The following is a 288,358-nucleotide window of genomic DNA, read 5'->3' as shown; positions in this document are numbered from 1 at the left end:
GACTCGCAGATTTGCGCGTTTCGAGCTAAAGAGAGCGTGGAAGAACGCTCGTGTCTGCCTTAATGTTTCGAGAGTTTACGTAATTTCACGAAACATCCGACTATGCCCAAGGCTCTCAAGAAAAATCAAAACATCGACCATTTACAGTTGGCAGATCCCACTGAACGTGAATGTGACAACCTTGCAAAATTACTTATCGGAGCGGAATAATGGACGACGCAGCACCAATACGCATTTCTCCGCCTCATGTATCACTTCTTGGGATAATGTTCCCAAACTAATGGGTAGGAAAAGTAGATTAGCGTCCATAAAGAAAATAACACTTACTAGCTTGAACTGCTAGCAACACTAACAGGTGCCGGTATATTACACTACTGAAATGATAAATAAATGAAGACCCTAAGCTGTCGACAGGTGTTGATATACATCAACGGGGACAGCTGAAAATATGTAACCCAACCGGGACTCGAACTCGGGATCTCCTGCTTACATGGCAGACTATCCATCTGAGCCACCAAGGGCACAGAGGACAGTGCGACTGCAGGAATTTATCCGTTGCACGCTCCCCGTGAGACCCACATTCCCAACTTAATGTTCACACACTACATTCGCAGTGCCCCTGCCAATTACATTCATTGCTCGCGGCAGACAGTCTTACCAAGTCCCGTAGAAGTTCGGGCAATGCGTGTGCATCCGCACAGAAGGTCAATGGCCGGTTAGCCTTAACTATATGAAGATGGCATCTTCATATATTACACTACTGTCGCCGGAATATTACACTACTATCGCGAAGTGACAACTTCTAACCTTAGCAGAGCGATATTTTGGATTGATTCTGTTGTTATCCTTGGATGGATAAACCGTGATCCCGCCATTGGAAAACGTTTGTATGCAACGGGGTGACAGAAACACAAACACTCACCACACCTTCTTAGTGGAGACTCTTTCAGAGCAAAGACAACTCAGCAAATTTGGTTTCAAGAGGAGACACATCTCAGACGTTGCAAACGCTGAACATCTGGTAGAGCATTCGACTATGAACTGTGACGTCGTCATACTCATGGTGGTCCAATCATCACGCATCTACTACTCCTGAAAATTTTTTGGAAGCTAGGAAGTTTGAAAGTTTGTCGAGTCTGAATGAGTAAAGTCTGATTAGATTTATCTCTCATAGACGTAAACAGATTCAGCTCTTACCGGAAACTGTTACGAACCAGTGCTTCAGAAAAACTCTTTCATTGCAGAAGATTTATCAGATGCTCGTCTTTATTGGCTAAAAACTGCAGCAAGAAAGATTCCCCTTATTGTGCTGGCAGAAGAGCCAACACCGTGTTGCTAGAGGAGGTCGAAATGCACGCTTTTAAGCTCACGCAGGCTGGCGTGAGGTCTGGAAAATGACAATGTAATTAATATAGCCAATAAGGTACGTTGCTGCTGGAATACTTAACTTTAATCCATAATTGGTGTACATTGGTCTGACTGTACATTAATAACAATCTCAATATAAACTGGTAATGGCGCCTTGCTAGGTCGTAGCAAATGACGTAGCTGAAGGCTACGCTAACTATCGTCTCGGCAAATGAGAGCGTATTTGTCAGTGTAGCTTCGCTAGCAAAGTCGGCTATACAACTGGGACGAGTGCTAGGACGTCTCACTAGACCTGCCGTGTGGCGGCGCTCGGTCTGCAATCACTGACAGTGGCGACACGCGGGTCCGACGTATACTAGCGGACCGCGCCCGATTTAAAGGCTACCACCTAGCAAGTGTGGTGTCTGGCGGTGACACCACACTCCTCGTGATAGGTTGTTACATTTGCGACACAGTGTTTGGAGTTACTTCTTTAGTCGTGGTTCTCCCTATCAGCGCCAGTTTCCTTTGACACCATAGCCAGAGCTTCTGATTTTCACTACAGTGATACCTGTGCTGCAGTGTATCCATGTCACAGATGTTGCATTTGTCGGTATCTGTCAGTTTCACTCTGTGAAGCTTTTCCTCCGTGGCAGTTATTTAATACATGACCCTGTACCAAGTGAATCTGACTTCCGTATCCAGAAACTTATTGTTTACGTTTTTCCATACTGTAGGCCACCGTATGTGTGGATACTTGGCTTGCGTCCTCTTCTCACATTGTCATCATATACGAATACAGCTCTACAGTGGTTATATTTCCTAAAGTGTTGGCCTGCGTACGAAGGATGTCGCTGAGCTATTGAGGGATGTTAGCCACATTGATAGGGGTCTGTAAACTAATCGGTCTGTAGACATTTATAAACGCGTTATGTGGGTGTTCGCGATAAAATTTGTGTCGTTCTGATCAAGAGCGCTCTGCATTTTGTGCCGACATCAACCACTTAACGTCCTGCTTTACTGAGTGGCAGTGTCGTTACATTTATTCCTACTCCAAAGATTCCCCCTTGCCAAAGGTTCCACCCCATAGCCCCCATCACTCTGCTTGCTATTTTGCCGATTATCGATAGGATGCGGCGTACATACCACATTCCTCATAAGATTTTACTTTTGATGAAATTTACTTTTTCTATTAAAATTTTTAGCCAGCTGTTGTTCTGATGTAGGCACGCTCTTGTCACTGTTAAAATTTTCTTCCTGGCTGCAGCCGTTCTTTTCAGAGCACAATTATACGTGGTTATATTAAGGGGTCTCAGGGTGTCAGTTGGATACTATTCTTCGTGCTCATGGGTGACGAATCCTTTCCGTAGTGGTATTAATTCTTTCCTGTATACAGAGTCTTGATCCAGACGCTTGTTCAGACGTGTCCTACAACCTTCACGTCACTTAGGTCCTGTGCAGAATTAAGCGCTGCATCCACATCGTCGGCATAAGCGATGCATTTGATGGGACTGCCATTTATATTTATTCCAGGGAGTTTTTGGTTGTACCTCCTCACTAGTGGTTCTGGCAAGAACAAAAAGCGTCAGGGACATTGGACAGCCTTGACGAACAGATTTCTCTATAGGAACTGGTTTTGTGAGATATCCATTTACGCTGATCTTCGATGTAGCTTTCTGGAATAGATTTTTAATCATCTGCACGAATTTGTCCCCAAATTGTAGATAGGTGATTACTTCAAACAGGTATTAGCGCCTGATCCTGTCGAAGGCCTTGTTAAGATGTGGCGTCAAGTGCTGTGTTCACTGACTGTGGACAGAAAAAGGAAGTTCCAAGTCACTTACAAGGATTTTATTACAAGTCAAATTGCGAACCAAAACGATTCTTCAGACACACATAGTTATCGTTCTACTAGCCACTTCTGAGCAATAAAGCAATTAAGTAAAAAAACTGTTCCAGTTGAAATACGGGTTACGCAAGACGGAAATTTGACATTGCCGTAAGAATCAACAAAATAGTTACTCGATTAAGCCTGGATGGGCACCGTCTCGATGTCGATGACGTGAAGACTTCCAGGGGGTCGACGTGACGGCGCCTCGGCTGCTACCAGAAGCGGCTCACACGATGTGATCACTTTCCGTGCCTCGGCGCCGGCCTATGTCGTACACTCGCTTCAAGATGCATTGCTGACTACGTCCCGTTACGTGGTGTGCGGAAGAAAGTAGGGCCTTAGATATCGCGACCTCTGCTGAGGCACATGAGACCGCCTAGTGCCCGCCGACGAGAGTTTGCGTACACCGGGGGAGCGGCAAAGCTAACCCCTGCTCGGTCCGGGACCCACTTTACAGGACCGATCCGCGGGTGGCGGGTGTTGCAGGCGCGCGGCGTAGACACTTTACTGACAAGGGAACCTCCCCATCGCACCCCCCTCAGATTTAGTTATAAGTTGGCACAGTGGATAGGCCTCGAAAAACTGAACAAAGAGATCAATCGAGAAAACAGGAAGAAGTTGTGTGGAACTATAAAAAAATAAGCAAAATATACAAACTGAGTAGTCCATGGGCAACATAGGCAACATGAGGTAGAACATAAGCTCAGTATCGCCGTGGACCCGTGGTTAGCGTGAGCAGATACGAAGCCTGGTGGTCAGAGAAATACACAGGCCATGTTTTCAGTACCGCTAACATTTGCATTTAAGAATTGAACGACATAAATCCTATCAAGTCTACTAGATGATGTCGAGGTGTGGAATGTAAGATATCGATATTCTCCGTTAATAAGTTCCTATGTATCAACCAATCGCACCTTTCGTACTGTGCGGTCCAACTCCGCGCTTTTGTTAAAATTGCGGACTTGATCTTTTGGTTTGAGCACGGAATTAAAATCTCCGGCCAAAACTATTTGGTCTCTGGCCCTTCGTATTAAATAGAATAAGTCGCAGTCGTAAAAATGAGAACATCCCTGCCCATTTTGGTGTCCTGAAGAGGCGTAGATTTTTTCAAATGTTATCCCACTGATTAAACAAGACATTCTACGACCATTTTACATCCGTTGAATGTTAGATGCTATGATTCCATCCTTCATTAACATTGTGGTGCCAGATGCGCCACTTAACGTTGTGTGTAAGATCGATTCATAACGAGTGATATATATCTGTAGCCCACTGTCAACCTGTTGTAACATAGAGATATCAGCCTCAGCACTGTGTGTATAATTTCTTAGACTGTCAACCTTCTGTTTCGACGTGATTTTATTTATGTTTAAAGTAGCTGTCTTATAAAATTGAAGACTTGACATTTAAGGCGACATGATCCAATTCATACCGTTATCATAATTCACTACCGACCGCTTCAACTTCATAAACTTCATCAGTGATTCATTAATTGGAAACTCATGTTACTGTAATTTGAAAATAAAAAACTCAGCAGTCAAGACTGTATTTCTGTCTCATATCTTACACTGTATCAGCCGCAAACATGAAATGGAAGAAATTTCAAATAAAATTATTTGTTTGAAATAGAATTTTTTACTTCTTTTTTTATGTTCCAGCTCTTTAACTTCTGCAGAGTTCGTCTTCTCAGTGCTTTGTTGCTTATGCTGTTTATTTCGCAATCTTTTGCAATTGTTGTATACTTCCGTTTCACTAGCAATTTTGTATAGTTTCGGCTTCTCTTAACTCTGAGGGAGTTGGTCACAGAAAACACGGCATTAATTTTTTTTTAGGTATTGTATTGTGTATTTCATACATGAGGTAATAATTTCAATTTAAAATGGAAAATGCCTCTTCTATGACATCTGTTTAATGCCTCCATCAATTTCTTGTAAACTGATGACATTGCTCATGAACTTAAAATAAAAAGTTATCTTATAAACTAGAGATTCCCCTTCTTAAATCACAATTTCAGCATGATCTTCTTTATGTTGTACTGACTGAGATTTTTTTCACTTATTTATGTATAAACAGTTGACTGCTACGTTTAGTTTCATTGTATGGAAGAGTTATGTGATGGCTTTTTTCCTCTTTTTTGCCATTTTGCCGTTCCAGGATTCTGTAGTTCTTCATGAATATCATGGTGGCTGTGAGGGTGCACGAAGTCTCCACTGTATCTCATCATCAACAGTTGCCCCTACCTTACCATGCATCAATGCTCAGCTATTCAAAATTAGTTTAGGCAGTTATACTATCCCTTGTTTCTGGAACAGAATTTTTGTTACCAAAATTTTTGCAACATTCTTGTCTCGAGTGGTTCATGGTGTGGGTTCCTATAGTCACGTCCTAGTTCATGAACCATGGGCAACGTATGAGTGGCCAAGTAAGTGGTCCCGACAGTCGGGATACCAGTTACTTTGGAAGAAGGCTGGGCATCTCGGACATATTCTGAGTCGTGGTCACCTTTGTGATCATACGGCAAAGACTACCAAATCCACCGGTTAGTCTCTCAACCGTTAGGGGTAAAACCCAATGGGACTCGGGGCAAGTAAGGCTAGCAACCTGCATCCCTGGTACTTTAAATATGATGCTGACAACAATCAGAGCAAAATGCCTCGGACCTTTGGAGGTGACCGAGTCCCACCTCTAACTGACAAACCAGGGACTCCTAAGATACGACTTGGCAAACAAATGGTAATGAGATGGGGAGCTATTAATATCAATGGGGGCTACTCTGGGAAGAAGGTAGAGCTGGCAGAGGCTGCAAGTAAGATGGGGCTGGACGTTTTAGCTGTTAGTGACATTCGGGTAAGGGGTGAGAAAGAAGAGGAAATGGGAGAATACAAGGTCTACCTGTCAGGAGTCAAAGCAGGAATAGCACAATGGGGTGTAGGGCTTTACATCAGGAAAGAAATGGAACCCAGCGTAGTTGCAATAAGGTATGTAAACGAACGACTGATGTGGATAGATTTGACAGTGTCTAGCAAGAAAATTAGGATTGTGTCAGTATATTCGCATTGTGAAGGGACAGATCAAGATAATATGGATAGTTTTTATGAGGCACTCAGTGATGTAGTTGTTAGAGTAAAGGACAAGGACAGTGTTCTGCTCATGGGGGATTTTAATGCCAGGATTGGAAATCGGACAGAAGGGTATGTAAAGGTTATGGGTAAATTTGGAGAGGATATGGAGGCCAACAGGAACGGGAAACAACTCTTGGATTTCTGTGCCAGTATGGGCTTAGTAATCGCAAACTCCTTTTTTAAACATAAGAACATTCACCGGTATACTTGGGAAGGCAGGGGAACCAGATCTGTCATTGACTATATAATAACAGATCAGGAATTCAGGAAGGCTGTGAGGGACACACGTGTATTCAGGGGATTCTTTGATGACACTGATCATTATTTAATCTGCAGTGAAATTGGGATTGTGAGGCCGAAAGTGCAGGAGGTCAGGTCCATATGTAGGAGGATAAGAGTGGAGAAACTTCAGGATAAGGGAATCAGGCACAAGTACATAACAGAGATCTCAGAAAGGTACCAGTTAGTTGAATGTAGTCAATTACAGTCATTGGAAAAGGAACGGACAAGGTACAGGGACACAGTACTAGAAGTGGCTAAAGAATGTCTTGGAACAGTAGTGTGTAAAAGTAGGATGTAGCAAACAGCTTGGTGGAATGACGCAGTCAAGGCAGCCTATAAAAGGAACAAGAAGGCTACATACTAGAACTCAGGTAGACAGAGAAAGTTATGTTGAAGAAAGAATCAAACCCAAACAGATAATTGCAGCATCCAAGAAGAAATCTTGGGAAGACTTTGGAAACAGGTTGGAGACTATAGGTCAAGCTGCTGGAAAACCATTCTGGAGTGTAATTAGCAGTCTTCGAAAGGGAGGTAAGAAGGAAATGAAAAGTATTTTGGACAGGCCAGGAAAACTGCTGGTGAATCCTGTGGATGCCTTGGGCAGATGGAGGGAATATTTTGAAGAGTTGCTCAATGTAGGTGAAAATACGATCAGTAATGTTTCAGATTTCGAGGAACAATGGGATAGGAATGATGATGGAAATAGATTGCAGTGCAATAAAGCAGCTGGGATGGATGAAATTAAGTCGGAACTCATCAAATACAGTGGAATGTCAGGTCTTAAATGGCTACACAGGATAATTGAAATGGCCTGGGAGTCGGGACAGGTTCCATCAGACTGGACAAAAGCAGTAATCACACCAATCTTTAAACATGGAAACAGAAACGATTGTAACAACTGCAGAGGTATCTCTTTAATCAGCGCTGTGGGTAAAATCTTCTCAGGTATTGTTGAAAGGAAAGTGCGAGTATTAGTTGAGGACCAATTAGATGAAAATCAGTGTGGGTTTAGGCCTCTTAGAGGTTGTCAGGACCAGATCTTTAGCTTACGGCAAATAATGGAGAAGTGTTATGAGTGGAACAGGGAATTGTATCTATGCTTTATAGATCTAGAAAAGGCATATGACCGGGTTCCTAGGAAGAAGTTATTGTCTGTTCTACGAGATTATGGAATAGGAGGCAAACTTTTGCAAGCAATTAAAAGTCTTTACATGGATAATCAGGCAGCAGTTAGAGTTGACAGTAAATTGAGTTCATGGTTCAGAGTAGTTTCAGGGGTAAGACAAGGCTGCAACCTGTCTCCATTGTTGTTCATATTATTTATGGATCATATGTTGAAAACAATAGACTGGCTGGGTGAGACTAAGATATGTGAACACAAAATAAGCAGTCTTGCATATGCGGATGATTTAGTTGCGATGGCAGATTCGATTGAAAGTTTGCAAAGTAATATTTCAGAGCTAGATCATAAATGTAAGGACTATGGTATGAAGATTAGCATCTCCAAAACGAAAGTAATGTCAGTGGGAAAGAAATATAAACGGATTGAGTGCCAAATAGGAGGAACAAAGTTAGAACAGGTGGACGGTTTCAAGTACTTATGATGTATATTCTCACAGGATGGCAACATAGTGAAAGAACTGGAAGCAAGGTGTAGCAAAGCTAATGCAGTGAGCGCTCAGCTACGATCTACTCTCTTCTGCAAGAAGAAAGTCAGTACCAAGACTAAGTTATCTGTGCACTGTTCAATCTTTCGACCAACTTTGTTGTATGGGAGCGAAAGCTGGGTGGATTCAGGTTACCTCGTCAACAAGGTTGAGGTTACGGATATGAAAGTAGCTAGGATGATTACAGGTACTAGTAGATGGGAACAATGGCAGGAGGGTGTCCACAATGAGGAAATCAAAGAAAAACTGGGAATGAACTCTATAGATGTAGCAGTCAGGGCAAACAGGCTTAGATGGTGGGGTCATGTTACACGCATGGGAGAAGCAAGGTTACCCAAGAGACTCCTGGGGTTCAGCAGTAGAGGGTAGGAGGAGTCGGGGCAGACCAAGGAGAAGGTACCTGGATTCGGTTAAGAATGATTTTGAAGTAATAGGCACCAATGTTAGCACTGAACAGGGGATCATGGAGGAATTTTATAAGGGGGCTATGCTCCAGACTGAACGCTGAAAGGCATAATCAGTCTTAAATGATAATGATGATGAAGGATGATGATCTTGTCTCGAGTATATCTTGTGACACTCTCCCTGTACATTTTCATCATATTCGCATAGTCGATCGTTCCTTCTCTTGTTTGTGACATAATTTCCTAATAACTGTAACATGGCATTATTTTTAGGACCAGAAAGTAAACTTCTTCCAAGAATGTTGTAACGTTCTTAAAGGAAAATCTTCTTTGTAATTCATTGAATGAATGCCTGAACTGGAATTGCATACAAAACTGGAGTTATCGTGTACCGTATTGTAACTGCAAGCGGTGTACTTACTCTGTGTTAATGTTAGAAAAACCTTTATATGTACTGATTGGGCAATGCAACTCCCAATACCAATAAAGAAATATGGTCACTGCAAAATACATTCCACCCCTTAAGCACTGAGTCCTCTGGCCCTGTTCAAAACTGACAACTTCAGTCCCTGTGCACATAACAAATAAATTAAATTGTCTTACCTCTAAAGTAGCAATAGTGGATTGCGATATATTCTGCTCTCTCATGAAGAAGAATGACATATACTAGCTACAGGCTCAGTGGTGTGCAATCCTGGCCGTATTACTTTGAAATGTACATGAAATTTCTTCGGCTGATAAATGAAAACATTTAGGAAAAATTCAATGTCTTTGAAACATATATGACCTGGACAGGGAGGTGGGATACTGAATTGGGTGAATTACTAAGACTGACATTTTCAGCAGTGAAATTGAATTCGTAGTATGGCTTTCCAAAACATCTGGCTATTGAAATTACATTACTCAGGAAAATTACAACCTTTTTCCTAATTGAGTCATGAACAGTGACATTTATACCGCAAGTATTATCTAAGCTCACTAAAAAAAGCATAAAGACAACTCATCAAGCTACATATACCTGCGTTAACAAATCTTAGGAGCATTACAAAAGGGAAATATCTAACTAGCCTTTACATCAAATCTGTTTAGGTTCATTCTGGGGTTACTCAACAATTACCAATTATCAGCCGACTCTTCTACACTAAAGTGCTGGCAAAACGAGAGTCATAAATATTTAACGTCTTTACCTTGCTTGTGGGAAGACTTCTGCTTCCACATTTGTATTTCCAATAATACATGTACTCATAATTCCTACATTATAATCCAACACTTGGTGGCTTCACAGAGCACACCACAAAAATTGCCTTCTCGATCCTCCATCGCTCACAGCCAACTACCCATTGCTATGAGCCAAGTGCTCTCTTACTCCAACACTGCAACCTTAGACCAGAAACAGAATCTTTGGCTCTGCGGTCGTGCACAGTCAACGATCCACTTTATAGAGACCATCAGAGACATACATCACTTATAATTAATAGTTTCATTTCAGTTTACATTAGTGTCATTACAATATTGAGGCGCCACATATAAGTGTATGTCACTAGACTCCTTCCGATGTTAAGTTATTTAAGCTGATTTCCCTTCTGTTGCTTCTCTTGAGGAATGTAGCACGTTTCTTCACTGTGTTCCACATATCTCAAAAGCATTTACAAGTGAAATTATGAGTTAACATATCAATTGCATTGCATTTGGGACAAGTAGCAGTGTCACTTAAGCCTATTGACTGCAGCTTCCCAATAGTACTAACTATATTATTTATAACATGGTACTGTGCCACTTTAACATCCATAAAAAGTAATTTGTTAGTTATATCCCTCCATATGAATTTCCAGTTTTTGCTTGGATACTTGATCTCCACCTTATTTCGGTTATCTTTTGATTTCAGTGCATCCATAAGCTATCTGCTGTCCCTTCTGTTTCTTTCCTCTATAATAATTTCTAAGTAATTTAAGTCTACGAAAATGTACTAACGTGTTTGAACTTATAACTTTCTCTGTTTACATTTGCGGGTGATACTATACTTTCAGGTTTAACTATTTCGAAAAGTTCTGCTATTATACTATCCTGATCAATCACATGAGTAGATGGCTTAATAAATAAGGCTGCACTTTTGCTATGAATGTCAGTAAGACCGAGACCTCTGTATTCAGGTAGTAAAGTAGCTCTACTCGCTGCCACTCTAAAAATTTGCCCTTACCTGATATATCTGCAAATTTAACTGATGATACTTCTATTTTTTATGGGCGTGTGTCCTACATATACTGGTCTAGACAGAACTGCTCAGCTTATAATTTCAATCTTTTGTGTGATGTTCAGATTAAGAGTTTGATGTAGTGTTAAAGCCCCTGTAATTTGGTTCAACATTATCCTCCAGTGGAAGGTGACTGCATTAAGTGGGAATCTATAGAACATCACTCACGTGCCGAGCAAAACTGTGAGGGACGGGAAAAACCCACCGTGGTACAACAACAAAGTTAGGAAACTACTGCGAAAGCAAAGAGAGCTTCACTCCAAGTTTAAACGCAGCCAAAACCTCTCAGACAAACAGAAGCTAAACGATGTCAAAGTTAGCGTAAGGAGGGCTATGCGTGAAGCGTTCAGTGAATTCGAAAGTAAAATACTAGGTACCGGCTTGACAGAAAATCCTAGGAAGTTCTGGTCTTACGTTAAATCAGTAAGTGGCTCGAAACATCATGTCCAGACACTCCGGGATGATGATGGCATTGAAACAGAGGATGACAAGCGTAAAACTGAAATACTAAACACCTTTTTCCAAAGCTGTTTCACAGAGGAAGACCGCACTGCAGTTCCTTCTCTAAATCCTCGCACCAACGAAAAAATGGCTGACATTGAAATAAGTGTCCAAGGAATAGAAAAGCAACTGGAATCACTCAACAGAGGAAAGTCCACTGGACCTGACGGGATACCAATTCGATTCTACACAGAGTACGCGAAAGAACTTGCCCCCCTTCTAACAGCCGTGTACCGCAAGTCTCTAGAGGAACAGAAGGTTCCAAATGATTGGAAAAGAGCACAGGTAGTCCCAGTCTTCAAGAAGGGTCGTCGAGCAGATGCGCAAAACTATAGACCTATCTCTCTGACGTCGATCTGTTGTAGAATTTTAGAACATGTCTTTTGCTCGAGTATCATGTCGTTTTTGGAAACTCAGAATCTACTATGTAGGAATCAACATGGATTCCGGAAACAGCGATCGTGTGAAACCCAACTCGCTTTATTTGTTCATGAGACCCAGAAAATATTAGATACAGGCTCCCAGGTAGATGCCATTTTCCTTGACTTCCGGAAGGCGTTCGATACAGTTCCGCACTGTCGCCTGATAAACAAAGTAAGAGCCTACGGAATATCAGACCAGCTGTGTGGCTGGATTGAAGAGTTTTTAGCAAACAGAACACAGCATGTTGTTCTGAATGGAGAGACATCTACAGACGTTAAAGTAACCTCTGGCGTGCCACAGGGGAGTGTTATGGGACCATTGCTTTTCACAATATATATAAATGACCTAGTAGATAGTGTCGGAAGTTCCATGCGGCTTTTCGCGGATGATGCTGTAGTATACAGAGAAGTTGCAGCATTAGAAAATTGTAGCGAAATGCAGGAAGATCTGCAGCGGATAGGCACTTGGTGCAGGGAGTGGCAACTGACCCTTAACATAGACAAATGTAATGTATTGCGAATACATAGAAAGAAGGATCCTTTATTGTATGATTATATGATAGCGGAACAAACACTGGTAGCAGTTACTTCTGTAAAATATCTGGGAGTATGCGTGTGGAACGATTTGAAGTGGAATGATCATATAAAATTAATTGTTGGTAAGGCGGGTACCAGGTTGAGATTCATTGGGAGAGTCCTTAGAAAATGTAGTCCATCAACAAAGGAGGTGGCTTACAAAACACTCGTTCGACCTATACTTGAGTATTGCTCATCAGTGTGGGATCCGTACCAGATCGGGTTGACGGAGGAGATAGAGAAGATCCAAAGAAGAGCGGCGCGTTTCGTCACAGGGTTACTTGGTAACCGTGATAGCGTTACGGAGATGTTTAACAAACTCAAGTGGCAAACCCTGCAAGAGAGGCGCTCTGCATCGCGGTGTAGCTTGCTCGCCAGGTTTCGAGAGGGTGCGTTTCTGGATGAGGTATCGAATATATTGCTTCCCCCTACTTATACCTCCCGAGGAGATCACGAATGTAAAATTAGAGAGATTAGAGCGCGCACAGAGGCTTTCAGACAGTCGTTCTTCCCGCGAACCATACGCGACTGGAACAGGAAAGGGAGATAATGACAGTGGCACGTAAAGTGCCCTCCGCCACACACCATTGGGTGGCTTGCGGAGTATAAATGTAGATGTAGATAATTATGTATGGTGGTCCACATTATTTTCCCATTCCAATTGTGCATCCCTGAAGCCACTGAAGCTTAAGAAGGAACTCTTCATCTCGTTTATTTGAGTACCTGTCGCACTTCAGTAGAGTCATACAGTTGTAAGCCATTGAATGTCTTCCTCACTTCTTATAACAACTCCTACATCCTCAGTATACGCAATGGTCACTCTACTGGCCACAGAAATCTTAATGCCCTCTAATTCTCAGTAGCAGTTCGAGTACAGTTATACGAAGTAACATTTATAATGGGTCTCCTTGTGGGATACCGTTGTTAATATCAGCCGGTCGGGCATATTGCCCATTTATTAATATTCTTGTTTTGATTTCCTTCATAATGTTAGTTAAAGCGCTCACAAAATGTTTGATCGTTTACGTGTGCATTAAGAATCGAAATTAACATACAACACATTTTTCACTTGAACACATAGCTTTTTTAGGTTAAGATCTAGGCCTCAGATTTCGGACACAGATTTTGTTTGTATTGCAGATGACATGTTGAATATAGATATGAAACTAAAATAGTTAAACAGCCACATAACGTTCGTAATGTAACAATGAGTAACGTTCAATTAATTACTATTGAACTTCTAACTTGTACGAAACTTGTGGTTTCCAGTACAGTAGCGGTTTCTGGCCACAGAATCCGAGTCATATCCCTGTTATTATATTTCTTATCCTTATGATGCCACAAACTCTCTCTTTTTTGCAGTCAACTTAAAAATTTATCACAGTTCACTTTTCGTTTGCGAGAACGTCACCCGATTCAATCTAAGAAAACAACTCATTTGAATTTCACAGATTTTCGACCTGTTCGGGCGATAGGATCGGCTGGACTGAGACCTTGTGCGAACTAGTGTACTAGTTTGAAAAGATTGGCCATCTTCTGCCGATGCCGGAAGTCTGTGGAGTTCCTCAATACAGGTGCCATTGTGAACGCAGTCTAATTTGAAATTAAATTAGGTTATACTTTTTTTAATTTCAGAATGTATTACGTTACCGGGATTAGAAGTTTTCTTTAAGAACTGAAACCACAACAGTCGAGAGAGTCATTACATGAGTAGCGTTAGACAGTTATGGTTACCACTGCTGTTCATAGGGTAACATAATACAGACAGCTGACACTTTCTGCACTCCGTATAAAACCATGTTTTTCTCACTCCCTTTGCGGAATTTATTTGAATTTATCGCTGTGATGAACGCACTTAGCACAGCATTACAAGCATATCGACTGTCGGTATTCAGGTACTACACGCGACCGAAGTATAAATAAATACAGCAACTCCGGATAAACACGTTTTATTAACGATATATGATAGAACAGAACGGGCACATTTAAAGCAAGTCAATAACAAACTTGTGAAAGCCATCGGCCTCGGAGAGATGCTCGAGTTGGTAAGGTCGATAGTCGATATAATGTCAATCGCGGCCATAACACAAAGTTACACTATGTTTACTTACGTAATGTTACATTACATACACTGATATTGGCAGTCAGCTGTGTTGACCGGCAATTGTTCAAAAATAGATGTTAAATGTGTATTGTGTAAAGTTGTTGTGGGAGAATCGTTGAACAGATCCGAAGCAAAATGAATGCAATTCTTCGTGCCACGCGTATTTCGAGACAAATTATTTTCAAACCAGCTTATTTTGCCACAAAACCGGCATCACAACCAGATATTGAAAAACTCGTGAAAAACAATAAAGTAGTTGTTTTTATGAAAGGCATACCAGAAGAACCGCGGTGTGGTTTCAGCAACGCTGTCGTCCAGATTTTGAGGATGCATGGCGTCAAATATGATGCTCATGACGTGCTTCAGAATGAAGATTTAAGACAAGGTGAAGTAAAAAAAAAATAGTAGTTTATTCACGCATAGAAGGTTATATAATATGGATGAAGCAACTTAATCAATAAGAAGCCAGTTGAACCATAGTTTGTCACACAATAGCAGCTTTTGAGGACTGCAAATGTTGTGTGCATTAATAACTGTCTTTCATTACAGATATACTACTTGACAGTCATTGCCATACTCTGTTTCGCAATTAACAGACAATGAATTAGTTTTTGACATAATATCTAAAAAAAACCTGTGTTTCCAGAAAGGTTCTTTTTCCGTAATTATTCTATCAAATTTGACGCTTTATGAATTTCGTGTCAGTTTCAACAATCTCTGTTCCTTTTGAGTGTCAAGGCCTTGATCCAATCTAAGTTAATATACTGAGGAATGTAAAAGTCAGTGCTACATTTTCCATTTAATTTCATAAGGATAATGGGCAGTTCAGAGCAATCACTCGTATACCATTTCCCGAAACTGCTCACAGCACCTGTGTTTAAAGTATCCAGATACCATAACACAAAGAAGTAATTTCTGTTATGGGAATGAAGATGTAACATCATATATTTTGCTGGTGACAGTGTAGTTGCTTCTAGTGCAAAAACACCTTTACTGGAATCAACTAACAGAGGAAGTCTGAAAGTTGGCTGCAGCAGCAGTGTAAGGTAACCTTGTGTTACACATTATGTCAACAAATAATATGCAAAGAATGTCAAACTGTTTCAAATACGAAGTTTTTCTCACCTCTCATCAGGTGTTAGTACCCTCTCATTAGCTGTGTGGTGCAGATGAACTGCAGAGGGAAAGTGCCTCTGTTCTAAGCTTTAGCTGCTCCAAAACCGGTTAAAGTTAAAGTAAGAACTGCGAATCTGTATGCACACCATGTATCTTGTCACTTTCTAGTGTTCACGACGAAGGCTCTTATCTTTTATTCAAGGTTCTTCCTTTTTTTTAATAAAATATGACTGAAATAATGTTTGCTTACAAACTCAGTCCTGCCACACGGAGAGCTGGTGTATCAGTTCTGACATTGGCAGAGAGGGGACAAGGGTTCAAAACGTGTCCTGGCCATCTGGGATCTAGGATTCATATGGTTTCACTGAACCACTTGAGGCAAATCCTTTGAAAATGACATGGCTTGTCTCCTTCCCCAAACAGTGCTCATTCACAGTGTGTGTTGTGTGCAGTCGTCAAATTATTTACCTGAGTCAGAATGTCTACTAATATGTAAAGGTCAATGCCACACACTAAATAGATGCGAACTGCTGTCAAGAGTTGCTTGGGAACCCACTGTGTACACAGCTTATAAAAAGAGTAACAATGTAAAAATAATGTCACATAAAACATGAAATGCTAGGGGATAGATAAAAACATAATTAACAGAACAATGCACCCAGTAATGAAACATTAAGGACAGTGTAGCACACCCAGTTGTTCATCTGATTACACTGATAGGTTGACCTTTTAACAGCACCACGTACTGAAACCGTTAGTTGTTTGACAAATTAAAAGTGTGACAGTGGGCTAATTTTTTTTCTCCGTGTGTCTGTTTTACCTAGGACTGTGGGACAACAGCTGTTGCTATATCTTTATGTAGTAGGGATGATACCATTAGCTGTATTTGTAGGTGCTACTTTGAGTCAGTTTCAGTGTTACATTACACCATCTTCCGGTCTCTCTGTGATAGCTCATGTTTGTGTAGATACTGGATAATCGTCATTATGCATCTTATGGTGGGTACAAAATAGCTACGTCCATGGTGTTGAACATTCTTTTGTGCCACACTGTGTCAGCACATCGGCAATCTCAGATGTTCGACATAGTGTACTTAGATTTTTTTATATCCTCTATGAAATGTACGGCGATGATTACTCGATATCCACATGATCATCTGTTACTGTAAAGAGAACTAAATATGGTGTAATATAACACTGAAATTGATTGCATGTAACATAAAACCTACGATTACAACCGAAACTGTCATCCCTGCACGCAAAAAAAAACCATTCCCCCACCACCATGGCCCCCCCTCCTCTCTCTCTCTCTCTCTCTCTCTCTCTCTCTCTCTTCGATTGTGTTATTCAATATTCCAGCCTAAAGTATCTTGGGAATATAATCTACAGCATGTTTCCTTTCTGCCTTGCATTATGACTATTACTTTTTCATAATATAGTAGTAAAGGAATCTTTGTTTCTGTCTTTGTTCTATTGAGGCTGCCATTCATTCATTCAGCATGTTTTGTATATTCCATAAAGAAGAAAGCACTTTAGGTGTGTGAATCAAGTCAAGATATACGATACAAAGAGACAAGCAGATCATAAAAATTTAATCTGTATACTGTACTGATTATAAATCAGCACCATACTGCTTAATACTTCTGCCTGCTAAATTTAATCAACCAAATTGGAAAAGAAAGCTGCTGATACTATGTCTTTAGTTTACCAAATAACTGCCCCAGAATGAATTTCCGCTGTGCAGTGAAGTGTGAGCTAATATGAAACTTCCTGGAAGATTAAAACTGTATGTTGAACTGGGACTTGAATCTGGAACCTTTGCCTCTCACAGGCAAGTGCTCTACCAATTGAGCTACCCAAGTACAACTCACAACCCATCCTCATAGCTTTACTTTCACAAGTATCACATCTCATACCTTCCAGACTTCACAGAAACTATCCTGCATAACTTCAAGATGCAAGTTGCGTAGGAGAATTTCTGTGGAACTTGGAAGGTAAGAAACAGGTACTAGTGGAAGTAAAGCTGTGAGGATGGGTTGTGAATTGTGCTTGGGTAGCTGAGTCGGTAAACCACTTGCCTGCGAAAGGCAAAGGTTCCAGGTTTGAGTTCCAGTCTGGCACACAGTTTTAATGTTTTAATAGGTGCTGTTTACTTACAGCCCTTAGCTCAATACATTTTCTTGATTCCAATATTAAAACAGTTTATGAAATGAGTGGCTAATAAAGTATAGTTTTAATTTTCTTTTGAATGGATAGGTATCCCCAATTTCATTTTATCTATTTCATCTTCTGCTGCCTTCACTACTTTGTCTCTCAAAGGTATCCTTTCATCTGCTATTGTGTTTCTTTCCCTTATTTCAGTCAGTCGTTGCCTAGCACTTCCTATGAAACTATCAACTCTGGTTCTTTCTGTTTATCAGGGTCCCATCTCCTAAATTTCCTACCTTTATGCAATTTCCTTAGTTTCAGTCTATAGCCATAACCAATGTCCGTACCTGTCCCTAGAAATGTTTTGTAATTCAAAATCTGGTTTCAAAATCAGTGTTGTACTACTATATAATCTGCCTCAAACCTACTGGTGTCTCCAGTCCTTCATGTATGCAGCCTACCCTTGTGATTCTTAAGCCAAGTGTTAGTGATGACAAAATTATGCTCTGTGCAACATTTTATCTGGTGGCTTCCTCTTTCATTCCTTTCCCCCGTCTGTCCCTCCTACTATTTTTCCTTCTCATCCTTTCCCTGCTATCAAATTCCAATCTCCCATCATTTAAAAATTGGTTTCTTCCAAATATTAGAGTAACTTCTTTTCTCCCATCATACATTCCCTCAATCTCTTCATCTGCAGAACTAGTTGGTAGAAACTTGTATTACTGTGGTAGGTATCAGCTCCATGGAACTGTCTTCACTGTGGTGTCTGTAGTCGCTTAGCCACATTTCTGTTTCATTTATCATTATTAGACCTCCTTTGCTTTTATATCTATACCATGCACAGAAGTCCTGTTCTTCATGCTACCACAATTCACTAATTCCCACTGTATGTAACTTCATCCTATCTGTTCCAGCTTTTAAATTCTGTAATGTACCTACTTGCTTGATGGAGCAAATATTTTATGCATCTCCAGGATATTTTATTTGAAAGGACGCCATCACCATTTAACAATAAAGTAGTGCTGCATACCCTCAGGATAAGTAACAGCTCTGTAGTTTACACTCACTTTCAGCTGTTGGCAGTACCAGCACTGTGAGGCTGTGTGGGGTAATGTTATGAGGCCAGATCAGTCATCCAGGCTGTTGGTCCTGCAACAACTGAAAAGGCTGCTACCAAGAATAGCTGGTGGTGGTGGTGGTGGCGGTGGTGGTGGTGGTGGTCTTCAGTCCAGAGATTGGTTTGATGCAGGTCTCCATGCTACTGTGCAAGCCTCTTCATTTCCAATCTGACTAACCACTGCAACCTACAGCCTTCTGAATCTGCTTGCTGTATTCATCTCTTGATCTCACTCTATGTCGGGTGATAGTAGGTCTTTATTGTTTGTTTGAAATTGGATAGTGTGAGTCTTTGTGGGGTTAAGAACCATTTGTAGACCTGCTCAGCTATCATGGGTATGTTGCAGCTGAGTTTGATTAGTATGCATGTATTGTTACCAAACATTACATTTTTGAACTGTCGTTTGAAGTTACTGGAAGTTCAGTTATGTGCGTTGAGTGGACCCAGTATCAATCTCTGAGGCATTCCACATTTTTACGATCCACCATCTGAGATTGGTTTCATGATTGTGGCTCCGTCTGTTAATGAGACAATTTCTATTACGAATGTAAGACTTCCCATGCAAGAAGTATTCCATTAATGACCATAATGCTTTACTTTTCCAAGTAGAATTCTGTGAAGCACACAATCAAAGGCACACAGGATGGTATATTTTCTTTAGTTGTGCTAGCCCTTCGTCTGTGAGATCTTGCTGTGCTCTCTGTGTAGAGACATCTCTACAAAAGCCAAACTGAGAATTGGTTAACAAGTTCTGCTCAGTTAAATGAGTCAGTATTATATCATACCTTTCTGAAACACTTTTGAAAGGACTGGAAGTTGTGAATATGATAAAATAATAGGACCAATGTTCTCACAGAGTAAGCATGCATGCGCCAAAGATGAATGACCAGTAACTGTGAAGCGTAAGCCTTCTCAGTAAAATGTGGTATCTCTGGTGTCTGTAGACAAATCATTGTTGCCCTAGCCTGCATTTAGAGCTGTTATGACATTTTTCTGAAGGAATGATAAGTATAATAATAGAGCAACAAAATTATCATAGAGTTTCACATGGAACTTGGAAAAACTATTACTGAAACCTATCTTTTGCTAAGAGACGTGTATAGTGAAGATGTCTAACACAAACACGATCATTTGAGTGCTTCAAGCATTTCCAAAGTGGCCGAGAAGTCGTTAAAGATGGTTCACTTCTGGTACATCTTTCAACATTAAAAACAGATGAAAATATCAGAAAAGTAGGTAATCTGATTTGACTTGACCATCAGTTTAGTATTCAATAGATTTATGAAATTGTAGGAAATGACAGAGAGTGTGCAAGGCAAATTTTACACAACCAATTTAACACAAGAATAGTATGTCTGAAACTGGTACTGAAAATGCTCATCAAAATGTGATGAATCTTGGTTGTCCAATAAGCACCAATCCATGTATTAGAAGGCTCCAACTTCACCGAGAGTGAATAAAGGTTACATGAGCAAATGAAGATTCACAGTTGAGGTAATTTTTTCCCCCCCCATGGAATTGTGTATCTTCACCTGGTTCCTGAAATCCTAACTATTAATCAGCATTACTGCCTTGAGGTTCTTGCTCAACTCCATGAGAAAAAAAGATCCAAAATGAGGAAGAACAAATCATTGGTTCTGCATCAAGACAACACTGGGCTTATACCTCATTGTCTGTTACGAGGTTTCTAGTGAATTACAGCATTCTCCCCAGTAAAAGGAACAAGATTTCATTCTGTTGAAACAGTGAAAGAAAAAAGCCCTATGCATCATCCAGAATCTCATAGAGGAAGACTTCAAACACAATTTGCATTACATGTAGCATTGTAGGTGTGCCCCCTGCGGGTTCGGGGGTTAGAATAGGCCCGCGGTATTCCTGCCTGTCGTAAGAGGCGACTAAAAGGAGTCTCACATGTTTCGGCCTTATGTGATGGTCCCCTATCGGGTTTGACCTCCATCTTTCTAAATTATTCCGAAGAGCGAGCCAATTGGGGAAGGGCGCCTTACATGGTGCATCGTATCCGTCGTGCAATTAGACCTTTAGCTGGCTTTCTCGTCATTGCAATGGTGTCCTGCTCGTTTTCGATCTCTTGGGCGAGGATACATCCCTGGGTGCGATTACCACACTGCACTCTGCAGTGTTTCTTTTAACTGCAACGACGACCTTGGACATTTTTGCACCTAAGATCCAGCACGGTAGCCATGTACCCTGTTGGTTGTAGCCCCCTGACAACACAGGGATCGCTCTACTGATGCCTGCGCCGTTAACTCCCCACGTATGCCAAGGAGTAGATGCCTATCCTCCTGGGGTATTGGAACTCCCGGCAACGGCCATCCTGCCAGGTGGCCTTTGCTGTGGCTGGGTGGCACCCGTGGGGAGGGCCCTTGGTCGGAGTAGGTAGCATCAGGGGGGATGACCCACAATGAAGTGTGGTCCATCATCTCTCGCTGGTGGCCAGCCACCAGCAGTCTCTAAGTGTTCTCGGGCTCAATTTAATGCTCAGAAGTACGATCCGAAAACATTCCCCTCCCTGACCACGCCGTGGGAAGAGCGTAAGTCTCAGGATGGAGGTAACAGTTATTCGCCCCGATTCTTAGTTTGCACGAGAGCTGATGGAGAGTCTTTTCTCTCCACAAAGCCTCAGTTCTTCGTCGAGCATTTAGAGGACAAGTTTGGGGAGGTGGAGGGCTTGTCTAAAATGCGCTCTGGGTCAGTACTGATACAAACGGCATCCTCCGCCCAGTCGCGCAGGTTACTTGCTTGTGACAAGTTGGGAGGGATGTTAACGTTACTATTACACCACATAAGAGTTTAAATATGGTCCAGGGTGTTATTTTCCATAGGGACCTCCTTTTGCAGTCTGATGACGAGCTGCGCGCCAACTTAGAATGTAGAGGTGTTCATTTCATCCGGCGCGTTCATCGGGGTCCGAGGGACAATCAGGTTGCTACCGGTGCCTTCATCTTGGCCTTCAAGGGTGATACGTTACCGGAAAAGGTCAAGGTGATGGTCTACCGATGTGACGTCAAGCCCTATATCCCTCCCCCGATGCGGTGCTTCAAGTGCTGGAAGTTCGGCCATATGTCTTCCCGCTGTACTTCCAGCCTCACATGTCGAGATTGCGGACGCCCATCTCATCCCGATACTCCATGTGCCCCGCCTCCCATCTGCGTCAACTGCAGGGAGCACCATTCACCTTGCTTGCCAGACTGCAGAATATTCCAGAAAGAGCGCAAAATCATGGAATATAAGACCCTGGACCGACTGACTTATACTGAGGCCAAAAGGAAATACGACCGATTACATCCAGTGAGAATGACATCTTCCTACGCCGCTGCTACAACACCTGTGCTCGCCCCATCAGTTTCGCGACTTCCAGCCGGATCGACGAGTGGTACAGCTCCTCCTGCCCCCTTGCCAGTGGGGGGCTCTACCCACCGGGTTGCTCCTGTGCCACCTACCTCAGGAGCAACACCATCCCCCCCATCGGGGACGTCGGTCCCCACTTCTAAGCCGGAGAAGTGTCCAAATTCTTCGGCTTCTCACGCTCGCAAGGGGTCCCTTGGGTCCATCCCTTCCCAGGTTTCCACCAGCGGGAAGGCTGACGACCGACAGTGGCGTAAGTGCCCACAATCAGCTGGTCGAAGGGCTTCACGATCCTCCTCAGTCCCGGAGACTGAATCGGTGAAGCCCTCCCAGCCAGTTAAACCCAAGGAGCAGCGTGAGAAATCAAAGAAGAAGAGCTCTAAGCCCAAGGAACTTGCTGTGGCAGCCACCCCACCGCAACCTTCCAGCTCTGCGTCTGAGGACGAGGTGGAGATTCTGGCGTCCGCTGAGGACCTCGATCTCGCCAGTCCCTCAGACGCCATGAATAGCACTAGCACAGATGCTCAATCGGAGGCAGCAGGTGACCCAGCGGCGTAATCTGCCTTCCCAGTCCCGTCACGCCTTTCTCAGCCATGGACAAAACCATCCTCCAGTGGAACTGCAGTGGTTTCTTCCCCCATCTAGCTGAGCTCCACCAACTTATCAGCCTTCACCCTTTCCTCTGCATTGCTGTGCAGGAAACATGGTTTCCAGCAATGCGCACGCCCGCCCTCCGTGGCTATCGGGGTTATTATAAGAACCGAGCAGCATATGAAAGGGTGTCTGGTAGCGTCTGCACCTATGTCCTTAACTCTCTTCACAGCGAGTCTGTCCCTCTACAAACAGCTTTTTAGGCTGTCACTGTTAGGGTGTGGACGCCGCAGGCTATTACCGTCTGCAGTCTTTACCTTCCACCGGATGGTGATGTCGCGCTGCATGTCCTGGCTGCGCTGATAGCCCAATTGCCGCCACCTTTCTTGTTACTGGGCGACTTTAACGCCCATAACCCTCTGTGGGGTGGGTCAGTGGCAACAGGTCGAGGCGCCACCGTTGAGCATTTATTGTCGCAGCTTGATCTCTCGATTTTGAATGATGGTGCCTTCACACACTTCAGTGTGGCGCATGGCACATACTCCGCCATTGACCTTTCAATCTGTAGCCCTAGCCTCTTACCGTCTGTCCAATGGAGTGTGCATGACGACCTGTGTGGTGGTGACCACTTTCCGATCTTTCTGTCACTACCACAGCGTCACTCTTCTGGGCGCCCTAGCAGATGGGCTATGAATAAGGCTGACTGGGACTTGTTCTCCTCCACTGCCGCTATTGAGCCTCTCTCAAACGATGACATTGATGCGGTGGTTACATCGGTCACCACCGGCATCGTTACTGCCGCCGAATCTGCCATTCCCCGTTCCTCTGGGTCCCCTCGGCGGCGGACTGTGCCTTGGTGGTCGCCTGAGATCGCTGCAGCGATTAAAGATCGCCGGCGGGCGCTACAGCGTCACAAGTGACATCCCTGCATTGAACACCTCATCACCTTCAAACGGCTGCGTGCGCGGGCCCGCCTCCTTATCCGCCAAGGCAAGAAGGAGTGCTGGGAGCGGTATGTGTCCACCATTGGCCTCCATGTCACTCCATCGCAGGTCTGGGCCAAGATTCGATGCGTCTACGGCTATCAGACCCCTGCCAGCGTCCCTGCGCTCTCACTGAATGGAGCAGTTTGTACTGACTCCGATGTCATTGCAAACCGCTTAGCAGAGCATTTTGCTATGAGTTCCGCTTCTGCGAATTACCCCCAGGCCTTCCGCTCCATTAAAGAGCGAATGGAACGTCGGAGTCTTTCTTTTCGCACCCACACTTCTGAATCCTACAATGCTCCATTCAGTGAGTGGGAATTTCACAGTGCACTTGCCGCTTGCCCTGATACCGCTCCTGGGCCAGATTGCATCCACTGTCAGATGCTGAAACACCTTTCAGTGGACTGCAAGCGACGCCTCCTCGACCTTTACAACCGTCTCTGGGTCGAGGGTGAGTTTCCGTCACAATGGCGGGAAAGCATTGTCATCCCCGTTTTGAAACCGGGCAAGAGCCCTTTGGAGGTGGACAGCTACCGCCCTATTAGCCTCACCAACGTTCTTTGCAAGCTTCTCGAACGGATGGTGAGCAGGCGCTTGAAATGGGTACTGGAGTCTCAGGGCCTTCTGGCTCCGTCTCAGGGTGGGTTCCGGAAAGGCCGCTCCGCCGCCGACAATCTGGTGAGCCTGGAGTCGGCCACCCGTACTGCCTTTGCCCGCCGTCAGCACCTGGTCGCTGTCTTTTTCGACATGCGGAAGGCGTACGATACAACATGGCGTCATCACATCCTTTCTACGCTTCATGGATGGGATCTTCGGGGCCCTCTGCCAATCTTTATCTGCAATTTCCTGTCGTATCGTACCTTCCGCGTGCAAGTCGCAGCCTCATATAGTTCCACCCACATCCAGGAGAACAGTGTGCCACAGGGTTCTGTTTTAAGTGTCTGCCTGTTTTTAATAGCCATTAACGGGCTCGCTGCGGCCGTGGGAAATTCTGTCTCTGCTTCCCTGTATGCTGACGACTTCTGCCTTTATTACAGCTCTACTGGCATTGCAGCTGTTGATCGTCAGCTACAGGGTGATATCCGGAAGGCGCAGTCTTGGGCTGTAGCTCATGGGTTCCAGTTTTCGGCAGCCAAGACTTGCGTTATGCATTTCTGCCGGCGACGCACTGTCCACCCGGAGCCGCGGCTTTATCTTGCTGGCGAACTTCTTTCAGTGGTGGAATCACACAGGTGTTTGGGGGTGGTTTTCGATGCCCGGTTGACTTGGCTGCCTCATATCCGGCAGCTTAAACAGGCGTGTTGGCGGCATCTAAACGCTCTGAGATGCTTGAACCACACCCGCTGGGGCGCCGACCGATCTACCCTGTTGCGGCTCTACCAGGCGTTAATCCAGTCCCGTCTGGATTATGGGAGCCTGGCTTATGGCTCAGCATCCCCCTCTGCGTTGCGGGTGCTGGACCCAATACTACACAGCGGGATCCGACTTGCCACTGGTGCCTTCCGCACCAGCCCTGTGGACAGCATCCTTGTTGAGGCAGGTGTCCCTCCACTGCGGTTACGACGCCAACAATTACTGGCTGCTTATGCTGCCCATGTTTTTAGCTTGCCCGGGCATCCAAATTACCGTGTCCTGTTCCCGCAGTCTGTCGTCCATCTGCCAGACCGTCGGCCACGGTCGGGTTGTCCGATCGCCGTACGCGTCAAGGAGCTTCTCTGCGGGCTTGGGTTTTTCCCTGTTCCACCTCCTTTCCGGGCACCTCTGCATACACCCCCATGGTGTGTTCCTCGCCCTTGCCTTCGGCTCGACTTGGCACAGGGCTCGAAGGACTCAGTCCCTCCAGAGGCCTTCCGCCGCCGCTTTTATTCCATCCTGGCCACGTATCAGGGCTCTGGAATTGTTTACACCGACGGTTTGATGGTTGCTGGTCGTGTCGGGTATGCGCTAACTCTCGGGGACCATTCCGAACAACGTTCCTTGGCGGCTGGCTGCAGCATTTACACTGCTGAGCTGGTCGCCATCTTTTGAGCCCTAGAGTATATCCGCTCCTGCTCAGGTGAGTCCTTCGTTATCTGTAGCGATTCCCTGAGCGGTTTACAAGCTCTCAACCAGTGTTTTCCTCGTTCTCGTCTGGTGATGGCTATCCATGAGTCCCTGCATACTCTTGCGCATTGCGGCCGCTCTGTGGTCTTTGTTTGGACCCCCGGTCACGTTGGTATCCCGGGCAATGAACATGTTGACCGCCTGGCTGAACAGGCCACCAGTGAACCTGGACATTGGCCTCCCGGAGACTGATTTGCGGGCAGTCTTCCGCCACGAAGTTCTCTCGCTTTGGGACACTGAATGGCGCAATCTGCCCACGCCAAACAAACTCCGTTCTCTCAAGGCGACGACGCGTGTGTGGCAGTCATCCATGCGAGCCACTCGCAGAGATTCAGTTGTTCTTTGTCAGCTCCGCATTGGCCACACCCGACTGTCTCACAGTTATTTATTGCGTCATGAGGACCCGCACCTCTGTCGCTGTGGGGCGGTTTTGACAGTGGTGCACATTTTATTAACTTGTCCGCTTTTAACTGTGCTCAGGCAGACATTTGCGCTGCCTGATAAGCTCCCTGCCCTTTTACTAGATGACTCTGCCATGGTGGACTTAGTTTTGCGTTTTATTCGGGCAGGGGGTTTTTATCGTTTCATGTTTTTTAGTGTTGATTCTGGCTTTTAGCCTCTGATTTTAACCTGAGTTTTTAATGTGTTCTTGGTGGTTGGCTTTTCCTCTTTTTTTCTCTATGGTCGGCCAACCACCGTCACTCTCTGTGTGTTTTAATTTGTTTTGCTGATCTCTGTCAGAGTCTTTCTTGTCCCGTGTCGTCTGACATCTTTCCTGCTGTTCGTTTTTCTTCTCTTTGGGCGGTTTTAATTTCTTTGGAAAAAGGGACCGATGACCATCGCAGTCTGGTCCTTCTAATCCCGCAAACGAACCAACCAACCATTGTAGGTGTATAGGAGGGAAGTATATGGAGTGTGTCAACAACTAAATATGTATGTTTTTGAATTAAAATGTTTTACAGTAATAGAACAGCTATTTTATGGCCACGCCCCATAAATCTATAATTAGAAGCAGTTTGCTCATCTCCAGTTTTATAGATAGACGCTACTCCAGCATATTTAAGGCTGTCAGGAAATGCATTCTGATTCATTGACTCATTATAAAGAAAACATCAGGATAATTCTGTCAAGTCAGCAGAAGATTTTAATATTATACTAGAAACATCATCATACTGAACACATTACTACTTTTTAGTGACATACTGAATTCTGTAAACATCTTAGCCGTTGTATTCTTGGAATTAGTGTCTGATGGTGATGCACACAGTGTCTGCACAAGCAGATCTAATGCGTCTGTATTTGGTTGTTTAGTACTGGGTGCAGTGTTTGCAGCCACTGTGGAGAAGTGATAATTGCAGTTGGTTGCCAATGATTTGAAAATGTCCACCATTTCTGCCAGAGCTATTTCCTGGGGGCTCAGTTGCATTTGTGTCACTATTTCTGCGTGTGTGTGTGTGTGTGTGTGTGTGTGTGTGTGTGGCATCCCAGCCCAGTGAGTTCAAAGGCCCCGAGAACGCATGGACCCAGAAGACAGCTGCTAGGCAGTCTGCTGGCACTGCTGTCACCACCTCAGCACTAGGCACGGGCAACACTCCATGCGCCAACCTATTGGCACCCATGGCCGAGCTATAAAGCTAGCAGTGCAGCGGCTCGGACCTCAGTCATGTTCTGACTGCCCTCTCATATTAACTGTTGTTTTGGTTCCCGATATTACCACGCACCTAGGTTCTTCGTTTTATCTCTCTCTGGACTTGTCATTCTGCAATGTTATCTCAGTTGTCCATCCATTGCTATTGTTGTCTTTCTGTATTTATTGGAAACTCACCATCGACACCCTCAGTTGGTCAGTCAGTGCCTCCTGGCCATGTCCGATTTTGGTTATGGGCAAAAAGGTTAATGGATGCAAAACTCGTGGAACAGCAATAGCAGCAACTGTTCCTGCAGCAACAGTCGGAGCAGCAAACCAACTTATTATGTCAGGAAATTCATCTTTTATTTGGACATTTGCAGGTTCAGGGTTCACAACTTATCCAGGCTGTGATCGCTTGCCAGGCAGAGTCCTGCCCACCTGCATTTCCACCATTTAATGACACAAAGAAGATTGGGTCACATATTTTCAGTGACTGAGTATGTGCATTTGAGGTTCCCATTTGATTTGTCTCACATTTAGGCCTCAAAAGAGCCAGACATCTGACTTGAAATAACCACAAGCAAAGATTGCAAATTCGTATTCCATCTGTACTGTCTGTTCAGAGGGCAATGGCTCACTACAGGATGCGAGCTCTTACTCTGGTGGCAGCACCGTACTTATGGTCATTCTGCATGGCTCAGAAAAGTGGTATAACATAAGGTATCGCACTCTCTAGAACAAACCTTTCTGTATTGTATCAGGCATGACGGCCATGTCCTCGTCCCAGACATTAAAACATTGGGCCTCATTGAGTGCAGTTTTCTGTCCACTCCCTGAGTCAGGAAAAATCAGTAAACTTTTATGAGAAATCATAATCTCTTCCCATGACCTTATTAAAAATTTAAGTGATGAAGTCGTGATTCTTCTTTTAAAAGATGGAAGTCGAACCTCGCATGATGCTTAAGAACTTAGCAAACATCTCAGTGCATTGCAAATGGATAGATGACATTCTTTCACCAGAATTTCACATTCTACACTCCCCGGGGCAGTTTTATAGTGAAGTATGTATGTATGGGAGGGGTGGTGGTGTATGTGTGTGTGGGTGGGTGGGGGAGGGGCAGCTGGCCTTCTATCAGTGGCACTCAAGTGTAGACTGTGTCATGAGTGATGTGAACAACAATGCTGATAATTGATTCTAACACATTACTGCTGTGCACCACCCCTAGACCAAACTACCAACTGGAAAGAGGAGGGGGGGGGGGGGGGGGATTGCTACATTGAAGCATTGCATTTCTAATTGCTGGCCAGCCATCCAAATTTACGTTTTCCTATATTTCCCTCAACTGCTAGAGGCAAGTGGCAGGATGGTTACTTTCGTATGTGTGTAGCAGTGGTAACAATGTGGAACCATCACTCTCAGCACATATATAACTGTACCAGCCAGCTGTGGGTCGACTAGAAGCTGGGCAGCTGATTCCCTGAAGAGGAATGAATCTCAACACCACATGATTCGATCCATAGTGGAGCAGGGAGTCTGGACAGCAAGTAGAGAACATGCACAGAGGAAAACACAACACCCTAGTGACAACTTCTTAGCATACGTAACAGAGCACTGCACGAGGCTAAGGCTCGGTCAGCAGGCATCGACATCAGCATCAGAATTGCAGTGCCATGCCAGTCATTGCTGGCAAGTAAACACCCAGATCATTGGTTCTGGTTGTGCCACAGTTTGCTCGCATCTCGTGTGGCAGTGTTCTGTACTATTCCACTGCAATAACTGCACCAGCTCCTGTGCAGCCATCTCAATATTTGCTGGTGGGGATACTGAAGTTTCCTTGAAAAGGGCAGAGCCAATCTTCTTCCCCATTCTTTCATAATCCGAGCTGTTACTCCATCTCTAATGACCACACTATCAATGGGACATTTAATTCAAATCTCCCTTCCATACTTCCTTCATTAAATTTTCATCTGGCATAAAGTACAACATTAGGGATGCAAAAATGAATAAAAACTTATTTTATTATGCACTCTTCATCCAAATTATTTGGTTATGCACAGAATTCCTGTCAGCTGCATGAATGGTGTATTGCAACCGTCTATCTATTCTTACAATGAAAGGTCCCCAGCAGTGCAGTCGACTTGTTTGAAACTATACAGTGATGCATCACACTTCGCAGCCTTTCACCCTGGTGCGTCCTTGTTTGCGAGTAATTGACAAAAAGAAAAATGGAATTTTGCTTGACATTCACTAGACTTAAATAGTTGCACTATATAATCTGGTTATGTGGTGTAATGAATAGTGTAACAGCTTTGCATGTAAGAGATTGTGGATTCGAATCCTAGGAGATGCAAAGAATGTTCTTTTTAATTTTTAAATCTTTATCAAATTGACTTTACTTATGATTTTTATTCAATTAATTGATTTAAATATAATTTTTTAATTCCATTTCTTTGTCACATAATTTTAATTATAATATAAACTTATTCGTTTGCTCTCATTTTTTTCCTACCATTCTTTCTCCACTTTAAATCTTTTTAAATATGTTTTTAATTTATTTTATGTATTAATTTCTTTTGTTTTATACAAAGACAGTAACTGTTCTCGAAAGAACAGATACTGTAGATGACTGTGCAGCTTTTCCCTGGAATAAATGATGACTAACTGAAACCCTCAGCTGCCGACAGGTGTTGATATACCTCGATGTGGAGAGCTGAAAATGTGTGCCCCGGCCGGGACTCGAACCCGGGATCTCCTACTTACATGGCAGATGCTCTATCCATCTGAGCCACCGAGGACACAGATGAATAGCGCGACTGCAGGGACTTATCCCTTGCACGCTTCCCGTGAGACTCACATTCCCAACTGTCCGCAATTCTACCTATATAATGTACCTTATAGACATTTGCCCATTCACTCATTACTCGCGCACGCTTTGGCAATTCCCGTAAGAGTTTGGGCAACCTGTGTGCATTCGCACAGACAAAGGTCAATGGCTGGGTAGCCTATATATATATATATATATGATGAAACTTACCAAACAAAAGCGCTGGCAGGTCGATAGACACACAAACAAACACAAACATACACACAAAATTCTAGCTTTCGCAACCAACGGTTGCCTCGTCAGGAAAGAGGGAAGGAGAGGGAAAGACAAAAGGACATTATGAAAATGTCTGCTTGTGTCTGTGTATATACGGATGGATATGTGTGTGTGTGTGTGTGTGCGAGTGTATACCTGTCCTTTTTTCCCCCTAAGGTAAGTCTTTCCGCTCCCGGGATTGGAATGACTCCTTACCCTCTCCCTTAAAACCCAAATCCTTTTGTCTTTCCCTCTCCTTCCCTCTTTCCTGACGAGGCAACCGTTGGTTGCGAAAGCTAGAATTTTGTGTGTATGTTTGTGTTTGTTTGTGTGTCTATCGACCTGCCAGCGCTTTTGTTTGGTAAGATATATATATATGAAGACAGTAACTGTTCTCAAAAGAACAGATACTGTAGATGACCGTGCAGCTTTTTCCTGGAATAAATGATGACTAACTGAAACCCTCTGGTCGGGGCACACATTTTCAGCTGTCCACATCGAGGTATATCAACAACACCTGTCGGCAGCTGAGGGTTTCAGTTAGTCATCATTTATTCTTTTGTTTTATCACCCTGTTTTTTCCATCCACTTTATTGTGTTCATTATATCTACTTCTCATTTTGCTTCAATTCTGTTGTAATTATAAAGCCATCTTTCTTTTAAATTTTCACCAGCATTATTTTGTCCATAGTGCAGGAAGTATTTAGGTTATGCTTTAAATGATTTTATGATGGTTACCATGCAAAATATTTGCACATCTGGTAAGAAAAGTAAATTTTTCTCACCATTGCACAAATATAAATAGATTATTTTGTCTTTTATTTTTTAACTGATAGATGGGAATTTTCAAATAATTGAATATTATAGAAGATAAACATAAGGAAATTCATATTCATAAAAATTCCGATTGTCAAAAGAATGATATAAAGAAAAAATGAAGCAAATGAAAAATTCATATTATGATTAAAGTTATGTAACAAAGAAATAGAAATGAAAAATTACATTTAAACCAATTAATTGAATAAAAATAATGATCAGAGTCATTTTGATAAAGATTGAAAAGTAAGAAAAGTTGTTGCACCTCAGGAAATTCAAACCCACAACCCCATGAATATCAAGCTGTTACACTATCCATTACACCACACAACCAGATGATATATAATGCAGCTTTCTTTAACACTGTTGAGTGTCGCACAAAATTCTGAATTTTTGTTCGGCAGTTATTCACAAACGAGGGCCCACCAGTGTGAATGGCTGTAATGTGTGATACCTGGGATTGTAACCTACATCACCATATGCACGGTTTCAAAAAGTGGATCACACTGCTGGAGACCTCCCTCGTTATAATGTGTAGGTATTGTTATTTGTGATAAAAGATAATTGTGTATGTAATAAATGAGCTTTCCAACCAGTTTCACTATGTTAAATTTAGTTTTTGCAGTTGCATGCTAAATAATTATTAATGCAGTTAGTAGCAGTTGACTCTATTCGGCGGAACCCCAAGAATCCAGTGGCTCACTATGCTGCGAGTTCACACAACAATGACTCTCCAATTCTTACATGTCGAAAACAATTAAACTAACTGATTTTCATCTAAGTGACAGTTGTTTAAATTTATTTGACAGTGTAGCACAGTCCACACATTCAAAAGCCCGTAAGTCATGAGAAACCATTAATGTTTGCAGTCTTTTCAGTCAAAATCTTTTGTTATCATGTGCAAGTAGAAATGTAACTTTGGCAGCTTACGAACTGTTGCTGCATCCAGACTGGAAGTTTGCTGAGCTGATCAAGTTGTGGCTGCCTTTTCAGGCATTTCTGAGGACACAGCTGACAGAGATGCTGGCATGTCCTTGTAATATTTGTGAACGTCCCCTTTCTTGTGGAAGGATATCATCACTGAGTATTTAGCTCTGTCTGCAAAGAGAAGTCGGCCACTGTGGCGGAGCGGTTCTAGACGCTTCAGTCCGGAACTGCGCTGCTGCTACGGTCGCAGGTTCGAATCCTGCCTCGGGCATGGCTGTGTGTGATGTCCTTAGGTTATTTAGGTTTAGGTAGTTCTAAGTTCTAGGGGACTGATGACCTCAGATGTTAAGTCCGATAGTGCTTAGAGCCATTTGAACCATTGTTTTGCAATGAGAAACCTGAAATGGTGTGTTACATTAGGAACTCAGTACACTGACAACATTGTTTGTATCATCCCTTACACTGCATTGATTCAGTAATTGTTTCAGTTTCTTTGCTAGTTGTCCACAAAGACCCATCTGGGTGGTTTCTGTACAAACTGTTTAATAATAATAATAATAACAATAACAATAATTGTGAAAAAGAAATTGTGATCCGATTTACCGTCATTTAAAGGGTCTGTGCAAGATTTCACATGTTTCTGTAATTCAATTCACATCTTTATTTTTACATTTCATCCATTTGTTGTCCTGACAAATTCATCATCTTATTTTATTCTGAGACTAGTATAGTGTTTTGCTGTGACTTGCTCTCTTAACCTTCTAATAACATTTGTTAAGATTTTAACACTATTATCTACAGCTTTGCTGCAATTCCTGCTTTATTTATTTATTCTCCACAGACAAATATGAAATATGTTTTGGATTGTGGATTTGTGCCATAATGCTCTGGGAATAATTACAAAACACACTACATCTCAATTGCTTATAAATAATAGAGTGCATAAAGAGATAATACACTCTTATAAGAGGTACTTGGAATACTGCATAAACTCTTATTAATAAGATACTCCCTCAAGCAGCTTCCCTCTCAGTGGTTATCATACATTTAATAAAGAAGTTGATCCTGATGTCATAGAGGCTGTTGCCTGCAGTTATGTCTTACCAGGTAATAGTCGCAATTGTTTCTAGTGTTACAGACATGTACATCTTTCTTCAAGTTGTTGTACTTGTTGACTCAAATGATGGAAACTCACTGTTGGAATATCAACAGTATAAAGAAAAGATAGATTGCTACTCACCATAAAAATGACTCACTGAGTTGCAGACAGGCACAACATGTGAGAAGGGCGTTTGTTTGTTTGTTTGTTTGTGTGTGTGTGTGTGTGTGTGTGTGTGTGTGTGTGTGTGTGTGTGTGTGTGTGTGTGTGTGTTGAGATGGATTCGTGGTTATCAGCTGAAATATTGAAAGGTGGTGTCTTGCTGTCCCAGATGCACACCTGAAAGATGACAGAATATACTGCTGTCGTGTTTTGAGCATCTCAGTGAAAATGACCCATCATAAATAATTGTATGTTGCAGTATCTAATAAATACTTTGTTAATTTTCAGGCATCAAGGAATATTCAAACTGGCCGACTATTCCTCAAGTGTTCATAAATGGAGAATTTGTGGGAGGCTGCGACATAATGCTGCAGATGCACCAAAACGGCGAACTGGTGGAAGAACTGTGCAAGGCTGGAGTCAAGTCTGCCCTCCTCGAAAAAGCCCAGAAGGATGCCGCAGCATCCGACAGTGGGAAGGGTCACTCTGCCGACAAGTAGTTACTTAGCTTCTAGTACGGTGCAAGCGTATTTATTTTACATGCTTGTACACACTTTCCCTGCTGTGGTGTGTCAGTTATTAAGAAACTTTGAATGTGTAGTCTTAGGGAAATTTAAGAGTCAGAATGCATACATATTACTTTGATGGGAAGGGTATTTTTCCCAGTCTTTCTAAACCAAGTAATGTGTATATTAACTCAAAAAGTCAGTATCATATTACCTTCTGCCAAACATGTCCTTCAGTCGGAGATTGGTGTGTACAAGCAGTGATGTGCACAAAATGGGGTTCCCAATAAACTCTCCTCTACAGTTGTGGAAGCTATTGTGTTTTCTGAGACGTTAAGGTTCTTTCTGATCTGGCTCAGTATGGACACTGTAGTAAAATGTCATCAGAGTGCAGCTATTTTGTTTGATTAACGAATTTGTACAAGGATCTGTGAGTCACTGTTATTGTTGAAGACTGTATGAACTTAATATTTATTGTGTTAAATAAAAGCTGATAAACTATTGCATTTGTTCCCTTCAAAAGTTCATCACACTGTCTTCATCTTCCAGACTCTTAATATATATATTAAAAAAAAAATATTGTGTTTTTCAGCCTCGAGTGGCAATGTAGGTATACCTACTTTTGACTGAATTGTACAGAAACTGGAATGTGAGAAACCATTTATTAGTGTACAGAATGTTCTAATTCAAGAGTGTAATGTACACACAAATAAAAAAGAGCCATACAGGTTATGCGAGTGAGCTGAGGAGGTCCATTACTCGGATTACACCCACAGTATTTAATGTTAGCAGGTTACTAGGCACATTACAGTGTGGACTTAGCTGCTTAGTCCTCTCCCAGACAACCATTAACATGAAAACATTGTGTACACTGTTTCATTACCTCTGCAGAGATCTTTATGCGCAGAATTGGTACATTAAGTACCACATGAAAATTCTAATCTGATAGTAAATTTTTGCTGTTTAAAATACAGGGTGATTCAAAAAGAATACCACAACTTTAGGAATTTAAAACTCTGCAACGACAAAAGGCAGAGCTAAGCACTATCTGTCGGCGAATTAAGGGAGCTATAAAGTTTCATTTAGTTGTACATTTGTTCGCTTGAGGCGCTGTTGACTAGGCGTCAGCGTCAGTTGATGCTAAGATGGCGACCGCTCAACAGAAAGCTTTTTGTGTTATTGAGTACGGCAGAAGTGAATTGGCGACAGTTGTTCAGCGTGCATTTCGAACGAAGTATGGTGTTAAACCTCCTGATAGGTGGTGTATTAAACGTTGGTATAAACAGTTTACAGAGAATGGGTGTTTGTGCAAAGGGAAAAGTTCTGGACGGCCGAGAACGAGTGATGAAAATGTAGCACGCATCCAACAAGCATTTGTTCACAGCCCAGGAAAATCGACTCGCAGAGCTAGCAGAGAGCTGCAGATTCCACAATCAACTGTATGGAGAGTCCTACGAAAAAGGTTAGTTATGAAACCTGAACGTCAACTACCCGAGGCGATGGATCGGCCGCCAGGCAGCCCGTCACAGAGCACTTCATCACTGGCCTCCAAGAAGCCCTGATCTTACCCCCAGCGATTTTTTCTTATGGGGGTATGTTAAGGATATGGTGTTTCGGCCACCTCTCCCAGCCACCATTGATGATTTGAAACGAGAAATAACAGCAGCTATCCAAACTGTTACGCCTGATATGCTACAGAGAGTGTGGAACGAGTTGGAGTATCGGGTTGATATTGCTCGAGTGTCTGGAGGGGGCCATATTGAACATCTCTGAACTTGTTTTTGAGTGAAAAAAAACCTTTTTAAATACTCTTTGTAATGATGTGTAGCAGAAGGTTATATTATGTTTCTTTCATTAAATATACATTTTTAAAGTTGTGGTATTCTTTTTGAATCACCCTGTATATTGTAATTAACTAGAGCTGGTGTGGGCAAATGTGCTAATGTGAGTGCAGGCGTTCTTTTGCACCCGTACTACTTGTCAAGTGGCACTGTGAGCCAGCAGGTCCCCCTCCACCTTGCTGCTAACATCACTTGTTTGTTAATGACACACGTGTGGCAAGGTGGGCCCCTTTCCTGCTTTGTGTTGTTAATGTCAAAGTCTCATTGGCATTTGTGGTAGAACAAAATTAATGAGAAGAAAATGGCTGAGGAGGGGGCTTAGATCCTCAAAACGGAAATGATGACCCTCAAGAGGCATTAGTCCTCCATTTCCAACTGACCTTACAGTGTACCTGAATGTCAAGAGTACAATTTTGCAGGGTAGCCACTAAATAATCATCAGTGTTTTTGAGGCCATTTTGGGTTTTAAATGAAAACTGCTGTTGTGGATAAAGCAACTTTCAGAAAGGTTGAGTGAACTGAAATTGATTTTAGTATTTTTACAACTCTTCCTGCAATGGGCACTTGAAGCGCACCTTTGATTTCCTTGCTTCACGACATAATTATCATTGATGGCACAACACAAGGTTGTTCTTTAAGGCTACATTTCCTCAAACACTATGCACATGTAATGTTGCGTCATACATATTCATTGTGCTCTTCTATTGCTACAATTACAACAATGCAAAGAATACTTCTAACGTGATTACAACCTTGAGTGTCAGCTGTTGATTGTCCATTATAGGCAGTCTTCATTCTTGTATGTGAGTAAGAGAATGCGAGCTTTGCACACACGGTGCCTGCATGGCAATACAAATGCCACACGCCTGTGGACAGCCTTTCCAGGAAGGTCGTGTGCCTAGCCCTGAACTAGAGATTAAATGGGATGATTTTGAGCAATGTCTAATGAGTGCAGGAAAATACTCCTGAATGGAAGAACCAATGACCATGTGTCCAGAAATGCATTGTCGCTGTGTTACTTTATTTGTACTATGCATCGCATCGTAAGTTTATTCTAGTGCATCCACACTGTTGTGTGGCCCTCCCACATCTCAAGGCACCCGCAGCTGACATTTCGGCCAAATTCCTCGACTCCCCACTCTCTTATGATCTCTGTCGAGCTCGCCTCTCCCGGAACTGCCCCACAGATCACGCCTCCTCTCACACTCTGCCAAATACAGCTTCCACTAGTCAGGTAGCTGGTGTTACTGCACCTCAGTAAATGACTCCACTGAGGCTATGACTTTCCCACGGAACGAGATCCTTTCTATCCTTTCTCCTCAATGTTCTTCTCGCACTGTCCGGTCATCCTCTGTGACACCATAGTAAGATTTATGGCATTCTCAGACTGTTATTCTACTCCAAGGTTCCTGAGCCTGCAGCTGTGCCCTACTGGTGTAAGTCCTGCCTGTCCACCTGCTCACTGTCACTTTGGACCCAGCAGTGCCTAAGTATGCAACATCAACAGCAGAACAACAGATAAAACCACACATGTTGTTTAGCCATTAAAATTCGTTCACTGGGTGGCTTGTTATATGGGAACAACCAACACCAAGTACAGTGGGAACAACCAACACTAAGTACAGTGTAGACTCGATTAACCAGATTAATTATTATTGTAAGTCATCTGGACAATCGAAAATCCATATACCAATTTATGAACAAAAGCGATTTTTGTATTATTAAGTCTAGAAAGTCATTTTATGTATGGTTATCTTTTAGGTATGTTGTAATAAGATTATCTTTCTAGGGTTAATACATAATGTTCAGGCATTAATTCACAAAAAAATAAACTAATTAAAATCAACAAAAATCAATGTTTGTTAAGAGATTAGAGACGTTTTCGTAGATATGTATATATTTTCTTAAAATTACTGTGGTACAACAACCTAAATCTAGAAATACCTAACAAAAGTCACATAGGACAGTTGATGTAGTTTAATTATGTTTAAAATATTTTTTCATTTGATGTAAACAACTTTTTCTCTTCAAAAATCAAACAAAGGAAAAATCCAGATTGGAACATAACAATTTTATGAAAAGGAAAGTTGCTACTCACCATATAGCAGAGATACTGAATCGTAGATAGGCACAACAAAAAGATTGTCACAAATAAAGCGTTCAGCCATTAAGGCCTCCATAACAATAAATGTAGACACACACACACACACACACACACACACACACACACGACTGCACAGTGCTTGATGGGAGTGGTGACTTGGTGGGGGTAAGGAGGAGGCTGGGGTGGGGAGGGGAGGGGGAGGGATAGTATGGTTGGGGCGACCAACTGTGAAGTGCTGCAGGTTAGATGGAGGGCGTGGAAGAGGTGGGGGGGGGGGGGGGGGGTTGTAGCAGAAAAGGAGAGAAGTAAAAAAGACTGAGTGTGATGGTGGAAAGACGACTGTGTAGTGCCAGAATGGTAACAGGGAAGGGACTGGATGAGAGAGGACAGTGACTATTGAAGGTTGAGGCCAGGAGGGTTATGGGAACATAGGGAAAGTTCCCACCTGCGCAATTCAGAGAAATTGGTGTTGGTAGGAAGAATCCATCTGGCATAGGCTGTGAAGCAGTCATTGAAATAAGGATGTCATGTTAGGCAGCGTGTTCGGCAACAGGGTGGTCCACTTGTTTCTTGGCCAGTTTGTTTGTGGCCATTGTTGCAGACAGCTTGTTGGTTGACATGCCCACTTAGAATGCAGTACAGTGGTTGCAGCTTATCTTGTAGATCACATGACTGGTTTCACAGGTAGCCCTTCCTTTGATGGGATAGGTAATGTGACAGAAATGGAGTAGGTGGTGGTGGGAGGATATATGGGACAGGTCTTGCATCTAGATCTATTACAGGGGTATGAGCTGTGAGGTTAGGAGTTGGGAGCAGGGGTTGTGTAAGGATGGACAAGTATACTGTGTAGAGTCTCTTTGTCGATGCTACATCTCGAGTTTTTTATAGTTGTAGGAATCAGTGTGTTAACACACTGTTTTTCAAACCATTTGAAGCCTCTTTCCAGGGCTTGAAATGCTTCCACATTAAATGGCCCTACATCATTTTATGCATCTATGTTTTCTTCTGGTTTATCCTCTTGCATTTCCTACTGTTCATTTACCGTGCGGTGGATAGTACACAAAGTAAATAGTAGAGATACTTGCGCATGGTTGACACACTGGATAATCGCGAACCTGTACAACTGAGTTCTGGATACTCGAGTCTCCTTTGTACAACTGAACGTGTGAGTGGGTGTAGAAGAACTGTGCACCATGGGGATGCCCAATACTCAGTTGTGGAGCTCGCTCTGTAGGCTCTGAGCACCTGCTGTGTGCTGCTGCTGTGCCACACAAGACATTTGGATTCTCTCACCCAATAGTAGTTACCCTGAACACAGGAGGTGGGATCTGAACAAACTGGTAATGTTCAGATACAGTATCAGTAGGGTACTGCTAGACACAGTCACATCATTTAAATATCTGGGCATAACATTGCAATGTGATATGAAATGGAATGATCACTGTACGTTTATTGTGGTAGGGCAGGTGAATGGTCAGCTTTGGTTTATCGAGAGAATTTTGGGAATGTGTGGTTCATCTGTAAAGGAGACCTCGTATGGGACACTGGTGCAACCTATTCTTGAGTTGTTGGGATCTGTACCAGGTCAGATCAAAGGAAGACATCGAAGCAATTCACAGGCGCGCTGCTAGATTTGTTAGTGGTAGTTTCGAACAATGCACAGTTGTTACAAAGATGCTTTGGAAACTCGAATGGGAATCGCTGAAGGGAAGACATTCTTTTCGAGGATCACCGTTGAGGAAATTTAGAGAACTGGCATTTGAAGTTGATTCCAGAACGATTCTGTTGCCTCCAACGTACATTGTACCTAAGGACCATGAAGGTAAGATACGACAATTTAGGCCTCATACGGAGGCATATAGAAAGTTTTTCTCTCATTCAGAATTTGTGAGTGGAATAGGAAAGGAAATGACTAGTAGTGCTACAAGGTACCCTACAGCACATACCGTAAGATGATAGAGTATCGATGTACATGTAAATGTAGATATGTCTCCATTTTCTACAGTACCACCCTACATTTTGTCAAAGGCTGCCTCTGACGACTTGTTGTTTTTGCTGTTTTAACAAAGGTGGCTTTTATAGAGCTCTCCACACTACTCTACCCTGTGCAAGCCTGTTCATCTGTGATGCAACCTGCATCCAATTGAGCTCATTTTTGCAGTCAAGCCTTCATCCCCCTCTACAGTTTTTACCCTCATACTCCTGTCCGATTGATGATTGATTATGCCTCTCCTTTCAGTCAAGTTATGCCATAACTTCCTTTTCAGTCTTGTTTAGTACCTCCTCATTAGTTATCTGATATACCCATCCACCCCTTCATTCAGCCAAGTTCTGCAATAATTTCTTTTCTCACCAATCTTACACAGTGCCTCCTCATTAGTTATCTGATGTACCCATCCAATTTTCAACACTATTGTATAGCACCAAATTTAAAAAGCTTCTTTTCTCTGCTCATCTGAACTGTTTATCATCCATGTCTCACTTCCGTACAAGGCCACACTTCAAATATCTTCAGAAAATACTTTGTACCGCTTAAATTTATATTGGTACTAACAAATTTATCATTTACAAACTCTTTTCCTGCTACTGCCAGTCTACTTTTTATATCCTCTCTACTTTGGCCAGCATCAGTTATTTTACTCCTCAAATAGCAAAACTCATCTACTACTTTCTGTGCGTCATTTCTTAATCTAATTCTCTCAGCATCGCCTGTATGATTTTGCTACATTTCAGAATATTTTTGTCTTCAATCACAATATGTAATTGTCATACGTTGGAACTGCAGTTTCTTGTTTGACGACCACATTGACATTGTTTGATCACTGCATCTGCTTCTGTTTCATAAGTTAGCAGTAAATGAACATCACAGTTGTTAGTATTTACATGGAAAAATGTCTAAAAGAAAATAACAAACTAAATAAAGGATTTTTTAGTTATTAGTTATTATTAGGTCATAAAACATTCATCTGCTGCATTGGGGAAACAGCTCCACATTTGCACTTACACTTCAAATTGTGTTACATGTTTGTGGCTGTACTACATCATCCATGTGGCACATTTTAATTTGACATTCTAGGATGTATTACACAAGCAAACATCATATAATCGTTGTATGCATAAAAGATGAAATGAAAGAAATTAAAGTAATTCAAGATAGTGCTAGTTAAAAATTATTTTCTATTTTTGTATTCACTCCTTGCTTCATTCATTATGTTCTGTAGATCCCATCAATAAGAAGACCTTTCACAGACATGGAATGAGTCAATGTGTACATTACCATAAGATAGACACATAACAGGAACTTAATCTGTGTACTGCATTGACTACTTTAATGCTTCATGTTTTTCACACTTATGCGACCTAAAATTGAGTACACTGGCAAGAAATCTTCTCCTTTTAAGAAAGCTGCCCCCCTCAGTTATACTATAGAGCTGCTGTTTAGATGCCATTAGTAGCTTAATATTTACTCGATTACAATGGTATTTTTCAAGGAAAATATTTTTACATCTGTAAGTACTGAGTCCTGTTTATAGTACGCAAGCAGCAGACAGGCCTAAAAGTAAACACAATAAGTGCTGATTAAAAACCAAGTAGAACTGCGAGAAAGAGAATCTAAGTATGGTAAAATATGTTTTGTTGTACACAGCTTCAGCAATACCCAAGAGCACTATCAAAGCAAAAAACAATAATGTTCCTTAATATTTCATTGCTAGCATAGTGCCCACTGCATAGACTGTGTGGTCAGTACATATTTCCTTTGTTTTTTGTTAATAAAATTTTTATATTGTTCAAAAATTGCAACATCTAAACTTTCCATGCATATTAAAGCCATAGAAGCATGGTCTTTTGTGACTGTAATTGTGATCAAAGTTGATTCTGGTAGCTGGAGTCTAGGGTTTTCATTAGTTGAGTTCTTGAGCTGATATTTCCATAGAAACTTTCATCCCCTAATTATATTTCTTTAGACCTAGCCAAGAAGTCAAATACCAGTTTTTGTGGATTTAGCTGTAAAAATGTTTTAATATAATGAAATATTTTCTTATGAATATAATAGATGGAAACATTCCACGTGGGAAAAATATATTTAAAAAGAAAGATGATGAGACTTACCAAACAAAAGCACTGGCAGGTCGATAGACACACAAACAAACACAAACATACACACAAAATTCTAGCTTTCGCAACCAATGGTTGCCTCGTCAGGAAAGAGGGAAGGAGAAGGAAAGACAAAAGGATATGGGTTTTAAGGGAGAGGGTAAGGAGTCATTCCAATCCCGGGAGCGGAAAGACTTACCTTAGGGGGAAAAAAGGACAGGTATACACTTGCACACACACACATATCCATCCACACATACACAGACACAAGCAGACATTTGTAAAGGCAAAGAGTTTGGGCAGAGATGTCAGTCGGGACGGAAGTACAGAGGCAAAGATGATGTTGAAAGACAGGTGAGGTATGAGCGGCGGCAGATTGAAATTAGAAATTAGCGGAGATTGAGGCCTGGCGGATAGCGAGAAGAGAGGATATGCTGAAGGGCAAGTTCCCATCTCCGGAGTTCTGACAGGTTGGTGTTAGTGGGAAGTATCCAGATAACCCGGATGGTGTAACACTGTGCCAAGATGTGCTGGCCGTGCACCAAGGCATGTTTAGCCACAGGGTGATCCTCATTACCAACAAACACTGTCTGCCTGTGTCCATTCATGCGAATGGACAGTTTGTTGCTGGTCATTCCCACATAGAACGCTTCACAGTGTAGGCAGGTCAGTTGGTAAATCACGTGGGTGCTTTCACACGTGGCTCTGCCTTTGATCGTGTACACCTTCCGGGTTACAGGACTGGAATAGGTGGTGGTGGGAGGGTGCATGGGACAGGTTTTACACCGGGGGCGGTTACAGGGGTAGGAGCCAGAGGGTAGGGAAGGTGGTTTGGGGATTTCATAGGGATGAACTAAGAGGTTACGAAGGTTAGGTGGACGGCGGAAAGACACTCTTGGTGGAGTGGGGAGGATTTCATGAAGGATGGCTCTCATTTCAGGGCAGGATTTGAGGAAGTCGTATCCCTGCTGGTGAGCCACATTCAGAATCTGATCCAGTCCCGGAAAGTATCCTGTCACAAGTGGGGCACTTTTGGGGTTCTTCTGTGGAAGGTTCCGGGTTTGAGGAGATGACGAAGTGGCTCTGGTTATTTGATTCTGTACCAGGTCAGGAGGGTAGTTACGAAAGCTGTTTTCAGGTTGTTGGTGTAATGGTTCAAGGATTCCGGACTGGAGCAGATTCGTTTGCCACGAAGACCTAGGCTGTAGGGAAGGGACCGTTTGATGTGGAATGGGTGGCAGCTGTCATAATGGAGGTACTGTTGCTTGTTGGTGGGTTTGATGTGGACGGACGTGTGAAGCTGGCCATTGGACAGGTGGAGGTCAACGTCAAGGAAAGTGGCATGGGATTTAGAGTAGGACCAGGTGAATCTGATGGAACCAAATGAGTTGAGGTTGGAGAGGAAATTCTGGAGTTCTTCTTCACTGTGAGTCCAGATCATGAAAATGTCATCAATAAATCTGTACCAAACTTTAGGTTGGCAGGCCTGGGTAACCAAGAAGGCTTCCTCTAAGCGACCCATGAATAGGTTGGCGTACGAGGGGGCCATCCTGGTACCCATGGCTGTTCCCTTTAATTGTTGGTATGTCTGGCCTTCAAAAGTGAAGAAGTTGTGGGTCAGGATGAAGCTGGCTAAGGTAATGAGGAAAGAGGTTTTAGGTAGGGCGGCAGGTGATCGGCGTGAAAGGAAGTGCTCCATCGCAGCGAGGCCCTGGACATGCGGAATATTTGTGTATAAGGAAGTGGCATCAATGGTTACAAGGATGGTTTCCGGGGGTAACAGACTGGGTAGGGATTCCAGGCGTTCGAGAAAGTGGTTGGTGTCTTTGATGAAGGATGGGAGACTGCATGTAATGGGTTGAAGGTGTTGATCTATGTAGGCAGAGATGCGTTCTGTGGGGGCTTGGTAACCAGCTACAATGGGACAGCCGGGATGATTGGGTTTGTGAAGAAGGTAGAAGGTAGGGGTGCGGGGTGTTGGTGGGGTCAGGTGAAAGGTTTTGTAGGGGGCCTAAGGTTCTGAGGATTCCTTGAAGCTCCGCCTGGACATCAGGAATGGGATTACCTTGGCAAACTTTGTAAGTAGTGTTGTCTGAAAGCTGACGCAGTCCCTCAGCCACATACTCCCGACGATCAAGTACCACAGTCGTGGAACCCTTGTCTGCCGGAAGAATGACAATGGATTGGTCAGCCTTCAGATCACGGATAGCCTGGGCTTCAGCAGTGGTGATGCTGGGAGTAGGATTAAGGTTTTTTAAGAAGGATTGAGAGGCAAGGCTGGAAGTCAGAAATTCCTGGAAGGTTAGGAGAGGGTGATTTTGAGGAAGAGGAGATGGGTCCCGCTGTGACGGAGGACGGAACTGTTCCAGGCAGGGTTCAATATGGATAGTATCTTGGGGAGTTGGATCATTAGGAGTAGGATTAGGATCATTTTTCTTCGTGGCAAAGTGATATTTCCAGCAGAGAGTACGGGTGTAGGACAGTAAATCTTTGACAAGGGCTGTTTGGTTAAATCTGGGAGTGGGGCTGAAGGTGAGGCCTTTGGATAGGACAGAGGTTTCAGATTGGGAGAGAGGTTTGGAGGAGAGGTTAACTACTGAATTGGGGTGTTGTGGTTCCAGATTGTGTTGATTGGAATTTTGAGGTTTTGGAGGGAGTGGAGCTGGAAGTGGGAGATTGAGTAGATGGGAGAGACTGGGTTTGTGTGCAATGAGAGGAGGTTGAGGTTTGCTGGAAAGGTTGTGAAGGGTGAGTGAGTTGCCTTTCCGGAGGTGGGAAACCAGGAGATTGGATAGTTTTTTAAGGTGGAGGGTGGCATGCTGTTCTAATTTGCGGTTGGCCTGTAGGAGGATGCACTGAACAACCGGTGTGGATGTGGGAGAGGAAAGATTGAGGACTTTTATTAGGGACAGGAGTTGATGGGTGTGTTGATTGGCTGAGTGGATGTGTAGGTGAAGGATTAGGTGGGTGAGGGCAATGGATTGTTCGGTTTGGAACTGGTATAGGGACTGATGGAAAGAAGGGTTGCAGCCAGAGATGGGAACTTTAAGTGTGAGGCCTTTGGGGGTGATGCCAAATGTCAGACAAGCCTGAGAAAATAAAATATGGGAGTGTAATCTGGCTAGGGCGAAGGCATGTTTGCGGAGGGAATGTAAATAAAACTTGATAGGGTCGTTGTGGAGGTGTTGTGAGGGTGACCTCCTCTCATTGCACACAAACCCAGTCTCTCCCATCTACTCAATCTCCCACTTCCAGCTCCACTCCCTCCAAAACCTCAAAATTCCAATCAACACAATCTGGAACCACAACACCCCAATTCAGTAGTTAACCTCTCCTCCAAACCTCTCTCCCAATCTGAAACCTCTGTCCTATCCAAAGGCCTCACCTTCAGCCCCACTCCCAGATTTAACCAAACAGCCCTTGTCAAAGATTTACTGTCCTACACCCGTACTCTCTGCTGGAAATATCACTTTGCCACGAAGAAAAATGATCCTAATCCTACTCCTAATGATCCAACTCCCCAAGATACTATCCAAATTGAACCCTGCCTGGAACAGTTCCGTCCTCCGTCACAGCGGGACCCATCTCCTCTTCCTCAAAATCACCCTCTCCTAACCTTCCAGGAATTTCTGACTTCCAGCCTTGCCTCTCAATCCTTCTTAAAAAACCTTAATCCTACTCCCAGCATCACCACTGCTGAAGCCCAGGCTATCCGTGATCTGAAGGCTGACCAATCCATTGTCATTCTTCCGGCAGACAAGGGTTCCACGACTGTGGTACTTGATCGTCGGGAGTATGTGGCTGAGGGACTGCGTCAGCTTTCAGACAACACTACTTACAAAGTTTGCCAAGGTAATCCCATTCCTGATGTCCAGGCGGAGCTTCAAGGAATCCTCAGAACCTTAGGCCCCCTACAAAACCTTTCACCTGACTCCATCAACCTCCTGACCCCACCAACACCCCGCACCCCTACCTTCTACCTTCTTCCCAAAATTCACAAACCCAATCATCCCGGCCGTCCCATTGTAGCTGGTTACCAAGCCCCCACAGAACGCATCTCTGCCTACGTAGATCAACACCTTCAACCCATTACATGCAGTCTCCCATCCTTCATCAAAGACACCAACCACTTTCTCGAACGCCTGGAATCCCTACCCAGTCTGTTACCCCCGGAAACCATCCTTGTAACCATTGATGCCACTTCCTTATACACAAATATTCCGCATGTCCAGGGCCTCGCTGCGATGGAGCACTTCCTTTCACGCCGATCACCTGCCGCCCTACCTAAAACCTCTTTCCTCATTACCTTAGCCAGCTTCATCCTGACCCACAACTTCTTCACTTTTGAAGGCCAGACATACCAACAATTAAAGGGAACAGCCATGGGTACCAGGATGGCCCCCTCGTACGCCAACCTATTCATGGGTCGCTTAGAGGAAGCCTTCTTGGTTACCCAGGCCTGCCAACCCAAAGTTTGGTACAGATTTATTGATGACATTTTCATGATCTGGACTCACAGTGAAGAAGAACTCCAGAATTTCCTCTCCAACCTCAACTCCTTTGGTTCCATCAGATTCACCTGGTCCTACTCTAAATCCCATGCCACTTTCCTTGACGTTGACCTCCACCTGTCCAATGGCCAGCTTCACACGTCCGTCCACATCAAACCCACCAACAAGCAACAGTACCTCCATTATGACAGCTGCCACCCATTCCACATCAAACGGTCCCTTCCCTACAGCCTAGGTCTTCGTGGCAAACGAATCTGCTCCAGTCCGGAATCCTTGAACCATTACACCAACAACCTGAAAACAGCTTTCGTAACCACCCTCCTGACCTGGTACAGAATCAAATAACCAGAGCCACTTCGTCATCTCCTCAAACCCGGAACCTTCCACAGAAGAACCCCAAAAGTGCCCCACTTGTGACAGGATACTTTCCGGGACTGGATCAGATTCTGAATGTGGCTCTCCAGCAGGGATACGACTTCCTCAAATCCTGCCCTGAAATGAGAGCCATCCTTCATGAAATCCTCCCCACTCCACCAAGAGTGTCTTTCCGCTGTCCACCTAACCTTCGTAACCTCTTAGTTCATCCCTATGAAATCCCCAAACCACCTTCCCTACCCTCTGGCTCCTACCCCTGTAACCGCCCCCGGTGTAAAACCTGTCCCATGCACCCTCCCACCACCACCTATTCCAGTCCTGTAACCCGGAAGGTGTACACGATCAAAGGCAGAGCCACGTGTGAAAGCACCCACGTGATTTACCAACTGACCTGCCTACACTGTGAAGCGTTCTATGTGGGAATGACCAGCAACAAACTGTCCATTCGCATGAATGGACACAGGCAGACAGTGTTTGTTGGTAATGAGGATCACCCTGTGGCTAAACATGCCTTGGTGCACGGCCGGCACATCTTAGCACAGTGTTACACCGTCCGGGTTATCTGGATACTTCCCACTAACACCAACCTGTCAGAACTCCGGAGATGGGAACTTGCCCTTCAGCATATCCTCTCTTCTCGCTATCCGCCAGGCCTCAATCTCCGCTAATTTCTAATTTCAATCTGCCGCCGCTCATACCTCACCTGTCTTTCAACATCATCTTTGCCTCTGTACTTCCGTCCCGACTGACATCTCTGCCCAAACTCTTTGCCTTTACAAATGTCTGCTTGTGTCTGTGTATGTGTGGATGGATATGTGTGTGTGTGCAAGTGTATACCTGTCCTTTTTTCCCCCTAAGGTAAGTCTTTCCGCTCCCGGGATTGGAATGACTCCTTACCCTCTCCCTTAAAACCCATATCCTTTTGTCTTTCCTTCTCCTTCCCTCTTTCCTGATGAGGCAACCATTGGTTGCGAAAGCTAGAATTTTGTGTGTATGTTTGTGTTTGTTTGTGTGTCTATCGACCTGCCAGCGCTTTTGTTTGGTAAGTCTCATCATCTTTCTCTTTAGAAATATTTTCTTATTAATTTTCATACCCTATTACACCACCTTAGGGGTTGAATTTCCTAAAACAAATAAAAAGATACATGTTTCACTGTAACTTAGAAATCAAATACCTATTTTCATAGATATAGTTTTAAAAATGCTTTTGTAGCCCAAAAAAATGTATCCACTGTTTAAAAGTCCATAACTTGCATACTACTTGATGGAGTTGTGTCATTTTTGGTGGAAGTGTAGCTTAAAGTGCAACTTTAAGATATCACTGTAGATGTTCGAAATGGTCACCATTAACATCCACACACAAACGATGCCGCCGAACTGCAGCACGAACTACTGATTGCAACGTGTTCAGTTGGATATTAGCACATGAATGTACAATGGATTCCCATACATTGCCATATTCGCTAGTCTACTACATAGTTTCCACAAAATGTTGGCTCATTTCAACGTGTGCCTTGTGTCCCATATTTTGATTTATAATGCATATAAAAGATGTAGCACCTAACATCAGTTGCTCTGTGAGGCTGTACGCCGACAACCAGTAAGATTACAATACCACAAGACCATATGAAATGCATCGAGAGATGAAGAGAACTACCGATTGGAGCAGGAATTTTTTATTTATTTATTTATTGCTTATTTAATCATTGTAGTCTACTTTCTTCATAACCACAATCAACCACTGCATGTGAATCATAATAACAAGTACCACCACCCCCCTTCCAAATATGAAGCTAAATTTACACCTATTATATTACTTCTCTAAGACTCTTAATATTTAGATGACTGTCCATACACTACTCTACATCCATCTAGTGGCAGTTTCTTCCACCTTTAGGCCTGTTCTTACCATGTCCAGTGAGGTAAGAGTAAGAATGAACCTCCAATAAACTTTACGGTCAGAGTAAACTTACAGTAAATTTACTTTGGTTCTTACCTTCTAAAGGTAGAGTTTTACTGAATAAACCTGTACAAAATTTGTAGCAGTTAGTACAAGTGTTCACGGCATGTATATTATTGTGTACCAGTTGTTTTCATTGTTTTGAAAGTTTTGTGAAGGAAATATATCTCACAATTGTTCGATCCAATGGCAAACTGTGAAAAGAGGATAAGGCTGGCTAATTTTGCTCCTAAGGAAGAAGAAATTCTACTAAAAGTTATGGAGAAGAAATGTCACATAACCGAAAATAAGAAAATCATTGCTGTAGCGTGGCAGTAGAAACACTAACTCTGAGATGAAGTGGGTGAATCGTTTGAAGCTCTAAGTGGCCCAAAAAGACCTATAAAAATATAATAGATAAATATGACAACACAAAGAAAAATGTTAGAAAGAAAATGGCAGGTAAAAAGAAAGAACTTTTTCTTTCGGGAGGGGTAGTAAACCAGCCACAAACATGACAAGATTACAAAAACGCTACAGGGCTTAATGGGTACTAGTGCTGTTGGACTGGACAATACATATGATGGAGGTGCAGTAGATAAGTTTATTGTTACAGTTTCATTCATTTTGGTCAGTATTTTATGTTTTTGTCATCATCTGTCACTTTAAAGAACTAATACCTCACACCACTGTCTTTTAAATATTTGTGTATAGTGTTGGCTAATTTTATATTTTAATTTCAGATAGTGAAAAAGGAATGAGTGGTTGGTCTGCAAAAGTCTTCAGCCCCACTGAGGTCAACAATAAGCCTATAAGTGAAGGTATTGTTATTGAAATGACATAGGAGCAGAATGAAGAACACGTGTGGACACTCTGGTTACCTGCACACTTTAAGGCTGTTACAAGTCGCACACTAACAGATGAGGGTGGCCTGAAAAAATGAATATTGAGGAAGCTAATAAAGATACTATGCACAGCAGAAACGCATTTTATCAGAAGAAGAAAAGTGCGATAAAGAGAGAGATTAATGGGAAAGGCAAAGACGCAAGTAGGAAAGAGAAAGCCATGAGTTGGCTTGGTTAGAATGTGAACAGAAAATGGAACTACTGAACATGAAAATAAATTTGAAAGAAAAGACAAGAATCTGTAAACAAATAATATAATTTACATTGTAATGGCACATCACTGTGCTATGGATAACTACAGATGTCAAACAATTTTATATATGTTCTAGCAAGATACGATTTCACAAAATTGAGTGGAATAGTCTTCAGTCAGTGAAATCCTTGCCATATCTAGCTGAATGTCCTCGACAGTGGCAGAAGTGTGAATATTGTATGTTTGCAAGGTGATATTTGGCTCTTAAGAGGCTCATTGTCTACTTTTTTCTGAGCTATATTGTGTAACACAGCACAAGCAACAATAATAGCCACAATTGTTTGTAATTTAATTCTCAAGCCTAGTGATAATACCAGAAATCTTTGCTTTCAAACACCAAAATACCTTTCTATTACATTTCTGGTACAAATTTGAGGTTCATTATAAAGCCTTTCTGCTTCATTACTACAGACATCAAGTGGTGTCATTAAATAGGTTTTTAGTGGATACACACTGTCACCTAATATCTGTTATAGTCTCTTCTTTCTAAGTGTGCTCTTAACCTTTAAATAAAGTTGTGCGGTCCCTGGGACTGCACGGCTGTCCACACCCCTGTTTCTAGAAACGATATTGAGCTGATCTGCCCAGTAGCTTCCATATTCTCAGTCTGCTGCTTCTTGCCACAGTAGTCATTGTTGAAAGAGCTCTGTTAGCTTTCGTTTTGTTGAAACGATGTCCAGGGGACGGCAAGACTGTGTTAGTGTAAGTCAGTGACACACATAATTTTTCTTGTTTGTTGTGTTTGTTTTGTTCTTCAAGTCTCTTGGTGACAATATCTTTGGAACTATGTCAGGTAACCCTGGTCCATCATATGTGAGACCATGCGATCAATATTTTGAAGAAAAGCTTTCATGAATTATTGATGAAGTGGGGCATGACATTTCCGTCTTTATGGTGATTTTATACACAGCAAACATGATTCAGAATCCAGCGTGTATGGCAAAATACTTCTATGGCAGAAATAGGTTCAAGTGGTCAGCAGTAGAACCAAACAGGAACATCAGTATTCCAACTCGTAATACACTGAAGATACCAGCACTTCAATACACTCTCAGAAGATACAGGTCGACCCACTCACTTCTTGGAGCTATATTTTCAGTGATGATATGCTGAATGAAATACTCACATGGACAAATGAAAAACTGAAAAAAATTGGGGGAAAATACATGGATATGGAGAGAAATTGGCCTTCTAATGTACACTGCTGTATTCAAACCGAATAACAAAGACATACCATTCTCCCTTTTGTACTGATGGGACTGGCCATGATATTTTCTGTGTAACTATGTCATCAGTAAGATTTGCTGTAATTCTCAACTGCTTGAAATTTGACAAATGTGATGATAGGGAGTTATGTAAGATTTCTGATACAGCGGCTGCTATAACAAATATTATACATAAATTCAATGAAAATCTGCAGTGGTCCTATATTCTTGGGGCTAAGCTATAGTTGATAAAATGCTCATCTGTCTTAGAGGATGCTGTAAGTTCAGAATGTGTATTCCATCTAAACCAATGAAGTATGGCCTGAAGTTTGAATGCCTTGCTGATTCCAGGAGTAATTATGTCTTCAACACCAATCTCTACTGTGAAAAAGATACCAATTGAGCAAGACGTTCTCCCGATGAGAAGAAATAAGCCATTCCCACTCAGGTTGTCCTCAGATTGCGCAAGCCAACAGCACATAGTAACCAAAACATTAACACTGATAACTGGTATGTGTCAATCGAACTTGCAGATGTGCTGTGGCAAAATGGTTTGAACATAGTGGGAACTATGCAAAAGAACTGAAAGGAAACTGCAATATCTCCCCATGGACGTGAAGTTGCAACAATGCTGTATGCACTTACCAAACACTTCATGCTGTGTCCCACATGCCCAATAAAGGAAGAGCAGTAATTCTTATATCAACAATGAGCCTTCTTTACGCAAAAGAATAATGAAGAAACACCTTCCACAAGAACTGAGATTTTTTATCGGTCGAGTTGTAGGAGCTGAGATACATCTCCATGAAGACATGGAAAACGAGGACAGACAACGTACGGATGGAAGGAAGACATGTCGCATTTGTCCACCATAAAAGAAGAGGAAGACAAGCTATTTTTGTTGCATATGCAATGTCCTGAATTGTTTGGAAGTCTTAAGTAAGATGTGTCTGCAGTGCAGGTAAGATGATGCAAAATGTGGCCACTTTTAGTAATGCAGAGTTTTTTCTGTATAATTCACTGTGAAGAACACGGACTAATTTCAGCACTGATGGTACCTGTTTAACATTAACCTGCAACATCCAATTTTCACGTAAGGAACTGCAATTAAATATTTCAAAATGTGTACATCACAGTAAATTTCAGTGCAATATGAATAGTTCTTGTCCAAAGCACCAAAACTATATCTTGTACACGTGTTACCATTTATGTATAAGTGAAGAATAAATATGTAGTACTAAATGCAAAAAGTAGTGTTAGATGGTGGTTTTTATGTATATTTCCCGTCTCCCAGTCCACAGGACCGCACGAACCGTAAGGTCCCCTTAAATGGGTAAGGTGTGCACTACACGTCAGAGGTTGCTCCTCAGGTACCTCACTGTGTGTTGGGTGCACACAAGAGTTTTTTAGATTAGGTGACTCTGCATCCAAACCAGATAACGATAGAGGTAGGAAACCCGAAAGTATCAATGTAAGATTGAAAGAAATACCTCCCACAGGCAAGAGTATTAACATCCTAATGGTAAACTCCTGAAGCATTTGCAACAAAGTGCCAAAGTTTGAAGTGCTCATGAAAAGCAGTGAAGCTCACATAATGCTAGGTACATAAAATTGGTTGAGACCTGAAATTCACGGCAGTGAGATTTTTGGGGATAATTTAAGCATATATCAAAAGGACAGGCAAACAGTAAATGGGTTTGGTGTATTTGTGTCAGTAGACAAGAAAATCAAATCCACCAACGTCAAAACTGAGTATCAGTGATGGGCATAAACTGATAACTGGATTCTTCTATCACCCACCAGACTCATCTCCTAATGTAACCAAAAACTTCAGAGAGAACCTCAGTTCACTTGTACATAATTTCCCAAATCATACTGTAATCATCAGTAGAGACTTCAATTGTCCAACAATTAATTGGGAAAATCACAATTTTGTTAGTGGTGGGTGACTCCCTGTGACATCCTGTGAAACATAAACAAATACCTTCTTTGAAAACTACCTAGAACAGGTAGTTAGGAACCCCACTCATAATGGAAATGCGTTCAATCCAATGGCAACAAATAGACATGACCTCTTTGAGGATGTCCACATCAAAACTGGTATCAGTGACTATGATGGGGTTCTGGTAACAATGATTACCAAAGTACAAAGGACAACTGAAATAAACAGAAAGATATATACTTTCAGTAGACTAGATAAACATTCATAGTGACCTATCTTAATGAGGAACTTGAAACTTTCAGCACAGGTCAGGAGAAAATAGAGAAACTCTGGCCCAAGCTTAAAAGAATCATTGGCCACGAACTGGATACCTATGTACCCAGTAGAACAGTTCACAATTGGAGGGAACTTTCGTGATATGTGGTCACTGTAAAGAAACTTCTACAGAAACAGAAATTACTGTATAATAGGTGCAAAACAAAGCATAGGACTATAGGTAGAGATAAGCTGAATGAAATGTGTTTGGTTGTCAAGGGAGCAATGCATGATGCCTTCAATGATTACAGTAGCAGAATACTGTCAAGTGATCTTTCACAGAAATTCTGGTCACATGTAAAGGCTGTTATTGGCACCTAAGTTAGTGTCCAGTCCTTAGTGAATGAGATATGAACTAAAATTGAGAGTACCAAACCAAAAGCTGAAATGCTTAACTCTGTTTTCAAATGCTCCTATACAAAGGGAAACCCAGGAGAATTGTACTAATTTAATCCCTGTACCATTGAAAAGATGAATGAAATAAATATTAAAGTCAGTGTTGTTGTGAAACAGTTGAAATCATTAAAACTGAACAAAGCTCCAGACCCTGATGAAATTCTTATCAGAGTCTATGCTGAACCTGCGGCTGAGTTAAACCCTCTTTTAACTACAATCAATCATACATCCCTCAAACAATAAACAATGCCCAGTTCCTGGAAAAAAGCACAGGTTACATCCGTCTATAAGAAGGGTTATAGAATGTTGTTGTTGTGGTCTTCAGTCCTGAGACTGGTTTGATGCAGCTCTCCATGCTACTCTATCCTGTGCAAGCTTCTTCATCTCCCAGTACCTACTGCAACCTACATCCTTCTGAATCTGCTTAGTGTATTCATCTCTTGGTCTCCCCCTACGATTTTTACCCTCCACGCTGCCCTCCAATACTAAATTGGTGATCCCTTGATGCCTCAGAACATGTCCTACCAGCTGATCCCTTCTTATGGTCAAGTTGTGCCACAAACTTCTCTTCTCCCCAATCCTATTCAACACCTCCTCATTAGTTATGTGATCTACCCATCTAATCTTCAGCATTCTTCTGTAGCACCACATTTCGAAAGCTTCTATTCTCTTCTTGTCCAAACTATTTACCGTCCATGTTTCACTTCCATACATGGCTACACTCCACACAAATACTTTCAGAAATGACTTCCTGACACTTAAATCTATACTCGATGTTAACAAATTTCTCTTCTTCAGAAACGCTTTCCTTGCCATTGCCAGTCTACATTTTATATCCTCTCTACTTCGACCATCATCAGTTATTTTGCTCCCCAAATAGCAAAACTCCTTTACTACTTTAAGTGTCTCATTTCCTAATCTAATACCCTCAACATCACCCGACTTAATTCGACTACATTCCATTATCCTCGTTTTGCTTTTGTTGATGTTCATCTTATATCCGCCCTTCAAGACACTGTCCATTCCGTTCAACTGCTCTTCCAAGTCCTTTGCTGTCTCTGACAGAATTACAATGTCATTGGCGAACCTCAAAGTTTTTATTTCTTCTACATGGGTTTTAATACCTGCTCCGAATTTTTCTTTTGTTTCCTTTACTGCTTGCTCAATATACAGATTGAATAACATCGGGGAGAGGCTACAACCCTGACTTACTCCCTTCCCAACCACTGCTTCCCTTTCATGTCCCTCGACTCTTATAACTGCCATCTGGTTTCTGTACAAATTGTAAATAGCCTTTCGCTCCCTGTATTTTACCCCTACCACCATTAGAATTTGAAAGAGAGTATTCCAGTCAACATTGTCAAAAGCTTTCTCGAAATCTACAAATGCTAGAAACGTAGGTTTGCCTTTCCTTAATCTTTCTTCTAAGATAAGTCGTAAGGTCAGTATTGCCTCACGTGTTCCAGTATTTCTACGGAATCCAAACTTCCACGAGGTCGGCTTCTACTAGTTTTTCCATTCGTCTGTAAAGAATACGTGTTAGTATTTTGCAGCTGTGGCTTATTAAACTGATTGTTCGGTAATTTTCACATCTGTCAACACCTGCTTTCTTTGGGATTGGAATTATTATATTCTTCTTAAAGTCTGAGGGTATTTCGCCTGTTTCATACATCTTGCTCACCAGATGGTAGAGTTTTGTCAGGACTGGCTCTCCCAAGGCCGTCAGTAGTTCCGATGGAATGTTGTCTACTCCGGGGGTCTTGTTTCGGCTCAGGTCTTTCAGTGCTCTGTCAAACTCTTCACACAGTATCGTATCTCCCATGTCATCTTCATCTACATCCTCTTCCATTTCCATAATATTGTCCTCAAGTACATCGCCCTTGTATAGACCCTCTATATACTCCTTCCACCTTTCTGCTTTCCCTTCTTTGCTTAGAACGGGGTTTCCGTCTGATCTCTTGATGTTCATACAAGTGGTTCTCTTATCTCCAAAGGTGTCCTTAATTTTCCTGTAGGCAGTATCTATCTTACCCCTAGTGAGATAAGCCTCTACATCCTTACATTTGTCCTCTAGCCATCCATGCTTAGCCATTTTGCACTTCCTGTCGATCTCATTTTTGAGACGTTTGTATTCCTTTTTGCCTGCTTCATTTACTGCATTTTTATATTTTCTCCTTTCATCAATTAAATTCAATATTTCTTCTGTTACCCAAGGATTTCTACTAGCCCTCGTCTTTTTACCTCCTTGATCCTCTGCTGCCTTCACTACTTCATCCCTCAAAGCTACCCATTCTTCTTCTACTGTATTTCTTTCCCCCATTCCTGTCAATTGTTCCCTTATGCTCTCCCTGAAACTCTGTACAACCTCTGGTTCTTTCAGTTTATCCAGGTCCCATCTCCTTAAATTCCCACCTTTTTGCAGTTTCTTCAGTTTTAATCTACAGATCATAACCAATAGATTGTGGTCAGAGTCCACATCTGCCCCTGGAAATGTCTTACAATTTAAAACCTGGTTCCTAAATCTCTGTCTTACCTTTATATAATCTATCTGATACCTTTTAGTATCTCCAGGGTTCTTCCATGTATACAACCTTCTATCATGATTCTTAAACCAAGTGTTAGCTATGATTAAGTTGTGCTCTGTGCAAAATTCTACCAGGTGGCTTCCTCTTTCATTTCTTAGCCACAATCCATATTCACCTACTACGTTTCCTTCTCTCCCTTATCCTACACTCGAATTCCAGTCACCCATGACTATTAAATTTTCGTCTCCCTTCACTATCTAAATAATTTCTTTTATTTCATCATACATTTCTTCAATTTCTTCGTCATCTGCAGAGCTAGTTGGCATATAAACTTGTACTACTGTAGTAGGCGTGGGCTTCGTATCTATCTTGGCCACAATAATGCGTTCACTATGCTGTTTGTAGTTGCTTACCCACATTCCTATTTTCCTATTCATTATTAAACCTACTCCTGCATTACCCCTATTTGACTTTGTGTTTATAACCCTGTAGTCACATGACCAGAAGTCTTGTTCCTCCTGCCACTGAACTTCACTAATTCCCACTATATCTAACTTTAACCTATCCATTTCCCTTTTTAAATTTTCTAACCTACCTGCCCGATTAAGTGATCTGACATTCCACGCTCCGATCCGTAGAACGCCAGTTTTCTTTCTCCTGATAACGACATCCTCTTGAGTAGTCCCCGCCCGGAGATCCGAATGGGGGACTATTTTACCTCCGGAATATTTCACCCAAGAGGACGCCATCATCATTTAATCATACAGTAAAGCTGCATGCCCTCAGGAAAAATTACGGCCGTAGTTTCCCCTTGCTTTCAGCCGTTCACAGTACCAGCACAGCAAGGCCGTTTTGGTTATTGTTACAAGGCCAAATCAGTCAATCATCCAGACTGTTGCCCTTGCAACTACTGAAAAGGCTGCTGCCCCTCTTCAGGAACCACACGTTTGTCTGGCCTCTCAACAGATACCCCTCCGTTGTGGTTGTACCTACGGTACGGCTATCTGTATCACTGAGGCACGCAAGCCTCCCCACCAACGGCAAGGTCCATGGTTCATGGGGGGGGGGGGGGGGGGTTATGGAACTGATCCACAAAACCATGTCCAATATCCTTGACATTGATTTGTTGTAGAGGTCTAGAACGTATTCCAAGTATAATGAGGTATCTTGAACAGAATGACCTCCTCAATGCCAACCAGCATGGATTTTGAAAATGTCGATCATGTGAAACCCAACACGCACTTTTCTCGCATGAAATATTGAAAGCTTTTGATCAAAGCATCAGGAAGATGCTGGCCATCACATCTGTAGTGGTGAGAGGTCCCTATCGAAATATACCGAACATCTCACTGAGGCCTTTACAGACCGTAACTACCCGACCAACCTTGTACAGAAACAGATCTCCCACACCTTGTCTCTCCAGTCACCTCCCCCCCCCACCCCCCACCCTTCCAAAGTCCCACTCTCTGGCTACAGAGGAGCATTCCCCTCGTGAATCAGTACCACCCAGGACTGGAGGAGGCGAATCACAGTCTCCACCAGGGTTCCAACTATCTCTGATTGTGGCCTGAAATGAGGAATGTCCTACCCACTATCCTATTCACCTCTCCCAAAGTGGTATTCTGCCACTGACCAAACCTACACAAGACCCTCACCCACCCTTACACAGCCCCTGCTCCCAACCCCTTGCCTCATGTCTCATATCCTTATAACAGATCTAAGTGCAGGACCTGCCCCACACATTCTCCCACCACCAGCTACTCCAGTCCGATCTAATTATCACCTATCCCATCAACAGCAGGACTACCTATGAAACCTGATGTGATCTACAAGCTAAGCTGCAACTACTATGCTGTATTCTACTTGGACATGATAACCAACAAGCTGTATGTCCGCATGAACGGTAACTAACAAACTGTGCCCAAGAAACAGCTGGACTACCCTATTGCTCAGCATGCTGTCCACCACAACATTCCTCATTTCAATAACTGCTTTCAGTCTGTGTGACCTGGATCCTTCCCACCAACAGCAGCTTTTCTGAACTTTGCAGGTGGGAACTCCCACTGCAATGTATCCTACATTCCTGTTACCATCCTGGCCTCAACCTTAGTTAGTCATTGACCTTACCCATCTTGCCCCTTCCCTTTTCCCATTCCAGCAGTGCAGTGCCTTCTGTTCCATCAACACACCAACAGTATTTTTACTTCTCTCCTTTTCCGTTATTCCTCCCCCCCCCCCCCCTCCTGCCCTTCATCTAACGCACCGACTGCACCTAGTTGCTCCACCCCCTCTCCACCTAATGCTCCCACAAGCAGCACTTTACCCTCCCCCACCCCAACCCTGCTATCCCTCCCACTTCCCACCCCAGCCTCCTCATTACCCCCACCATCTGGTAAAAAAACCATCATGGGCTGCTGCTCCTCCTCGCATCAGGCTTCAGCATCCAGAGACTGTGGTCATGTGTGTGTGTGAGTTGCATTTGTGTGTGTATGTGTGTGTGTTTCCATTCTTTGATTTTAACTGTGTGTTATGCAGTTTACTGTCAAAAGTGTTCATGTGAAGGAATCTCAAAATACTGTCTCTTACAGATTAAGCTTTGTGGTAAATATGTTTATTTAGGTTAATAACAATATTATGAAAAGGCTACATTGCTACTCACCATATAGTGGCAATGCTGAGTCGCAGACAGGTATAACACACCTTGCATAACCACAGACAGAGACAGTGGTTTTTTTTGTGTGTGTGTGTGTGTGTGTGTGTGTGTGTGTGTGTGTGTGTGTGTTTTTAGAAGAACGACTTTTGGCCAAAAGCTGAGTTGTTTAGCAACTTTTTTTTTTCTTGCCATCATATGCACTGTATGGTAAGTAGCAATCTATTCTTTTCATAATATTGTCAATATTCCAACCTGGATTTTCCACTGTTTATTTTATGCAGGTTAAAAACACACACACACACACAATTCAATTCTTGCAGTCTGTTTCTGCATAAAAAATACGCCAAAAGAAGAGAAGCCTGCAAATGAGGAAAATACTAAATCACTCCATCTGAGCATTTACTGGAACAGAACAACACAGCCTGGGTGGAATCCATTTCCCAATAACCTGCACAGGTGTTCCAAGAAGGCACATTACAAAACTTGTGGATTTAGAATTTCCTGTGAGTTTTCCACAAGTTTCCAGGACTGCAGCCGCATGATGCCCACTTCTCGTCTCAAGATTTCAGTTGACAACTGGGCAGCCACATCGAGGTGAGTTTTATGTCTAGAGATTGCTGCATCATGTTGCAGCACTTATACCAGAAATTGGCACATTGGTGCACCCCAGTTTGGCTTCATATGCACCTTCTATCAAATTCAGCAAACTCTCTCTCAAAATTTTATGCATCTGATACATCACAATGCAAGCATAATAGTGATATCACACATATGCCATCTGTCAAATTATTCATTTTTATTCGATGTTAACAAGTTACTCCCTTTATTTGTTTGCATTTTATATTCTCCCCAATTTGGACATTGCCAATAAATTTTTTGCCCAAATAGCAAAACTTATCTATTAATTTTAGTGTCTCGTTCCCTAATATAATTCCCTCAGCACCAGTGATTTAATTCAGCTACATTACTTTACCCTAGTTTTACTTCTTCTGCTATAATCTCTTTGCAAGATGTTATCAATTCCATTCACCTATTGTTCCCAATCCTTTGCTGTTTTTGGCAGAGTAACAATGTAACTGAAAAACCTCTGACTGTTTATTTCTTCTTCCTGAAATTTAAATAATTCATCTTCCAAGTTTCTCCTTGGTTTCCTTTGCTGCTTGCTCAATGTGCAGAATAAACAACCCTGGGGGTGAGGGTACAACCCTATCTCACTTCCTTCTAAACTATAGCTTCCTTTTCATGTCCCTCAACTCTTTTAACTACAAAAGCTATCAGTTCAACTAAATACCTAGGAATTACAATTACAGGTAACTTAACCTGGAATTTTCACACAGAGAATGTCATGGGGAAGCAAACCAAAAACTGTGATTTATTGGCAGAACAATTAGAAGAGGCAACAGATCTACAAGAGACTGCTTATACTAGGCTTGTCCATCCTCTTCTAGAGTACTGCTGTGCAATACGAGGTCCTTACTAAATAGGATTGAGGAAGGACATCGAAAAAGGGCAGATTGTTTCATGTTACCGTGAAATAGCGGAGAGATTGTCATGGATATGATGGACAGGCTGGGGTGACAACCATTAGAGCAAAGGCAGTTTTCAGTACAGCAAGATCTTTCCATGATATTTCAATCTTCAGTATCCACCTCCCATTGCAAAAATATTTTGTTGATACCCACTCACATACGGAGAAATAACCACTGCAGTAAAATAAGAGAAATCAGATCTCCCCCCCAGAAAAATACTGTTCCCACCCCCGCCTCCCAACAGTTTCCACCCCCTCTGCCCTATCATCTCCTTCCCATTTTCATCTCCCACCCTCTTTGCTTGCTGCCCTCTGCCGATACACCCGCAAATCTTTCCCCGCTCCTCTTCTTTTTTGCTCCTAGTTTCCCTACCTCCCTGCCTCACAACCTTCTGACACCGTGCCTGTAGCATTCTAGTCCCTGCACACTCTGCCAGACAGCATTCCTCTCTCCCCCCACCCATACAGTACTATCCCCTCCCTATCCCTTCCAGATTGCTGCTTCCATCCCGTCATAGCTGTATTCTGGCCCGAGCTGCCAGAGTTGGCAGTCATGTGTGCGTGAGGTGCTTGCTTGTATGTATGAGTGGTGTTTGTTTCTCTTTTGCTGATGAATGTGATCGAAAGCTTTGTGTAAATGTCTTATAATTGTGACTGTCTGCAACTTAACGTGTCATCTTTACAATAAGTAGCAATCTTTTTTCTTCACTGTTAAAGTTTTGTTGTTGGGTAGTTCACACAGTAGATGTGTTGGCCAAATGTTGTAGGATAAACTAGGGTCAAGTTACCAGGTCACAAGTTTTTTTAAACCTAGTGCAAGTCTGGGTCAAGTGACAGAGGAAGTAGGTTCACTTTGCAAAGACTTCACAAAGGAAGACACCATGGTAATAGTGAGTGGGGCAGATAACAGCATAAACAGAAACACTAATTATTCAATCGAGGGTTACATGGTAAAGATAGGGCTTCAGCAATTAGACATACTGGTGATGGGCTTATGGCTGTTCTGATGTGCCATGACCTGCCTCATTTAAACTATTGTGTTAGGAGATTTAATTTAGAGGTGGAACGGCTGCTTGGATCAGGTATGGGGTCTCATATTGGTGTCACTCTTGTTCACTCTATCTGTAGGTGTGATTATACTACGCATGGCCTTCCACCTTAACTGGAAAGGGACAGGAAAACAAAACAGTTAGGGCTAATAGCAAATTACTTAAGAGGTGCACTATCACACGTGATAATGTACCAGTAGTTATGAGTGACAGAACAGCAGTTTTTGAAGGGTAGAGAGGACAAAAACAAAAATGTTAGAGGCAGGTTGAAAATGACATTCACACTGATAAAACAGGCAGCAAGAAGCAAATTTTAATGTATACATTTCATGCAAATGGCCTCTAATTGAAACCAAAGATGTACAGCAACTGACAAAAAATTTGGTTCACCCAGTTGTAATTCGGCCAGTGCACAAACTCAGTTACCTTCATTGCATCAGAATTATCCAAGGACTGATGGGGTAATGTTAATGAGCTGCTTACTTGTGTTGAAGAATTACAGTTGAGCAAACCAGTTGATATAATCTGTCTCTCTGAACATCATGTGCCACTGGTATAGATATGTTAAATGTTACAGAATTTAAGTTAGAGTAAATATGGAGAAAGGGGGCATTGCCACATCTGTCAGAAACTGTTTTAATTTCAAGAATACTGATATAAACAAATTTTGCTAAGAGCAGCACTTAGAAGCTTGTGAAATAAAAGTAGTATTTCATAATAAGCCCTTTATAATAGTAAGTAAATACAGAGCACCTTCAGCAACCTTTAACCTCTTCATAAAAAAATCTGGAACCTCTGTTGTCCCATCTAACAGTAAAACACAAGGAAATAGTGGTCACTGGTGATTTTAATGTGGATTTATTGAAAAGCTCTCAGTGAACAATTTAATTCCTACTGTGAACTTTGCAATTAGGGTATGTAAATGCTCTGAGACTGCTATTGATAATATCTTTGTACAAAAATCTAGGGGAAAAAGTCATATCACAAAACCACTAGTAAATAGGCTATCTGATTGTGACAAGCAATATCTTATGTTAAATTTGTCAGAATATAAAATCTATTAAACCTGAGTGCATGAGGGTGATAAATCAGTCAAAAATTGAGAATTTTACGAGATTGCTCAAAGACATGATCTGGATAGATGTTTACAATACTTCTGACTCAAATGAAAAATACAAAGGATCCATTAACAACATTACTTTCTTATTTCAAAATTGTTTTCCCCTAAAGGTAACTCAAAGCAAACAGAAGCCTAAAAATAAACCATGGATTACATGAGGAATAAAGGTATCACATGGGACAAAAAGGAAACTATATCTACTATCTAGGAACAGCTCTGATGTTAGTATTATAATGCACTACAAAGAATACTGCAAAATATTGAAGCAAGTAATACAAAACTCTAAACAACTTTATTATGAGAAAAAGATAATTACATCAGGCAACAAAATAAAAACTGTATGGGATGGCTCAAATGGCTCTGAGCACAATAGAACTTGACATCTGTGGTCATCAGTCCCCTAGAACGTAGAACTACTTAAACCTAACTAACCCAAGGACAGCACACACATCCATGCCCGAGGCAGGATTCGAACCTGCGACCGTTAGCGGTCACGCGGTTCCAGACTGAAGCGCCTAGAACTGCACGGCCACACTGGCTGGCAACTGTATGGGATATAGTGAAGATAGAGACAGGTGGGACCAGAAAGAAAGAGAAACAGATAACTCTAAAAATGTTGGTAACAAGAGCATGTAGTGTTGCAAACATCTTAAACAAATACTTTGTTTCTGTTACTGACAACTTGGGGTTATCAGATTCAGTAAACAGTGCAGTGGAATATCTGATTCCAGTCAATACAAATAACTTCAGTAAAATGGAAATGACACTCAGTTCTCCCAAAGAAGTAACATCCATCATAAAAATCCTTGGAATCAAAGTATTCTACTGCTTATTATAACAAATCAATGAAGTTAATCAAAGATTGTTCATGCGAGATGAGTTCTATCTTATTTACGTCCCTTTACAAGAAGAGCGATAAAAAGATACCATAAAACCACCAACCAATTTCACTTTTGCTGGCTTTTTCAAAAATATTTGAAAAGGGTGTGTTCAAGCATTTTCGTAAGCATCTGACTGCAAATAATATATTGTCCAAGTCACAGTTTGGGGTCCTCAACGGTTCTGATATAGAGAAGGCTATTTACACATACAGTGAGAATGAACTTAATTTACCAGATAACAAATTAGAGGCCTCTGGCATTTTCTGTGACCTGTCAGATGCCTTTCATGGTGTGAATCACAGCATTCTCTTAAGTAAACTATAATATTATGGTGTCACTGACAGTGCAGGAAAATAGTTCAAGTCTTACCGAACTAACAGGAAGCAGAGAGTATCATTGAGAAATACCTGTGGAGTAAGCAATCATTTTTCATCTGAATGGGTATTAATTACATTTGGTGTTCTTCAAGGTTCCAGCTCGGTCCATCACTTTTTCTTGTGTCATTAATGACCTCCCATCTGTTACATTACCAGATGTTAAGTTTGTTTTGTTTGCAGGTGATACAAACATTGTAATAAATAGCAGGTCAAGTACAGATTTATAAACGGCAATGATTAAATTTTCACTGACATTAGTAAATGGGTTAAAGCTAGTTTATAGTTATTAACCTATGAAATGACCTACTATATGCAGTTCAGAACTTGTTGATTTTTCTTTCCAGCATGTGTATAATATATGAAGATAGAAGAGGTTGACAGTGTTAAATTTCTGCGATTACAACTCAACAATAAATTCAGTTGGGAAGCGCATACCAACCACGGAACTGTTATAGTACCTAAACAAAGTCTGTATTTGCAATGTGAATGATAACAGATGGTTGGCATGCTGCTCTACTTCTTGGAGGGCAAGGATTTCAGTGTGTGAGATCAGATAGTGGAATTTGAGATTGCAGAGCAGGAGAATTTTATACACGGAGAAGAGGTATTGCAAGGAGGCTTGAGCCTGATTTACATGGTTATGCAGGACTAGGCCTTTGACGACTATGGGCTGGAGTAATTTGAAGAGATGGTGGTCACTGTGGAAGGAGATGGGTAAATTGAAAGTAACACCATTTGGAGGGATTCCAAGAAGCAGGCAACAAGGCAGGAACAGTATGTTGGACTGAGTTCTGACTAACAATAAGGAAACTTTACTGTATTGGCACAGATGGACAGAGGGGGAACTATGGTGGAGGATAAAAATCATAAATTGCGTAAAAATATGTGTGAAACAACTCACAAAAATACGTGAGAAACATCACAAAAAAGACGAACCAGATGAAGCACGTGGGAAAAGGGTGAAACCTGAGGGAGTTGACCCAATGGTGAAAGGCGAAAACCAACTGAAACCGACATGAAAACACACTGAGATCAAAGAGAAAAATAAATAAAAGGTGATAATGAAGGATGCAGGTCGACAAGAGGATACGTATGAAGAGGGAAAACAGATGTGACTCAATTAGGAGGTTACTAAGTGCATATTGGAATAAGAGAAGTTCGTGTGCTACAGGAATGTACGAAAAATAGCATGCAAAAGAACACAAGTGTGAGGCAAGAAGAGTGATCAATTCCAAAGTCTAGGATTAATTATATCAGTGGAAGTAATGTGGGACATGAGATGCTGAACCAACAATCAGTATGGTCATATAGCCATGTGTTGTGCACAGATGAGACAATTGATACAGTGTTGCTCATAAGTCAGAGTGTGTGCTGTATTATTATTTATTCTGAAGTAGCAAGCTAAAGTAAAATTCTTTGTTAGAGTATCAGTTCTTACAATTAATTGAAAACTAAAACAATGACTAATTGTCGGGAATCAAAAAAATGCCCACAATTTCCCTAGATTTCTCCCGGGTGAAAAACTTCCCCAGGTTTTCGCGATTGACCCAGGCTGTATACACCCTGTCTATCCAACAAGCCACCGTCCTCAGCGTAGACCTCCACCTCAAAGATGGCTACATCAGTACCTTTGTCCAATACCGAACCTCCAAATCACCAGCAATACCTCCACTTTGATAGCTGCTCCCAATCGATACCAAGAAGTCTCTTCAATACAGCCTAACCAGCAGTGGTCATCGCATCTATACTGATGAGTAGTCCCCTCCAAATATACCTAGGGACTCATTGAAGCCTTCACAGACTGAAATTACCCTCCCAACCTTGCACAAAAAAAGATCTCCAGTGCTTTGTCTCTCCAATTACCTACCACTCCTATATTCCCACCATCTGGTCACAAAGGAGCACTCCCCTCATAGCTCAGTATCATGCAGGCCTAGAGCAGCTGAATCACGTTCTCTCCCAGTCCCGACTACCTCTTGTCATGCTCCAAAATGAGGAATATCCTACCCACTGTCCTTCCTGCCCCTCCCATGGTCTCCACAATATTCTTGTCCATCCTTACTCCACACCTGCTTCCAACATCTTGTCTTTATGGTTCATATCCCTGTAATATCCTAGATTCAAGACCTGTCCCACACATACTCCCACCACCACATCCTCCAATCTGGACACAAGCATCACCTATCCCACTAAAGGCAGCACTATCTGTGAAAGTAGTCATGTGATTTACAATCTAAGCTGCAACCACTGTGCTGTGTTCTACATGGGCACGACAATCAACAAACCACCTGTCTGTATAAATGACCACTGACAATCTGTGGCCTAGAAACAGCTGGACCACCCATTTACTGAGCAACATAATGTTCATTTCAGTGAGTGTTTCACAGCCTGTTCCATCTGGACCCTTTGTATCAACACCAGCTTTTCTGTAGTGCACAGGTCAGAACTCTCCCTGCAATACATCTTTCATTCCTATAACCCCTCTGGCCTTCCCTTCACTATCCCTGTCCTTCACCCACATATCACCTTTCCTGCTCCCACTCCAGCACCACACAACCTACTATTCCACCAATGGGTTGTATGAATAAAACAGAGACTACATTGTATACTCAGAAGTTGGGAGAAAGTTCTCTGGTTGGCATGAATAAAGCGAGTCTGAGAGTATACTTCACCTGAGTATGTTCTCAGTGTAGGTTGAAGGGTGGGGGAAGTCCCTCAAAACAAAGAATATTCTTCAATTTCATATGAATAAAACCAGAGAAGTTTCTCACAAGCGGAGAACATTCTCTGTTTTTGTGAGTGCTCTCCATAGTATACTTTGAGCTGAGTAAGTGGTGGTGTGGTTAAGCGTTACCAAGTGTTTTTAGTGAAAATGGCGGAATTTATGTTTCTTGAAATACAAAAAAAGATATATGGATTATGAAGGAACACAGAAGAAAGGGGCTGTAGACGTTTATATAAAATTTAACACTGAAAAATTATTTGGCTGGCAAATCACTTTCTTCCTGAAAATCACGAAAGAGGAGGAGGCGCCCTTTCCAATGAATGCAAAATGAAAACATTTTTTGTACTATTTAGCAGATCCAAGCTATCAGATTGGTGTAGTAGACGACTTGGGAATACACCAGACAACAGTATCACTAACATTTTCATATGTTCTGCAACAGGTTAATAGAAAAGCACCATTGTGAATCTGATTTCAGAGAAACGTTAACAAACTAGAAACAGCTAAAGTTAAATGGCAATCAAGATATAAGTTTCCATGTGCGGTAACGGCCCTAGACTGCACTCACATACCTATAATGAAACCTTCTGCACATGGAGACCAATACGTTAATCAAAAGGGCTTTCCATCTATAAATGTGCAGGCGACGTGTTGTAAGGGTACAGTACCTTTACATAGTATCAATTGTGCACTATGCAGCGATCATAAAATAAAGCAAAGACTGCAGTGCAGTCAACAATGTGCGAGTGGGAGTAGACTGTTGGAGTCCGTGAGTGGAAGTCGGGTGTGCGAGAGGCTAGAGACAGTTGCTCGGTAATGAGGCTGTAGATTAATGGCAGAATGTAGGTGTAGTGGCACACAGTGTTTGATTTCTGTTGAGTGTTTATAAATGTTGGTTTACAAAAAGGATGTTTTAATTAATAAAATCCAGTATTTGTGAAAGGATATGTTATCATTTAGTAGTTTTCCTTAGATGTCACAAGAACAGAAGGGCACAAGGCAATGAGTTTCATGATGATGAGCTATTACATATTATGCTAAATTAATTAAATGTAATTTCATCTTCAGCATATGCGAATAATAAAGTTCATTGGGAAACTAGGGGGAGGTTATAGAGTGATAACAGTGAAATGTTTACGAGTGTAGATGCTTCATGGCCTGGCCCTGTACACGACGCGAGGATATGAAGAAACTCAGATGTGTACAGTATATTGCGAGAGAACCAGTGCAATGCCTTAATTTTAGGAGACGTGGGATATGGGATTGCACTGTGGTTAATGACACCGTTCCAGAATCCCAAAACACCCAATGGGAAGGCGTATAACAGACTTCACTCTAAGGAAAGGGTAATCAAATGGTGCTTTGGACACGTAAAAAAGCATTTTCCAATTCTGCAAAGTAAAATAAGGCTTGTCCAAACAAAAATCCCCAGTGTGATAATAGCCTGTTTTGTTTTGCACAATGTAGAAAAACATATAGGGGATGAGGATTTTGAGGCACCTAGTGAAGATGACAACAATCTTCTAGTATTAGGTGTAGAGGAAGCAGCAAACATACGTGTACATGGAACAAATAGAAGACAGGAAATTGTGAATGCAATACGTCAACTGTAGTGTATGGGAGTCTGTTAAAAATTTGAATAATTAAACCCAATTTGTGAATTTTTTGTAATTACAATAATTTTTTCCTGATGAAAATAAAAAACAGTGCTCTTTATTTATTTATTTTATTTACTTAGCGTATGGCTAATACAGACATATCATAAAATTAAATTACATATACATATGCACATATTGACACACAAGGAACTTAAGTTTGTCTTTACAACTGAATATCCAGTCCTTCAATCCAGTGCACTGCATCTGGAGTTGCTAGCAGGAAGTCCTATTCAGCACCGTGATAGGCTTGAATCCTGCATTCACTGACAATGCGGTGAACAGTCTGGTATGGAGCCCCGCAGTCACAGACTGGATTGGGCAGCTTCTTTCACTTAAAGAGGGAATCCCTGCATCAGCCATGGCCGGTACGGATTCTGTTGAGAGTAGTCCAGGTCTTGTGTTGTAGGTCAAATCCACTTGGAAGTTTAGCACCTAAGAAGATGTTATGCAGGCGCACATCTGTCACTGCTTCCCACTGACCTTTCCATTCTTTCAGAGATTTGAAATCCTTATCAACCATGTCAGCAGCATCGCACAGAGTTGGTTGGCATAATTTCAATCTCTTACGATTTAAAAGTGGCAGGTCGCTATGCATGGGTAGGTTAGAATTCCTGGAGATCTTGTGGAATTCTCTCATAACAGGCAGTACATCTGCATAGATCAGGAGACATTATACCAGTTAACAGGGGAAACCAATAAACTGGAGTAGATCTGATTGCACCAGATATTATGCACATTGTCGTGTTCAGCTGGATGTCAACAAGTCTTGTATGATGACTGTTCATCCAAACAGGTGCACAATACTCAGCACTTGAGTACACCAAGCCCAGAGCTGAAGATCGCAGGGGGGTTGCTGAAGACTCCCAGGTAGTTCCGCATAGCTTATGGAGGATGTTGTTTCGAGTCCTCAACTTTTGTGCTACGTTAAGAAGGTGTTGTTTGAAGCATAGTGTACGGTCCAGAATGACACCAAGATATTTTGGGTTCCAATTATGAAGAAGATTTCTGCCTCTGAAACTTACTTCCAGTTTTACGTTCGCCAACCGATTGTTTAAATGGAAGCAACAACAACCAACAATTATATGGAAGCAACACACTTCTGTTTTACTCACACTGGGTTGGAGTCTCCAGATTTTTAAGTAATTATCCAGTGCAGACAGGTCATTGGTTAGAATCTCTTCTGTTGTCTTCATTTCCTGGCGTCGTACAGCTACAGCGAGGTCATCGGCATAGCAGTATTTTCTGGACGAAGTGTCAGGTAGATCAGATAGATATAGGGTGAACAGTAATGGTGAGAGAACTGATCCTTGAGGCAATCCGTTGTTCAGCTTCCTCTCCTTACTTATGTTGCTTCCAGTGATTACTCGGAACTTCTGATTGCTTAAAATGCTTGTAATCAGTCGAGCCATTGTTCTGCAGGGTATGATGCAGAGAAATTTGATGTTACATAATAAAATGCAGTTTAGTGTTTTTCTTAATTCTCTATCATTGATTTTACTTTCAATAAAAATTGTTTAACATGTAACAATTCAGGTACTATGGTAAATGCACTCAGCAGGACTCATCAGCAGAAGCAGCAGGTGGATTGCCAAAGAGTCAAGTTGATTTTAGGATCCGGCAGCAAACCCGAAGAGACTTTCAAAAATATCTGTTTCCAATTTTTTAGGAAAATCTTAACGTTGCCCGTCTTATTTACATCCATCTTAGCCTTGAAGCGCGATTTCATATTGTGCAGTTTTTTCATAATCTGCCCCTCTGAAATTTCTTTCCCAAAAGTAACCCTGTAGCGGTGCTGTATTTCCTTAATACAATCTGCCTTCTCCTTTCTTGCAGCTGGAGTTTCTGATTTGTTGATGACAGCTGGATAATCTTTTATAATATTCACAAAGGCTAATTATGAATCTTCCATTTTGGCACTGAAATAATGTAAGAAAAACTTTCGGTATCACAAAACACACGCAAAAGAAACAAACTGAGAACCAAAGATGTTGGATTTCAATTCCTATGCTGAGAACTTACTCAATAAGGAGGGGAGGTAGTGAGAGATTACTCCCGGGTCAGAGATTATACTTCCTAGTTTTTATTCATACGAAACTGAGAACTTCCCCTGAGAATGTGCTTTTGCTCTGAGTGACTACTCTGGAGAATGTTCATATTTTTATTCATACAACTCAATGCACTCACTAGTCTCTCTCTCTCTTTGCCCCTCTTCTACCCCTTTTTTCCTCTCTCCTTTGCCTCTATCCTTGGCCCCCTTCAACCCCCCCCCCCCCCCCCCACACAACAAACCACCCAACTGCACCTAGAATTCCTACCATATCTCCACTACATTCCCACATGCTCCCACAAGCAGCACAACACCCTCCCCTACCCCTGCCCTGTTATCCCCCCTCTCCCCACCTCAGTCTCCTCCTTACCCCCACCATTCAGACTGCTGCTCCCACCAGGCTCAGTTACCTGCAGTCCAACACTGTTGAGCAGAGACAGTGGTCATGAGTGTGTTAGATGTGCTTGCGTGAATGTTTAATGTGTTTTCTACATTAGAAGAAGGCATTTTTGCCAAAAGCTCACATGTTTAACAGTCTTTTTGTTGTGCCTGTATGAAACTCAACATCTCCTCTAGTAGCAGTCTACCCCTTTCATAATAGTATCCTATGAATATAACATTAGTGAGTCACAGTTGTAATCTGTAAACTCATACAGATACTTGGGAGTAACTTTTAGTAGGGACACCAAGTGGGACGGTCAAATAGGCTCAGTTGTGTGTAAAGCAGGCAGCAGCCTTTGGTTAATTTGTTGAATACTAGGGAATGAAATCTGCCTACAAAGGAGATTGCTTAAAAATCACTTGTGTGACCCATTCAAGAATATCATTCAAGTGTGTGATAGCCGTACCAAGTAGGTCTAGCATGGGATATTGAATGTATGCAGAGATGTGCGACACGAATGGTCACAGGTTTGCTTGACCCACTGTCACCTAGATGTTGAAAGAACTGAACTGGAAGATAGATAGAAGTAAATATCCTGAGAAAGTCTACTGAGTTTCAAGAACTGGCTTTAAGTGATGACTCTAGGAATACACTACAATGCCCTACATATTGCTCACATAGGGATAGTGAGGTCTAGATTAGCTGCAGAATGTGCAGTGGCATTTAAACAATCATTCTTCCTGCGTTTGACATGTAAATAGAATGCGGAAAAAGCTCTAACTGGTACAGTGGAACATACCCTTTGCCATACACTTCACAGTGGTTTACAGATTATAAATGTAGATGGTAATGTAACTACCAAGCTAACCTTGCTTGCTTCCTCTTTCTAGTCTGGATTTTGTATTATTCTTAGGAAGTCTAAGGGAGCTGTAGTACTGACACACATCAGCTTCGGTTTATCAACTGTATCAAAAGAAAAATTCTTTTCACAAATTTATAAAACTGTTATTGTACTGGGTCCGAAGAATGGTTTGATGTAGCTCTTGTCTATCTTGTCTATCATGTGCACAACTCTTTCATCTTTGCATAACTTCTGTAAACTACATCCAGTATTCCAGGTTTCATATCCCTTTATAATGTTTAGCCAACACACTTTCCTCCTTTGTCAATTCAATGATTCTTTGGTGCCTTGGAATCTGCCCTATCAACTGACCATCTCTTCTAGTCAAGTTGCACCATAAATTGTATCATCTACCCATTCTTTTAGTTGGGACATAAATTTTCTTCTTCTTAGATTCCCTTCTTCTTTATTAATTACACAGTCTACCCATCTAATATTCACCTCTGTACTACACTCCAGACAAATATGTCCAGAAAAGACTTCCTAACACTTAGATTTATATTCAGTGTTAACAAGCTCCTCGTTCCAGAAATGCTCTCTAGTTCATGCATTGTCATTTATTTCACTGCCCTAATAGCAAAATTCATCCATCTAAAAAGAGCAGCTACAGCATACTTCATAAGTAACACATATTACGCAGTTAAGGATTGGTTAGAGAACCCAGAGAAGTGGATAACAATGAAAAGGAATAACTATAACACTCTGTCACATCGCAATACATGATCAAAATGCAATGCTTTTACAAGAAAATCACGTACCAAGATCTACAGTGCACAATAGTACAGTCTTGTTATTTTTCTGATCCCAACATCTCGTTCTTCTTGAGGTGATGTGACATTATAAGTTGTGTGGAACAAATGGTTTGTAAATCAGAGAGCACTGTACAATAGGGGCCAACCAAATGAGACGGTGGAGTTCTTAAGACACCAATCTCATACACAGGAGCAGGGAGTTTGCCCTCTCCGTCCAATCTAAGTTTTCCTACAGCATTTCAGGCAAATAGAGTGCTGGTTCATTCAGCAAGGTCAAGGCTGAACTATCTACATAAAATTATATTTATATATCTGCGTGTATGTGCATTTTGAGAGATCATTTTATTTGTTCTGTGACAAATACTATATTATTGTGAGACAGCTGCTGGATGAATAAATGAATCAAATTACTTTTAGTGTCTCACTTCCCAATGTAATTTCCCTTGAATAATCTGATTAAATCTCATTACCCTTCTTTCACTTTAGTTGATTTTATTTTATAACTTTTGTCCAGTCGTTACCCTGCTGCCAATAAACACACACAAATAAACATATTATCCACCCTTTTGGAACTAATAGTTCCTTCCTCGGTCAAGAGAGAGCAATAGGTTGGGTAAGGTTGAAAATGAAAGGCAGGTCACTCACGCAACAGGATGAGAGTTAATAACCTCTAGTGCTACCGTCCATTTCGTGAAACGGTAGCAACATAACAAATATAACACATAAATGATGGCCTAATCTCACTTTAGCTGAAGTATACAGCTCATAGAATAATGATAGCTTTCACTGATGTGTTTGAAATCACTTTGCCAACTCCACAACCAAACTGTCACCTTCAATCTAAACTAGACCATGAACTACGCTACAGATCCGTATGTAAGCACATATAAAATTTCGTTTTGACATATGTTTGCTTCGCCAATTCACAGCTCATAGACGGTTCTGCACGGGGCGTTGCAATGCGTATTTGACTAGACAAGACAGTAAATTCATGACGAATAGACCAAGGTCCGTGCGCTTGACCAAATGTATGAGGTCAATTTGAAATGGCGAGTTGCTCTGCTTTTAAGTAACACGTTTTTATTGACAAACCGCTGCCAAATATTCCCAAATTATTCGAGAAGTACATTAACTTCTTTTCAAGCTCTTACTCTTGCAGTCCGTAATTTTTCTCATCGCTAATTGCTTTCCTGTTCACACTTGAAATTTTCCAGAAACATCTTCCGACTACAGCCTAGTACAACTATTTTACCACGAACCACATACTGTTGTCGGGTCTCTACCACTCTGTGAGGGTGAGCTCACTAGTCACTACCTTAAACCTTTATTAATAAGCCCACTGCTCCAACCATACAACGTAAACACACGCAACATTGGCAACAACTTTAAAACAAACAAATTCAAAGTACTCCAGATATAAAGATAAAACTATATCCAAACTAAGTCGAAATCTTCAATTTGCGGCCATGGTTACATATCTGCGAATAAATTTCATGATTAATTACAAAAAAAGTATTAATAAAAATACGATAATATTACCAATGCTCTGTTATGGGATAACCAATAATTATAATAGCTGCAAATTGTTCAATTTGGTAGTTCATCCCGCAAAACGTCTTCCAGCACGTAATAGCATTTCTCCCACACAATGTCATGCAAATTTAATCATAGAGTGTCAGGTACACATGGAACCGATTTTGCCCATTCTTTCACTATAGATTTTCATTCTCATATATTGTAAAGTCTAAGTGTTCAATTTTATTCATTAGGCTCTGTACTTTACAAGAAAGGCTAATTCCACTTGCTGTGTGGGAAAGTTACAGGTATCTTTATTTCTTGTGTTTGCATCTAAAATTATTTTACTCAAGTAATTTTACTTTACTGTACTAGAAAAGGATAATTTCGTAAATATATGAGTATAGGACACTTGGGAGTTGTAGTTACCGCAATAGTATGCAGCAATTTTAGTTTAGAAAGCGAAAATTACATATCTTACAATTTCATTAATCAGGCTTCTCCATAAAAATATACCAGTCCTAACGATAAGTCCAAACTAATTGTGGTACACTACTTTCCGAGCAGTGACATCAATAGATTTGTAGTATTTCCGCTTCAAGGTCAAAAATGATTAATTTATTTGAAAGAAATTCAGCTTGTGTAATGCAGTTAAAATTCTTGTCTCAGTTTAATTCAAAAAATATCCCTGCAATGAAATTTCACAATTTTATTGTTACAATACTTTTTTAATATTTTGGTGTTTTTCAGTATTTGCTTCTTTAATGTATTGCATCGGTTTGTTGTGATGGTGTTCAGAATAGAACCAGGATGTTTCCTGTGTTACTGCCTTTAATTCATACAAATGGATCACCTGCAAACAGAAATGATGATCGATTTCTGTCTATGGTCACTTGACTTAGACACGGTATAAAATTCGTCCTTTAATCGCTATGCAGATTTTGAATATGATCACATAGCTACTAGAAACTGATTCCTTTCAAAAGTACTGTAGATTCTGTATGTGAATTTCATATGTGTCTCGACAGGTTGCATTGGATATCTGGACTGAACTTGACTTAGTGCTCTGAAAAGGGATATGCAAGAACTGATTACTACATGCAAGGAAAATGCCATCATTTAACTGACAAGACTCCAACAATACTGATAGCATTTTGCACAACAGCCTAACAACACAGAGACATCTTTAATGAGAATGGAGTATTTTATTCAGAATCATTGTGTCCACTCAGTATATTAAACCTTTATGATAAAATTATATAACGTGCATAAATCACCGTAAGCAACCATTTATTACACATTTCTACTTCTGTTTGAAAGTATTTCTGCTGTTTCTTTTTTCTTTTGTCATGTACCTACCGAAGAAACGTCCTTAGGGAGATACAAACGTAGATAAGGACTGAGAGTTGAGAAGAACAGAATGTATCGTTTGAGCGCAAAATTGCGTTTCTGGTGTGGTGTATTAGTGTCAATTCACATAAAAAATTGCGTTTTCATTTTACAAAAAAATGTTTGTTAGTGCTTCAGTAGCGTATTATCCCAGCATAGCTTTTTATATACATTGCTTTTATCTGTAAGGTTATTAGTATCTTCACCAGCCATTTTTTCTCATTAAAATTTTCTTTGTGTATTTCTATACCTAGTTGGTAATTTATAAAGTAACAGCATATTTTGTTTAAATGTGTATTAATCATGGAGGTAAAAATAAGAGGAGTTGTCATGACGTCATAAACTTGAAGTCGACCCAAGTGAAGGTCCAGCATGTTAGCTACACCAAAACATTCGCTTCTGGTGGTTTGATTCCGTGTAGTCGTGAAGTGTTTTGATAGAAAATGCCGGCTTGCGTCGCTTACAGGTGCACAGATCGTTCTGATTGTAGTCTTAAGTTTAAACAAATCACATTTCAAGCGTAAGTGGACTTATTTAAGTGCTATTTTCTTATATACAGGGTGGTCCATTGATTGTGACTGGGCCAAATATCTCGCGAAATAAGCGTCAAACGAAAAAACTACAAAGAACGAAACTTGTCTAGCTTGAAGGGGGAAACCAGACGGTGCTGTAGTTGTCCTGCTAGATGGCGCTGCCATAGGTCAAACGGATATCAACTGTGTTTTTTTTAAATAGGAACGCCCATTTTTATTACATATTCGTGTTGTACGTAAAGAAATATGAATGTTTCAGTTGGACCAGTGTTTTCGCTTTGTGATAGATGGCGCTGCCATCAGTTTCGCCAGTTGATTAAATCTCCCGTAAAATGTGTGGAACACCTGTCACAGTGGTTAAATTATAAGGACTTAAAGGGTTACGTATTTGTTAAAGAAAAGTTACCTATCTAAGTCCAGGCTATTTAGATCATTACGTTAATCATTGTGCTGTCGTGTTACCCTGTAAACTGTTGTTGTTTGCCACACTGAATGTCACTTGGTAGGTACAATTTAAAAACAAAGCAGATATGTTAACTACAAAGGGCATAACAATCTTAAATTCAGTTCTTTTCCTTCGTAATTTAACGAATCTTTCACTTTGTTGGCATGACATCTGGCTTATTTATATCATCCCTGAATATATCTATGGGACACCATAAGAAATAAGGTAAGTTTCTTGTAAACTTGAACATTTAAAATTTGCATTTGACTTGAAAATGCGACGAATTCAAATCGGTGCCTCTAAACTATCATTCATTGGTTTTGGAGTTCTGGCTTTATCGATTATCGACACAAACACAATGAAAGTGAATAGAAATGGATTATGAAAGCACGCTTTTCATGGCACATACTTCTCTTCTCCATTATTCGAAGTGTATAAAGAAAGAAGAATCACAGTACTGAGGCCAGAAGCGTCATATTTTCGTGGCGTATCACTGTATCGAATACACGTCTGAGACCAGAAAAACGTTTGAAGTTGCGTTCCTTAAGCTGTGTTGTTCACTAAAACAGTGTACCATTTACTATATAAAACAAATATCAAGTTCACACGACAGAAATAACGTAACGTTAGCAACAGCCCCGGACGGTGCACAAGTCCCACCCAATCACCCCCCTCCACACCAATTCATATCCTAAGCTCCGCCCATGGTCTGCTGCATGTTCCAACATCAAAGTTGTTTGAAACTTCCTGGCAGATTAAAACTGTGTGCCCGACCGAGACTCGAACTCGGGACCTTTGCCTTTTGCGGGCAAGTGCTCTACCAACTGAGCTACCGAAGCACGACTCACGCCCGGTACTCACAGCTTTACTTCTGCCAGTACATCGTCTCCTACCTTCCAAACTTTACAGAAGCTCTCCTGCGAACCTTGCAGAACTAGCACTCCTGAAAGAAAGGATATTGCGGAGACATGGCTTAGCCACAGCCTGGGGGATGTTTCCAGAATGAGATTTTCACTCTGCAGCGGAGTGTGTGCTGATATGAAACTTCCTGGCAGATTAAAACTGTGTGCCCGACCGAGACTCGAAATCGGGACCTTTGCCTTTCGCGGGCAAGTGCTCTACCAACTGAGCTACCGAAGCACGACTCACGCCCGGTACTCACAGCTTTACTTCTGCCAGTACATCGTCTCCTACCTTCCAAACTTTACAGAAGCTCTCCTGCGAACCTTGCAGAACTAGCACTCCTGAAAGAAAGGATATTGCGGAGACATGGCTTAGCCACAGCCTGGGGGATGTTTCCAGAATGAGATTTTCACTCTGCAGCGGAGTGTGCGCTGATATGAAACTTCCTGGCAGATTAAAACTGTGCGCCCGACCGAGACTCGAACTCGGGACCTTTGCCTTTCGCGGGCAAGTGCTCTACCAACTGAGCTACCGAAGCACGACTCACGTCCGGTACTCACAGCTTTACTTCTGCCAGTACCTCGTGTCCTACCTTCCAAACTTTACAGAAGCTCTCCTGCGAACCTTGCAGAACTAGCACTCCTGAAAGAAAGGATATTGCGGAGACATGGCTTGCCCGCGAAAGGCAAAGGTCCCGAGTTCGAGTCTCGGTCGGGCACACAGTTTTAATCTGCCAGGAAGTTTCATATCAGCGCACACTCCGCTGCAGAGTGAAAATCTCATTCTGGAAACATTCCCCCAGGCTGTGGCTAAGCCATGTCTCCGAAATATCCTTTCTTTCAGGAGTGCTAGTTCTGCAAGGTTCGCAGGAGAGCTTCTGTAAAGTTTGGAAGGTAGGAGACGAGGTACTGGCAGAAGTAAAGCTGTGAGTATCGGGCGTGAGTCGTGCTTCGGTAGCTCAGTTGGTAGAGCACTTTCCCGCGAAAGGCAAAGGTCCCGAGTTCGAGTCTCGGTCAGGCACACAGTTTTAATCTGCCAGGAAGTTTCATATCAGCGCACACTTCACTGCAGAGTGAAAATCTCATTCATCAAAGTTGTTTGTATCACAGATATGCCAGTCATAACAAGGGAGAAAATCCGTAGTTAGTAGGAAATACAGTTTTTCCGGTACCATTGTGAAAAGAATTAGAAATATGTTCATTAACATGCTAGTTGAAAAATCATCAGTAAGAAAGAAAAATAAAAATGGTATCCAAACTGTCTTTTTTATTTCATGAGCTTTCATCTGCACTATGTCAAAAAATCTGATATTTGATAACTGGAGTGAGCCCAATTTTCCGTCACCTTGCGTAGTGTAAGAAATTCTGTTGGGGAATATTAATTGGTAGTATCGCCAAGGATGCCGTCCATTATCTCGATTGTCTAAAGTAAATGTTGTGCATAAACAAGGCAAAGTCGATGTCTTGGTTTGTTTCTGATTATCTCATTAAGACTAAAGAATATAAGAGTGGGATAATGTAGAACTGCGTAATACGAGCAGTCAGATATTTTCACAGTGACATTCTTCATTAATAGTTGCCTGTGTAATGGGTGAATTTGTACTTGTGAACTCTTATGACTGCCTGCTTATAGCAGACACAAGATTACTTTGAGTTCTTCTTCAGTGTTTGAGAGCTTTAGAGCTGCCTGTTGTGAAACATATGTACATAACTTCGTCAGTGTCATTCCAACACATCTTATCGTACATTAATGTCTGTTAGATATCAGTTTTGGCAGCAGTTGGCGACAACAGTCAAGATTAGGTACCTTGTGTATGATAACTTTATTGAGAGTGTATATCTATGTTTCATTTTGACAGTATTATACAAACTGCTAAGAAGTACTAACAGCACAACACTGCTAGTATGAACAACCGCGGTAAAACAAAAAACGATGAACAAAAACACGACAGCGACAAGGACTACCAACGATCATATTGATGCGCTCTTGGTTAGTGTGGCAGGGAGTAGGTGTGGAGGGGGGTAAATGGGTGGGGGCTTGTGCAAATGTCTGGGGGCTGTCCCTGGCGTTTCCACAGAAGTATTTGTAAACACTAGTCTGCAAATGTTTTGGGGGATCCAAGATGGTGGCAGGCCCCGCCCACTGGCATCAAAACAACGTACAGCATAAGTCAGTAGCGCCATCTCCCCTTATTCTACCTCCATGGTATTAACATTACATGTGTAATGTCAACATGAAACATGATCCGTAGATAAAGAAACTACAAGCATCTACATCATACTCTGCAAGTCACCTAATGGTGTGTGTTGAAGGGTACTTTCGGTACCACTATCTGATCCCTCCAACCCCGTTCCACTCGTGAATAGTGCGTGGGAACAATGATTGTCGGTAAGCCTCCGTATTGGCTCTAATTTCTCGAATTTTCTCCTCATGGTCAATATGTAATATGTATGTGGGGGGGGAAGTAATATGTTGTCCGACTCCTCCTAAAAAGTGCTGTCCCAAAATTTCAATAGTAAATCTCTTCGTGATGCACAACACCTCTCTTGTAACGTCCACCAGTGGAGTTTGTTTAGCAACTCCGTAGCGCTCTCTCGCCAGCTAAACGATCCTGTGACTAAAAGCGCCGCTCTTCGTTGGATCTTCTCTATCTCCTCTGACAGTCCTATCTGATATGGATCCCAGATAGATGAACAATACTCAAGAATCGCGCAAACAAGCGCCTTATAAGCCACTTCTTTCGTGGATGAGTAACGTTTCTTGAAGATTCTTCTGATGAATCTGAGTCTGGTGTCTGCTTTTCCCACTATCTGTTTTATATTGTAATTCCACTTAAGGTCATTCTGGATAGTTGTTGTTGTTGTGGTCTTCAGTCCTGAGACTGGTTTGATGCAGCTCTCCATGCTACTCTATCCTGTGCAAGCTTCTTCATCTCCCAGTACCTACTGAAACCTACATCTTTCTGAATCTGCTTAGTGTATTCATCTCTTGGTCTCCCCCTACGATTTTTACCCTCCACGCTGCCCTCCAATACTAAATTGGTGATCCCTTGATGCCTCAGAACATGTCCTACCAACCGATCCCTTCTTCTGGTCAAGTTGTGCCACAAACTTCTCTTCTCGCCAATCCTATTCAATACTTCCTCATTAGTTATGTGATCTACCCATCTAATCTTCAGCATTCTTCTGTAGCACCACATTTCAAAAGCTTCTATTCTCTTCTTGTCCAAACTATTTACCGTCCATGTTTCGCTTCCATACATGGCTACACTCCATACAAATACTTTCAGAAATGACTTCCTGACACTTAAATCTATACTCGATGTTAACAAATTTATCTTCTTCAGGAACGCTTTCCTTGCCATTGCCAGTCTACATTTTATATCCTCTCTACTTCGACCATCATCAGTTATTTTGCTCCCCAAATAGCAAAACTCCTTTACTACTTTAAGTGTCTCATTTCCTAATCTTATTCCCTCAGCATCGCCCGACGTAATTCGACTACATTCCATTATCCTCGTTTTGCTTTTGTTGATATTCACCTTATATTCTCCTTTCAAGACACTATCCATTCCGTTCAACTGCTCTTCCAAGTCCTTTGCTGTCTCTGACAGAATTACAATGTCATCGGCGAACCTCAAAGTTTTTATTTCTTCTCCATGGGTTTTAATACCTACTCCAAATTTTTCTTTTGTTTCCTTTACTGCTTGCTCAATATACAGATTGAATAACATCGGGGAGAGGCTACAACCCTGTCTTACTCCCTTCCCAACCACTGCTTCTCTTTCATGCCCCTCGACTCTTATAACTGCCATCTGGTTTCTATACAAATTGTAAATAGCCTTTCGCTCCCTGTATTTTACCCCTGCCACCTTTAGAATTTGAAAGAGAGTATTCCAGTCAACATTGTCAAAAGCTTTCTCTAAGTCTACAAATGCTAGGAACGTAGGTTTGACTTTCCTTAATCTTTCTTCTAAGATAAGTCGTAGGGTCAGTATTGCCTCACGTGTTCCAACATTTGTACGGAATCCAAACTGATCTTCCCCGAGGTCGGCTTCTACTAGTTTTTCCATTCGTCTGTAAAGAATTCGTGTTAGTATTTTGCAGCTGTAGCTTATTAAACTGATTGTTCGGTAATTTTCACATCTGTCCACACCTGCTTTCTTTGGGATTGGAATTATTATATTCTTCTTGAAGTCTGAGGGTATTTCGCCTGTTTCATACATCTTGCTTACCAGATGGTAGAGTTTTGTCAGGACTGGCTCTCCCAAGGCCGCCAGTAGTTCCAATGGAATGTTGTCTACTCCGGGGGCCTTGTTTCGACTCAGGTCTTTCAGTGCCCTGTCAAACTCTTCACGCAGTATTGTATCTCCCATTTCATCTTCATCTACATCCTCTTCCATTTCCATAATATTGTCCTCAAGTGCATCGCCCTTGTATAGACCCTCTATATACTCCTTCCACCTTTCTGCTTTCCCTTCTTTGCTTAGAACTCGGTTTCCATCTGAGCTCTTGATGTTCATACAAGTGGTTCTCTTATCTCCAAAGGTCTCTTTAATTTTCCTGTAGGCAGTATCTATCTTACCCCTAGTGAGATAAGCCTCCACATCCTTACATTTGTCCTCTAGCCATGCCTGCTTAGCCATTTTGCACTTCCTGTCGATCTCATTTTTGAGACGTTTGTATTCCTTTTTGCCTGCTTCACTTACTGCATTTTTATATTTTCTCCTTTCATCAATTAAATTCAATATTTCTTCTGTTACCCAAGGATTTCTACTAGCCCTCTTCCTTTTACCTACTTGATCCTGTGCTGCCTTCACTACTTCATCCCTCAAAGCTACCCATTCTTCTTCTACTGTATTTCTTTCCCCCATTCCTGTCAATTGTTCCCTTATGCTCTCCCTGAAACTCTCTACAACCTCTGGTTCTTTCAGTTTATCCAGGTCCCATCTCCTTAAATTCCCACCTTTTTGCAGTTACTTCAGTTTTAATCTACAGGTCATAACCAATAAATTGTGGTCAGAGTCCACATCTGCCCCTGGAAATGTCTTACAATTTAAAACCTGGTTCCTAAATCTCTGTCTTACCATTATATAATCTATCTGATACCTTTTAGTATCTCCAGGGTTCTTCCATGTATACAGCCTTCTATCATGATTCTTAAACCAAGTGTTAGCTATGATTAAGTTGTGCTCTGTGCAAAATTCTACCAGGCGGCTTCCTCTTTCATTTCTTAGCCACAATCCATATTCACCTACTACGTTTCCTTCTCTCCCTTTTCCTACACTCGAATTCCAGTCACCCATGACTATTAAATTTTTGTCTCCCTTCACTATCTGAATAATTTCTTTTATTTCATCATACATTTCTTCAATTTCTTCGTCATCTGCAGAGCTAGTTGGCATATAAACTTGTACTACTGTAGTAGGCGTGGGCTTCGTATCTATCTTGGCCACAATAATGCGTTCACTATGCTGTTTGTAGTAGCTTACCCACATTCCTATTTTCCTATTCATTATTAAACCTACTCCTGCATTACCCCTATTTGACTTTGTGTTTATAACCCTGTAGTCACCTGACCAGAAGTCTTGTTCCTCCTGCCACCGAACTTCACTAATTCCCACTATATCTAACTTTAACCTATCCATTTCCCTTTTTAAATTTTCTAACCTACTTGCCCGATTAAGGGATCTGACATTCCACGCTCCGATCCGTAGAATTCCAGTTTTCTTTCTCCTGATAACGACGTCTTCTTGAGTAGTCCCTGCCCGGAGATCCGAATGGGGGACTATTTTACCTCCGTAATATTTTACCCAAGAGGACGCCATCATCATTTAATCATACAGTTAAGCTGCATGCCCTCGGGAAAAATTACGGCCGTAGTTTCCCCTTGCTTTCAGCAGTTCGCAGTACCAGCACAGCAAGGCCGTTTTGGTTATTGTTACAAGGCCAGATCAGTCAATCATCCAGACTGTTGCCCTTGCAACTATTGAAAAGGCTGCTGCCCCTCTTCAGGAACCACACGTTTGTCTGGCCTCTCAACAGATACCCCTCCGTTGTGGTTGTACCTACGGTACGGCTATCTGTATCGCTGAGGCACACAAGCCTCCCCACCAACGGCAAGGTCCATGGTTCATGGGGGGGTCTGGATAGTTACGCCTAGATATTTTATTGGAGACGCTGTCTCCAGCTGTTTGTCATCAATAGTGTAGCTGTACAGTAATGGATTTCTTTTCCTATGTATGCACAGTATGTTACACTTATTTATGTCGAGGATCAGCTGCCAGAGGCTGCACCATTCATCGATTCTCTGCAGGTCGTTCTGTAAATTCTTTTGGTGTTGCTACTTTGAAATAGAGAACTGCATCATCTGTGAGTAGCCTTGAAGAGCATCCGACTCTTTCTACTAAATCATTTATATATATTGTAAACAGCAATGGACCTCTAACACTTCCCTGTGGTACTCCGGATATTACCTTTATATCTGTCGATTTAGTTCCAGTAAGAGTGACGTGTTGAGATTTGTCTGTAAGAATGTCATGAATCCAATTGTAGTTCTGCTCCGATATTTCGTAAGCTCGTATTTTTTTCATTAAACGGTAATGCGGGACGGTGTCAAATGCCTTACTGAAATTAAGGTACATGGTGTCAACCTAAGCGCCGTTGTCTACTGCGCTGTGGACCTCATGGAGGAACAGGGTGAGCTGAGTTTCGCAGCACCTCTGTTTGCGAAATACATGTTGGTTTTTGTAGAGGAAATGATCATTTTCCAAAAACGTGATAATTCATGAGCATAAAACATGTTTCATAATTCTAGAACAGATTGACATCAGTGATATTGGTTTATAATTGTGTGGATCTGTCTTACGACCTTTCTTAAAATCGGGAAGGACCTGCGCCTTTTTCCAGTCGTTATGTACCTTTCGTTACTCAAGCGATCTACGATAAATTACTGCTAGAAGGGGAGCAAGTTCTTTCACATAATCTTTATAGAACCTTATAGGAATTTAATCTGGTCTTGGAGCCTTTCCATTACTAAGTGATTGTAGTTGGTTTTCAATTCCGCGATCGGTTATCTCAATATCTGCAATTTTGATGTTTGTACGACGAGTGGCAGGAGGCGCCGTGTTACGATCTTCCACAGTGAAACAATTTCAGAAAACCGATTTCAGTATTTCGGCCTGAAAGCATGAATAGCTGATTTTGACCAATTTACCGATTTTACGTAAGACCAAAATCTCTTACGGTTTTTCTCAGGTCGTTTGACAACGTCTTACTTTCAAAATCATTGAATGATTCTCTCAGTGCCCTCATTCCACTCATTTTCTCTTCGTTCAGTTTTTGTTTGTCAGCTAGGATTTTTCTTCTTTTGTGTCTGAGATGAAGTACTGTTTGTTTACGTATAGCTTTTCTAACATGCCTATTAAACCATCGTCGATCTTCTTCACCCCTTAAAACCTTACTCAAAACATATTTGTCTAGGGCATACTGAACGATGCCTTTGAATTTTTTTCCATTTGTTCTCCACATCTTCGTCCTCATCACCGAATATTTGATGCTGGCCGCTGAAATACTCTGAAATTTGTATCCTGTCACTTTTGCTGAGCAAATATATCTTCCTACCTTTCTTAACATTCCTTGTAGGACCTGTCATCATAGATGCTGTCACAGCCTTGTCACTAATACCTTCCACTATGTTAACTGTTTCGATAAATGAAGATCTGTTTGTTGCCCTGAGGTCTAAGACATTACCCTCATGAGTTGGTTCTCTGTCTGCTCAAGGTAATTTTCAGACAAGACATCCGTAACAGTGCCATGGGATTCCCTGCCTCTGGCACCAGTTTTGATGGCATAACACTCCCAATCTATACCTGACAAGTTGAAGTCACCCCTTACTACAATTGCATGATCGGGAAAATTACTAACGATGGTTTGCAAGTTCTCTCTGAAGTGCTCTACAACTACAGGTCCTTACCCAGGTGGTCTATAAAAGCACCCCATCGCCATTCTTGACCGTTCTTTGATACTCGATTTCACCCAGAAAACTTCACATTCAGAATCCGCGATAACATCGCTAGATTTTATTGAATTTTTTGCTGCAATAAACACGCCGCCATCATTGGCGACTACCTTATCCTTACGATAAACATTCCAATCTGAGCTTAGGATTTCGTTGTCATTGACATCTGGTTTCAACCAGCTTTCTGTTCCCAATACCATCTGTGCATTATAACCTTCAGTAAGCGATACTAATTCTGGGACATTTCCTTAGATGCTCCTGCAGTTCACTAAAATCATATTAACCTTTTCTATCTCTGATCTGAGAGGACCAAGATCCTCTGAGGTCGCTGTGGCTGATTTACAGGCAAATCGTCTTTGATACCAAGGGAGCGGTTCCCTAACCTAAATATTCCCATGTGCACACCATACTCCGCTACCCTAGTAGCCACTTCCTGTGTGTATTGCAAGCCTGACTTATTAAGGGAAACCTTACAATTCTGCATCCAATACTGGAGGTCGAGAAATTAGCATACAATACCGTCACAGAGTCGTGTGAGCATCTGGTTTAGAACTTCCACTCCGTTACAAACCAGAGGACCGCGATCAATCCTGGGTACGATGCTACAAATAGACAGTTTAGCCTGCACCACGCTTGAGTTGCTAATTGCCTTCACCAGATCAGCCAACCGCCGAAAGGAGCCGAGGATGGCCTCAGAACCCAAGCGACAGGCGTCATTCGCGCTGACATGTGCTACTACATGCAGCCAGTTGCACCCAGTGCGCTCGATAACCGCCGACAGGACCTCCTCCACATCAAGGATGAGACCTCCCGGCAAACATACCGAATGCACACTCGAATCCTTTCCCATCTTGCCTGCTATCTCCCAGAGGGGCTCCATCACCAGCCTAACATTGGAACTCCCAATGATCAGCACACCCACCCTCTGTACTTGTCAAATCTGGACAGGAAAATCGACCACCGGCCCAACAGGAGAGGCATCCTGTGCTGGCTCAGAGCTGTATTCAACAGTGGGTAGCACCTCATACCTGTTGTACCTGTTGGTAAGACGTTGGGAGCTAGCCACATGGCCTGCTCCTCCCTTTGCCTTCCACCCAGTGACACATGAACCCACCACTGTCTGCCACCCGCCCTGGAGTGTGGACAGACCAGTCAGATGTTGCATATCAGAAGCTGCTGCGACGTCCGGGCCACCAGAGTATTCCAGTGGCACCAAAGGTGTTGCAGGTCTCGTCCATGTCGCCCCGACATCAACGCAACTTTGAGCATTAGCTAGCTGGTAGCCAACGCAACTTCCAGCTCTTTACAGACAGCAACCAACTCTCCTTGTATCCGCTCACAACAAGCACGGCTGGCTCTGAGCACTATGGGACTTAACAGCTGTGGTCATCAGTCCCCTAGAACGTAGAACTACTTAAACCTAACTAACCTAAGGACATCACACACATCCATGCCCGAGGCAGGATTCGAACCTGCGACCGTAGAAGTCGCGCAGTTCCGGACTGCGCGCCTAGAACCGCGAGACCACCGCGGCCGGCAACAAGCACGGTCCCTAGCCACGTCGTACTGTGTATAAAATAGATATAAGGTCTCAAATGGCGCTACTGAGTTTGAAAATATACCAGATGAAGATGTTGTTGTTGTGGTCTTCAGTCCTGAGACTGGTTTGATGCAGCTGTCCATGCTACTCTATCCTGTGCAAGATTCTTCATCTCCCAGTACTTACTGCAACGTACATCCTTCTGAATCTGCTTAGTGTATTCATCTCTTGGTCTCCCTCTACGATTTTTACCCTCCACGCTGCCCTCCAATGCTAAATTTGTGATCCCTTGATGCCTCAGAACATGTCCTACCAACCGGTCCCTTCTTCTAGTCAAGTTGTGCCACAAACTTCTCCCCAATCCTATTCAGTACCTCCTCATTAGTTATGTGATCTACCCATCTAATCTTCAGCATTCTTCTGTAGCACCACATTTCGAAAGCTTCTGTTCTCTTCTTGTCCAAACTAGTTATCGTCCATGTTTCACTTCCATTCATGGCTACGCTCCATACAAATACTTTCAGAAACGACTTCCTGACGCTTAAATCTATACTCGATGTTAACAAATTTATCTTCTTCAGAAACGCTTTCCTTGCCATTGCCAGTCTACATTTTATATCCTCTCTACTTCGACCATCATCAGTTATTTTGCTCCCCAAATAGCAAAACTCCTTTACTACTTTAAGTGTCTCATTTCCTAATCTTATTCCCTCAGCATCGCCCGACGTAATTCGACTAGCATCAGACCCAGAAGATGACCGCTGCAATCGTGGCCGAAACGTTGGCTTTTCTATAGCAGCAGTAGTTTTTACATTATGACGCGATACCAAACCCAGAAAACTTTTATGTCGATCGACTACATTCCATTATCCTCGTTTTGCTTTTGTTGATGTTCATCTTATATCCTCCTTTCAAGACACTGTCCATTCCGTTCAACTGCTCTTCCAAGTCCTTTGTTGTCTGTTTGCCTTTCCTTAATCTTTCTTCTAAGAGAAGTCGTAAGGTCAGTATGGCCTCACGTGTTCCAACATGTCTATGGAATCCAAACTGATCTTCACCAAGGTCGGCTTCTACCAGTTTTTCCATTTGTCTGTAGTATTTTGCAGCTGTGACTTATTAAACTGATAGTTCGGCAATTTTCACATCTGTCAACACCTGCTTTCTTTGGAATTGGAATTATTATTTTCTTCTTGAAGTGTGAGGGAATTTCGCCTGTATCATATATCTTCCTAACCAGATGGTAGAGTTGTGACAGGACTGGCTCTCCCAAGGCCGTCAGTAGTTCTAATGGAATGTTGTCTACTCCCGGGGCCTTGTTTCGACTCAGGTCTTTCAGTGCTCTGTCAAACTCTTCATGCAGTATCGTATCTCCCATTTCATCCTCATCTAAATCCTCATCCATTTGTATAATATTGTCCTCAAGTACATCGCCGTTGTATATACCCTCTATATACTCCTTCCACCTTTCTGCTTTCCCTTCTCTGTTTAGAACTGGGATTCCATCTGAGCTCTTGATATTCATACAAGTGGTTCTCTTTTCTCCAAAGGTCTCTTTAATTTTCCTGTAGGCAATATCTATCTTACCCCTGGTGAGATAAGCCTCTACATCCTTACCTTTGTCCTCTAGCCATCCCTGCTTAGCCATTTTGCACTTCCTGTCGATCTCATTTTTGAGACGTTTGTATTCCTTTTTGCCTGTTTCATTTGCTGCATTTTTATATTTTCTCCTTTCATAAATTAAATTCAGTATCTCTTCTGTTACCCAAGGATTGCTACTAGCCCTCGCCTTTTTACCTACTTGATCCTCTGCTGCTTCACTATTTCATTCCTCAAAGCTACTCATTCTTTTTCTACCATATTTCTTTCCCCATTCCTGTCAATTGTTTCCTTATGCTCTCCCTGAAACTCTGTACAACCTTTGGTTCATTCAGTTCATCCAGGTCCCATCTCCTAAAATTCCCACCTTTTTGCAGTTTCTTCAGTTTTAATCTACAGTTCATAACCAATAGATTGTGGTCAGAGTCCACATCTGCTCCTGGAATTGTGTTACAATTTAAAACCTGGTTCCTAAATCTCTGTCTTACCATTATTTAATCTATCTGAGACCTTCTAGTATCTCCAGGTGTCTTCCATGTATACAACCTTCTTTTATGATTCTTGAACCAAGTGTTAGCTATGATTAAGTTATGCTTGGTGCAAAATTCTACCAGGTGGCTTCCTCTTTCATTTCTTACCCCCAATCCATATTAACCTACTACATTTCCTTCTCTCCCTTTTCCTACACTCGAATTCCAGTCACCCATGACCATTAAATTTTTGTCTCCCATCACTATCTGAATAATTTCTTTTATCTCATGATACATTTCATCAATTTCTTCATCCTCTGCGGAGCTAGTTGGCATATAAACTTGTACTAATGTAGTAGGCATGGGCTTTATGTCTATCTTAGCCACAATAATGCGTTCACTATGCTGTTTGTAGTAGCTTACCAGCACTCCTATTTTTTTCTTCATTATTAAAACTACTCCTGCATTACCCCTATCTGATTTTGCATTACCCCTATTTGATTTTTGTCCCTCCTGCCACCGAACTTCACTAATTCCCACTATATCTAACTTTAACCTATCCATTTCTCTTTTTAAATATTGTAACCTACCTGGCCGATTAAGGGATCTGACATTCCACACTCCGATCCGTAGAACGCCAGTTTTCTTTCTCCTGATTAAGACGTCCTCTTGAGTAGTCCCCGCCCGAAGATCTGAATGGGGGACTATTTTACCTCTGGAATATTTTACCCAAGAGGACGCCATCATTTAATCATACAGTAAAGCTGCATGCCCTCGGGAAAAATTACGGCTGTAGTTTGCCCTTGCTTTCAGCCATTGGCAGTACAAAACAGCAAGGCCGTTTTGGTTAGTGTTACAGGACCAGATCAGTCAATCATCCAGACTGTTGCCCCTGCAACTACTGAAAAGGCTGCTTTCCTTCTTCAGGAGCCACTTGTTTGTCTGACCTCTCAACAGATACCCCTCCATTGTGGTTGCACTACGGTATGGCTATTTGTATCGCTGAGGCACGCAAGCCTCCCCACCAACGTCAAGGTGCATGGTTCATAATGTATCACTAAAAGTTGCAGTGTAGATTTCTCAGTGTACTCTGAGAGCGCCAGCTGTTAAACAGAAATAAATTTCTCTACTGAAGTTTATGTATTTAGAGATATCTGTTATTAGAAATCCTACTTGCCGAAAAGTTAATGCACGAGATAAATATTCAAACTAGAATGAACTGATCTAAACTGTGTAATGTCTACTAGCAGAAAATTAAAAATTAGTGGCTTGACGGAGTTTCCGGCGATGGGAAAATTTACACTAGGGAGCTGCACTATACAAGAATATTCACAAGACTTACGAAAAAACAAAAACTACAATTAATTTTCTAACCACTACTCTACACAGTGAAATACACACGTACAGTTCACATCTTCGCAGAAGCACATGGACAAAAAACAAAGACTAAATAAATTCGCAGTTTATCAGACAAGTGCTGCTGCTGCGCATCCTGTCGACTTGGCGACTGCCGCTATACCATTAGGGTATTTTGCTTGTTTGTGATGAGGATTGCAGCTCATATTACTCCATTTTGTATTATGGGAAAAAATGGACAACCAAATACATATCTGATGATTTATACAGTACTTGAACATGCATCGTTGCTTAGTTCTTAGTTTTTAGTTGTAAGTTTTGTGACTGTTATTCTTATCGCTGTGATTTAAAATGCAGTCAGCAGTGAGTATCTTGCCGATATAAGGTCGATTCACTCTTGACAGAACAGAAGAAAACATAAAAAAATATTACACAATGAATTTTAAATGGCGGCATTCTCACAGATCATAAGAGGATCAGAATGGAATGAAACGAGACGCCAGCATCAACATTTCTGGGAAGAAAGTTACATTTTCGAAGGTGATGAGTGGCATTATTTGCTAATCTTAGAAGATAACGAAAGAAATTAGTTTCCTGTATTGGCTGTTGTTTTGATCAGAAATGTTGTTGCATTAAAGATAAAATAGCTACAAAAAGCAGCCACTGCAGGAGACTGACTTCTTTTAGGAAGGTTATCATGGCCGAGGACTCTATTTCAGCTACATTTAAGAGCTAATCATTTCTCATGAATTTAGTACTTTTATGTCTTCTTAATATCCATTTTCATTGTTTGCTTTGGCTCCAAGAGACTTTATAAAGGTTCCATTATTAGTGTTTCAGTAGCACAGCTTTTAGTTTACTGTACTTTTATCTGAAAGGTTATGCGTTTTTATTGTCATTAGTACCTTTATCTGCCTCTTTATCACATTACAATGTTCTACTTGTCTTTCTGTACTTCATGGGTAATTTATAAACTAATTGCATATTTTGTTTAAAAATGTGTCAACATTACATGTCTAATATCAATACAAAATGTATATCCTATGAGCATTTTTCCCAAAGATAAAGAATATATCCATTTGATTCTTCCACAAAAAGGCCAAATACCTTCAAGTGAAAAATGATTTAGATTTTATAATACCTTGTGAAACAAAGACCTATTTAGCCAACTACAGCTTATCCCTGCACGCTAAAGAGATTCAATGAAGTAGTTAGGCAATAACTTTTTGTTTTTAAGGTGACACCATGAACTGAAAAATCTTAGTCAATACGAAAAGTACCAATAAAAATCACAGAATAAAGAATATTATCCATCCACTCGTCGACACAGCATGATGCTATGTGTCACTGTGCATGCACAATGTTGTTCTCACACAGCCCCCTCCTCCCCTCTGCCACCTCAGGTACAGTGGAGCTCCAGGAATGTTGGGGTATTTATATTTCACCCGACGCCCAAATCTCATGTGTACTAAAGGCATTGCTTGGACTTCTTCAGCCTCTGGTGCTGGCAGGGACGGTACCACTTCCTTTTGCGGCATCAAGACAGGATCGTCCTTGCCCAGCAGTGTGGAAGGTGACACTTGGTGTTTGGCATGTACGTCCTCTTTGTTTGGTTTCACCCACTTGGCTCTTTCCATTTTGATCTATATGCATGGTATGTTCATACTGGGAGAGCGCTCTATGGGTCCAGAGTGTGAGGGCTGCAGCGACGACTTGACAGCGTCCATCCATAGCATCTTATGTGTACATGACTGTAGAACATTGTGCATAATCATGGTTACCACCTAATGTCTCTAGACAGCACATGGGCGAAGTCTGGCCATGTGATCGAGCACCGCTTGCAGTACATACGGGAATTCGGTCTGTCGTGCCCCGGTTTAATCAGCGAAGAATTCTGAGGGCATTCGTAAGCGTTTACCATAAATCAGTTCTGCAGTGGATGCTCCTAAATCCGCTTTTAATGCTGTACAAAGGCCCCACAAAACCAGTGGCAAGGCTGACGGTCAAGATCACGCGTGACACATTAATGCGGCTTTTAACGTCCTATGCCATTCCATTGCTTGTTGGGTGCGACGTCATGGTATGATCATGGTGGAAACTGCAGAGGTTCGCCAATTCTGAGAACAATGTTCATTCGAATTGACGCCCCTGGTCTGTAGTGACATATGAAGAGCAACTGAAACGCGCAATCCACGAGGAAAGAAAAAGAGGTGCCACAAATTTTTGTGTAAATATCCAATAATGGAATCGCCTCCGCCTGTGTGGTGAAGCAGTCCACTGCAGTGAAGAGGTAACGGTATTCTTCTGATGGCAACAGAGGTCCCACAATGTCCAGATGCAGGTGTGTGAAATGTCGCATCGTAAGTTGGAGGTCTCCTACCGGTTTGTGCACGTCTCGTCCAACCTTGTCCCTCTGATGATCTAAGCACATTTTTGTCTAACTATGGTAGTCCTTATTTATATTGGGCCACAAGAATCTGTCTGTCATCAGTTTGACGCTGGTGTTTATTCCCAAGTGAGTCAGCCTGTGGATGCTGTCAAATAACTGCCATCGCAATGTCTCAGGTGCGAAAGGTCTCGATTTTCCTTGTGATACGTCGCACAAAAGTCAGAAACATTCACCGCAGACGTAACCTGGATGTACTATTGCAACGGAATTCAGAGAGCTGTTGCTCTGTCTGTTCAGAAGCACCTAACTTCTTGTAGTCAATAGCCTGAGAGAGCGGAACCAACTGGGACAGAAAATCCACCACAATGTTCTCAGTTCCTTTTATACGCTGCCGGTCTGTCGTGAATTGGACGATGAATTCAAGTTACCCAAACTGTCATGGTGAGCAGCCGTCCTTGTTCTTACTGAAGGCAAAAGCAATTCGCTTGTGTTCTGTGAAAACCGTGAATGGTCTGTCTTCCACTTGTGGCCGGAAGTGTCTGGCAGTTTCCTAAATTGCCAGCAATTCGCTATTGGAAGCGCTCCATTTAACTTGTGATGACATAAGCTTAGAAGCCCAGGGTCTCCCAGTGGCCTTCGACTTGCTGGTGTAGTGCCATGCCAATGGTTTGCTGGTTAGCATCGACAACTATTGCCAGTCGCGCCTGATAATCTGGCTGTGCCAACATTATTGCCTGATATAGACACACCTTGACCTTATCGCATGCCATCAGCATCTCTGGTGTCCAATGTAAAGGTCGCTTGTCCATTGCGTCCTTGCCGGCTTGTGCTTACGTCAAAGCTGCCTGGATGGCTGCCGCATTAGGCAGATGTTGTCTATAGAAATTAATTGTTCCAAGGAACTGGCAAAATTGGTGATAATCGACAGGGCGAGCCATCTCTTTGTTAATGGCTGCTGTCACTGAGTAGCCCAAGAATGGCACCTGACATTGCGAAGTAAACACTTTCATTCATTGACTGAAATGCTGTATACATCAATGCATTGGAAAACAGCCTTTAGATTTCGTACGTGCAATTTCTCAGACACCTAAAAGACCAGGATTTCGTCGAGGTATGCGCAATGGTACAGTAAACCTCTGAGTACTTCTTCGACAAACTGCTGCCAAGTTTCTGCCACATTTTTCAAACTAAATGGCATGCAGATGTGTTCAAATAAGCCAAATGGTGTGTTGACAGCCATCTTCGGAGCAGGTGCAGCTGGTATCTGGTAATATACTTTCTGTTAATCAATGAGACTAAAAATGATTGCACCTGCCAGTGCGTGCATAAAATCCCTAAAAACGGGTATCTGATAAAGTCAGGAACGGTACTGATATTGAGTACCCAGTAGTCTCCACATGCTTTCCAGGTCCCATTTTTCTTCTTTACTACATGTAATAGTGAAGACCATGGGTTGTTGGATCAATGGACGACTCCAGAGTGGAATAGTTCTTCAAATTCTGCCATTGCCACAGTGAAACGATCAGGAGCTAACTGGCGCAGGCGCTGAGATGCTGATTGACTGGGCATATCCCTGATGTAATTGTCCAAATTGTGCTTAACTGTCTGTAAACAAATTTGCTATGTGTGGCTTCACCCCCTATATGTCATCGAATGTAGGCAGAGAACCTAGTCCAAGGGTACCTTTAGTGCACTGGGTACCCCGGCGGATGATCGACGAACCAATAGCTACTTCCACTGCTTAATGGTCCAAATGGCTCTGAGCACTATAGGACTTAACATCTGAGGTCATCAGTACCCTAGAATTTAGAACTACTTAAACCTAACTAACCTAAGGACATCACACACATCCATGCCCGAGGCAGGATTCGAACTTGCGACTGTAGCAGTCACGCGGTTCCAGACTGAAGCGCCTAGAACCGCTCGGCCACATCGACCGGCTCAACTGCATAATGAAATAAGAAATGCGCACCCAATTTTGCGTCTGACAACAGCAATCACGGAAGTACATGGTAAACGTTCTTGGAAACCGAGGTCTACATGTATCTGGCATTTTCCACGAGTCATTATTGAAGTCTGATTTGCCACTGTGAGATTTGATTGGGTTGGAGGAAGATTCACATCGCAACTTCCAACAGACAGTGGACTGACATCCAAACCTGAGTCGATTAGATAAGCATGGCTGGATATAACATCTGCGGCAAAAGGTCGACGGGATAGCGAGGGTAAAGAAGAAAAGTTACAGACCTGTAGTTGCCCGTCATGCCACTCACCTCACAGTGGTAGCCGCTGGTACTCGAACTCGCGATACGCCGCGCCAGTCACCGGCTGCTGTCGCCCTTTGGGGTGGGTGCAGGGTGGTGTGCACCACGTCGCCTTGTTCCTGAAGCGACGGTGGCACCAGCAGTTATGCTCCATAGGCACGTTACCATCTTCCCTGCTCTTCCTGTATATATCTGCATTGCCTCTGCGCAACGTTGATGTCTGTCGCCGCAAGCTGTCAATGTAATTCAAGCTCTTTCAGTTGTTGAGCAACGTTCGGTAATTGAAGTCGTCATGTCGCTGCTGAGGGTATGTACTGCTGAAACGTCACAGACGATGTATACCCTGCATCTAACGAGGGACAGATCTTGTCAGCTACTAAGAGCTATGATGAAATATTGCATGCTCTGGAAAGCACTACAGCCGTTCTAACTGCCTCTGGCAACTGTGCACCCCATAGATGTTGCAAGGTCGATCTGACAAGTCGGTGTCGTCGACTAAGCTTCGCAGGTGCCGCTAAAATTCCGAAAATGACTCCATCATGTAGTGCTTAGTGGGTATATCTCTCCACCAGTCGATGCAACCAGTCAAAGAGTTACCGTTTAAGATGCGTATACACTCCTGGAAATGGAAAAAAGAACACATTGACACCGGTGTGTCAGACCCACCATACTTGCTCCGGACACTGCGTGAGGGCTGTACAAGCAATGATCACACACACGGCACAGCGGACACACCAGGAACCGCGGTGTTGGCCGTCGAATGGCGCTAGCTGCGCAGCATTTGTGCACCGCCGCCGTCAGTGTCAGTCAGTTTGCCGTGGCATACGGAGCTCCATCGCAGTCTTTAACACTGGTAGCATGCCGCGACAGCGTGGACGTGAACCGTATGTTCAGTTGACGGACTTTGAGCGAGGGCGTATAGTGGGCATGCGGGAGGCCGGGTGGACGTACCGCCGAATTGCTCAACACGTGGGGCGTGAGGTCTCCACAGTACATCGATGTTGTCGCCAGTGGTCGGCGGAAGGTGCACGTGCCCGTCGACCTGGGACCGGACCGCAGCGACGCACGGATGCACGCCAAGACCGTAGGATCCTACGCAGTGCCGTAGCGGACCACACCGCCACTTCCCAGCAAATTAGGGACACTGATGCTCCTGGGGTATCGGCGAGGACCATTCGCAACCGTCTCCATGAAGCTGGGCTACGGTCCCGCACACCGTTAGGCCGTCTTCCGCTCACGCCCCAACATCGTGCAGCCCGCCTCCAGTGGTGTCGCGACAGGCGTGAATGGAGGGACGAATGGAGACGTGTCGTCTTCAGCGATGAGAGTCGCTTCTGCCTTGGTGCCAATGAGGGTCGTATGCGTGTTTGGCGCCGTGCAGGTGAGCGCCACAATCAGGACTGCATACGACCGAGGCACACAGGGCCAACACCCGGCATCATGGTGTGGGGAGCGATCTCCTACACTGGCTGTACACCACTAGTGATCGTCGAGGGGACAATCAATAGTGCACGGTACATCCAAACCGTCATCGAACCCATCGTTCTACCATTCCTAGACTGGCAAGGGAACTTGCTGTTCCAACAGGACAATGCACGTCCGCATGTATCCCGTGCCACCCAACGTGCTCTAGAAGGTGTAAGTCAACTACCCTGGCCAGCAAGATCTCCGGATCTGTCCCCCATTGAGCATGTTTGGGACTGGATGAAGCGTCGTCTCACGCGGTCTGCACGTCCAGCACGAACGCTGGTCCAACTGAGGCGCCAGGTGGAAATGGCATGGCAAGCCGTTCCACAGGACTACATCCAGCATCTCTACGATCGTCTCCATGGGAGAATAGCAGCCTGCATTGCTGCGAAAGGTGGATATACACTGTACTAGTGCCGACATTGTGCATGCTCTGTTGCCTGTGTCTATGTGCCTGTGGTTCTGTCAGTGTGATCATGTGATGTATCTGACCCCAGGAATGTGTCAATAAAGTTTCCCCTTCCTGGGACAATGAATTCCCGGTGTTCTTATTTCAAATTCCAGGAGTGTACTTCTGGGTGTTGGGGGTGGGGAGGTGGCGGAGCATTACATCTGCACTGAGTGTTACTGTTTTATTCGACGCACACTAACGGCGATCATAAATTTGGTATCTTCGTTTACAATGCCGTGGTGCTGGTAAGTCAGTTCGAAGGTTGCAAGCCATAATTCAGGTTTATCAGCAATGAACTGCGGTGGGTGTATTTTCATTTTGCTACTGTTATCCACCGAAGGGCCGTTCCTTGATGCAACAGAAATGTTCAACGCAACGTTTTCCTTGTTTTCAATGTCGTGTCGTAAATTTTCGATGTACTGGACGTTGCTGCATTTTTTCATTTACAACGAAATTCAATATACTGGGTAACCACTGTAGCTAACTACAGCTTATCTCTGTACGCTAAAGAGATTCAACGAAGTAGTTAGGCAATAACTTTTTATTTTAAAGTTCAAAAACCATGAACTGAAAAATCTAAGTCAATACAAAGAATAGTAACAAAAATCAAAGAGTAAAGAAGATTGTCCATGTGCTCATCGCCACAGAATAATAATGCACTTCACTGTGCATTCACAGATGTTCTTCTGGCGACTTCCGCACCTACACTAATATAAATAAAAACATAGATGCATGAAACAATTTGCATTATACAGTCTTTTTATAAACAGTGAAGGAATCAGCTCTACTATAGTGTAATGATATGTTTTGAAAGTATTAGGTGGTTAAGAAGAAAGAATACAATAGATGTGCTAAAAAGGTTTTATGCATTACTTACTAAATTCAGTGTAGTGTATTTTTTGTATTTGTTTTCTCTGTCAAATAAATGCCAGTATTCCCAGAATGAAATTTTCACTCTGCGGCAGAGTGTGCACAGATATGAAACTTCCTGGCAGACCGAGACTCGAGTTCCAGCACACAGTTTGAAAAGTCTTAATGAGACTTTTTCGATTGTTTCGCTTTTCAACAGTTTACCAGTAGAAGTTTCTCAACTAGATCTATTGTAAATTTTGCTTTAGCCATGAATAATCTCGATCATTGCTAGTTTCTTAATTCTAATATTATTTTCCAACAGTTCATATCATGGATGGTATCTCAAAACCTCTCATTCACTCTTTGGTGCTGTGCTAAGTGAATTGATGTTGTGTTGACATTCCATCTAGTGTGAACACATGGCCACATCATGGTTACATAGTGATCTACTCCGTTCTGTCTATGTCTGTGCCGTGTAGAATCAATCTATATTAATACATTTTTGACAAAATTGTATTCTGCACAACAGAGTTAATTAACACCTACCATATTCATGCAAGATTGTTCGAAGTAGAATCAGTATGAAAGATACACATAACTGATAATTCCATTCTTCTACAAATCCACAATGCACGCCAGTATGCATGAAATATTCTGAGAAAACCTATACTCGGTAATCCATGTCTCCCCTTGTCAGTGTCATCGTTGAAGGATAGCTTAATGATCCAACACTCGATTGCAGTAATCACAGTTTTTTAATTGGAGAGTATCAGAAGATATTCTGTTAAACGATACTGAATACTTCTTCTGCAAACGAGACTTAGAAGTCTATTCATGAGAGAAATATATTACATTAGATAGCATCAAATAAACTTGACCTCCCTGAGGTATCAGTGACCTTTAGGCAGTTGTAGCAACAATGGCTATCAAAATACAAAGAGCAACTGAACTAAGTAGAAAGATTTTTTACGTTTCCAGTGAAATACGTCTCAAGTTTAGAAACATAGTTCATGAAAGATATGTATCTAGCAGAAAGCTTTGGGATGGGAAGTACCCACCTTGGTGTAGTTTTTCTGCGAAGAAACAAACTACTACACAAGAGCTGTAAAACAAAATGAATGGCTAAAGATAGAGAGATGCTGAAATGAAGCTATTTCAGCTATCAAAACGTCAATGCAGCAAGTTTTTAACAACAACTATAGGAGAATGTTATTAGAAGATCTCTCACAAACCCTAGGAAATTCTGGTTACATGTAAAGACTGTCGATAGTACCAAAGATTGTGTTCAAAGAGCCATGAATGACAGAAGAACTAAAACTAAGGGTAGCAAAGCAAAAACCGAAATAAGAATGATTACAATGTACAGCTGTTACCAACCACAATACGGTATTGGTTTACTACAGTATTTTGAGAAAGAACTGTCACTGTTTTCGAATTTACACAGTCATCATCAAGTGGTTTGTATATTTTTATTAAAGTAGATGGTAATGAATTTATAGGTGATTTGCCATGAACTGACAACCTGAAACATTTTTTTCATTGTCTGCCACCAACAAATAATATTCGTATTGTTCTTGCTGTTTTTAAACTCACTCTCAGTGATAATTATTTATGCTCATTCGTGGGCAACAAGACAAATAACAGAGATCCACCACTTGTGCTGACTGACCAATATTAGATAAAAATAAATACATAATGCTTAATTTGGTTTCCAAATGTACCTTCACAAAAGAGAATCAAACAATACTGCCACAGTTTAATTCTCACTTCACTGCAAAGGTAGGTGATACACATAGTAATGTCAACAGTTTGAAGAGACAGCTAAACTCGCTGAAATTGGACAGGATAAGATGACGAGATCAAATCCTTATCAGATTCCACACAAAGTTTGCAGCTATGCTAGCCTCTCTTTTATCCACAGTACACTGTAGATACCACAAACAAAAAACTGTAATTAGTAGTTGGGAGAAAGCACAAGAAGAATAACTAAAGTAATCCACAAAATTACCAACCAGCATTCCTTATACTGTTGGAGAAGCTTAGAAAATCTTCTAATGTCAAATGCAATAAGGTATCTCAAATCGAATTACTTCCGCAATGTCGACCAACATGGATTGTGTAAACATTGCTCATGTAAAACTCAACTCGCGCTTTTGATACGTGACATCACGATAGTCATGAATCGAAGCATTACACAAATGCATCATCTCTTGCCTTCGAAAAAGGTTTTGGCTCACAACAAAATCCTTTGGTATATCAAACCAAATTTGTAACTGGATTGAAGGTTTCTTAGTAGGGAGAGCATAGCAAATTATTTTGGGTGGAGTAACTTCGGGTGTGCCCAGGGAAGTGTGTTAGGAGCCTGGTTCTTCATGATGTATATTAATAACCCGGTGGGTAATATTAGCAATTACCTCAGATAATGGAAGATGATACAATTATCCACAATGAAGCATTGTTTACAAAAGTGACTTAAATCTTCAGGCATGTCTCGATAAGATTTCAAAGAGATGCAGTGACTGGCAATTTTGACACTGTCCAATAATGTAAAATTGTGCACTTCACAAAACACATCATATTGGGAGGAGGTGCAGTAAATTATTTATTGTTTTATGTTCATTTATTTAAATGTTTAGTCTGTCCATCCCAATTATGATTTATTAAGGCATGTGCAATTCAAATTGAGAAACAGAAATAGAAAGGAACGACTTTTATTGTGTCCCAATTACAAAGGAAAGTGTATTGAATGGCAGACAAAAAAGGGGGGAGCTAAGCCAAGGAACATCAAAAGATACCATCAGTATGTTAGGCAGAGAGACTTTAAAAGCGAAAATAACGTTTCAGTTTTCTCTCAGTGTTTGAGTATCTTAAAAACTCTTTCTGATAATGTTCAAGTTTTTGCACAACATTACAAACCTGTCTTTCCTCAATGGCTTGGTGAAAATGGCACCATACTGCTTTTCCCTTGGAACATACTTGATAACGATTGCTCCCTCTTTATATCTTTCTTTTATGAAATGATATCCGATATCAGTATGTTTCGATATTTTAAGGTATTCCGGATTTTTTATGAGTCTTATTTTGTCTTCATTCTTTCTGTACAATATACCAAAGTTTATCATGACTTGCGTGTATTTGAAAATTCGTATGACGGTTTGGCCATGACTATCATCGTAATTGTTCAAGTATTTGCTCTCTGTATTCACTTCAAAAGTCAGATCTAGTCAACTAGCTCTCACAAGAAACAAAAGTGAATCAGCTGCATCCCTGAATGGAAATTTCCGTATAACTGACACATTTTCCTCTGCTGAATGCATTTTCATATTTGGATCAGCTGGAATGGATACAGGATTCGAATTTTCCATGTTAAAACGTTTCAGGGTTTGCATCTTATTCTTTTCGTGTCTGGTTCACTCAGTTCCCATTCCACAAAAGATTTTCACTTTGGAAACAGTTGTTACAAGCTCGTTTACGAATTTTTTTTATTGATCTGAATCCCTTTAATTGACATTTAACATTATCTCCAAGCGAAATTTCAACCTTTTGCCATTCGAGAACTTCACTGAACCATTCCCGCAGAATATGTGCCACAAGGCCTCGCCCTAGGTAATCCAGATATCACTGACATCAGCATTCAGCACACTCTCACAAATCGCTTTATCATGGGGAACATTTTCGGGTGGCCCTCCTGTGTTAACAATGAACGCATTTACTACGTTATCGTTCTTTTGCTCAATATTTTGCTTCATCTCAGAATGACAGTTTCTCGACACAGGGTCTTCCTTCTATAGGTACAGCAAGTAAATTTGCGTCTTGAATTTGCCTGATTCAGGTTCTTCTTCATGCCCATATAATCTTTCTTCCAGCGCTGGCCAAAATCACTGCCGGAAAGTGCGATGACTCTTCCATGTCGTTCAGTTTTTTTACTCGCGTTCATTCGGTACTCACGGCAGTTTTTCATGAGTGAGACCTTGGTTCACTTCGGTTACTTGTTCCTGAAGCATACCCAAGTTCTCCCACATTTCGTATCCATCAAAATTTCGAGTAGTGTATACTCAAACACAGTCGAAATGCAAGTGAGCGTTGTCTTTTACCCGTAGTTTACAAGCAGGTGTCGTCAGATCACTGGGTGTTTCTCTCTGGCCGTCCATAGGTATTGAACAAAGCCCAAATTGAAATTTCCATAGATGAGAATCAGATCCGCCGGATTTCACGATGCTTCTCGTAATTCCTTCATTTGACGCGGCACAGGAAACGACACACTAGGCGACTCAAATAGCATATCAAAATATGTAATAAACTTCTGTGTAGAGATTTTGCGATTAATCTGGCCCAATAACCCTTTACACGTTGTTGAATTCAATTCAGACATGGGAACATAAAGGAACTACTTTCACACTGAAAAGCCAAAGAAACTGGTACACGTGTCTAACATCGCATAGGGCCCCCACAAGTATGGAGAAGTGCCACAACACGACGTCGCATGGACTCAACGAATATTTGAAGTAGTGCTGGAGGGAACTGACACCATGAATTCTGCATGGCTGTCCATAAATGTGTAAAAGTACGAGGACTGGAATCTCTTCTGAACAGCAAGTTACAAGGCATCCCAGATATGCTCAATAATGTCTATGTCTAGGGAGTCTGGTGGCCAGCAGAAGTGTTTAAACTCAGAAGGGTGTTCCTGGAGCCACTCTGCAGCAATTGTGGATGTGTGGCGTGTGCATCCCAGATATGCTCAATAATGTTCATGTCTGGGGAATCGGGTGGCCAGCGGAACTGTTTAAACTCAGATGAGCGTTCCTGGAGCCACTCTGCAGCAATTGTGGATGTGTGGCATGTCGCATTGTCCTGCTGGAATTGCCCAATTCCGTCGGAATGCACAATGGACATTAATGGATGCAAATGATCAGACAGGATGTTTACGTACGTGTCACTTGTCTGAGACATATCTAGATATATCAGTGGTCTCATATCACTCCAGCTGCACACGCCCCACAGCATTATGGAGTGTCCATCAGCACGAACAGTGCCCTGCTGCCATACAGGGTCCATGGATTCATAAGTTTGTCTCCATACTCGTACACGTCCATCCTCTCGATACAATTTCAAACGTGACTACTCTGACCAGGCAACATGCTTCCAGTCATCAACAGTCCAATGTCGGTGTTGACAGGCCCAGGCGAGGCATAAAGCTTCCTGTCGTGCAGTCAACAAGAGCACACAAGTGGGCCTTCAGCTCCAAAAGCCCATATTGATGATGTTTTGTTGAATGGTTCACATCCTGACACTTATTGATGGCCCAGCACTGAACTTTGCAGCAATTTGCGGGTTAAGTTGCACTTCTGTCAAGTTGAACGACTCTTTTCAGTCGTAGTTGGTCCCATTCTTGCAGGATGTTTTTCCAGTCACAGCAGTGTGAGAGATTTGGTGTTTTACTGGATTCCTGATACATGTGATGCACTTGTGAAATGGTCGTAGGTGAAAATCCCCACTTTATCACTACCTCGGAGATTCTGACTCCCATCGCTCATGTGCCGACTATAACACCACCATCAAACTCACTTAAATCTTGATAATCTGCCATTGTAGCAGCAGTAACCGCTCCAACAGCTGCGCCAGACACTTGTTGTCTTATATGGGCGTTGACGACCTCAGCGCCGTATCTGCCTGTCTACATACCTCTGTATTTGAATACGCATGTCTATACCAGTTTCTGTGGCGCTTCACTATACTACATTGCCATGTATCCTTTGTCAGGCAGCAATGACCAAATATGAAAATGATACAGTCAGATGAGTCTGCTCAATAGTATGAAGTGCATAAACTAAAGGGTTGCCATCGAATGAGCACATCACATAAGCTATAGCATAATGTGTTGCATTGGCATCCAGATATCCGAAAATATTAATTACCTTGTTGGGTATTAATGTGAATTTCTGTAAAAAAAGGACAATCAAATCACTGTTGTTTACTGACTGGTGATTGTATCAGGATGTGGTTGCTGATGAGTGTATCATTGTTTGATAAGCAGATTGATAATGAAAATTCTTATTTCAATTTCCTCCATAAATAGTAGTACTAAAACTGAATCAGACTTCATATTTAAAGATGCAATTTCTCTTTGGAATGTAATAATCCTTCTTGACACACCATCTCTAAAACAGAAAACAGACAAACTAAAAACGTATGTGGGGGATCTATAGGTGACGACATTAACGGTAGATACTTTAGATAAATACGAAAAGTTATTATTGAGGTCAATATAATGTAAAAGATTTGCCAGTTACTCATACCAATGTTTACTTTGTGAGGATGGACAAATGAGAGTGTGTGACAGGAAAGAGCTTCTTCCCTCAACGAAGTTCTACTGTTTGACAACTGATAGTTTTCTTTGTACACTCCTGGAAATGGAAAAAAGAACACATTGACACCGTTGTGTAAGACCCACCATACTTGCTCCGGACACTGCAAGAGGGCTGTACAAGCAATGATCACACGCACGGCACAGCGGACACACCAGGAACCGCGGTGTTGGCCGTCGAATGGCGCTAGCTGCGCAGCATTTGTGCACCGCCGCCGTCAGTGTCAGCCAGTTTGCCGTGGCATACGGAGCTCCATCGCAGTCTTTAACACTGGTAGCATGCCGCGACAGCGCGGACGTGAACCGTATGTGCAGTTGACGGACTTTGAGCGAGGGAGTATAGTGGGCATGCGGGAGGCCGGGTGGACGTACCGCCGAATTGCTCAACACGTGGGGCGTGAGGTCTCCACAGTACATCGATGTTGTCGCCAGTGGTCGGCGGAAGGTGCACGTGCCCGTCGACCTGGGACCGGACCGCAGCGACGCACGGATGCACGCCAAGACCGTAGGATCCTACGCAGTGCCGTAGGGGACCGCACCGCCACTTCCCAGCAAATTAGGGACACTGTTGCTCCTGGGGTATCGGCGAGGACCATTCGCAACCGTCTCCATGAAGCTGGGCTACGGTCCCGCACACCGTTAGGCCGTCTTCCGCTCACGCCCCAACATCGTGCAGCCCGCCTCCAGTGGTGTCGCGACAGGCGTGAATGGAGGGACGAATGGAGACGTGTCGTCTTCAGCGATGAGAGTCGCTTCTGCCTTGGTGCCAATGATGGTCGTATGCGTGTTTGGCGCCGTGCAGGTGAGCGCCACAATCAGGACTGCATACGACCGAGGCACACAGGGCCAACACCCGGCATCATGGTGTGGGGAGCGATCTCCTACACTGGCCGTACACCACTGGTGATCGTCGAGGGGACATTCAATAGTGCACGGTACATCCAAACCGTCATCGAACTCATCGTTCTACCATTCCTAGACTGGCAAGGGAACTTGCTGTTCCAACAGGATAATGCACGTCCGCATGTATCCCGTGCCACCCAACGTGCTCTAGAAGGTGTAAGTCAACTACCCTGGCCAGCAAGATCTCCGGATCTGTCCCCCATTGAGCATGTTTGGGACTGGATGAAGCGTCGTCTCACGCGGTCTGCACGTCCAGCACGAACGCTGGTCCAACTGAGGCGCCAGGTGGAAATGGCATGGCAAGCCGTTCCACAGGACTACATCCAGCATCTCTACGATCGTGTCCATGGGAGAATAGCAGCCTGCATTGCTGCGAAAGGTGGATATACACTGTACTAGTGCCGACATTGTGCATGCTCTGTTGCCTGTGTCTATGTGCCTGTGGTTCTGTCAGTGTGATCATGTGATGTATCTGACCCCAGGAATGTGTCAATAAAGTTTCCCCTTCCTGGGACAATGAATTCACAGTGTTCTTATTTCAATTTCCAGGAGTGTATATTGATATCTTGCCTTTTTACTATAATTGAATTGTCTCTTCTCTGTTGATTTCACACTTGGATGAGTGTACATTGTATAATAACAGTCTTGATAAATAAAATGAATTCACAATATTTCAGTTCTTACACTTGAATGTCTTAACACAAAGCAAAGTGTATTGAATGATGGACACACAACGAATAAGCAGAAGGAGGCTATGCTCAAGGATGAAAAGAAATTCGTTAGTGGTGCCATGAATAAGGGCGTAGGAAGAAGTGGCGGAATGCTATACCTAGTATATGCTCATGCCAGAATTTATTGAACAGCATGCTGATAGTGTTGCAGGGTTGAAATGGAAAACACAGCTCATGCTCATGATTAAGTAGCTGATATATCCTTGTAGTAAAAGCACCAGTTCTCACTTGGAATAACCCAATACAACACGTATCTTATCATCTAATCCGTTGAAGAATGAATAGTAAATATTCATAAAATGTTCGATGACATTAAAACACCACTGCTCTCAAATGTCTGAATCTGTTAGTGGTAACATGCGATTTATATTCAACAGAATGGAATGCATATAAAATTGTCCTAAGTGCTTCACTTGATTACATTTATCAGAATTATTTAGTTCTGGCTCGATGTAACCGCTTAAAAGCAAAGTTCAACACAGCTGTGATAGTTAAAGATTGCAGAAAATTTGCAGCTCACCTCAAATAAAGTGTGGAACCAGCCAGAACATTTTAAAAGCACTTTTTCAACATGTCACTACTTAGCCAAAAATATTCAAACTCTGTAACTTTTTCAGTTCCCACAAGTCAGAAAATCGAGAGGCATGGGCTTGATCTTGCTTCATTGCTGACTAAAACCCTGCTGCTCTGGACTCCACGTCTCACATATACAAATGAGGTGGACCACATACAAAACGTTTGTTGCTTTTTAGGCTTACCAGAACTTGTAATGGTCAAGCATTTACATGATGAAGCACACACTACCCAATTTGAACATAACCAATTCACTAAATTTCTCCTTAAAAAGAGACCACTTGATTTCTCCTCAAGACAATGTGTATCTTCCTATAAATATAAAACAATGTCTGTAAGAATTTTTCTAATTGACTCAACTTAGTTTTTACGCTTTACACAAGATCCTTCAAAACTTCATATGTCAGGCATTATCAATCTGGCACAGATTTCTCATTTAAACAGCATTACACAATTCCATTAATATTTTTGAGCCCCAAACCAAAACAGATACTAGATAATCTACAATGATGTGATGAAGATGAAACAAATGAAAATAACTCAAAAACTATTATGCCAAAAAGAAAATCAGTATGAAACAAAGTCCTGCTCTGGCATGTTTAGATGTCCTAAACATAGCCCTGGAATGAAAATGAAAGTCATTGTGAAACACATTTTCAATAATCACAAAATATTTTAGAAAGATGTGGTCATTAGTAACTGGTCATTGTTTGGCTATGAAAGCCAGACACTTAGATCAATGGTCAAATGGACCTTATAATCCCACAATATCATTACAATATCAGTGAGTCACAATTGGAATTCATAAACTGACATTAATACTTGAGTGAATGTGAGATCAAGGAGAGTAATTATCAAATAGGCTCAGTCCGACTCTACAAAGAAGGCAACTTGCGAGATATTTGTATGTTCCATCCTTGAGTATTCTCAATTGTGTTGACTAACAGGGGGTATTGAACCTATACAAAAAAGGCAGCACATTTGTTAACAGTTATGTAGGGCACTGATAAGCTCGGTGTTAAGCCCCTGTGGGCTCCAAACCACCACCCTTCCCCCCTATCCCCTTTCCCCATACACACAGCCATGTTTGACCAAAGGGAGTATGTCTGATGAATGGGCAGGTGCTTGAAAGTAGATGGCAACTATCCACTGAAAGCCTACTGTAAAATTTCCAAAAACTAGTATTAAATGAGGACCTTGAAATTCAGTACAGCCATCTACATTACCGCAAGAACAAGATTCGACTAATAACAGCACTCACAAAGGCAACTACACAGTCACTCTGTGCACATGCTGTATGTGAATATAATGAGAAGGTAACCTTACACATGGAGTCAATGGAAAGTATCCTCCGCCATGCACTTCGCTTGCAGACTATGGGTGTAGACGTAAAGTTACTCATACTAATATGATAACTTATCCATGAAATTTAACTTTTTCTTCTTTGGTGCACTTTGATTTGCATCCATAATAGGAATTATTATTAGAAATAATAGTATACAAAAAAGGGAAAATGTGAGTGATGTCTAAGCTGTGGTTTTAACAAACAATGTAAATAACCTATGTTATATCAAAATAATCTCACAATCATACAATCATGGTTTGAAGCTGATATGTGCACAGTACACTACACTCAGTCCATAGATATACCTACTTTATGGAGAAGCTTCTAATGCAGATAATAAATAGAGAATACCCAAGAACGAAGCCTAAGAAAATTATTTCTGTTCTTCCGAATTAATTTTACTTCTGTTGTTCATCTGTGCTAAACACGCAATTTGTTGGCAAGATTTCAATTAATGAAGTGATCTGGCTTCTCTGACTTCAAAACCAAAGTACCAAACAGAGAAAATCTATGCCAGATTAGCTTATGTTAAATGTAGGAATGTCTATAAAAAGCCATTATGGAATCCCAAAAAGCATACAATCCTAATAGCATTGAGAAATCCACCATTAAGTGCAAAGCTGCATGGAAACTAATAAACAGTAGTGACAAAGATAAAAAACAACGAAATTAATATCTCCCTCCCGCTCTCCAAGAACTGAATTTTGAATCAATTCAGGAAGTAGAAAGTGCAGTTATCACACTTCATACAAGTGTATCATGTTTATTTTCACAAAAATGTTTGTAGATTATCAGCAAATACAAGTACACTGCTTGACAACACGAAAAAGATGTGCTTGGATTTCATAAGCAGGCATGACTAGGTTTGAAGTTCTCTGTGACAGGTAGAGTGGCCACAAGAGTGCGTTGGTGTTGTTCATGTTCAAGGTTGTTAACAGGCCTGTATAAGGGCAGTGAATCATGTCAGATGTTGAATATTCAGTGTGAAGTGCACAGAGTTCTCATTTGAGATAGTGATATCAGCAGTTTACAGAGTCAGAAAGAGGCCTCAGACCATCTAAATCACTATCGAATTTCTATTTAAGTGTTTTGGTATACTCTTCATCAGTTTCAAAATCATGTGGACTGGTTCCTAATTTTATTTTCATAAAATCTTTCACATAATTTTCAAACAACATGGTGCTTTTATTCTCAAAATCCCATACTTCATAGATATCTAAAATTTTATATCTCATTTCCACAACCAACTTTACTTCATCAGTTACCCCAGTTCCAATAAACCTTATTTCTTCATCATTGTGATTGCTTTTACTTACTTTTTCTTCTGTACACTTGACACACAAAGGATCACGCAACATCCAGATTTCTGGGACATTTAAATATGACAGTGGCTTGGTGTTGGACTGTGTAGTAATGCAAGGGCAAGTAATTCTTCGTCAATTTTCCAGTGGACCATGTCTGACAACCACAGAGCAGGAGTGGCATATTATGCACCAAGCACATCATAAGCCCTTCTCATCTATACCTGACATCTGAGAACAAGTAATGGACTCCCTGCAACACCCTGTGCCATACTGCACTGGGATCAGCGATCAGCTGCAGCCAGGCTAGTGAATTACCATTTCATGTGTAGGCTGTTGCCAATGCCAACACTACATGAATGTGCCATGAATAGCAAGCATAGATTGCTGATGAATGGCAATTGTGATTCTGTACTACCCTGGATGGCGATCATTGGCAAGTATGGCGACGATCTGAGGAAAGATCATGTTTTTCCAATGTTTGTGGAGGCACAGTGGTGTTCATCCTAGTAGCATGATGTGGGGAGCCATTGGTGTTATTTCAGGTTATGGCTAGTGGTGAGTGTCGGAAGTCTGCCAAAGGAATGGTATGTCACAGACGTTTTGAATCCACATGTGTCACCTCCCATGCGACAGCATCGTGACGCCGCTTTTCAACAGGACAATGCTCATCCACACATGGCTCATGTCTCTATGAACTGTCTTCGTGACATTGAGATACGCCCACGGCCAGCAATACTTCTGGATCTGTCTCTGATAGACTATATGTAGGACCAGCTTGCATGTAAACTCCATCCCAGTGCTAGCATCCAATATATCAAAGACCAGTTACAACAGTTGTGGGCCAGCCAAACTCTGATATTCCAGAAAAAATTCAGTGTCTCTTTATACAGTAGGTAAGTCCTTTCCAGAAAGCATTAAGCCAATACTTTATTTCAACATAGGATTTACTGTAATTTGTTTTAGAAATGTTAAGTTGAATCTAATGGTGGTATTAGCTGAAACATACTACATGAAATAATGTAACAAATAAGAAATCTTGATAGGAAGCAGAAAGTTTTATTTGTGAAGGTCTTAATGATCATGGTCTCACAATAGGAATTTATTCGCTTTATTAATATTACGTTTGTGAGACAGTTAGTTGTTAATATAACCAAGGACTTTGTCTGAAGCTAAACATGTTCCCTCTGGTTTTCCTTTGAAGCTTTTTGTAGAATTTGTATGTGAAGTTGAAGAATGTGTGGACATTCTGAAAAATATCAGTGTATTAGCAGCTAAATGAACCTATTTGAACAGATGTATTGGGTTTTACATCTGTAATACACTTTATAAACAGTAATATCTTAATAATGTTTGGTATAATGTATTTTCCACTTGTTGATAACTCTACTCTGGGATGGAAATTTCATGCACACTATGTCGAATGATTGAAACTAAACTATTTTAGTAAATATTCATAAACATTATCATTATATTAATGTGTTTACACTTGCAATAATTCCCTTTTTGTATTTTTTTCGAGCTTTTGTAATCTACTGGCGCTGACAAAGGACATGAGGTTTTGCTTGGTTATCAAGCGAATACCCATACAAAATAGGACAAACAGGGGGTGTCGAATGGATACAAAAAAAGGGTAGCACAAATGGTCATAGGTTTTCTTAACCTGTGGGAGAGTGTCACGAAGATGCTGAAAGAGCTGAGTGGTAGGTATTTGAAGACAGATGCAAACTATCCCAGGAAAATCCACTTACAGGGTTTTCAGAACCAACTTTAAGTGGTAAATATAGGGATATATTACAACCCATACATTTTGTTCATTTAGGGGACGCGAAGACAAAATTAGACAAATTACAGAGGACAATGAGACATCTAAGCTGTCATTGTTCCTGCGCTCTGTAAGTTGATGGAACGGGGAAAAGCCCTAATAAGTGGTGCAATAGGCCGTCCTCTGTATCATTTATTTTACAGTGGTTTCCAGGGTATAGATGCAGAGCGCTGGAACTTTAAATCTTCTTCCAAATATTCCCAATTGGGATTCCATCTGTCCAGCTTCCAGTCTGTTTGGATGTTTGACTGAAAATTACCGCTACTCCGTATTAGGATGGATATCAAACATTCCGCTCTGTCCCTAGTAGGGGAATATAAGACGTGTGGAAATAGCGTTCATGGCTGGAACTACACAAGAACTTGTGAAGACGAACGCAGAAATGCGTTGCCCTCAACGTGGCTAAGATAGTAGTGCAGCACATTGATCTGAAGATGGTAGTTTTTCATAAAAAGTAAAACATTTTCAGGGATATAGAAACTGCTAAATTACTTGCCACTCGTGTTCGTGCGCTATACTTGAAACTAGATGGCATTCAGGTGATAATAATTTTAAATTTGTGGCTTATTACTCTTTTTGTAGAAAAAAAGGAGTCTCACATGCAGCGATGACACTGCAATTTTTATCGCAGATGCTATTGTTCTTCATTTTACCTTCGTACATGGGAAAACTATGTTAAAGAGAGTATGGTTAGGTCACGTCGATGAAAAGTGTGTTACCACATACAGCTGGAACACGTAGCTGCTCATTTGAGGCAACACGCTGTCGTATCTCTTTCTGTAACCAATCACAAAGCAACACACCGGCAACGTGGTCTTTAGTCTTTGGTTGGCGTAATAGAAACGCTCCGCATAATGGTACAGAAGCGTGTGTAAAGCAAAGTGAAATGTGTTTCGATTAATAGTACTTGCGAAAATTAGTTTTAGTGTCTTTCGTCGCAGCGGTTCTTCGTTTGCTCGAGTAATTAAAAATCTAGGTATGTTATGTTCACCATGCGGTTGCAGACCATGCAGATGTCAAGTGTGTCGTCTGTTTAGAATTTAAACGCCTTGTGTTTAAGAATTTTGTGGTAAATTAGACTGAAACTGTGCTGTAATTTATACAACTAATGAGTACTGAATGTGAATCATAACTGCTTTTCATGTAACTGGTTATTTTGAGAAACTAATTTGAAATGTCATGTTCTTACAACGTCCTACTGTTTGAGTGACAGGTACTAGCAGAACACTGTACATATTGAACGTTAGCGATTGTTGTGAAGGTTGCGCCCTCCAGAAATAGTCTGGGTTCTAATTGAAGTAGATTTTTGAAAGTTGAACTATTTTGTTTACAGAAATGCTGCTTTCAAATTTTCTTATCGGGAGGGAGACTTATTGTCGTTAAATATTTGCAGCAAAAATTTTTTTTTATTTTAGAACTGCTGTAATTGTTGAGTACTGTGCTTCCGTTAAGACGTCTGAAGGTTCTTTGCTAGGAACGGATAATCACATATTTAAAATTTCTTCACACAATAACAGTAAGAACAGAGCTGTCAATGTTTTTGTGACATTTGCCATTTAAAGTTTGTCCGTAGGGAAATCCTTCACAATCATCTTGACTGGCTTTTATCAGTATTTGAAAAATTCCGTTTGCCAGGCGTGTCAATAAAATATCTTTGTATAACTTTAAATTTATGAATGTCATGCAAGTGCTAATCGTCTTGTCGCATTATAGAGGACTGTTTTTTGACATAGTTTTGATATCATGACTGTCAGTGGGAGATATCTATTCTCCTCCAAGTACGTATTCTGCTGTACTTCCAGAATTTTGTGTGTAGTGACTGATAACGGAAACTACCTAAATTTTGAAATATTTCTAATAATTAAGGCGCCGAAGGTCGTTATTTAGCTGGTTTTTTACATGGGTGTCATGAGCCAATCACAACTCCTATTAGAAAGTTTTTGTTTTGAGGTTAAAAGAGAAATACTTTACAGCAAATTTCATGTAAAATATTTCTGTAGTTTTCCATTGTTTGAGTACTAATTTTGTATTGAAGCCTTCAATATCAGTTTGCCCACACCTAGGTCACCTAGACCTTGGGTTATGCTAAAGATCAGTTTGGTGCCACAATCTACACTCTAAAATTTAGCATAGGCTTAAAACATATTCTCACTGTTCAGTTCTTTTTGTTGTGATTTCATTTTTATTGGTCCTTTTGATCATTTGATGTACAAGGTATACAGTATGTTTGCTTATGTATGACATCATGTGCCACAGTAATGTTACATCATGGCTCCTGTTGACATTTCCTTTCTACACTTCTCAGCTCTTCCACTTAATATCGTTTCTAAACACTGCAATTTAATATTTAATGACCACTACTTAACTTTTTTGGTGCTATAAGTTCCTTGCGCATTAAAGTTACATGTAGCAGGGTAAGTAATACATTATAGGCCTATTTAGTGGTCGACAGAAGCGTCCGATCCCACGCGTCGGCTTTGACCCGTGACGTAAGGGTGTTGTGTGTGACGTCATGACGGCGTGGAGTTTGGTTTGTGTGTGGCTGTCTCCAGTTCTGTTTTATCTTATTTTATTTACTTTTCTGATCTGTTCGTTCTATCTCGTGAGATTTTTTCAAATTTAAAAACGCTTATTACTTATTTTAATTATCTGTTTCCTCCAATTTCTGTTTTAGTTTATTATATTTATCTTTCTGATCTGTTCGTTCTATCCCGTGAGATTTTTTTTTAAAAAAGACAAAAAACACTGATCAACTTCTGAAGCATCTTTATCTTCTATGGGTTGCAGGGGTTACGACCCCTGGGGAGGTGGGTGGGTATTCATGCATGGCTGTCTTCACTTACACGTTGTAGCTACGCAAGGCGTCTAAATTTGTTTATATTTAGTTTGCCCCCCCCACCCAAAACACCCCATTTCCTGCGCTTGTCCCGTTAGTGTCATAAGGCTTCTTGTGGAAAGTGTGTGTGTTTGTTTTTGTTTCCGCCATATTTGTGACGTCATGGGTCAAAGCAGACGGGCGGGATCAGACGCTTCCGTATTTCCCTATTTAGTAATGTCTTCTCTTGAAACATAGTTGCATACATCTGCATCAGATGGACAAGCCATCTTATGGTGTGGCATAACATACATTTTGTGCCATACAAAATTCTACCTTCCAATTCCTTTTGCATGTTATATGTGGACAAAAGGACTGTCAACAGACCTCTGAGCAACAAAATTTTTCTGCAATGTTTGGGAAGAGTCTTGACTCTTACTGACTTTTACAGTCATGTAAACACAGCCTGTATGTGACGCATAACCATGTACCTATACAATCGTTGCCTCAGAATTTTTCAATGTTTTTGTGACACTCTTTGGTTGACTAAACAAATCTGTGGCAAATTATCTCTGTTGGAATTCTTTGTAGGGGCTTTATTTGTTAATTTAAATTGATTAAGACCTATCAAACAGTACCCAAGATACTCACTGACACAATATGAAACTGTGAAGACTGATGTTTCTGACCTAGGCTATATTTTATTTGCAGAACTTCAGGGTGCTGTGAGTTTCGATCCATTATTAGAGTTTTAATTTCTGTGAAGCCATATAGACACATCTGTGTGACAAAGAAAAGTCTAGTTTTTTGTAATCACCTCCATTTGCCATAGTTTGCAGGTGCCCGTAATTCTGAAGTTGATCATTGATGAAACCTCTCTTGGGCAAGTGTCAGGGTCAGGATGGTGCCATTACTCACTTGTATGGCAGAGCAATGTTGCAAACTTTCGTCGTCATTTGTGACGGGAAGGTAATGCAGTGTACCAGTAGTGTGTTGCAAGTGCCTTCTGAGAGGGTTGCACAGTGGAGTTGAATTGTTTCAAATCATACACAGAATCCACAATGTATTCAGAAGAGCAGTGCTAAAACTTCTGAATGTTCATACAGTACTCGGTATGACCATTAAAATAATTTCCTAATTCTCCTAACACAACTACTTGGACTCTTAATTATAGTATCGGGGGTAATTTTGGGATAACTAAAAGTAGAACAACTTTTTCTCGTTGCATCACATTCAGTGGCATCGCTAAATCACAATGGAACTAGTTCATTCCAAACTAACGTAGCCCTCATGCTCAGATTGTCACTACGACACTCATTTCAAGAAAGTGGGTGGGGGGTGTATGTGGGGGTTGTATGGAAGCTGTGGTGGCATCTATAAGGCAGACTTTTATGATCTAGTGTAAATAATCTGCAATGAATATCAGACAATTCAAATTCTGGTTGTCAAGGCACCCTCTTTTCTTATCCATCTTTAAGGAAATAGGGTACTTTTCCAGCTCAATATTACGTAAAAATAAACACCTATTACTTTCAGGCACTGTTAATTTTTGTATATGTTTTACAGATTTTTTTGTTGATATCTGGTAATGCAGCAAACTTTCTAAACAAATTAGAAGTATTTTGAATATTTTTGAACCTGCTTAGGGTTATTAAAAGAATTTACAGAGAAATTGATGCATTTTTTTCCAGAATGCTTCATCAAATTGAGGTACCATTTAATCAAATGTTATATATTTGAAGGAGACCAAATTTTTACCAGATATGCATGGCATGATGGCTGAAGTAATAGAACTATTTAATTCTACCTTTTGTGTATATTACAAGGGTAAAAAAAATCACATCTTACATTTTAATTTTTATAATTTTTTTCCTAATAAAAATGTTATTTTTCTATAATTTAGTTGGTTCTGCAATAAAGCTTAGGTCTACTACATGAGTATGGACTATTGCAAGTTATAGAAAAAAATTAAAACAATGCTTTATAAACTTTAGGAAATATTTTTACGTGAATTCTGGAAAATACAACTTGCGGGGAATTGCCAATGAAGATGAGTCTGATTAAACTGTGCCTCAGAACATTCCTGAAGATAGTCTTCATCCTGCAGCATTTCATCTTCATGCTTCCTCTTGGCATTCCTTTTAGCACTTCTTGCTTCTTTGTAACTGGAAGAGCAAATCTTCCAGCTTCATGCACCCTTTGTCACACCCAAGCAGTTGATCTTCCATACGAGAGCCGCATTTTATGTCTAAATTTCTCAGGACTTCCAACCTTCCTATCAGTCCATCATTGAAACATATCACTGCATCTAGTATGCAGACATTTAATGTATTTAGTCCTACAAAAACATCCTTGAGTAATCTTTCCCATATGCAGTGGTTGAAAATTTCATTTGTATTCTGAGTGCCCTCATGAAGACATTTACTAAGCACAACAGGGTCACTGACGTCTCTAAAAATTGGTTTTATAAGAATCTGCTCCTTTAGGGCAAAGTCGGTGGACAGGGTGGTCATCTGTGGACAACTTATGAAAGTAGGTGGCCCATAGAGCTTTTCTCATTGCTGCAACAGCATTTGGAGGTGCAGTTCGTCTAATGGCCAGTCCATAATAACTCTGAAGGAGGTCTATTTCAGTTTGTCAGTCTGCTTAGGCCAGACAGAGATTTTCCATCAGATGGCAACTTTCATTTCTCTTTGTAGCTTCTTCAGTTTAGCACCTCATCCTCTTTTGCACATGTCCACAACACTCCAGTTTTGTTACCAAGGTATCACCATAAACATTGAACTCATTAATTTTATTGTAAGCTTTAGAGTCCCCACCGTCTAGGTATTTCATATATCTAAGGTTATAAACGGACACTGACCTCGGAAATATTTGTAGAGCTCCATCACAGTCCATACCTCCACTGTAACCATCATAATTCTTAGAACACTGATGTTCAATATGTCCTTCAGTGTTACCATGGCAGGTGTGGCAGTACTTAGATAATCACTCAACATAGACGACTTTTCCATTCACCAGAGTAGTAGTACTCAACACCATTCAAGGGGTGATGTCCTAGACGTTGCCATGTCCCATCAATTGTAATAGCAGTGTCCCTGGTTCCACTAATATTTACAGTTGCTTCTACTGCATGTTTCATAGATGCTTTTAGACACAACTGTCAAGGCATATAAAAGTATTTTTATGTACTTGCTGAACCTACTGGAAGGAGGAGGAAGAGGAAGGTCCATCAAACTACAAAATGTTTGAGCAGCCGTTTTTCCTTTTCCTGTTGCATGCATTGCGCGCACCAATTTCAAATTCACATCATATGAATTGTGCCCAATGTTCGAAGTAATTTACGAGGTAGATTTATAAGTCATATTCATTTGAAACCCTATAATGTATATATCAGTGTAATCAGGAAAGACTATAGAATTTAATAAAGTCATAAACTTTTTTTTTTTCCACCGTTTATAAGTACCCTGTATCCTTAACTATGATAATTATCCTTCCATTGGCTGCACAAGGTATGTTGTGAGGTTAGAGGGAAAAATGTTCTGGTTGGCACACCCTCTCATAGACCTCTGTCCCTAATTGCTTAAAAAGTCAATATGATTGAGTGGTCAACTAGATTTTGTGTTGTCAGGAATAGACTTACTTGTGTAGCCAAGCATATGCCAATGAATTTCAGTGAAGCTGAACAGACAAAAGCAATGACTTGACAAAAATAATTTTGAATGACAGTGGATTTATTGGCACAAAGATTTCATTTTTGTGTTTATAATGTTAGAGACTTAAAACAGTAATTTCCAAGAATGTTTGCCAAGCAAAGCTGGGGTCCCAAAACGATAGATAAGGAAACGTGCGATTCTAAACTGATAGTGTCACTGCGACTGGTGGCACATGTTATAAGCAGTGTTTACATTGATCACTACGGCAACGACAAAAGAAGAATGTTGACTGAGATACTTTTAATTATGAAGGAAATAACTTATCTCACTCGTCATCAACATTATCATCATGAAAAAGTCTAATTGATGTGTATGCTACAGGAAGCATTCCCGTTTTGCCATAATGTGGGTACCCGCTGCTTACGTCATGTGAAAAGATGGATAAACTTTCATATGCATGAACTTCTCCTTGCAGCTGCAAGTTATGGAATTATAGATACTGATACAAGTAGAGTTGGTATCTTTCTCCTGGATGCCCTTCTTTTAACCCTGTTGTTCTATTAGTCTGTATGACCCAAAATGGTTATAAATTTCATTTCTTATTATTTAAATATCAAAATAATTTTATGAAATTTGGTGACTTTGCCTTAAAATGCAAGGGAAGTAAGTGGTTAAAAAAAGTTTTAAAATATTTTAAGTCATCTAGTCATAAACTTTAAGAGTTACATACATTATGTTCGGGTCAATGTGACCCAACCATGATTATTCTGAAGTCAAATACTTACTGGTTGTCTCATATTTTATAATAGTAATAACTTTTCATTGTTCACACATACTCCCAACATTCAAAAGTCAACAAAGGTGCTGTGTTTACAACAATGGACTTGTCATTACGACTTGTCCACTGTTAGAGTTGTTCATTGTTTGCTCAGTTTGTGTTCTCTATTGTATGTGATCAGTCTGAATTGTGACATCATGGTGATTACATCATTGACTGAAACTGAGTTGGAAAAATTCACAACTAGATAAACAGTCTAAGGCTCACTTTCGGAGTTTGAAGATAATGTCAATAATACATATGAAAGTGTGTGTTCTGATGACATTGACGACAGTCCACAGCCTGTTCAAACTAGTGTGCAGACTTCTATTTTTAAAAACGCCCCCAGAAGTTACCAGATTTGCAAGCAGCAGAATAAGTGATGCATAAAAAGTTCATTTGAAGTATTATTTTCTACAACCCTTCAGAATGAAATAGTAGAGAAATCAAATATTGAGGGGCAATGAGTTAATCGTAAACAATGGACAAGCATACTTAGGACTCCTATTCCTTGTGGGTGTTTATCGCTCACGTGAGGAATTTACAAAAAGTTTGTAGGATAAGGATACTGGGCGGAACATATTTTGAGCAACTATGTCCCTAGAAACATTCTATAAAAATCACATGTCTTGAGATTTGATAAGAAATCCGCTAGAGAGGAAAGACGGCCTACTGATCAACTTGCCACAATTCACAGTATCTGGGAGAAGTTGATAGAAGGCCTTCCTAAACTGTATAATCCAGGGGAAAATATGACTGTCAACAAACATCTGGTAACATTTAGAGGCCGCTGTTCATTCAAGTAGTCCGCCCTGGTAGCTGAGTGGTCAGCGTGACAGACTGTCAATCCTAAGGGCCCGGGTTCGATTCCCGGCTGGGTCGGAGATTTTCTCTGCTCAGGGACTGGGTATTGTGTTTTGTCCTAATCTTCATTATTTCATCCCCATCGACGCGCAGGTCGCCGAAGTGGCGTCAAATCGAAAGACCTGCACCAGGCGAACGGTCTACCCGACGGGAGGCCCTAGCTACACGACATTTCCATTTTTCATTCAAGTAGTACATCCCAAGCAAACTGGAAAAATATGGGATCAAGATATGGACTGTTTTTCACAGCAAATTTTCATATGTACTGAAAGCCCAAATTTATACAGGAAAAGAGAGGAGCAGCACCAGAAAATTAGGGAATGAGAGTAGTTTCTGATCTTACCTGTGATTTGTGAGGTTGGAAAGTAACATGTGACAATTTCTTTGTCATACAATTTGGACAGCTGTTCCTGAAAACGAAACTGACAATGTTAAGAACCTTATGTAAAAATTAACCATAGGTTCCACAAAATATGACCAACAGGGAGTGTATAGCTCTTTGTTTTACTTCACAAATGACACTACAGTGCTCAGTCATATTCCTAAGAGAAATAAGTGTTGTACTAATGAGCACTCTCCAAAAATGATTTTAGATTGTAATTGAATCAAAGGGGCTGTAGACACTCTTGATCCTCCAATAGGTACATATATATGCAAACGAAAAACCAGTAGATGGCCCATGATATTTTTCTACAATATTCTTGATGTTGCTGCTTATAATGCATATATCTTATGGACTTCGATTGAGCCTAACAGGAATGCAAGAAAATTGACTAGAAGGAGAATATTTTGAGAGCAACTTGGAAAGTCACTGGTTGCGGAGCACATTGCATCAAGGAAGCATTTTCCAAGAATGGAAGATTCTTTGAGAATGGTCAGGAGCTTCCAAGACCCTGAGGGGAGTGGCAGGTGGGGCTAAATCAGTATCAACAAGAAACTCTACTAAACGTGCATGCTGTAAGTTCTGTCCTTCAAGCAATGGCAATGAAACAAATATGTTGTGTAGAAAGTGTAATAAACATGTATTCAAAGGGCACATCACTTACTTGTGTAAACTGCAGAGTGTAAGAAGGAAAGAAAGTAACATGGGCAGACAGAGAGATGGTTGCTGAGAATGACTTTTTGATGGAAATGTCTGTTGTTCCTGATACATGCTGCATGAATATCAAGATAATATATTTTCTTTAGTGAGATTCTATGTATCATTATCATCACTATGATCATTAACAACATACTGTAATATAACAACAATGTCGATGGCTTGCAACTGTACGAAAAATGTGTGATTAGAAGTTTTTTCAGCATCTTATTATGTCGGCCCAAACAGTACATTTGTGTGGTAAAAGTGAACAGGACAGCAGGGTTAATAGAAGAGTTCACTGATTTCCACAGCCTCTTGATGTTTCGCATATGGACACTGCAATCGTCGGAACATATGAACTCTACAAAATGGTTCATGAACTCGTTGAATACTTCTGGTCTTAGTGTCTTGTAGGATTGAAAGCCATCGTAATCACTTTGCTACTGGGCAGTATAAAGTACTTTATCAAACCAACTAAAGTTACCTTGTCTCTGGCCGAGTGAGGTGGCACAGTGGTTAGCACACTGGACTCTGATTCGGGAGGATGATTGTTCAAAGCCGTCTATGGCCATCCTGATTTAGGTTTTCCGTGATTTTCCTAAATCATTTCAGGCAAATGCCGGGATGGGTCCTTTGAAAGGGCACGGCAGATTTCCTTCCCCATCCTTTTGCTAATCCAAGCTTGTGCTCCATCTCTAATGACCTCTTTGTCAGCCGGATGCTAAACACCTCCTCCTCGTCTCTGGAGAACACACTTACCACAAAGCACTTCCGGGACTCGCGTTCTATGCCCCTGAATACCCAAATATGTTAGATTTCATTTTTTAAAGGTCGTCCTCTCTGGGTTTTCCTTCTTGCTTTGTGTGTCTCGTCTACTTCAACAACTTTATTTGGTCCACCACTCGGTACTGTTGTTCGTCACTATTACATAACAGACTTCTAAACAAAACCAGAAATAGTTGCACACGGTATTGGTAAGTAACTCTCTTTCCGATGCTGTTGCTTACAGGGTGTACTCTCTAATTCAGCGAGCTGCAAGAATCGTGGTCTGGACTGATAATTTTGAATGGTCAAACCATGTATCTTTCCTGATAGTCATTCTTGTATCACAGTTTTGACAGTGAAATTGTAAAGGTATTTCACTATGGCAGCTCTTCTTATGAACTTTTATAGAATACGCCCCACCGCATACCTACACGCTCTCTCCTTTCGTCATCAGTAGTCCATATTTCCATCAAAAATTCAAACTATTCTCTATATTACATAAGCATGGGTTCATTCTTCTCCTTCAGGCGAGTGGTCGAAGAAATTTCTTAACATCCAAACCTCCAGATGTTAAGGCAGTCAGATAGGTACCGAACACTGTGTTTTGATACAGTATCAACCGGAACACCAATTTAATTTGTGTTGTGTGCTGTCGTTCAGTAGAAGATTCGTAAATGGTCATTAAAAGTAACACCAGAACTACAGAGTATAGCTAAACTGTATCTGTGAGCTGTGAATGTGAAGATCTGCGGTAGGTGACTTGGTAGAGCATCAGATCGTTGTGCCAAAGTTCCAGATTTCGAAACCCACTGGGGGGCGGTCTTTTGTCAGTTTACACGTGAAAGTGTTATGTGGGAGAGCATTTTTCTGACATGTGAAAGAATGTTTTGGAGTTCTAGCACTGTTCTTTTGGCAGTCTGCTTTAGATTGACTAGTTGAAAGTAAAAAAATCTATAGTATACATTTGTATAGGTAGGTGTGGTGGTGTGTAAACAAATGTACGCTATAGGTTTGCTCTTTCCAACTAATGAATCGAAAGCATACTACTGAAAGAACAGTGCTAAAAAACTCTGAATACTTTTTTTACGTGTCAGGAAAATGCTCTTCCATATAACAATTTCACATGTAAACTGTTAAAAATTGCCATCATTGAGTTTCGAACTAGAAATAATCTAGTATGATGATCTGGTGCTCTATCAACTCACCTGCCAGTGATAATGACTGATGCAGTTCACAGGTACTCTTTTTTCCTGAACCCCGTAGTTCTGGTGTTACCTTTAATTACCATTTACACATGTTCTGCTGGACAACAGCACAAACTAAATTGGTGTTTTGGTTGATATTCTATTGGCACACAACGTTTCGCACCAGACATCCCAACTCACTGCCGTCATAAATCGTATAGTTTTTCGTGGCAACTCTCAAATAATTTATCATACATCCCCCCACCACATTCGTGTGAGAATTAAGTATGAAAATTTAGGTTTGATATCACATCAGCTCGCAGATTTAACTTGGTGCTATAGCTACATTTTGGCCATCTACATTTAGGCCTATATGATAAATATGCAGTTCTCAGTCAAATGCTTGACAGAGGGGCTAAAACCACTTCCACTATTTCTCTACCCTCTCAAATAACAAGTGGGAAAAATGAGCAACTGACTCTCTTTCATAGATCAAATTCCTATTTTATTAATACTGTCATTTCTCTCTGTGTAGGTGGGAGTTTGCAAAATATTTTAGCATTTGGAGGAGAATGTTGATTGAAATTTCATGAGCATCTCACACTGCAGTGAAAAATACCTTTGTTTGAATAACTGCCACCTCAACTTGTGTAACATATCTATGACTCACTCCCATTTGTTTCACAGTAATACAAATCCATTTGCCCTCGATTGAACTTCAGTGCCCTTTGCCAATTATATCTGGTTAGAAACTTATACTATGCAGAAATCCTCCAGAAGAGGACGGCCAAAGACAGTATAAGCAATCTCATTAGTATATTTGTTATGTTTTCTAAGTTCTGCTGGTAGTATTTCATGTCCAGAATGACATTTTCACTCTGCAGCGGAGTGTGCACTGACATGAAACTTCCTGGTTGATTAAAACTGTGTGCCAGACCGAGACTCAAGCTCGGGACTTCTGCGTTTTGTGGGCAAGTGCTCTACCATCTGGGCTATCCCAAGCATGACTCATGCCTTGTCCTCACAGCTCCAGTTCAGCCAGTACCTCGTCTCCTACCATCCAAACTTCACAGAAGCTCTCCTGCAAAACTGCCAGGAAGTTTCATATAGTACAATCCGTTGCTGAGTGAAAGTCTCATTATGGAAACCTCCCCCAGGCTGTGGCTAAGTCATATCTCCACATTATCCTTTCTTCCAGGAGTGCTAGTTCTGCTAGGTTTGCAGGAGAGCTTCTTTGAAGTTTGTAAGGTAGGAGACGTACTAGCAGAACTGGAGCTGTGAGGACGGGATGGGAGTCGTGCTTGGGTAGCTCAGCTGGTAGAGCACTTGCCCATGAAAGGCAAAGGTCCTGAGTTCGAGTCTTGGTCCAGTGCGCAGTTTTAATCTGCCAGGAAGTTTCAGTATTTTGTGTGTTAATGTACTGTAGTTGTTCCCGATATTTAACTTTTTTTGTGTGTTTGTGGTTGCAGGTTTTGTGAGTGTGTGGTTCTCTCTCTCTCTCTCTCTCTCTCTCTTCTCTCTCTCTTTCTGTCTGTGTGTGTGTGTGTGTGTGTGTGTGTGTGTGTGTGTGTGTGTGTGTGTTTTTTCTGCAGCAGCAGTTGTGGGTCATTACATGGAAATTAAAGGTTTTGTTATATCCATAACACTTCCTGTCCCTTTGTTTAGTTTGATTGACACAGCGCTCATATTCGGATCTGTTTTCTAATTTCATGTTAATGCTTGAAACTAAATGGTGCAAATGTTACAGCCTCCATAATCATGGCTTTTAGTGATTGAGTGATTGTTGGAGGGAACATTAAAAACATTTAAAAATTGAGCTAGACTCCCCATCTGATGACTAATACCTTTCAGTTCCAGTGATGCGGCTGCTGGCGGCCATTTCCGTTGTGCTGTCACTTCTGCATGCAGTGCAGCATGCAGACGGCATAGCTGTGATGAGTGTGGATCTGGGCTCCGAATGGATGAAGATTGCTATTGTATCGGTAGGTTTCCTGACACTTGTCATATGCTGTTGGTTTCTTTTATGTAGTGACTCTCCCAAAGTAAAGTAACCCCCTTTTTACACTTTTCAGCAGATTAATCTAGAAAAGTGTAAAATTCAGGAAAGATAGGGAACAAGACAAGCAAAAATGACTGAATTATTATTACTGTTGTTCTCTTTATATTGTTCAACATATTTAATTAAAACAATTTAAATTTTGCTTATTTAAAAATCTGAAATAATTGTTTTTGCTTCTTTCTAATGGCAATTAGCTCATACTCTTTTGTGAAACCATATGAAAAAAATGTGTGTGTTGTAATCAGAGACTTATTAGTGGTAATCGTTATAAAATTACAGTAAATAAAACTTGCGGCACAATATTGGGAAAACACTGACAACTTTAGTCTTCGTGAACAGAGAATGGGCACAAAATCTACAGCTTGTTGCCTTCATAGAGGTATCTCTGTTCAGGGGCATCGTGTGTGTGTGTGTGTGTGTGTGTGTGCGTGTGTGTGTGTGTGTGCGTGTGTGTGTGTGTGTGCGTGTGTGTGTGTGTGTGTGCGCGCGCGTGTGTGCGTGCGTGCGTGCGTGCGTGCGAGCGAGCAAAAATTCCCATCGTGTTAAGAAGAATACTGAGGAAGAATGTTAACATCTGATATCAGGTCATACCAACCTAGGAGTGCACACACAATACGAAAGTAACAATTCGTGAAAGTTCATTATAAAGATGACAGTCTTCAAAAGCAGTGTTTATTTGTGTAAATGATTGTGAAAATAAATTAAAGGTGTTATAACACAACATATTGAGCAGAAGATGTAACACAATAATCAGAAGGAAGATTGCTACTAGCGCCACTATTGTAAGATCATGATTATCATGAAGGCAGTGTGCAGCATACGTTCCCACCCTTCCAAAAACCGTGAACCTGTAATATAGGCAGTCGTGTCCCAACTCGCTGACAGTGAAAATCTTGCTTATCACACTATTGCTATGTTACATGATCAATAGCTTTCCCCCAGGGGGTCCACAACTCTTTCGTGGATACGTGCGTAGCGAGCACGGGACCCCGAGCTAATGTGGCCTTCCTTCCTTTCTGGGCTGCATACCTTTCCTTTCCGCATCCTTCCCCATCCCCCATCTTCGCCCCTCCTCCCCTCACCTCTGGCTCTTTCCTTCCCTTTCTCCCTATCTGGGAGTATGGTTTGTGCCTACGTCCGGAGACATATGCTCGAAAATGTAACGTGTTCTTCGCCTTCTTTGCTTGTATGTCTTCTTCCTTCCTTCCTTTGTCCTTCTCTTTTCCTTACCTCTTCTCTTTACCCTTTTCTCCGCTGCGGCGTTTGAAACCTCTCTTCTTTCCTTTCCTTTCCTTTCTCTTTCTTCCTCCCTGTGCGTGTCTGAAGGCCGACCCACGCATTTTTGTGCGTAGCCGGTGACGGGGTAACGCGTAATTCCCCACCCCGGGTAGACAGGTAGGACACGTACGTACCCCCTGGTAACGGCCAGGCCCAGGGTGGGGTGATTACCCGAGCTGATACCTTCCGAAAGTGCCGATTGGTCCCTCCGTCCGTTTGTCGGGAGGTGTGACCTGAGGTGTGAACAGTCACCTAAGGCGGGAGTGCCCTCAGAGAGGGCCCCCACAAGGGAGGAGCGTGCCATCGGAGACGCCGGTAATCATGGGGATTCTTCCGCAATGGTTTCCTCACCTTCCACTGTGTCTGCTCACAAGCGTAAGTATACTGAGTCTCAGCCACAGACTGTTCTTCCATCGTTGCCACAGTTCCTTGTCGTTTCTCGGTCTGACGAAGGTCACGACTTCTCCACAGTCAACCCTTTCATTATTCAGAAAGGTGTCGACGCAATTGCAGGTCCTGTAAAGTCTTGTTCCAGATTACGGAATGGCACCTTGTTGTTAGAAACAGTCAGTGCCCTCCAGGCACAAAAATTGCTGCGTACTTCACTGCTCCACACCTTCCCTGTCCGGGTTGAAGCGCACCGTACTTCAAATTCCTCGCGTGGAGTCGTTTATACACGCTCCCTCGATGGATTGTCTGACGAAGAAATTCAGCACTACCTGTCTGACCAGGGCGTAACGGCTGTTCATAGAGTTATGAAAAGGGTTGACACGAACATCATTCCAACCCGCACTGTCTTCTTGACATTTGATAAAGTTCAACTCCCATCGAAAATCAAAGCAGGCTATGAGATAATTTCCGTTCGCCCTTACGTCCCAAACCCTACGCGTTGCTATCGGTGTCAGCGGTTCAATCACACCAGCCAGTCCTGTTCCAATCCGGCCAAATGTGTTACGTGTGGCAAGGATGCCCATGAGGGTGCTTGTCCACCTCCATCCCCTCGCTCCATAACTGTATGGGTGACCACTCTGCTTCCTCTCGAGATTTCCCCCGTTTTTAAGGACGAAAAGCTCATCCAGGAAATCAGAGTGAAGGAAAAGGTGTCGAACTTTGCTGCTCGAAAATTATTCGCCAGTCGACAGCCCACTGTGCCTCAAGACAGGAAAATACAGCACTGTCCTTGCTTCTCCTCGGCCAACACAGGAGGCGGCCACGCAGACTTGCGACCTCACCTTTAGTGCCACGGTCGTCAGATCGGCCAGCGCAAAGATCGCCCGTTCAACCTCACCACTTTCGCCTGCCCACTCTATGGCTCACCCTTCATCGGGTTCTGCTAAATCTCGAGCCCAAAAGTCAGACACCAAGACTTCGACAAAAGAGCATACTCGTGAAGATTTTTTACGTACCCCAACTTCACAACCATCGGTTCCTCCTTCATCTAAACATCATAATTCCAAGAAGTCTACAAAGAAACCCAGTTCATCTCCTTCTCCGCCAAGGCGTGTCCCATCTACATCACCACCTGGCGGAAATCGCCCTCGTCCGTCTTCCGTGTCGCCGAGGCGAACTGCTGGCGGCCGATCAACCGGCAGATCGCTGGTGGCAGGAGCTGCTCCTGAACAACCTATGGATCAGGATCTTCTGCCTTCGGCTGAATGCCATTCCATGCTGTCGGTTGCAAGCTCTGAGCAGTCGTTGAGTTGACAGCAACCTTGGTCACATTCTTCCATTTTCTGTTCACCCTATGTCCATTATCCACTGGAATATCCGGGGCATTCGAGCCAATCGGGATGAATTGTCGATCCTCTTACGATCCTACTCGCCGGTCATCTTCTGTCTTCAGGAAACAAAGCTGCGTCCCCATGACCGCTTTGTTCTCCCTCATTTTCAGTCCGTCCGATATGATCTCCCCTCTGTTGAAGGCGCTCCAGCCCATGGAGGACTCATGATTCTTCTCCTTGATACTCTCCATTATCACCCAATCCCCTTAAACACTTCCTTCCAAGCTGTCGCCGTCCGTCTTTCCCTTTCTGGATACATGTTCTCTCTTTGTACTGTATGCATTCCATCGTCCACACCAATGGCACGAGCTGATCTCCTTCATCTTCTTGGTCAGCTTCCACTCCCCTATTTGCTGGTTGGGGACTTCAATGCCCACCACCCGCTTTGGGGATCTCCACATCCTTGTCCACGTGGCTCACTATTGCTAGACGTCTTCCACCAAGTGGATCTAGTTTGCCTCAACACTGGGGTCCCTACATTTTTGTCTGCCTCCACGACAAATTTATCTCATTTGGACCTTGCGGTCGGTATTGTTCCGCTAGCTCGGCGCTTTGAATGGTTCGCCCTTGATGATACACACTCGAGTGACCACTTTCCATGTGTCCTTAGACTGCAGCCTCAACTGCCATCTATGCGCCCGAGACGCTGGAAGTTTGCCCAGGCCGACTGGACACTTTTTTCATCTCTAGCGACATTCGATGACCGTCACTTTCCCAGCATCGACGATGAGGTCACACACATTACTGACGTTATTCTTACAGCTGCGGAACGTTCAATACCACGCACCTCCGAATTGCCCCGGCGCCCCCTAATTCCTTGGTGGAACGAGGCATGCCGTGACGCAATACGTGAGCGGCGATGTGCTCTCCGCATTTTCCGCCACCATCCTACTTTGGGCAACTGTATCCGCTATAAGCAGTTCCGAGCGCGATGCCGTCGTGTCATCCGCGATAGCAAGAAGGCAAGCTGGAAATTCTTTATTAGCTCATTTAACACCTTCACTCCCTTGTCGGAAGTTTGGAGTCGGCTTCGACGGTTCTCAGGCGCGCCTAGTTTCTCCCCGGTCTCTGGGCTCACTGTCGCGCATGATACATTAGTGGACCCCGTCGCAATTTCTAACTCATTGGGTCAGCACTTTGCTGAGATTTCGAGCTCTTCAAATTACCCGCCAGCGTTTCTCCCGAAGAAATGTGCAGCGGAAGTGCGACCTCTTGCTTTCTCCTCTCAAAATCGCGAAAGCTACAATACTGTTTTCTCCATGCGGGAACTCCAACATGCACTCTCTTCTTCTCGCTCCTCCGCCCCAGGACCGGATGGTATCCACATCCCAAAGTTGCTGCAATTATCAACCCATAGTCTGCGTTACCTCCTTCGCCTTTATAATCGCATTTGGACCGACAGTACTTTTCCCAGACGATGGCGGGAAGCTATCGTCGTTCCTGTTCCGAAACCTGAAAGGACAAAAATCTCCCCTCTAGCTATCGCCCCATTTCTCTCACGAGTAGTGTCTGTAAGGTTTTGGAGCGTATGGTGAATTACCGTTTAGCTTGGTGGTTGGAATCCCGCAGTCTTTTAACACCTGCCCAATGCGGATTCCGAAAGCATCGTTCTGCAGTTGACCATCTTGTTGCTCTCTCCACTTATATCATGAATAATTTTCTCCGGAAACACCAAACAGTAGCAATATTTTTTTGATCTGGAGAGAGCATACGATACCTGTTGGAGGACAGGTATCCTCCGCATATTGTTCTCTTGGGGCTTTCGAGGTCGGCTGCCCCTTTTTCTTCGCGAATTTATGGCAGAGTGCACATTTAGGGTGCGGGTGAACACTACTCTCTCCTGTACTTTCTCCCAAGAAAACGGGATACCCCAGGGCTCCGTGCTGAGTGTTGTACTGTTTGCCATTGCCATCAATCCAATTATGGATTGTCTCCTTCCTGATGTCTCGGGCTCCCTCTTTGTGGACGATTTTGCAATCTACTACAGCTCTCAACGGACCAGCCTTCTTGAACGACGTCTTCAAGGATGTCTCGATCGCCTCCACTCTTGGAGCATCGACACCGGCTTCCGTTTTTCTCCCAGTAAGACCGTTTGTGTTAATTTTTGGTGACGTAAGGAGTTTCTTCCGCCCTCCTTACATCTAGGTCCTGTCAACCTTCCGTTTTCAGACGTCGCTAAATTCTTGGGTCTTACGTTTGACAGAAAACTGTACTGGTCCTCCCACATTTCCTATCTTTCGGCTCGCTGTCTGCGAACCCGCAACACCCTCCGTGTCCTGAATGGTACCTCCTGGGGAGTGGACCGAGTGGTCCTTCTCCGCCTCTATCGCGCCTTAGTGCGCTCGAAATTGGACTACGGAAGCATAGTCTACTCCTCTGCTCGGCCGTCTATTCTTCGGCGTCTCGACTCTATCCACCACCGTGGATTACGGTTAGTGTCTGGAGCTTTTTACACCAGCCCTGTGGAAAGCCTTTATGCTGAGACTGCTGAACCTCCGCTGTCCAATCGGCGAGCAGTTCTTCTGAGTCGTTATGCAAGCCATCTGTCTTCCTTGCCTGCTAATCCAGCCCATGACATTTTTTTCGACGCCTCCTTTGATGTAGGGTATGCAGGCCGCCCCTCCTCCCTACTACCACCGGGAGTCCGCTTTCGTCAACTGCTCCATTCTCTTTCCTTCCGCTTTCCTAAAACCTTCTTGACAACTTGGGGTACAGCACCGCCTTGACTCCGTCCCCGGATCTGCCTGCTCCGAGACCTTTGTCGATTTCCCAAGGATGGTACCCCTTCACTTGTTTATCGTCGGGCATTTGCTGCTCTCTGTGCACAAATGACGGACGCCACATTTATTTACACCGACGGCTCGAAAACATCGTTAGGTGTAGGGAGTGCCTATATTGTTGGCGACACCCCAAATCATTTTCAGCTTCCTGACCAGTGTTCAGTTTATACTGCGGAGCTTTACGCTGTTCTCCAGGCTGTCCACTACATCCACCGCCATCGGCGGATACAGTACGTTATCTGCTCAGATTCTCTCAGCTCTCTCCTCAGTCTCCAAGCTCTTTACCCTGTGCACCCTCTGGTCCACTGGATTCAGGACTGTCTGCGCTTGCTCCACCTGGGGGGCGTCTTGGTGGCGTTCCTCTGGCTCCCGGGACACGTTGGTATCTGCGGAAATGAGGCGGCCGATGTTGCAGCCAAGGCTGCAGTCTCTCTTCTTCGGCCAGCAATTCAATTGATTCCCGTCGCCGATCTCCGGAGCGTTTTATGTCGTCGTGTTGTTCATTTATGGCACGCGCATTGGTCGACACTTCCCCAAAATAAATTGTGGGACGTGAACTCTTCCTTGTGCTTGGACCTCTTCCTCCCGAACACGTCGTCGGGAGGAGGTAATTTTAACTAGACTCCAGATAGGACACTGTCTTTTTAGCCATCGACATCTTTTAAGCGGCGATCCTCCCCCACTCTGTCCCCACTGCTCTCAGCTGTGGACGGTAAGACACCTTTTAATTGAGTGCCCCTATTTTAATCCGTTACGCGCCCGTCTACAGCTGTCGCCTGATATATCGTCAATTTTAGCAGATGACACGCGCTTGGCCGATCGCGTTCTAGAGTTCATTCGTGCCAGTGAAATGACGTCAGTCATTTGAAGTTTTTTTTTGGGACAACCAACCCCCTTCTGTAGTGGATTTTTAAGCCTTCCTTCTGCTTTTAGTTTCTCCAATTTTATGACTTTCGTTCCCATTGCAGCTGGTTTCTGTTTTCGGTTTTTTACTGCTTCCTAAGTCACAGACTGGGCGCTAATGACCATAGCAGTTTTGCGCCCTAAAACAAAAAAAAAAAAAAAATGATCAATAGCTTTGTGCGTGTAGTCTGCATTTTCTGCTTTATTCCAAGGCTGGCTTTGAGAAGGAAGACGCACTTTTTGCAGAAACCCGTAGGAAAATAAATGTTAAAGGTAATGGTAATAATGTCCTAGAAAACTTAAAATGTGAAAAATGTTGTAACGCTGAATTGTTAATTATGGGGAAGCATTGTTTTGGACTAATAAGACTTCTGTGTGGACCAAAAAAAGAACTTAAATAGCAGGAAAACATAAAATATGGAAACGTAAAAATGTGGTTTTACTGTACTTGAAAACTGATCATCTTTTTGTATTTTCACACAGTAATGAACGCTACAAAATAAAGGGTGCAACTGTGCTAGTGTCCTTTATCGGTTGCTGCTTCCTCTCGACATATCCTGTCATACTTGCAAATTTCCAGTTAGAGGGGCATTCTAAAATTTCTCAGCCCAATGCAAGACTAACACAAGGATGATCAGAACACTGTGAGGTTTGAGATGCACGACTATGCTGGTATGTTGCACAATAAAACTGCAGCAATAAAACATAAACAAGATAATAACACCAAAATAAAACTGTTTCAAAGGAAACATTTACATCGCCAAAACACATTGCGTTCACAAGTGTCTGCAGACAGCAAAATGATGAAGACTGTGCAGTAGTTAGTAACAAAAACTGCTTTCCATGAGTGTGATGTCACAATTGTCTACATTTCTAACAGGTTGTGGGAAATATTGCGAATGGGTTTTGAAAAATGTTAATTTCAAAGTAAGTTTCCTTTTACGCAAGGCAAATTCTAGTATGTGTGAGAATGTGTGATAAATTCCTTGAATCATGGAGCATTTACTTTCATTCAAAACTTAATACTGAGGACCAGTCACTTAGAAACATTTTGGGCCCAGAAGACCAACCATTTATGCCGTTATTTAAAATTTTACTGGCACATTTGTGTTTGATACGTCCTAAACGGCAGCACATGCTAAAAAGATCCACGCTTCATCGTTATTTTCCTCATATTTATTTTACTTCCTTCTTAATTTATTTATTTTGCCGGCCGCGGTGGTCTAGGGGTTCTGGCGCTGCAGTCCGGAACCGCGGGACTGTTACGGTCGCAGGTTCGAATCCTGCCTCGGGCATGGGTGTGTGTGATGTCCTTAGGTTAGTTAGGTTTAAGTAGTTCTAAGTTCTAGGGGACTTATGACCTAAGATGTTGAGTCCCATAGTGCTCAGAGCCATTTGAACCAATCTTAATTTATTTTAGTTGCTTCATAGATTTCAAACTATGAAATAATGATGGCAAAGGATGTAATTGTCATAAAAAAGTGCTTGATGGACTATTTATTCAGTCAGATAACCCTATGAAATGCTGTGTACAAAGCAGTGAAATTTATAATTTTGCTTGGTAGAAATATTCAGCTGCTGCAGTTTAAGCTATGCACCTAGGAATCTGCTTAATTACACCGCCGTGAAAAAAGCAAAAAAAATTTGATGAGCAATATTATATGTGAATGCTTAGCTTTTCTTGTAGCTATACTGCATGTACATTAATTTAAACCATTAACTTTCCCTGTGCTACTTACCAGTGGTGCTGCTGTTGGCTGACTTACCACAGGCACTGTGTTCTGAATGTCTGCACACAGCACTGGCTGATAAAAGCTCATTGTAGTCTCGACTTCAGTGCTTCAGAAACTACAGAGATATATTTGGTGGAATCTGTATTTATACTTCCGTAATATGTTAATATGCAGTGTACATGTTGCTGCGCATTGAAGATCTTTCCAGAATGCATTTATATATATATATATATATATATATATATATATAATATGAGTGTGCGAGTGTAAACCTGTCCTTTTTTCCCCCTAAGGTAAGTCTTTCCGCTCCCGGGATTGGAATGACTCCTTACCCTCTCCCTTAAAACCCAATCCTTTTGTCTTTCCTTCTCCTTCCCTCTTTCCTGACGAGGCAACCGTTGGTTGCGAAAGCAGAGTTTTGTGTGTATGTTTGTGTTTATTTGTGTGTCTATCGACCTGCCAGCGCTTTTGTTGGGTAAGTCTCATCATCTTTCTTTATATATAATAGAAGGAAACAATCCATGAAGGAAAAATATACCTAAAAACAAAGATGATGTGACTTACCAAATGAAAGTGCTGGCAGGTCGACATACACACAAAATTCAAGCTTTCACAACAAACGGTTGCCTCATCAGGAAAGAGGGAAGGAGAGGGAAAGACGAAAGGATGTGGGTTTTAAGGGAGAGGGTAAGGAGTCATTCCAGTCCCGGGAGCGGAAAGACTTACCTTAGGGGGGAAAAAGGGACGGGTACACAACTCTCGCACGCGCGCGCACACACATCCATCCATCCACACATATGCAGACACAAGCAGACATATTTAAAGACAAAGAGTTTGGGCAGAGATGTCAGTCGAGGCAGAAGTGCAGAGGCAAAGATGTTGTTGAATGACAGGTGAGGTATGAGTGGCGGCAACTTGAAATTAGCGGAGATTGAGGCCTGGTGGATAACGGGAAGAGAGGATATATTGAAGAGCAAGTTCCCATCTCCGGAGTTCGGATAGGTTGGTGTTGATGGGAAGTATCCAGATAACCCGGACGGCGTTCGAGAAAGTGGTTGGTTACCAAGCCCCCACAGAGTGTATCTCTGCCTATGTAGATCAACACCTTCAACCCATTACATGCAGTCTCCCATCCTTCATCAAAGACTTTCTCGAACGCCTGGAATCCTTACCCAATCCATTACCCCCAGAAACCATCCTTGTAACCATTGATGCCACTTTCTTATACACAAATATCCCGCACGTCCAGGGCCTCGCTGCGATGGAGCACTTCCTTTCACGCCGATCACCTGCCACCCTACCTAAAACCTCTTTCCTCATTACCTTACCCAGCTTCATCCTGACCCACAACTTCTTCACTTTTGAGGACCAGTCATACCAACAATTAAAGGGAACAGCCATGGGTACCAGGATGGCCCCTTCGTACGCCAACTTATTCATGGGTCGCTTAGAGGAAGCCTTCTTGGTTACCCAGGCCTTCCAACCCAAAGTTTGGTACAGATTTATTGATGACATCTTCATGATCTAGACTCACAGTGAAGAACAACTCCAGAATTTCCTCTCCAACCTCAACTCCTTTGGTTCCATCAGATTCACCTGGTCCTACTCCAAATCCCATGCCACTTTCCTTGATGTTGACCTTCACCTGTCCAATGGCCAGCTTTACACGTCCGTCCGCATCAAACCCACCAACAAGCAACAGTACCTCCATTACGACAGCTGCCACCCATTCCACATCAAACGATCCCTTCCCTACAGCCTAGGTCTTCGTGGCAAACGAATCTGCTCCAGTCCGGAATCCCTGAAGCATTACACCAAAAACCTGACAACAGCTTTCGCATCCCGCAACTACCCTCCCGACCTGGTACAGAAGCAAATAACCAGAGCCACTTCCTCATCCTCTCAAACCCAGAACCTCCCACAGAAGAACCACAAAAGTGCCCCACTTGTGACAGGATACTTTCCGGGACTGGATCAGATTCTGAATGTGGCTCTCCAGCAGGGATACGACTTCCTCAAATCCTGCCCCGAAATGAGATCCATCCTTCATGAAATCCTCCCCACTCCACCAAGAGTGTCTTTCCGCTGTCCACCTTCGTAACCTCTTAGTTCATCCCTATGAAATCCCCAAACCACCTTCCCTACCCTCTGGCTCCTACCCTTGTAACCGCCCCCGGTGTAAAACCTGTCCCATGCACCCTCCCACCACCACCTACTCCAGTCCTGTAACCCGGAAGGTGTACACAAAGGCAGAGCCACGTGTGAAAGCACCCACGTGATTTACCAACTGACCTGCCTACACTGTGAAGCGTTCTATGTGGGAATGACCAGCAACAAACTGTCCATTCGCATGAATGGACACAGGCAGACAGTGTTTGTTGGTAATGAGGATCACCCTGTGGCTAAACATGCCTTGGTGCACGGCCAGCACATCTTGGCACAGTGTTACACCGTCCGGGTTATCTGGATACTTCCCATCAACACCAACCTATCCGAACTCCGGAGATGGTAACTTGCTCTTCAATATATCCTCTCTTCCCATTATCCCACCGAGCGAGGTAGCGCAGTGGTTAGACACTGGACTCGCATTCGGGAGGACGACGGTTCAATCCCGCGTCCGGCCATCCTGATTTAGGTTTTCCGTGATTTCCCTAAATCGCTCCAGGCAAATGCCGGGATGGTTCCTTTCAAAGGGCACGGCCGACTTCCCTCCCCATCATTCCCTAATCTGATGAGACCGATGACCTCGCTGTCTGGTCTCCTTCCCCAAAACAACCCAACCCAACCCGTTATCCACCAGGCCTCAATCTCCGCTAATTTCAAGTTGCCGCCACTCATACCTCACCTGTCATTCAACAACATCTTTGCCTCTGCACTTCTGCCTCGACTGACATCTCTGCCCAAACTCTTTATCTTTAAATATGTCTGTCTGTATATGTGTGTGCGTGTGTGTGTGTGTGTGTGTGTGTGTGTGTGTGTGTGTGTGTGTACCCGTCCCTTTTTCCCCCTAAGGTAAGTCTTTCCGCTCCCGGGACTGGAATGACTCCTTACCCTCTCCCTTAAAACCCACATCCTTTCGTCTTTCCCTCTCCTTCCGTCTTTCCTGATGAGGCAACGGTTTGTTGCGAAAGCTTGAATTTTGTGTGTATGTTTGTGTTCGTTTGTGTGTCGGTCGACCTGCCAGCACTTTCATTTGGTAAGTCATATATATATATATATATATATATATATAGAGGGAAACATTCCACGTGGGAAAAATATATCTAAAAAGAAAGATGGTGAGACGTACCAAACAAAAGCGCTGGCAGGTCTATAGACACACAAACATACACACAAAATTCAAGCTTTCACAACAAACGGTTGCTTCGTCAGGAAAGAGGGAAGGAGAGGGAAAGACGAAAGGATGTGGGTTTTAAGAGAGAGGGTAAGGAGTCATTCCAATCCCGGGAGCGGAAAGACTTACCTTAGGGGGAAAAAAGGGCAGGTATACACTAGAGTGTGATCTATATAAGCTAACAATTACAGTATTCTCTACATTTAGTCTTATACAGCTAAATTCTCCATCTAGTTCTGCACAGTAAGAGCTAACATCTATTTTAGTAAACATTATACTATCTTTAACAAATATTAAGACACCTCCATTCTTTCTTTCACTTCTACACATAATGTCTCCAACAGCATACCCTTGAGGAACAAAATATTGTACTTGATCTTCTGTCAGCTGTTCTGAGATACAAACATCAACGTTTTCAATACTGCAAAAATGTTCTAATTGTAATACTTTGTTCCTAATGCAGGGAATGTTTGTTTGCATCACAGTAACAGATTTATCTTTATTGTTTATTGCCTGTGAACACACACTCATTCGAATGTCTCTTTTAGCACCTAGTTAAAGTACAGGAGGTTTATTACTCGCTGATTCACAGACTTTTATGCTAAAAAATTATGTACATTCCAGGTATTACTCAAACCGCTACTTTCGTAGATTGTTTTATTCCGTGTGAGTCTTCCTTTAACTTGTGATACTACTTGTACGAGTGTTCTAAAAGTATTGATACTTAAAAAAAATTATTAAAAGGAACTGATTCAGAGTATGTGAGAGTTTATTTAATTGCTTTTTTATGTAGTCTAATAAAACACATTTCTTTTATTTCTTTACAAATGATGATCCTTTTTTTTAAAAAAAAAAAAAAACACATTTTGGAATGTTTCCCAATTTAGCAATTGATGTCAATATTTAGGAAACTGCTTATTTCTGTTCTAAATTATAGTTACAGATTTTAAAAATAAACATTTACTAAGGGCAGATGTTGCAGCAATGATAAGATTGTTGAAGTTTCACTGTACTTGTCAAAGGATGACACTTCCTAGGACTAACTTTAAAGCTCAGAATGATGGCTAATTGTAGCTACGTAGTGAATGAAATTAAATTAATTAAAATAATGACTTGTGATCCAAAAAATAATGCTCCACAGATACAACTACTTTGTATCAGAAGATATCGAAAGTGAATTTTAGTAGGTTCATACACACCTTTCGTTTATTTTGTAAGGCTCAGAGGCACTGCTGCCGACTTTTTCATTCTACAACAGTACAGAGAGTACTGACATGTTTGAATAAATTGGCCAGATTGCTACGAAACTGCATAATTTTAAAACATTGTTCGCACTTTGTAGTGGCGTCATTTTGTTTGCACTTTGTAATGGCGTCATTCATGTTAGTAAAATGAATCATGTCAGATTTTGGCAGTGCCATAACAGAATAAAAACTAACAAACTTTTGACAATAAGCATGCACTGCACGATTGCAGACCGCAACAAACAGAATGGCCAGTGAAACAGGTGAACAAGCCTGATGGACCAAGAGTTGCACAAGTGGCAGAGGACAGTACCATTGACACGAGCACTCAGTCAGTATTCAGACGTGCATAAAATCGATTTGATGCAAGTGCTTTTCTTTCACATTTACTTCTACTGGAACATCCCTGCATATGGGTGAGCCATTGACTTAAAATGCATGAAATGACACATTTCGTGCAAGTGGTGGAGCTGTTGAAACAAAGGGTGTCATACTGTGGAGGTGACCTGGAGCGAGTGAAAATAGTTTCATCTGGTAATGAAAGTAATGACTACTGTTTTCGTAGTGTGGCACTTGGACTACATCTAGAATAGATCCCTCACTGGCTAGAGTTTGGCTTACGTGTATCTCAGTTTCTATTTGGGCTAAATGTGCACATCTTGGAAGGAATTAAGCTTTTTCCTATGACAGTAATGCACACTCAGCTGTGTCTTGATTTCTTGCCATAGAACTGCGTGACCTTCTCATGGCCCTGTGTGATTTAAACTCCTCAATGTTTCTGAATATGGTTCCCAGTTACTACTGTGTTCTCACACTTGAAGTGACTGTGTGGATGAATATTTGTGTTAAATTGTGAGACTGAAAGTGAGAAAAATGTTTGTATTGTGTTGTTGGCAAAGTCCTATTTTGATGAGGACATTAAAAGCAGTGAAGTGTTTGAACTAAATGTGTCGATTTTATAATGTGACTGTTGGGGAAAAATAAAGTTTTTATTTCATTCTCACACTGTCACATGAAACTGATTGGGAAATTAAATAATGTAACTTCTACCAGACACCGTTATTGAGGGTGTATAGGCCCTGGGACAAAGCCAGGAATCTTTTAGAATTCTTGGAATTTTTCATCGTTTTAGTTTTCAGTTAAGTTTCTTAATTTTTGACTCATAAGAACGGGTACTCTAACAAAGAATTTTGCTTTAGCCCACTACTGCAGAATAATACTACAGCAATAAACATAAATGAGAGACGAACACCAAAATAAAACTTATGTTGCAAATAAAATATGCCATTCAGAACAACAAAACACAGTGTACACACAAGCATATGCTGACAGCAAAGTGTGCAATAGTCGGGAAAGCTCTATGAGTCACATGTGCAATAGTCGTTAGAATGAGTGCGCGTGCACATTTTATTCTGACACATGCAAATCCACTGTATGATGGAGGCTTAACCCTTTGTAACACATTGTGGATATAAATAAACAGTGACTGGTAACAATAGTTTAATTCAGTTACAGGTCACCTACAATGCTCACATTTAAAATTAAATAAATTGCAAAATCTAAGTCTTTTTCATCAGTAATTTGAAATGTTTCAGAATTTGTACTTGCCTTTCTTCCAGCCTGGTGTACCGATGGAAATTGTGCTGAACAAAGAATCGAAGAGGAAAACACCTGCAACTATAGCTTTCCGGGACGGAGAGCGATCGTTTGGTGAGGATGCACTCGTGGTCGGAGTGCGGTTCCCCCAGAACAGTTACAGCTACCTGCTTGACTTGCTGGGGAAGAATGTGGACAATCCTTTGGTACAACTCTTCCAGAAGAGGTTTCCCTATTACAAAATAGAAGCGGACCCTGACAGGGGCACGGTAGTCTTCAGGCATGACAGGTAATTGTGTAGGAAGTAGTGTTTTGTTTCTCCCTCTGTAAAGAATTACTTATTTAAATTTAACAGATGAACATACATTTGGAAACAGTCTACAGGACCTCAGTTGTTTCACCCAGTATAACATAGGGTAACCATTGGAGTAGGAAAAAAATGTATTTGCCTGACAGAATAAAAATTAAGAATAATTTGAGTATTGCAGTAATCATTAAAATTGCCACACATTGATATGGTTGTACAAATCTGACACCTCCAGTTTATGAATTCTACATGTGAATTTGATTAGTTCATGGACAATCCCATGCAAATTAACACCCAATTTACCTCATCATTTTAGATTTTGCTAAATGTGGTGTGCTCATAGTGGGTGCTGAGACTAAGAAAATTATCAAATTTCAATTTATCTCAAACTATTTTATGAAGTATGACTAAGCAAAGCTTTCAAACATTGGCAAAAAAGCACAAACAGACCAAGTTTAAATTGCTCTAGGAGCTGTTCTAATTGATCTAGAGAGCTGGGGAATGGTTGGTTTTGCATAGTTTATAATTCTGTTTCCGGTGATGTACTACAGATCGTGGGTTCTAATTAAGATTTTTTCCTAAAATGCCTATTTAAATTTTGATTTAATTTTTTTCCAGAATACAGAATTTACTATTTTCAAAATAGTTTGATAGATACTTGGTACTGTTGTAAATAGAAGTATGGGATGATGATGATGGGTTCATGTTAAAATTGTTCATATCTCTTGTTTTTCACTAGTAGCTCTGTTTTGACCAAACTTACCTTTAACACACAGGAATTTAATTAAAATACTACAAAATCAGTAATATCAAAATATCGTAATCTTAAAGGAAAACCAATCAGCAAATTCTGTAATTAAATAAGTTAATCGCTTTCTTTGATTTTAGTAAAATTTTAACTACTAACCAATTAATTGGGAAAACAACAATATTGGACATGGTGTCTTATGACTACAAATTTAAGTAAGGTTTGAAAGAAGTGTAAGTATTCATCTAACAGCTTTGACCCATGATGCTAGGATCAGAACTATTAAATACAGGGTTTTCATGTATACTGTCACAACGTTGTTTGATGATTTGCTGATAGTGCTAGTCACAAACATGTTGAGTTCAGGCACGGAGTGAGCTTTCTGTGTGTTGGAGTTCAACAAAACCAAGTGTCCTACAGCTGTTCAACAGATGTTTAGAACAAAGTACGGTAAGAAGCCACCAACAAGGAAGGCCATTTAACACTGGCACAACAAAATCGTTAAGATGGGTTGATTGTGTGTGGCAAAGAGAAGGGGACATCCCAGTGTGAGTAAAGGAGTCCAGAGAAATCGATGCATCATGCGTCCCGTGAACTTCAAATGGCTCCAATTACAGTGTGGAAAGTCCTGAGACAGTAGCTGTCTATGAAACGATTCAAATTGGAGCTAGTGCAGAAGCTCAATGATGACGACAGAGACAAGCGTATTGAGTTTTGTTTGCAGTTGCAACAATTGAATGAGGATGGGGATGGCATTGTTGATCGCTTAATTTTTAGCGACGAAGCCACTTTTCACACTAATGAGAGAGTGAACAGGCACAATTGTCGAGTCTGAGGTACAAAGCATCCACACAAATGCATTTAATTTGAGTGTGATTCCCCAAAGGTAAATGTTTTCTCTGCCTTGTCACGTCGAAAATTGTACGGGCCCTGCTTCGGCGAGAGCACTGTCACTGGATATTCCAACTTGGACAAGTTGCAGCAATGGCTTATGCCTCAAATGCAATCGGACTCTCAGTTCATCTTTCAGCAGGATAGGGCTCCAACCCATTTTCTTCGTGAAGTTCGTGGGTACTTGAACACAGAGCTGCCGCATTGATGGATTGGCTGTGCTACAGAAGGGGACAACTGTTTCATGAACTGGCCTCCCCAATTACCAGATATCACACTGTGTGAGTTTTTTCTGTGGGGACACATTAAAGATCTGGTGTATGTACCGCCTCTGCCATGTGATGTAGCAGAGCTCCGGGAGAGAATGCTGGAAGCGACTGCCACAGTCGACGATGCCATGCTGGGACAGGTAGGGCAAGAATTCGATTACTGTATTGATGTCTGCAGGGTCACTCATGGTTCGCATATCAAATGTTTTTAAAAACAACTTTAATAGTTTCTCTTTAAAATAAAATATGTAGGACATCTGTACAATGTTTACTTCTTGTGCAATAAATAGTGTTCCTGGACTTTATATACACCCTGTACATGATTCTTGTTTTTGAATAATAGGTGTCTATGTGTAGCTAAATGCAATGCAGTAGATACTAATGATAATTTTTAAACCATTATCTGTAAAATATAAATTAACACTAACCTGAGCAAAAATTAAGTTTTGAGTTGAAAGCCGTTTTCCAAAAAATTATCTCAGACCTTCACAGATTATCTTTTAAAAAAGCCAATTTAGTTTAACTTAAATAACTTTCAACAAGTATGCGTGTTCTGCAAGTCGGAGTAAATGGATTTACTTTTGTGAGGACATTCGTAACTGACATCCACATCTGAACACTAGGAGAATGATTCAGCTGGTTCACAAGGATGGAGAAAAGTTATTTTCACGTCAAGTTTTTCATTTTTTTCTAAAATGTATCCAAGCCACCACAGTGACAATGTAGCCTGATGTGTTTTGTAACTTCAGTTTGTGATGCAGTTACCTCCCTCTCCTAACCCTGCACATCATCTGCAACACATTTCAATATGGATTTTGACGTTGTTGGGAATGAATGTGTAATATTGCTGTGTGTCTTTGATTGTCAATGCTTTTTCAAGCTGGACTTTCAGGAACATTTCCGAAGCAGTGTTGTCTTCTTTAGTGGAATAAGCAAAATCTATTTTTGTTGTGTTATGTAATGCCCACTCAAATACAGAGTCTGCCAGAAAAATGTATACAGACTTTAAGGAATGAAAAGTATTACTTACTTGGCGGCTATACACATATATGGCAACAAGTGGTCGGCACAACTACATCAGTCAACGTTACAGTGGAGATCGCTGCACGTCGCTGTAATCTCCTGACGAAGTTCCTCCAGCGTGCATGGTTTACGTGAATAGACGTTATCTTTCACAGTTCCCCACAAGTAAAAGTCCATATGTGTTAGATCTGGCGACCATGGAGGGAACTCAATGGGCCCTCTTTGTCCTATCCAAAGCCCTGGAAAATTGCCATCCAAGAAAGCTCGTACGGCTAGGTGGTAGTGTGGTGGCGCCTCATTCTGTTGGTAGGAAACCTCTTCATTAGCTCCATAAAGCACGCGTATAGCTGGCAGCAAAACTGATGTGCTTAACATTTCCAGGTACTTTTCTCCAGTGACAGTACTATCAAAGAAAAAGCGTCCTACTAAGCCCACACCACACATGAACCCCTGGTAGATTGACTGCTTTATCCATAGAAACGTGCAGATTTTCCGGTGCCCTGTACACACTGTTATGCTGATTCATGGTTCCATTGAGTTTAAATTGTGCCTAGTCACTCCACACTACCTTCATCACAAATTGTTCATCATCAGTTACATTAGCCTGATACCATTCACAAAATTGCATTCAGTGACCAGGATTGTCATCATTAATTGTGTCCAGTAATCGAGGAATGTATACCTTCCACTTTGCAGGTTTCAGATTTCTTCCTGCACTTGTACTGCTTACCCCAACTTCACGTGCACATTGTGTAGCAGACTTCTGTGGAGAATTAACAAACATTTCCAACATGAGCCGACGAAGCAGAACTTGCAGCTGTATGGTGTCTTCCTAATCTTTTTTTGTGAATATTACAAATCATTCCAGAAGTTACCTTCTGTTCAGATGTATAAACAGTAATTGTATTGTGCTCTAGAGAATTGACAACAATCCAAAGCTCACATGCTCAGTTTTGTTTTCCTGTTTGTAATATATAACAAAAGGATCTGTAGTAATCCTGTAGAACTATTAATAAATTTTCTGAAAAATCACACGTAGCAACAAATTCCAGTTCATTAAGATTTTCTTCTGTAGAGTTCAGAGATGCTCTATATTGCTTGGTAGTGAAGTCATGCCAAATCAAAGAGAATGTTGTAATTAAAGTTGTTCAGTTAAACTTTCATCGAGAGAATCTTGTTAAATTTTACGCATTAGTTTCTCCTGGGAAATGTTCGCAATTTCCTATGTTCCAATCAATTGATGGGTTGTAAAGCATTTTTGGAATGCATTACTTGGAATTAAGTTGCCATTTGTTACTGTATTTAGTTTGACACTTTCTATCCTTAATTTTGTTTTGGTGAGTTGTGCCACTCTGTCCAGCTAATACAGTGTTTTGGTCTCAACTGAACAAATTTAGAGAAACCTGTTTTTATGTTATGAAACTTGTCTTTAAAATATTTATAAGCTTCTTTAAGGTTACACAAAATAAGGCTTTTACTTCCATTCAGTTCTGTAACTTTCAAGCAATCTTTAATACCTGGCACTGCGCCCTGCTAGCTGCATCATTTTCATAAAATAAATGTATAATTTTGACGATTTCTGTTGTTAAACTTTTCCCTGGTTTTGGGTTTGAACCTTCCACAAACACTTTTCCTTTCAAAATCTTTTTGAATTGCTGAACAGTGCAAATAGGAGCAGTAAATTCACTCGTTATATTCCTGATGCTCCAATTTGCAGGTAAACCTGTAAGAATCATTAGCTTTTTACACAATTTGTAGAATTAAAACACATTATGGTAGCCAAGATACACAAGAAGTTCACACACACCACAGTAATACAGATTTATGTCAACTAGCTCTGCAGAGCAAAAAGAGATTGAAGAAAGATATGATAAGATAAAAGAAAATATTCACATAGTTAAGGGATATGAAAATTGAATTGTGATGGGGGACTGGAATTAAATAGTATGAAAAGGAAGAGAAGTAAAAGTAGTAGGTGAACATGGTCTGGGGGATAGGAATGAAAGAGAAAGCCACCTTTTTGCACAGAGCATAATTTAATCATCGCTAACACTTGGTTTGAGAATCAGGAAAGAATGTTGTATATGTGAAAGAGACCTGGAGACACTATAAGGTTTCAAGATTGAGTATGTAACGGGAAGACTGAGATTTCAGAACCAGATTTTAAATTGTAAGACATTTGCGTGGGCAGATGTAGACTCAGACTACAATGTATTGTTTATGAACTGTAGAATAAAACTGAAGAAATAACAAAAAAAAGTAGTAAATGAAAGAGATGGGACCTAGATTGACTGAAAGAACCAGAGGTTGTAGAGAGTTTGACGGAGCATTAGGGAATGATTGACTAGAACTGGGTAAAGAAATACAGTGGAAGACGAGTATATGAAATAGTAAAGGCAGCAGGTGAAAAGACGAGGGCTAGTGGAAATCCTTGGGCAACACAAGATGTATTGAATTCAGTTGATGAAAGGAGAAACTATAAAAATCCAATAAATGAAGCAGGTGAAAGGGAATACAAATGTATAAAAAATGAAATTGATAGGAAGTGCAAAATGGTTAAGCAAGTGTGTCTAGAGGACAAATGTAAGGATTTAGAAGCATTTTCCACTAGGGAAAAGGTAGATACTGTGTACAGGAAAATTTGACAGACCTCAGGAGAAGAGAGAACCACCTGCATGAATATAAAGAGCTCAGATGGAAAACCAGTTCTAAGCAAAGAAGGGAAGGCAAGAAGGTGGAAGGAGTATATAGTGGATCTATACAAGGGATACGTACTTGAGGGCAATATTATGGAAATGGAAGAGAATGTGGAGGAAAATGATATACGAGATATGATAGTGCATGAAGAATTTGACAGAGCACTTGAAAGACCCAAGTTGTAACAAGGCCCTGGACTAGAACTACTGATAGCCTTCGAAGAGCCAGCCATGAAAGAACTGTTCCATCTAATGAGCAAGATGTAAGAGACAGGCGAAATACCTTCAGGCTTCAAGAAGAAAGTAATAATTCCAATTCCAAAAAAAAGCAGTGTGAAAATTACTGGACTATCAGTTTACTAAATGCATGGTTGCAAAATACTAACATAAATTCTTTACAGAAGAATCGAAACTGTTAGAAGCCGACCTAGGAGAAAATCAGTTTGGATTCCGTAGAAATATTGGAACATGTGAGGCAGTAATGACCCTGTGACTTCTCATAGAAGATAAGTCAATGAAAGATATACCTATGTCTGTGGGATCTGTAGACTTTGAGGAAGCTTTTCAGATTCTAAAGGTGGCAGGGGTAAAATAAAGGGAGCGAAAGGCTATTAACGATTTGTACAGAAACCAGATGACATTTATAAGAGTTGAGGGGCAATGAAAGGGAAGCAGTGGTTGAGAATGGAAGTAATAAAAGGTTGTAGTCTGTCACTGATACTATTCAGTCTCTAATATGAGCAAGCAACAAAACAAACAAAAGAAAAATTAGGAGTAGGAATTAAAGTCCAGGGCAAAGAAATACAAACTTTGATGTTTGCTGATGGCATTGTAATTCTGTCTGAGACAGCAAACTGCTGGGAAGAGCAAATGAATTGAATGGACAGTGTCTTGAAATGTGAATACAGGATAAACATCAACAAAAGCAAAGTGAGGATAATGGAATGTAGCCAAATTCTGCATTACAAATTGCATCCGGATACTTTGGGTCAGGCAGTATGTGTTGTAATAGGTAATATACTTATCCTTGGTGGATATTGTATACACTTCTTGATTTATAGTTATTACTGCAAATAATATTTGGAATAATATATTTGTATTAAAAGGAAGATTCTTTCTAGAGAATTATAAAATTATGAGACTCAATTACTACCTATTATTTATCTATGAGAGACAAAATATTTAGTACCACCAATGTGAATACATAAGACTGTCCTATCATTAGGTGTTTTTTCTGCCCTTGTCAGGGAGGAGAGAGGTGTAGGTTGCTGTGGATTAGTGTGTGAGGTTGACAGAAGTCACTCCTTGCAAGATCAGTGATAGTTGAGTACCGTTTATGATTTGGTGCTAAAAGAAAGAAATGTATAATGTGGCAAAAATAGAGCCTTTTGTCCATCTGCACACTGAAGCTATTTTAATATCACAGGAAGGTGATATAATTCGTGAATGTGAAGTGAATATGCCTATCACTTTCCAAGGTAATGAAGGAGATAACAATTCTATTCTAGTAGAGATATTGCAGTCAATATGAACACTGAGGACGTAGATCCCTTGTGGAAACAGTTACAAAGAATGTTAAATGAGGAATCATGGTTTGAAAGGACAGGTTAGAGAAATTAGCACAGCCTGTACTGCGTAACACAGATGGAGAATATAAAGCGGCATATGGAACAGTTGTCAACGTGAGTATACCACTTGCTCAAAGTGTAAAGAAATATGGAGAAAATATCTCTAATGGAACTTAGAGGCAGATTAGAACGTGTGCCAGACTCTGATTCATACTGGGAACATTTGCATTTTGCTAGTAGTGTCATTGCCAAATGAGGTACCCGAGTGCAACTTGTGACATGCCCTCACAGCTTTACTTCTGCCAGTACCTTATTCTCCTACCTCCCAAACTTCATACAAGTTCTCCAGCACACTTTGTGGGACTAGCACACTTTTCTTGCAGGATTGCTGGTTTTGCAAGGTGTGCAGGACGACTTCTGTGAAGTTTTGGAGGTAGGAGAAAGGTGCTGTCATAAGTTAAGCTAGGAGGGCAGCTCATGTGCTGTGCCTGGGTAGCTTAGTTAGTGGAGCACTTCCTGTGAAAGACAGAGGTATGTGGTGCGGTCCTGGTCTGGCAGACTGTTTCAATATACTGGGAAGTTTGAAATCAGTCCCCACTCTACTTCAGAGTGAAAATTTCGTTCTGCATCTCGAATGAAGTCTTCAGAAAATATTAGATGTACTAGAAGATGAAGAGTACAACAGAAGAGTAAATCGTGTTGCCAGTTTATTAGAATTAAGAAATGGGTCAGAATAAAAATAATTGTTCCTTTGGTCAACTTCATTGCTAACTATGGGTATTTGATAGTTCCTGTGAAAGCAGGTGCACTAAACTGGTACAGAATCAAAGAATGTATTTTTAGGGAATGTTCCCTCACAATTCCTGTATTAGTCCTTTGAAAGTTGGGAACATTTTAAATATTTTTTGTGATATTTTTAACCTGTCTGTGAAAATAAACATTGCTTGCTTGGCAAAGTGGAGTTTGTTTGGGGCAATTTGATGGTGCAGGTGCTTGCTACCTTTCCTCTGCAAAAATTTGATCATGAAGTATCTGATCAGTCTGCCCTCCCCACGAATCAAGTGAACATTATTCAAATATTTGGCATTTTAATAACAGAATACACATTTGAAGAAAGTTTGCTGTAATGATTGATATATTAATGAAATTATTACACTGAAAATTACTATTTTCAATAATTTTGTATATACCATTTAACAACATTCTGGATGATGAAATTGTAAAAAAAAGTAAATGGGTGGGATTTGAACCTGTAGTGGCAGTGATATAGTTGTCAACCTTAGCTGCTGCACTACTTCCACTTGGACAGAATAGCATTAACGAACAGTTATAGGAGGTAATCATAAAACATAAAGGTCGCTTTTCTCCGAAACTACATGAAAACCCACTTGCCAGTTACTTGGCACAAGTTTCTCTACAACATACCTAAGAATTGTCAAAATCCTTGATTAATAAATCTGATCGACCCCCCCAGTCAGCCAAAGAGTGAGAGGCAAGATTCACCCAGTTAAATGACTTTCATTGTTTTGTAGTCCAGGTTTTATGGCTTTGGCACAGTGTTCTCCTGTTCTTGACATTTTCGTCACTGGTGTGTGGTTTTGGAATTCCAGCTCCAGCATATGGAGCTCCCTTCCTACTGTTTTGGTGATGCCAGAGTTTAAGTGTGTGATATTCAGTTCTGCAGCTGTCCTCCTTAGTTTTCCTCACAATCCCCTTATTTTTCCTCACAATCCTCTTCAATGACAATCTGTCATTCGCTCGACACACACTTTTGTCTGTGTTGTGACTTAGAAGATGATGTTTTTCCACTTTCTCATTATGTGGTATAAATCGTCAATACAGTGCCCCTTGAAACACCAAAAACTTTGGCTATCTTTCTTACAGAAGCACCCACCATATGGGCTTCAACAATTGCCCATATTTGAAGTCACTTAGCTTCAACATAATCCACTCCAAACTACACAGAACACAGTTTTAACCATAGCACACACTTTTAATGTATTGACATTGCCCAGGTGCAGGTTTTGGTCAAATACAATAGTGCAACTGGCTGGCTTGGCTAGCATTTGCATTGATGTTAAAGCATGAACTTTTTACCATGTTCATATATTTTTGTCCAACTGCGTATATTTTGACACATTGGCAGCAGCTTTCCTTAGTAATGATTTGTCCACTGTTGGATAACAGTGGCACAAGCGTAGATAGGGATTAAAATTTGTGTTGCCCAGTCTCCTGCTCAGAATACTGCACAATAATCAGTTTTTCAACTTTTATTATATTCGAATAGTAATAGATTCCGTAGTGACTGGATTAATTTAATTTAGTCAGTCAAGTAAGACATGATTACGTGAACTGGTTTTCGATTTTGAGTGCATGTTTCTCTTTCAGTATACCAGAGGAAAAGTAATAAGTTGTGAGGAGAAATGAACAAAGAACAGTTCAGACAAGGGCCCAAATTGAAAGGGGTATCTGTCAATTATTTGGCCTTTGCAGATGACCTAGCCACTTAGCCAACAGTAACTTGGCAATCCTAAATACTGACTGATTGACAGAGATACCTGAGGAAGTAGGATTACATGTCTCCTCTGAAAAGACAGAAATACAAACACCAGCAATGGACTAGAATGAATTATTTTAATCAGAGGTAAGATTAATTTTGTGAATAAATTTAGGCACGTTGGCGAGATAATCCAGTCAAATGGTTTAGAACAGGAAGCGACAGTCAAATTGCTTAGAAAAGGAAGCGATCACTGTCAGGGTCTGCAAATTGGATAAAGCATATCACTTGATGGAAAAATTCCTCATTACAGAAGTCGCCATGCATTGGAGCGCACACACTACAGTATGATTGTCAAGTCTGAAGGAATATATGAGGAGCAAATTTTGAAAACGCATCCAGTAATGTCCACTGGTGGACAAAATTGAATTTGATATGAAATTGTGTATTTTCTGACGTGCTTTGCATATTCCTATAATCGGAGCCAATCAAAACAATTTTAAAACCTCCAAAAAGAGCTTTGAAAAGTAGCACATGCAACAAACAGCACTTGTCCTCTATCATGGATGAATCAAGCTGCATGAAGTCCATCAGTTCATTTTGTTTCATTAAGCAATGTTTACAGTATAACACTGGTGGACTTATGTGAAACCTTTTAACCATCCAATTGTTAATAGTTTTAAGTATTACAGCATTCTTGTGTATGTTCTTGCCAGCTAATCAAAATGCATTAGGTCAAATATCAAAATGCTTGTTGTCCAATAGAACACACTATAACCACATTTACTCCACCATAAAAGACCTCATATCTCGTACGTAAGTAAATTACTTGAATTAAACACATTTTCATCATCTGTACTTTCAATTTTTTATGTAAAATTAAAAAATTAATAAAAAATAAAGGGTTTTGACAATTAGTACCCGTTTCGAAACGCTGTAGGACCACTGCTCAGAATGACATCAAATTTGAACAGCATATTACTCACACAGGGTGAAACGTCATGGAGGAAAATGCAAATGTGATCAATAGGTGGCACTGTGAGTGTCAGAATATGCCCACCAACAGATGCATGGTATGTAGCTGTTAGTCAGTTTGCACCAGAGATGCCCAACACGACTGTCTTCATGAAGAATCACGTGCTGTTGTCAAAACTGTTTTACAAGAATGGGTACTATGCGCCAATAGCCCTGCAGAAGCTGTTTCTCAATTTCAGCTTGTTGCAGTAAATGGTGGACAAAACCCTGAACATTTTTCACACTAGTCTCTCAACAATTAGAAACCGATGCCATTTTGCTTTTTATGCAGTTTTTGGCCTCAGGACAATTAAAAACCCTGAGGCCAAAAACTACATAAAAAGCAAAATGGCATCGGTTTCTAATTGTTGAGAGACTAGCGTGAAATATGTTCAGTCTTCTGTCCACCATTTTCTGCAAGTTGAAATTTAGAAACAGCAGTTCAAATCTCGGTGTGGCACACATTTTAATCTGCCAGGAAGTTTCATGTTAGTGCACACTCTGGTGCAGATTGAGAATCTCATTCTAGTGACAATTTTAGATTCCATTTTTTTCACTCGTTTTAGCACAAATAATTGTTCAGATCTTTTGTGTCTGCCTAAGTGACTTCATTATCTTTCCGCCAAAGGAAAATAGTTGTTCAACAAGAGCAGAAATTGGTAAACAAGTATAATATTAAGGAAGAGTTTTTTTACAATCGTGTATCTGTTCAAGGAATGTAAATTATAGCCATTATCTTTTAAATATTGTGGTGTTACTAGATCTGTTGTAGTGGGGACACTTATCACGGCTGCAAAAGAATCGGAGCTCTCAACAAACACATAATAAGATCCAACCTTTTCTTTTTTTTATCAGAATGTTGCAAGTTGTTCCCATCTTCTTCTTCCTGTTTTGTCTGCTGCACTTCTGGTATTCACTACTAGGCTTTGGTACCCACCTCATTTTGAATAAGTGATGTGATATGGATGCTAATATTACACCCTTTGCTTTTGTGGTGTTGAATTCCATCCTGAACACAGATTCCAAAATTCCTGACGTTTTGACGTGGCTGCATCATGAAGATTTTTGTATGAATTACTTTGAGATCTGGCTTTATGATTTCAAATGGTGCGGGTGTGTGTGCGTGTGCTTGCAACTGTTCAAAATCTTCATATGCCTCTGGAAATTCTCTTGGTCCTAACGTATAATCAGCAGCAGCAGCAGCTGCTGCTGCTTTTTCATGAACAACTTTAATATCTTGCATATGGCTGAATCTCTTTCACTTGATCATGTATCCAAATCTTTTTCATGTATTTTAAAGGCGTTGACCACATTTCATCCATTGTCAGAAATAGTTTTCATGATTTTTGTCAACTTTGTATAGATTTAGAATGAATGTTCACAATCTCTTCAGCTGCTTTGTCGTAACTGTGCGAATCCTTAAATCTTGAATATCACCAGAGGTACATACAAAATCAACCTTTTTCAAAGCTCCTTTTGTATTCCATACATATTCTGTGTACTGTGCTGCAATTTCTTTAAATTAAGTGTTGTCCAATACAAAATTTTTGGTGGCACAGATAACTGCTGTGTTCCTTCAGTGAGATCCTTAAAGAACTCATTTTGTACGCTTGATGTTGGTGAATGGTATCACTTAGGAAACAATGAATCACCACAGTCAAATCTTTATTTGTGCTTACAAAGTAATGTTGAATAAACATCATTAATACGACAGTAGTATCTAAATTACTGATAGCTGATGAAAACTATCGATACTCATCTTACCTACAAAAAGAAAATCACTTGTTAAAGTACTCCATAGATGTAGACACCATTTACAAAGGTATAGCTGTCACTTGTCACAGGAATGGACTCTTAGTGTTTCCTGTGAGTAAACTCATAATCTTACAAAAGTATGATATTGACCTCGCTCCCTCCTCCCTTCACTATGTTTTGGGATCATTAGGTGTTATCAGATGATTTTTGTGTGTTTAATATAAATCAAACTGGTATAGTTAACATATAATGTTGGTGGTGGAATATTTGTTGCTGTCAGAAATAGTTTGCCTTGTAGTGAAATTGAAGTAGACATTCCCTGCGAAATAGTATGGGTCTAAACTATTAATTGGATCGTTTTACCGACGCCCGACTCGGAAGGTATAGTTGCTGAACAGTTCAAAGAAAACGTGTCTCATTTCAAATAGGTACCTCACTCATACAATTATAGTCGGTTGCGACTTCAATCTACCCTAGATATGTTGGAAAAATTACATGTTTAAAGCAGACAGCAGGCATAAAACGTCATCCAAAATTGTACTGAAGGCTTTCTCAGAAAATTATTTTGAAAAATTAGTTTATAAGCACACTCGAGGCATAAATGTTTGTGAAAGCATACTTGACCTCTTAGCAACAAATAATCCTGGATAAATAGTGAGTATCATGACGAATACAGGGATTAGTGACCACAAGTCAGTTGCTGCTAGGCTGAATACTGTAACACCTATAACCATCAAAAAGAAATGCAAAGTACATCTATTTAAAAATTACTCTTAATGCCATTTTAAGAGACAGTCTTCACTCCTTCCGATCTGATCATGTAAGTTAGAAAAGTTGTGGAATGATTTCAGAGAGATAGTATCGATAGCAATTTAGAGATATATACCACATAAATTAATAAGTGATGGTACGGATCCCACATGGTACACAAAAGGGGTCAGATCGTTGTTGCAGAAGCAGTGAAAAAAGCATGCCAAATTTAAACGAACACAAAATCCTTAAGACTGGCAAAGTTTTTCTGAAGTTAGAAATGTGGAAAGATGCAGTCAATGCCTTCACTGCATGTAACAGCGGTGAAGACACGGATGACAGTGCCACTAAAGCAGAGTTATTAAACACAGTTTTCTGAAACTCTTTCACCAAAGACGAAGTAAACATTCCTGAATTCCAATCGAGAACAACTGTCAAGAGGGGAAACATAGATGTACATATCTTCGGTGTTGCAAAGCAGCTTAAATAACTTAATAAAGACAAGGTTTCCAGTGCATGGTGTATACCAGTCAGGTTCCTCCCAGAGTATGCTGATACAGGAGCTCCATATTTAGCAATTATATACAACCACTCGCTCACAGAAAGATCTGCACCTGAAGACTGGAAAATTGCTCAAGTCTCACCAATACCCAAAAAGGGAAGTAGGAGTAATCCGTTGAATTACAGGCCCATATCACTAATGTTGATTTCTAGTAGGCTTTTGGAACATATACTGTATTCAGGCATGAAGTACCTCAAAGAAAAAGATTTATTCACACAGTCAGCACGGATTCAGAAAATATTGTTCTTGTGAAACCCAACTAGCTCTATACTCATGAAGTAATAAGTGCTATCGACAGGGGATGTCAAATTGATTCCATATTTTTAGATTTCCAGAAGGCTTTCGACTCCGTTTCTCACATGCGTATTCTAACCAAACTGTGTGCCTACGGAATATCGCCTCAGTTGTGCGACTGGATTCGTGATTTCCTGTCAGGAAGATCACAGTTCGTAGTAATAGAGGGAAAGTCATAGAGTAAAACAGAAGTAATATCCCCCCCCAGGGGGTCCACAACTCTTTTGTGGATACGTGCGTAGCGAGCACGGGACCCCGAGCTAATGTGGCCTTCCTTCCTTTCCGGGCTGCATACCTTCCCTTTCCGCATCCTTCCCCATCCCCATCTTAGCCCCTCCTCCCCTCACCTCTGGCTCTTTCCTTCCCTTTCTCCCCATCTGGGAGTATGGTTTGTGCCTACGTCCGGAGACGGACGCTCGTAAATGTACTGCATTCTTCGCCTTCCTTCCTTTGTCCTTCTCTTTTCCTTACCTCTTCTCTTTCCCTTTTCTCCGCTGCGGCGTTTGAGACCTCTCTTCTTTCCTTTCCCTTGATCTTTATTCCTCCCTGTGCGTGTCTGAAGGCCGACCCACGCCTTTTGTGCGTGGCCGGTGACGGGGTAACGCGTATTCCCCGCCCCGGGTAGACAGGTAGGACACGTACGTACCCCCTGGTAACGGCCAGGCCCAGGGAGGGGTGATTACCCGAGCTGATACCTTCCGAAAGTGCCGATTGGTCCCTCCGTCCGTTTGTCGGGAGGTGTGACCTGAGGTGTGAACAATCACCTAAGGCGGGAGTGCCCTCAGAGAGGGCCCGCACAAGGGAGGAGCGTGCCATCGGAGACGCCGGTAATCATGGGGGATTCTTCCGCAATGGTTTCCTCACCTTCCACTATGTCTGCTCACAAACGTAAGTATACTGAGTCTCAGCCACAGACGATTCTTCCATCGTTGCCACAGTTCCTTGTTGTTTCTCGGTCTGATGAAGGTCACGACTTCTCCACGGTCAACCCTTTCATTATTCAGAAAGGTGTCGACGCAATTGCAGGTCCTGTAAAGTCTTGTTCCAGATTACGGAATGGCACCCTGTTGTTAGAAACACACAGTGCCCTCCAGGCACAAAAATTGCTGTGTACTTCTCTGCTCCACACCTTCCCTGTCCGGGTGGAACCGCACCGTACCTTAAATTCCTCGCGTGGAGTCGTTTATACACGCTCCCTCGATGGATTGTCTGACGAAGAAATTCAGCACTATCTGTCTGACCACGGCGTCACGGCAGTTCATAGAGTTATGAAACGGGTTGACACGAACATCATTCCAACCCGCACTGTCTTCTTGACATTTGATAAAGTTCAACTCCCATCGAAAATCAAAGCAGGCTATGAGATAATTTCCGTTCGCCCTTACGTCCCAAACCCTACGCGTTGCTATCGATGTCAGCGATTCAGTCATACCAGCCAGTCCTGTTCCAATCCGGCCAAATGTGTTACGTGTGGCAAGGAGGCCCATGAGGGTGCTTGTCCACCTCCATCCCCTCGCTGCATCAACTGTATGGGTGACCACGCTGCTTCCTCTCGAGATTGCCCCGTTTTTAAGGACGAAAAGCTCATCCAGGAAATCAGAGTGAAGGAAAAGGTGTCGACCTTTGCTGCTCGAAAATTATTCGCCAGTCGCAAGCCCACCGTGCCTCAGACAGGAACATACAGCACTGTCCTTGCTTCTCCTCGGCCAACAAAGGAGGCGGCCACGCAGACTTGCGACCTCACCTTTAGTGCCACGGTCGTCAGATCGGCCAACGCAAAGATCGCTCGTTCAACCTCACCACTTTTGCCTGCCCACTCTATGGCTCACTCTTCGTCGGGTTCTGCTAAATCTCGTGCCCGAAAGTCGGACGCCAAGTCTTCGAAAAAAGAGCATACTCGTGAAGAGTTTTTACGTACCGCAACTTCCCAACCATCGGTTCCTCCTTCATCTAAACATCATTCTTCCAAGAAGGCAACAAAGAAACCCAGTTCCTCTCCTTCTCCGCCAAGGCGTGTCCCATCTACAGTACCACCTGGCGGAAATCGCCCTCGGCCGTCTTCTGTGTCGCCGAGGCGCACTGCTGGTGGCCGGTCAACCGGCCGATCGCTGGTGGCAGGAGCTGCTCCTGACCAACCTATGGATCAGGATCTTCTGCCTTCGGCTGACTGCCATTCCATGCTTTCGGTCGCTAGCTCCGAGCAGTCTTTGACTTGACAGCAACTTTGGTCACATTCCTCCATTTTCTGTTCACCCCATGTCCATTATCCACTGGAATATCCGCAGCATTCGAGCCAATAGGGATGAATTGTCGATCCTCTTACGATCCTACTCGCCGGTCATCTTCTGTCTTCAGGAAACAAAGCTGCGTCCCCATGACCGCTTTGTTCTCCCTCATTTTCAGTCCGTCCGATATGATCTCCCCCCTGTTGAAGGCTCTCCAGCCCATGGAGGACTCATGATTCTTCTCCGTGGTACTCTCCATTATCACCCAATCCCCTTAAACACTTCCTTCCAAGCTGTCGCCGTCCGTCTTTCACTTTCCGGATACACGTTCTCTGTTTGTACTGTATACATTCCATCATCCACACCAATGGCACGAGCTGATCTCCTTCATCTTCTTGGTCAGCTTCCACCTCCCTATTTGCTGGTTGGGGACTTCAATGCCCATCACCCGCTTTGGGGATCTCCACATCCTTGTCCACGTGGCTCCATATTGCTAGACGTCTTCCACCAAGCGGATCTAGTTTGCCTCAACACTGGGGTCCCCACATTTTTGTCTGCCTCCACGACACATTTATCTCATTTGGACCTTGCGGTCGGTATTGTTCCGCTAGCTCGGCGCTTCGAATGGTTCGCCCTTGATGATACACACTCGAGTGACCACTTTCCATGTGTCCTCAGACTGCAGCCTCAACTGCCCTATATGCGCCCGCGACGCTGGAAGTTTGCCCAAGCCGATTGGACACTTTTTTCGTCTCTCGCGACATTCGATGACCGTCGCTTTCCCAGCGTCGACGATGAGGTCACACACATTACCGACGTTATCCTTACAGCTGCGGAACGTTCAATACCACGCACCTCCGAATTGCCCCGGCGCCCCCCAGTTCCTTGGTGGAACGAGGCATGCCGTGACGCACTACGTGAGCGGCGACGTGCTCTTCGCATTTTCCGTCACCATCCTACTTTGGCCAACTGTATCCGCTATAAGCAGCTCCGTGCGCGATGCCGTCACGTCATCTGCGATAGCAAGAAGGCAAGCTGGAAATTCTTTATTAGCTCATTTAACACCTTCACTCCCTTGTCGGAAGTTTGGAGTCGGCTTCGACGGTTCTCAGGCGCGCCTAGTTTCTCCCCGGTCTATGGGCTCACTGTCGCGCATTATACCTTAGTGGACCCCGTCGCAATTTCTAACTCGTTGGGTCAGCACTTAGCTGAGATTTTGAGCGCTTCAAATTACCCGCTAGCGTTTCTCCCGAAGAAACGTGCAGCGGAAGTGCGACCTCTTGCTTTCTCCTCTCAAAATCACGAAAGCTACAATACTGTTTTCTCCATGCGGGAACTCCAACATGCCCTCTCATCTTCTCGCTCCTCCGCCCCAGGACCGGATGGTATCCATGTCCAAATGTTGCTGCATTTATCAACCCCTAGCCTGCGTTACCTCCTTCGCCTTTATAATCGCATTTGGACCGACAGTACCTTTCCCAAACGGTGGCGGGAAGCTATTGTCGTTCCCGTCCCGAAACCTGGAAAGGACAAACATCTCCCCTCTAGCTATTGCCCCATTTCTCTCACGAGTAGTGTCTGTAAGGTTTTGGAGCGTATGGTGAATTACCGTTTAGCTTGGTGGCTGGAATCCCGCAGTCTTTTAACACCAGCCCAATGCGGATTTCGGAAGCATCGTTCTGCAGTTGACCATCTTGTTGCTCTCTCCACTTATATCATGAACAATTTTCTCCGGAGGCGCCAAACGGTAGCAATATTTTTTGATCTGGAGAGAGCATACGATACCTGTTGGAGGACAGGCATCCTTCGCACACTGTTCTCTTGGGGCTTTCGAGGCCGGCTGCCCCTTTTTCTTCGCGAATTTATGGCAGAGCGCACTTTTAGGGTGCGGGTGAACACTACTCTCTCCCGTACTTTCTCCCAAGAAAACGGGGTACCCCAGGGCTCCGTGCTGAGTGTTGTACTGTTTGCCATTGCCATCAATCCAATTATGGATTGTCTCCTTCCTGATGTCTCGGGCTCCCTCTTTGTGGACGATTTTGCAATCTACTACAGCTCTCAACGGACCAGCCTTCTTGAACGACGTCTTCAAGGATGTCTTGATCGCCTCCACTCGTGGAGCATCGAAACCGGCTTCCGTTTCTGACCCAGTAAGACCGTTTGTGTCAATTTTTGGCGACGAAAGGAGTTTCTTCCGCCCTCCTTACATCTAGGTCCTGTCAACCTTCCGTTTTCAGACGTCGCTAAATTCTTGGGTCTTATGTTTGACAGAAAACTGTGCTGGTCCTCCCACGTTTCCTATCTTTCGGCTCGCTGTCTGCGATCGCTTAACACCCTCCGTGTCCTGAATGGTACCTCCTGGGGAGCGGACCGAGTGGTCCTTCTCCGCCTCTATCGCGCCTTAGTGCGCTCAAAATTGGATTACGGAAGCGTAGTCTACTCCTCTGCTCGGCCGTCTATTCTTCGGCGTCTCGACTCTATCCACCACCGTGGATTACGTTTAGTGTCTGGAGCTTTTTACACTAGCCCTGTGGAAAGCCTTTATGCTGAGACTGCTGAACCTCCGCTGTCAAATCGGCGAGCAGTCCTCTGAGTTGTTATGCTAGCCATCTGTCTTCCATGCCTGCTAATCCAGCCCATGACCTTTTTTTCGACGCCTCCTTTGATGTAGGGTATGCAGGCCGCCCCTCCTCCCTACTACCCCCGGGAGTCCGCTTCCGTCAATTGCTCCATTCTCTTTCCTGCCGCTTTCCGAAAACCTTCTTGACAACTTGGGGTACAGCACCGCCTTGGCTCCGTCCCCGGATCTGCCTGCTCCGTGACCTTTGTCAATTTCCCAAGGATGGTACCCCTACACTTGTTTATCGTCGGGCATTTGCTGCTCTATGTGCACAAATGATGGACGCCACATTTATTTACACCGACGGCTCGAAAACATCATTAGGTGTAGGGAGTGCCTATATTGTTGGCGACACCCCAAATCGCTTTAGACTTCCCGACCAGTGTTCGGTTTATACTGCGGAGCTTTACGCTGTTCTCCAGGCTGTCCACTACATCCGCCGCCATCAGCGGATACAGTACGTTATCTGCTCCGATTCTCTCAGCTCTCTCCTCAGTCTCCAAGCTCTTTACCCTGTGCACCCTCTGGTCCACCGGATTCGGGACTGTCTGCGCTTGCTCCACCTGGGGGGCGTCTCGGTGGCGTTCCTCTGGCTCCCGGGACACGCTGGTATCTGTGGGAATGAGGCGGCCGATATGGCAGCCAAGGCTGCAGTCTCTCTTCCTCGGCCAGCTATTCAGTCGCTTCCCTTCACCGATCTACGGAGCGGTTTATGTCGCCAAGTTGCTCATTTATGGCATGCGCATTGGTCAACACTTCCCCGTAATAAATTGCGGGAAGTGAAAGCCCTTCCTTGCGCTTGGACCTCTTCCTCCCGAATGCGTCGTCGGGAGGAGGTAATTTTAGCTAGACTCCGGATAGGGCACTGTCTTTTTAGCCATAGACATCTTTTAAGCGGTGATCCTCCTCCACTCTGTCCCCACTGCTCTCAGCTGTGGACGGTCAGACACCTTTTAATTGAATGCCCCTATTTTAATCCGTTACGCTCCCGTCTACAGCTATCGCCTGATCTATCGTCGATTTTAGCAGATGACACGCGCTCAGCCGACCGCGTTCTCCAGTTTATTAGTGACAGTGAAATGACGTCAGTCATTTGAAGTTTTTTTTTTTTGGGGGACAACCACCCCCTGTCTGTAGTGGATTTTTAAGCATTCTTTCTACTTTTAGTTTCTCCAATTTTATGAGTTTGTTCCCATTGCTGCTGGTTTTCAATTTCGGTTTTTTCTTGTCTTAAGTCACGGGCTGGGCGCTAATGACCATAGAAGTTTTGCGCCCTAAAACCACAAACAAAAAAAAAAAAAGTAATATCCAGTGTTCCCCAAGGAAGTGCTACAGGCCCTCTATTGTTCCTGATGTATATTCACGATATAGGAGACAATCTTAGTAGCCGTCTTATATTGTTGGCAGATGATGCTGTCATTTACCATCTTGTAAAGTAATCAGATGACCAAAACATTGCAAAATGATGTAGATAAGATACCTGTATGGTGAGAAAAGTGGCAAGTGTGAAGTTATTCACATGAGTACTAAAAGAAATCCACTAAATTTAGATTACGTGATAAGTCACACAAATCTGAAGGCTGTAAATTCAACTAAATACTTAAGTGTTACAATTACAAATAACCCGAATTGGAATGATCACATAGATAATGTTGTGGGAAGAGCAAACCAAAGACTGTGATACATTAGGAAAACACTTAAAAGGTGCAACAGGCCTACTAAAGAGACTGCTTACACCACACTTGTCCGCCCTATTCTGGCGTATTGCTGTGCGGTGTGGGAACCGCATCAGGTGGGACTGACGAATGGCATCGAAAAAGTACAAAGAAGGGCAGCTTGTTTTGTATTATTGCGAAATAGGGGAGATAGTGCCACAGACATGATACGTGAATTGGAGTGGCAATTGTTAAAACAAAGGCATTTTTCGTTGCGATGGGATCTTCTCATGAAATTTCAATCACCTGTATTTAAACACGTGGCTCATTAAATGGACGCAAACTACAAAGCATGAAATAAAAAAAGGGAAGCAGTTTGTATTTTACAAATACAAAATATGTATATTTTAAGTATTTAAAATAAAAATGCATTTTGAATGCGTTTTGAAAAAAGTATTTAAAGTGGAGTACAAAATATATATTTTGCATTTTGTATATGCATTTCAGATATACATATTTCATATCTCTGTTCATTCTTTTTACTGTTTCACATGTCTGTGTAATTTGTAGGTGTGAAAAAGAATATCAAATATATAATTAAATAATATGTACTCTATACAGCGTTCGAGAAACATTTTAAGTTTCCACTTCCTCAGTGATGCGAGTTAAGTGCACTTGGTCTTGCACATCTTTCATTTTTGTGCCAAATAGGTAAAGGAAGTAACTGAAAATGAGTGTCTTTGTCAAAGGTAATACTGAGAACTAGTTTTATTTGTTAGAGGAATCCTAATGCAGCATGCTCCTTGGATTGTTTCAGGATTTATTTATTTAAATCAAAATCAAAACCTGGTTTTTACTGTATTTATAAGATGAAATATTTTCATTTAGAAAACAAATTCCTGTGCTTTTAAAGATATAGATGATGAAAATGTTTGAGAGTGGTTTAATACTGATGTATGTAAACTGGAATTGCAGAACCTCAGTGATGCCGATGTAGCACAAACAAAGTGTGTTTAGTAGAGGAAGAGGCTGAAGATGAAATGATGAAAGAACATGTTATCACACATGCTGAGGCACTGAAACGTGTAGATTTGTTATTGGAGTATGGGGACAAAATTTGTTTTACTATACTGATGTTTTGGATTTCTGGAAAATAAGATCTGTTGGGGAAAAATGATTAAAAATTCGAAAATCAGAAAATGGAAAATAATTTCCTGAAAATCAACTGAAAGAAAGTGAGAATGAAATAGATTGTGTTTTAAGTTTAATTTTACAAACAAGTTGCCACTTTCTGGGAAATAATGCATAAGTTGTGTAGTGGGCTTGGAAATGTGACCTGTGGCATTTTTTTTTCTTTTTCCATACAGCAGACACCAGAGCCCAGTAAAGAAAAAGATACATTGAAAATTGTTTGTGTTTCTTGGTTACCTGTCCAGTCTCGGGTAGCCATTAATCTGAATAATCTGGAGCTCGCTGTAATTTGGTTTACTGTTTTGCTATTATTTTTAAGTTCAGTTTCTGCAGAACATAATTTTTGGGCAGTGAACCGAGATTAAACATGTGATGTGTCTGCAGCGAGTCGACGTACAGCGTCGAAGAATTGCTGGCGCAGATGCTGCAGTCGGCACGGCAGATGGCGCAGGCATCGGCGGGGCAGCCGGTGAAGGAGGCGGTGCTGACGGTGCCCGGCTTCTTCAACCAGGCAGAGCGCCGGGCGCTGCTGCAGGCAGCTGAGATGGCTGGCCTCAAGGTGCTGCAGCTTATCAATGACTATACCGCTGGTCCGTGCCCCTCTCTACTCTACTTGTATCCTACTACTAGTGTGGGTGCTACTGTTTGTGAAAATCTTCACTCCTACCAGGCACTCAGGGTGTCCACTGAGGGAATGTTCTGTTCGGAACTCCCCCCTTGTTAACATCTGCTGACAAACACGAGCCAAAATTTTGAGTTGAGAGTTCACTTGTGGACGACTTATGTGTAGTATGGGCTGTGAAATGAAATGTACCGTCCAAACAAGACAGCCACCGAATGCCTCCACAGTTCGTGAGTAGCTGCCAGACAACGTATGGTTTGTATGTTCCCAGGCTGGTCGTTCTTTGTAGCCTTACGAGTGAACCCAATCTTTTGTGAGCTGTCTGATGTAGTTTGAACTCCTTTGAAGGGGGCGGGGGGAATTTAGAGGTTGGGTCTTGTTTATAAAGTTTTCCATTCATTTCACTCTCCATTTCACCAAGAATAGCTGCAAGGTCTCCCACATCACTACTAACACAGCACCACACAGATTAGGCTTTAGGCGTGTTCCAGATGGCCATTGGTTGTCCACAAGGCAATACGAGGAGTGATCTGTGATTGTGGGACATGCGATCTGCATGTTGCCAGCCTCTTGGGTCATTATTGGCAGTAGAAGAATCCTGACAGTGTCGCTACACAGCCTGTTGCAGGGTGGCGATTCTTCCAGAAAACCTAGAATTCTCAGGGAACTGGATTTTATCTGGAAAAATCATGGAATTTCATAAAATATCTGGGGATTTTGCATTTTAAACGTAGCATTGAAATGGAATTTTATTGAGTATAAAAACCACAAACTTTAAAATACTTAATACGACAATCTGTTAATTACATGAATATTATTCCATATAAATTACCAGTTTAAAAACTGTGTTGAAACTGATGCTTATGGCTGGTATATAGCTCAACTAAGTAGGAAGAAGTGTCAATTGTTATGGTATAACACACACACACACACACACACACACACACACACACACACACACACACACACAGACAGACCACTATTAATTTTACAGCCACTTGACGCTTCCTCCTGACATGTGGGATTCTCAGGGATTTCCCCCTCCCGACTTTGAGTAGCTACCCTGCATCTGTATCGATTGCTGTGGCAGTCAGTTGTGACATATCTCGTTCCAGTTTGGATTATTATGAGCGTATTGGAGGGAGTCACACCTGACTGTCCACGGAGGGAAGGGGCCTTGGGTCATGTGAATACGGGATGTGATATGCTGTGATGAGTCTGTTTCTAATGTGGCAGACATGGACTGCTCCAGGTCAAAAGTAGTTCATATGTCGAACAATATGTGGAAACTTTTGCAGAGAGTGAAATGGGAACTTTCCTGTAGAATGTTTTTGGAGCTGTGGCAAAGTGGGACAGTGCTCACGAAAGTATTGCCAGGATTGTGAGGTTATGTAGCTGGATAACAGGTGGCACTATGTAATTGATCACCTGCATTTCCTTATTGTTGGTAATCTACCGAGACGAGGGAGACGGCATATAGTGCAGTGCTGCGAGATGTGGAGGCTGCTATATCTTTGTGTTGTAGCTTTGCCAGGTACTGACTTCATGTTTGTATTATTTTTCTAGTGTATATGACATTCGTAGAGACTAAATTTCGGTAATTAATTGGAACTGCTATGGTGTTAACATTTTCAGAAACAGTAGCATTTCTTTGTTTTAAAAGTGCTATTAACTTTATAGGAGGCAACTTGGCAACAGTATTAATAAAACATAATTAGTTATTCTAACATAAACATAATGAAAAATAAAATCAAACAGTGGAAACTCCAGGTAGGAATGTCAACAGTATAGGAAAAGACAGATTGCTGCTTACCATAAAGAAGACAACACAGGTTGCAGACAGGTGCAGTTAAGACACTCACTTATAGCTCTCAGTTATAGTGTGTGTGTGTGTGTGTGTGTGTGTGTGTGAGAGAGAGAGAGAGAGAGAGAGAGAGAGAGAGAGAGAGAGAGGGGGGGGGGGGGTGGTACATTCAGTATTTAAAAGGACAAATTGATGTAGGAAAAACTGCATCTGCACAAAATGACTTCTATTGTGCACTAATCTTTTAAATAATCAAAAGACAACACGTTGGGCATCCCAAAAGATGGTCGATATGACTTTTTCCATTGATGTGCGCATTCTAAATTTCTGTTGGACAGTGAGCTGGTGTGCTTGAATTCCATTCTTTGTCTTGCGGACTATGGTTCAGAATGGTGAACCCAAGTTTCATCATACGTTAAAATCCTTTTTAGAAAAAAGTTCACTCCCTTTCATAGTGTTCTTTAAAAGTCTGTACACACTCTGAGTATCGTTGCTGTGTTAACCCTTTCGGGACCCACATAGCAACTGTTTTGTTGTACTTGAGGTTGTTACTGATGAATTAAGAACTGTGCTAACTCTTACTGCAGCTGTTGTTGCTATATGTGTAACTGTAACATGTCTGTTTTCACAAATGATGTCACCAATGTGGATAACGAGTGAGAGCTGATAAGTCAGCTGCCTGGCCAGGACTCTGCTTGTCAGTGTCTGAGGTTTGATTGTTTTGACTGTTCTGCACACTTATAAAAATTTCTATGGACCATAAAACTTTCACCATACAGTAAAAACATTTGGTAAAAGATTTTAGGTGGTTTTTAACTTTCAGAAAGCAAAAAATGGATCACTGAACATTGTTCAACGAACAAGGAAACTTCAAGTGGTGACACTATCATTAAATGCAGTATTGAGGCTATAAACAAAAAAATTTTTATCGGTCAGCTGTTCTCAGCTCATCCCAGTGACGCCAACCTAAAGTAATGAAAGTACAAAACTTGTTCATTTTTACATAAGTAGTTCTATTTAAGTATTGAATGTCCTTCATAACTCATTCACACGATGTTCTTGTCACCCTTGAGCAAACGCACCTGTGTGTAAAGTGTGCCAATCACAAATATTATCTTTAACTGTTCCATTGTTTTACAATTGCAAGGCCGTGTCTAGGCCTTCATTATTGCATCAGGTAACACAGTGATAAGTTGTGCTGTCATATATCAAAGTGATCAACAGTAATATAAAATTGACAGCGAGGTAGGTGAGAGGAAATTCAGAATTTTGAGCTAATAGCAGAGCCCACAATGAGGCAGTAGTATAAGAGATAATTAGCAATCAATAAGTGGCTGGCTGGAATCTGATGCAGCTAGAGGGGCTCATTACTCAGAGGTAACACTTGCTTACAGCAACAGAGTGATGTAATGAATGTTGTTATTGTTTAATGAAATAGTGGTAATGTAAGTTTATTTTATTGTTGTTGAATTAAACTTGCATTAAACTGTGATTTTACTTGTACATATTTAACTTGATAACATAATGATGGGTAATTTGTACATGGGTACAAAGTATGCCACATGCCCAGTAGTGTTATAAAAATGGGATTGCTCGCTCTAGGGTTAAATAAGCAAGTCTGCAGTTCAGCACTTCTCATATGTGATGAGTAGTAATGTATCCTACTTCATAATATTATTCCATCCCAGATTTTCCATTTTGTAAGTATAAACAGTGATGTATGTAGGGGCTGAGGAAGATTTGTCCATTCCCCTGTGAAATAGGATTATTTTTTTCTGTTTGTTTCGATCTGTTTCAGAACTAAGTGTGTTCTGAAGCTACGTTTTTATAGATCATAGAACCAACAGTTACTAATGCGTTGATGTTGTAAATCTTCACTCAGTGCAGTAACATGATTTTAAAGTCATGTGGAACAATCTGTTTGCAGTTGCATTGAATTATGGTATATTCAGGCGGAAAGACTTCAACGAGACAGCTCAGTACATAATGTTCTATGACATGGGAGCCAGCAGCACCACAGCAACAGTTGTCAGCTACCAGATAGTCAAGACTAAGGACCGCGGCTTCGTCGAGACTAACCCGCAGCTCGCCGTACTGGGAGTTGGGTGAGACAGAGCTTCTTTCAGTTATTTTAAGTAATACAGTTGTCCATCAAGGTAACTTGCATTCTGTAAATTAGTTCTGAAAGGTATTAGAGTTAAAATCCCGGGTTTGATTCCCAGCAGGGTCAGGGATTTTCTCTGCCTCGTGATGGCTGGGCGTTGTGTGCTGTCCTTAGGTTACTTAGGTTTAAGTAGTTCTAAGTTCTAGGGGACTGATGACCCTAGATGTTAAGTCCCATAGTGCTCAGAGCCATTTTATTAGAGTTAAATAGTTTGAATAGTAATACCCTTATGCACCTGCCTCGTTAAATATTCTTACGGAGCAGAACATTACGTCCACTGCCACCATGTTAATGAATGCAACCCAGTGATGTTGTGAACAAGTGATATGGTAAGGAATGTACAGTAAACCCCATTTTTACATTCCCACATTTTAAATTTTCTGTTCTCTAGTTTATTTTTGTCGGTCCCAACAGGTATCCCATTCTCTCAGTACAGTGCTTTCCTGCACCATTAGTGATTCCGTGTTAAAACATTTCTCGCATTTTAAGTTTTCTTGATATTATCATGACCTTTAACATCGATTTGCATACAGATTTCTGCAAAAAGTGCACCATACTCCTGCTCAGCCACCCTTGGAACAAAGCAGAAAATGCGTAATATACACAAAGATAATGATCATGCAATGTACCAGTAGTGTGGTAAGCAAGATTTTTATTGTCAGCATTTTGGGTCACAGCCTGCCTTAATGATGATCACAGTTTGACGATATTGACTCTATAGTGCGTTTAAAATTAGTTGAAACTTTTGACAGTTCAGTACGGAGCAAGTGGAGAAGAGCATAGTTGCGAGCTTGTGCTGAAAGCCTCAGCAGGCGACAATAATGACAGGCTTGCTTGGCGCGTAACCTGTCAGCTGCCCAAGCTGACCGAATTGCAGTCTTTCTCAAACGGTTTTATAGAAGCTAAACGGTAATAAACTGAGTCTCGCACGTCTTACAGCTTCATTCGTCAGCTTCATGATTAATTATCTGTTGTTTCGTTAATGGTCGTAGTTATGATATTTCAGCATTAGCTAAAGTACTGTAAGAAATTCTCAAAGTTTGCAGTGAAAAATAGGGGTTGCTATGAATTTGCATTTGGTGTGTGTTTGGTCGTATGTTGCTGCATATGAATTTTAGATAACATATTAAATTACTCTGTAAACCTTGAAGGATATTGCTATCTGTCTTCCATGTTGGAAAAAGGGAATGTATGTAAAGGGCTTCATCACGAAAGAACTCACCAGTGAGAAAGCCAGAATGAAATATTCATAAATCCCTCGTATCTAATAAACTGTCAGAGATATCGAAACAAGATATTGGCAAATTATAGCACGCAGAGTATGTTGCCATATGATTAATATGTGAAACTTCCATATCTGCCACGATATTCAAGCAATTGCAGATTTATTTAAAATGAAATGATGAGATTCTGAAGGATCATCAGTAGCCTGTGAAACAAGGGTTGCTGTGGGTTTTGCAACAATATAATGGAAGAAGGTGCACATTTCTTTTTATTCTGAGAATGGGCTTTATCATAACTATTGATGTGCGTTGCCCTCAGCTGCTAGCATAATAATGTGCTGTTTTAGGATTCTGCCATAATTTCAACTGCATTAGAATGTTAGTGAGATGTATACCTGTAAACTGTGCTGTGTTTAGGCAAAAGAAGCAGATGTTAACACAGCAACAAGAGATGTAACATATTACTCAAAATTCGACACAGTCCTCCTTGAATCTGTCTCTCCTCCACTACATTCTTGGTATGGTTGACAACTTGACACCACTCCTATCATGCAACATTTGCAATGACTTCTTTTGTCAGCATTTCAGCCTCACTAAGTGCAAATTTTCTATTGTTTTTTGCCACATTACTTCTCACCTAGGCCCATATATCCTCTGTCTGATTTAAATGAGCATGATGATGAAGGAATCTGGAATAAACCATGCGTTTTAGTGTTAGTCTTTTCGGCGACCTGGTAGCATGGAGTTTTTAGCTTGTACAGTACCACAAGTTCCATTAACTTCACTTTACAAAAGATAGGTTCAACTTTATCCTGTCGAACATTTCTTTGTACCTAGGAAGAAATAGCCACTTCCTTCTGCTGCGTTATTGGACCTTAATCCATCACAACCGAGAGGTATTACGCATTTTCCATTACTATTATTGTGGAATTTGGAGGAATATTTTGCAACAGAACATAACCTTCACAGCTGGTGAACAAGTTCTTGCACGACAACTTTTATTGAGAATATCGTGTTCATAAGTGCTGAGTTGTTGTTACTAATGCAAAGCCACCATGAAACACTCGTTCACAATGCCGGACGACTGTAGAACTCTTCACACCAGAAAATACCACTTCACAACAAGAGCTAATGAACATAGGTGCCTCTAATGCGTGATACCATGTGGTACAAATCAAACAGTGGAAAACCAGGGATGGAATGTAACAATATTAGTGAAGGAAAGTTGCTACTCACCATATAGCGGAGATGCTGAGTCGTGATAAGCACAACTAAAAGATTCACACAATAGCATTTGGCCATTAAGGCCTTTGTCAGCATTAGTCACAACCCCCCCCCCCCCCCCATATATATATATATATATATATATATTTAAAAACAAAGATGATGTGACTTACCAAATGAAAGTGCTGGCAGGTCGACAGACACACAAACAAACACAAACATACACACAAAATCCAAGCTTTCGCAACCAACGGTTGCCTCGTCAGGAAAGAGGGAAGGAGAAGGAAAGACAAAAGGATATGGGTTTTAAGGGAGAGGGTAAGGAGTCATTCCAATCCCGGGAGCGGAAAGACTTACCTTAGGGGGAAAAAAGGACAGGTATACACTCGCACACACACACATATCCATCCACACATACCATATATATATATATATATAGAGGGAAACATTCCACATGGGAAAAATATATTTAAAAAGAAAGATGATGAGACTTACCAAACAAAAGCACTGGCAGGTCGATAGACACACAAACATACACACAAAATTCAAGCTTTCGCAACCAACGGTTGCCTCGTCAGGAAAGAGGGAAGGAGAGGGAAAGACAAAAGGATTTGGGTTTTAAGGGAGAGGGTAAGGAGTCATTCCAATCCCAGGAGCGGAAAGACTTACCTTAGGGGGAAAAAAGGACAGGTATACACTCGCGCACACACACACATATCCATCCGCATATACACAGACACAAGCAGACAAGTTAAAATGTCTGCTTGTGTCTGTGTATATGCGGATGGATGTGTGTGTGTGCGTGTGTGCGCGCGCGCGCGTATACCTGTCCTTTTTTCCCCCTAAGGTAAGTCTTTCCGCTCCCGGGATTGGAATGACTCCTTACCCTTTCCCTTAAAACCCAAATCCTTTCGTCTTTCCCTCTCCTTCCCTCTTTCCTGACGAGGCAACCGTTGGTTGCGAAAGCTAGAATTTTGTGTGTATGTTTGTGTTTGTTTGTGTGTCTATCGACCTGCCAGCGCTTTTGTTTGGTAAGTCTCATCATCTTTAGACACACACATGCACAAACGCAACTTGCACACACGTCTATGGTCTCAGACTGAGGAGGAAAGCAGCTAAGGTAAACTTGCTCCAGAAGATAACTTCTCATAATAATTCCTGTAGTGCCATACCAGATCCACAACTGATTTAGTGGTCTGAGATTGTGCAAGCCGTCCGGGGTAGAGTCAGAAAGTATCGGCTCGTTATACACAAAGGTCGAGGAATTTGAACTATAAGGACAAACCTGTTTGAAGTTGAAATGCACTGGGACTGTTAGAGGGAGGTGTGATTACCTCTTGAAGTGCAGTTTCTGTGCATCTGCTGACTTTGGAGTGGGGAGCAGGCGAAAGAACTCCATTCTTATGGAGTGCCCACTGGCAGTGTTTGGGTGGTGATGTGAGGACTCTACACAAAGTGACTGAGACTGCTGTGGACAGGTCGTTAAATGTGAACAATTCTGGTTGATTGTAGATTATTTTGTATACTTCTACAACCCTACTAATTTGTGTGTTTTTATCCATTGTTTTGTGTGAAAATAATCTGGGACACATCTCAGAAAGAGCTGTGGTCTTACCTTGACAGTGGCTGAAATGGCACTAGTGTTTGTAGGATATGTAATGTTTGAACCTGAAAAAATTGTTAACCTTATGTGAGCTGATTGGAGACAAGTGTGATAACGTAGATAAGGACAACACAGTACCCTTCACATAGCAGACATGCTGCAAGGGTTTTTAAAAAACAATTTAGCAATGTATTTGGGTCCAGCATCACACCAGTACCCTGTTATTCGTTAATGGAAGTGAGCATTGTTGTCAGCCCGGAATGGGAACTGGAACTATAGTTTCGCTGATGGTAGCTTCAAAATTTCCAGATTTTCGTGCTGCCTCCTGTAAACAAATATACACTATGTGATCAAAAGCATCCGGACACCCCCAAAAACATAAGTTTTTCATATTCGGTGCATTGCACTGCCAGTTACTCCATATCAGTGACCTCAGTAGCCATTAGACATCATGAGAGAGCATAATGGGGCACTCTGCATGACTTGTGGACTTCCAACGTGGTCAAGTGATTGGGTGTCACTTGTGTCTTACATCTATATGTGAGATTTCCACACTACTAAACATCCCTAGGTCACTGTTTTTGATGTGATAGTGAAGTGGATACGTGAAGGGACACATACTGCACAAAAGTGTACAGGCCGACCTCGTCTATTGACTGACAGACTGCCGACAATTGAAGATGATAGTCATGTGTAACCGGCAGACATTTACCCAGACCATCACGCAGGAATCCCAAACTGCATCAGGATCCACTGCAAGTACTATGACAGACGGGAGGTGAGAAAACTTGGATTTCATGGTTGAGCGGCTGCTCATAAGTCGCACATCACGTAGCTAAATGCCAAACGAGACCTCACTTGGTGTAAGGAGCGTAAACATTTGACGATTGAACAGTGGAAAAAGTTGTGTGGGGTGACAAATCACAGTACGCAATGTGGCGATCCAATGGCAGGGTGTGGGTCTGGAGAATCCCCAGTGAAAGTCATCTGCCAGCGTGTGTAATGCCAACAGTAAAATTCGGAGGCGGTGGTGTTATGGTGTGGTCGTGTTTTTCATGGAGGGGGCTTGCACCCCTTGTTGTTCCGCGTGGCACTATCACAGCACAGGCTTACATTGATGTTTTAAGCACCTTCATGCTTCCCATTGTTGAAGAGCAATTTGGGGATGGCAATTGCATCTTTCAACACGATTGAGCACCTGTTCATAATGCACGGCCTGTTACGAAGGGGTTACACGACAATAACATCCCTGTAATGGACTGGCCTGCACAAAGTCCTGATCTGAATCCTATAGGACACCTTTCGGATGTTTTGGAATGCCGACTTCGTTCCAGGCCTTACCAATGGACATAGATATCTCCCGTCAGGGCAGCACTCAGTGAAGAATCGGCTGTCATTCCCCAATAAACCTGCCAGCACCTGATTCAATGTATGCTTGTGAGAGTGGAAGCTGTCATCAAGGCTAAGGGTGGGCCAACACCATATTGAATTCCAACATTACCGATGGAGGGCACCACGAACTTGTAAGTCATTTTCACCCAGATGTCTGGATACTTTTGATCACATAGTGCGTATTTTCTGTTATAAACAATACAAGTGAGACTGCAAATACAAAACAGGCCAAGCTCTTACTTTGAGCTACGTTTGTGATATGCTGACACTAATTTGACTCCTTCCACTGTCGATACATGATCAAATGTCAAGAGAGTATTTTTTAAAATTATAAACATCCAATCAGTTGCAATGGATAAAGAATTCTTTACCTAGGTTTCGACAAATATAAATTTGTCTTCTTCAGAAGGTGGCAATTTTACATTAGTGAGGACTACTGTACCATCCTCCTTTTTCCAAATGTCTGCATAGATTCATTTGTCAAAAATGAAATATAGCCCTAGAATTAGGGTTTGTCACGTAAATATAAATTTACATGGATCTTGCAGAGCTCACAACCGACTAATGTAAAATTGCCACCTTCTGAAGAAGACAAATTTATATTTGTCGAAACCTAGGTAAAGAATTCTTTATCCATTGCAACTGGTCGGCTGTTTATAATTTTATTACGTGGAACCATTGCTGTTGTGCAGCTATGTTTAAAATACTAGAGTATTTATTGTTGGTCAAAATTAGTGTCTCATTCAGTGTGAGAATTGTGCAGGGAAATGTGTAAACTGTATTTTTCACGTTTTTTGCTATTAAAGAAAAATTCAGTAACTTGCGTGTCAGTAATGTCAGGTGATAGAAGTTGCCCAGCTGTACTGTTAAATGTGAACACACAATGTGGTTTTACTGTACATGTGACTCCGCATCGTATTCCCCATTCCAGATTCGATCGAACATTGGGCGGCTTGGAGATGCAGCTCCGCTTGCGCGACTACTTGGCGAAAAAGTTCAACGAGCAGGGAAAGACGAAGAGCGACGTGTTCAGCAGCCCCCGTGCCCTGGCGAAGCTTTTCAAGGAGGCTGGTCGATTGAAGAATGTGCTGAGTGCCAACGCCGAGCACTACGCACAGGTGAGCGCACCAGCTGTTAGGGCTCTCCGGTCCCTCGCATTTCAGTGTTTTGGAACTTTATCTGTCCGTTGGCCATATTTCTGGCACCTTCTGGTTAGTCAGGTGGTGGGTATTTGTTCGGAATGGGTGATACTTGAAAGAACTACTAAAATAACACTGCTACTGAATTGTATCTATTCAAATTAAAATATGTTCCGTACTAGGCTGTTAAACATTTAGTAGGGTGCCAGTCACTGATAGAAAAGAGTTTTACCTGTTCGCCTTGATTTTGCAGAGCATTGAGAAAACTGTTCATTTTTATTACAGGGCTTCCTGCCTCTGGTTTGAAAGTTCACTAATTTTAACCAGACCTATACCAATTGTGCCTCATCAGATTAATAGGTGGCCTCAGAGTTCAGTCTCGCTACACGGGCACGGGGAGCTCTGTGTATATTCAGAGTGTTTCTAGCAGTGCCTCAGAGTTTCAGAACTTTTAATAGCAGTCATCACACATCAAAAGGCATGGCTGATTAAGAGTTCTGTCTGACCTGTGTGCTGTTAATGGTCTGAATGTATTTGTTTCTGCGGTAGTGTCAACAAGAGTGCCAACTGCCTAAGTTAAGACCACATCTTACGATGCACTTACACTGTACATCCCTGCAGCAGTGCCCCAAGCATGTGTGTTCGGAACTGCAGACTCGTTCGCATCAAATACACTCCTGGAAATGGAAAAAAGAACACATTGACACCGGTGTGTCAGACCCACCATACTTGCTCCGGACACTGCGAGAGGGCTGTACAAGCAATGATCACACGCACGGCACAGCGGACACACCAGGAACCGCGGTGTTGGCCGTCGAATGGCGCTAGCTGCGCAGCATTTGTGCACCGCCGCCGTCAGTGTCAGCCAGTTTGCCGTGGCGTACGGAGCTCCATCGCAGTCTTTAACACTGGTAGCATGCCGCGACAGCGTGGACGTGAACTGTATGTGCAGTTGACGGACTTTGAGCGAGGGCGTATAGTGGGCATGCGGGAGGCCGGGTGGACGTACCGCCGAATTGCTCAACACGTGGGGCGTGAGGTCTCCACAGTACATCGATGTTGTCGCCAGTGGTCGGCGGAAGGTGCACGTGCCCGTCGACCTGGGACCGGACCGCAGCGACGCACGGATGCACGCCAAGACCGTAGGATCCTACACAGTGCCGTAGGGGACCGCACCGCCACTTCCCAGCAAATTAGGGACACTGTTGCTCCTGGGGTATCGGCGAGGACCATTCGCAACCGTCTCCATGAAGCTGGGCTACGGTCCCGCACATCGTTAGGCCGTCTTCCGCTCACGCCCCAACATCGTGCAGCCCGCCTCCAGTGGTGTCGCGACAGGCGTGAATGGAGGGACGAATGGAGACGTGTCGTCTTTAGCGATGAGAGTCGCTTCTGCCTTGGTGCCAATGATGGTCGTATGCGTGTTTGGCGCCGTGCAGGTGAGCGCCACAATCAGGACTGCATACGACCTAGGCACACAGGGCCAACATCCGGTATCATGGTGTGGGGAGCGATCTCCTACACTGGCCGTACACCACTGGTGATCGTCGAGGGGACACTGAATAGTGCACGGTACATCCAAACCGTCATCGAACCCATCGTTCTACGATTCCTAGACCGGCAAGGGAACTTGCTGTTCCAACAGGACAATGCACGTCCGCATGTATCCCGTGCCACCCAACGTGCTCTAGAAGGTGTAAGTCAACTACCCTGGCCAGTAAGATCTCCGGATCTGTCCCCCATTGAGCATGTTTGGGACTGGATGAAGCGTCGTCTCACGCGGTCTGCACGTCCAGCACGAACGCTGGTCCAACTGAGGCGCCAGGTGGAAATGGCATGGCAAGCCGTTCCACAAGACTACATCCAGCATCTCTACGATCATCTCCATGGGAGAATAGCAGCCTGCATTGCTGCGAAAGGTGGATATACACTGTACTAGTGCCGACATTGTGCATGCTCTGTTGCCTGTGTCTATGTGCCTGTGGTTCTGTCAGTGTGATCATGTGATGTATCTGACCCCAGGAATGTGTCAATAAAGTTTCCTCTTCCTGGGACAATGAATTCACGGTGTTCTTATTTCAATTTCCAGGAGTGTAGTTGCATGATAAATGCAGAAAATTCATGGCACGAATCCGTGCACTCGCACTAGACGGCAGTAACATGCGAAACTGAAAGGAAAATGTCTGATTTCTTGTAAAGTCGTTAATTTGAATTAAACATTTATGAGAGCTTGAGGTTCATATTTATTAAGGTGCTTTTGTTGTCTTAACTTGGATATCACAGAGTTATATTGCTACCATTCTGAATTATGGGCTCAACTGTTAGTTTTATATTATGCCTCTTGCTTCTGCAACAATATATCTAAAGTGACAGTTGTGCAGCATTTTGGGTCAGAAGGATGCAGTTCGTTTTTGGAGCTATTGTCTTCGCGCTGTCGGTAACCCTTAGAATTAGAGCAAAATGACAATGAGAAACCAAACATCACATTCATCTCTGGCAAGGGGACATATTTTGTTAGAGAATTGAAGCCAGAAGGTCTGAAAGAATTTTGGAATTATGAGAGATTGGACACGTCATTTTTTATGACAAGCTCCTGTGAGTGATACATGGAGGAATTTGCAGTAGTGCAAGAGGCAGTTTCATGTGTCCAGAAATAAGAATTAAACCATTTGTTCATTCATTTTGTGAGCAGACTTTCTTGCTAACTATACTAAACTTCTCCTTTACTTGCTGAAATAAAGCAAAAGATGTAATCATATCAAATGTGAACCCTTATTGATTAAGGTGCTGTGTATACAAATTAAAAATAACACATGTAAAGCTACTTGCCTCTTTGCTCAGAAATAAGGCCACGAGGATTGTGAAGACAGTATTTTGAATGCTACTCACCATATACCATAGATGTTTAATTGCAGATAGTCACAACAAAAATATGGTAAAACAAGTAAGCTTTCAGACAAAAAGGTCTTCTCCCTGATTAAATCTCTCTCTCTCTCTCTCTCTCTCTCTCTCTCTCTCTCTCTCTCCCACCCCCCCTCTCCCTCCCACCTTCTCCTACTGTCTCTGACTGTCAAGGCCAGACTGCGAGCAGCTGATTGACGGGAGAAGCAATCAATCTGGGTGGTGGGGGCAAGGAGGAGGCTGGAAGAGGAGAAGGTTAGGGGTGGGGGATGAGAAAGTGCTTTTTATGGGAGCATACAGCGGTGAGTTGAGGAGAGGGTAGGGCAGCTACGTGCTTTCGGTAGGTTGGGGGGGGGGGGGGGGTGCAGAGGCAATGGAAAAGGAGAAAAGTATAAAAAGACTGTGGGGTGTGTTAGTGGAACAGGGGGCTTTGTAGTGCTGGAGTGGGAACAAGGGGACATGGGGGTGAAGAACAATGACTAACAAATGTTGAGGCTCGGAGGGTTATGGAAACAGAGGACATATTGCAGGGAGAGTTTTGCACCTACACCTATTACTAATATTGTCATTACTCCATGCTGGATTTTCTATTGTTGGCTTGTAAAGATATCTTTACTCACTGTACACATGGATTACGATGCTCAATGCTTGTTTGGTCCACTCTCTTTCTATAATAAAAAGCATGCTGTACAGGGACTGCTTTTTCCAAACAGCTTGCATAAGAAAAGTCTTCTGGATGTAGGAAAATTTCCTCACTAAGACATGCAAAAGTCTCTAGTATAAAACTTGAAGTTGGCTGCTGCCCACAGATGTCAACTATGATGGTACTCAGTAAACAATAACGAGCACAAAGCATGCTCAGACTTCTCCCTTCTGCGCACATGTGCGTCATCTACATCTATACTCTGCAAATCACTGTGAAGTGCATGGCAGAGTCTACATCCCATTGTACCAGTTGTTAGGATTTCTTCCCGTTCTGTTCACGAACGGAGCGTGTACAATAATTATTCTAATCTTATTCTAAAGATATCTCTGAGTGATATGTTGGGTATTGTTGTATATTCCTAGTCATCATTTAAAGACTGTTCCTGAAAATTTCTTAGTAAACTTTTGTTGGATGGTTAATGTCAGTCTTCAAGAGTCTGCTAGCTCACTTTCTTCAGTATCTCTGACATTTACTCATGGGTCACAAACCTGTGACCATTCATGCTGCCCTTATCTGTATACTTTCAATATCCCTTCTTAGTCCCATTTAGTACAGGTTCCACACACTTGAGCAGCATTCAAGAACTAGTTGCACGAGTGATTTGTAAGCAATCTCCTTTGAAGATTGATTGCACTTCCCCAATATTCTACCAATAAATTAATGTCTAAGACTTGCTTTACCCACGACTGTGCCTATGTGATCATTAAATTTCATTTTTGTACAAAGTGTTGCACCCAGGTATTTGTGTGAGTTGGCAGATTCCAGCAGTGATTCACTGACGTTATAGTTATAGGATACTATGTTTTTTTCATTTTGTGAAGTGTACAATTTTACATTTCTGAACATTTAAAAAAGCTGCCAGTCTTTGCATCACTTTGAAATCTTAGCAATATCTGACTGAATATTTATGCAGCTTCTTATAGGTAGTACTCCATTATAGATAACTGCATCATCTTCAAAAAGTTTGAAGTTACAGTTAATACTGTCTGCAAGGCTGTTAATACACAACATGAACACCAAGGGTCCCAACACACTTCCCTGGGGCACACTCAAGTTACTTCTACATCTGATGATGTCTTTCCAGCCAAGATAACATGTTGCGTCCTCCGTACCAAGAAGTCCTCAATTCGGTCACAAATTTCACTTGATACCCTATATGATTGTACTTTTGACAATAAGCGTGGGTGTGGTACTGAGTCAGATGCTTTTTGGAAATGAATAAGTACTTTATGTACCTACCTATCTTGATTGAAAGCTTTCAGTATGTCAGCTTTGAGTGTTACTGCTGTCTACTGCACGTGTGTGGATTTGCAGGGGTTTAGAACTGGTATCTATTTCTGAGAATGGGTAATATCTGCTAATTCTCTTCATTCCATATGCGCTATCGACAGATGGCTGTCGTGCTATATCTGTACCATTTGTGGCAGACTGTCGTCTGACATGACCATTAGCTCATTCTAATGCCACAACAATATGTGCAGGCCCTGCCGTGTTCCCGTTAGGTCGATTGCAGAGCGTGCACAGGATGGATTGCCTACGTGCTGTGTAGCCTTTTCCACATGTTCAGAGTGGGCACTTAGCGTATTCTACGGCCCGGCTGCCTGACTGCTCGTATCAGCTGTTTGCCCACTGTTGCCCAACTTTACCTGCCGGCAGGTGTTTTAGAGCTGGAATAACCTAGCCTGTGCGCAGAGTCATTCTGCTGTGCGAGTCATTCTGCCATTCCTGTGTGGAGGGGAGATGTGTTCACAACTCCCATTGTTGTGAAGCTATGTTGTGAAGAGCACTCGTGTATCCTGCAAGTGTGGTATACTGTAGAACGGTGAAGAGTCGAAATTTATCATTCAGCTTTTTGTGTAGTTGCTCGTGGTTGTCGAAAACAAATAAGGGAGTAATATACTTAGTTGTGGTATAATTTTCTTTAGATATGAAAGTGACAAAAAGTTCTTGATGATGCTGAGTAACAGTTGTGCAGCTTCAAGGCTGACTCTACACGATATAATATGTTAGTGGTGTAAGAACTTCTAGTGTTTTACTCGATAATGGTGTGAAAGTTGAAATCCAGGTACTGCAAAGGAAAAATACAGTAATATTTTATTCTTAGCTCGCAGCATAGTGGAATACGTGTAGTCAAACATTGTTTCAAAGCAGTTACGTGTAACCTGAGAAAATGTGTGGAGAAAAAGCAACCGGAAGTAGATTTATTGATACATGTACAAAGTGCTACAGTAATGTGAACAATTCCGCAAGCTTTGGTTCACTTTGTGGCCTGCACGGAACGTATTTATAATGTAATAGGCTTGTGGAACCTGTTATTTGGTTTTAACTGGAGTGTTGTAACTAATCACTTGTGATTAAAAGTTGAGCTAGTTTCTAGTATGGTAACTCTGTATTTTGAACTGAGAGCAACATACTTGCTGGTATGTGTCGTATGCTAAACAACATTTGGCTAAGTGCTGTGTATTCCACTCGTCTATAGAACAAATTCTTTTTAAGTGTTATACTCGCAGCTGTGACAATGCCGCAATCCCAGTGAGTAGCGGCTCTCGGTGCAGAAAACAGTATTCGTGTAAATGCCTATCTTCAGTGGCTTGAAAACTGGCTAACGGTTCAAATGAAGAGTGAAAAAAATTATGAAGAGAAGTAAATAATGCAAGTGTAAAAAAGGGAAGAACCATTTTGTGTTGCGGCTTGAGAGGGGTTGGAGTGTGCTTCTTTTGCTTTTCAACCTACACAAACCTGCCACTGTCTCCTGTCCAATTAAGGGGAGAGGGAGCAGTAGTGTCTTAGTGTAGTACTGGAACTTCACCTCCAGAAAGTATCGTGTAGCCGTTCAGTCTCCTGTATAATTTTAGTTTTCTCAACTGAATTACCTATTTGCTAAAAGTAATTGTAAGGCTCAGGTGAAATATTTAAGGTAAATGAAACACTTTGTGAATACCTTTCATGCTGGTGATTAGTTTGTCAAATGCTTTATTAGCTTGAATGTATAGTTCCTCGTAATTATTTCATATACTGTGTTTTAAAGCACACTACATTTTTATAATCTTAAGACACGAAAAAAGCTCTTTTAAGCAGTCAGATTTTTTGACATAATTTGCTACTACACTGTGTATTTGTTAACATTTGCAGGTGGAGGGTCTTTTGGACGATGTGGATTTCAAACTGCTGGTGACTCGCGACGATTTCGAAGAGCTGTGTGCGGATCTTTTTGATAGGATACAAAAGCCAGTAGAACAAGCTCTCAAGGCATCTGGGCTCGACATGAATGTCATCAGTCAGGTTTGTAGACTAGCAAAGTTTTTATTACCATATTACACTAATTAATTAGTTAGTTAATATAAATAACAGAAAAGAATGGAGCAGACGTTCATGAGTTGTCCTCTCTCTCTGCCTCTGCCTCTCACTTTTTAATGCTGACGGGTAGATAGGTGTGGGTGGGGGGGATTCTCAGGACATACATTTGTGCATCTGCATGCATTAATTAGTAACAGGTTGAGCATGTCACATTCTTAACTTTTGTTTAAATTGACTGTGTTTACAGTAACACAATGACTGTAAACATGACATGTGGAGTTGCAGACTGGCACATTGAGAAAATTGTAACATAAATTTTCGGGCAAAGCCTTCTCCAGAAGAGAAATGCGCACACGTTAGACAAGCAAGATCATCGCACATAAGACTGCTACCTCGGCATCTCTTCTTTGTACCTGAACAGCTGCGTGGAAGAGGGCGAGGGTTGTGGGCCAAGACACAGTAAATAATTTCTCATAATTTCTCAGGGACTAGCACGAGCTGAACATCTGATTCACTTTCATCTGCATAGGTTAGTATTAATAATGCAATGGAGTGTTTGGACTGCTGCCATGTACAGTGTGTAGTAGAGTTTTGTACCGTCAAGAAAGATCTTATTGCAGTCATTTATTTAACGATGTGACACATGAGGAAGCATTGTGCCTGTGACATCAGGATTCAAATCTCAGTACTCACTTCCCACACTGTAGTGCTACAAGTAACTCCTTTGTTCCTTTCCAAAATGTCATAGGAAATAGTCTCCTTTCCTCAACATCAGGCTACTCGCAGACAACAGTCATCAGATGTAGCGGCGATGCGAGATTTGTTTAAATCTGTTGGGACATTTTTGCACGATTGGACCTTCCTGACACTTCCCGTGGTACCAACATTTGCTGCCATGATGACACTCCATACGGCCGGGAGTAGACACCTCGGCTCGGGCGAAGTGGTACCCCAGGAGGAGATGTATGGTCAGTTTTACAATTGCAGGTGATCCTTGTGGGAGCTGGGACACGCGTGCCTAAGGTGCAGGAGCGGCTGGCAGCAGCGGTGGGCCTTGAGCTGGGGAAAAGCATCAACACGGACGAAGCGGCAGCGCTGGGAGCCGTCTACAAGGCAGCCGACCTCAGCACTGGCTTCAAGGTCAAGAAGTTCCTCACCAAGGACGCCGTCCTCTTCCCCATCCAGGTGAGCTTGGCTCAGATATTATAGTCCAATTAAAATTATGTGACAGTTTGTGTGTCGCTTATCGCTACTGATGTGTAATTGCGGACCAATGTTGGAGGTGGCCACTGCGAGCTATGACAGAAATGGAAGGTGCTCTGTTGACAGACGATTTTTGAGTGACCAATGGCTGAACTGAGGTAGACGATGGGTTTTGTAGCCCTAAACTAACCGCAATCTTGTGATGTGAAGTGCAACCGAGAAAACTGCGATCAACAATCTGTGCACAATGAGAATCGATTGCTTTGTTCACGACACTTGAGACTACCCTGGATGAGTAAAATCGAGACAGAAAAATGTATTCTGCAGCAGGATTTCAGTTATAGCAGTAAAAGCAAAACACAGTAAGAAAGAAAGCAAGCCAGACATGGAATTGGAAGTGAATTAATTGTTGTGGTAATTTGGCAACAGCGAATGGTACGGGCACGATGTTAACCATTCTCATTGGTGGAAACTAACTACATCCTATGAAGTGAAGTGTCAGTTACCAAGTAATTTTTACTGGACTATAGTTTGAAAGGTAAGACAGTAAACTGTCATTTATCTTCTGAGACTGCACGAATAACTAAAGAAAACCATAGTAGCTCGTACTTCTCCCATTGGTGACACAATTTCCTTTACTACTACTTCTTATTCTATGTTTACCTTGTTTTTCAATGTTGTTTGGATAACTGCCATATTTTGTAGGCTATAAGATTCAGTTTTTCTTAGAAAAATTGCCTTCAAAGTTTAAGTGCATCTTATACTTGAAATTAATATAAAAATGTCCAGTCTTTGGTTTAAAATTCCCACAAGTCTTAAAAATGGCCATATATTTGATGCTGTGGGAAATGTATCCCTATACGGCAACATTGGAATCGGTAAGCAGCAGCCATGCACTGAAGTGATGAGCATGGATTGTGGCAATTCACAAGCTTGCTAATGCTGTCTCCCTCCCTCCTGCTCTGCCATCACAAACCCAGAACACTGTCTAGTCTATGATGCGTTATTGCAGTCTGCAGTGCTAGTAAACTTGAATTGAAAGTTATTTGGGTTGTTGGTAACACTAAAATATTTTGTTAGTAGCTGGTTTTATAATGGAAAAAATAAAAGGTATTCATATAATACAGGCTATAAATTGAAAGTAATAGCACATGCAGAACAACATGAAACAGCAGTCAAGTGGTGTTTTAGTCTTACACCAACAGGAAAAACCAATCACGATTGGTGGGCTAGTAAAGGCGAACTGGAGAAAAGAAAGAAAGAAGAAGGGGAAAAAATGAGGATGACTGAATGTGTGAGTAGATGACTGAATGTGTGAGTAGATGACTGAATGTGTGAGTAGATGACTGAATGTGTGAGTAGATGACTGAATGCGTGAGTAGATGACTGAATGCAAAATGGCCAAAACTAGAAGATAACATATTGAAATGGATTAAAGGACACTGGCAAAATGGCACTAGAATTAATGCAAAAATAATTCAAAGACACACTCTTCAAGTTAGCACTACAGTGGAACTTAAGACTGTAAGGGTGGAGCTGGTTGATGCTACAGGTTTATGAAGTGTCATGGACATAGCATGTGAACCAAAACCAAAATGTGTCAGAATATACCACAAGAGGATGAAGAGAAAATATCTTTCAATCACTTTATTTCTCAACTTTGAAAGAAAGCCAGTGTGGAACTAAGCCAAATAGCAAACATGGACAAAACTGACATTTTATGTGCTGCATAACAGAACTGTTGCATTAAAAGTTGTTAAACTCAAACTATAAAAACTGTTGGACATGAAAAAATGCACTACACTGTTGTCCTTTGATGTGCTGATGGTGCTAGACTTAATCCAATGATCATTTTGAAGTGCAAAACAATGGGAGAATCTTCTGAAATACCACCAGGTGGTGGTGTTCATGTACATGACATGGGTTGAACAGATGGGGATGGTATGAAATTATGGATTAACAGAGTGTGGGAATGAAGGAAAGGTGTTTTATTGAAGAAATGTTCTATTCTCGTGCTAGATCAGTTTGGTAGTCACTTGAAAAATTCTGCTAAAGAGAAATTGAGACAGGGACATAAAGAGCTTGCTGTTATTCTGGACTTACTTCACAATTCCAACTTTGACCTATAAAATGACCTACAACCAAACAAGTGTGTCAGCAGATAAAACAGTCTTGGTATAAAGTGAGATATAACATTATTGTTAAATATTTCAAAATGTGTGGCATAAGTAACGCCCTCGATTGCAGTGAAGACCATCATATATATGAATAGGACGGAGAAGGAGGAGGAGAAGAAGAAGAAGAAGAAGAAGAAGAAGAAGAAGAAGAAGAAGTGCATATGACAATTTTTAGGGACTTTTAAAGGTCAATTTGGTTTTATAAACTAAGAGTTTTTTAGTGTGGCTTTGCAATCTAATAATGAAAATGGTAAAAATGTTGTTTTTGAAAAATAATTGCGTAAAAATTAAGGTGCATCTTACAACCTGTGAAATACAGTATTCGAAAACAGCCTTGGTGTCTGAAACTGGCCATGGTGTTTGAAAATAAAATTGCAAATGGTGCCACTATGTCTATTGATGTAGAGCAGGTTACAATTTTTTCCACTCCTCACAAATTTTAATTTGTGACCCATAGGAGGAAGAAACATTTGTTAGTCTTCACTGTTCTTGTAGCAATTGCTTCCATTCTGTACGTGACTTTTCTCAATATGATTGTGAGATGATGATAAAATGCTGTTGCCTATCATGTAAAACATAGTGTTGTTACATTTTAAATAATTTATCAGCAACCAGAAAGCAGAAGCTGTGTGGAGAGCATATTGCAGATCTGGAAGGATGGAAAACAAGGAAAGATTTTTAAAATTACATTATAAGAAGGATAATCCAGAATATATGCTTTTAAGGGAAACTACTGTTTAATGTATTTACAAAACATGTTGCATGTTAAATTTCAAAGATAACTGCACTTATTTGCACAATACTTGTCAGAAACTGAAATTACTTACAAAATTACACGTAAGATGCTGTGCTCCTTATCATTGGCTTTCTGATCGCTTCTGGGAAGTAATTTTCATATTTGTCTTTTTTTGTCACTCACTTTTTTCTTGACAATGTTTCTAATTTTCCTGAGACTCAAAACACAGTTTTAAATGAGTAGAGCTTATGAGACTGTCTTATAAGAAGAGGGCAAAGCAAAAATATAGACAGAAAATTGGCTGTGAACGCAATACGAGGGTAAAGTCTTCGCGTATACCCAGAAGTGAATAGACAGGAAAGATTTCGGGGATGATAAACAGTAGGATTTGAGGCACAACATTGCCTTCTGGTGGTAAAAAATTTGTTGTTTGTACTAGTGTATTCTAGAGAAAAATACTCGTTAAAATTGTAGCAATATACATAAGGTTTCGTGCCTTTTATTTATTTATTTATTTATTTATTTATTTTATTAAAGTATATGTGGATAATTTGAACACGCGCACGCACACACACACACACACACACACACACACACACACACACACACAAATAAATCTTTTGTAAATGTTGTGTAATTGCTCTTCTTTCAGGTGGTGTTCGAACGAGAATTAGAAAACGGTGCTGGAACAAAGCAGATTCGTCGAACCCTCTTTGGCCCGATGAATCCCTATCCACAGAAAAAAGTACTCACATTCAATAAGCATATGAATGACTTTTCATTCTATGTAGGGTATGGAGACCTTGATAGTCTTCCTGAACATGAGATACAGTAAGTAGTCCACACATTATTTGTAAATTTTACAATAATAGAAATGCAGGAGGGAAACAACTAATGAGAATGAGGTAATGTAACCAGTTATTACAAATGAATGACATATGATAATTACAGAGATTCAGAAAATCTGACCAGCTTACCATTCCTCCAACTCCCACATCGGAGGCAAATGGTGCAGTTGTCTTTGTAGTGTGTTGATGGCACTACTTTGATGGCATTTAGGGAAGTGTACTGATTTTGCTGAATCCAGAGCCTCTTGCAGCACGATATCTGAAGGCATGACGCAAATGAGGCAGTGAAGGAAATGGATCATTGTCTGCTGAACAAAAACAAAAACAAACAAACACACACACACACACACACACGTCTCATTATTGCAGTGTGATCCCAATTTAACATGGCAGTTCTACTTTGGCCAATTCCTGTACAATGGCAGTTAAGTGTCTAATTACCTACATGTTGGGCTGTTACCAGGGGATTAGCAGCTCTTATGATGGTATTCTAGCCTGTTCCTCTTGAATCCTGGCAGTGTCAAAGTATCTACTGTCTGTCACCTCACTACAGCAGTGATACTAGAGTTAAAGCTTCTCCAGCTGCAAAGATGTTGCCTGACAGGTTTGTGTCACTGACTTGGGTCTGTATCGTCATTGTCAATTTTGCTCCATTTGGATTTGGCTGTTACTACCCGTCTAATGTTGGGGCAGGACTTCAGTTTTCTCGATCGGAGTCTGAAGCGAGAATCCTGTCACCTGGCGGCATCATGAAACATCTAAAGTGTGGTGAGATTTGTATTGCACGGGGCGAGCATACTCTCTTCCTGAGCAACAAGAGGCTAAAGTCGACTACCAAAATCTGAGAGGCCTCGCTTGTCAACTCGCAATATTGAGTTTTCCTAAGATATTGTTTTGTACAAAGACGTTAGTCACGTTGCTCCTCAAATGCCAGATTCCCGTAGAGAATAACTCTGAGGTACTTCGGGATAGAGGAATAAGATTCAGTGTTGAGAAATGCTCCTACCTGCAGCTACCAAGGTGGTGCTCCGTTTTGCTGAAAAATGATATTTTTGGCACACTTTCACATTTGTGGGGGGAAAACTGGGTAATGAATGAGCAAGTGATGCCTCTACTGGTAACTAAATAAACTGGCTGTGTAAAAGTGCCACCAAGGTCAACTTTTAGTTACAGTCTAAGTTAAAACTGACCCCAAGTTTCTAGCTTTATTTGTGTGTAGGATATAGTCTTTGAATATGGGTGAATTTTTTGGTGTGGCAGTGGAAGTGCTACTGCCCAAACACAGCACTTTCCTACAGTTCAGATGCTAGAGTAACAGTTATTCACAAAGAGCATGAATGTTTATCTGTGTGTGGGTAGTTAGATAACCGTACTTCACATTCATTGTCGTCATTATTTCAGAGCCCTCGGTTCGCTCAACCTGAGTCGTGTGGACCTTACTGGGGTGAGCGAGGCACTGTCCAAGCACAAGGACTCGCACGGAGTGGAATCGAAGGGTATAAAGGCGCACTTCTCGATGGACGAGAGTGGCGTGCTGCAGCTGTCGGGAGTGGAGCTCGCTCTGGAGAAGACAGTCTCCCCTGAGGAGCAGGAGGCTGAGGCTGCTGACGCCGAGGGGACACTGTCGAAGATTGGCAGCACCATCAGCAAGCTCTTCACCTGTAAGTAGCCCCGCTACAGCTGCCAAGCTGTTTTATATGTCGAACAGGTACCGTGCAAGTCGGCCAGTAAAAGTACGGACTTGGGTTTAAGAAATTGTAAAAATGTCAGTAATTAACGCTTTGATCACAGTAGTGTCCACGCTCATACATTGCTCAGTATCGGTTGTCTACATGGCTGGCCAGTGCGGTAATGCAGTTTTTCAGGTAAATTGCTCTTTTGTGGGAGTTGTTTATCAAACGTTAACAACATCTTCAGCAATTGTTAACAGTGGACACTTATTACATGTAAAACCTTACTTTGAAATAGTTGTTGTACACAGCAATCTCTTCTTGTTTTCAGCTATTCTGGTGAGAGAGTGAATCTGAAGTGTGTGTGTGTGTGTGTGTGTGTGTGTGTGTGTGTGTGTGTGTGTGTGTGTGTGGCTTCAGAGTGAAAGAAAGGAAAGCACTAAACAGGATAGACAAATGAGAACCACTGAAGACCATAGCAGCAAATTGTGTAGCAACATAACTTATCAGACTACAAGAGGAACTGAAAATAAATTGAAGATTTCTGCTTCAAAAAGATCATTCAACAGTTTGCAGACCTGGGGTGTAGTAAACAAGATGATGCATTATTTATTTATTTGTTTGTTTGGTTCGGTCTGGAGAGTGTGCTGTTCAGATATCCAATCGTGTAGGAAAAGGCGCTAAACTCGAACGGCATGCTACTTGATGGTGATCCTAACTTCACAGCCAGCTGAGGTTGGTTGTAATGGTGGAAAAACTTGTCTTGGAATACAACAGCTGTCAGTGATGGGGTAATTCGAAGTTATTTCCTCCAGAAACTGAAGCGTATTTGCGGTAATCTGGATTGCATCCAGTCTGAGCTATTTCGGATAAATGAAGATCTTGTGTAACACAATACAAGTTTTTTTATGAGGAAAGATTTTAGTTCCTGATTTGTCCATACTCCGTAAGCAAGGGAGGGCAAGAAGGGATGCTTGCATCCCTCCTACACACACACACACACACACACACACACACACGTGTGTGTGGAACAATATGTAAAAATACTGGAAATTCCTGGATGGAACAAGACATACCGTATTTACTCGAATCTAAGCCACACTTTTTTTCCGGTTTTTGTAATCCAAAAAACCGCCTACGGCTTAGAATCGAGTGCAAAGCAAGCGGAAGTTCTGAAAAATGTTGATAGGTGCCGCCACAACTAACTTCTGCCGTCGAATATATGTAGCGCTACACAGGAATCCTTTGTAGGCACAAACATAAATACTGGCGCCAAAACCTCTGCGTCAGTAAATAAAATTTAAAAAAAAAAAATTGGAAGAAGAGCTTTTTTCTCCGCCCGAGTTTTGACCACTGCTTTTTCATACATAATCCAACGAAGTAAATACAAATTCTGTATTGTTCATCTTCGAATTTCAATGTACTACGAAAATCCGACTGGTAATACTGGGATGTTTGTCAATATGGCCAACTCTACGTTCTGAATTTTTTCCTACCTGTGAGAAGAGAGAGTTGCTAATAGGAACCTGATGAAATGTGAATCACATGCAGTATTTTCTTCACCATAAGAATAATACGAATATAAACATTTTGCCATGTATTCTTTCGTGTTTGCTTCTATCTCATTTAAATCCTGTCTGCCAAATAAACTACGAAACTAGAGTGAGACAACAGCAAACGCGGAAGAATATACGTATCGTGTCATGTTTATATTCGTATTACTCTTATGCCTAATAGTGATACAGTCAGAAATGAAGCACGGCAACTGACTAGATTTTTAAGTCTAAGATGACTAATTTCTGTGCAGAATTTGATGTACTAAAGAAGCGGCCGCAAAGATTTTCAAACGGAGAAAAATTTTCGCCAAACTCTCGTTCAGAACATGTTCTATCATATGCAGTCTATTATTTGGTTCTTGTTGATCATTATCAAAGAAAGCAGCAATGTAAGTAACAACAAATAGCAGTCTCTTGCCATTGTTTCGCTAATGAGACGATTCCTCTCTTTTTTTAATTGTAGGCGGCGGTAGCGCGCACAAAAGCAAGCCATGCCGCGAGCAGCGACAGGCCGTAAACTCGCACTATCAGAATGCGACAAACAATGCATGACACAGTATAGTAATGCATTTTCAGCTTCGAGTGACTGACGTAAACACCTATAACATAGAAAACGGCACTTATCAGATCAAAGCAAAATAAGCAATTGATTCAAACCAGACGAAGCACGTGAAAAAGGAAGGGTATCCGTATAAATACGGACGGAGCGCCTGATGCATAGCAATGGCTACCTGGTAAAGCTTAACTGCTAAGCTTTCGACTCGAACCAAACTACTGTACCTGTATCGTCATTCATTCGACCTAAATTGTGTCTCATATTACAATGGTCCAAATTTGTTTAGATTTGGAGGTGCGGCCTAAAACTTTTCTCTCCCCTTGAATTTCGAGTCTCAAATTTCAGGTGTGGCTTAGATTTGGGAACTTTTTTCCCTTTATTTCGAGTCTCATTTTTCAGGTGCGGCTTAGATTAGAGTGCGGCTTAGATTCGAGTAAATACGGTAGAATAGGGGAAAGGCAACCATTCGTCTATAGCATATCAGTGTGCGGAGGATGGAAACGTGTAACAGAAAACAGTATTCACACTGCCTTTTGAGGTTCTGTTCTTCTGCTCTTCTAGTGAAAGTATACATATTACCACACACACACACACACACACACACACACACACACACACACACACACACACACACACACCCAAACACACATTCCTAAAACTGCAGCTGTTCTAATTTTAACAAATAATCAGTCTCGCTATAGCTGTGGGAATATATGTTTTGGTGTCTGTGCAGGTGCATGTGTTAATGAGTGTTCTTTCACTAGAGGCAGAGGAGGAGCTCAAAAGCCTGTAGGAATACTGTTTTCTTTTACATTTCTGTGCTTCACGCATCAGTAGATGAGGCGTAGGCTTTCCGTTATTTTGTGTACAGAACAGTATACATTTACACATTCATTGCTTACAGAGTCATATTTACCTAAATTGAAGTTTGTCATATGTCCTTCCCTTATTGGCCATGAAATGCAAATTTGGAGTTTTGCTGTAGTGATTAAGACACAGAAGAATGGAAGGGGCAACCTGTAGACTGCTACATTGTTTTCGGTGTATCCGGACTTCAGTGCACACACCAATCGCATTATGTGACCCTTAGGCACAAGTTGTTCCATTCCAGTACTGCATAAAACTATCACACGTTACTCATTCTTTTGTGTAGAATTTTATCAGTAAACACAGAAAATCCAAAGAGTTATGTAAGTGGAAAATAAAGTTTAACTGCTTTGACTGCCTTATGTTTCTGTAAGTATTTATTGTAAAGATAAGGAATGCAAAGCAGCAAAGGGTAATATTTCTAAAAATGAATGTTACATAAAATTCTGCAGATGTGGTACCTAAATTGTAACATAATTTGGAAAACTTTTTTCCTTTGAATAGCTTCCGACGAGAAAAAAGATGAGCAAAAGCAAGAAAAGGATGAGAAAGCAGAAGAGAAGCAAAGTGAAGACAGTTTGGGAAAGGAAGGTCAAGAGGGAGGAGAGACTGCCAGACAAGAGGGTGAAGGAAAAGAGCAAAAGTTTGATGATGAGAAATCGGCTGGAGAGAAAGCCGAAACGGAGGAGAAAAATACTAAAGAGGGTGCTGAAAAGGCAGATGCAAAAAATGCAACAAAGCTGACGGAAAAGAAACCTAAAATAATTTTGCTGAAAGAGCCAATCAATGCAGCAGAAGAAAAGAGCGGTGTGCCAGCTCTTAATAGCGAGCAGTTCCAGTCATCGATCAAGAAGTAAGTAATGCTGATGCTATGTGTAATGAGATGGAATAGGAGAGTGCTCTGTAACTCGCCTGTCTCGCCTTAGTATTGTTACTCCTCTAAATGTTCTCGTTATCTGTATGTCCCGTCCAATGCTGGGTTTCTGGGGTGGTGTAAAAATGTGGCTGTGGATTTTCTGGAAGATATAGGTTAGTATGAGTGATAACACAATTCACATTTGTAACTGGATATCTTACGTGGTCATTGGAATCGTCCTGTAAATTTCTATCCCTGCAGGCAAAGTCACATGACCGAAAATAAACATAAGTAAAGTAAGTTTGATTGTAGGTGCTTCTTTTAACTTAGATTTTTTAAGTTATTTTTTGTATTACTAGACTTAGATTTTTGAAGATATTTTTTGAATTACTAGCTCAGCGCCCACTGCTTGCTCGCGTAGACTGTATAGCCTGCAGATATTTTTTGTTTTCATTTAATCAATTTTTTACATTCACAAATTGCAACACCACCTAAGTTTCATGTTAATGAAGGCCATATAAGCTTGGTCTTTCCCAAATGTACTTCTGACTGAGAAGTGATTCTGATAGCTGGAGTCAAAAGGTTTTGTTAATTGTGCCTTTAGTGTTCTTGTGGAGATATTTCTATAACAACTGTCATCCCCTAACAAACACTTCTTTATATCTAACCCAGAAGTGAAACCAATTTTCATAAATTTAGCTTTAAATTTTATTTTATTTTATTTAACTTTTTTTTTTCTTCTTCAATGTCACAAAATATTTTCTTAAAAATTTTCATCTTCTGTTGCTCTCCTGTAGGGCTTGAATTTCCAGAAACATTGAAACACGGATATTTTTTTTATTTTTTATTATTATTATTATTATTTGTAACCAAGAAGTCAAGTACCAATTGTCATAGATGTGGCCTTAAAAATCTTCTAGGAGTTCTTTAGTAATTATTTTAAAAAACTTTCAGCCACTATTTTATACCCCCTTAGTGGTTGAATTTCCAAAAATGCTGAAACATGTATTTTTTTTATTTTCTTACTGTGAAACCAAATACCAGTTTTCATAGTTGTAGCTTCAAATTCCTTTAATAGTGACATACTTTCAAAAAGCCTATCACCCTCTTAGGAGTGGAATTTTGGACAATATCTTCCTAAACCATGCTTATAATATAGGACCCACACCATCTCCAAATTTCAAGTTTCTATCCTATGTGGCTTGGTGATAATGAGTCAGTGAATCAGTCTGACCCCATTTCACCCCCTTAGGGGTTGAATTTCGAAAAACATTGAAACAAATATTTTTTTTATTTCTGAGAAGCCAGATTTAAATTTTCATAGGTTTAGCTTTAAAAATGCTTTCATGATAAAATATTTTCGTAATAAGTCTCATCCTCTAACCCCTATACGCATTCGTTAAATTTCCAGAAACACTGAAACACCTTTTTTAAAAAAAATTGTAACTAAGAAGCTAAATACCAGTGTTCACAGATGCTGCTTTAAAAATATTTTAGTAGCTCTTTAATAAGGATATATTTTCAAAAATAAAGCTTTCCCCCACTATTTCATCCCCAGAGGGTTAAATTTCCAAAAATGCTGAAACATGTATTTCTTTATTTGTGACCAAGAAACCAAATACCAATTTTTATAAGTCTAGCTTCCAAATTGCCTTAATAGTAACATATTAAAAAAAAACTTCAGCCCCAATTTCACCCCCTTAGGGCTGAAATTTCAAAAAATTCCCTCTTGAATAATGCCTACAGTAAAAGATAGTTGTTGTTGTTGTTGTTTTCAAGATAAGCCTCTATTCCTCTAAGGCAGCATACCTAGTCTATTTAAATACTCATGTATTAACAATAAAAGGAAAAGGATGGACTACTGCACAAACCCTAAAGATGACACATCGAGTTACAGACAGGCGTAATGAAAAGACTGTTTGCATTCTGATCTGAGCTACCAGATATGACGGTCGTGTGTGTGTGTGTGTGTGTGTGTGTGTGTGTGTGTGTGTGTGTGTGTGTGCTTAATATGTGACAGTCTTTTCACTGTGCCTGCCTGCAACTCAACATGCATCTTTACAGTGAGTAGCGATCTATCCTTTCATTTATATTGTTGATTTTCCAACATGGAGTCCTAATTTATGTATGTCCATATTAGTGAAAGTTGGGGTGATGTGTAGAGTAGTCAGAGGTGTAGAAAGGGCCAAGTATGTCATGACACTGCTGCTTCCCACTCCCCAGTTCTAAATTATGTTATCTGTAATTATATTTACATCCCAAATGAAAACACTTGTTCACTGTAGTGTGATATTTTTATCCTTCAGAGAGTCCTAAAATTTAATGGTTGGAATATGTGGCTATATGACATGAGTCACTGTAGTAGTTGATAGCATCACTGGTGAAAGTTTTTCAGTATGTCTACACCTTACAGAGAATGTGAGCTAAAAATGTACAATAGTGTTAATGTTTTGAAGCTGACTGTTTCTATTTCATATTGTCAAAGTACTTGGTGGATGCTGTCTTCAGCTTTCTTTTTCTTTTTTTCCATAACATGTCATGTTTCAGTGGTATTGCAACTTGTATTTCTTCCTTAGCTCTGTTTTCTGGATTTCAGATAACAGCTAAATAGGTGTAGTTCTCTAAAATTATTATCTGGACTAACAGAAGGAATTGCTGCATAAGACATATTCTGATGCATGAGGAAATAATAAATTTAATGGAGGGAAGTGACAACAAAAACAACAAGATTGTTAAAGCTTTGTCATGTTTTGTAATAACAAATTGACACTAATTTAATGCATAACCATTTTAGTGAATAATTGCAGACATTTTGTGTGGGGGAAATAGCTGAATTGTACCAGTGGCATTCATCTGAACAGTGAAATTTATTGCTGCCTTTCATACACAGATTGGAGTCCCTGAACGAATTTGACGAACAGAGGAAGCGCCGTGAGAGTGCTCTCAATGCCCTGGAGAGTTTTGTCTTTGATGCACAAAATAAGTTGTATGCAGATGAGTACCGAGCGGCTGCAACGGAGGAGGAGCTGGAGAAAATCAAGCAAACCTGTTCAGAGGTACGTACCACAGGTTTTAAACAATTAAAAAAATTTATTTGAATGTGGTATTTTGTCCCTGGTCATATAAATTTTTATTTAACATTTGTATTCAGTCTCTTAACACATTAACATTGTATTTGGTCTCTGAACAAAGTGAGATGATCACCAGGCTTTAAATAGTGTAACTGAGTCGTGACATAATCTTGTTGTGTTACACTGAATTTTAGCTGAGAGTGATTAATTCTGTGGTGGGGGGGGGGGAGATGGGGGGGGGGGGGGAGAGAAAAAGAAGTAAATTTACTAACTAAAATCAATAAAGTTGTAGTCGTATATTCATGCTGTAACTTTACATAGACAACAAAAACCAGGATCAGGAAAGTTGAATGAACATTCCCTGGCATCAAATAAAATTGTCCCAAGTGTATAGCACCAGTTTTGTTGCACAATAAGAATGCACACACCCAGAAATTCCCTGTCACTTGAAATACACACACGACCAACCTGTGTTACATAACATTGTAAACAAAGTAGCCCCAAACATATTTGCACCAGTTCTCATATTTGAATACAGTGCCTGTTGCAGTTCTTGGAACAGAGCACATTTGTGATAGTTTTGTGTGAATGCTGTATACCGTATTTACTCGAATCTAAGCCGCACTTTTTTCCGGTTTTTCTAATCCAAAAAACCGCCTGCGGCTTAGAATAGAGTGCAAAGAAAGAGTAAGTTCTGAAAGATGTTGGTAGGTGCCGCCACAGCTAACTTCTGCCGTCGAATATATGTAGCGCTACACAGGCATGCTTTGTAGGCACAAAGATAAATACGGGCGCCAAAACCTCTGCGTCACTAAATAAATTAAAAAAAAAAAAGGTGGAAGACGAGCTTTTTTTTCTCCGCCCCGAGTTTCGACCACTGCATTTTCATACATTACCCAATGAAGTAAATACAAATTCCATATTGTTCATCTTCAAATGTAGCAGAATTTCAATATACTACGAAAATCCGACTGGCAAGACTGCTGGGATGTTTGTCAATATGGCCAACTCTACGTTCTGAATTTTTTCCTGCCTGTGAGAAGAGATTGTTGCTAATAGGAACCTGATGAAATGTGAATCACATGCAGTATTCTCTTCACCATAAGAATAATACGAATATAAACATTTTGCCATGTATTCTTTCGTGTTTGCTGCTATCTCATTTAAATCCTGTCTGCCTAATAAACTACGAAACTAGAGTGACACAACAGCAATCGTGGAAGAATATACGTATCGTGTCATGTTTATATTCGTATTATTCTTATGCCTAATAGTGATACAGTCAGAAATGAAGCACGGCAACTGACTAGATTTTTAAATCTAAGATTACTCTAATTTCTGTGCAGAATTTGATGTACTAAATAAGCGGCCGCAAAGATTTTCAAACGGAGAAAAATTTTCGCCTAACTCTCGTTCAGAACATGTTCTATCATATGTAGTCTATTGTTTGGTTCTTGTTGATCATTATCCAAGAAAGCAGCAGTGTAAGTAACAACAAATAGCAGTCACCTGCCATTGTTTCGCTAATGAGACGATTCCTCTCTCTCTCTCTCTCTCTCTCTCTCTCTCTTTTTTTTAATTGTAAGCGGCGGTAGCGCGCACAAAAGCAAGCCATGCCGCGAGCGGCGACAGGCCGTAAACATGCACTATCACAATGCGACAAACAATGCTTGACACAGTACAGTAATGCATTTTCAGCTTAGAGTGACGTAAACACCTATAACAAAGAATGGCACTTATCAGATCAAAGCAAAATAAGCAATCGATTCAAACCAGACGCAGCCCGTGAAAAAGGAAGGGTACCCGTATAAATACGGACGGAGCGCCTGACGCATAGCAATGGCTACCTGGTAAAGCTTACCTGCTAAGCTTAAGACTCGAACCAAACTACTGTAGCTGTATCGTCATTCATTCGACCTAAATTGTGTCTCATATTACAATGGACCAAATTTGTTTAGATTTGGAGGTGCGGCCTAAAACTTTTCTCTCCCCTTGAATTTCGAGTCTCAAATTTCAGTTGCGGCTTAGTCGGGAAATTTTTTTTCCCTTTATTTCAAATCTCATTTTTCAGGTGCGGCTTAGATTCGAGTGCGGCTTAGATTCGAGTGCGGCTTAGATTCGAGTGCGGCTTAGATTCGAGTGCGGCTTAGATTCGAGTGCGGCTTAGATTCGAGTAAATACGGTAATAACAGTTTGCAAATCAGTCCGTTCTCAGTTTAAAATTTATTAGTTATTCCAGAAATCAGAACATGTGGAACGTGATAAAGGCACCAAATGAAAGGGAGCATGTGGGTCTCCTATTTTACAAATTAACAGAAAATGGTATGGACGGTGTAGAGGAAACACTACATTTATATGCTGGTACAGTATTGTTAACAGCTCCAGGCAGAAGATGTGCTTTGTTGATGCTGAACATTTTTGCAATTTTGACTGAGATGAGCTGAAGCTGCAGTGTTTACCTTAAGCACACGTGTGTAGAAGTTGCCACAAAATCAGCTAACTAAATAATGTGCGTGATTAGCACATTGATTTATCTGTAAAAGGCAAGGTAGATGACTGTGTGAGGATTGCACACAAGTGTTTTTTAGATTAGGTGACTCTCCATCCATTTCAGATAATGACAGCTATAGTAGACCTGGAAACGTGTGTGAGGTCCAAAAGAATGCTTCCCCCCTCCCAAAGCGAGAGGTCCAACGTCTAGTAGTTAACTGGCAAAGCATTTACAATAAAGTGCCAGAGTTTGAAGCATTCCTGAAAAGCAGTGAGCCTAACATAATACAAGGTGCCCCACAAACCAAACCAAACCAAACCAAACCAAATATCATTGATTAGTGTATAATTAATATCTGCAGCTACTATTGCTTTATGGAACAATGAGATGTTGTTGTAGACATACTGCTTCAGATTCTAAAGCTGCTGTTTGTGCATCTGTTCAGTAACTTAAGCCCACTGTGTTCTTACTCACTTGGAATAGGCAGCCTTTCAGCAGCTAATTTAGAATGATGCATTCCATACTTCATGAAATTTTTCCATGTTCCCCTTTGTGTTTCTTTCCTGTTATTATTATTATTATTATTATTATTATTATTATTATTAGTAGTAGTAGTAGTAGTAGTAGTAGTACAAAGTGTGAAAGTATTGGTTTGGAACAGTATTAAAGTTGCAGTATTAGCACAGCCAAAACAATAAATATAAAGACAGAAGCACTTTCTTAAGTACTCGTTGTGGCAGTGGCAACTTCATACAACCATAGGTGGTGAATTTTGAACTCATTTTTTTCCACTCAGGTGTCGGACTGGCTGTACGAAGATGGCTCAGATGCAGATGCGCAGGCTTACGAGGACAAATTGTCGGAGCTAAAGCAGCTGACACGGCCCTTGTTCCGCCGTGTCTGGGAACATCAAGAGCGACCGACTGCACTCAGTTCCCTTGGTGAAATAATAGAAATGAGCGCAAAGTTTCTAGATGGTGCAAAGAACGGTTCAGAAATATTTACATCTGTGGAACTCGAAACACTGGAGAAGGTCATCAAGGAAACAAAGGTACGCCATGCGGTGCATCTATGTACCAGAAGGCTTGAGTGATATGTTGTTGTTGGTTTTTTAATCCTCCTCTCTGTGTAATGTTCCTTTGAAGTTGAATTTTACATTGAAAATCATTTATTGCTACTTCTAGTAACTTATTGTTACAACATGACAATGGAACTCCAGCATTTGTGCTATGGAAGAAAATACACTTTGGCTGCTCTCTTTTGCTTGGGAAGACTGCCAATAAATTAATCACACAGCATAAAATGAGTTGTGGGTGTAAAATCTTACACATTGCAGAAAGAATGGAATGGTATTAAAGATGATATTCAAAATGAGTTCTTTTTTAATTTTTTTGAAATCACTGTAAAATGGAAAGCAAAGCAGTAAAAACTGCATGGCACACACATTTAAGGGAGAAATGAAGACAGTTTTTGTGAAGGTTATGAATAAACAGTGAGAAGTGAATTGTTGCAAAGAGAGAGAGTGTGTGTGTGTGTGTGTGTGTGTGTGTGTGTGTGTGTGTGTGTGTGTGTGTGGAGCTACAGGATTAAAAGTATGTTAAATAGGATAGGTGCTATTTATTGCAGCTGCTCAGGTGACCTTAGCTTTTACATAGTGGAGCATTCAAACTCCCTACACTGTTACAAAATGGGTGCTACAAATGAAAAAACATGGCTAATATTAAATCAGTTCTGTAATACATTTTCAGTAGCACAAAATCACAGCTCTGTTGACATTAATCACAAAATTTATGCTGTAGATGAACTGATTGTGACTAGCGAAAGTGTCGTGTCGTCATGGTGTTATTTAAGAATATAATGTGAATGGTAGACATAGCCATCTCTGTAGACCACAGCTAACTGGTACAGAAAAATGTTAAAAAGTTTGTGGAAATACTTCACAATGTTTCAGCTGTCCGAAAACTTTCTACAGATTTCTTGGGGTAGCTTTGTAAGATTGTGATTAAACAAGTAAGTTGCAAAAACTTCTATGTTCATCATATTCAAAAAATTCTTTCTGAGTACTATGAAACTTGATTAGTTGCTACTTCCCTTTCATTTTAATGCCAACATGAGAAAACCCACAGAATATAATTGAGACTAGTGATGGAGCCTCGGTATTCTTGCGCCGACATCAGTCATTGAGCCGTACCGTGTCGTCCAAAAACACACAAAAGTCAGCTTCTAAACTGGTCTCTAGAACTTGGACAAAAGTAACTTTTGCATGTTTGTCTGGGCAAGTAACATTGCTCAGTGAAACTTGAGCCATCCATTGAAAGATCTGCTACCGTATGGTACAGGAGGTAACTCAAAGAAACATGCGACAAGACGAACAGGAATGATACTTTTGTATGAAGACAATTACACTGAAATCGCCACGGTTGTTGATGGTTCCCTGGGACATTACAAAAGGCAAAAAGTGGGACGTGGTTCTTCATGGGATGTGTGATCCCCCTCGGATGACAAAGTATGCTGTGCAATGTGCTTCCATGTTGACCTCCACCAGCACCATTGACGACTGCTTGACCGCTGTGGGATTTAAGTTGGGGGGGGGGGGAGGGGGGGGGGCAGGCCAGGCCAGGCCAGGCCTGGCCAGGCCAGGCCAGGCCAGTCTAGTCTATTCAGCGCATATCCTCTCATTCATAGTGTCCTAAACCTGTGCTGTTGGATTCAGTCGCACATTGTCATCCATAAAAACGAAGTCAGGGCCAAATGCAACTCTGAAAAGACACACACGGGGAAAGAGTACAGTGTCACAGTAACGTTGGCTGGTGAGTGTACCATGTTCAAATATTTGCAGGTCAGTTTGCGCACGTAACATTGTCTCCCCTCACCATAACACATGGACCAGCAAAACAATCATGTTCAACTATGTTCCTGGGTGCATTACATGGTCCCAACTCGAGCCAGATGAGGGTATATCAGCAATCAGTGTTCGGACTGAATCTTCTTTGAGCCAGGTAGAGCACATGACCCCACTCTTAATTTATCAGGTCTCTATACCCTTCGCACTTTCACAAATCTGTGATCTCGGTACACTACCCGTCAGTGATATTGGGACATGCGCATCTTTTCAAGGGTGTGTTTGGTTGCGACTTAATTTTTATGGGTGATAATGAACAACCACATAAAACAGTGACGGTGGGGCATCTCTCGGAATGAGAGGATATTAGGCAAATGGACTGGTCTGCCCATTTCCCCGACAACTTGTAATGCCATCGAGCCTGTGTGGGAGGCATTGGGGATACGTATTTCAGCACATCTATATTTACCAAAACCACCCAGCAGTTGTCAACTGTGTTGGAGGAAACACCCTACCATAAGAATGCTCAGCAACCTTCTGCTAATGTGGGAGCATTCTGCACTGTATGTATTGCCATCTGCGATGACAAGTCGTCCTATTAAGAACCATTTTCTTCCTTTTGTGATCTCATAGAGATAATCATAAATTGCAGTATCTTCAGTGTAATTATTTTTTTACAAATAAGTGTCATTCTTGTTCATCTTAATGCGTATTTCTGTCAGTTAACCTCTGTACTACTTTAGCAGCTATCTGTGTATGGTCGAAGTTTCATTGAGCTGTGTTACTTAGCACTGACACATAATGTGGACTTTACTTTAGTCTCCATGTTGTATCCACCTTTGTAATAAATAAATTGTGTTTGTGGATTTTATCGAATTTGCAGTCACATTAAACACTGGAGCCTACTGTGAGACATTAAGAAAACTGAGAAAATGTGATCAAAGAGAGTTCTCTCAAGTACTGGTATAGTGGTTTTGCATGACAGTGCTCGCCCACAGAGAAACGTGACTGTGTATGCTGTTTACTTACTTCCTTATGCTTTGTATGTTACATTTTGTGAATACCTTTGGTGTTAGCTCTAGGTACATAGCGAGCGAGGTGGCAGAGTGGTCAGCACAGTGGACTCGCTGTGTTCAAATTCGTGTCCAACCATCCTGATTTAGATCTTGTCATTTCCCTAAATTGCCGGTCCCTGGTCCATGTTGCGATCCCGGTGAATGAAATCGCTGATAGCATAGGCAACCTGGCTACCAGTAAGATGGCTCTTGAAATCTGTATTCTGGAAACAGATGTCCACTCGGTCTTACGCTGTCAAGTTTTATAGATCTGGAATACAGAATGGCTCACTTTGACCTCATCAAACTAACTACAGGTGATGAAGGACCCTAAGAGTATGCGGAAGTCCTCTGTGCAGGCCTTTCGCAAGGACTCTGACCTTTGCCAGCTCCACATCAGCCGTACTTGGCTCACTCCAGGTCGTCTCCTCTTTCGCAAGGACCCACCCCACTGTCAGTATGGTACCCCTGTGACAGTGGTCCACAGATTGCTGGACTGTCCCAACCTACCCACCCTGTGGTGGACTCTCTTAATCTCCCTGACTCGCTACCCCGTGGTGCCCAGGAGACAATGCCTCAGGGTCTCTCTTTGTTTTACATTTTATTAGTGAAGGTAGGGCCACTTAATCTTATCAGCCCATTGAGAGGTTGGCAGAACACTTGCCTCCTCTGCCCAGATTGGGCTTAGTGGTCCACCTCGGACTTCGCACTACCTACTTTTTTACTCTTCCTCCCCTCTCTCATATGGTCTGTTAGGATTGTTCATGTTTTGTCTCTCTGTGCTCATGTCGCCCTGTCCAAGCTGCTAGCCTTTCCTAGCCAGCTTCTGTGTGTGGTACCTCTGGTAAGTGGTGGGGGATGGGGAGGGAGAAGCTTCCGGCTGCTCCCTAGATAGGGCACCTCACTTTCCTTTCTTCCTATGTCTTCCCCCCCTTCGCCCCTGCTATTTTATCCCTTATCTAGTCTTCGGTGACCTTTGGTATACTTTCGGATTTTCTTCCCCTGGGTTTGGTGTGGTAGGCCATCTCTGATATCCTCATGTCGATCTGTCTGAGGAAAGAGGGCTTAAGGCCTAGTAGTTTGGCCCTTTGTCATCCATGCATCCGTTCAACCAACCAACCAAACAGTTTGCTCCAAGCAAATGTCTGGATGGTTCTATTGAAAGGGCACGGCCAATTTCCTTCCCCACCCTCGAAGCTATCAGAGCTTGTGCTTCCTGTCTGATCACCTCGATGTCAATGGGATGTTAAACCCCTAATTTTCCTTCTCTCTAGGTACATCTCATGCAGTGTCAGTAATGCAGGTCTTGTTTACCATTTGAAATATAATGTGCTCTTCGTATGTGATTTCAGGAGTGGAAGCAAAAGATGGAGGAGGACCAAGCTCAGCTGAAGTTGTCTGATACGCCTAAGCTTACAGTCAAATCCATAACGGACAAAATCTCTCTCCTGGACCGGGAGGTTGGTACAGATAATTTTGTGCATTGAAAATCAAGATGCTGGCTAGTGTAATGAAACACTGAATGGTCTTTGTCTTTTTGTGATCTAGCTATGTTCCATTTTATTTTCAGGTCAAATACTTGATCAATAAAGCAAAGATATGGAAGCCTAAGAAGAAAGACGACACCAAAGAGAAAGGTAAGTAGAACTGTGTGTTAATTGTCGCTTAGCTAGTGTGCCTTTTTTTTCTATGTGGAGGATGCAGAAAAATGTAATTGTAAGCCATGTGTAACTAGTTTAAAAGATACCTGGACATTCCATTGTTTCAGCTCCCTTTATGCTATGTAATATTAATTTTAGTCATTCTAACTAATGTCTTCAATTGTGACTTTTGACTATATCTCTCAGAAGATATTCAGAACACGAAATATGAATTTAAGTATTTCTAATGATCTTCATTGAAAAGTGCCCAGGATTCATAATTCGTGCACACTTGTATATACATAACAATCACTTGGGCTAACATCAGGTTGGTGTATCAACAATATGAGGAAAAGGATAGATTGTTATTATCCGTAAAGATGACACATTGAGTTATAAACAGGTATGGTGAAAAGACCGTTACATAAAAGCATAAACGGTGAATGTTAGTTGCATTCCACTCCGAGCTGCTGGAGATTGTGCATGTGCGCGCGTTTCCAGAATTTGTGGTTTTCTGAACTTCCTCACGGGGATCTGCTGAGGCCTTTTGCCATTAAAATTGCTTGGAGCTATTCTGTACAAAACACTCGCATCTCCATTTAGCCCATTGGCTAGTCAGTGTGTGTATCACATTAAGAACTAGGCAGATTTCTTACACTTCGATTAAAGGGATTACGTTTCAACGATTCCACAGTTTTGGTGTGGTTTCTCCCTTCACTCGCATGCCTGTATCTGATTCATTAATTGAGATTAATTTTGGTGTTGATTTTACTAACCTGTTTAAACATGTCAACTTCCACTTTTTATTCAGTGGTCAGTTCAGTGAATGCACAGGTGGAGTTGTGATAGGAGTCCCTTCATGACCTGTTATTGCCAGTCTGTTTATAAAAAGTTTTGAGGAATGCGTTGTGGAGTCAGTGGTGTAGAAACGTATATGCTATTTTAAATGTGTGTATGGTACTTTCGTTGTTTAACTAGAAATGAGTGTTTATACAGAATTTTAGATCCATATTCATCCACCCAAATACTGACTTCACCAAGGAGACGGAAAATGGCTGCCTTCCTTAATTTTAAGTATTGGTCGGGAGGAAGTTTGATGGTATTTTAGGATATGTAGTTTGTGGGAAGCCAACTTACTCAGAGTTGTATCTTCAGGCTGATAGTGACACCATCCAGCTCACTTTGAAGGGGTTCTTCGTATCTTGGTTCGTAGGCCATGAAAGTTTGTGAGTCGGGTTAGCCCACCTCAGTCACCTATTGTGAGAACGGTTATAGTGAACGACGGATCAGGTGTGTGTTAAGGTACCGACTGAGTGGTGAAAATAAGAGGATGGCACCGAAGTGTTGCCCTCTCACCTTACACAGGTAACATTTCTGACAAGTGTATTCTGCGGAAACATGGCATGAAGTGTGTTTCTGTACCACCATCTAAAATCGTGGTCTGTAAAGGATGATCTCAGTTTGCGTAAGGTGGAAGTCTGTTGTCTCTTGTGCAGTTGTTGCACCATTCATTGGTCAGACTGCAAAGGACCACTTTATTGAGCATAATCATCACACTCATATATGAGAACTGAGCAAATCTACTTTTGCAGAACATTTCCTTGGTTCTGGTCATCTTGTGGAATATAACAACATAGAAGTTCTGGTGTGAACTTCGTCAGCTATTGGGACAGGGTTATCGAGGAAGTCTCTCTCTCTCTCTCTCTCTCTCTCTCTCTCTCTCTCTCTCTCTCTCTCTCTCTCTGGTCAAAATGCAGCATGCAGCAGTACATAATTAATTGTGCCTCAAAACTGAAGGGTTGAGCACTTGTATAAAAATGGTGTCTGTTCAAGATGGAACCCACCTGAATTCCTGCAAGTTCTTAGAACATTTTATATGCTGGGAGAAACTAGTTTCGCCCTGTATACGTTGCATAAAATGGGAGCGCTGTTTCGAGCTGTTACGCATACCACTGTCAGCTGACGAGATTTAACATCCTCTAATGCCTTGCTGTGAGTAGCACCAGGTGGCAATAGGTGTCTACTTCCATGCGTAATCGAATGCCGTGCAGTCACACTTCACTCAGCCTCTTTTTTCATAGAGATGCAATCCAATGTGATGTACATCATAGTGTTAATTCATTTTACTGGTAGAGTGGTCATATGTTGGACCTGCATTTGATAGGGTGGTGGTTGAAATTCCCCTGCAGACAGTCTGATTTAGGTTTTCCATGGTTTCTCAAAATTGCTTAAGGCAAATGCTAGGATGGTTCCTTTGTAAAGAGCATGGCCACTTTCCGGCCTTACCTCCCCCAGTCTGTTGGTCTGTAACGACCTTGTTGTCCACGGGATGATAAGCCTCAGTCCCACCTTTTCTCGAGCTGTGCTCTCATGGGGTGTAGATGCAGAAGCTTACCACACTTTGGTACCAGTGTTCACGTGTGACTCGACCAGTTGTGGAAAGCTCACATGGACTGACGTATGTACGAAGACCTGGCAGAGTTATCACTAAAGACAGACGATGAATGTGTGCCTCTTATAAATTAGAGCTGATGTCACTTGTGTTTTTGCTGGCAGTTTTGCACACAGAAAAGAACATCTGAAGAAAAGACCCTGATGGCTTCTAAGTAGAGTATCAGGACCAAATGTTTTAGCTGATATTTAAGCTCAGTAATAGACACCCAGCTGGTTTCAAAAACATAGTGTGTCCAAAGATCATTTGGATTACCTTCTGGAATGCATTTCCGTACTGATTTCTAAATTGGACACTCTTAAGAGACAGGTAGTATCTGTAAAAACAAAACTTCAAATGAAGTTACACAATTTAGCCTCAAGAAATTCTTTGAACAGTCTAGTTTTATTTCATATTACAAAAAATAGTCGGTAAATTCGTGCTTGATACCTACAAAGAGGTCTTAAAAGCTACTCAACCCATTAGTATTTGCATATGATTTTTTTTCCACTTACCAAACTAGATTGTACTGGCCATTGCTGAATGAACTGGCGAATGAAAGGATTCATTGGAGCAACTGCAAGACTTTTGTTATGTGAATGTCATCAGTGAAGGAACCTGATTGCTTGCTGTCGGATACCTTCTCCAATTCCTTGCAGTAATGATTAAAGTTTTTAAATTTTGAAATCAGTGTTTGCAACTACCTTTCTTATGTCTCTGGAAGGTCTCTTGCTTGCAACGAACAAAATGAGTTTCCTGTCTACTCTCTTGTAATTTTTATCACCCGAGCTGTCCTTCACATGGCAAAGGCAAACCTGTGACTGAAAATCAAATAGGTTTGATACAAGGTGAGAGTCCTCTTGCTCACCTCTAACTTAAACTTAATAGGACTTGAGCCAAGGGGCTTCATTCACGTGGGTCACAGTCCACACGACACTCTGCATGGAAACACGGTTTTATACGAAGGTCATGTCATGGCAATGTTTTTTATCTTGAAAATGGTAACAAATTAAAAAATTCTGAAATATGCAGATGGAGGGTTAGTTTATATGCGAACATTGTGTGTAGGGAATAGTTGAAAACAAATACCACCATAAAGTTATAGCACAAGAAAAAGAAAGAAAAATTTCGTCGTTACAAATGTGTTTTACCGTCAGTTGCAAGAGTACACAATAGTACATTACAAACTGCATGCATTCCATGGCATCAGGAGTCTCCCCAGGAGTCCACAGTAATGTGACATATGCTAGATGGCAGTCCTTTCCAGGAAAATGAAGCACAAAGGGAGACTGCATTGTGAATTGAGCGGCTGTTCAGGGATGATGTTACCTAACTTGAACAGTGCTCTCAGATTGCAGTTCACAGTGGAAGGAATGTGTGCGAGTGGCATGAGGAGTGTGGTGGAAGAGGTATGAAATGCTGCTCTACCATACTGAACGGCTGCTCGGCGAGAAGATGCATTCAGGTGCTGCAGAGCCGTAATGGCAGACACCTGCTGATCTGGGCAGCCTGTCAGTGTGTGGGGCGGACTGTGCTCGTATCCAGATTTTCCCACTGCTAGGAGAATGACAGAAGATGTGCACTAAAGGGATTACAGTGCCACATTAGTATTGAGAAGACAATCTACAATATTATACATGAGCTATACATGTAAAGTTATTGCAAAGTGTGTGTGTCATTCACTAAATGTGGTGGAAAAGTGGACACACTGAAACTTTCATCTGCATCTAGCACATTAAGCGGTGGAGGGAGGCAATATGCTTCTGAGAATCGTTGCCATACGTGAATTTTGGGCCAGGGACTATGAGCCAGAACTAAAACGCCAGTCCACAGAATGGTGTCTTGTAGGTTCACCACAAAGTTAGCAATTTCATTAAAGTCCATGCCCTATGAAGTTAATGGCCATCAGAGCCTAGGACATTAGAGGAGTGATTGTGCCATTTTGTCCCACATGGTCAAACTGTTAATGCACTGCTCTACGGTTGCACTTTCCTGCAATGGCACCTATGATGGCCCATTCGGGAGAAACATCCTGAATGTCTACATGATTAATTCCTCAGGGGAATATGAGAGCACGTGCAGCAGAATGTGTGTGGAATCTGCTCGTGCGATGGGGTTGGGAAGTACTGGAGCACCCACCATATTTGCCAGACTGATCACCTTGTGATCAGGACCTCATACGAAAACTGAAAGAGCTATTGCATGGAACACACATTTGAACAGGTGGAGACATTCCCAAAACAGTAAAACAAGATCAGACAATCGCCGCTCGTGGTCTCGCGGTAGCATTCTCGCTTCCCGAGCACGGGGTCCCGGTTTCGATTCCCGGCGGGGTCAGGGATTTTCACCTGCCTCGAGATGACTGGGTGTTTGTGTTGTCCTCATCATTTCATCATCATCCAGGAAAGTGGCGAAATTGGACTGAGCAAAGATTGGGTAATTGTACGGACGCTGATAACCACGCAGTTGAGCGCCCCACGAATCAAACATCATCATCAAGATCAGACAATTCACTCATAGTGAGGCAACTTGTATTTGGCATTTTCAACATTGTTGGCAGAGAGTGATGGATTCATTGGGAAACTACTTTGAGTGGCTCTAACGTGTCAGTTCCTGCCCTTTACCATTGTGCACTATTGCAAATAACAGTAAAACAAATTTTAAACAACATGATTCGTTTCATCTTTTTTTCTCGTGCTATCTCTTTTATGGCAGTGTGTTCATCTGTCACCCTACACTTAATGTTTACATATGAAATAACCTTCCATTTGCGTATTTCAGAATCTTTTAATTCGATGGCATTCTCAGGACAAAAAATAATTGTCATGACTAATGCAGTGACCCTCATAATGTTTTAGTCCAATATTCAGGAACATACAATTTCCAGTAAATTGCCAGCAACCATTAAAAACTTGGTTTCAGATAAAGCATAGTTTAAACAGAGTTTGAAAGACATTTTGGTAGGCAACTCCTTCTAATCTGTAGATGAATATCTTAACAATGGAAATGTAAATATTAGCACTGCCAGCTTACTGTAAATATATTCACCTATTTTGACAATCTCCTGAAAAATGTTTGAGGTAGTAAGTATTATATTCAGATGTTTTATGTTTTTTTACCTTATCCTTTCTGACATGGTCTACACCCACGAGAGTCCTCTCGTTTTTTGGGTTTGACATGAATACTGCTTTTGATCTAATGTAATCAGTGTCAGTCAGTCCTATTATTGACACATGCTACAAGAAAGCTTGGGTCAACTGTTAATGTCTGTCAATGTTGTTGCAATGTAGTAACATTGCTAATAATGCCCGCAAGACTACCAAGCACTGTAAGAGATGGAGATATTTTACAGATTACATTTTTCAGCTTGCAAATAGTCTGGGGCAATGGATTTTTAATGTAGGGCATGTTTGAAGGTGGAGCTGGTTTTCTGAACAAAACTGTTCAGAAAGGCAGACAGCTGTACTCACTATAAGTTTCTCCCTAACTTTTGTTTTTCAGCAGAAGACACGCCATCTTCAGGAAGCAAAGACAAAAATGAAACTACCACAGACAAAAAAACTGAATCGGATCAACCAGTCCCCGACTCCACCTCTGATGACGGAGAAGAGAGGAGTCCCGGCATGGACCCCGAGGTCGTTCCGCTCCCGGAGGACGTGACGGGTGGCGCTGAGGAGGGTGGACCAGCAGTGCCGGAGCCGGATTTGCCGGCTTCAGCAGACCCTCTGTCCAGTGACAAGAAAGCGGATGTCGTGAAAGGTTAGTTTGTCTAGGGAGTGTGGCAGGGGAAAAGAGTGGTCATTATTTGCCACATTACAGATGTGCACAGATTTGTTACATAATAAACACTTGCCACCTCCTCCTCTCCTCCTCCTCCCCCCCCCCCCTCACACACACACACACACACACACACACACACACACACACACGAATATGCAGCTTTCCATTGTGGCAACTCCTTTCTTAAAATGAAGATTGAATTTGTTTAAATGTTGTTACAGATTGCTTCCAATCTGGAGCACTATAGTTCAGTAATGTAGTTATTGTAATTTGACTAGAGTGAAATACCACAGTAAGGGCATGAGTAAAAAAATTCTTTGGAAAAAAGTCAGTTACCATATTGAAATCATAACTGAGCCTCTGGATTTAGTGTCTGTCGATTTAAAAATGTTTATCGAAAAGAATAAATGTCACAGCTTCACAAAAATCTGCTGAAAGTCACCACATCTACATGTGTTCACTTGAAAAACAAACTATTGATCAGTGAATTTAAATGCAAGATATTCTTGAATGACACTAAAGGGACTGTGCCTCATAGTCCAAAGTCTTTACAGAAATATTTGTGGTAACGACAATAGCTCTGGTGCATTTATAAACTGGCTAGTCCATAATGAATACAATATGACTACTGACAATATCACAATGTCATATTTATCTGGATGCTTGAGGCAGCAAATGCCAGTTGTGAATTTCATGCTTTTTAGATCTACATTCAGCATCTTCACCTTATTGATATCAGAAAAGACTCATTTATTCTTCAGTCTTAGTTGCACATGTTCTACTTACAGGATGCCCACAATTAGAGTTACTTTCAAAACACTGTAGAAATAGAACCGCACATCAGAATGATGTTAAATTTGAGCAACATATTATTGAAACAGTGGAAAACGTCATGGAACAAAGAAATCAAACGATGGAAAATACAGGATAGAATGTAACAATACAGGGTGTATACGACCCGGGACAACCGGGAATTCCGGGAAAAACCCGGGAATTTTTTCATGCGGGAGAAAACCGGGAAAAACCCGGGAATTTTTCGGAATTCCGGGAATTTTTCATTGTTTTAGCTTTCAGTTACATTTTTGTAGTTTTGACTGCAGAATTGATTCTCTAGCAAAGAATGTTATTGTATCCTGCTACTGGAGAATGATACTGCAGCAATAAAATATAAACGAGAGGGAAAAAAAATAAAACTGTAGTGGCAAAGGAAATGTGCATTTTACGATAACAAAACACCGTGCACGCACAAGCGTCTACAGATAGCAAAAATATGTTAAAGGCCGTAGGGCGCAGACTGTAATTCTTCGTAACAATAAACTGCTTGCTATGAGCATGACGTCACAACTGTTCACATTAGGTTCGTTTGACCAGTTGCCAGCGGTCTGTTGCGCATGCGCATTTGACTCGCGTATAAGCAGTACCTTCTCTCGCTTCCCGCTTCTTGAAGTTTGGCTGTTAGCTGCATCGGTAGTAGCAGCAAGCAGCCAGATGCAAACGAGAAAAATTTTTCTCGCGCGCCCTAGCTGCCAGATTCGCGCTTGCACAGAGTTGTCTGAGTTGTAGTGGGGAGGGGGTTAGTCTCCACGTGACCCGTGTTTACGTTAAGTGATTTCGCCTTCTCTTCGTGTACAGCTCCCACGTCAAATGAAAACAAAACGGATTTCTGTGGCCGGGAGCTATCAAGTGAATTAAAATGCATTCACATAATTACAGAGGGCAAAAATATGTTATTAATTTCAGTTTCTGATTTTATTTTCTTTCCAAGTTAGTAGCAGTCAAGCATTAATCGCCTTGCAGAAGAATGAAGTTATTTTTGCAAGTTTGCTAAAGAAATTCCGCTGAGGCAATCATTTTATTTGAAACGAAGTGTTTCATTTAACAATTTTGGGTACTTCCAACTGTTCGGTGAATTTCAAGTGCACGTTATCATCTTCTGCCATGTATGGCATTATGCCATAATAAAGAACCAAACATGAGATCGTAGAGTACAGGTACTCCAAGAAAATTTACATCCCAAAAACCACACTGAAAAGCTTAATATCAGATGGGACCTACTTCATTGTGAATCTGGAAAAAACCAATGTGCACTTCAAGCCGAATTATGCATTTTAGTGTGATTCACGAAATTTTGATGCCTTTTGGAGTATCCTCTGATGCCCTGTTTCTTTTATGGTGTAGTGTAAGCTCTCTTAATGCTTTATACACACGAACATGCGGGCTTCCTACACCACTGCAGTTGCACACGCACAATAATTCGTTTTTGGCACTCTCTGCCAACTGGTAAATCGAACCTATAACTAACAGTATTGCGAACGGTGGTTAGAAAAGCGTTACTTTCAAAGTAAATTTCTTTTTACGCAAGATGAATTATGTTACGTGTGTGAAAGTGGGATGGATATCTAAATCACAGAGCGTTCGAAACTGAACAGTTTGAGGACCAGTCACTTCAAGAATTTCGAGCCGAGGCATTTATGTCACAATTTTAAATTTACTGGCACATTTGTGTGATGTATCTTAAAGTATATCACACCAAAAAAAGACCAATATTACACGTGAAAGCTTAGCTTTTCTTGTAGATATACGGTACTGTGTACATTAATGTAAACCGTTAACTTTTTTCCTCTTGTGTGTTCGCGCTATGTAACCAGTAATCTTGCTAGTGGCTGACTATAACACGTGCCTTATGCTCTGAATAGCTGCTGTCATCGGCTGGCGAGATCTCGTGGCTTGAGATATGACTCGCTTACAAAAGGACATCACAACCTCGGTTGCAACGCTCCGGAAACTAACAAGCTGTGTTTGGTGCAATTCGAATTTATACTTTCGTAATACGAAAATATGCAGCGTATATGTTGCTGCAAATCAAAGGTCTTTCCAAAACTTCTCTGCTTCGGCTTTTCTTTTTTTTCCGGGAAGTTCTACGCGATTATATAAAACGTTAACCATTCAAAGGATTGATAAGTTTTACAGTTCCGAGGGAACTTTTTCTGTGCTAAGTGACAGTAGGTCGCCCGGGAAAAAGCATATTTTTTAAACGGGATATCCGGGAGAAATCCGGGAATAATCCGGGAATTTTTTTTCCTTGTCCCTGTATACACCCTGCAATATATAGCGGAGATGCTGAGTCGCAGGTAGGCACAACAAAGACTGTCACAAATATAGCTTTCAGCCAGTAAGGCCTTCGTCAGAATTGGATGGCATGCACGACTGCAGGGGCTTAAGCTATATTTATGACAGTCTCTTTGTTGTGTGTATCTGTGACTCTGCATCTCCACTGTATGATGAGTAGCAACTTTTACTAGTTGTACATTACACCCTCCAATCGGTTGAATGTGCACGACTGCTAAAGTTCGGCAGTTAACTGTTGTGGTATTGTTAGATAATCGCATCCATAACGATAAGGTCGTACCACAATGGATGTGAAAAATCAGATTTTAATTGCCCTAGGTCCAAAAACCGTATAAAAAGCAAAGAGAAATTGGTTTTATTTTTGTTTATGAAAACTGCATAAAAAAGTGAACTCTGTTCCTAATTGTCGTGAGACTGGCAAAAGACATGTTCAGTAACCTGTTCATAGTTTTTTTGCCATAAATTGAAATGAAGAAACTGCATGTTCCGTAACAGATCGGAGTGTTTCAGGGGTCACGTTCAGTATGTGTTGTGCTGTGTATGCCTTCAATTCGGTTACATTCATAATTGGGGCAGAACATAACTTGCTGATAACCTGAGAGCCAGAAGTCACATGGTGAGTCACAGATGATTTAAGGGGGGCAAAATGGGGCTAGGGTGACAGGGAGAGGGAAAAAGCAAGCAAGCACTAAGGGGAGGGTAGGGATGTTAGCTCAACAAGAGGGGTCTTGCCAGTAATTTTATGATACTTAAATCTTTTACTTTTTATGCATCCATTGTCCTGTACTTTCAACAATCTCCCTTGCGCCATTTTATAATTCTACTGTTTTGTGCCATTCAGTTTACACACCCATTGTGCTATACTACTAACATTTTAACAAGAATTTTTTATTTAATTATATTTTTAATAAGTTTAGCAACACCCCTCTATTAAACTCAGGACATCCCTACCCCCTTTCTGCTTCCTTTCCCTCTTCCCAATCACCCTAACTCCATTTTCCCCTCCCCTTTCCCCACTCCCCTCCCCTCTCCCTTATACCTATTTAAAACACTGATAACAGTTGCAAAACACAGTTCTCTAATTAGAGTTTCTAAACAAACAAGATGGTTTGCTGATGAAACTACTTAGGTAAGTTCCACATTCGTGTAAATTTTTTTCTACTTATTGTAAAATAGTTTTACTTTGTTTTAGAATGAAGATGTCTTGTAATTAGAAATGTGCAACTGAAACTAAAGAATAAATAGAATTGTTTCAAATATCTATACAGTTGCCGATCTTCTCTGGTCAAATGTATATGCTACAGTGAAAATATTGATACCAGTTTCCCGGGTACTACATTCTCCAGGCTGGGCGGCAGCTCATACATTCTTTGCAGTAAACATGCAACAATTTTTAAAAAAATTAATAATAAAAGGATTTATTCACACTTACCACCCTTCTCGTGTCACTCAGCAACAGTTTGATTAATTATCCTCTTTTTCCATTTGAAATCAAAGTAGGTAATTGGTCTGTTACACTGTTTATTTACCTTGATAATTGAATATTAGAGCACAATGTTTGAAAATATAATATGTATGCATAATAAAATACTTACGAAATGACAGCAGGAGAAAACGCATAAAAGATATGGAAAGGTGGGCTTTCAGAACCATTGGCTCTTCCTCCTGGCAGATGGGTTAAAGGAAAGGAAGAGAGACGAAAGAAAGGTCTTATGAGATTCAGGAAATATGTAAAGTTACGGAAAATTACCCAGAACCCTGGACCATGGGGGAATAGTATCTCCTTTTCATCCCGTTGGTAAGCCTTAGACCTGGCATTCTGGGCGACTTTTCTGTAACTCTTCCCATGTTCTGAATCTCCCCAGTCCTTGTCTTTAATTCCTCTTCCTTTACCTTCAACCTTTCTGCCAGGATGAGGATGAGGAGAGACAAGCTCCAAAAAGCTCACACATTTCCACATCTTTTGTGTGTTTCCTCCTGTCATTTTTTGGTGAGTAAACTTTTTTGTCTACACCAGTGAGCTGATCTTAATATGTTTGCTAATGCTTTCACCATTTTACTCCAAAAGGAAACAAAATTTAAATGGCAAAAGCTTTGTTTACTTTGACAATTATACATAATTGACTCTGAATTATAGGAAGAGTTTTTCATGTATTTGGTGCATTCACAGTTTATTGCCTGTAAGTAAAATAGCATGTCTAGTGCATGCTACACACACGCGCGCGCACGCACACACACACACACACACACACACACACACACACACACACACACACACTTCTGCTGTGACATATATTGGTGTCTGAAATATAATAAGCCTTACTAGTAAATGCGGTGAAAATGCTACAAAAAAAATCTGGAATGAATTTGGCGAAGATACAGTAAATTCAGTTGATGCATTAAAACTACATAGCATTTGTTATTAGGGCAATTGGGTCCATTAATCTGTTCAGAAATGTAAATAAACTAAAATTCTTTCAAATTTTCACTGCTCATAGAATAATTTTCTCTTGCCAAGAAAAGAAACGAGGGATACCCAGTGCTAAATGGTGTGGCCTTGCAGGAATGAAGCCACTTCAATGGGACTTTACACACAAAATTATTGTTGAAATAATGAGTTTCCTGTTCTTCTACTCCCCATTTCCCCCCAAGTTTACTTGTTTTTGTTGTGCTTAAAAATAAGTTAACATTTGTTTACATATACCTATTTGAAAGGCAAATTCTGTTTCAAGTTAATAATTACGGTCATGTATGGGGAGCCAGCAGTTATAAATAACTTTACATTTAAAAATATAGTCAATGTATATCAAGTTATATTTCTAAAAACAAAGATGATGTGACTTACCAAATGAAAGTGCTGGCAGGTCGACAGACACACAAACGAACACAAACATACACACAAAATTCAAGCTTTCGCAACAAACTGTTGCCTCATCAGGAAAGAGGGAAGGAGAGGGAAAGACGAAAGGATGTGGGTTTTAAGGGAGAGGGTAAGGAGTCATTCCAGTCCCGGGAGCGGAAAGACTTACCTTATGGGGAAAAAAGGACGGGTATACACTCGCGCACACACACACATATCCATCCACACATATACAGACACAAGCAGACATATTTAAAGACAAAGAGTCAAACTCTTTGTCTTTAAATATGTCTGCTTGTGTCTGTATATGTGTGGATGGATATGTGTGTGTGTGCGAGTGTATACCCGTCCTTTTTTCCCCATAAGGTAAGTCTTTCCGCTCCCGGGACTGGAATGACTCCTTACCCTCTCCCTTAAAACCCACATCCTTTCGTCTTTCCCTCTCCTTCCCTCTTTCCTGATGAGGCAACAGTTTGTTGCGAAAGCTTGAATTTTGTGTGTATGTTTGTGTTCGTTTGTGTGTCTGTCGACCTGCCAGCACTTTCATTTGGTAAGTCACATCATCTTTGTTTTTAGGTATATTTTTCCTTCATGGAATGTTTCCTTCTATTATAATCAAGTTATATTTCTATGTTTATGTCCCCTAAAAGTTTATAATATAGTTATTTCATATGATCTCCCACATTTCAAGTTTAAGTGTTCAGATTCCTGAAGCAGTAATGACACAAAGTAGAATTTTTTTAAAAAAGAAAGTTGTTGAGGAATTTCAGACCTGCATTTATGGAATATTTATCTTGTTTATGGTAGCACTGTACTTTCTTAACCTTCAGTATCCTTCTATTGAGAGTAAGTGAAGTGGCTTATGGTTGTGGATCTTCGTGGCTGAATAATGAAAATCTTTACAGACCTCTCTCAGGAGCAGCCTTCCTGGTTTGCCTCGGCTGTTGTTGTGTGTGCTATCCATGCCTTGTTTGCAATCATCGCTGCGTGAGATTACACGTGCGCACACACACTCACACACAAAAACCCAAAATGTATGTCTGCCGTTTCCTTATGTCTCATTTCTTGAGGGATTACTAGCATGTCCTATATCTGTCACTAACATTGCAATGGTATATTATTGTTTTCATCTGTAAATACTACTGCTGGGATTGTAGAACTTCACATTGGATCTCTCTTTTTTGTAAAAGTTTAATGTAAATGTTACACATGAATTCTAAAAAAATGGAATTAAGGAATGTGGCATGAAAACTATTGTAGAAAAGGTTTTTAAAAAATGGGGATATATAGGGGAAATGTTTGGCATAAAAATAATTCAATTTGAGTTATTTATGGGTCTATATGTATTTTTTTAATTTGTTTTCCCTGTATTATTGAATCAGTTCAAACTATGAAATGTCAAATCTTAGAAAATGAAAATGTTGGGCATCTGAACAGATTGCTTATTAGTGGTTAATGCTACACTTTTTTAATCCCAGAAGAACAGTGTAACAGTAATTCGTCCTCTCCAGGTGTGTGAAGTGTTGCCAGAGTGGAGGAAAAATTGAATGTAGCTCTCCTCCTTCCAGTTCTGTTACATCATTTTGGATTGGAAAGTTTTGTTGTACTTGCAGGTCAGAGTACTGGGCAGTTCAAAATAGTGATTACAAATGTCTGTAACTATTTAATGCATAGTGATACATCAGTGATAAATACAGAGAATGTAAGAGTTCGAAATATTGATCATTGCACAAATGCAGTGAATTGGTAGTTGGTGATGCATAATTGAAAAGTGCCAGGTCATAAATGAAAATGGTAGATTCCATGTAGAAGGCATCCTGGATGTTAGAATTTAGGAATTGTCATACTCCATGGATATCCACATGTGAAGCTAGCAGGGAACCACAAACAATAATTTGGCAAGTTCTCCCGATAGAACTGAAAGTAATTGAAATTTTACAGGAATTGAAACAAGAACACTACTTCATACATGCGAATTTGCTATGGCACTGCTGGAAGTCGGAGGTAGAAGCGTTTACTGCGGAGGTAGAAGCGTTTACTGCATGCCTCATTTTTGTGATGATGCAGTCTCCCCCATAAGTGAAGAGCTTAACTAGCACTATATTTGAATATGGAGTATACAAATGCATGTAATTGACTTGACTGCAGTGTCTCGTTGCAAAAAGTGTAGAGTCCATTGTCTCTTCAGTGAGCTAAATACTTCTACATTTACTTGGACATTCCCAAGTAAAGGCTGATGCCACAGCTTGATACAGATTCCACGGATTAAATCTTCCAGCAAGATGTTTTGTCTTTGTCAAAAATGGTTATAGAGTGTGTGGTGCTCAGATGTGTTGTCCATGTGACTAAGGTAGTCGTATAGTATACCTGTAAAGTGTGAGAAAAAATATTTTATTGTCTTCTCCATTCTCTGTAATTCTTAGTGATGTATCACTATGCATTAAAATAGTTACAGCTGTTTCTAAGTGCTAAATGAGCTTTGAATTGCTCTTTAAGTTATGAACTAAATGTGAATGCTTTCTTTAAATCTACAGATGATATAGAGGTGTGGATTTGCCTTTCTTAAGATATCTTGTAATGCACGTTCCTAGATTTCCTCAAACCCAAACTAATTTTCAGTCAGTTTGGCTTTTGCGAGCCTTTCTGTTATTCTGTAAATTATTTGCATTACTCTTTTCCAACTGTGACATATTAAACATACGGTTTGGTATTATTCACTCCTGTCAGCACCCGATTCCTTTACCGTCGATTATATTACATTCTTCTTGATGTCTGAGGGTATTTCGGCTGTCTCACATTTTGGCAGCAGGTGGAGTATTTCTGTCATGGCATACTCGCTCAAAATTCTCAGTAATTCTGAGTGAATGTGGTGTTTAGGAAATACTTCGTGCCCTGTCAAATTCTCACAGTAATGCATCCTCTCTTATATTCCACCATTTCCTCTTCCCTTAGCATAAAATTGTCTTCCAATTTCATTCCTTTTACATTCTTCGGTCTGTGGTAATTCTGTAATACTTCTTTAAATTTTATGTAGAAGGTTTTTGATGTTGTTGCTTGTGAGTTCATCATCAATTTTAGTCAATCTGACAGGGTTGTATTTATGCCAGTCTGTAATGGTACGCCGATAAACAGTATAGACACGTCCCTTACTCGGTAGTGGATGGGTCCGTTAGTATCGGAAGTGCGTCTACCCTACATATGGTACAAGATCAGGATATGTAAGAAAAGAAGGAAATTAGAAGTATTTGATTTGTAAATGATTTTTAGGAATGGTCGTTCGTTGGCATATGTCGTAATATTTTGGTGCCACTATTGAACTGTCACTGACAAAACCTTAAAAGTTTGTAATTTCACAGCCATTTTGGTTAATTAACCTCGTAAGTGGATTGGGATATTAACAATAGAATGCAACAGACCTGGGCTACCCCCCAGGGGGTCCACAACTCTTTGGTGGATACGTGCGTAGCAAGCACGGGACCCCGAGCTAATGTGGCCTTCTTTCCTTTCCGGGCTGCATACCTTCCCATTCCGCATCCTTCCCCATCCCTATCTTCGCCCCTCCTCCCCTCACCTCTGGCTCTTTCCTTCTCTTTCTCCCCATATGGGAGAATGGTTTGTGCCTACGTCCGGAGACGGACGCTCGTAAATGTACTGCATTTCTTGCCTTCCTTGCTTTTATGTCTTCTTCCTTCCTTTGTCCTTCTCTGTCTTTTTCCTTCCTTTGTCCTTCTCTGTCTTTTTCCTTCCTTTGTCCTTCTCTTTTCCTTACCTCTTCTCTTTCTCTTTTCTCCGCTGCGGCGTTTGAGACCTCTCTTCCTTCCCTTCCCTTTCTCTTTCTTCCTCCCTGTGCGTGTCTGAAGGCCGACCCACGCCCTTCGTGCGTAGCCGGTGACGGGGTAACGCGTAATTCCCCGCCCCGGGTAGACAGGTAGGACACGTACGTACCCCCTGGTAACGGCCAGGCCCAGGGAGGGGTGATTACCCGAGCTGATACCTTCCGAAAATGCCGATTGGTCCCTCCGTCCGTTTGTCGGGAGGTGTGACCTGAGGTGTGAACAATCACCTAAGGCGGGAGTGCCCTCAGAGAGGGCCCCCACAAGGGAGGAGCGCGCCATCGGAGACGCCGGTAATCATGGGGGATTCTTCCGCAATGGTTTCCTCACCTTCCACTAAGTCTAGTCACAAACGTAAGCATACTGAGTCTCAGCCACAGACGATTCTTCCATCGTTGCCACAGTTCCTTGTTGTTTCTCGGTCTGATGAAGGTCACGACTTCTCTACGGTCAACCCTTTCATTATTCAGAAAGGAGTCGACGCAATAGCAGGTCCTGTAAAGTCTTGTTCCAGATTACGGAATGGAACCCTGTTGTTAGAAACACACAGTGCCCTCCAGTCACAAAAATTGCTGCGTACTTCTCTGCTCCACACCTTCCCCGTCCGGGTGGAACCGCACCGTACCTTGAATTCCTCGCGTGGAGTCGTTTATACACGCTCCCTCGATGGATTGTCTGACGAAGAAATTCAGCACTATCTGTCTGACCAGGGCGTAACGGCAGTTCATAGAGTAATGAAACGGGTTGACACGAACATCATTCCAACCCGCACTGTCTTCTTGACATTTGACACAGTTCAACTCCCATCGAAAATCAAAGCAGGCTAGGAGATAATTTCCGTTCGCCCTTACGTCCCAAACCCTACGCGTTGCTATCGATGTCAGCGGTTCAATCACACCAGCCAGTCCTGTTCCAATCCAGCCAAATGTGTTACGTGTGGCACGGATGCCCATGAGGGTGCTTGTCCACCTCCATCCCCTCGCTGCATCAACTGTATGGGTGACCACGCTGCTTCCTCTCGAGATTGCCCCGTTTTTAAGGATGAGAAGCTCATCCAGGAAATAAGGGTGAAGGAAAAGGTGTCGACCTTTGCTGCTCGAAAATTATTCGCCAGTCGCAAGCCCACCGTGCCTCAGACAGGAAAATACAGCACTGTCCTTGCTTCTCCTCGGCCAACAAAGGAGGCGGCCACGCAGACTTGCGACCTCACCTTTAGTACCACGGTCGTCAGATCGGCCAGCGCAAAGATCGCTCGTTCAACCTCACCACTTTCGCCTGCCCACTCTATGGCTCACCCTTCGTCGGGTTCTGCTACATCTCGAGCCCAAAAGTCGGACGCCAAGTCTTCGAAAAAAGAGCATACTCGTGAAGAGTTTTTACGGACCGCAGCTTCACAACCATCGGTTCCTCCTTCCTCTAAACAACATTCTTCCAAGAAGGCTACAAAGAAACCCAGTTCCTCTCCTTCTCCGCCAAGGCGTGCCCCCTCTACAGCACCACCTGGCGGAAATCGCCCTCGGCCATCTTCTGTGTCGCCGAGGCGCACTGCTGGTGGCCGGTCAACCGGCCGATCGCTGGTGGCAGGGACTGCTCCTGACCACCTTATGGATCAGGATCTTCTGCCTTCGGCTGAATGCCATTCCATGCTGTCGGTTGCTAGCTCCGAGCAGTCTTTGAGTTGACAGCAACTTTGGTCCCATTCCTCCATTCTCTTTTCACCCCATGTCCATTATCCACTGGAATATCCGCGGCATTCGAGCCAATCGGGATGAATTGTCGGTCCTCTTACGCTCCTACTCGCCGGTCATCTTCTGTCTTCAGGAAACAAAGCTGCGTCCCCATGACCGCTTTGTTCTCCCTCATTTTCAGTCTGTCCGATATGATCTCCCCTCTGTTGAAGGCTCTCCAGCCCATGGAGGACTCATGATTCTTCTCCGTGATACTCTCCATTATCACCCAATCCCCTTAAACACTTCCTTCCAAGCTGTCGCCGTCCGTCTTTCACTTTCCGAATACACGTTCTCTCTTTGTACTGTATACATTCCATCGTCCACACCAATGGCAGGAGCTGATCTCCTTCATCTTCTTGGTCAGCTTCCACCCCCCTATTTGCTGGTTGGGGACTTCAATGCCCACCACCCGCTTTGGGGATCTCCACACCCTTGTCCACGTGGCTCCGTATTGCTGGACGTCTTCCACCAAGCGGATCTAGTTTGCCTCAACACTGGGGTCCCCACATTTTTGTCTGCCTCCACGACAACCTTATCTCATTTGGACCTTGCGGTCGGTACTGTTCCGCTAGCTCGGCGCTTCGAATGGTTCGCCCTTGACGATACACACTCGAGTGACCACTTTCCATGTGTCCTCAGACTGCAGCCTCAACTGCCATATATGCGCCCGCGACGCTGGAAGTTTGCCCAAGCCGATTGGACGCTTTTTTCGTCTCTCGCGACATTCGATGACCGTCGCTTTCCCAGCATCGACGATGAGGTCACACACATTACCGACGTTATCCTTACAGCTGCGGAACGTTCAATACCACGCACCTCCGAATTGCCCCGGCGCCCCCCAGTTCCTTGGTGGAACGAGGCATGCCGTGACGCAATACGTGAGCGGCGACGTGCTCTTCGCATTTTCCGTCACCATCCTACTTTGGCCAACTGTATCCGCTATAAGCAGCTCCGTGCGCGATGCCGTCGCGTCATCCGCGATAGCAAGAAGGCAAGCTGGAAATTCTTTATTAGCTCATTTAACACCTTCACTCCCTCCTCAGAAGTTTGGAGTCGGCTTCGACGGTTCTCAGGCGCGCCTAGTTTCTCCCCGGTTTCTGGGCTCACTGTCGCGCATGATACCTTAGTGGACCCCGTCGCAATTTCTAACTCGTTGGGTCAGCACTTTGCTGAGATTTCGAGCTCTTCAAATTACCCGCCAGCGTTTCTCCCGAAGAAACGTGCAGCGGAAGTGCGACCTCTTGCTTTCTCCTCCCAAAATCACGAAAGCTACAATACTGTTTTCTCCATGCGGGAACTCCAACATGCCCTCTCATCTTCTCGCTCCTCCGCCCCAGGACCGGATGGTATCCATGTCCAAATGTTGCTGCATTTATCCACCCATAGTCTGCGTTACCTCCTTCGCCTTTATAATCGACTTTGGACCGGCAGCACCTTTCCCAGACGGTGGCGGGAAGCTATTGTCGTTCCCGTTCCGAAACCTGGAAAGGACAAACATCTCCCCTCTAGCTATCGCCCCATTTCTCTCACGAGTAGTGTCTGTAAGGTTTTGGAGCGTATGGTGAATTACCGTTTAGCTTGGTGGCTGGAATCCCGCAGCCTTTTAACACCAGCCCAATGCGGATTTCGGAAGCATCGTTCTGCAGTTGACCATCTTGTCGCTCTCTCCACTTATATCATGAACAATTTTCTCCGGCAACGCCAAACGGTAGCAATATTTTTTGATCTGGAGAGAGCATACGATACCTGTTGGAGGACAGGCATCCCCTCCGCACACTGTTCTCTTGGGGCTTTCGAGGCCGGCTGCCCCTTTTTCTTCGCGAATTTATGGCAGAGCGCACTTTTCGGGTGCGGGTGAACACTACTCTCTCCCGTACTTTCTCCCAAGAAAACGGGGTACCCCAGGGATCCGTGCTGAGTGTTGTACTGTTTGCCATCGCCATAAATCCAATTATGGATTGTCTCCCTCCTGATGTCTCGGGCTCCCTCTTTGTGGACGATTTTGCGATCTACTACAGCTCTCAACGGACCAGCCTTCTTGAACGACGTCTTCAAGGATGTCTCGATCGCCTCCACTCGTGGAGCATCGAAACTGGCTTCCGTTTTTCACCCAGTAAGACCGTTTGTGTCAATTTTTGGCGACGTACGGAGTTTCTTCCGCCCTCCTTACATCTAGGTCCTGTCAACCTTCCGTTTTCAGACGTCGCTAAATTCTTGGGTCTTATGTTTGACAGAAAACTATGCTGGTCCTCCCACATTTCCTATCTTTCGGCTCGCTGTCTGCGATCACTTAACACCCTCCGTGTCCTGAATGGTACCTCCTGGGGAGCGGACCGAGTGGCCCTTCTCCGCCTCTATCGCGCCTTAGTGCGCTCGAAATTGGATTATGGAAGCATAGTCTACTCCTCTGCTCGGCCGTCTATTCTTCGGCGTCTCGACTCTATCCACCACCGTGGATTACGTTTAGTGTCTGGAGCTTTTTACACTAGCCCTGTGGAAAGCCTTTATGCTGAGACTGCTGAACCTCCGCTGTCCAATCGGCGAGCAGTCCTCCTGAGTCGTTATGCTAGCCGTCTGTCTTCCATGCCTGCTAATCCAGCCCACGACCTTTTTTTCGACGCCTCATTTGATGTAGGGTATGCAGGCCGCCCCTCCTCCCTACTACCCCCGGGAGTCCGCTTCCGTCAACTGCTCCATTCTCTTTCCTTCCACTTTCCTAAAACCTTCCTGACAACTTGGGGTACAGCACCGCCTTGGCTCCGTCCCCGGATCTGCCTGCTCCGTGACCTTTGTCAATTTCCCAAGGATGGTACCCCTACACTTGTTTATCGTCGGGCATTTGCTGCTCTATGTGCAGAAATGACGGAGGCCACATTTATTTACACCGACGGCTCGAAAACATCGTTAGGTGTAGGGAGTGCCTATATTGTTGGCGACACCCCAAATCGCTTTCGGCTTCCCGACCAGTGTTCGGTTTATACTGCGGAGCTTTACGCTGTTCTCCAGGCTGTCCACTACATCCGCCGCCATCAGCGGATACAGTACGTTATCTGCTCAGATTCTCTCAGCTCTCTCCTCAGTCTCCAAGCTCTTTACCCTGTGCACCCTCTGGTCCACCGGATTCAGGACTGTCTGCGCTTGCTTCACCTGAGGGGCGTCTCGGTGGCGTTCCTCTGGCTCCCGGGACACGCTGGTATCTGTGGGAATGAGGCGGCCGATATAGCGGCCAAGGCCGCAGTCTCTCTTCCTCGGCCAGCTATTCAGTCGCTTCCCTTCACCGATCTTCGGAACGATTTATGTCGCCATGTTGCTCAATTATGGCATGCCCATTGGTCGGCACTTCCCTGTAATAAATTGCGGGAAGTGAAAGCCCTTCCTTGCGCTTGGGCCTCTTCCTCCCGAACGCGTCGTCGGGAGGAGGTAATTTTAGCTAGACTCCGGATAGGGCATTGTCGTTTTAGCCATCGACATCTTTTAAGCGGCGATCCTCCCCCACTCTGTCCCCACTGCTCTCAGCTGTGGACGGTAAGACACCTTTTAATTGAATGCCCCTATTTTAATCCGTTACGCTCCCGTCTACAGCTATCGCCTGATCTATCGTCGATTTTAGCAGATGACACGCGCTCCGCCGACCGCGTTCTACAGTTTATTAGTGACAGTGAAATGACGTCAGTCATTTGAAGTTTTTTTTGGGGACAATCACCCCCTTTCTGTAGTGGATTTTTAAGCAGTCTTCTATTTTTAGTTTCTCCAATTTTCTGACTTTGTTCCCATTGCTGCTGGTTTTAAATTTCGGTTTTTTACTGTCTTAAGTCACGGGCTGGGCGCTAATGACCATAGAAGTTTTGCGCCCTAAAACCACAAAAAAAAAAAAAAAAAAAAAAAAAAAAAAGACCTGGGCTATTTTCATTTTTACTGGTTGGGTATTCTTGGCTATAGTCCATTAAAAATTACTTGATAGTTGATGGCTGTCACTTGTTGCTGCAGTGTTACCCCATCTGCTGCCGGCTATCGCTCAGTAGTAGGTAACACAAACACAACAAGACACTTCACAAATGCTGTTAATTGGTAATGCAGAGCAATTTTGTAAGTGGCAAGAAAGAATGCCGGGCAGGGAACTGGAAGTGAGCTGACTAATTATCGTGGCTTTTTGGCAATGGTGAGTGGTTGGTGTATGACGTTTAGCACACTGATTGGAGGAAACCAGCTCCAATGCGGGAAGTGTCATCTATCAAGTAATGTTAATCAGACTATAGTCTGGTTTTTCCACAACTTTTCCTGAGCTTTTCTTCCATACTTGCAAAGAAGGAACCTTTCTTTCTTTAAAAAAAATCATTTTAATATTGTTTCCTGCTGCTTCCTGCTTACAGCTATTTCATGTAATCCTTTGTAACATGCTTGATAAAGACACTCTTGGAACATGCCTTTACAGTTTATATTACCAAATGTTAATTTCACTAAATCAATCTCTAAATGTGTGTTGTTTTCATGAGCCAGTTCAAAGCTGTTTTAGAAACAAATGGCAAAGTAAAAGGCAAAGATAGCAGACAGGTGTATTGGTGTAGGAACATTGTAGTGTTCTAAACTGGATAGTCAGTAAGAAAATACACCACTTACCCGTGTGATTGTGAACGTAGAACATTTGCTCATACAGTCGAGACATCTGCAACTTCCAGAAGTGGCATAAGTGTTTGGATTCCATTACAAAACCCATCCCCTCTCTGCTGATAGAGGGAAGATCCACGTATTGCAATAGTTGTAGCCCAATCATCTGATGCTACATTAGTGCACAAATTGTGCTGGAGTTGTATCAGCACGAATACAGCTACGTGGCTGGACTTTGAATGAGAACTACTATTTTACAGTTTCATGCCAGTTAAGAAATAAGGTGAAAATAAAGTGGTGAATTGTGGTGAGACTGAGAGACTGTTAAATGAGAGCAGTACACAAATTTGATGTTCATTGTTCTAATGGCATGCTGCAAGGGAAGGATTGAGGAATCTGCGAAATTTGAAGAAAAATGTTGCTCTCGGCCAGGCTGGAAAATTAATTGCAGTTGAGGCAGGAATGAGTAAGTGCAGCAGTGAATGTTTTGTTTTGGAAACCGAATTCCCATTTCATTGTTTGGAAATAGGTTGTATGCGTGAAAGTGGTCTAAAATCCAATGCAAAGAAGTGTGAACTGGTAGTCAAACTAAGAAAAAAGGCTAGACCTACTGTAAACATAATATCAGGTGGTGAGCAGCTGAAAACTGTGGGAAGTTCTGAGTAGCTAGGGAGTGTAATACAGGAGAGGTGAAGAAATGACCAAGATTTGAGAGCATGGGCAAGGTGAGCTGATAGCTTCATGGGAAGTTAGCTAAGAATCGAATAAAGAGACTCTTTCATAATTAAGAACATATTATATATAAATTCCATTGTGTGCTCCATATTATACACAAATTTCATTGTATGCTGTTGAAAGTTGGGTAAAAAAAGTGAGGGGTAAAAGTAAGGTACGAGCAAGTGAGATGAAGTTTTTGAGAAGTCTGATAGCAATAACAAGACTCCAAAAGATGAAATATGAAAGTGTTAGGAAGATGACAAGTGAGGAACCCGCACAAGAAAAGAGTGAGGAAGAAGACTAAAATGAAATTGGTTAGGGCATTTAAAGGAAACGGAGGAGATGATGATGCCGAGGAAGGTGCACGAAGATGAAGATAGAGGCTAGGAGAGTGAGGGGAAGGCCAAGCGACAAGTGACTGATTAGGGAAGGAAGAGAAGGCTAAGCCAGAGAGTGGGTAGGAAGACTTGAGAAGATGGACGGGCTCGCTTCATATGCACCCCTAGCCGTTGGTAGGGAAACTCTTGGAGAAGATCGAGAAGGTGATGGTGGTGGCAGTGAAGATGGTTTTTTATTTATGAACAAATCCCAGAAAATAAACCGTATAGATATAAAAGCAGCTGTTTGGGGAAAAATCATTACTCGTGTAAAAGTGAGTAAAGGGGGTGAGGGTGTAATGTGTGCAGAAATTAATAAAGAAGAAAGCAAAGGAGTAGCTCTTATCTGAAGCAAATGACTTGATTATTTTCTGAAAGACTGATCGTCCTTTTGCACTACATAATTAAGAGTAAACAAAAAATTGTGGCTTGTAAAATGATGTGTATGTGCATAAACTATGATGATGCACAAACTGAAGGCAGGAACACTTGGGCACAGAATTGACGTGCCGTACAGATACTTTCCGGTGTACTGTAGAATGATTTGTATAAATGTTTTAGGTACCGTCTTCTTCAGCAGCGAGAAATGATATTTGTTATCCGCAACTATACAGGTGAATTCCAAATAGAATGGGCGCTGGAGGAGGAGGGGAAATATATTTGTGATGATATAATCGGAAGAGAAGTGTCCACTTGCTAAATTATGGAAGAGCAATGGAAAGGCAAATAATTTAACAATAGTGGCTGAACATTGAGTTTTTAGAACTTTGAGTAAAACTTGAAAGCTGAAGGAAAAACAGGGTTGAGTAATAATGTTTCTCCCACCACTAAAATAAAAACTAGTTTCATAATGTAATGTCTTAACTAACAGTGAAAAGTCCAGGGTGCAATAACAATAACTTCTTGAGGAGGATAGATTGTCACTCACCACACACAGGTGATGTTGAGTCACATACAGGCACAAAGAAAATACTAAAAGTATCAGCTTTTGGCCAAAGCATCTTCGAACATAGAAAATGCGCGCGCACACACACACACACACACACACACACACACACACACACACACACACACACACACACACACATATTCACGCAAGCATAATTTGCACATACGTAACCACTGCCTCCAGCCACGGAATCTGACTACGATGGCTGGAGACAGTGGCCACATGAATGCGAGTTGTGCTTGTGTGAATCGTGTGTGCATTTTGTGTGTCTGAATGTATAGAAGTTTTTTCTTTGTGACTGTCTGAGATTAAACGCAACTTCTGTGGTGAGTAGCAATCTGTTCTTTCCATAATATTAATTTCTTGTCTAATATAGCACCACCAGATGTCAGACAATGGGCAGTAGAGCGAGAATGGAGAATTGAGACAGGCTAGTTTGTAGAAACACCACTCAGCTGAATCCTTTTCCACCATCCACATGCCAGGCTGACACGTAGAAAACCCACGCGGGATCTCATTGGCTTCCACTGACGCATTTTCCTTAAATGACACTCTGTGTCAGATGGTGCCCAGAGAATCAGACTGACTTGACTGCACCATCTGCAGTTGCGAAGCTGCTGAGAAAAATCTAGAGGCCATCGGATGTAAGAAGTGAGAAGCATCTCCTTACAAATCTGGTATATACAGACGAGAAAATGAATATGGTGTGATGGAGCTAAAGCTCTGATGGGATTGTGTTAGTAATAACTTCTATGAATCTTCACTTGATATCATTTTATAATGTTCATTGTATATTGTGTTGTCCTGTTATATATAGAGATCACAAGACACTTTAAGGAATGAAAGCTATTTATTATGCATTTGTTTTACATTTGAATACTGATGATGCATGCACTACAGTGTTACGTTTAGTACACAGTTAAGTTAGATGTTAACACGTGCACTGTTGGCAGCCAGACAGAAGAACGCAGAGTTGTCACTGTGGCTACATCGGCCAGTGTTTTGCTGCAAATGCTACTGTGATCTCCTGTCGAATGTCCTCCGACGTATGCAGCTTAAGTCTATATACTTGATCTTTCACAGTTCCCCCACAAGTAAAAGTGCATAGCTGATAAATTTGATGCCGGGGAAGGGGACCTCGCCAAGTCCAGTGTCCCTGCAGATGGTCATCTACGTAAGCTCATAGGGCTAGGTGGTGATGTGGTAGTGCCCTGTCCTATTGGTAGAAGACATCAGCTCCACGAAGCATGTGTACTCCAGATTAAATTAATTTGTGTAATATACCCATACACTCTTCTCCAGTCACACATCATCAACGAAAAAGGATCTTACTAAGCGCCTGGATGATATTCCACACCACAGATGAACTTTGGTACATTTACCACCTCGTCCGCATGACCATGCAGATTTTCCTGGGCCCAGTAGATGCATTTAAGCCAATTCACTGTTCTGTTAACTTTAATCCTCTGCTTACCAGAAAATTTGTATAGATGCTTACCAGAAAATCTGTTTAGTGTTCCCTACCATCGGACCTCTCAGGCCCATGTTGTTTAAATTCGCATAAATTAGCACTAATTTGACTACTTATGACGTGAACAAGTTTTTGAAATATAAATACTTTTAAAATAATTTTTTTATTTAAAGTTTACATTTTAAAGAACAATTTTTATACTTTTTCTAGTGACTTTTATTCTTATTGCAAATTTGTTTGGGTTCCACAGACAAAAGCAGAATGTGCAGAGCACTCAGGTTTGGTGCACTTACAGCATGTAATTTGACATTTTGTATCTTTCTTCTGTACACAATATGCACATCTTCTCCTTTTATTAGCTGGTGGTTTGACTGCCCTTTCTGGAACTGGTGCTACTAATAAATTCATTGACTTCTTTACCCCTCCTTGTTGCTTTCCCAAATTGACGCTGGAAGTCCAATGCCCCATTTTTTTTTTTTTATTGGGAGCCAGGATCATCCAAATTCATTGTACTTACATCAATCATATTGAAGAAAATCACGAATGGTCAGCACCTTGTTTCTCTCCACACTGAAGAATCGCATCTTCAGATTCGTGGTGCCGACCCACCCTTTGTGGCATTGTATGTCCTTACAACTTCAGTCTTCTTTACTTGTGATGGGCACTTACGGTTGATCAGGAATAGAGCTGAAGCTAGTAACAATTGTAGTTTTCTTAGGAAGATAAGAGGCTTATCACCAAAAATAATGTAGAGTATACTTCATGTGCAACACTGGACTCACATTTGGGAGGACGATGGTTCAATCCCGCGTCTGGCCATCCTGATTTAGGTTTTCCGTGGTTTCCCTAAATCATTCCAGGCAAATGCCGGGATGGTTCCTCTGGAAGGGCACGGCCGACTTCCTTCCCTAATCCGATGAGACCGATGACCACGCTGTCTGGTCTCCTTCCCCAACCAACCCACACTTCATGTGCATTGTGCGTTATGAAATCAACAGGCAGTTCACCTTTGTTTTTTTGGATAGTACTGACTAGTGACAGATCTTTTGACAACAAATAATTAGCTAAATCAAGAGATGTAAAATTATCACAGGTGATACTATGTTCCGACTTTTAAAGTTCTACCTCAAAGTCAATCGACTCTGATTACTTTCTCCAATACACTTTCATTTTCAATATTAGCTTGTTGCACTGTCACGAATTGCCTACAACTTTATTCTGAATCCACCACGTTTTGCTGGGATGTACTGCCGAAATGGACAGCGACCTTGAAATGTGTTCGTCCATGGTCATGCACCATTCTGGAATGTAGGCATTGCTAAGGGTAATTTCAACATCTCGAAAACTTCTCTGATGTGTTCAAATTTATCACTCGGCCTTTGTTCATGTTGGGCAGCCACATTGACAAAGCACAGCACCCCAGAATAGCATGGAAGCGGTTGTGAGACATAATGTCACTGAACAGTGTTTGGCCATTCTCAACACTCCAAAGCTGATTGATGTCTTCATTTCTTGATATGTAAACTCCAAGAACACCAAGAAACACTTTCATTTCATGCATATATTTAAAAAGAAAGATGATGAGACTTACCAAACAAAAGCGCTGGCAGGTCGATAGACACACAAGCAAAAAATCTCACTATCAAAAAATTTACAGAAAGAAAACAAAACAAAAAGACTCAGTAGGTCCTCAGTGTTCTCTTTGAGGCATGTAGTTCATTGTGTTTGCGCATTACAATTTGGTGATAGCAGTTCTGCTTGCCAGAATTCATCCACCTGAGATTGGGCTTGCTCAAATTATATAGATCAAAAAATTCAATGAATGAGGCTTCCCCATATACAATAATGTAGCCTACTCATTTATAAAGGTGGCTACTTCGCCTAACATGGGTAAATGTTCCTCTCTCATCTTAACCAGTGTCATGCACTGAATTCTTCTATATTTATCATCAAATTGAAATGGCGACTATCAAATACTGTGTCACAATTTTCTGATGCAAGTAACACTTCCTTTTCAACTACTGGTTGCACGAAAGTGCCCGTGGCAGTCCAGCAAGCAGAGAACCACGCTGCAGGCATGGAGATCCCACAATTTTTTTTCCCGTCATTCCAGTCCCTCCAAGGTTGCCCAATGTCAACCAGAAGAGTGCGTTAATCAAAAACAAATAAGTGTTACTGATTATAATTAGGGAAAAACTGCTGTTCGTCTAATTAATCAGGTGAGCACTTTTCAGTAGTCAATTGAGAAAGAGAGTAAAACAGTATTGAAAGTTAGCATACAATCTTTCTGAATGTGTTATACATATTCCAAGGTATGACAGGATGGAAAGAGTCACTCACGATATTTTGGAAACAGTTGGCAGTTGTGCTCACATGGCATTCACATGAAGGAACTCCATTATCAATATGTGAAGAAGCAAACACTGGCTGCACGAAAAGGAAGGAAATGTACATAAAGTGCATAGGTATTGTTTTGAATGACACACACAAACATAAGGGTGCAATGCAGCTAGAAATTTAATTAAAATATCTTTTGTAATACTTACAAATCTAATTACATTCGTGTGCTGTATGTTTAAAAAAAAACTCCTTTAAAATTATAACATTTGTTACTGCTGTTTCCGTGCACTGATCATCAAAGTGAAAAGTACACTATCAGGCCCAGGGGATTGATATTGCCCAAACAGTGTGTCGACTGTCAGCCCCATAAGACTGAGTGTGCACTTGACATGTTACGAGCACTTAGATCATAAAATCTTCTAAATTGAACCCTTTCTACCTCCCCCTTCTCCCAATTGTTTTTGAGAAATGCATCATATGGCTTTAGAAAACTGACATCTGGGCCGTGACTTTCAAATCCTAAAAGTATGACAAAAATTGAAGAGGTCCAAAATTGCTCAGTCCCTCGTAGTGTGCAGAATAATAATTTTACAACACTTGTTAGTTTTATTGTACCAAGAGATAATTTGCGTTTCCTTAACAATTACATTTGCCAGACAATCACATATTGTTGTGTTTAGTGACCCCACATACTATTGGCTACTCACTGGGTGTCACCTGGTGACACACCAGTGGAGCTTTCTACCAGCTTTCTACCAGTTTTCCTGCAATGCTTACTTTTCTGTCAGTTGTGTCGATCTCTCTTGCACCAATATCTCTTCTGCATTCAGTGCTCCTTCCCTTATGGCAAAAGCGCCAACTGTTCAGCAGGAAATACTTCTGCTTGTGCAGTTAACCTTGACCAATCTCTGCAGTTGACTTATTTCATGCGTGTGTGTGCTTCATTGCATTAATTATAATCTATTGACATTTCTCTAGTAACAGTAGTGTGCACTTATCATAAGGTTTACTTAGTTTTATTGTAGTATGCAAAATATTTAAATGTTGTGTGACAGGGAGGATAAGTTCCTTACTTATTAACATGCAAAGATGTTTCTCAACACACTTCACTTACACTCTTTTCTCTGCATGAAGCTTAGTAGTTGTGGGGAAAATCTGATATTAAATTTCTTAGTTTCTTGAGTTTAGCCTGTTTTTAGTTTTTTATGAAATGTAAATACAAACAGCCATCCCTGTAAAACAGTAAAATGACATAAGTAATACAAATATAACAATGCAGTAATTGTGAGAATATTTGACTGTCTTTAGTAATGTTGTTGGGCCACCATATTTTTCTGATGGCTCGTGCTGTTTCATTATAAAAAATCTTACCATCTTTACTTTTTTTGTCTTTCAGAAAAGGACGGGGAAAGCCACACAGAACTGTAACGTTTGAAGACTGTAGAGTTCCTTACCTCCACTGATTTGTGGAAGGTGTGATTTAATTCCGGAAGATTAAAACACTTTGTTGTCGCATTTAGTGGCCCCGGTGTGGGGAGAGAATAAAGGGACCTAAACTGTACAGAGTTAATTGTAAGGTGCGAGTGAGTGCGTGTGTGAGATCTATGTGTTGCACAAACCGTGTGTTTGTTTTTCTTTGGAGTCCTGCCCTGCTGCTGTTCTCACCCCTATTTTTATTCTGTATAAACATTTGTCACAATTATTTATATTATTTATAAAAGACATTTTTGTCAGCATCCAGTTGTTTAAAATTGGGTCATGTAGTTATACAATGATATTTAAACATTGTCACTTTAGAAGTGTGTGGAATGTCTGCAAGTTTTTTTTGTTTTGTGCAATCTTGAGCACATCTCATGTAACTGTGGGAGAGACGTCTTTTTTTTCCAGTGTCACAGGCTCACTCGCCTGTGCATTTATAATAAATTTTTCATGTTTGTCTTGTTGAGAAGTAGCATCCTGTAAATATTCATCTTGTGTGTTGTTAGTTGTCATTGGCGTGAAACAAGTTATCACTTGTAAAATCTGTTGAACAAAAATTATGCGTATAACCAATTTTGGCAGTGCACACTGCACCTCGTGTGTTTCCTTACCTGTTTTTGCGAAAGTATTCATACCACCTAATTAAAGAGCAAGAAAATTGTTTGCCTACCAGTTATGTGGCAAGGAAAATGTGTAACTGAAAATTGTGCATTGTGGTTTATTTTGAGAATTGCAGACAAAACAGATGTAATTGTTATATTCATTCAGATAGTGTCAACATTTTTTGTATTGCCCTTAATTTGAGTAAGTGTTTAACTGTTTAAATATCTGTAAGATCTTTGCCGTGAATACCTTATTTGTACTGCCGTGAATACCTTATTTGTACATCTTTTGATTTAAATTCCTGTGTGTGTTGTACTTTTCCTTCAGAAAATATAAATGTGGGATCTCAATGATTACGTTTTGTTTCTCATTGAAATATTTTCTTTTAGTGATGAGTATTCTGATTTTACAGTTGCAAGAAGGCCGTCTAAAGCAGAACTATGTTTGGCGTGCAAGGAGGGGGAAAAATTGTCATGGCCACCATGTAGAACATTCTGAGGGATGTGGCAATCTATTATTTCTACAAAAATGTTTTAGTTCGTTGTAGTATTAACATACCTACAACGTGTATGTTTGCAAACCAGTCAGTGACAATTCCTCCTGTGAACTTAGTGTGCTTACACAACTTCCCCACTCAGGCGTATGTTGTCTCATTTTCACTTTGTCCTGACATGACCATTGAGTGCTGTCGTTGTAGGGATGTAATCCATTAAATACAAACTAAACCTGTGTCATTTATTTAACTGCACTTCCTTCAATGTTTAAAAAACATTACTCAGCCACACTGAGTCTTCCTTCTGCTGCACCAATGAGCGCCTGTTTCATACCATCAAGTCTTACAGACCTACTGTGTCAGGCACACGATGACATTTAAAATTCTATATGCAGGAGTGTTTTGTGACCGATAATGGTAGTGTGTAATCAAATTATTCATAAGTGTTTTTCTGCAAAGCAGTTCCCAACATTTTGTCTTCAATTTATTTCATTTGGCTCAACAAAAATTGCATCCAACAACTTCCCAGTTGTCTGTGTGATTTTTAAGGGAAAAACAAAAGCCTGAAGTTTGCTGCTGTAATCTGAATATGTTTCCGTAAACTCTTATGTAGTGACTTCTGTTTTATTGCCAGAAGTTGATGGAAAATCCAATCCTACTGGCAAATACAAGGTGCGTTCGATAAGTAATGTGACCAAATTCATAAAATATCATTTATTGAATATATTCGTACAAATAATCAAAAATTTTCAAAACAGCGACCTCTTGCATCGATACACTTCTAGAGGCGGTGATTCCATGCCTGGAAGGCATCCTTGAATGCATTGTCCGGAATGTCTTTTAAAGGTGATGTAACATGTATCTGGATGCTTTTGTGTCCCAATGTTTTCCTTTCATGACTCCTTGTAACTGAGGAAACTAAAAAAAGTCAGCGCGAACCAGGTCCGGACTGTAGGGAGGCTGGGGAACCAGTGGAGTTTTGGTCCTGGCCAGGAAGTCGTTGACAATGAAGGCGCTGTGACTCTGTGTGTTGTTGTGAACTTTCCACGTGTCCTTGATGTTGCTTTGGCAGCGCGAGACTCTCCTTTTCAGTCTTCTGAACACTTCAAAGTAGAAAGCTAAGTTCACTGTAGTCCTGGTAGGTATGAGTTCGTGGTGGACAGTGCACTCGGAAGTCTGCCTTTTTGTCTCAGGGTTGTACTCAAAAATCCCAGACTCATTACCAGTGATAACCGGGATTAAGAAATGAGGATCATTTTCACAAATTTCCAACACTTCTTGGCACCGAGGCACTTGCATGTGCTTGTGTTTGTCAGTCAACACTTTTGGGACTAGTTTGGCACACGCATTTCTCATGTTCAAATCTTGTGTCACAATGCAGAAAACGGTTGTTTTTGACGTGTTTAGAGTTTATGCTATCAAGTGGAGGCTCAGTCGTCTGTCAGAGTTCAAAGGATCGCGCACATGCGTCACATTTTCGTCAACTCATGTGGTTGATAGCCGTCCACTGCTAGGTTCGTCGGTGACCTTCTGTCGGCCCTCCATGAACGACTTGTACCATTGGAAAACTTGTGATTTGGACAATCAGTCCCAAAGGGCATGCTGAAGTAATGGAAATGTTTCGGTGGCGGAATTCCCAAGTTGAACACAAAGTTTGATAGCGTACCATTGCTCTACAGAATGATCCATTGTGCCGTGTTACATAAACTCAAAATGGGGTTGACGGAAACGCACGTCCTGACTCTCCGGCAGCTCGCAGCCAAATGAGACAGTGTTTTGAAGCTAACAGCCCCCTCCACTTAGCCCAGCCAATTACAACACGCTGTTGTGTACCGTTGTCAGAAAAAAATTGCTCGCATTACTTGTGGAATGCACTCTGTATCTTTCAGGTGTGCACTCTGTACATAATTATTTCTTCTTGTGAGATTTAGGCTGCTAATTGTAAAGCCATCTTAAAGGCTAAGTGAATTAAAACCACTTGACACAAATATACTGTGGAATAGATAAGATGATTGGAACAAGAGCATTATTTGTCGATAAAACTTCATTTCTAAGAATGAATAAAAATGTCTAGTCAGCATATCCATAGTGACGGAAAAGTATTTGGTTAATTGTTAAAATGGACAGCAGGTAGTAGAGATGCAGAACAATAATGCCCCTGAGACCACAAAAGTGGTCCTATTCCATATTCCATGCTTTTTTCCTTGATGGTGACCTAATCCTCAAAGAGGGTCAGCTATACACTACTATTCACATTACATGTAAAAACAAGCAACAGTATTTGCATTTTGACAGTTGCCATCCTGTCCATGTCAAACATTCCCCTCCCGTACAGCCTTGGCAATAGAGACAAATATATTTTTCTTTACTATGGAACCTGCAGCATATCTTTTGTCACAGTAGGATATTATGCAGAGAGTTAGTAGACAAAATGCTGTCCGACATACAATTTTTGTATATAAACTTATTTTGGGTTTATTGCCTTCATCAGTGCACCTGCTGATGTAGGCAGACATACGTGTATTTTGAGTTAACTACGAGGGCCACTCCAAAAGAAATGCACACTATTTTTGTAAAAATACAGATTTCATTCTGTATGTGTGAAAGTTATACAGTGTGTAGATACACCCTTCCCACTTGTTTTCAAACTTAGTTCAACCTGTTCCTGTGAGTGACACTGTCACAGCATGTCTTAAAGATGGTTGCTACACTTGACATTCGTCAGAAGCAACGTGCTGTCATAGAATTCCTGTGCTGTGAAAACGAGACAGTGGCAAACATTCACAAGAGGTTGAAAAAGGCGTATGGAGATGCTGCTGTCGATCGCAGTAAAGTTAGTCAGTGGGCAAGCAGGTTATGTGATGAAAGCGGGCACGGCTATATTGAGAATTGCCCTCGCAGCAGCTGGCCTCGTACTGCACACACTCCAGACAATGTGCAGGGAGTTAATGAATTGGTGACTGCTGACAGACGAATCACAGTGAACCAATTGTCGCCCTACATTGGGATAGGAAAAGGAAGTGTTTGCAGAGTACTGAAAGTGTTGACTTTAAAAAAAGCTTGTGCCTGGTGGGTTCCCAGGATGTTGACAGTGGCTCACAAAGAAACAAGAAAAACGGTATGCAGCAAACTTTTGGAACAGTACGAGAATGGTGGAGATGAATTTCTTGGAAGAATTGTGACAAGTGATGAAACATGGCTCCATCATATTTCACCAGAAACGAAGAGACAGTCAATGGAGTGGCATCATGCAAATTCACCCAAGAAAAAAAATTCAACACCACACCTTCTGCTGGAAAAGTTATGGCTACGGTGTTTTTCGATTCCGAAGGACTCTTGCTTTTGGACATCATACCAAGTGAAACCACCATAAATTCTGATGCATATGTGACGACACTGAAGAAACTTCAAGCTCGACTGAGTCATGTTCGACCACATCGGCAAAAGCAGGGTGTTTTGCTGTTGCATGACAATGCACAGGTACATGTCAGTCAAACTGTGGAAGTGATCACAAAACTCGGATGGACAACACTGAAACACCCGCCTTACAGCCCTGACCTGGCTCCATGTGACTATTATCTCTTTGGGAAACTGAAAGACTCTCCTCGTGGAACAAGGTTTGAAGGTGATGACTCCCTTGTGCACGTTGCCAAACAGTAGCTCCAGCAGGTTGGTCCAGAATTTTACCGTCTGGGTATACAAGCGCTGGTTCCAAGATGGCCTAAGGCAGTTGAGAGGGCTGGAAATTATGTGGAGAAATGGAATTATTGTTCCCAAAGGATGTATCTACACACTGTAAAACTTTACAACATGTAGAATAAAAGATGGATTTCAAAAGAAATAGTGTGCATTTCTTTTGGAGTGACCCTCGTATTACTTCTGTTTGTACATGTTGGATGTATAGTCATTCAGTGACATTTTAAAGTTATTTGATGCTGCATGTGTATTATACCTTTTTATTATTATGACAGTCATAGAAATTAGCTACTTATCAAACTATAAATCCTATGAATGTCAAAATAATGAAAATGTATTATAATTTACATGCATCATCAAATTGTCAACTTCATAATGTTACTGGAAAAATATTGCATCTAACAACTACGGACAGCAGTAATAGTTTACTCAGAGCTAACATATGTTTATCTAACAATGTCAATATCTGTACTGATGAAGGCACTAAAGGTGAAATAAGCTTAATTACAAAAATAAAATATCAAGCATCATACTGTCTAATACTAATTCTCTGTAGATGTATTTGTTCAGATTGTAACCTTTACAATAATACAGCACCATCTTCACCTCATCCTTCACTGGACATAACTACACCATCAGCCTGGTTCAAAAGCAATTTCCTGGGCCATCATACCCAACCTTGGAACTGCTGATCGCTCCTAACTACTACTTATAAGCACAGCTCTTGTCACCCTATACTATCCTGGTCTTGAATGTGTACTGTGACATGGCTATTGCCTCCTAAACACATGCCCTGAACCAATGTCCATTCTGTCTGCCGTTTTGCCCTTCTGTATTGGCTGTCAGTTAGGGTGATGGGCATTGACGGAGAGTGTATACTGGCAACACATGATGTCCTGTTGCAGAGCATGCTCCACAACATGCCAGTTGTGATCTCGGTACCTGTTTCACCACATGTACCATCTGGATCTGCACCCCCCCCCTCCCCCCTCCAAGGGACACCACACCAACCACCTGGTCTAAATTTATGTTAATTTCTGTGGTCTCAGTATTTCGTTTAATCAGCCGTTTCTTTCCTTCATTCCCTTTTTATTTTTCTATATATTTTTTTATCTAATTGTTTTTGCCCCCACTGCCATCCATCCACAACCTGTCTACTATGTATAATGCATTTAGCTCTCTGCTCTTATTGACTCTTACAGTAATCTATGTCTTCCCAGTTATCCTACCTTCCACCTTTAATCTCTCAGGTTTTCAAATCTCATCCAGTGCAGTCCCCAAGAATCGGTCTTCTCTTCTTATCCCGTCCAGAAGCCTCACACGACCTGGGGTTCTGGGGACTTTCCCATAACTCTCCCCATTTCTTAAACCTTGCTAGTTATTTTCCTTCACTCCTCTTCGTTATCCTCTAACCCTTCTGACATGTGAGGAACCAAATGTACCGGTACCATGGTTGCTGGAAAAATTAAGAGCAAGGCTTTGTTGTTACAGGAATCTCACTGGATTTTGTTTCACATGAGGTGGAAGCCAGCAGTCTCGAGTGTCAAATACAATAATACAGATAAATTTTATGCTGAGTGTTACGTACATGTAGACTGGTTTTTAGATACAGTGGAGGACAAACAGTGTTATGGCGTGATGAATCCCCTATCTTGGATCTAGATCAGTTTTATTGGGTTCAGATTGCAGTATGGTAGCAACTGTACAAATGCAGCATTTCTATGGTGTGCTCGGTGCTGTGAAAACTATTTTCCATATTTCTAAAACACTTGACCACTTCGGCTCATATGAGACCACATCTGTGCAATAGAACAATGGACGCAGTTGAAATAAAAAGTATTTTCATTTAATTTTTGTCACAAAAATTTTTCTTCATTTAAATGATCTTTATTTATATTTTATAAAATTTTGGCAACTTCAAATTTATATCTACAATGAAAACAGGAATTCGTGGAGTGATACGTAATTAGAAACAAGGAGATGCATTATTCAGAAAAATGATAGATAAATAGCATCATATAGTTAATCATTTTTATATATAAATTGTGCAGGGATTCAAATAGAACGAAAAAATAAGAAAATGCCAGAGATGATTCCAACCAATAAGGCACAGAGTAAACATTTAGCATTCAGTTATGCTGCCGATTGAACCATGCATTTCTGAAAATGTCTTAAAATTGATTGCATTGGTACTAGATTTCCTCAGAAAACTTAAAAGCCGATTTCTCTGTAAACTTATGAAAAAAAATTTAATAACCTGCATCCCACTGTTTTTAACTGTTCCATGCTTATGTTTCACTAGGAAGCAGCATCAGTCATTTTCACAGTACGTATTAACAGCGCGACAATCAGACCACAACTACACTAAAGAGCCAAAGAAACTGGTTCATCTGCCTAATATCGTGTAGGGCCTCCGTGAGCATGCAGAAGTGCCTCAACATGATGTGGTATGGACTTGACTAATGTCTGAAGTGTTGCTGCAGGGCTATGTTTCCTGCAGGGCTGTCCATAAATACAAGAGAGTAAGAGAGAGTGGAGATCTCAGGAGACGCGTTGGAAGGCATCCCAGATATGCTCAATAATGTTCGTGTCTGGGGAGTTTGGTAGCCAGTGGAAGTGTTAAAACTCGGAAGAGTGTTACTGGTGCCACACTGTACCAATACTGGACCTATGGCGTGTCTCATTGTCCTGCTGGAATTGCCAAAGTCCGTCAGAATGCACAATGGACACAAATGGATGCAGGTGATCAGACAGGATGCTTACGTGTCACCTCTGAGATGTATCAGGTCCTATATCACTCCAGCTGCGATCTCCACACTGTTAGAGCCTCCATCAGCTTGAACAGTTCCCTGCTGACATGCAGGATCCATGGATTCAAGAGGTTGTCTCCATACCCGTACATGTCCATCCGCTCGATACAATTTGAAACTAGATTTGTCCAACCAGGCAACATGTTTCCAGTCATCAACACTCCAATGCCGGTGCTGGCAGGCCCAGGTGAGACCTGTGTAAAGATTTGTCTCGTGCAGTCAAGGGTACGCGTGTGGGCCTTCAGCTCCATAAGCCCATATCGGTGATGTTTCATTGAATGGTTCGCATGCTGGCACTCGTTGATGGCCCAGTATTGAAATCTGCAGCAGTTTGCGGAAGGGTTGCACTTTTGTCACATTTAACGATTCTCTTAAGTCGTTGTTGGTTCCTTTCTTGCAGGGTCTTTTTTCCGGCTGCAGCAATGTTGATTTGATTTTTGTACCATATTCTTGATATTCATGGTACACTTCATCACTACCTCGGAGATGCTGTGTTCCATCAGTCGTGTACCAACTATAACACTCGTTCAGACTCACTTAAATCTTGATAACCTGCCATTGTAGCAGCAGTAACCAATCTAACAACTGCGCCAGACACTTGTTTTACATAGGCATTGCCAACCGAAGTGCCGTGTTCTGCCTGTTTACTTATATCTGTATTTGAATATGCATGCAAATACCAGTTTCTTTGTCGCTTCAGAGTATAATACCATTTTGAGAGACTGTGACTGCACACGATTTTTGAAATGAAAACTACATAGCTAAGTATGATTAAGAAATTTTGTTGATGACTGTTAAGCACTTTATAATATTGTAAAGTTCCATTTATTGTAACATAGTAATAAGGTATACACTCTTAGGACCTACTTCCAAGAGCGTTAACACAACCAGTGTACGTGTGCTACAACTGCTGACTGGTCATCGGGTTTGGGTTTGTGTACATAAAGTTTATATTTATGATGAATAAAGTATAGTGCTAATCTACTCAAACTGAAATTACTTCCAGGTTACTTCATGTATGTTTGTAAGGGAAATGGCGCCTTCCAAAAAAGAAGCTCCCCCCTTCTATACTGCTCAGCTGCTATTATCTAATAATTCAAACAAAATTAACTTCGCACAGACAAGACCCGGATTTACGATATTTCCCAACCGGGGCAAACGCTTGATAGTGGGCTCCCCTCCAACTCGAGCGTTTCAGATAGGACGTCCAAAATTTTTTTAAAAAATCAATCTCAATTTTGTAGCTCAGATGTTTCAGAAGTAGTTGATAAATAAAACATATGTTCAAAGTAATGTAAGACAGATTTTGTTTTAAGTGTGCCAAAGTGCAGTGCCACATCTCTTCACAGCAGCATTCTTCTCTTGCACGTCACTGTATTTCGCTCTGTGGAATTCAAAGTTGTATACTTTGTAATGGAAACCAATTAACTTACGAGGGTGGTTAGAAAAATTCTCGAAATCACCACGAGAGGTCAGTGCTAGCGCAATGAATTGCTCACGTGATATTCATAGTTGCCTGTAAACACGTGACGCGTCAGTGCTGTTGGAAGAGAGCTGTGGCGGTGACGTGGCTCTGTTGTTCCCGCGTTGTGATTTGCGAAGATGGAAAGAATCTATATTCGAGCAGTGATTAAGTACTTCGTAAAGAAAGGTATGAAAGCAAAAGACATTCATGCTGATTTCCAGAATACACTGGGGGACTCTGCTCCTTCATATTCAAGTGGACAAATGAATCTAAATTTTGTCAAGAGAGATTAGATGGTGATCTGTGCAGTGGTTGGCCATGTCCCTACTCCAGAAATCACTGCAAAAGTGCACAAAATGGTCACTGAGGATCACCGATTGAAAGTGCGTGAAATTGCTCATGATTGCCAGATGTCATCTGAAACGGTATACCACATTTTAACTGAAGAATTAGAAAGGAAAAAAAAAATTATCTGCAAGATGGGCGCCGCGACACTTTGACGCTGGATCAAAACATATGCCGTCGCCATACAAAATTAGACGAACTAAGGTATGAATTGTTGCCACACCTGCCATATTCACCTGATATGGCTCCGTCAGACTGCCATCTCTTCCCAAAACTGAAAATTTTTCTTGGTAGACGAGGATTCATTTCAAAGAATTGATAGCCGGAGTTAACTATTTTGCAGGCCTGGAGGAAACTCATTTGCGAGATGGGATCAAGTCATTGGAACATTCTTGGACCAAGTGCATTAATCTAACAGGTGCCTAGGTAGAAAAATAAAACAAAAAGTTTCAGTGATGTAAGTAATTTTTTTGTGTTTATTCCATTCCGAGAACTTTTAAAACCACCCACACACGAGTGCAAATTAAGGTTCTGTGGTGCCTCTCCTGCTCCCAGCCAACCGGTTTGACAACCTACCCTCCATACAAAAGCTCACAATTAATACTGGGTGAGATTGTGACCAGGAGAACAAGAACTCTTGAGAAAACCTATTACCTATTAGCTAATAACTTTCTCTTGTGTGACATAAAATTATATATAGGTATCATAAAACCAGTAAACCAGAGACAAGCAAGACAGTAACACATTTCGTCAATCCTTAGGTCCCAGTAGTTGCTCTCTGATCTTGCTACAACTTTACTCGGCGTGATTTCCTTTCTGTGGAAGAATCGATTTACCTCATCAAAATTCGTCAAACCTTTTGCTAGATGCAAAATCAAAATGTCATTGTCTAATATTGAGAAAAGCTGTTAATATGAATAGCACCCAAGACTAATGTGGTTTCTCGATTTGATTGTCTATTTTACCGCTTTCTGCTATATAAAACGAAATAGTTCTTTCTAGATATTGCAGCAATTGCAATACACGTGAAACAAAGCGACACTGTTTTAGCACAAATGGTCATTTTTGTGTACCTCATTCACATAAATATCGCGACAGAATATAATTCACCAAGTACCAATGTCAAATGCCTATTGGGCCCACTAAAAGCAAAAAGTTTGTTAGGAAGTAGTTTCATATTTCATTCATGCACTCCAGTTTCTCAAGCATGAGATCAAAAATTATTAGTAAAATTTTTTTGTATAAATTTGGAATTGTCATATTATTCTATATAATTTGATTGGTGTCCCAGTTTCTTCTTCTGCCGCGTTCTATCAATGTTTCATCACTAATTCTGTAACTGTTGATGCCATTCTCCGGCTAACTTCACTAACCCTGCCGGAATCCCGCGTTTATTCTCCGGTTAGGCGTTATTACGTGTTCGTACAACGCGTTTTTCGCGCTATCCCGAAAACAGTACTTGCGTGGGTGCTAACCGAGTTCTGGCCCTAACTAGTGTAGCGATCTGGCAGAAATTTTCCGCCAAAATTTTATTTTCTTCGATACACCGAGTAGACAATATGTAATCTTTCCTGCTTGTTATTCCTGTTAGTCGTTTATTTACACTCTGGCAGACTGAATCTATGGATTTCGTTAATATTATAACAACGCTTATCATTCGCGCATCTGGTCAACCATATAGTCAAACAGTGGTTGGCATTCACCCGTTCGGGTTTATTCGGCTCAGCTAGTAAGTATGGGCCCGCCGCCCGTCACCTTTTGTGTGCGGTACTGCGGTAGACTTGGCCACTGTTTCTATGTTTCGATACAGTGTATCGATACGTGGAACTGTTTCAGTGTTTCAGAACGGCTGTGGTTCACTGTTTCGAAACAGTAGTGTTTCATTCCGCCCCTGTCTCGGATAACCGGACCAGATTCGATCTCGAGCCAGACACAGAAACTGTATCGTTGTTTCAAAATAAGGCTGTTTCCACCTGTGCTTGGAACGGACAAATTGTATCGAAACAGTGATGTTTCATTCCACTCTGTGTCGGACGAGATTCGGGCTCGGCACAGGTATTGAAACACAACATACCACTTAGTGAAACACTTTCAAGAGTGTCGAAATCTTTTTGACAACCAATAGCATGAAGCTTAAGATATCCGAAAATTAAGCTTCGTTTCTAGCTGACTGTCCTATTACGAAATGACGTAACATCTGCTTTATAAACACTAACCAAACAATAAAACAACGCATACTATTCACATTCAAAATAATAAATATGTGAAAATCATTCAGTTAAATTACACTTTTTTTGTAACATACGCTTCTCTGTTCATGTACAGTAATCATATTAAGAAATGCAAGTAAGCCTACAACATTCTGAATAAAAAAAGGCGTAGAGTGACAGTTATTAGACATATATACAAATCTGATGTAGGTATAATTGCAAGCAGTCTGTTTGACATATCACTGATAGTGTAATGGTGAACAGGAAGGGATGCATTTATAGTAGTGGTTCGAAACACCTTGAAAGACAAAAATTTTTTTCTGTTATATTTTGTTATTTATTCGAATTATTTGGTATTATTTGTGAGTCTATAGTCACTGTGCCTATTATCCACAATGATTCCCTTGTGTGCATGGAAATTAGAAGGATGGGTATATTACCCATACTAACGGAATGTGGGAATCCCAGTAGCATATCCGTTGTTTCTGCAGTTTGCTCCCACCTCCAGTTCCGTTCGTGGTGGTTCTTCTGTCTTCAGCTATGGCTGTCCTCAGCCAATTGCAAAGTATGAAAGTGACACGACACGAAAGCAGCGCATTTGCCGCATGAAATACGGAACTGCCAAAACGCCTAAGTGATAGTTTCATACTTTCTGCGATATGGTTAGCGCTCTCGCGCCTCATTTGTGTTCATATGGACATACATATACAGTAGACATTCAAGATGATAAAATGTGTAGGTTTATTAAATTATAAAACACAAACTGTTTCACTGTTTCGAAACAGCGTATCGAAACATTACATTGTACTGTTTCATTTGTTTCGAAACAGTTACGTGTTTTAGTTTGCCCATCTCTAGTGTGCGGGAAAGTTTCTTGATACGATGGGATTTCTCCTTCCAGAGACATCATGTACACTATGCATGCATTCAAAGATCGACCTATGGTGCGTTCAGAAATCAACTTTGAATGTGTTAAAAATGTTGAAAAACCAACAGGGAAGCGTTTCAAAACCATACAAATAATCGATACACCAACGTGTGCTGGATGCTAGTCACTTTGTGAAAGGAGGTTTTTTTTTCCTCCAAAAATACGAACTTGGCGCCCCCCACCTCTGAAATTGGCGTCCGGGGCAGATATCCCTGTTTGACCTCCCCCCACCCTACCCACCCCCGTCCCTTGAGCCGGACCTCTGTGAGCTCTACGTACTGGTGAGATCAGGATCTGTCTAATATCTAATCTAATTGTAGCTCACAATTGGTTCACCTCTTACTTTAGCAACAGGCAGCAAAAGGTCATTATTCACAATGTTGATAATGGCTGTGATGTGGGATACGAGTGGGGTACTGTCAAGTGGGGCATGCCCCAGGGGTCACTTCTGTTCCTTATTTATATAAATGACATGCCCTCTAGTATTACAGGTAACTCTAAAATATTTTTGTTTACTGATGACACTATCTTGGTAGTAAAGGATGTTGTGTGCAACATTGGCTCAACTTCAAATAATGCAGTACATGACCTCAGTTCATGGCTCGTAGAGAATAAACTAACGCTAAATCACAGTAAGACTCAGTTTTTACAGTTTCTAACACACAATTCAACAAAACCTGACATTTAGTATCACAGAATGGGCACATGATTAGTGAAACTGAACAGTTCAGATTTCTAGGTGTTCAGATAGATAGTAAGCTGTCGTGGAAAGCCCACGTTCAGGATCTTGTTCAAAGACTTAATACTGCCATTTTTACTATTCAAATGGTACCAGAAGTGAGTGATCGTTCTACACGAAAATTAGTCTACTTTGCTTATTTTCATTCGCTGTTGTCGTATGGTGTTATATTTTGGGGGTAACTCTTCTCATTCTAAAAGGATATTTTTGGCTCAGAAATGGGCGTTTCGGACAATAAATGGTGTTAGTTCACGAACCTCTTGTTGACTTCTGTTCACGAGTCTGGGTATTTTGACATTGGCCTCTCAATACGTATATTCCTTCTTGTCGTTTCTTATTACCAATGTTAGTTTATTCCCAAGAATAAGCAGCTTTCACTCCATTAATACTCGGCAGAAATCAAACCTGCGTTTGGATCGGACTTCCTTAACTCTTGTGCAAAAAGGTGTGCAGTATACTACTGCATCCATTTTCAATATGCTGCCACTCGAATTCAAAAATCTTAGCAGTAATCCACGCGCTTTCAAATCGAAACTGAAGAGTTTCCTCATGGGTCACTCCTTCTATTCTGTCGAGGAGTTCCTTGAAAAATTAAGCTGATTTTTGTTGTGTTGCTGATAGCGATTACTTAAACTTATGGACTGACTTTTTTAAGGTTCATGACCATTTATTTTTATCTGTTAATACGTTTATGTTGTAATTTCATGTACTGACACGTTCCATGACGTTGGAGATTTGCTCCTCAATTTGGTCCTACGGAACTTGACGAGTAAATAAAATAAAATAAATAAGAATTCGGCAAAATTTATATTCCTCAGTCCAACTATTCAGATAAAGTGACCCATACAAAAATGGTAAGTATTCAGGGATATGACAGAACAATCACTTAAACCTAAAAGTGTCTAGTAAACATGAGCTTTGAAAATCATACTGAAAAAGATACGAGCACTTCTTCAGTAGAAGAGATGTTTCACAATAGCAAAGATGAACAAGATATGCTTAAAGGAGCCGATGTTTCCTAGAAGTTTTTTGTGTCGAATGAGCTTTGTGTCATATCCCTGAATATTGATGATTGCTCTTGGGACACACTGATGAGAGGGATGGCTAAGGAGTAGTTTTTTTTTTCTTTGTGTTAAAGTATTTGGTGATTTTGAATCTCCTGCATTATGTCCACTGGCAACCAGACTTTTGCACTAGAATATAAAACCTGGTTCTGAATGCCAGTGAGGGATGTATAGCCTGTGTGGAAGTTATTTATTCTGGTAGTATTGTGGTTGTGAATTGCTGAGTTTATTGACTCGTTATTAACCACAAATACCAGTAGCGAGTACAGTGGAACCTCGCTTGATGAGCACCTCCCAAAACAAGTAAAACAAATTGCAGAAAAAATTACTCGCTTAGCGAGAGATGTTTCACATACTGAGTGACGACAGTTTGGTGCGACGTCACCAGCCGTTCGCGCGCGGCTGGGGAAACGTTCAACAATATGAACACCTTTCATTGTCGGCAGCAGCAAATGAACAATGTCTTTAGCACGAACTGCAGTCTGGGTTTAGCGCTCTTTCTGCTACCATCTTAGCGCAGCTTGTGATCAACTTTTTTTTAAAACTTGTGTTCACACGGTTTTTTTGTGAGCAAATTTTAATAACCTTCGTAGAAATGTCCCCGAAGAAAAAGCCGCAAGAAGACGACCATAAAAGAAAAAAAATTATCTTAGAAATGAAACGTAAAATCATTGAAAAATCGCGAACGTGGAGTGAGCATTGCTGATGTAGCACGCACACACAATTGCTGTACATCAGCTGTTTGCACTGTCCTCAAGAACAAGGACAAGGTTAAGGAGGCAGGTGCTTCAAAGGGAGTGATAAGAGTATCTAAACAACTGTTTCATATTCTGGACGATATCTAAAGGTTGCTCCTTGTACAGTTAAATGGAAAGCGATTGCATGGCGACACTATTTAACGAGAATATCATTTGTGAGAAGACGAGAATGATTTTCGCCGACCTATTTAAGAAGACGCCAGGATCATCAGTGGCTGAAGAAGTGTTTAAGGGAAGCCGTGGGTGGTTCCAGAAGTTTTAAGAGAAGAATCGGCATCCACAATGTTGTGAGGCACGACGAAGCAGCCAGGCAGCAGAGGACATCATCAGCAACTTCAAGATGCTCGTAAATTCTGAGAGGGTTATCTGCCACAACAGATTTTTAATTGTGGCGAGACGGGTCTATTCTGGAAAGAGATGCCGAAGTGTATTTTTATAACAGCAGAGGAGAATGCATTGCCCAGTCACAAGCCAAGGAAAGACCGTCTCACACTGCTATTCTCTGCCAATGCAAGCGGCGTTAAGTTAAACTGCTGCTTGTTTACCTTTCAGAAACTCCACGAGCCTTCAAGAATTGTAAAGTCCAGGAGAACAGGTTAAATGTGGAGGTCGAACAACAAGGCTTGGGTGAAACACTATTTTTTTGTGATTGGATCAATGAAGTGTTTGGTCCTTTGGTGAACAATATTTGCTTGGGATGAATCTGCCACTCCATGTCTTGCTTGTTATGGACAACGCTCCTGCGCATCCTGAAGGCCTGCAAGACCACCTTCTTGAATTTCAATTCATCAAGACCCAGTTTCTGCCTCCCAACACCAAACTGTTACTCAAACCTATGGACCAGCAGATTATTTCTAACTTTAAGAAGCTCTACATTAAAGCACTCTTCAAGCATTTGCTTTGAGTTGGCTGAAGCTACCAATCTCACTCTCAGAGAATTTTGGAAATATCACTTCAGCATCGTTGCCTGTGTCAAGATGATCGAAAAGGCTTGGAAAGGGGTTATCAAGAAAACTCTGACTTTTGCTCGGAAGAACCTTTGGCCAAAGTGCGTTGCCAAATGTGACTCTGAGCATTTGACTCAGTACCTTTTGAGCTTCTAGTCAACGAGATTGTTTCTTTGGCCAAGAGCGTGGGACTAGAAGTGGATAACAGTGATATCGATGGGCTTGTGGAAGATTACTTCCTAGAAATGACCACCAAAGAGCTTATGGAGTTGCAGTGCATGTCGCAGCTCCAAGTTGTAGAGAGTAGTTATTCAGAGGAGGAGGAGGCGGTGGCGGAAACAGCAAAGCAGCAATCTTCTTGCGCAATAAGAGAAATGCTGAAAGCATGGGAATTGGTTGCACTGTAGATTGAAAATCATCACCGCAATAAAGCAGTAGCTAAACGTGCTACAAATTTATTTGACGATAATTCTGTGTCGCATTTTCGCCAAGTGTTGAAGTGTTGGCAGAAATGAATTACTATAGATAGCTTCCTAGTAAAAAAGAATTTGTTATGTATCGCGAATAATAAAGTACATAATACTGTATGTGTAATTTTCTTTAAATAAATGGCATGAATAAGATAAAACGTTTAGTACTTTTTCTACATGGAATCCATTATTGCATTTTCCTTAATTTATATGGGATAAATTGTTCGCTTAACGATAGTTTCGCACTACCAGCAAGATTCTCGAACGACATACGTGAGGTTCCACTGTACACGAATTAGGTAAGCGTATTAATCTCTAGGTCGCTAAAGAGGCTTCTCCGAGAAGTTTGGTTATCCTAATGTAAAATAAAAACGTTTTTCAGAGTGTTTGTGTTATTGAGACGTAAGATTATGTCACAGGGAAGTTTTGAGGGAAGAATGCAAAGTATGTACAATTCGAGTCTGCAAGTCAGCACAGTGAGGGAGATTCTGAAAGCAAAGAAGGCAGATCTGAACTTTTTGGTAATCTTATCCACATGGTAGTGCCACCCAACTTTATTATCCAACTGGATACCCAGGAACTTCACACATGGAACGCCATACACTGTATTTTTATTGATCTCTGCTTTGGGTACCTTGAAGTCAGTTTTGTTTGACATTGCATAACATGCCCATTGGCAAGATTTAGGTTTAAGGTGGCGTTGGTGAAACAGCTGTAAACATGTTCCACTCTTCTCCCGGCTGTATCTGGTATGGACTTATTTTGACTTTGTAGGTGAACAATGATTGTAAAGTCCAGTGAAAACTGGACGAATCTAACATTCAGTCTCAGTTGTAGAGTAAGGCATAGATATCTCACTGGCACACACATTATTGTGGGTGTAGCAGTAATACTAAGCAGAAAACATTGTTGTCCTCAAACATCCACCTTGCTCACGTTGACAGCTAACAATTATTTTGCACTGCTCAAATTATTGCGGCATTCTGTTTTGAGTTAACTGCTGAAGGAATATACACTTGTGAGCAGAAACATTATCACCAGTGCCTGTCAGACTACAGAGTGTCTGCTGGAACACTGTAGTCTCCTGACGGTGTAAGGAAAGTACACTCCTGGAAATGGAAAAAAGAACACATTGACACCGGTGTGTCAGACCCACCATACTTGCTCCGGACACTGCGAGAGGGCTGTACAAGCAATGATCACACGCACGGCACAGCGGACACACCAGGAACCGCGGTGTTGGCCGTCGAATGGCGATAGCTGCGCAGCATTTGTGCACCGCCGCCGTCAGTGTCAGCCAGTTTGCCGTGGCATACGGAGCTCCATCGCAGTCTTTAACACTGGTAGCATGCCGCGACAGCGTGGACGTGAACCGTATGTGCAGTTGACGGACTTTGAGCGAGGGCGTATAGTGGGCATGCGGGAGGCCGGGTGGACGTACCGCCGAATTGCTCAACACGTGGGGCGTGAGGTCTCCACAGTACATCGATGTTGTCGCCAGTGGTCGGCGGAAGGTGCACGTGCCCGTCGACCTGGGACCGGACCGCAGCGACGCATGGATGCACGCCAAGACCGTAGGATCCTACGCAGTGCCGTAGGGGACCGCACCGCCACTTCCCAGCAAATTAGGGACACTGTTGCTCCTGGGGTATCGGCGAGGATCATTCGCAACCGTCTCCATGAAGCTGGGCTACGGTCCCGCACACCGTTAGGCCGTCTTCCGCTCACGCCCCAACATCGTGCAGCCCGCCTCCAGTGGTGTCGCGACAGGCGTGAATGGAGGGACGAATGGAGACGTGTCGTCTTCAGCGATGAGAGTCGCTTCTGCCTTGGTGCCAATGATGGTCGTATGCCGTGCAGGTGAGCGCCACAATCAGGACTGCATACGACCGAGGCACACAGGGCCAACACCCGGCATCATGGTGTGGGGAGCGATCTCCTACACTGGCCGTACACCACTGGTGATCGTCGAGGGGACACTGAATAGTGCACGGTACATCCAAACCGTCATCGAACCCATCGTTCTACCATTCCGAGACCGGCAAGGGAACTTGCTGTTCCAACAGGACAATGCACGTCTGCATGTATCCCGTGCCACCCAACGTGCTCTAGAAGGTGTAAGTCAACTACCCTGGCCAGCAAGATCTCCAGATCTGTCCCCCATTGAGCATGTTTGGTACTGGATGAAGCGTCGTCTCACACGGTCTGCACGTCCAGCACGAACGCTGGTCCAACTGAGACGCCAGGTGGAAATGGCATGGCAAGCCATTCCACAGGACTACATCCAGCATCTCTACGATCGTCTCCATGGGAGAATAGCAGCCTGCATTGCTGCGAAAGGTGGATATACACTGTACTAGTGCCGGCATTGTGCATGCTCTGTTGCCTGTGTCTATGTGCCTGTGGTTCTGTCAGTGTGATCATGTGATGTATCTGACCCCAGGAATGTGTCAATAAAGTTTCCCCTTCCTGGAACAATGAATTCACGGTGTTCTTATTTCAATTTCCAGGAGTGTATGTGAGCTGAGTAGACACATACGGCAAGTCAGTCTATCGATGATGCAGAGAGCAACTGTGGGAAACCCACAGGGGTGAGCAGCTTTGACAAGTGGCAGATTATCACGAACTAGTGCCTAGGAATGAATATATCTGGAACAGCAAAGCTGGTCATGAACATATGTGGTGTAAGGTGGCGTGGTCTCTGACCTTCATTTCTTACATATTCCGACCTCACCATCGTATTCTGCGTATCAAGACGTTACATTCGACCCCAAACTCGATAAGGTAGAGCCAATTTTACATATTTCCATTTAATCAATATGCAAATCTAATAAATAAATCGCAAGTGCACACCGAGATTTAAAAAATCGAGGCTGGCATACACGAACGTTCAAAACACAATGGCCACAGGAGTTTTTGCTTGGCGGAGGCAACCAGTTGGAAAGTCTGTAGGAGGGTGAGTTAGCATGCAGCTGCGCCGGCCGGCCAACTGTCCAGGGACCAAAACAGTTTTTTGCCAGAGAAAAGAGATAATGGCCTGCGTGTTCACCTTAAAAGCAAAACCCGCTGTATTGTTTGGGAGAGCCCCAGTATATGCATTTTTGACGGACCTAGTGTGCAGTTTCAAAGTTCTCACAGGTGGACAGTAAACGCCTAACGCAGATTCTATATATTTCCGGATTGGTCGGCTTAAATGGGGCGCCATTCTCCCATTTGTAGGAGTAATGCAACGAGCCAGAGGAGTGAGGGCAAGGCAGCGGATGATGTACCCTTTTGCTTTCTGCCTGGAGAGTGGTTGTTCCAGTGACACTCTTGAAGTGGGAATACGTAGCGGGAGCAAGTGCGCTCGCGCGCGTATGCAGAGAGTGAGGAACAAAGTCTCTACTCAGTACTGCACTGAGAGAGCACCTCTGTCACTAGTGAATCAGAGTGATAGTCTATATTGAGTCGCTCACGATTAAGTGATTGTTCACTGTGTTGGCCGCAGCACTTAATGCGAGGTGTGAACACAGACGTAGTACTAGTTAGTGCCTGCAAGCGAACATTGAATGCCATCATGGTGGAATGGTTATCTGACCAGTGTACCACGCCAGTAGTTAGACTAGGGGCACATAGGAGTCCTTGACTTCATCAAGGCATAGTGAGAGTTTGATTGGCGAAGGTCAATCCAGATAGAAAGAGATAGTTTTGTTATTTTTCAGTGGCAAACGACGCAGGCAGCAGTCTTCGCAGCTTATGGTATTGTGCGCTGCAGCGTAGGCAAGCCCAATCTTTCCTCCATTAGAAATAAGATACTTCATTCACATCACTCCATAACATTTCTCATGCGACAGCCTCGACTGTACTTAAAAAATTCAATCGGATAATTATTCAAGTTGAGTAGGTGTGGCTCTCAGCCATTCTGCCGATTAAATAACATTCTTAAAGAAAAGGGATAAACGAGCTTTCTGTCCGCAGCTCGTGGTCTCGCGGTAGCGTTCTCGCTTCATGAGCATGGGGTCCCGGGTTCGATTCCCGGCGGGGTTAGGGATTTTCTCTGCCTCGTGATGACTGGGTGTTGTGTGCTGTCCTTAGGTTAGTTAGGTTTAAGTAGTTCTAAGTTCTAGGGGACTGATGACCATAGCTGTTAAGTCCCATAGTGCTCAGAGCCATTTTTTGAAACGAGCTTTCCCACACTTCGTATATAAATGTCATTAACAGGATTCCTATCCATAAGAGGTAACCTCCTATTCGGAAAAGAACCCGGAAATTTGTGTATCAGTTTATAAATAAAAGTTTCACTTGATTTTCTCAGATTTTGCAATAAATAATATTTTCTGTTCGTTTAATGTTTTTCTTACTTTTTGTGTCTTTCATTGCTGAAAGTTTTTCAGGTATTTCTTTTTCGTACGTTAGGAGTGTCTGTCGAGTAGTGTGGGGTGGAAATTACTTCTTGCAGGAGCCAAAGGGTTCTTGTCAGATCAATCTGTTGCGCAACTTGTCAGCATAACACCTACATACTGACAGTGGGAAGTGATTAAATGACAGTAAAATCGTGACTAGGTGACAGTGTCTTATGTCCACACCACACTGTAGAAAGTGGAGATCAGAATCTCACTTTCTCTATAAAGGAGGATAGGCGGCAGTCTGTGGTGGACATGATCATAGCGTACAGTGCTTGAGCAGGCAAAACATTGCGGAGGACACCATTTGGAATACACTACTGAACATGCTCCGTATGTTGGTGTCGTAAATTGAGATTACAGTGGGTATGGGAGCTTCGAGATTAGACCATGTAGCAATGGAGATGTGTCGCCGGGTTGGACGAATTCTGTTTCTTCTTCTAGTTCACTGATAGTTATCCAGCTGAACAGGTGCTCGAAACGGGCATCATGCGACAGACGCAGGGCAGTAGGCGCAGCATTATGCTACTGGGGGCATTTCACATGGGTTTCCGTTGGACCTGTGGCAGTCGACTGCTGTAAATCACGTGAACATTATTGCGGACCACCTGCACTTCATCCACAAATTCTGGAAAGCGTCAACATCTTCCCACAGGATAACTGGCAGTGTTCTGCCCATAAATATGCTGCAGTAGTTTGTGGAGCACAGAAGAGAGCTCGATGTCTCGGCCATCAAATTCACCTTGTCGGAACACGTTTGGAACGTTAGTGGGTACCATTTCTGTGTCCATAATCCACCAGACAGTAATTTCCGGAAATTGCGTGACCTGTGCATAGACATCTAGTGCTACATGCTGCAAACCCAGCAATGACCTGTCGAAGCCGTACCATAAGGATCACTGCTGTACAGTGTCTCAAAACCGCACCAACACGCTGATAAGCAATGACAGGGTGCAAAAGTTTTGCCGCTTCAGAGGCTTCTGAATGGTTGAATCGAAGTGCGTTTAGCGTAAACATCGCAACCCTTAATTAAACCAGTTTACTTGGAATAGCTTCCTATCGTTTTAAGCAGCTATGGGCGCTTAATGTATCAACGTGTAAAATACTTGGTCAGTGCAGAGATCCCAAACTACAGTGAAACAAACTGATACCTTCTTTATAAGATGTGACCTGTACATTTTCTTTTGAGTATACAGTCTTTCTTGACGTCGCCTATTCGTGAGGGACCTCTTGAGTGGTGCTGGAAGCTGCATGGCGTAATTGTTGTGAAGTAAAGGCGTCTGCTCTCGAACTCCCAACAGCTGCAACCAACCCCCCCACCCCCCACCCCCCAAACCAAAGGAGTACAACAGAGATAAAAATTTGTACTAACATACGATATCATAAACAAAAATGCAGGTCTGTATGTGTTTATATTCAACGAGGGTGCAGAAAACTTTGCACCTCCGACTTATGGAGACTGAAACCCAACCTCGTGGCCAGGTCCTTACGCAATAAACTCTAGCGTCCAATGTTCAGGGTTGCCACATGCTCAAATGGCTCTTAATGGGACTTAACATCTGAGGTCATCAGTCCCATAGAACTTAGAACTGCTTAAACCTAACTAACCTAAGGACATCACACACATCCATACCCGAGGCAGGATTCGAACCTGCGACCGTAGTGATCGCGCGGTTCCAGACTGAAGCGCCTAGAACCGCTCGGCCACTGCGTCCGGCTTGCCACATGTAGATCTTTTCTAAGGTTTTTTTAGCGATAAAATAGGCAATGCAAAACCTAAAGCTCATTCAGAGTTAATGGCGTACAGCCAAGTTTCCACAGGCATGAATTTTTTACGTGTGCATCCCTCTGACCCCCACCACCACTACCACCCTTACATGCTAATTAGAGTTTCCACACGCCAAAGTTGGAAATGCTACTTACCCGACTTTGAACATTTCAACAAATGAAATTATTCATATGGGAGTTGCGCAGCTTTTAGCTGGAGGATTTATAGTGATGTTGATTAAGTGAAAACGGACCTACGAGTTCGATTGTTAGGTACGGAAATTGGCATCTCGTAAGAATTGTTTGCGAATATTCAACGAGGGCGCTATCTGTCGAGGACGACGTTCCGTCTGGAAAACATTTTCGAATGGGTAAAACCAATTTTGAAATACCTGTGGCTCTGTACGAAAGTCTAATATACATATGCGAGATTCTGTGCCAGCCCCCATTAAATTACAAGTAACACTGAAATATCTGGCAACTGCAATCACTTCAACATGCGTATTGCACTCTAAGAAGAACTATATTTAAGTTTTTACTTTATCTACAATACACTGAAGATACATCAGAAAATGTTTTTGTCCCAACGGTTCACCTTTCTTTCCCCCTTTCAGAGTTGCTCAAGGCTCTAATAGAGCACATGCTGTAAATACGACGGAAGACCGGAAAGTAAAGCACAATTTTACTACCAAAAAGTTTAATAGATAACAAAAAAAATCACGAATTAACTTATATCTTCTACAGGGTTATTACAAATGATTGAAGCGATTTCACAGCTCTACGATAACTTTATTATTTGAGATATTTTCACAATGCTTTGCATACACGTACAAAAACTCAAAAAGTTTTTTTAGGCATTCACAAATGTTCGATATGTGCCCCTTTAGTGATTCGGCAGACATCAAGCCGATAATCAAGTTCCTCCCACACTCGGCGCAGCATGTCCCCATGAATGAGTTCGAAAGCATCGTTGATGCGAGCTCGCAGTTCTGGTACGTTTCTTGGTAGAGGAGGTTTAAACACTGAATCTTTCACATAACCCCACAGAAAGAAATCGCATGGGGTTAAGTCGGGAGAGCGTGGAGGCCATGACATGAATTGCTGATCATGATCTCCACCACGACCGATCCATCGGTTTTCCAATCTCCTGTTTAAGAAATGCCGAACATCATGATGGAAGTTCGGTGGAGCACCATCCTGTTGACCGTCGGCTGTGGTACGTTTAGCTCCCTGCTTGCTTAATTCATCGACTTCCGCAGGCTACGCGTGAAACTTGCCCGCACGCGTTCAACCGTTTCTTCGCTCACTGCAAGGCCGACCCGTTGATTTCCCCTTACAGAGGCATCCAGAAGCTTTAAACTGCGCATACCATCGCCGAATGGAGTTAGCAGTTGGTGCACCTTTGTTGAACTTCGTCCTGAAGTGTCGTTGCACTGTTATGACTGACTGATGTGAGTGCATTTCAAGCACGACATACGCTTTCTTGGCTCCTGTTGCCATTTTGTCTCACTGCGCTCTCGAGCGCTCTGGCGGCAGAAACCTGAAGTGCGGCTTCAGCCGAACAAAACTTTATGAGTTTTTCTACGTATCTGTGGTGTGTCGTGACCATATGTCAATGAATGGAGCTACAGCGAATTTATGAAATCGCTTCAATCATTTGTAATAGCCCTGTACATACTTTCGTATGTAGTCACCAACGTTCTTAACACATTTCTGCCGTACTGGTACCAGTTTCAGTATGCCCTGTTCTTAGAAGTCCATTTGATTGGTGTATAGCCATCTGCGGACTACTGATTTCACCTCCGCATCTGCCTCAAAGCGTTGACTGGCCAGCAGTTTTTACATTGGAACAAACAGATCGAAAGTCCGACGGTGCAAGCTCTGGACTGTATGGTGGATGCTGGAGCACCTCCCACCAAAATTTGACGATTTTCTCACGAACATTAGCACGGAGCGACCACTAACTTAATGAAATTCCAACGTGTCATGAACAGTATCGTATACTACACCAAAGAAAATGTTGAACTGCGCGTTAAGATCAGCAATTGCGCACTCCGGTCGTCTAAAGTCAATGGCTTCAATCTTCCGTGGGGCTGCAGCTGTTACCAGCTGCCCGGAGGATGGTCAATCCGTTAAGTTCACACGGCCCCCTTGGAAGAATGCACACCACCTGGTGGCATTGCTACGGTCGATACAGGCGTCCCAATACACGCCACGCATGTCCTCATGAATTTCACACGGCTCACAAATATAGCACTAAGATTTGCCGCTCTTCACAATTTGCGACAGTAACATGCGCGTCTTGTTTGATTCATAGTTCATGCCTCTCTAGCTAGAGCTGCACACGAAAACAAAATGCCCTCTGCAGCGCAAACTTAAAACTATATCATGGTGAAATTTTAACATTTCAGCTGGAATTCCAGTGGAGAAAAATATTACTGTGCGTTACTTTCCGATCCGCCCTCGTATGTTTGTTTTTCACGTGCATAAACAAACTAGTCTGTTCTAGTTTTGTGCTGTCAAACTAACAAACTAGTCTATTCTATATCTGTGCTGTCAAACGAACCAGAGCTGAATGAGAGCAGATATACATATCAACAGTTGCTGAAGCTGGTAGGCGATGTTTGGGGAAGCGGCATCGTGCAAGAAAATTAAACGCCTTCTAACTTACTCGTAAATTGGCATGACAGTATGCAAGAAGAGTTTTTCCACATGTACTTTTACTTACGCGAGTAGTGGTGGTGGTGGTTGTGGGATGGGGGGAGGATGCACATGTAAGTAATTCATGTTTGTGGAAACCCTGCTTAAGTGTGAGGAATAGGCAGGAGGAGGAATAAGGAGATATACCATAAAGCTCTACGGACCAAAGATATTTTTATGCATGTGGTCGTAGGCCGAATGAGTCTAACAGACAATGTCACAACCGCTCTCTACACAGAGCGAGGGAGCAAAATAGAATGCTGTGGTCAGCCACGCTAATCCACTTCGCTTGTGAGTTGCTCCTGCAGGGATTGGGACACACAATGACGTAGTCAACCAGTGTTCACAAGTTGTGGATAACATAACTGAAAGACCTTCTGTCCAGTCAAAGTTCTCTGAATCCTAAGGCGAGCATCAGAAACACATCAAGATCAGGTGGAAGGATTTAGAGCAAACATGTACACAACGGCCAAAGACTATTTAAAATCCTGGACATGTGAGCTTAGCACTCAAATAAAGCACTTTCTGATGTTCCAACCTGGGAAAATGCAGCAGCAACTTGACATTTCGTCTAGACAAAATGTAAAGTTGGGCGACAGTAAATTCTTTGATCAGTGCCAAGTTTAATGAAATTCAAGCAACGTAAGAAAGACAACCCTGTTTTTAAAAAGAATTTGGCACATGAGAAGTGGACAGCTTACTACAAATCCCATCGTAATGAATATGTCGATAAAGAGTGACAGGAATCAAGTTACTACGCTGCAGTAGCGGTATATCTCCTAGGAAGTTGTGTCACTGATAGATAAAATGACCGGAACAAGGCGACATAACTAAAATGGTCGATGGAGAGAGCACTAGCTCACAAGAGCGTATTTTCAGTTAGTGCTTGTTTGGTTAAATGCTAAGAGAAATTAAGTACAATAACACTAACCAAATTAGTAGATAGCTAGCTCTCTCTAGGCTTGCGCTCGTTTCACAACAGTTCACGAATATGTGACTTCCATTTCTTTGGTGAAGTCAGCTTGACGTCGCATGCTATATCGACGAAAGCACGATAGGTTATCGACTTTGTGACAAGTAAGAATATGAATGTTACTGTTCTTTGTTTCACTCGCAGCAAACTAACTTGTCGTCTTAGGTTCGTGACTAAACACCACTCTTGGAAATCGCCACATATTCGGAAATAAAGGGCCAAATTTTTTTGAGAAGGAAGAATATAAATTTTATTGCTCCTAGTCGCAGTAAATTAAGCTGCCTTCTTAGGTTCTTGACTAACCACACACTCGGAAATCGCTAAATATTTATTTAATCCTTCGCTGTCTAATCAGACGGAAACCTAAATAGCAGCAAATATTGTAGAATGATACTACACAGAGCGGAGTGAGAGATGAAATTATCACTGTAGCGAAAATGAAATGGAAGGGTTTGTAGCAGCCGGATGGAGAGCAGATGGGACAGTAAAGATCGTGTTCTGTCTAGAGTATATGGGACAATAACAATCGTGGTCTGTCTAACAATTTGAGAAAAAAATGGAGACAGCAAACTTACGACATGTAAAAGTTAGTGTAGGGAATATACACTCCTGGAAATGGAAAAAAGAACACATTGACACCGGTGTGTCAGACCCACCATACTTGCTCCGGACACTGCGAGAGGGCTGTACAAGCAATGATCACACGCACGGCACAGCGGACACACCAGGAACCGCGGTGTTGGCCGTCGAATGGCGCTAGCTGCGCAGCATTTGTGCACCGCCGCCGTCAGTGTCAGCCAGTTTGCCGTGGCATACGGAGCTCCATCGCAGTCTTTAACACTGGTAGCATGCCGCGACAGCGTGGACGTGAACCGTATGTGCAGTTGACGGACTTTGAGCGAGGGCGTATAGTGGGCATGCGGGAGGCCGGGTGGACGTACCGCCGAATTGCTCAACACGTGGGGCGTGAGGTCTCCACAGTACATCGATGTTGTCGGCGGAAGGTGCACGTGCCCGTCGACCTGGGACCGGACCGCAGCGACGCACGGATGCACGCCAAGACCGTAGGATCATATGCAGTGCCGTAGGGGACCGCACCGCCACTTCCCAGCAAATTAGGGACACTGTTGCTCCTGGGGTAACGGCGAGGACCATTCGCAACCGTCTCCATGAAGCTGGGCTACGGTCCCGCACGCCGTTAGGCCGTCTTCCGCTCACGCCCCAACATCGTGCAGCCCGCCTCCAGTGGTGTCGCGACAGGCGTGAATGGAGGGACGAATGGAGACGTGTCGTCTTCAGCGATGAGAGTCGCTTCTGCCTTGGTGCCAATGATGGTCGTATGCGTGTTTGGCGCCGTGCAGGTGAGCGCCACAATCAAGGTCCGCCGCTCGTGGTCTCGCGGTAGCGTTCTCGCTTCCCGAGCACGGGGTCCCGGGTTCGATTCCCGGCGGGGTCAGGGATTTTCCCTGCCTCGAGATGACTGGGTGTTTGTGTTGTCCTCATCATTTCATCGTCATCCAGGAAAGTGGCGAAATTGGACTGAGCAAAGATTGGGCAATTGTATGGGCGCTGATAACCACGCAGTTGAGCGCCCCAAAAAACCAAACATCATCATCATCAGCCACAATCAGGACTGCATACGACCGAGGCACACAGGGCCAACACCCGGCATCATGGTGTGGGGAGCGATCTCCTACATTGGCCGTACACCACTGGTGATCGTCGAGGGGACACTGAATAGTGCACGGTACATCCAAACCGTCATCGAACCCATCGTTCTACCATTCCTAGACCGGCAAGGGAACTTGCTGTTCCAACAGGACAATGCACGTCCGCATGTATCCCGTGCCACCCAACGTGCTCTAGAAGGTGTAAGTCAACTACCCTGGCCAGCAAGATCTCCGGATCTGTCCCCCATTGAGCATGTTTGGGACTGGATGAAGCGTCGTCTCACGCGGTCTGCACGTCCAGCACGAACGCTGGGCCAACTGAGGCGCCAGGTGGAAATGGCATGGCAAGCCGTTCCACAGGACTACATCCAGCATCTCTACGATCGTCTCCATGGGAGAATAGCAGCCTGCATTGCTGCGAAAGGTGGATATACACTGTACTAGTGCCGACATTGTGCATGCTCTGTTGCCTGTGTCTATGTGCCTGTGGTTCTGTCAGTGTGATCATGTGATGTATCTGACCCCAGGAATGTGTCAATAAAGTTTCCCCTTCCTGGGACAATGAATTCACGGTGCTCTTATTTCAATTTCCAGGAGTGTAATTACAATGCACTAAATTACGTGCATTGTATAACTGCAGTTGAATTCTTATTACTGGGTCCATACATCGCTGAGCGTTTTATTTGTTGATGGCTTTGGTTTGTTACTTAAGGGCCCCACAAACGAGCGATAGATCACAGCAGTCCATCGTATGGGCGACTGATTGCTTCGTAGATCGCATGTGTGTGGACAAATGGCAACGATCGGTCGCTGTTCGCATGGAAATCTCAGGCAATCTTACAATGGATTTAAAGAACCATGAACTACTGTAAAAAGTGAAGTGAAATCCATAGTTGCCAGTTACATGGCTGTTGTAATTATACTTTCCCTATTTAACACATTATAACACGAAAACTAATTGCTGTACAAGTGCCAAACTACACTACTTGCCATAAAAATTGCTACACCCAGAAGAAATGCAGATGATAAACGGGTATTCATTGGACAAATATATTATACTAGAACTGACATGTGATTACATTTTCATGCAATTTGGGTGCATAGATCCTGAGAAATCAGTACCCAGAACAACTACCTCTGACCGTTATAAAGGCCTGGGCATTGAGTCAAACAGAGCTTGGATAGCGTGTATAGGCACAGCTGCCCGTGCAGATTCAACACGACACCACAGTTCATCAAGAGTAGTGACTGGCGTATTGTGACGAGCCAGTTGTTCGGCCACCATTGACCAGACGTTTTCAGTTGGTGAGAGATCTGGAGAATGTGCTGGCCAGGGCAGCAGTCGAACATTTTCTGTATCCAGAAAGGCCCATACAGGACCTGCTACATACGGTCGTGCATTATCCTACTGAAGTGTAGGGTTTCGCAGGGATCGAATGAAGGGTAGAGCCACGGGTCGCAACACATCTGAAATGTCACGTCCACTGTTCAAACTGCCGTCAATGCGAACAAGAGGTGACCGAGACGTGTAACCAATGGCACCCCATACCATCACGCCGGGTGATACGCCAGTATGGCGATGACGAATACACGCTTCCAGCGTGCGTTCACCACGATGTCGCCAAACACGGATGCGATCATTATGATGCTGTAAACAGAACCTGGATTCATACGAAAAAATGACGTTTTGCCATTCGTGCACCCAGGTTCGTCGTCGAGTACACCATCGCAGGCGCTCCTGTCTGTGATGCAGCGTCAAGGGTAACTGCAGCCGCGGTCTCGTAGCTGATAGTCCATGCTGCTGCAAACGTCGTCGAACTGTTCTTGCAGATGGTTGTTGTCTTGCAAACGTCCCCATCTGTTGACTAAGGGATCGAGACGTGGCTGCACGATCCGTTACAGCCATGCGGAAAAGATGCCTGTCATCTCGACTGCTAGTGATACGAGGCCGTTGGGACCCAGCACGGCGTTCCGTAATACCTTCCTGAACCCACCGATTCCAAATTCTGCTTACAGTCATTGGATCTCGACCAACGCGAGCAGCAATGTCCCGATACGATAAACCGCAATCGCGACAGGCTACAATTCGACCTTTATCAAAGTCGGAAACGTGATGGTACGCATTTCTCCTCCTTACACGAGGCATCACAACAACGTTTCACTAGGCAACGCCGGTCAACCGTTGTTTGTGTATGAGAAATAGGTTGGAAACTTTCCTCATGTCAGCACGTTGTAGGTGCCGCCACCGGCGCCAATCTTGTGTGAATACTCTGAAAAGTTAATCATTTGCATATCACAGCATCTTCTTCCTGTCTGTTAAATTTTAATGGCCAGTAGTGTAGGTAGCATTAATGTTCAGAGTATGGGGCGCATGATTTCCATGTGTTACAATGCCACCGTCCAGTTCCAACTACGGCCACCAGGTGTCATCGTGATTCATAGTCACCCACACCTGACGAGTCACAGTACACCTGTTGATGTGCAACATGAGCTTGGACAAAAGGAGGATGGCATTTTTGGTGAAGCTCTATTATCAGAGCAACAGTAATGCTGCAGCTGCACTTCGAGAATATCGCCGGCTGAAGGGATTACAGGAGAGTCCTCTTTCTCCACCTGCTGTGCGGAGCATGATGAAAAAGAACTGGAGAACTGGGCGTCGCTCTGGGAAGGTTGATGAAATCGCTATTGCTATGGCAGACAACAGTGCGCGCAATTCCCGATCGTCAGACAGTGCACATGCCATGTCACGAGACTTGAACATCCCACAGTCCACTGTACGGAAGATGCGTCGAACCATTCTCGAATGGTGGCCTTACAAGATCCACACCGTACAGCAGCTTGCACCACAGGACACACAGTAACGTGTTGACTTCGATCTCCAGTTTCCCGCAAGGGTTTAAGATGACAAGGGCTTGTCCTGGACCATCCTATGGACAGACGAAGCTCATTTTTCTCTGATAGGTGAGATGAACACACAGAATTGCCGAGTGTGGAGATCTTTGCCTCAGTAACTGTGAATGAAGTTCCTTCATATGGTGAATATGTCACTGTATGGTGTAGCTTCACGGCTACATTCATCATCGGTCCATTCTTTTTTGAACAGGTTAGCGCTCAAGGACCAAAGACATGCAGTGTGACTGGCCAGCATTACTGCAATATGCTTCGCCAGCATGTCATACCTGCCCTCCAGAAGAGACACACATTGAACTGAACAGTTTTCATGAAAGAAGGGGTCCCACGGCACGTCAGTCGTGAAGTTCACCTGCTTCTCCGAAACACATTTGGAAATGATCAAATTATCAGCTGATCGTTTCCAAATGTGTGTCCGTCATGACCACTTGATCTCCCCCCCCCCGTTATTTCTGGTTGTGGGGCTATCTGGAGGACAGGGTTTACCAGGGGAATGTTCACATATGTGCTGATCTGAAGCGTATCGTATCAGGACTGGTAGCCAGAATACCAGAAAGATTGCAGGGCACTAGCCGGCCGGAGTGGCCGAGCGGTTCTAGGCGCTTCAGTCTGGAACCGCGCGACCGCTACGGTCGCAGGTTCGAATCCTGCCTCGGGCATGGATGTGTGTGATGTCCTTAGGTTAGTTAGGTTTAAGTAGTTCTAAGTTCTAGGGGACTGATGACCTCAGATGTTAAGTCCCATAGTGCTCAGAGCCATTTGAACCATTGCAGTGCACTCTCACTTCTGAGTCGGTGTTATGCCACTTTGTGTTCATAGGGAATATGATCTTTACTGCGATTTGACTTCATACATTATGATGAAATGGTGGGCAGTAGTTAATGGTCTTGTTTGCATGCTCTAAGGAAGAAAATGCAGTAAGCTTTACCTGCATTCAAAGAAATAGGGTGCTGACTTAAACGACTGCAGTAAAAGCACGGCATTGGTGGGCCGACAAAGTGCGTTTTTCTGGGGAACGGTGAGGAGACATTTCCAGACGGCCGCAGTCGCGTTGTGCAAACCATATTAAGTTGGTGCCGGACGGGAGGTAGACGTCCAGGTATATGGGCTAGCACTGAGAAGTCAGCGCTGTACCGGACAGCGCATTGTAGGCCGGGAATAAAGCAGGGGATGGGCCCTTTTAAGAAGCAAGCCGCCAAAAGAAATGTAAATGTTCTGCGAACTTCCGTGGGACAGGGAAACTGGCGTTCAGACGTCCAGACTCTGTTTCAAAACATGTTTGTTAAAGCATGAGGCTTTTGGCTAGTTTATGGCTGTTCTTTGGAAACTTTGAAAGGGACGCAACAGGGGAGATATCAAGCTATTTATGGAGAGCTGTGCTTCCACCCTGTATTGTGTTAGCAAAAGACACGGCAAACGCGTGGGAAAGAGGCTGTGAACTGAATCTTTTTTCCGTTTTCCGCCAATTAACCTTAAAGTCTCTGATTGATCAAATCGGTTTGCAGTGCAAAGACCATTTACCGAGCTTAGAATGCCGGGCTTGTGTGAAAGTGGGGGAAGTCAAAAAAGAGAAATGTGCTTTTGGAACTGAGCTGAGGAGGAAGCGGCGAGAAAGGAAGAAGGATCACTCTTGTACAAGTCTCATGTACTGGCGCTTCGCTAGTAAAGAACTGCAGGTCTCTACCTAAATGGTGAGACTTGCGTCCTTTGCTAGTGTGTCACATAGAGCCTGTGCCAGTCACCTTCTGGACCTTCAGAGGTTTCTGTTTATATCATCACGGTCACAACGAGTGATACGTGCATGTACTTACTTCTCTTGAGTCAGCCGTCTAAACATCTGACATATTCCGACACGCACAGTTGTGGCACGGAGTCAAATTGGTTTGTCAGACCAGCAAACAGGTCCACCTGCAAACTGGAATCCATCGGGGTTTCAGAGGCTCATAAGGGAGTACCTGCGTTCTGAATTAACCGAACACGAGACCGCGGGCTTGCATTTTTCAGGAATGCACATTTAATAACAGATTGGCACCGTCCATAACTTCAGCGGCTGAACGCATCGTGGTGTGCCGCCTTGACCAACAGGAGGGTAAAGTATTTGCTGCTGCAATGTAGGGCTATAATATATATTTCTCAGCACCCCGTTCTTTCGAACCATATTTTCCTTTTTTTGTATGGTGGAATATAGATCCTTGGTGACGGTGTCGTTTGGTGCCATAACCTGGATTCACGTGTATGAATTCAGATAGAGCGATTAGTGTTCTGATTAGTGTCGTGTGTCGATCCCCGGCAGATCACTTTGTCCACCATAGATCCCATGTTAGTAAGGCGTTTGTTAAATAAAAATGTTTGTGTGATGTTTCTTTAATAATTTTGTTGCCTTGTCATGTTTAAGAGGAGTAAATCGAGTGCCAATTAGACTACAATTTCTCCCTGAGTTCTAGTTAACATATTGCAGTCTAGATCTGTAAAATAAGGAGTAGCTTTTCTCTTGGTTTCCACTGCGTGGATCTTTTATTTCATCAACGATAATCTTTTTTCATACCTACGGTTATGCTTAGTTCTGCTGTGCAGAATGCAATCCTGCGCTTTCAGACTCTTCTGGACACTGATGAGCGCCATATTGAGCCCCTTTTGTACAGGGTGTTTCAAAAATGACCGGTATATTTGAAACGGCAATAAAAACTAAACGAGCAGCGATAGAAATACACCGTTTGTTGCAATATGCTTGGGACAACAGTACATTTTCAGGCGGACAAACTTTCGAAATTACAGTAGTTACAATTTTCAACAACAGACGGCGCTGCAAGTGATGTGAAAGATATAGAAGACAACGCAGTCTGTGGGTGCGTCATTCTGTACGTCGTCTTTCTGCTGTAAGCGTGTGCTGTTCACAACGTGCAAGTGTGCTGTAGACAACATGGTTTATTCCTTAGAACAGAGGATTTTTCTGGTGTTGGAATTCCACCGCCTAGAACACAGTGTTGTTGCAACAAGACGAAGTTTTCAACGGAGGTTTAATGTAACCAAAGGACCGAAAAGCGATACAATAAAGGATCTGTTTGAAAAATTTCAGACGGATGAACATGCTGGAAAGGAAGGGCGACCGCGTACGGCAACCACAGAGGGCAACGCGCAGCTAGTGCAGCAGGTGATCCAACAGCGGCCTCGGGTTTCCGTTCGCCGTGTTGCAGCTGTGGTCCAAATGACGCCAACGTCCACGTATCGTCTCATGCGCCAGAGTTTACACCTCTATCCGTACAAAATTCAAACGCGGCAACCCCTCAGCGCCGCTACCATTGCTGCACGAGAGACATTCGCTAACGATATAGTGCACAGGATTGATGATGGCGATATACATGTGGGCAGCATTTGGTTTACTGACGAAGCTTATTTTTACCTGGATGGCTTCGTCAATAAACAGAACTGGCGCATATGGGGAACCGAAAAGCCCCATGTTGCAGTCCCATCGTCCCTGCATCCTCAAAAAGTACTGGTCTGGGCCGCCATTTCTTCCAAAGGAATCATTGGCCCATTTTCCAGATCCGAAACGATTACTGCATCACGCTATCTGGACATTCTTCGTGAATTTGTGGCGGTACAAACTGCCTTAGACGACACTGCGAACACCTCGTGGTTTATGCAAGATGGTGCCCGGCCACATCGCACGGCCGACGTCTTTAATTTCCTGAATGAATATTTCGATGATCGTGTGATTGCTTTGGGCTATCCGAAACATACAGGAGGCGGCGTGGATTGGCCTCCCTATTCGCCAACATGAACCCCTGTGACTTCTTTCTGTGGGGGCACTTGAAAGACCAGGTGTACCGCCAGAATCCAGAAACAATTGAACAGCTGAAGCAGTACATCTCATCTGCATGTGAAGCCATTCCGCCAGACACGTTGTCAAAGGTTTCGGGTAATTTCATTCAGAGACTACGCCATATTATTGCTACGCATGGTGGATATGTGGAAAATATCGTACTATAGAGTTTCCCAGACCGCAGCGCCATCTGTTGTTGAAAATTGTAACTACTGTAATTTCGAAAGTTTGTCTGCCTGAAAATGTACTGTTGTCCCAAGCATATTGCAACAAACGGTGTATTTCTATCGCTGCTCGTTTAGTTTTTATTGCCGTTTCAAATATACCGGTCATTTTTGAAACATCCTGTAGCAGTAGTGGTACCGGTAAGTAATGGTATGATGTACCGCAGCAGCACATTAAAAGTGTTCCAGCTGAATTGATCAGCATTATTTCTCTTCCCCTTGTACTTGACATTAATGCTACCAAGTTTGGTACTCATATAGTAATTAATATCCGTGTTGTAACATGTTAAATTAAGAAATTTTAATTATACCCACCTGGTATATTAAGAAGTAGTACAAAATACAGCATCCAATTTAGCAGTGATCAGCATTTTAAGACTAGTATTTTAAGATTGTGCTGTAGAATTTGAAACGTCCCCTTTGAACAATTATACATGACTGTGCTTAAACTGACACACAATATTTTTAGCGCAACGCAAACTGACTTTCAAAAATCCCTACAAAAGAATGGCCCTGACTAACATTAACCTATACGTTTCACAAATCACTTACCTCACAAAAAACCTTCGCTACTCGAACTACTGCAATACAGCGAGCGCCACTACTGCCAGCTAAATAAAAGATTCAAACTACTGAAGGCACTAACTACTGATAGGCACAGTTAGCAAAGGAAAGATTTTGATAGAGAACACACAATGTATTTACCTTAATATTGTTCAAAAGTCATATTATATATATCAGTTCATGACATCCAGTCTTACAAATTTAGTCTTTCTTAGTGAGACACGTCCAAATCGTCCGCTCTCAAAATTCCGCCATCTCTCTCCCACATCCACCACTGCTGGCGGCTCACCTCCAACTGCGCGCTGTTTGTTAACATCCAGCTGCCCAACACTACAATGGCAGACAACAATGCAAACTAGCCACAGACTGCACACAGCACAGCCAGTGATTTTCAACACAGCGCTACGTGACGTTACCAATAAGAAAACCTAAACAGCCTACTTACAAATTGATGGTAAGTTTATAGAAACAGTCACGATGCACTGGGCACCATCTGATGATTTCGAGTTATTTGTGAAACGAATACATGCATTACTTAAGTTTTTAATTTGCAGACAGAATGGCTTACCGTAATATTAAGGGGACATTTGAATTTTAAATGTTCAGAGCAAACCTACACTACTGGCCAATAAAATTGCTACACCAAGAGGAAATGCAGATGATAAACGGGTATTCATTGGACAAATATATTATACTAGAACTGACATGTGATTACATTTTCATGTAATTTGGGTGCATAGATCCTGAGAAATAAGTACCCAGAACAACCACCTCGGGCCGTAATAACGGCCTTGATACGCCTGCGCATTGAGTCAAACAGAGCTTGGATGGCGTGTATAGGTACAGCTGCCCATGCAGCTTCAACACGATACCACAGTTCATCAAGAGTAGTGACTGGCGTATTGTGACAAGCCAGTTGCTCGGTCCCCATTGACCAGCCGTTTTCAGTTGTTGAGAGATCTGGAGAATGCGCTGGCCAGGGCAGCAGTCGAACATTTTCTGTATCCAGAAAGGCCCGTACAGGACCTGCAACATGCGGTCGTGCATTGTCCTGCTGAAATGTAGGGTTTCGCAGGGATCGAATGAAGGGTAGAGCCACGGGACGTAACACTCCGAAATGTAACGTCCACTGTTCAAACTGCCGTCAATGCGAACAAGAGGTGACCGAGACGTGTAACCAATGGCACCCCGTAACATCACGCCGGGTGATACGCCAGTATGGCGATGACGAATACACGCTTCCAATGTTGCGTTCACCGCGATGTCGCCAAACACGGATGCGACCATCATGATGCTGTAAACAGAACCTGGATTCATCCGAAAAAATGACGTTTTGCCATTCGTGCACCCAGGTTCGTCGTTGAGAACACCATCGGAAGCGCTCCTGTCTGTGATGCAGCGCCAAGGGTAACCGCAGCCACGGTCTCCGAGCTGATAGTTCCTGCTGCTGCAAACGCCGTCGAACTGTTCGTGCAGATGGTTGTTGTCTTGCAAACGTCCCCATCTGTTGACTCAGGGATCGAGACGTGACTGCACGATCCGTTACAGCCATGCGGATAAGATGCCTGTCATCTCGACTGCTAGTGATACGAGGCCGTTGGGATCCAGCACGGCGTTCCGTATTACCCTCCTGAACCCACCGATTCCATATTCTGCTAACAGTCATTGGATCTCGACCAACGCGAGCAGCAATGTCGCGATACGATAAAGCGCAATCGCGACAGGCTACAATCCGTGATGGTAGGCATTTCTCCTCCTTACACGAGGCATCACAACAACGTTTCACCAGGCAACGCCGGTCAACTGCTGTTTGTGTATGAGAAATAGGTTGGAAACTTTTCTCATGTCAACACGTTGTAGGTGTCGCCACCGCACCAACCTTGTGTGAATGCTCTGAAAAGCTAATCATTTGCATACCACAGCATCTTCTTCCTGTCGGTTAAATTTTGCGTCTGTAGCACGTGGTGTAGCAATTTTAATGGCCAGTAGTGTATTATACAGCTACACTCATACCTTGTCATTTCATATAATTTAACTGCCCCTCCTACAGTTTGTAACAATAGTTACGATAATCAGCAGTGCTGCTATTTAAAAATGTATCAATAGACCCATCGATACTGGAAAATACATTGTGTACTGTAATCACCTGAGTTTAAACTATAAGGCGAATGAATGAAAAAGGGGTTGACTAATAAAGGAAAACCGAATTGTACCTTTTAGCGCATTGGATTGATGTACAAAATCCACTTGGTGCCAAAGAAAAAGTAGTCTGTTTCGTTAGTTCCCAAGAAAATCATTTCAAAAATAGTTTAATAAATTACCATTTGCATTTTTTCTATATATTTTTGAAAATAGTCGTGGGTATATCGAGATCAACTGCGACTGCTGTTAAACTTAGTTAATTTTCTGCAGCAGAACTTCTTGAAACAGTGACGTACGTACGAGGTGCATTCAACTTCTAAGGCCTCCGATTTTTTTTATAATTAACTACTCACCCGAAATCGATGAAACTGGCGTTACTTCTCGACGTAATCGCCCTGCAGACGTACACATTTTTCACAACGCTGACGCCATGATTCCATGGCAGCGGCGAAGGCTTCTTTAGGAGTCTGTTTTGACCACTGGAAAATCGCTGAGGCAATAGCAGCACGGATGGTGAATGTGCGGACACGGAGAGTGTCTTTCGTTGTTGAAAAAAGCCAAAAGTCACTAGGAGCCAGGTCAGGTAAGTAGGAGGCATGAGGAATCACTTCAAAGTTGTTAACACGAAGAAACTGTTGCGTAACGTTAGCTCGATGTGCGGGTGCGTTGTCTTGGTGAAACAGCACACGCGCAGCCCTTCCCGGACGTTTTTGTTGCAGTGCAGGAAGGAATTTGTTCTTCAAAACATTTTCGTAGGATGGAGCTGTTACCGTAGTGCCCTTTGGAACGCAATGGGTAAGGATGACGCCCTCGCTGTCCCAGAATATGGACACCATCATTTTTTCAGCACTGGCGGTGAATCTGTGTGCTTCCATTGAGCTGACTGGCGTTTTGTTTCTGGATTGAAAAATGGCATCCACGTCTCATCCATTGTCACAACCGACGAAAAGAAAGTCCCATTCATGCTGTCGTTGCGCGTAAACATTGCTAGGCAACATGCCACTCGGGCAGCCATGTGGTCATCCGTCAGCATTCTTGGCACCCACCTGAATGACACTTTTCGCATTTTCAGGTCGTCATGCAGGATTGTGTGCACAGAACCCACAGAAATGCCAACTCTGGAGGTGATCTGTTCAACAGTCATTCGGCAATCCCCCAAAACAATTCCCTCCACTTTCTCGATCATGTCGTCAGACCGGCTTGTGCGAGCCCAAGATTGTTTCGGTTTGTTGTCTCACGATATTCTGCCTTCATTAAACTGTCGCACCCACGAACGCACTTTTGACACATCCATAACTTCATCACCACATGTCTCCTTCAACTGTCGATGAATTTCAATTGGTTTCATACCACGCAAATTCAGAAAACGAATGATTGCACGCTGTTCAAGTAAGGAAAACGTCGCCATTTTAAGTATTTAAAACAGTTCTCATTCTCGCAGTTGGCGGTAAAATTCCATCTGCCGTACGGTGCTGCCATCTCTGGAACGTATTGACAATGAACGCGGCCTCATTTTAAAACAATACGCATGTTTCTATCTCTTTCCAGTCCGGAGAAAAAAAATCGGAGGCCTTAGAACTTGAATGCACCTCGTAATACTGGTTGAAATTACTTGGCAAATCGCTAGAGTGAGGTGGATCGAAGTGAGCAATACGCTTGCGACAGATCGCTATCTGCCGCTCATGTGTGGGCCCTTTAAGAAGGACGAGTAGCAGTAGATGAGGGTCACGTTTTTTCTGGTTAGCCTAGCCTGAAAGTTTCTCCCTGGGTGGTTTTTGGAAAATCTTTTTGTTATGTTTGCAGAGGTAAATCTGTCGTTCAGGAGTTTGAATAATTTCAAATAGAAAGTCAGCACATGAAGTTGATACATTCCAGTGTGAGATGTCATCCGGACATACATTTAAGCAACACTATATCTTAGTTATTACTATTTTTTCCTTAAACAGTTTCCACATGAAACCTATTCTGGTCGTCAGTCCATAAAGTATTTGTGACAGAGAACACTTTCTCCAGCAGTCTAACTGTAATGTAAGTCACATCTTTCAGCTCCCCACACATCTGATGTGTTACGTTTGGAGCCAACACATTTACAGATTCACTCTTTGTTCTCGAACACATAACTTGCTTCTCAGTTTCCTGATGATCACAGCAGTGCAGTCCATTGACCTGAAGGAACGGTTATGTGTCATTGCGTGGATAGCTAGCAAACATTCCTCAGCACCAAGACGCATCTGTTCACCATTTATAACCACACTATTCTCACGTTTTGTAAGAAAAAATATCATAATTTGTGACGAAGTTACGCTTGAAACATCTAGCTTATGTTTTTTTTACATTAATGTGTTGCACATTAGATCGACCACCGCGGTCGATTGAAAAAGTGCCTTCACACAACGTCCGAAATACACTCCTGGAAATTGAAATAAGAACACCGTGAATTCATTGTCCCAGGAAGGGGAAACTTTATTGACACATTCCTGGGGTCAGATACATCACATGATCACACTGACACAACCACAGGCACATAGACACAGGCAACAGAGCATGCACAATGTCGGCACTAGTACAGTGTATATCCACCTTTCGCAGCAATGCAGGCTGCTATTCTCCCATGGAGACGATCGTAGATATGCTGGATGTAGTCCTGTGGAACGGCTTGCCATGCCATTTCCACCTGGCGCCTCAGTTGGACCAGCGTTCGTGCTGGACGTGCAGACCGCGTGAGACGACGCTTCATCCAGTCCCAAACATGCTCAATGGGGGACAGATCCGGAGATCTTGCTGGCCAGGGTAGTTGACTTACACCTTCTAGAGCACGTTGGGTGGCACGGGATACATGCGGACGTGCATTGTCCTGTTGGAACAGCAAGTTCCCTTGCCGGTCTAGGAATGGTAGAACGATGGGTTCGATGACGGTTTCGATGTACCGTGCACTATTCAGTGTCCCCTCGACGATCACCAGTGGTGTACGGCCAGTGTAGGAGATCGCTCCCCACACCATGATGCCGGGTGTTGGCCCTGTGTGCCTCGGTCGTATGCAGTCCTGATTGTGGCGCTCACCTGCACGGCGCCAAACACGCATACGACCATCATTGGCACCAAGGCAGAAGCGACTCTCATCGCTGAAGACGACACGTCTCCATTCGTCCCTCCATTCACGCCTGTCGCGACACCACTGGAGGCGGGCTGCACGATGTTGGGGCGTGAGCGGAAGACGGCCTAATGGTGTGCGGGACCGTAGCCCAACTTCGTGGAGACGGTTGCGAATGGTCCTCGCCGATACCCCAGGAGCAACAGTGTCCCTAATTTGCTGGGAAGTGGCGGTGCGGTCCCCTACGGCACTGCGTAGGATCCTACGGTCTTGGCGTGCATCCGTGCGTCGCTGCGGTCCGGTCCCAGGTCGACGGGCACGTGCACCTTCCGCCGACCACTGGCGACAACATCGTTGTACTGTGGAGACCTCACGCCCCACGTGTTGAGCAATTCGGCGGTACGTCCACCCGGCCTCCCGCATGCCCACTATACGCCCTCGCTCAAAGTCCGTCAACTGCACATACGGTTCACGTCCACGCTGTCGCGGCATGCTACCAGTGTTAAAGACTGCGATGGAGCTCCGTATGCCACGGCAAACTGGCTGACACTGACGGCGGCGGTGCACAAATGCTGCGCAGCTAGCGCCATTCGACGGCCAACACCGCGGTTCCTGGTGTGTCCGCTGTGCCATGCGTGTGATCATTGCTTGTACAGCCCTCTCGCAGTGTCCGGAGCAAGTATGGTGGGTCTGACACACCGGTGTCAATGTGTTTTTTTTTCCATTTCCAGGAGTGTATTTCCTCGTTTTAATGTTCTAACTTCAGAAATGCAAACTCAACTTTAATATCTCCACTGAATACTTTCTTTTTGCCATTTCTGTGAAATGTTTGCAGTGTATCACATCAAGTAACGTAACCTGCAACTACAGGTCTAACACCGCACTTCTGAACGCAACAACCTGAAGCTAAAAAAAAAAAAAAGAAAAAAATATCGGTAGTGACAAACTGCTCGCCACCTGAAAGCATTACATAGTAGCAACCAATGAACTTATTCAGTTTGGTTTAATCAAATACCGCTCATGGATTACGCGTTAGATCTATTCCAACTGGCTGACTGCGGCCTACAGGAAAGGACGAGGAGAGATCTATGAATGTGGGACATGTGATCAGCATGACATCGGTCTCTCCAGCCATCTACGCTACATATTACTTAACAACACGTTATTTCAAAATATACGGGACCGTTTACGGAAAACGGGACAATATACATCCCGTATGTATTTTGTAAGGACAGTGGGACCCTTAAGGGACTCCGGAAAGGCTCAAAATCATGAAAAGTTCAATTTTTACTTTTTTGCGTTTTCTGAATCTGCAGACTATTACCTTTTAATAGATATATAATTTATTCAATTCCGAAGACTACAACTATTTTTAAATTTTTTTTTGAAATGTGTTCTACATGGGTGTGACCCACTGTGGCGCTGTTAAACTGCTGTCAAATGGTGTTATTATTAACGTCCGTGTTCATCAGGTACATTTTAGTGATGTGAGATAAAGTATGTGTTGTGGCTAACCTGTGATGGTTCAATATATATCGCTGGTATGATTGTCGATTGTTTCATGTTTATTTACTCTGTCGTTATCTCGAAAATATTCGTAATTAATTCTGTTTCTTGAGTCTTGTGTCTTGGAATAGAAACACTTCACTTTGGCGTGTTTGATGCTGTTGCGACTTTCAATGATGGCAACATTGTAAGGTGCAAGGTATTTAGAAATATGGGTATGAAGATAGGTTCTAACATGGTACGAGCGATGCTTGCTTTAGACAAGAAACGCCTTCGGGCTGCAAACAGGGCTGTAAAGAGTCTAGAAATACAAGCAAGAGTAAACAGGAGGAGGAACAAGAGGAAGCTGGAGGAGGAGTTTGCAGAGGATGAAGATAATCCATCCTATGGACCTGGAATGCACTAAAAAGTTAATCCAATCTTTGTCGCTCGATTCCCAAAACTTTTATTTTCTCATACTAATTACATGTTTTCTAAGGATCTTCCAAACATATTTGTTTCAAACTTTCAGTAAATGTTACACAGTACCTTCTCCATAATTTAACACAGCCTTTTTCCAAAAAACTGTATATTTTTGAATATATAAATAAAAAATTGCAAAAAAATGTTGTGAATTTTCATTACAATTGTAAAAAAATCATCTTTAATAACTGAACTAAAATTTTGTAAAATCCCTGTGTTAAGTTGTAGCCCATATTCCAATAAATAATCTGTAAAAAGTTCAACTTCCTACCTCAAATACTTTGTGAGGAAAGATGTAATTTATAAGCGTTATTTAACATTGCAAGTATAGGGCGTTCCGGAGCCCCTTAAGTTAAATAAGGGAAAATCCCGTAAAATACGGAACATTTTGTCGCCCTATTCTAGTAGTATCCAAATCAAAATTTCAGCCTGAGAGTGCAGGAGGAATTTTGTTTGATGCCACCGAAACAACAGTAAGAGAATGGGATCCACAATTATGTCAAATAGAAACAATGATAAATGCATACCTCATTCAACACCATATATTAAGACTAAAATTGTTAGGACAGTAGAAAAACTGACAGTGAATCATGTATTTTTAATAGAAATATCGTCCTTTAATTTTTAATTACTAACTGTATGCAAATTACAACGAAGCAAAATAAATTACAATTTGATACAAAAATGCAAAACCTTAAATAAACAGTAAAATACTTTTGTATTTCTATTTTAATTTATTTTCATAGCAGTAATTAAAAATAAAAAACATCATTTGTATTATTATGATTCTAAAGTCACTGAAATTAAGAAACGTCACTGTCAGTAAATACAGCTTTATTGGTGTCAGAAAGCTGGAAGAATATGGAAAGGAAGAAGTATGCTGCACATCCAGCTGCACATTGCACACACTGCTAGAAGCGTTCTCTCTTCTATGATGTTTACTTATACATTTCTAAGGCGCTCAACTGTAAGTCACGTATGACAGGTCTTTTGAACCGACTAAACTGTACGTATAAATCAGATTCCCAACAGGTACGTTCCGTAATCTGTCAAAGGAATTTGATATCACAGTACACCGTATTCTCCTAGAGAAGCTAAAACATTATATCAGAGATTTTGCTGGTAACTTGTTTTCATCCTATCGAACCAAAAGGATGCATATTACTGCATTAGGAAACAATATGAATCAGCATCGTCAGATAGAGGAACAATCATTAAAAGTGTCAGCCTGCTTCGCTGGGTGGTAATGTGCTTGCCTCCCATGAGCAGGCCCGGGTTCAATTCCCGGCCAGGTTGGAGATTTTCTCTGCTCGTGGACTGGGTGTTGTATTGTCCTCATCATCATTTCATCCTCATCACCGGCATGCAAGTCGACCAATATGGCGCCAACTGAAATAAGACTTGCACTCGGCTGCTGAACTTCCCTGGATAAGGCCTCCCGGCCAACAACGCCACACGACTATGTCATTTATTTCATTAAAAGTGTTCCACAGGAACTGGAACTGGTAAGGGTTCACTCTTGTTATTTTTATATATAGATAACATTCCATCATATATACAAGAAGCAGAAATAGTTCTTTGGCGACAATGCAAGTATTATGATCAAACCTAATGGAGTAAATTAAATAGTTTTCTTGCTAATTAATAGCTGGTTCTCAGCAAATGGACTGCCACCTAACTTAGATAAGACAACAATTTAGCAGGCGTTCGTTCTTTCCGCGCGCTATACGAAATTGGAATATTAGAGAATTGTGAAGATGGTTCAGTGAACCCTCTGCCAGACACTTAAATGTTATTTGCAGAGTATCCATGTAGATGTAGATGTGGAGTACTGCGCATGGCGTGACCATGCCATTAGAAGTAACGCGTGAGGGTCCTGGTAGGGTAAGGATGGCTACAGTGGCCAGAATAAGTGAAGTGGCCACCTCCTTCTATTCTCTTCGGGAAAGCTGCAGCCTAGTGGTGAATCTGAAAACTATTGAAAGAGACTTCTTCGATATTGTCAGCGAGATTCATGGAGACAGTTGTGCACACTCGTCTGCAGTGAAATATTTTCTGTACAATACAAAGGAATGACAGACATGGGCGACGAGTGGGCATTGATTTAAATCAATGGGAAATGTTGAAAATTTGTGTTGGACGAGATTAGAATCTGGGTCTCCTGCTTACTAGGCAGATATGCTGACCACTGCACCATCCAGACACAGCAGTCAACTCAACTGCAAGGACTACCCTAGCACACCTCCTGCCAGATCCACATTACCAACCTATCCACACACTATTGATGCAGTGCCCTTGTCCATTATCCTCATTACACGTGGCATTTTGTGGATTCCTGTTAGTATGAGCCTGGTGTCCATCTGCACTGAAGAGACCATTTACTGTCCTCACCTTAATTGTGTATATGACGTACCTGTTCTTTTGGACATGTTCAAAAACAGAAATTTTATATATATATATATATATATATATATATATATATATATATATATATATATATATGTGTGTGTGTGTGTGTGTGTGTGTGTGTGTGTATTCTATACTTCTGAAGTAAGGTAAGTCCATTTGCATGTATTAAAAAATATAATATATACTGTAACAGGTAATTACTAGAGTTATGGTAAAATGTTATATTATAGCGTTCGAAACTATGTATTTATAAATTGTGTAGATTAAGTATTTTCGTATTCAGACAACATTTAGCATAATGACGTCAAGCTGAGCATAGTCATCGGCCACTGATGGGGCAAAGTACCCACTTTGTATGAACACACTTTTTGTAACATGTTTATCTCGTTTCAGGACAAATGGAATGATAATAAGTCAATAGTATTTGATAAAATAAGTTTACTAAGGCGTTAGTGTATTAGCAACTTCGTGAAAAGTCAGGTTCTCTAGTTACAAGTGTATGTTAAGATACTACCAAATTATTTAAGAAAATCACAACAGTCATAGGATTTGCAAGTTCTGCAACAGACGTTGGATGCTTTAAGAAATGAAAAGATGCTGATGGACGCCAATATATTTTTGAAGTAACTTCAGGACACATGCCTGTGCCAAAATATTAATTAGGCCAACAACAACAAAGAAAGAAAAGCCAAAGAAAGAACAAGGCAACAATAAAAAAAATTGAGCCAATACAAAATTGTGCTGTTAGAAGGTAAGTTGAAGAAAGATAAGTGCATCAACAATAGAAGGAAGAAAGGACTAAAAGGTTCAATCCTGCGTAAATGAATAATGAGGAAGTAAAGACGCCACGAGATGAGGATTCAGTAATGTGCAAGATGCAGATTTGTGGAGAATACAGTGAAATAGACAAGGACACTGAATGTATTGCAACGAAAGTTTCTCAAGCTCTACGGGCAACGAAGGCTGCACTAGATGCTTTGATTGCATGCAGTGAGGTCATGCAGAATGTGTTCTTTGTTACAAGGGTTATGACATATTTATATGTGAATATTTTATAAACACTTGAATCCTGAACCTAATTTAGTTGTGAACATACGACAAGTGTTACTGTGTATCATACAAACTGTAAATCTATCAACGTTTTACATTTTTGATAAGTTATTAACATATTCAAATATATTTTCTCAAAATTCAATATACAAGATGTACATTAATAAAACCAACAAACGTCGGGGATGGATTTCTGACTGGATTTGGAGGAGAAAAGGTCCTACAAATATGTGTCTGGAAATGGAAAGTATATGTCCAACAATGACAAATCGTTCCAGAACACAGCACAGAGCTGCATCACATCTATGTCACAATAGATGTTCAAATTGGCCTCCATGGGATGCAATGCACACGTTAACACCTTGCATCATGGATTACTGCATTCTTGCACATGTTCTGGCCTCTGTGTGAACAGTATCACAGATGTCGTGAATGTGCTGTTGAAGGGTTTCCACATCAGGAACTGGTTCAGCATACACAACGCTTTTCAGATGCCGCAAAGGTAAAAATCCAGGCAGTTTAAGTCCAGTGATCTAGTAGATCATACTACAGGGCCTCCATGTTCTATACAACGTCTGGGGAAGATGTTGAGGTGTCGGTAGACTGTAATGCTCCATCATGCAGAAACCACATAACCTATCGTACTGCCAGAGGCACTTTCTGAAGCAACCCAGGCAGAACACTCCACATGAAAACAAGGTATGTTCTTCTATTGAGGAGTTGGGGTGTAACAATCAGACCAGTATGTAGTTGCGTAGTTGCCAAGAATCCGTGCAAACACAACCATGTTGAAGTGATGCTGATGACATGCCTCAACCACTCTCCCCAAGGATTGTCTGTAGGCCACAGATGATTAAACAGATTGGTGATACTAGTTGTGGTAAAGGCTGTTTCGTCGGTATAAAGAGGACAGATGACAGAAATCTCATAATTGTGAAGGTCTGGTGCAAAAACCATCGACAAAATCCTTCCCATAGAGGGAAATCCGCTGCTGAGACTCCTTGCAGCTGTTGCAGGTGATAGGGATAGAGCACACCTTGTTGGCAGTCTACGTGCCTGGGGCTTATATTGCAGTTCATCTCAAAATCATGCAGAACTCGGTCCTCCATATCTGGTATACACACAGTCCGCCACTTCTGTTTATGTTCGTCTGTCTAAAAGCACCCATTGCGTATTGTATGTGTGTATTGAACCAGGGACCTAGAAACGACGTCCTGCCTTAGCCCTCAGTGGTTCACAACCCCACAACAGGCCACAGCAGTCCACCCACCCCACCACTGCCCCATGCCGAACCCAGGGTTATTGTGCGGTTCGACCCCCAGTGGACCTCCCCTCCCCCTATGTGACGTCTCATACTAGACGAGTGTAACCCCAGCTGTTTGCATGGTGGAGTAATTATGGTGTACGCGTGTGTGGAGACAGTGTTTGTGCAGCAATCGCTGACATAGTGTTAAGTGAGGCGGAATAAGGGGGACCAGCCGGCATTCGCTGAGGCAGACGGAAAACTGCGTCAAAAACCATCCTCAGGCTGGCCGGCACACCAGACCTCGCCACTAATCCGACCGGCGGATTCGTGCCGGGGACCGGCACACCTTCCCACTCGGGAAGCAGCGTGCTAGACTGCGTGGCTAGCCGAGTGGGCAAAAGCACCCATGATCACACAAACGCTCATAAAGGGCTACCAATGTTACTTAATGTGGTTGGTATCTGGGAGAGTACTTGTTTTGGTATATCTGTGCTGCCTAAGGACCGTTTCCACATGCTTGGCCGTACACAGACACCATCTCGGCTTATTCCCGACATGAATACAGTTACACAAGGAACACACGGTACGTGGTCAGAGAGACTGTCATTCGTCAGCCCCATCTACTGTGGCACCGATGTATTTCCAGACATGTGTTCATAGGGCTTTTTTGCTTCATTTCCAGTCAGGAATCCGTCGCTACAGTTTGTCCCTTTTTATCAACACCCTGTATTTCATTCTACAAATATCTATGTTCTTCATTTCACAATCACTTCCTATTCACAGCATTCCAAAATCTTCATCTGAGTTATTTTTCCACTGCCTCCGGCTATTTTTCCCTGCCCACCGGACAAAGACTTTCACTTAAGATCAATTTTCTGCTAAAAGAGGTAGATTCAAATAATAGTAAAATGGTTTCAGAGTTACGTAAGTTATGCACTTGATATATATCATATGGTTATACGAAATGAAAGCAGAGAAAAAAAAAACTTTTTATATGGTGCCCACTTTACCCAGCTTTCCACTTTTTCAGTTTCCGTTTTGCGCCTCCAGAGTAGCAAGTTTACGATGTAATTCAAAGATACTGTCCTCCACGCTGTGCAGTGAGGTTGAGATGTATTTTTCCTCTCTGGATGTTCAGTCGTCTTCTTCTTCCACGGAGACGAAGACCACACCAGAGAGAACAGTGTTGCGTTCATCAGCTCGTAGATTACACGCTTTTGTAACGAACTCCACCGTACACAATAAGCCGCCATCACTAGAGGTGTAAGCTTTTGAATATTACTGAGAAACTAAAGTCAAACTTATCTAGAACTGTATTAAGAATGCACGCTTGGAGATGTGTTCGAAGCAATAAAGAACCAAAAGGTAAAAATAATTCTTCTTCCGTTACTTTTCTGGTTATTAATCTATTCAGAAATTTGTCTTTCCAAATTAATTGTCCCTGGAGGAATGGAAGTAAAGAATATTTTCTGTTATTTTCTCTTGTCCCATCAAAACAGGCGACACGGTTTAACACTGTTTGAAAAATACGCTACTGGCCATTAAAATTTCTATAAGAAGAAATGCAGATGATAAACGGATATTCATTGGACAAATGTATTATACTAGAACTGACATGCAATTACATTTTCACGCAATTTGGGTGCATAGATCCTGAGAAATCAGTACCCAGAACATCCACCTCTGGTTGTAATAATGGCCTTGATACGCCTGGGGATTGAATCAGAGCTTGGATGGCGTGTACAGGTACAGCTGCCCATGCAGCTTCAACACGATACCACAGTTCATCAAGAGTAGTGACTGGCCTATTGTGACGAGCTAGTTGCCACCATTGACCAGACGTTTTCAGTTGGTGAGAGATCTGGAGAATGTACTGGCCAGGGCAGCAGTCGAACGTTTTCTGTATCCAGAAAGGCCCATACGGGACCTGCAACATGCGGTCGTGCATTATCCTGCTGAAATGTAGGGTTTCGCAAGGATCGAATGAAGGGTAGAGCCACGGTTCGTAACACATCTAAAATGTTACGTCCACTGTTCAAAGTGCCGTCAATGCAAACGAGAGGTGACCAAGACGTGTAACCAATGGCACCCCATACCATCATGCCGGGTGATACGCCAGTATGGTGACGACGAATAGACGCTTCCAATGTCCATTCACCGCGATGACGCCAAACACGGATGCGACCATCATGATGCTGTAAACAGAACCTGGATTCATCCGAAAAAATGACGTTTTGCCATTCGTGCACCTAGGTTCGTCGTTGAGTACACCATCGCTGGCGCTCCTGTCTGTGATGCGGCGTCAAGGATAACCGCAGCCACGGTCACCGAGCTGATAGTCCATGCTGCTGCAAACGTCGTCGAACTGTTCGTGCAGATGGTTGTTGTCATGCAAAAGTCCCCATCTGTTGACTCAGGAATCGAGACGTGGCTGTACAATCCGTTACAGCCATGCGGATAAGATGCCTGTCATCTCGACTGCTAGTGATACGAGACCGTTGGGATCCAGCACGGCGTTCCGTATTACCCTCCTGAACCCACCGATTCCATATTCTGCTAACAGTCATTGGATCTCGACCAAAGCGAGCAGCAATGTCGCGATACGATAAACCGCAATCGCGATAGGTTACAATCCGACCTTTAAAGTCGGAAACGTGATGGGACGCATTTCTCCTCCTTAAACGAGGCATCACAACAACGTTTCACCAGGCAACGTCGGTCAACTGCTGTTTGTGTATGAGAAATCGGTTGGCTACTTCCCTCACGTCAGCACGTTGTAGCTGTCGCCACCGGCACCAACCTCGTGTGAATGCTCTGAAAAGCTAATCATTTGCATATCAAAGCATCTGCTTCCTGTCGGTTAAATTTCGCGTCTGTAGCACGTCATCTTCGTGGTGTAGCAATTTTACTGGCCAGTAGTGTACTAGACGTGGAAATTCTGGCATTTATTATCCAAACCAGATAATATGTAGGACATTTCGTAAATAATGCACAAAATGTTTTTTACTTACACGTTTATTTTTTTCAATATCTCTTAACAGTCCTTCAATATAGTCTCCCTGCTTCTCTTGAATCACAACGTCTCGGAAGCTCTAGTATTCCATCCAGGACACCACTTCTGTTCATCTGCCCAATGACTCGAGTAACGGTGGTAGAAAGTGCTTCCAGAGAAAGATAACAACATCCACACATAGGTTTTTTCAGCTTCAGGAACAAGTCGAACTCTGGTGGACTCATGTCCGGGCTGTAGGAGGATGCAGCAACACTTCCCACTCGTACATGTGCAGATTTTGGGCATCAACAATGTCGATGTGCGAGCGAGCATTTTCGTGGAGAATGAATGGCCCAGCCTCTAGCAGCTGAGGTCGGGTTTGTGGATTTTTCTGCGCAGGTTTCCTTAAAGTCACGGTGACAGAGTGCTGTGACACTTGTTCCACATGGGACTCTATTTGTCCCGATGATTCCTTGGTGATCATTAGCAAAACTCATCATCTGCCTGAGCTTTGATTGAGCACGTCGAATTTTTTTTTTGACGTGGAGAATCTGAAGCTCTCCACTCATTGGACTGTGATTTCAACTCCGGTTCAAAGTCTCTAATCCACGTTTCATCAATAGCGACTATTCGACACAAGAATTCTTGACCTTCACGGGCGAATCTTTGTTTGGGCAAGGTTGCAATGCCCATGCGTTTCTGCATCTCGTCAGCAGTCAAATAGTGTGGGACCCATCTCGCGGAAATTTTTTTCTTCTTCAGATCATTTATCAGAATGCGGAATGCTGATGAGTGAATTACTGTGGCTTCAGAGTTCCTCGCAAGTCGTACTGTGATCTTATTCAAGAACGTCTGCCACAAGTTTCACACTTCGTTTATCTGTTGACTTTTTGGCTTTCTAGTTCTTACGAGAGTTGCCCAGAAACATTTTTTTCCTCAGCGATTCTTTATTCAACATAATGAGAAATACACACACGAAAGAATGCTGTTTTATCTACACACCCTATTTTTCCACGTAATCTCCACCCCAACTTCCTCTAACGCGAAACAATGGCGTGTATGCCCTGTCGTGAATCACCTCATCATCCTCAAAAAGTCTTCAACGAATGGCATCTATTAATGGACTAAACAAGGAGAAGTCTGAAGTGGCTAGGTCAGGTGTGACAGCCATAGATTGTCTCCCCGACCTCTGCAAATTGTGGAGCTCCGTCGAACGGACTTCTGCTGACCTCACCCTCCATGTACAGCAACTAACAGTATTTCTGTTGACAGCAGACGCTCCATAGACTTTGCACAAGCGTCTGTGAATGTTCCCCATAGTTTGTTTCTCTGCAGTGAGAAATTCAATGACGACACGTTGCTTGTAACGCACATCACTACAGACGCCATTTTGAAACTGTTCTGCAGCTACGCCATCTGTCGGAAGTGACAGAAACTTGATGTGCTCACTCAGGACACTTCAAATAATACATACGTAACGTTTCGCATTCGTAGCATTGTTTATGGCTGAGAAAAAAATGCGGTGCATTACTTTCTGTGCAACCCTCGTAGATTATCGTCTGTGCTGATATGACCACCATGAAAACTACTAACCCAGCGTGAAACTGTGCTATGGTCCATTGTGAGCTCACCACAAACTTCACTTAACGCACTGTGGATTTCTGTCGGAATTTGCCGCATAGTTTCGGTCTTGATGTACGACATCTGGCCTTCAACAGTTACAGTACCCGAGATCCCTGCAGGGTCCATTTCTACCTCTCGCCAATTTTATGTTAGAGTAAACAGCGAAAAAACAAAAACACGTGCGTCTTCCTCAAGTTCCCAACTGAAGCTGACGTAATTTTCATTGTTGTTGCATCAAACAATCAACCTTTGCATTATTTATGAAATGTCCCTCGTACTTTCGTCTTACAGACATTTCCTGTTGCCACACAGAGAAGTGGTCTGTATTACGAAGCATGTTCAGAAAGTAAGTATACTAGATGTCTAGATATTTTTTTAGAAAAAATGTGTTTCAAAAAAAAATTACAGGATATCAGTGATACACTTGACTGTTTCTCCATACAATCGCCATCACCTTCAATGCATGTGGTGAGCTTCTTTATGCCCTCTTCGCAGAAATCTCCCGCCATCTGCTTTCCCCATTTCAGAATCTCTTTCTTCATCTGCTCGTCGGTTGAAAATTTAATTCCACGCACGTGTGCCTTCAGAGAGGTGAAAAGGTGATAAGCTGAAGCCGCCAAGTCTGGGGAATGCAGGGGGAAGTTCAAAACATCCCAACCAAATGAGCCCATGAGTGCATAAGTGGCTAAGGCTGTGTGAGGACAAGCGTTGTCATGCAACAAGCACACAAGTCTCATCAGCCTTCCCCTCCTTTTGCTCTGAATGCTCCTTTTGAGTTTTATTAGCGCGTCACAGTATCGTTGTGAATCTATGGTTTCCCACTGAGGCGGATATTCGACCAAAGTATTACCTTTTTGCTCGCTGATTTTTTTTTTTTGCCCAAATTGTCGTTAATTTTTTGGCAGATGGGGAATCGGTGTGACGCCACTGTGACGACTGTGTTTCTGTCTCAGGCGTGTAATGAGCGACCCACGTGTCATCTCCAATCACAATAAAGCTCAGAAAATCCTCACCTTCCAATTCATGTAGCCCTAAAAACTTGCGGGCGCTACTAACCGGTCTTTTTTTCTTGGTGCTATTCTGTCGTGGGCATAGCTTCCGATATCACAGCGTTTCTGTGAGTGTCCCATATAAGAGAGTCCGGGAAACGTCGCAGAAATCTCATCCACCGTCAGTCGGCGGTCTTCACGAACGGTTTCCTCGCTATACCACGACACAGGGTTGCCCCAATCGTTGTCTGAAACGGTTTCATATTCGAGGTGTTTTGCAAATCTTTTACACACTTCTAGAGGTTGTAGAGGCGACTTGGTAGATCAAGTTCTACGTAGAAACCCATGTGCAGAAACGTCATCCAATGACAATACAGAGCGTCGAAGTTATAGGCACCAGCGCCTCTAATGTACGTTTGTACAGGGGTATTTCGTGATGATGTTACAAACTTTCTGGGATGATGGAGACGGATAAATGTATCAGTCTGAGGTAAGGGGGGTTGGGGAACGAACGAGATACCTCTGACAGTGGAAAACATATACCGGTACTGTTGTTGCCAAGAATGTAGGGCGTGTAACTTTCAGGTGTTGTAGTATGGATCTAAACAAGAGAAAATGACTAGCAAACATGGGTCTAAAATGCGCACCTTAAGAGCTATGAGCACTTGTTCAGTAGAGGAGATGTGTTTCACATTAGCGAAGATAAATAAGTGGTCATAGTTCCTCAGGCATGCGTTTTAGAGCCCATGTTCACTGGACATTTTTTCTTGTCTTGATCCGCACTACCACCTCTGAAAGTTAAATACCCTAAAGTCTTAACAACAACAGAACTGGTACATATATTCCACTGTCAGTCGTTCCAGAACGGTTTTCCCTTACAACTTTCGACGCATTTGTTTCCGATACAGCGACCCGTACCTCAAATTGATACGAGGGTGAGTCAAATGAAAACTTTACATATTTTTTAAATATTATTTATTGTGCAGAAGTGGTACAAAGCTGTATCACTTTTCAACATAATCTCCCCCACGCTCAATGCAAGTCCTCCAGCGCTTACAAGGTACATAAATTCCCTTAGAAAAAAAATTCTTTTGGTATTTCGCGCAACCACTCATGCACCACGTGGCGTATCTCTTCATCAGAACGGAACTTCTTTCCTCTCATTGCGTCTTTGAGTGTCCAAACATATGGAAATCACGAGGCAAGGCCTGGTGAGTATGGTGGGTGAGGAAGACACTCAAAATGCAGGTCTGTGAGGGTTGCAACTGTTGTACGGGCAGTGTGGGGCCTTGCATTGTCATGTTGCAAAAGGACACCCGCTGACAGCAATCCACGTCGCTCTGATTTGATTGCAGGCCGCAGATGATTTTTTAGGAGATCTGTATATGATGCACTGGTGACAGTGGTCCCTCTAGGCATGTAATGCTCCAAAATTACACCTTTTTCGTCCAAAAAGAGAGTCAGCATAACCTTCCCTGCCGATGATTCTGTTCGAAACTTCTTTGGTTTTGATGATGAGGAATGGCGCCATTCCTTGCTCGCTCTCTTCGTTTCCGGTTGGTGGAAGTGGACGCAGGTTTCGTCCCCAGTAACGATTCTTGCAAGGAATCCATCACCTTCTCGTTCAAAGCGCCAAAGAAGTTCTTCACAAGCATCAACACGTCATTCTCTTATTTCAGGAGTCAGCTGCCGTGGCACCCATCTCGCAGACACTTTGTGAAACTGGAGCACAACATGCAAAATGTGGTGTGCTGACCCATGACTAATCTGTAAACATGCTGCAATGTCATTCAGTGTCACTCGGCGGTTTTCCTTCACTATGGTTTCAACTGCTGCAATGTTCTGTGGAGTCACAACTAGTTGTGCCTGACCTGGTCGAGGAGCATCTTCCACAGTAGTCACACCATTTGCGAACTTCCTACTCCATTCGTAGACTTGCTGCCGTGACAAACATGCATCACCATACTGAACCTTCATTCGTCGATGAATTTCAATAGATTTCACATCTGCACTATGCAAAAACCGAATAACAAAACGCTGTTCTTCCCTGGTGCAAGTCGCAAGTGGGGCGGCCATCTTTATACTGATACTGCGACGGTATGTGTGCGTCTGCACTATGCCGCCACCTACAGGCCATTCTGCACGCTGTTTTTAGGACGCTTAGTAACTTACAGAATAACGGCACGAAATTTCGATTTGTTATTACAAATTTAAGGTTTTCATTTGACTCACCCTCGTACATTTATACTTCTCCATCACTCCTGAAAGTTTGTAGCACCATCACGGAATCATCCTGTGTACATACGTTCTGGCGACTATAACTTCTACGCTCTGTAGCTCCTTTTGAGTTTTATATGACTCCTATGTAAAACTTGATCTACTATGTCCTCTCTACAATCTCTAGAAGTGTTTAACATAAACTGTGAAACACAGTGAATGACTGTACATTCGCCGACATCTGTTCACTTCACTTTCGTCGTTTTGTTGGTGCTGCCATCGTATCTACACTGAAAGTTTTGGCAGCTGCACGAGTTGCGGAATTAATGCCTGTTTGCGTGAAATCTCTGCCTGAGAAAAGAAATAAGAAACGTGTTTGGGTTCCTGGCTGAATAAAAAAAAAGACGACAGCTCGGTTGCTCAGTGATCTTGCTGAAAGAAACTGTAATGGGAGAACCAAGAAGTCATTTTAATTATCTCAGAATGCCACTAGAACGGTTTATGTTTAAGTAGTTAATACTGCAGTAACGAAGAAAAATATTGTAATGTGTAAACCATTGCCGCCACAACTGAAATTACAAATCACATAACTCTTGTCCTGCTAGAGGTTCAGTTTTAGTAGGTGATGACGCATTTACGTTAACACCATATTTAATTAAGCGTTTTTCAACACAAGGTCCACTGAATTTCAAAGAAAGAATAGCTCGTTGTGTTTTGGAAAATGTATATGGAATTCTGGTTTCCAAATTTCTGTTATTAGAAAAACCGATACGACTACGCCTAGAAGCTCCCCAGTAATATGCACAACCACAGCTAATAGACCAGGGGCATTCCGGTATTGGAGTTTATCATTAAGGAACAAGGAGACCCATAAATGCAAACTAGTAATAATTATTCGAAACAGGCCATATTAAGGACAGAAGGGCATTTCAAAGTTCAGTCATATCAGTTTATGAATGTGAAGCACTACTGTGACTTTTAGATAAAACAAAGAAGTCAACTTTTGTGGTTGTGTAGCTTTTCATCCTGTTAACAATTTTCCTTTAAAAAAATCCGCGAACTTGTACCATAGGATTTTAGTTTTGTAGAATTGAGCTGTTCCACAGCCAAATGTTTCGCATGACTGTATTTTTCTCAATTCATTTGTGTATGTTCTGCTTGCTGAATGAATTTTGCTCTCGAGCTCTTAGAACCGATCCATATTCAAATCGCGTATGATGATCTCAAGCCCGGCAACACGGTGCTGCTTGTCTTTGTAGTCAGCATCATTTAAATCCCACAAACACATATGCCTCACATAGACAAACAAATGGTTCAAATGGCTCTGAGCACTATGAGACTTAACTGCTGTGGTCATCAGTCCCCTAGAACTTAGAACTGCTTAAACCTAACTAACCTAAGGACATCACACACATCCATGCCCGAGGCAGGATTCGAACCTGCGACCGTAGCTGGTCGCGCGGTTCCAGACTGTAGCGCCTTGAACCGCTCGGCCACTTAGGCCGGCCATAGACAAACAATAAGGAAAAATGTCGTCCATTACCCACTTCATATTTCAGTCTGTTTACACTCTACCGACATATCTAATCTCAAGACTCGTAGAAGTAGTGTCACCAAAGTTGGAACAAGCTGAAAGTGTTTGGTTTCACAAACTATTTGCACAAACGCACGCCGTGCAATTGCATGCAACTCAATGTCGTTGTGTAAACCATGTTTAAACACACTCATTCTGTTCATAGAGTCTGCGCAGAATACAATGGCTGATAGATGCCATAACGGTACTTTGCTTATTGCTAGACCAATACTCATTAATGAAAGCTGTTTTAAATTCCGATGTTTTACACTTCAACGTAACATCAGCTGACCAACGCATGGCGTCACCTGCTAAATGGCTTCTAATAAATGAGATTTTCTCTCGTTCAGACCAAGTTAGTGGAATCACATCTTCAAAATCGTTCCAGAAATCTAGCGGGTGGATATTTTTATCTGGATCGAACCGCAAGAACTGCCGACACCCGATAAAAGCGGCGTTTGCAGCTACAACTTGTTGCATACTACCATTACCAGAAGTTACTGAAGCTACTTTACTCTCAATGTTAGCGATGTTAGTACTAATATTTTCTGCTCTCATTTCAACATTATCTACTCTTTACACAATATGAGTAGTATCAGTTTTGATTGCGTCTACTTCTGCTTGACATATATTTACTTTTATATTAACATCTTTAAACCTATCTGAGCACAGTTCAGATTCCGCCTCGATCTTTTCTGTTAACTTGTGCTCCAGCTTCGCATCTTTCATTTGGAAGTCTTTCCGAACCTCAGCAACTCCAGATTTTACTGTTTTATACATCTCAGATAACTGTTGAGCAACCTTTTTCTTAATATCCTCGGTTGTAATCAATTGTATAATTTAAACTGTCCAGATCCTCTTTCAACTTATTGCAGCGAGTCTTGAAGGAAGTTTCTAATTTAGCTTTATTGGATTCTAATTTATTGTCCATTGCCTCAAACCGTTTATTAAAATTGGTTTGGGTGGCCACAATTCTGTTATTTACCTCAATTATATCAGATTTTGCTGTCATTCTAGCATTACTGGCTGACATTTTTGCATTACTGGCACCTATTGCTTGTAATATTACATTAAAATCAATAGCTCCAGTATCTTTGGGTTGCTCACTAGCTGGCTTTTTATCACACTCAGGTGACGAAAAACTAGCTCCAACACCAGAATCATCAAAACTAAATGAAACTTCTGATTGATCAGTCATATCTAACTTCTCCTTTTTAAACTCTACCATCTCTGATGACTGTTTCATTTTTAATTCATCAGAGAAACTATCATCCAATAACTTAACACTTTCTGAT

General features: G+C 42.1%; 2 protein-coding genes and 3 non-coding genes across 6 annotated transcripts; 2 read left to right on the top strand and 3 right to left on the bottom strand.

The window, feature by feature from the left end:
• The first annotated feature begins 14,565 nt into the window (after positions 1 to 14,565).
• LOC126106417 (glutaredoxin-related protein 5, mitochondrial) lies at positions 14,566 to 34,719 on the top strand. Its single transcript, XM_049912693.1, has 2 exons — positions 14,566 to 14,952; positions 33,996 to 34,719. Exons 1-2 carry the CDS (start codon positions 14,703 to 14,705, stop codon positions 34,205 to 34,207), a joined length of 462 nt encoding a protein of 153 aa, XP_049768650.1. The 5' UTR covers positions 14,566 to 14,702; the 3' UTR covers positions 34,208 to 34,719.
• Positions 30,346 to 30,419, bottom strand: Trnat-ugu (transfer RNA threonine (anticodon UGU)). Its single transcript has one exon. It is a non-coding gene; the product is annotated as a tRNA-Thr (tRNA).
• Positions 34,720 to 77,339: 42,620 nt separating the features above from the next.
• Trnal-caa (transfer RNA leucine (anticodon CAA)) lies at positions 77,340 to 77,414 on the bottom strand. The gene has a single exon. It is a non-coding gene; the product is annotated as a tRNA-Leu (tRNA).
• A 526-nt stretch (positions 77,415 to 77,940) lies between these two features.
• Positions 77,941 to 78,015, bottom strand: Trnas-cga (transfer RNA serine (anticodon CGA)). Its single transcript has one exon. It is a non-coding gene; the product is annotated as a tRNA-Ser (tRNA).
• A 33,571-nt stretch (positions 78,016 to 111,586) lies between these two features.
• Positions 111,587 to 231,178, top strand: LOC126106312 (hypoxia up-regulated protein 1). Of its 2 annotated transcripts, none has more exons than XM_049912539.1 (17): positions 111,587 to 111,899; positions 123,957 to 124,087; positions 138,837 to 139,102; positions 161,263 to 161,468; positions 165,232 to 165,409; positions 171,842 to 172,028; positions 178,789 to 178,938; positions 179,941 to 180,138; positions 183,722 to 183,900; positions 185,319 to 185,578; positions 189,071 to 189,419; positions 192,313 to 192,478; positions 195,781 to 196,035; positions 200,234 to 200,341; positions 200,452 to 200,518; positions 206,457 to 206,711; positions 230,140 to 231,178. In XM_049912539.1, the coding sequence occupies exons 2-17, from the start codon at positions 123,965 to 123,967 to the stop codon at positions 230,169 to 230,171; spliced, it is 2,979 nt and encodes a 992-aa protein (XP_049768496.1). In that variant the 5' UTR covers positions 111,587 to 111,899; positions 123,957 to 123,964; the 3' UTR covers positions 230,172 to 231,178. The 2 variants fall into 2 exon arrangements, with proteins under 2 accessions (XP_049768496.1, XP_049768495.1); XM_049912538.1 differs by having other exon boundaries at positions 111,588 to 111,899; positions 206,454 to 206,711.
• Positions 231,179 to 288,358: the final 57,180 nt, after the last annotated feature.

This window comes from Schistocerca cancellata, chromosome 10 (assembly GCF_023864275.1).
Source record: "Schistocerca cancellata isolate TAMUIC-IGC-003103 chromosome 10, iqSchCanc2.1, whole genome shotgun sequence".
Classification (NCBI taxonomy): Eukaryota; Metazoa; Arthropoda; class Insecta; order Orthoptera; family Acrididae; genus Schistocerca; species Schistocerca cancellata.
Note: the sequence above shows the minus strand (reverse complement) of the source record. Positions and strands in the feature narration are given on the sequence as shown.

What these genes read in the sequence shown, in the direction of transcription:
- LOC126106417 (XM_049912693.1), top strand. Translation starts at nt 14,703, where the DNA reads ATGAATGCAATTCTTCGTGCCACGCGTATTTCGAGACAAATTATTTTC. An exon ending in GAATGAAGATTTAAGACAAG is followed by an intron (nt 14,953 to 33,995) that starts GTGAAGTAAAAA and finishes GTTAATTTTCAG; the next exon opens with GCATCAAGGAATATTCAAAC.
- LOC126106312 (XM_049912538.1), top strand. Translation starts at nt 123,965, where the DNA reads ATGCGGCTGCTGGCGGCCATTTCCGTTGTGCTGTCACTTCTGCATGCA. An exon ending in TATCAATGACTATACCGCTG is followed by an intron (nt 161,469 to 165,231) that starts GTCCGTGCCCCT and finishes ATCTGTTTGCAG; the next exon opens with TTGCATTGAATTATGGTATA. An exon ending in ACGCCGAGCACTACGCACAG is followed by an intron (nt 172,029 to 178,788) that starts GTGAGCGCACCA and finishes TAACATTTGCAG; the next exon opens with GTGGAGGGTCTTTTGGACGA.